General features: G+C 31.4%; 13 protein-coding genes and 3 long non-coding RNA genes across 19 annotated transcripts; 9 read left to right on the forward strand and 7 right to left on the reverse strand.

Moving 5' to 3' along the window:
• Positions 1-14,685: 14,685 nt before the first annotated feature.
• Positions 14,686-18,544, reverse strand: LOC121113512 (uncharacterized). Its single transcript, XR_005863068.2, has 3 exons — positions 17,811-18,544; positions 14,798-17,754; positions 14,686-14,733 (listed from the first exon to the last, which is right to left on the reverse strand). It is a non-coding gene; the product is annotated as an uncharacterized lncRNA (long non-coding RNA).
• Positions 18,545-18,659: 115 nt separating this feature from the next.
• LOC121113511 (uncharacterized) lies at positions 18,660-35,605 on the reverse strand. The gene is made up of 4 exons (XM_071886727.1): positions 35,589-35,605; positions 35,294-35,511; positions 20,020-20,240; positions 18,660-19,034 (listed from the first exon to the last, which is right to left on the reverse strand). The coding sequence occupies exons 2-4, from the start codon at positions 35,454-35,456 to the stop codon at positions 18,708-18,710; spliced, it is 711 nt and encodes a 236-aa protein (XP_071742828.1). The 5' UTR covers positions 35,457-35,511; positions 35,589-35,605; the 3' UTR covers positions 18,660-18,707.
• On the reverse strand, positions 28,666-32,244 carry LOC121113510 (uncharacterized). Its single transcript, XM_040707303.2, has 2 exons — positions 29,224-32,244; positions 28,666-29,158 (listed from the first exon to the last, which is right to left on the reverse strand). Exons 1-2 carry the CDS (start codon positions 29,924-29,926, stop codon positions 28,890-28,892), a joined length of 972 nt encoding a protein of 323 aa, XP_040563237.1. The 5' UTR covers positions 29,927-32,244; the 3' UTR covers positions 28,666-28,889.
• A 9,391-nt stretch (positions 35,606-44,996) lies between the features above and the next one.
• LOC121113509 (uncharacterized) lies at positions 44,997-47,347 on the forward strand. Its single transcript, XM_040707302.2, has 4 exons — positions 44,997-45,043; positions 45,117-45,490; positions 45,887-45,944; positions 46,002-47,347. Exon 4 carries the CDS (start codon positions 46,006-46,008, stop codon positions 47,200-47,202), a length of 1,197 nt encoding a protein of 398 aa, XP_040563236.1. The 5' UTR covers positions 44,997-45,043; positions 45,117-45,490; positions 45,887-45,944; positions 46,002-46,005; the 3' UTR covers positions 47,203-47,347.
• Positions 47,348-62,138: 14,791 nt separating this feature from the next.
• Positions 62,139-63,679, reverse strand: LOC121113508 (uncharacterized). Its single transcript, XM_040707301.2, has 4 exons — positions 63,445-63,679; positions 63,076-63,185; positions 62,441-62,645; positions 62,139-62,354 (listed from the first exon to the last, which is right to left on the reverse strand). The coding sequence occupies exons 1-4, from the start codon at positions 63,649-63,651 to the stop codon at positions 62,310-62,312; spliced, it is 567 nt and encodes a 188-aa protein (XP_040563235.1). The 5' UTR covers positions 63,652-63,679; the 3' UTR covers positions 62,139-62,309.
• Positions 63,680-72,139: 8,460 nt separating this feature from the next.
• On the forward strand, positions 72,140-77,929 carry LOC121113507 (uncharacterized). Its single transcript, XM_040707299.2, has 5 exons — positions 72,140-72,280; positions 74,268-74,397; positions 75,391-75,696; positions 75,784-76,145; positions 76,222-77,929. The coding sequence occupies exons 2-5, from the start codon at positions 74,364-74,366 to the stop codon at positions 76,504-76,506; spliced, it is 987 nt and encodes a 328-aa protein (XP_040563233.1). The 5' UTR covers positions 72,140-72,280; positions 74,268-74,363; the 3' UTR covers positions 76,507-77,929.
• A 1,249-nt stretch (positions 77,930-79,178) lies between these two features.
• Positions 79,179-80,934, forward strand: LOC121113506 (uncharacterized). The gene is made up of 3 exons (XR_005863067.2): positions 79,179-79,292; positions 79,392-79,811; positions 79,883-80,934. It is a non-coding gene; the product is annotated as an uncharacterized lncRNA (long non-coding RNA).
• A 335-nt stretch (positions 80,935-81,269) lies between these two features.
• LOC121113505 (uncharacterized) lies at positions 81,270-89,420 on the reverse strand. The gene is made up of 7 exons (XM_040707298.2): positions 89,168-89,420; positions 86,628-86,731; positions 85,927-86,510; positions 83,753-83,955; positions 82,594-83,690; positions 82,020-82,535; positions 81,270-81,967 (listed from the first exon to the last, which is right to left on the reverse strand). The coding sequence occupies exons 3-6, from the start codon at positions 86,333-86,335 to the stop codon at positions 82,394-82,396; spliced, it is 1,851 nt and encodes a 616-aa protein (XP_040563232.1). The 5' UTR covers positions 86,336-86,510; positions 86,628-86,731; positions 89,168-89,420; the 3' UTR covers positions 81,270-81,967; positions 82,020-82,393.
• Positions 89,421-91,309: 1,889 nt separating this feature from the next.
• Positions 91,310-93,150, forward strand: LOC121113504 (beta,beta-carotene 15,15'-dioxygenase). Its single transcript, XM_040707296.2, has one exon. The coding sequence runs from the start codon at positions 91,356-91,358 to the stop codon at positions 92,982-92,984; it is 1,629 nt and encodes a 542-aa protein (XP_040563230.1). The 5' UTR covers positions 91,310-91,355; the 3' UTR covers positions 92,985-93,150.
• Positions 93,151-95,904: 2,754 nt separating this feature from the next.
• Lmpt (four and a half LIM domains protein limpet) lies at positions 95,905-188,657 on the reverse strand. 4 transcript variants are annotated; one of them, XR_011779011.1, is made up of 7 exons: positions 188,177-188,632; positions 98,717-98,903; positions 98,480-98,654; positions 98,242-98,411; positions 97,980-98,166; positions 97,065-97,673; positions 95,905-96,370 (listed from the first exon to the last, which is right to left on the reverse strand). XR_011779011.1 is itself a non-coding variant. In XM_071886728.1 (6 exons), exons 1-6 carry the CDS (start codon positions 188,203-188,205, stop codon positions 96,180-96,182), a joined length of 939 nt encoding a protein of 312 aa, XP_071742829.1. In that variant the 5' UTR covers positions 188,206-188,657; the 3' UTR covers positions 95,905-96,179. The 4 variants fall into 4 exon arrangements, 2 of the variants coding, with proteins under 2 accessions (XP_071742829.1, XP_040584028.1); XR_011779010.1 differs by lacking the exon at positions 188,177-188,632 and adding an exon at positions 100,157-100,446; XM_071886728.1 differs by lacking the exon at positions 97,065-97,673 and having other exon boundaries at positions 188,177-188,657.
• Positions 150,413-155,273, forward strand: LOC121113503 (nose resistant to fluoxetine protein 6). The gene is given in 4 exon segments (XM_040707295.2): positions 150,413-150,918; positions 150,920-151,053; positions 151,109-151,672; positions 152,146-155,273. Coding segments are annotated over 4 exon segments (1,584 nt in total). The 5' UTR covers positions 150,413-150,549; the 3' UTR covers positions 152,663-155,273.
• On the forward strand, positions 158,245-164,303 carry LOC121132666 (nose resistant to fluoxetine protein 6). The gene is made up of 3 exons (XM_040728092.2): positions 158,245-160,936; positions 160,992-161,555; positions 162,763-164,303. The coding sequence occupies exons 1-3, from the start codon at positions 160,038-160,040 to the stop codon at positions 163,277-163,279; spliced, it is 1,980 nt and encodes a 659-aa protein (XP_040584026.1). The 5' UTR covers positions 158,245-160,037; the 3' UTR covers positions 163,280-164,303.
• On the forward strand, positions 169,412-174,300 carry LOC121132667 (nose resistant to fluoxetine protein 6). The gene is made up of 3 exons (XM_040728093.2): positions 169,412-172,128; positions 172,193-172,756; positions 173,745-174,300. The coding sequence occupies exons 1-3, from the start codon at positions 171,230-171,232 to the stop codon at positions 174,184-174,186; spliced, it is 1,905 nt and encodes a 634-aa protein (XP_040584027.1). The 5' UTR covers positions 169,412-171,229; the 3' UTR covers positions 174,187-174,300.
• A 5,388-nt stretch (positions 188,658-194,045) lies between the features above and the next one.
• LOC139904798 (uncharacterized) lies at positions 194,046-198,180 on the forward strand. Its single transcript, XR_011779009.1, has 3 exons — positions 194,046-197,248; positions 197,301-197,440; positions 197,503-198,180. It is a non-coding gene; the product is annotated as an uncharacterized lncRNA (long non-coding RNA).
• Positions 198,181-211,360: 13,180 nt separating this feature from the next.
• Miga (mitoguardin) lies at positions 211,361-213,281 on the reverse strand. Its single transcript, XM_040728091.2, has 3 exons — positions 213,055-213,281; positions 212,525-212,894; positions 211,361-212,458 (listed from the first exon to the last, which is right to left on the reverse strand). The coding sequence occupies exons 1-3, from the start codon at positions 213,150-213,152 to the stop codon at positions 211,466-211,468; spliced, it is 1,461 nt and encodes a 486-aa protein (XP_040584025.1). The 5' UTR covers positions 213,153-213,281; the 3' UTR covers positions 211,361-211,465.
• Positions 213,282-214,202: 921 nt separating this feature from the next.
• Positions 214,203-218,358, forward strand: LOC121132663 (probable methyltransferase TARBP1). The gene is made up of 2 exons (XM_040728090.2): positions 214,203-214,804; positions 214,866-218,358. Exons 1-2 carry the CDS (start codon positions 214,320-214,322, stop codon positions 218,251-218,253), a joined length of 3,873 nt encoding a protein of 1,290 aa, XP_040584024.1. The 5' UTR covers positions 214,203-214,319; the 3' UTR covers positions 218,254-218,358.
• Positions 218,359-270,160: the final 51,802 nt, after the last annotated feature.

The following is a 270,160-nucleotide window of genomic DNA, read 5'->3' on the forward strand; positions in this document are numbered from 1 at the left end:
CTACATCCACAGCGGATACCAAGCCTTCCTACCCCGCTTGTAAGCCATCATTGCGGCTAAGGACGGCTACATTAATGATTAAGAGAGTTCAGACACACATTTATTTATGTTATTAATTTTGTTGAAATTCCAGTGGTAATTAATAAATTATATCTTGTTGAAGTTCAAAATTCAGAGTGTTTAGATTTTAATGGACCACCGGTATACATTATAGTATTACAATTACTCTATCTGAACCAAGGAATTTTCTTTTGAAGTCCATATACATTAAGTGTATTTCCTTTTCTAGTAACGAGCATGACACGAATCTACGCACATTGAGTACAAGAGAATAAACTCTCCCAATCGCGGTGTTCATTGCGCAATGTAGTTCCTCTCCCTTTCTTAATTTTTTTCAAGATTGTTTTTATGTTGAAGAATTACATATATATTTAGAATTGATGTACGGAGAATAAATATATGTACATAAATTTTCATATTCAAATTATTTCTCATGTTTCCTACGTTCTCTAACATTGTACATATATTCACAATGATTGATATATACCTGTATGTTAAAAATACATAGAACTAAAATAATTGTACATATCTTTTCTGTCAACAACATTACTTAGTTTTGAATAAGCATAAATACCTACCAATGTATAGAGGAATTACATTAGAAATAATATAATATATTATATTGTAGAGATATATTATTCTTTAATATGAATTATTATTGTATTTTTCTATTTGCTCATGAATATTCTTCATATGTATATGTATTATTTTAAATATTTATTACTATTTAGATATGGATCTATCTATCTTGAGGATTTATTTATGAATATTTAGAATTTCATGGAAATCTATGTAAATATTCATGGAATAATTGTATTAATAGTTTGTCATTTGATTAATTATATCTACATATAATTAAGGACATGCCAGGCAATGTGCATCTCGTAAAAAAAAATAAGAATTTAAAATGAAGCCCATTTAAAAAAAACTTTTAATTAATCGCATACTATATGCAATTTATTTACATTATTTATTAAATTATTCAATTTTCCAATTGAAGTAATCTAGTAAGGAGCGGAGAACTTGTCCTCAAGTTGTATTTAAGTCTCATTATAACTGAAGAGTTAAAAGCTTTAAATTTGATTTTGGAGTGTAGTGTCCTATCGAATCGTCATTGAAACTTTTTTGAAAGGTTTTATTGACATACTAATAATATACATACATAAATATTAAACTTTGGGAAAAGAAAAAGTTCAAAAATCAACAGCTATTCACAGATAATTAAATTATTGGAAAACATTTCAAATATTATATTTTTTGGAGAAAAAACAAGGGCAAAAAAACTCAAAAGTGGGAGGAAGACAAGTTGGTAAACTTATTTTCAATGTAACCTCCGTCCATTCCAGACTGCAAAACATCTGGATCTAGTACGGTATACATAGGAAAATCTTGTGTCATCTCTCATGTCAATGTGGATGCCCTAAAGGCTGTCGTGGAAAGATAGTGGCAGACATTTCGGGAGAATACGTAAACATTTTCTTCTGAGTTTGCTCCCTACCTCTCTGTAATAAGTTTAATATTACAAGTAAAATGCCTACAAAATATAAAAAATATATTTAAACTAACTGTCCCCTAGTGTTAATAAGATTCTTATTTCTAGAGCAGAAACACGCATATTCTATCTTCCAAAATCATAACATATTAGGGAGTTGATTTAAAAAAATAAACATTAATCAATATCAGCATATATCTTGCTTCCGCCCTTTCTCACGCTCACTCATTTGCCCAGCCCTAATTATCTATAGATATGGGATTTGTGTAAGAGTGCGAGGAGAAGGCAGGAGCAGCCATATGATATTACTGTGTAAGACTCTTGTTAATATCAGCTGCCTTCTATGTATATAGTGCGTGGACAAAACATCGACCGTCAAAACGTCATCCGACAGAACGTCGACCCACAAAACGTCGAATGGACAAAACGTTGAATAGACAAAACGTCGACTGACAGAAGGTCCGACAGTAGCTACTCCAAATGGTGTTGCAATATATCCCATTCAGAAATTTCCCGCCTGAAACATAACCTATTTAAGCCACCACTAAGAACCACTCACAACCCCCGAAATGTTTGAGCTGTTTTCGGGTACAGCCTGGCCCCAAAATGGGATGAAACCCACTGCAACTATTTAAGTTTGTCCCACCTCCATTTAAACCTCGGAAGGGCCCCCGAAATTTGAGACTTTTTCGGGTTTCAGTTCATTTTGAGGGATGAAGTATAAAAGGGGGCTTGTGAGGGCACCTTTCTGTTAGTTTATGTAGGAGTGGTGTGGTAAATATCTCGGGCTGGAAATGTCTGTAATGAAATGTCGTAGAAACAGTTTTTCAATTTTGAAATGTATGTAATATTTTCGGGTCGTTTTGTCCATTCAACATTTTATCGGTCGACTTTTTGAGCTACTACCCATTTATGTATATATATTAACCCCCCATCTCCCCATGTGTGTGAAAATGAATTACTGTTATAAAGAGGAGAACCTTCTACATAGAATAAATTGCATATGTGTTGGAAAAATATTATAATTAAATTTAAATTCATATTTTGTTATGGATTTGAAAAACAATTTACAAAAAAGATAGGTGAGAATTCTTCTTTCAGAGGGAGATTTTAACACTTGCAAGGCATATTAAGTAATGAACAAAAATGAAAAGTCCATACAAAGTCGGTGAGATGGCTTGAGGTTATTTTTAGTTAGTAGCATTTCTTGGAAGAACATGCATCAACTTTCACAGCCAGATCGGTCTATTTCTTTCTGTTTGGAAGTCGTTTGAATAGAAAAAGTGGAGTGATTTTCAAAAAATGGAGGGGGAAAAAATAATTTCATGTACTAAGTAAACATTACTTTATGAAAGGCAAAACCCCTCAGGAGACTAAAAAGAAGCTTGACAAACATTATAGGGACTCTGCACCTTTAATTAGAACAGTTTATAAGTGGTTTCAAAAAATTTGGAGTGGTCATAGGACCACAAGTGACACTGAACGATCTGGACGCCCTGTTGAGGTTACTACTCCAGAAATCAAAGGTAAAATCCATGATATGGTGGTGTATGACAGAAGAGTGAAGGTATGCAGTAGGCATCTCGAATGAACGGGTACATAATATGTTGTATCATCATTAAGACATGTCAAAGTTATCCCGAAAGATGGGTGGTTCGGAAGGGATCAACAAACGAGGGCAGTGTATAAGCCTGAAAGGAGGAGACTATGTTGAAAAATTAAAAAGGTTTACCTCAAACACTAACTAGTTCTTATTTTTGCAAGGGCGTTTCAAACAACGCCCGTACACACTTGAGCCGTGTTTCCTTTTTTAATCGTTTTACTTGCTTTTTTCTTTACATGGATCCCTTCTTTACTTATCTTAGAGAGTTGCACATATTATAACATTTGATCAAACAAAAAAAGACTTGTAACACGCTAAATATGGATTGAGAGGCCTGTAACTCTTCAAAAGTTAGTTTTTTGATTCTCCAAAACCAGAAAAAATCCTTGTGCAGGTGGAAAAAAATAATAACCCAAAAACAGGACAGTCTAGAGTGTATGGCAGACCATATTTCACTTCTCTAATAGGACGGATCTTAATATTATTATGATGATTTAAAATGTATAATTATACTTAATGCACTCAAGTCTTTTTCAGTTATGAATAATAATTTATTCATAAATAGTTACATACATTTGTAATGTACATACTTACATTTAAAAGGATTTCTCTTTTTTTATTTAATCAACGTCATTAAGAGCAACGAAATATTAAACAAAATTACTTTTAAATTTTCATAAAGATGAATCCATTTTTCCGTCTTAAAACCACTAAATATGTATAATATAAGGTAATATGTACATATGTATGTATATTAGAAAAAACTATTTTTTTTAATAAAAAATATTAATATATAAAAAACATATTCCCTCTGGAGGTTGAATGTTTTCCGTTTTGTAAAATGTAGATTGTAGGTAAGTACGTATATATTATTATTTTAACGAATTTTTTTTTTTTCAAATTAACAATATATAAAACTATTTTTGATGAATATGTTGAATTTTTAAGAAAATGATATAGGGGTTCCGATTTATCAATCTAATATTGTATAGATCCTAAGGACTACAGGTAGTATTGTGGCCAGGGCTGCAAAGTCGGTACACAAAATGTCCGACTGCAACACACATTATTATTTTTTATAATATGCTTTGTAGCTTATATAAGTACTATTGAGTTATTTGAGCCTAGAGCATATAAATATAGATTTAATTTATAGCTATAGGTAATTATTATTAGTATAGTAAATAATTCTACTATGAATGAAGAAGATATTTGGAGTATAAGATATTTAACTAGATGAACAAAAAATGAAATGGATCAAAATGAATCTATTGCTAATACATTCATAAGTTTCTGAAAATAAACGATCTAACTATAACCGAGGAGGAACAACAATACAAACAATGCAATGTTCTTTTTTCTTCTCTGATGACATTGACATTTCATAAGTCTAAGTAATGAACTATCATGACTAATGGATATGCTCTACCCAACAGAATAGTTTAGACTATAGTGTTGTTCGAGAATTGTGATTGTGTAGACAGTAGAGCACATTTGAAATTTGTGAAGTAAACTTATAAATTAGTTAACTTAATAAGTTTAATAAATTAATAGTACTTAGTACACCCATAATTTATAACCATTTAGAAAATACTTTCGAACACTTAATGTAACTCTTAGATAATAACTATGTGTTATTTAGTAGATAGACAGATAATAAGGAACCGATCCTTAAAACTGTCATTCCTTTGTACTGTCAATTACTAGAACTGATTAAAAAAAGAAAAAGAAAGTTGAGTGAGGTCATCAACGACGCAACCTTTTAAGTATTAAAGGCCTGATATACAGGGCTGAACTGGACAGGACTGCATTCATCGGTCCTAAATAAGGAGTAACATAACAGTAACTTGGCTTATGCTACAGGAAGAGTCAGGGTGCCACTCCACTTTTCAAGTATATATATATTTTTTAAATCTTAGTTATGAAAAATGGCGGAACGAAACCGTGATACATAATTTCTTTTTCAGTTCGGTCTTAAGTAACTTTTTCTAGATCGATTTGGAGCGATATTTAATTGTTTTCAAATTTTTCGATCTCAATTTATAGAACGATTTTCTGCTCCATCCTGATTTATGAGTTCTACAAATATGGAATATGAAATACATATGGTAATATTGAAACCCACATGACGTCATCAATCATTCATAAATAGAATAGGTCATGACTGAATTTTAAATGAGTCCTTTCTTCTTTTTTTAGATCGAAAAATACCAATTTTTTCTGTGAAACCGAACTTCTTTAAAGAACCTAATCAGTTTGTTATACTAAAAACCCTAACAGTCTGAGACCAGTCTAGGATTTTCAAACCGAAAATCAAGTCTAATACATAGACGGGTTATAATAAATGGAGATTAATACATTGGGAGTGGATACGCACAGCTACTTAATTTTTTATACTTTCTTCTCGACTCCAGTGATCATCAACAATTCGACTCGTGTCAGTCCTTATTTATTTTCTCTCGTCGAGTCTTAGAACCGATCCTATCAGTCCTTGGGACGGGTGACTAGGACTGTCAGTACGAGAACTGATTAAAAGAGAATAAATAATGTTGAGGGATCTCAGGATTGAACTGGATTGAACTTTTCTAGTCAGTCTTAAATAAGGACCGACAAAACACTACTTCAAAGCTGTCATCGAATAGATAAATGAATACATAAGTAGAACAAATTGTATGGGTAATTCAATAAGACAATTGACCATTAAAGAGGGTTTTCTAGAAGAAGTGTAAGATGCGCAGAGAAACTTGTCGTAAACTTACTTAGAGAATAATAATAAGAGTGTTAAGACTTATATTTTGTAGATTTTTCCACCCCTTTTTTTATACATACAGACATAGAACATGGATCACACGATCCAAGATGATAATAGCAGCAATAATCATATCATTTTATTCCCCTCATTCTTCTTCCTCATAGTATCATTGTTTGTAGTATAAAAAGTGTAAAGTAATTTGGCCGTTTCGTCGTCGGACAGTCAATTTTTCTTTCTTACAAAAGAAATATATACAATACATACATATATATGATGGGGGAAGAAAGGGTAAGGGGGTCGGATCCCCGAGGGAATTTTTTCTCCTCTACTTCTTAACGAATTTTGAAAAAAATAAAATAAAAAGAAAGAACGAAACAGTGTAACAACTACTGAGTGAAGAGTATTATTATAACTTTCTTTTACTAGTCACTTATTATTAACCTATCATAATGATAGGTTGCGCGAGTCTTAAAGTTCCGTGGATTCTAATAGGAATTACAAATTCTTTGGTCATGAATTGTAAGAAGGAATTTATTCATGATTTTTGTTGTAGTTCTCTCATAAGATTAATTTGCTATCAAATATGAATGTAAAATATATCAAATTACGTAGTTTGTAACTATCCATGTAGTATTTGGGGTTGTATCAATCCATAAACTCTGTTATTTTAAGATGAAGATAAATTGTTTTTCTTTTTCTAAGATACCCTAATATTATACAATTATCTATTTGCTCTTATCCTGGTGTATGTCTTACCTTTTTCTTATGAAATATAACAATTATTACTTATATTATACCAACAATATATATATATATATAAACTGTATTTTTATCCTGTAATTTAATTAGTACGGGATGATAAACTTTCCCCCTACTTATTCTGCTGCTTATACCCTACCTCTGTCTCTCTTACTTTTTATTTTCCTGAGATGTTAATCCGAGCAATAATCTCGTGATATAAAAGGGGGAAGAAGAAAGACCATTAGTTAAGCTAATTTGAGTAATTTCTCATGGTAAAACCCCATATTATATATACATATATGAAGATACGTATTCATATCCATTATTTATTGAATAGATCAACGTTTATATAAACCGCATCAAACATACATTTTGATATATTTGGTTCTTTCGATAGAAAAAATTGATTGAATAGGAATACACTACTTAGAAGGGAAAATAGTTATTAAAGTAGACTCACAGTTTACAAGGTGTGCTCAAAAAGCAAGGTGACTTTTTGTATTTTTAGGGAAAAATATTTATTTATTCATTAAGATTTACGTTGTCCCTTCAAAGTAATATCCCTCAGATGCAATTCACTTGTGCCAATACTTTTTCGAATCATTGAAGCACTTCTCATATGCACTTTTCGGTATTCCAGTGATGCAGTCTTGATCTCCTCAATCGTTGCAAATCTCCGTCCTATCATAGGTTTCTTCAGTTTTGGGAACAAGAAAAAGTCACATGGGGCCAAATCTGATAAATATGGTGGCTGAGGCATGATGGCGGTGTTGTTTTTGTTCAAGAAATCTCTCACAAGCTAAGAGAAATGAACAAGGGCATTATCTTGATGCAAAAGCCATGAACTGTTTTTCTACCATTCCGAACGTTTTCTTCGTATAGCTTCTTAAAAGCGGCGGATGACTTCTAGATAATACTCCTTATTGACCTTAGAACCATATGGTAAGAGTTCCTGATGCACTACACTATGGTTGTTGAAAAAAAAAGTAAGCAAAACTTGAGCTTGGGCGTCCAGAGCGAGGCTAGTCATTAGCATCTTCCCAGCCATCTTGGAAGAGTTTGAACCACTCGTGAACACTTTTTTATTCAGCCTAGTTTCACCGTACGTCACTCTCAATATTTCAAGTGTTTTGGAGCCCTTAATTTCATTTTTGATACAAAATTTTATGCAAATACATTTTTTTTCAATGGGGAAACATTGCCAAACACGCAAAATGCTTCTAATCGTTATGCTTCTAACAAACATACTAAATATATTATATAGTGAACCCCTAAATAAATGTTTTTGGCACGTGTAATAACATAAAAATTGAGCATACCAAATGCACCTAGCCCCACGGTTAATAGAAATACAAAGTTATACCATAACGCGTGTTCGACTAATGTATGACTTCCACCACTCTTTTTAATATATACGTCATAATGTATGAGTGGTTGAGTGTTTTATTTTTCTTATCCAGCAAATTGAAAATTCTAGCAAATGTGACATCAATGACTCTGATTTGTCAAAATATGTCTGTTTTGCCCAGCAGTCAGTACGATACATTAAATTGAAAATTCTAGTCAGCCCGATTCCCTGATAATCTAACCTTGTATTTCTTTTAACCTTGCCTTGCCGAGAAATTTGAAAAGTCACCTAACTTTTAGAACATCCCACGTATGAGAAGTATCATTTATGCAGTTGCATAAAATTTGATCTAAAACGCCTGTCAACATTCTGTAGTTGCAACTCAGATAGGATTGTTTATTTTCTAAAGCTTCATAATTTTTGAAGAGAAAACATCTAAGCATAAAGTGATAACGAGTGTGCCGCTCATGAAAGACAGAAAGTCACAATGAGGGTTTGTTGTCAAATTATAATTGTAAGTTCTTGTTGGACTTGGAGTATAATTGAGGATCGACATCGGAGCAAAGTTGGACCCGGTTCAGATTCATCGGTTCTATCGGTTCTGGTCTAGGTTATTTTATTTCAACGGTTCGGTCTCGGTTCAGATTTATCAGTCTCTTTTTTCCTTTTTTTAAGTCTCAGTTTGGTAACAGGTACGCAAAATAAGGGGCGTTGCTATAATATTCGGCCCATGAAATGATAAGATAGGTACAACCCTTTTTGTACCTATCTTATATACAGAGTGCGTGGTGCCCCAAGCTCCAGAAGGGGCCCTGAAAACTAAGGGGTTGCTTACTCAATGGTTTTCAAAATGAGGGCAGGGAAAGAATAGGCTAGAGTCTACAAATATGTACATAGTAAACATGTTTCGTATAAAGGGGCTTCAGCTAAAAAAGTACTAGTGTAGGGGCCTTGGCATAGTAAAGTTTAGGATCCGCTTGAACTGCTAGACCGATAAGGGGCCAACTTTGCATCTGATTAATTCTAGCTTATATGTCGTTGCTATATAAGGAGTGGGATTTATGTGTATTTTCCTCTTCTCCCAGCTGCGTGCAGTTGATCTAATAAGAACACCATGACTGCTAAGCTGCTTTCCTAACATCATTCTTCAAATTGTCAGGATTACCATGTTAGTTTTTGCGGTTTCTATTATTTAGTATATTTTATACAAACCTTATCATTAAGTCAATACTCTTTTCCCAATTCATGATATCTTTTGACATTATACCGGCTGTGTTCAATGACTTTTTTATATGAATCCATTAAAATGGAATAGTTGTAAATGTTCAGTTGATTTAAAATGAAATTCATATTAAAAATAAGGGTGATTTGAATGTCGAAATGTTAGCACCTCCCCATCCCATGGTCACTAAACACATCACTGATATATTTGTGTTAGAGAGGTAACGCAAAAATGTACAGTTTATAATGTTGTTAGCTGTAGATATTTCTATTTCTTTTTCCCTTATCAGTGTTCTGAACGTTGATTGGTTGAATTAGAATTAACTCGTATTAAGTTCTAAGTATTTAACAAAAACAATTATTGAATAATAATTCCATACTTGGGAAGAATTAGTATATTAAATTAGCATTAGCATTATAAGTTTGAATTTTTTCCTCAATTGACTCTGCTCTCAAATAGCCAGTACAATTATAAAGAAATCTCTTTGTCGACAAACCTTACATATAGTCATTTTGCACGTCGTTACCTTTATCTATCACGCAACCTTTTCTCAAAAAGAAATAGGAAAAAGGCCCTATATAATCTGGTAGATAGCCAAATAAGTCATTCCTACCAATTGCAATTTATATCTTATGTACTCCCAGAATATCACTGTCGTATTATTTCTTCACCATTATATATGAACTAATATGTGTCATCGCGGATATCCCACATTTGATCAAGAGCCTACGAAATCACTAAATTAGATGACATGCGATAACAATAACTGCACATTATTTTAAAGAAATACAATCTTTCCTCTGATACTGTGGACATAGAAGCTGTTCAATCTTTAATTGCATATCAAGATCAAGTGTCATATAAACGTGATACATAATTGTCAAAGAAGTCTATTAACTCTGAACAATTTCAAAGAATGAAAGTGAACCTTGCCTCTCAACTTCTCACAACTTACGTCAGCGGAAAATTGAGTGTTCGTCTCTATTGGATCATTTGATACTAAAGATCTTAGAAAAACATGGTTTTGTGAACAAGTAGGGCTTTATTTTGACCTCACCACTTCCAGAAGACGCTCTGTTGCTCTCAGTATACGTTTAATGTCAAAATATAAAAATACCATGGATTTCCTTAATTCCTCTCGAGATCTTATTGAGAACTTATAAATTAATAGCTACTGGGTCGTGCCAAATGGATGTACAACTACTATAGATTAATTTTTCGAGCTATAGCGGTTGTTTTTTTTAAATTTCCAATATTTCACACGACAGCTGACCTTTTAAGCTTTTGAATGAGCTATTGCAATCGCCTCTATTATTTCTGTAAAAAAAATGGAATAAAAAAGAAATCAGATTGCATTTTTGATTTGCGCCGGTCACAGCAACCCTGAAATTTTCAAGATTGTTGGGATCGAGAGGTACACCGTCTACAGGGTCAGACATCTCATGAAAGAGGGGGAAAATCAAGCTCAATAGTGGAAGGCCAGGCAAACTGACACCAGAAGTGGTTAAAAAGGCGTTGGAGGCCAAGCTCACGATGCCCAAGGCCAAATTTCTCAAAAAGAAGTTAGTGGCTGCGGCCACAAAATGCTGCTAATTTGGTTCAAGACTGGGTACAGGTTGATGGAGGCCGACTACTTAGAGATCTTGAAGTTTAAGATACTCGTGTAGGTACTCAAGATCACCAACAAGTTGGGCAAGGCGTCCTACGTTTTCCAGCAGGATGGGCACCTGCCCACATAGCCAATATTGGCAAGCCTGGATGGAAGAGAACATGGAGTTTTGGCTTAAGAACTTCTGGTCTCCCAAAGCCCCAATCTAAATCCTTTGGATTACTGTATCTGGTGTCTAGTCGAGTCCAAAAACAGCAGATCACGCCACAGCAATGTCGCTGACCTGAAGTCCTTCGTGGAGAAAGAGTGGAAGCTCATGAGATTGCTTCGTCAATCCTGACAAATCTTTCCGATGAATTTATTACTTCTTGTCACACTGAAGCATTGGGTAAAATTGTAATTGTAAGCTACACTTTTAAAAGATATAGTTTAAACAAATTTATGATACAGAAAATAGATATATCATTAATATCCTTAACGATTAAACTCACAGTATCATTGTTATTTCTATGCAAATGACAAAAAAAACCCTAAAAATTAATCGTTTTTCGAGAATAATTGAACCTTTTAATACTTTAATTTAGCTAAAATTTGCTATATGTCTTGTCAATAATACCTTTTACCTCTAATTCTTACTTGTATTGATATTTTATTATTCTAAGAGTATGTACCGATTTTACCTATAAGTACCTTAGACAAAATTTGTACTCCTAATAAAGCAGTCATTATTGAAAATTCTTTCTCCGGTCTCTTGATCTCCGGTCGTATCTGTAGTATTTTAGGAACACTTCATCAAGTTTTCTTATCTAGCCAATATTCATTTTGAACTTTTTTAAAACACTGCCATAAATGAGCAACTCTACTATTCAACCTACAGGAGAAGTAAATAGTAATCACTTAAATAAGTATTACTACATATTAGAAATAAAACAGAAGTTATCCATAATTTGATATATTATGGATCAAACTTATTCTGGTTGTACAATAATGGAACTTAAGCGAGAACTCGTAAAACGAGGTACTAGGACTCATGGGAGAAAATTACTTCTGATTGGGCGTCTCTAATCATATGTTAGAAATGAGGATTTCGGAAGATCAGAAGTTCAGATTCCTTATCTGATTCCAATGACAAATTAGGAAAATTCATCTGAATTGAAAACTATTGTTTAATCTGACAAATCGTCTATTCCCCCTCATTTATCTATATTTTTAACAACAAAACGCCGTTAAAAAGCTTAGAATCTTAAAAATAGCCAAAAAAAACAAAAAACTTTATAGCCTTTTTCTGAAGGCTCTGAAGATGATAGAGTAAAACTACACCTAATGTAATTTAATACTTGTCAACGTTTCGGACAGGGTTATGTATTTTTCCTTAGAATAAACTAGAAACATAATCTATTAGCTGAAAACATAGTTTATAATATTTGAATCATGATTGTTCTCTAAAAAATTATAAAAGTTATTTTAAAACAAAAATATATAACCCTAATCATCTACGAAGGGTATATATTCTATATTTTTGATTGAGGTTACGTAAATCTTGAACATAATTCATATAAATGGTTATTTGTTACTTTTTATTTCAACCATCTCGTCTCCTCATTCCTGTTTAATCTCTTTTGGGTAGACAAATAACTACTATATATTTATACATGGACTTTAACCAAAACATAACCTGTAAATTAGGGCGAACCACTTCTCAAGCTACGTATTAGTATAAATAATTCTCATTTACCTACATTTCAATAAAATGAAATAAAAATTAGTTACAAGTATGAAAAATACTCAAGCTACATACTTAAATTCACAACTTATTAAAAAATTAATTAATAATACAATCAGTTATCATTAAATAAATATATATTTCAAAGCCAAATTAATATGATAGAGCTCATTTCTTCTCATATTTCAGCTTCTTTACCTAATCCGAAAAACTTTTTTTTTGCTGTTTTTATATGTCTCTTTCGGCTTTCATGAATTAAGTTATTAATCTCTTGACCAAAATGTTTGCTTTTGGTATTAAATAACTAAAATATAACTTGCTTCATATTTTGCAAACGGATGACCATTCTCACATTATCGATCAAGCACTAAAATAATCATTTTTTAAGTGCTGAATGAAGCTTTCAACAAAGAGATTTCGTGGGGTTGAAAGATTTATAGTATTCTTTATGTTCAATGGATTAAAAAATAGATCATACAATTTCCAGGGTTCCTGAATCAATATTAATAGTTCTTCTGACCATTTTATTAAGGATTCTCCCGAGATATGTTTCTTATATATACGAAAAATACAAGAATCATATACTCAAATGTTTTATTACATATAGTTATTATATTTATAAAATTATAGGTAATATTTTAAAGAGATATTACGGTACATTAAAGGCATTGAATTCAAATTTCTGGGATGAATTGAAATACCCGAGAGTGTTAAATGTAGTTTGAAAACTCCGTTCTATTCATTTGACTAAATTTGGCGCAATATTGTCTTAGAAATATAATTTCATAATTCTATAAATGTGGTGGTGAATTATGTCTACTTTAATTACAATTAGCGGTGTGCCTCCAAAGGATTAATCAGAATCATTTTTCATTGAAATTAACTACAATTTGTTGAAAATATATTCCATGTTCAATTTTGAGAAGAATTATTCTGGCTTCCTTTTGGGTTGACGTGCTACAACTATACAATTTTATTACAATGACTCAGTACTATTAAGAGTTGGTCATAAGTTATATATAACAGATTTTAATAATTAATTAAGACTTAATTCATCTATATTTACATATGGGATTAAGAGAAGATTGATATGATTGAACACAACGGATTTTAGTTCTGTGAAAATTAATATTGTAATGAAATTAATATGAAAGCGTTCTTGTTTTTTTACATTCAATTTAATTTAGCAATCTCATTTGGAGTATCCGACTTTTTTATGCCTCAAAAACTGTAGAGCTTCATTTAACAAGCACACTAGTGTATGGATGTATACTTTATAAGCCTGGCCCTACCTTATAATTGGAACGCTGAACGGAACAAAAATAATGGCTGAACAAAAAATTGAACGGAACCCCAAAATAGCGGAACACTTACTAGCCTGCCTTTGCACTACTTAATTAATTACTAATTATGTTAGTGTTGTCTGTGCTTCTTGATCTGGAACAACCAATTCATTAGTTTTTTATCATACTTTAATATAACTAAAGAGTTGAAGTTTATTTTTATTTAAACGCTTTATCTATGTCAAGTATTTTCCAATAACAATTTGTTGATAGTACGTATGTTTAGGTGTGGTGTTTGTAACCACTTTAGATTAAGAATGGACCATTCTTATAGTTATACATGTATGTACTATTACAATTCTAGAGTTGTCGGGATGGATCTGTTTATACAATATACATTTGCCATTGAACCTTTTATTTCTATCTCAGTGGAATCTAATGAGCTCCGATTAGTCTTTCATTTATTGATAGTTATATAATACAAAAAAGATCCCAAATAGATTCTACTTATAAAATTAATTAGGTATAAAAGAGCCACACTATTTTGATGACATTAAACAAGTTATATATTTTTTCTTTTGTGGAACTACCTACATGAAATGATACAACTAGAGTTTCCATGAATGAGAAGAGCATAATTAATCCTCAAAAAACTTTTATTACAAAACAGTAAACGAATAAATACTCCATAACTAACAGACAATATTAGTTTCTCGTTATATCAGTACTCAAATGTTCAGACTTGATAGTAAGGAAAGTACTTTCAAACTTTGTAGACGTTCTCTTGTTTAATTCATTTCTTAGCTCCATTTTTCATTGGACTTATCATCTAAAGGAAACCAACTAATATAAGAGTGTTAGTTTCCATTAACGGCTGAGGCCCACATGATGCAATAAATGCTAAAGGAGAAAATATTAAACATTTTCCAGGGGGAAAAAAAACCTCATACACTAAAATAGACACCTTTTTTATTTCGATGTCCTTGGCTTGAAGTTTTTTGCCATAATTCATTTTTTCATTTTCTATTTGAAGTCGAAGGGATTCGTGGGTCTCCTTATCTCTTTTGATCACTTCAGCTTGAAGGAATTCATAGGTTTCCAATGTTATTGTCTGTTCTAGAGCTGGAAGGGATTAATGGGCCTTCTCAGCTTTTTTGAGCTCTTGAACTCGAATGGATTTATGAGACACCCAAGCTTTTTTAATCTCTTGAGCTAAACGTAATTCGTGGATATCTTTAGTTTTTTGAGCGCTTCAACACGACGGAATTCATGTGTCCTCTCAGTTTTTAGGATCTTCCGTTCAAGTTCTTCCTTTTCCTTCACACATCTAACCAGAAAATCCACAAACTTAAAGTTTTCCTGTAGTTACAAACTCAAGGTATTTCATAATGAAGTTATCTGTACGGGGGAGTATTTCTTTGGACTGGGCAGCTATTTTTAGCTCACAATTTCAAGACTGGAAATAAATTATTAAAGCTAAGAATAATGAATATCATTAAAATCCTATTTTACCTAACAACAACACCGAGTAATATTCATTATGCTGAATATTTCTTTTCTTTTTTCAAATTTTTTCAAATCCTTATAAATAATCTTTATCCTGTTTTCTGATTAAATTTTTTCTTCCAGAGCGATATTTTTTTGAGCTTCTACTGCCGCCCCTGCATCTCCCCTGTAGTCTTAAAAAAATACATATAGTTATGAACAAATTCAAAAAGAGCTCATGAATCAAAGTTTTATTATCAGAACATTTGACAACAAAAAGGGTTGGAGAATGCACATCCTTTTTTAATGCCATCCCACTCACTAAATTTTTAGTTGCATCCCTCCAGAGAAGCTTGCAAAGTTGAAACGAAATCCTATAAGAGCCTCAATAGCTTCTGTCAGATTTCTTACATTTGATTTTATACACTGCTCTGGTTAGTGATGATGTTTAATAATGATATCATTCCTCTTGTATTTTTTAATATATGAAAACGTTACTGAAAAAAAAAAAAATCTCACCCAAATACATAAATACTCAAATGAATACTGATAAACTGTAACTGGCCGTTTTTGATGTTATAATTGCGTTATATTGCTAGAGCAATGTACTAATAAAGTTCCATTTGCATACATAGTAGATTCAAATTTATGAGTACTTTGTATATTTCACCCGGTCTGTAGTAAAATTGTCAAGCGTTGACAGGTCCACAGTTAGAAAATGGTTGAGGAACACTGTTGTAACAGACACCAAAATTAAGTTTAGATCGGTTATGTTATGCACAGTGTCTTAGAAAATGAAAGTCTGGTCAGCATGCACGCCATCTAAAGAGAAAAATATGAACTAATTACGTAAAACCCTAAGCTGATATAAATGAATCAAGTAAAACCGAATCAAATACTTAATTATTTACAAAATTAAATATATTTATAGAAAATAATATACAAATAAACTGAGGATTTACAAATTAAGAATCAATCTGCCCTATTTGTAAGCTTTTGCTCGCATTAACTGCAACTAAGACATTTGAGGCCGCTTCAAATTATATATTTTTATCTCTACAATAAAAGTCTAGCTTGCAATTAATATTTTTTTACAATTTTACCCAATGCTTGAGGGTGACAAGAAGTAATACATTCATTTGAAAGATTTGTTAGGATTGACGAAGATATCTCATGAATAGGATTGTTCATCGTACATATTCTTGGATTGTAGCTTTAAAATATATTGCTAGCTTTGAATAATCACTACAATAAATTAAAGAGTTTTCCCAAAAATACTTTTCTTTAGAAAGTAAATTTAAAGAAGAACAATTATTATAGTTCTTAGTATAATACTTTAAACATTGGAAACATGAAGACTTGATAGTTCTGCGAATGCAATAACCTTCCAATTGAGTTAAAAATAATTTTTGAGGTATTCGAGTTCAGGCAAACAAATAAAAAAAATTGGTTATAGTTCACTTCCACTTTTTTAGGAAGTTGTTGAGAGATATCCTCCAGATCAGTGAGGAACACGGAATCATCAAGTTGATAGCACTCAGTATCTTTCCCAGAGATGTACTGTGACAAAGTCACTAGTTTCAGACAGTTTTTAAAGTCCTTTACATTTGGTGTAGGATGTTTTTCTCTTATACAGGGGAACAAATTCTCAACGCATTCTTGAGTAAAGCAGCTACATAACAAGCAATCAAATTTATGACGTACTTAAAATCATGCCTTTTTGGATTGGGTTCCATCCATTATAGCCAATAATTTGTATGTTCTCAAAAATATTTCAGGGGGAATAAAGAAAATTCATGGTCACTTTATATTTTCACATTAAACTGAGAGCAACAGAGCGTCTTCTGGAAGTGGTGAGGTCAAAATAAAGCCCGACTTGTTCACAAAACCATGTCTTTCTAAGATATTTAGTATCAAATGATCCAGTAGAAACGAATATGAAATGTGCTTTAATTGTTATCGCATGCCATCTAATTTAGTGATTTCTTAGGGTCTTGATCAAATGTGGGATATCCGCGATGACACACATTAGTTCGTGGGATGAGAGAGGACTAGGAAAAGGGTTAAGGATATTGTCTTTCTTTAGCACTATTCCGAGCTCCCTCTTTATCTATATGGACCCATATCACTGGTTATCGACCCAACTTTCAGACCAATTATTGAAGCTGAAGTGATAATTTCTGCTTCAATTATAAAAGTAACTTTCTTCGGGTCGAATGAGTTTCTATTAAAATAGAATGCTACAACTTGTTTCCAACTAGTTTAAATAATTTTCAACATGAAACACAAAGCATGAGTTGTGAGGACATCATTTTCATTCATGGAGGAATATCCTTTTAGTGATTGTCCATCGAACACAAAGCCAGACTTTGTGGTCATTTCATCGAATACTGAAGAACAATGGTGTTGATAAGGAAGGAAACATCGAACTTTCTCCTTAAAATATAAAAAGACTGTAAACTATATATATTTTACATTAAATTTAAAACTACTTTCTATAAAGTAATTACGTCTTCTAAAGTACCAAGATCGAAGTCGAAAACTTACAACCGTCTTCTCAATGTCCTTAAACTTGGTAGAGGAAATCCTTTTCGAAGTAGCGTCTCGTATCCTGTGGTACCACAATCAGTTCGTAGCTGCAATGCTTTGAATGGTTTAATTGAGGCAATAACAATTATTTCCACTTCGTTGTGATACAGAATATGTCAGAAGCGGAGGTGGTTGGCTGTAGTGAGGCAAACCACTGAGAGGATTCGTGGAGTTTGGTTCGTAATCAATATCCAGCCGAGTTCTTCTGACACATCCTGGATCATGAAGAAGTGTAAATCATGCATGCTTACAATAATAATCTTTCATGTGGATTGATAATTGATAAAGGAAGGAGATTGTGGAAGTGTTTAGCCCTTCTTCCAATGGAATTGCTGGCGTGTTTGTTTATTTTTCTTACTATTTTTAAAAATATTCATAAATCCCTCGCAGCTCCCAGAAAATATAATTTTTGGAAAAAAAATTCAAATATTAAATTTTTTCGATTTTTTCCCAGCTTTTCACAACAAATTTAAAAGTACATATATTTCAAATATTAAATTATTTGGAAAAAAATTACTAGCTATACACAAAAATTGATTTTTCGAAAAAATTTCAGATATTACATTTTTAGTTCTTTGCTTTTCTACATAATTTCCCCAAATGACCTTTTTTAATAGAATATAAATGTGGCTAATATAAAGTTTGGAAATATAAAAACTTCAAGTGCGATACGCTGCCTCTAAACATGGATCAGTATGACTCAAACTTGATATTTCTTCATTTTCCCAACATTTCGTCAAATAAAAAGCAAATTTAAGAGACATATATCTAATATAAAACTATAGGAAATATGTACACTTTTAATTTAATTTCATATCCGAAAGTTTTTTCTTCTCTAAATCGGACGATAAGATAAAGTGCTTCCAAAAAGTGATGATATCATTGTCATCCTGCACATTTTTTGACTTTTCATGTTGTCGTATATTCCAGGCAAGGGGTAGAACTTCTTCCCAATCAATACTTTCCTTTTGAAGGAGCTTTAATATATCTTCAAATATGACGGGAGCATGATATTTTTGAGGAACTTCCTTCTCATCTTCGATTTCATCGAGTTCCATGCTTATAAAATCCCTGAAAAGTATGGAGATCATATCGTCTTTCTTTTCAATCCCTTTGAAAACATCCTCCTTTAAAGTAAATTTGGGATTACATAGTGTATAATAAAGAAAAAATAATAATGTTCAAGTTGTTAAAACGAGAATAATTTAGCTCTTATCTAAGAAAATAAAAACTATTTTCGACTTGTGATCGAACACTTGCATATTATAACTCAGTCTAAGTATATTCGGTATATTTGGTAAGTATATTCGGTATATTCGGCTAGCTTTCATCATTGGGGGAGGGGGGGGTTAGGTTAGACCCAATAACTATCAACACTGTAATATAAATATAAAAAATGTGAGGCTGTTGTTTAAGAACAAAACTTGAGCGCCTACGATAACTTTGTTGTTTAGGTGGCTAGCCAAAAGTGTATGGCGTCAGTTAAAAAAATGGAATCTACCCACTATCGTGGGTGTCCTTGTTGCTATCCACAATATACGATACAATTTACAAAATGCAAACTTCGTAAAGCTGGATAAGTCTTCTGTTTTGAGAGTCAGTAAGGAACTGGAAGAGTCTGGAGGTGGTTATGAATCAACAGCAAAGCGTGCTAATCACACAAAGAGGTCATTTTTTTTTTACTTTTAAGGACGCAGTATTTGACTTCCATGCTCAGACCTCAACTTCATGTACTTCTATGTGTGGGGCACAGTTAAATGACACACTAACATATCCTCCTTGAGCTGATGTCCAGGATCCGGGTGGAATTCTGAATTTGCCAAAGGATACTGTTATAAACACCTGCTCCCATAGATTCTAGGCCGTTATTGACGTCAAAAAAGATAATATTGAAAATAATTTTTTTTTTATTGGATTCGATTAAAATCAAGTGATTAGTTTAGGAGAAAATTCATTTAAAAACCGTGTAGGTTGTAAAATAGAGGTCGCACCCCCAAAGTGGCTAGCGACGCCATTGGTAATGGGTACGCATTATAACTGATGGAGTTTAATAGGCGAAAATATTAAGTTTCCTTAGATATGACGACACAAACTAAGATATTTAGGACTTACTTTTGATGCTCTTTTAGCCTGAATCATTATGTTCACTATGCTTACTAGTGGATCAATAACCTCCTTTAAATCCGACGCTGACTTTCTCAAGATCTCCAAGACCAATATTTGATTTATTTCTGCTATATTGCTTCGTATATTTTCCAAAGAGTCTTGAAAGAACTTTCCTTCCTTTACGTTCGAAAGGATATCTGACATTTTATTCAGGGATAACTCTGTGCCTATACAAAAATACAAAATAAAATTAATTTTTGTGAAACATTAAACAACTTGATTTTAAAAATAATAATTATATAAAGTAGTTTTGTCCAGCATTGCCCGAGACATTAAGAAATGAAAAATAATTAAGAATTAACCGTCTTAAATAAAAATATGGACGATGAACTTACTCAGCAAACATTAAGTTGACATATAGCCTGATATCTGGAAGTAGAGGGGAAACCAGGGTTGTCATGTGCACAGTATTTTAAAGCTATACGTCAGCGTTACTAAGCTACAAATTGATTCGTATTTGTACTATTATTTTTTTTTTTTAATGTTCCTTTAATTGGTCAGATGGAGTTGCACTGATTAAGTATAAGTAAACATTATAGTATTACAATTACTCCATCTGATCTAGGAATCTTTTTAGTGAAATCCATATACAGAAAGTATATTTCTTTTTCTAGGAATCGCATGGGCGCGAACGCACATGAAATTCAAGAGAATAACTCTTGATCGCGTTGTCCATGAGCTACGGCAATTTTAGATTTCAGTATTCTGTTTCACTAATTCTCGCAGTATTTACTCTTAAAAATTGAAATTAATTCCATAATCAATGTTTCCACGCAATAAAATAAAAATTAGTGTCTTTCAAGGATAATTACAGTACTTCTTTTGAAATTTTCTCTAAATATAACCGTTCCCAAGAACCCATCACCTATTTCAATGTTTTGAAAAGTATCTGATCCATTCATAAGATTTTATAGTGCCATTTTTAAATGAGTTGAATTGACATTTCGTAAAAATTGAATGGAGTAGCGTAAGTACGATATAGTTCATAGTCTCACAACCCCAAACATGGGCTGCTAATAAGGCTCTATACATTAAAAAAAAAAAAAAATAGAGGGGGTCTATGTATATAGCTGTAAACCCGTTATACTTTAAAGCTTTGTTATACATAGTTAAGAAATTCCATTAATAAAAATTGGGATTTTAGCAAAAAACTAATTATCATTAGACACGATGGATTATTCATACTAGAAAAGACAGATGAATTGACGAAATAGTGCATAATATAAGGCAAGAGCATAATTCTATCATTATTCCAACAGAAAACAAACATTTAATGCAGTATAGTTAAAAATATTACATTTAATGTTGGGCTTCGGTCTGAAAGACCGCAGTGGACCGAACTAATTTGGTTTTTTAAATACGTTCGGTTTTGACCCTTATAATAGAACAATTTGGTATACACCGGTCTCAAAGGAAATTTGCTCTTGACCGCTGCCATAGATGAACTGTGGATGACGTTAGTTTTATTTCAAAATGGTGAACATCGACCAGCAATGATGTTATATGAATTAAATGGTTGAATAAAACATATTTGTCAAATTGGGATAGAGGAGAAAATTAGCCCATAGTGGTGTGTCAGTCCTTATTATTCGGTTTAGTCAAGTCCATTATTTCTTGGGACTACTACTTAAAGCTTGAGAAAAGATAGGGACATTATCTTTATGATCCTATAATTATCTTTTAATCGTTTTCCAATGACAAAAGAGGTACACAAGCTTAAAGAAATCAAGAGTTCAGGTTATATAATTATCCATATAGATTATACATCACAAACTCCACCTTATAAATAAAATTGTGATTGAAATAAGTTATTTCTGCGTCATAGACATCAAGGAAACTGAATCACTCTTATCAATGAAATATTTTTCTTAGATTAAGAGACGAAGCGAGGTTGACTTAAGAAGAAAAGGAGTTTATAATTTCAATGAAGGATGAGAATTGTTTATGTTCCTGACTTGTGCTTTTAGTGGATTATTCTGTCTTTTTATAGAACTAATTAGTTCTTACAGCAGTATACGATTATACCGTAGAAGATGTGGAGTAATTTTTGTATTTTTAAGTATGGAGGCAATGATTCACGATGTCAGAAGTCACTATCACAGACCTTGATAAGAAGGGGCATCTACGCAATGAACGATCTTTCCATTCAAGAATATGAGATCCACCGAGTGAGGCACACAGAGACAAGATCCTTTCAAAAGAACATGAAGAGAGGATCAGAAGACGTGTGGTTAGGATATCCAAATGGAAAATATGAACACCTATGGAAAATGGATAGATGCATATCCAATGAATTACAATCCAGGCAAAGGGGGAACTTTTTGAAGGCATTTGACTAATAAATTTAATTATATTCAAGACTGGACTGAGGTAAGCGAAAACTTTTCTTTATCAGAAGGAGATGTTGTACAAGAATTAGTAATAAATAATGGATAAAAAAAGAAGAGAAATGAAACGCAACAACTGCTTTCCTTTTCTAATCTCAAAAAAAGTAACTTACTTCACCAAACACGTCCATCCTTAAATTCGGGTACATCCTAGTAATAGATAAATAATATATATGGACTTTTCTTATGAGATCAATTCAAAAATGAGTTTAACCTTCATATATGGGCGTGGTTATACCAAATTGACAAAGATATATAGCGTTTTTGGGGAGGATTTTTTTTTTAAATTATAGTTCATACTTTCAGCTATCCTATGGGATACTTTTAAACTTTTTGAATGTATTAGTCTTGAAGCTATGAGCCTCTGAATAAAAAGCACCTATTTTCAACTTTAAACAAAGATAACTTGAGTTATAACTTATAAGTATGATGCAGACATTTTAAAAGTGGTTTTATAATTTATTTATAATTGGCTTTATATGTAATATATTTACATATAAAGCCCCTATCTTTAACAAAGAGGGCTTAAAACAGCTTTGAACCTAACCCTCCCCCACCCCCTAAATAAATGTATAGCCTTTTTCTGAAGGCCACAAGGCTATGAGATAAAAAATAAGGCCATATTTGTAATCAGGGGATCAAACTGTACTAAGTTGAGCTTATACTGTTTTTGTACCATTTTTGCTGTTGGACAGTATTTATTATTATTTAATAAAGATCCTCTATTAAAAGGTTGTTTTAATAGGTGTTTTTTTGCCATTTTTATAACTCATCATTGACATTATTATCGATTTCAATTCTCGAAAAGTTTCAAAATATCCAAATTTCGAAGAAAAAAATAGTTGATTTATTTACTGTGTGTAATGTTTGTTATCAAAACTAATGTATTATTTTTACACTTCCCTCTTTTTTACTAAAAATTACATATTTTGTATTTCACAAGCCTTCCTCAAAAAATAAGCATAAAAAAAGGCACAATATTAGTTGTTTATAGTTAGCTTATAAGTAGAGTTGACATTTTTGTAAAGAAACAAAGGGTGCGAGGTGAAAGTGGAAGTGAAAGATAGGGTACTTCTGAATAAAGGCCCTTGTTAATATCAGCTGCCTGTAATATGATTTTTTTTTTGTTTTTTTGGGAGGGGGCGGGAGAAAATGAATTACTGCTATAAAGAGGAGAACCTTTTATATTTAAAATAGCATCTATACAGGGAAAATATTATAATTACTTTTAACTTCATATATATTTTATTTTAAAACATTTTTAACAGACCTACGACCTTCAAAATAATGAACAAAAAAAACAAAAAACAAAAACAGAGCACACAACAACCGTTTTCCGTATAAAAATTTCTAAATATATTTTTTCATTATAAACTACTCAACCCTACTTATTACTATAGAAGGGATCTTTATAAAGAAAAAATAGATTTACAAATCAGAAAAGGAAAAACAGTTGATGTGTGTGCATAATAAAATTAATATAAAGAAAATTGAGAATTATTATCGCTACAAGTTTTTATTTTTTATCTTTCAGGGCAACCTTAGGATTATATTTTAGGCTTGTTTTTTGTTTTTTTGTAAATAAAATTTTTTCCCTGTAGCATAATTTGGTCGAATACACAAATTATTATTTTTTAAATAAATCCTTAAAAATTTAAAAAATCCCTATTTTTTCATTAAATTTAATTTTATATTTAAAAAAAAATTCCTTCATATTGGGTTAGGGAACTGAAGCTCCCCCATCCCCATTGGGCAACCCTGTCATTGCACCTTTATATATACATCAAATCCAATATTTCAGACATATTTCATTGAATTGAATAATCTTTATTTTATTTTTGACACCTACAAAGGCTTAGAAAGAGTAAATTTGTTGATAGAAAATTATGAAAACTCGTCGAAGAATACAAATGTAATCCACATTCTATTTTGAAAAAGGTTATTCTAGTTTGCTTTTTAGTGTTGAATCGATTAATTTATTATTATATTAGTAACAACATCCCCAGAAATTATAATCATGTTCCGTCACTGCTAATTAAGCGTAGAGTAATCCACGTTTGGAATACAGAACCTGTCACTTCCGGTAGTGGAAGAAATCATCCCAAGATATTTTGACCCGTAATATATTAGAGCGTTTTTAAGTAAAGTCAACATTGTTAATACCGGCCATTTTGTGGCCTAATCAACCAAGTTTTCCAACTAACAAACCCTTTTTTCATTAATATAAAGGAAAATAGTGAACTATGTATTGAATATTAAAATGGGGTCAGCAAATAAAAGCACTTCAGCATTTGGGTCAATCAAAAATCAATCCCTCTAATACATATTTTTATTATATATAAAACACCTGTTAGTTTGGGCGTTTATCAACAACAAACTTTGGTTTCAAGTTTTAACACACGTACAACATTCGTTTTATTATAGTTAAGACACTAATATTTACTAAAAAATATGTCATTACAGGGGCGTCCTTAGGATTATTATTGGGGGAGCTTGGTTTTGGAATTTTTGGAAAAAAAATCCAATAATCAAAATTTCTAAAATCCATAACTACAGACAAAAAAAATTCTAAAATCCATTACTATACACAAAAAAATTATAAAATCCACAGTTATTCACTAAAAATTAAAAAAACAATTCTAGTAAAAAGCAAAAATTCCTTAATTAGGAGGGCAACAGCCCCTCCAACCCTCAATCAGCTCATTATACAATCGCACTTCCATAGTAAAGACAACTATTACCATGGAAAAAACAGGATATTTTTCTCTAATTATCCGTTCTTAATCGAAAGGGATGGGAATATCTAGTCATTTTCTTAGGATATATTACTATTGACATCAAGTAGTATTTAATGCAGATATTAAGTAATTCATTATTCTTAAATTCAACTGATGAAGTTTCATAAAGGTTTATAGGAAATAAAACTTTCCATAAAAGGATTGCACCTTGTATACACAAATATGTTTGAAAAATCTATCTCTAACATTTTAAAAGGAATATTTATTGGCGACCTCTCTAAAGAACTTCATTGGATCCTTGATTAAAAACCTGTTTTAATTAATTTCTTTAGTGTCTGTTACTAACAAGTTAATTGATTTATAAAACAAGCAAGTTGTAAGTAAAAAATTAAAAAAATGTATTGAAGATAGTAAAAATAATTTGTCCTACGTTTTCTCAGGGGCATCCGTAGGGGTCCCCAATTAAGAAAGTTATGATTTTCACAAGAATTTTTATTGGTCAGGGTAAAAAATTTTACGGGAAAATAGGGGTAAATTTTTTTTAAAGATTTCTTTTCTTAAAAAATGGTCATTCAGGCAAATTATGCAGGAGAGCAAAGAATGTAATATTAGAAATTTTTTGTGAATAGCTATTGATTTTTAAATATTTGAATTTTTTTTTCCAAAAAAAATAATTTTCTTTGAATAGGTATGGATTTTTCATATTTCATCTTGAAAAAATTTAATATTTGAAATTTTTTTTTCCAAAAAAATATAATTTTTTGTGAATAGATTTTTGAAATTTTTTTCAAAAAAATTTAATATTAGTAATTTTTTTCCCTAAAAGTTTCATATTTCAAATTTAATCTTAGAATTTTTTTGCAAAAATTTTTTTATTTTTGGATTATTTTTTCAAAACAATTCCAAAAACTATGAGAAGAACTTTAATCATTTATATATGTTAAGGTGTCCCATAAAATTTAAATTAATTTTTTCAAAAATGTAAACCCTATTTTTTTTTCTATTTGATCTCAGCTACTCAATTATGAAAACAAAATTTCTCTAAGACAACGATAACAGGTGCCGGTGAGAGCTTAAAGTCAAATTTGATGACTTCATTGTAGGGTGGACCGGATAATTTGCATTCAAATAAAGATTACATAAGAAGTACTTATTATAATTATATTTTAACTCATTTTACTATTATTAAATAGATGTATGTCTGTTGTGTAAAAATTTGCTTTGTCTAATTTTAAGTATCTCCAAGTAATTCAAAAGACGTGTTTCAACTTTATCCGGCCCACCCTACTCTATATAGAGTGATTATGTTGAGTTTATCTTTCAGAATTTATAAATAATATGACTCGATTTCGTATATTAGGATTATTTTTCCTTAATAACGCAATAAATTAATGTTTTTGGATATACTTTCTTTTAATTGTTTTATTTTACATTCAGGATATATCTTCTTGTCTTCATGAACGTAACGTAACGTAATAGAAATTACTCTTGTTCCTCATCCGCTGTAATTAAATCATAGAAGTCTTTCGTAAACTTTTGAAATATATCTCATCCGTAACATTAACTGCTGTAAGAATTGCCAATTTTTATCGGGCTCCAATCCAAGCAGAATTACTATCCCATAAAGATGGAGCTTCACGAAGAAAATAGTTTTCAAGTTTGGAACGGGAAGTCAGTATCTCGCTTTTAACCGATATGAAGTAACATATATTTTTTATCTTAAATCAAATTTCATATATTGACAGACAAGTTGCTAATGAAAGAATAAATAAAGTTATCACTAGATTGAAAAACATTCACGCACCAAACTAAGAGCCATCAAATACTCCATTCGATGCGACCTATCGTTAGCCATGTCCTGATATATTTTCATTATTCAAATGTACGACCATTTTTCTTCAGCTTCCTTAGTCAGATATAAATGATTATAATATTGTTTTTTCTATTTTTTCGTAAGCTTTCAATGGTTTTAACAAGCATAAATCATTATATGGTACTTTGACTGCTAATACACATTGAAGGCAAGGTTTAACGTATATTGCTACAATCAATTAACATATATATAACAACACTATTTTATTGTCTTTATTTATTTTAAGGTTGTAACTTATTAAGGATATTTTCAGAGTGTATAATTGGTCTGGCCATCCAACGAGCTTGGTGCATGGCACCGGGAGGTCTATTTTTTTATTATTATCTCCACCTAAAAATATAATAGATACTTCTATGAGCTCCATGTAATCATCTTTCACAGTTTCTTTTGATAGTTCACTGTGATAATATTCTAATAAATCTACAATTTCCGAAAGGGATCAGTTACTTTGTACTAAGGATTGTAAGGAGTCTATTTTGAAGGTATCTCTTTTTTCCCCCAATAATCTTATAATTTTTTAAAGAAAAGAATATTTGGACTTATTTTTGAATTTCACTTCAAAAACACTTTTTAAAATTATTTCATGATAACGACAAGTAAATAAAAGCCTTTCTCTTTCAATTTTTGCTCCAGCAGCATAAAGGTACCATAAAGACGACCAGTATTTGAAGCTGTGGTTTCACAGTTCAGATAACTTGCATATTTTATTTGAGTTCCCAGTCTAAGATTGCTTTCCATATGTAAAGAAAATGGGGAAACTTTTTATTTCATCTTCCAGTTATTCAAAGAGGCAGTAACTTTCCATCCCTAAGTAAAGCTACATCTGGTACTTTGTTTTAAAATCAATTTTTATGGAGTTCCCCAATATTTTCTCCGATCACAACGTATCCTTTGGATAGAAGACTTACTAATAAGAAATTCATGAATATTCAACCCCAATGAATCAATAGTTGCTTCAAGAATAAAGACTATATCTCTCAAACTTAATTGACAGCTACTAAGTTTGGAGTAATAAAATCTTTCTTAATCATTTTTCGGGTTGTTATTTCATGTCAAATTAGTTTGAACTTGTTAAATTTAAATAAAAAAGTCAAACAGACTCTATAATATCTTGGAACTCTTAGTTTGTAATTGCCTTGGAAGTTAAAATCAAACAAGGTCACAACATTTTTCTAATTTGAAATTTAAATGTAATATGTAACTAACCTCCCTGTCTTCAAAATATACTTAGACTTAATGGAATACTGTTATGATGAATAAAAAATGTATTATCTATTAATTCTGAAAGATAAACTCAACATAATCACTTTATATAGAGTAAGGTGGGTCGGAGAAAGTTGAAACACGTCTTCTGGATTACTTGGAGACACTTCAAATTAAACAGACCAAAGATTTACACAACATACATCCATCTATTTACTAATAGTCAAATGAGTTAAAATACATTTATGATAAGTAATTTTTGTGTAATCTTTATTTAAATGCAATTTTCCCGGTCCATCCTACAATCAAGTCATCGAATTGACTTTAAGCTCTCACCGGCACCTGTTATCGTTGTCTTAAGGTTTTTTTTTTAAATATATGAGTAGCCGAGTTCAAATAAAAAAATGGGTTGTATGCATTTCAAATTTTTTTATGTAATGTCTTGGGACACCCTAATATAAATATATAGAAGAGACTACTTAAGGATTACATCTAAAATAAACATAGAATGTAATATTTTATATTACAAATTAACAACTACTATTGACACTTATTTTTCATTAATATAATTTTGAGGAGGAAGAGATATCGAACAACACATGGGATATAGTAACTTCATTGAATAACTTTGAGACGTTCAAAAACAGTACTTCCACGTTTATGTGATTTGTAGTTGTGGGTCCTGAGAGTCTTCCTGGTCTTAAATGTCGTATCGCAGATGGAGCAAATAAAACCCTTTGTAACGATGTGCCTGGCCTCAATATGATGACGTATTGATGGCTGATGTTTAGTGATAAAGTTACATTTTTTGCATTGAAATCCTTTTCCCATTATTGGCTTGCAATAGTGTTGACGAATCTCTCGATTTAAGGCTTCAATAAACTCTTGAATTTAAAGAAATAATGCTTGGAGGATGATTAGATTAATAGTAAATCAAATAAATACAAACCTTTGCTGCGATTCGATGAAATATCTATAGCTTCATTATTCGTTACCATTAGTTCAGGTTCATTTTGAGTAAATTCTGAATCGTTGCTCATATCCAGGATATAACAGTCTTCATTTTTTGTATTAGGTACAGATTTGGAGAGGAAATCGTTTATATCATCATTTACGACGGAAAGATCACGGGAATCATGAGGTGTGTATGGATTGGAAGAAGCAGTTGAGAAGGAGGAGGTCTGAGATTCACATCTTTTTTCGGATAGAGGATCATTTGAGAGACCCTCAAATTGAAACTCTTCAGCAACAGAAATGAAATCCTCGAGTTCCTCTTGAATCACACTCACTTCTCCATAATACATAAAGGAAATGAGTAATTCTAAATGGTTAAAGTTGATCCCTCTCAAATAAATTAGGGGATGTGTTTGGAAGGGAGCGGATCCAATGATGGAACGAAAAACAGGGGAACATGCACTAAGAATCACCTTGTGAGCCTTGATCATCTTTGATCCAGATATGAGCGTCACATCAAAGAGTTCTTCATTTTGACGTAGATTAAAAAAACCTTTCTTGAAATTGGATTCATAACCATTCCATAGAAGACAGAGGCGTTCAACGGATCCCATTGTTGATATTTTAATTATGTTTACAATTTGAATTAATAAGTATATTTTGAATATAGGAGGGTATTTGGCGTTATAGGCTTTCATTGACGTCACAAATTGAGAAATTATAGTTGTTTTTTTAAAATTTATACTAGCCGGTATCGTGAGATAGATCCTGCAGATCAGACATTACAATTAGAGAGTACTTTGGTACTAGAGCGCTCACTTCTCCGAGCCTTCAATAGGGAAGAAGAAAAATTCAAACGGAGGACATTAAATTGTATACAAAACCTTATAAGCATGTTCGTATTTACATCAAATTAGTCAGGCTGGAAACAACTATGTATGAGTTGTAAAAAATATGTATGAACTTAAACAAGTGGTATACTACTTGAACCGTAGGTTTCCCCCCAAAGTTGTGATCATTATTCTATAAATCATGAGGAAGGAAAATCTATTTATACTGTGGATGATTAATTTTATATATTTAATGAATCATAACGAGTCCACGACATAGGCGGGACCATTGGGGGGGTATATCAAGGGACGTGAAAATTGTAAAAATTAACGTGAAGATGCATTTATAAAAAGTATATGGTGGTAACCTGAAAGAATATTAGTACTCTTATTAATATCTAATTGCCACTAAGAGGGGCTACATTAATGATTCAGAGAGCTCAGACACGTATCTATTTATAGTAAGTATTAATTTTATTGAAATTCTATTGTTAAATAATAAATTATATATTGTTGAATTTTAAAGTTCAAAGTGTTCGGATTGTCAGGCACTATTCGCTAGACAATTTTCAAATCTCTAGGTATATAACACCTCACTTCTTTTCAATTTATATATTAACAACATTCTTTTTAGTAAATTTTAACTTTTTATAATTGTTTAAAATGCACTTTAATTGTGGATTTTTCGAATTTGTTTAGTTTACTAAATCATTCACTTTAAATAGTTCAGGATTCCTTTTATTAAACGACCTATTGTTTCGTTTGAACATATTTCAGAAAAATAAAAGCAATCATATTAAATAGACAAATTTCCAGCATCTCTTAATACAATGGTTGTCAGACTACGGCTCATGGGCCACATCCGGCCCGACATGCTCTTATTATTATTATTCCCTTTAATTTCGAATTAAAGTACTCTCCCTTCTTCCATAGATCTCAAATAAAGTCATGAATACTCATCTTTCTGTTAAAAAATATACCTATGCATATGAGATAAATCGAAATACTTCATGAAGAAATTAATAAAAAGTTCAGCAGGAGCATTGTTACTTATATTCATTAGTAACCAAAGCAACTGAGAGTGGCGCCATCTTGTGGGGAAATAATACAACTCCCTGAATCATAATATTATAAAATAAAAAATCGCATATGACTATGTCTATTTTTCTCATGTAAAATTTTCAAATTTCTTCTGAGGATCGGCTACATTTTAAACAAGCTACAGACTATCACAGCACCTTGCGGATAATATATCTGATATGTTCCTTGGCTGCAAGGTTCATATTGTAGTCTTATGATAATATGCATACATATGTCGTTCCGTACAAAGTTGTCATTGGTAACACTATCCAACAAAATCACACTTTCTTCTATGCACAAGAACAGTATAACGTCACCTTAGTACATCCCCTGATTCCTAATATGGTCTTATTTTTTCTCTCATAGCCTCGTGGCCTTCAGAACATGGCCATATATTTTTTGTTATTTTTGGCTATTCTTAAGGTTCAAAGCTGTTTTAAGCCCTCAGTGTTGAAGATAGGGATAAATTATGTAAATATATTTTAAAGCTAAATGTTAAGAAATTCTAAAACCATTTTTAAAATGTGTGCATCATACTTTTAACTCGAGTTATCATTGTTAAAGGTGGAAAATAGGTGCTTTTTGTTCAGAGGCTCATAACTTCAAGACGAATAGATTCAAAATGCTTAATAGTATTGCATTTGATAGTTGAAAGTATGAACTTTAATTTTTATAAATAACTTCCTCAAAAACGTTCTATATCGTTGTCAATTTAAGGTAAGGCCAAGGCAATATTTCAAGGGAAAGACTCATTTTTGAATTGATCTCATAATAAAAGTATTCTTATGCTCCAGCTAGAAGAGATAGAAACAAAGACAGAGAAGAAGAAAAGAGATAGAAACAAAGAGAGAGAGAAAAAGAAAAAGGATTTGCTCCGAGGACTCCCTTGAATGTCCGTTTTTTGGAATCCCTTACTCACTACGGTTGTACAACGAGTCCTCTTGTGTCCATGAAGCTTGAAATAATTCAGTTATACAGTTTGAGACAAGAGGGTTAATATTTAAAATACAAATATTTTTGCTGTTCCTCCTTTTTCTTTTCTCTCTCTTTGTACGAAATATTTCTCGGTGTAAACTCTCAAGAAAAAGCTTATTACGATCGACACAATTCATATATTAGGTATAACCATCACACTGTTGATGAAAGTTAATAAAAATATCAAATTAATCTATATTAAATAAATATTCTATAAAATCAATAATATATTGACTTATTACATAATGCTGGTTTATAAAAAATAAGATTTTCTAGGCACTTTTGAAAAGAAGTAAGTCCGGATCAAAGTAATATTTTCGTTCGTATCAAAGATATGCTCAAATCTAGATTTATTTATACAAGATGATAAATAAAGCATATATTAATTACAAATGATATAAAATATCTTCATTTTCGTTTAAAGTGTTACATACTAATTACAATTTATAGAAATGTACACATTATACTAAACATATTTCCAATTCAATAGCTTGAACATTCTACAATTATAACATTTGTCATAGGTAAACAAATGTTCATCAATATCTTAAACTATGATAAGTGGTAATTCATCCAGATAAGCAAAGTGATTTAGGCAAATCGTGGAATGAAGATTCAAAACAAAAAATAACTTTTCTTAAGTACTAAGATAATCCCCCATTTAGACATTAATTCATTATGTCTTGCTTTCATAGAACATATACTGAAAACATTTCGAACTTCATGGCACGAAACATTCCACCATTACCTTTTTCGTCATTGGCTACAAATATATTATTTGATTCATCAATACCTGAAACTCTGGTGATGCATCAAGATAAATAAAAACTATTAAGGAAATCATTGAATTAATATTCTATTATGACTTGATTTCATGCATACTTATTTTAAGCCCCATGGAAAACCTGATGACTCCTAGTGAGTGAGGCATTCCAAAAAATCAGGCATTCAAGGGAGAACTCAGAGAAAATCTTCACAAAATCAAATCCTAGTGGTAAGGGCAGTTGAGCGGGGATTTCCTTGCTAGGGATTCCTCCCCACCAATCTACTCTTCCCCATTAATGAAAATTGATGCAGAATTTAGGATCTTAATCATAAGAGCCAAGCGGAATTTCATTTCAAGCTTTGAACCTTAAAAATCAAAATAAAATGTATGACCTTTTTCTGAAGGCCACGAGGCTAGCAGAGAACAAATAAGGCCATATTTGGAATCAAATGATCAAATTCTATTAAGTTATATATGCTATTCTAGTGTTTAAAAAAAAAAGTTGAACAGTGTTATCAACAAGCCTGCTAATATTATTATATAAATTATATTTTGGCGTAATAATAATATAATTTTGAATTATATTAAAATATATCACGTTCCTGACAACCATAATGAGTCAATACCATAACAGACAAAAACAGTTGTATCCCCAATATTTTAGTCTTGATTTTAACTATAGATCATAGTTATAAATTCATATGCTCGTCAACATAATTTAGTGTGAGGATTTACACTTATCGAGAAAGGAAGGGGAGAAGGAAATAAACAAGGACATTGTCAAGAATTACTCCGATCTTGATCTCAAATTCTACTATGACTCCAATAAGGACTTACTATTACAAATCCGCAACAAATCCTTAAGGTTACTCTCCACCTTTTATAAGCATTTAAAAAAAAATATATAATTGAATTTAATAGAAAAGGAGGTTCACTACTCAGGGATTAAGTAATAATGACAACTCCTAAGGAAAAGAAAATTCATTCTTCAGATTAGCAATTCCAAAAAGACTTTCATCACTTGTTAAGAGGGTAAAGTGCTCTAATCACAGTTTTTTTTTATTGGAGAGAGCCTAGTTGAAGTGACAAAGGATGAGTCGCCATTAATATGCCGAAAAATATGAAAAATACTACTCATAAAAAATATTTAGGGCGGGGGGGGTCCTTGGTTATGTCCTTCTTCACTAAGAGTAGAATTACAATGAAAATGAAAATATCTGAGCAAATTATTTTCCTCTTAGCACCTAATCTAATGCAGCATCATGAAAGCTAAGCTTATTTGTTGACAACCTCAATAGTGTTTTAAATTTTCCAAGGCTGTTATCAATTATCATTATTTCTTGAGGTGTAAACAAATAAATTAATATTCAGCTCTACATATCTGTATATAGCTACTATTGGTAAGTGGACCCTACCCCCCTTGAGAACTACCCTGTTTCCTCTTATCCCCAAGCAAGAACCCATCACTTTTTATCCCATAGAAATTCACTCCCTAAGTATTCTACCCCGCCGAACTCTTTTATCATTATTATTGAGAAGTAAAGTTATTAAATGATAGAGGGCCAAAGTCAAAAATGAATTTTATGGTTGTTTGGAACGTTTTTTGGCAATTCAACTTTCAATCTCGAATCGGAAAGTAATTATGATTTCTATAAATCATCAAAATTTTAATAATAAAATAAAAACATTTTACTATTAAAATAGATTATTAGCCTAATTGTTTCGTCTTAGGCATGATATATATTCTTAAGTTAATATTTCTAATTAATTCCATGAGCAATAATTGGCAAAACATTGAGTAAGATACGTATTCAAGGAAAAATAAAACAAGGAAGCAGATAGAGGATCCAATTTTGTTAAAATGAATTGAAGTCAATAATGAAATTTATCTTTGAGCGCAGAATATAACTAGTATTATCGTAATTCGGGAATAATCGTTTAGTGCCATTTTTTACCCTTAAGAAAATCACTAAATTAAAAACATTATTAATAGATCTTATGAAAAAGTGCTTTTATTGATTCTGTATCTTGTTCTGAACTGAATATATTTCCTTTTTTAGGTTAAAAAATTAAGAGAAACGATACTTTTTTTTAGGTTTTTACATCTAATTCATCTTTCATAGTAATAAGAAATATCATTGATTCTATCATAGAAAAATATTCAATGTTTAATTTAAAAAAAAAACCTATTTAAAATCGTATAAACTAAAATTTATTTTTCTAATTCTGAGCAAAGTATTTCTATATAAATATTGCCAATATTTATATCGTAGCAAATAAAGTAAAAATATACTTATAGTTGTGTAAAATATGACTTATATGACAATTTTCTTTGAGAACAATTTTTCTAGAACCAAAATACGAATATGGGACCATATCGACCGCATATGAAATATGTAATATTGACAACTTACTTTCCAAAAGATGATTAAAATCCATCGTTGGTTTACTTGGATTTTTGTTTTTTCTTTTCTGAGTAAAGTATTTGGATCTCTTCATTTCATCTACAACTTTTTCAACACATTTCTCAAAAAAACTGAGTCTTTGAATTATGACTGGCTGGGCCACTGAGAACATAAACTCTTCTTCTGAGTAACGAGAACATTCGTTATTATTATCAATCACTTCCTCACTTTTGCACGCATGAAAAATTAGGAGAGAATAAAGGATGAAATCCCGAATGAAATACATATTAATAACTAAGTATACTCAAAACGGAGTGTAAAATATGGATACGTGGATCAAAGACCTTAATAATAATTCTCAAGATAGTCTTATCATTTTATGTAACTGTTATTTGGATAAAAGATTAAAACAAATATAATACTTATTAATGGAGAGGAAAAATGATAATGGCAGATTTAGATATTTTTTTATTCTAGAAGATAAAAAATAAACAGTAATAAGTTTATGAAAATAATAATTAGAATCGAAAAGGAGGAACATTGTTGTAGTTACTACGTCAATATATGTTTGTTTGTTTTTTCAAAAGGTGTTGTCATTATTCTTGAAGAAAGAACAATAGGTATATTATAATCCCTCCCCCCCCATTTAAGAATGATTCTTTTTACTATAAATTTTTTTGCCCAGTATGAAATAATTGTGCAAATTATGTAGCAGAGCCAAAAATTTAATACTTCAAATTTCTTGTGAATAGCTACGGATTTATGAAATTTTTTTCCTCAAAATTTAATTTTTCAATATTTTTTCCCAAAAAATTAATTTTCATTGAATAGGTGTGGATTTTGAAAAAATTTCCAAAAAAATAAATAATATTTGTGAATAGCTAGGGAGTTCCAAATTTTTTGAATAGCTATAAATTTTTAAATAAAATTTTAACCTTTGGATTTTTTTAAAATTAAAAAAAAAAAAATATTTAGCGAATCTAGAATGTGTTATTATTCATCATGAAGCTTAAAAAACTATGGGCAATTTGCCTAACTGGCAATTTTATTTGGGTGAATCTTACACAGGCAAATTTTTTTTTGAAAAAATTTAATATTTTATTTTTCTGTGAATAGCTATAGATTTTTGAAATTTGTTATTTTTTTCTAAGAAATATAATATTTGAAATTTAATTTTTGAAAAAAAATTCTAAAAGTTTTAACTTTTTTGCAAAAAGATTTCAAAATCCAAGCCCCGCCCCCGTCAAAAAAAAAAACCCATAAAAAAAAAAATATATATATAAAATCCTGCACTATTATTTTGTCTGTTGAAAGTTATCAAGAAAACATTCATAGTGATAGGTTTCTCATCCCATTTTAGACATTGTGGATGAAGGAAGGGACATTTTTGAGTCAAAATTAGGAATATTCAAAATGTCATCACGATTTTAAATATGTGAGGTAAATAATTTTTAATTTATTGTTGCGTATCTGGCTAGACCATAGTTGTTGAACATTTTAAATTATTACAGCTTTATAGGAGGTTGAGAAGTATGTATCATTAATATAAATTATTCCGATATTTTTCAATATAAACTTTTTGTAAATAAAATGTTCCTACATAATAAACATTAAAGTAATAATTTAAAAAAATAAAACTACTAGAAAATTGATTTAGCGTATTTATACGGACATATTTACATTGTCAGCTGTCTCTGCATTTCTAAAGGGATCATTTGGCACTTAAAGAATTAAGGCAATGTAAAAGGAAGCCAACAACTGAAAAGGCTCTATCATTTCGATCCGAGGGGCATGTTGGGCTTAGATTAAGCCTGAAACCTAAGCCCGCTCGAATACTACACATGAACGCAAATAGTTGACATTTTTACTATATAAAATGGACACATTTCTAATCAATACAAAAAAAAATCTTTTTTTTTTTTTTTTTTGAGGGGTCCCTCCAGTGCACCCACTGTGAATGCCTCTGCCATTATCAAAGTCGATCGAAGCTATATTGAAGATTATAGTGGCAGCACTTGAGCCAAACTCTGTACGAAGTCAATATAGCTCCCCCTAGTTTCTGAAATCAAACTTAAAACTAAACCAGACTCAAAATGTATAGTTTTCAATGTCACTTAAAATAGGACATGAGCATTGTTTACTTACATTAGTTTGTAAACAAGGTGACAGTGAGGAGTAGCGCTGGATTGCGGAAAAATAAAACAACTCCTTGAATATTAATTATGATTATCCGGCCAAGAATTAATTGCTACTTCATAATTTCATTAATCATTATATTTTTATATGCTTGTGACCAAGGAAAAAGGGATGGGACTACATCTCGTTTCAAATTCTAATATGTTTTTCGGTATTCAGAAGTTGAATGTTTGCCTTGCCACTCAAATATCCTTCTAACATGAAGTGTTGTTCACATGACACAAGAGTATTGGTGATAGCCTCCAGATTACACCATTAACGTCTTCTCGTCTCATAGTAAGATTTAAGATTTTCATTTGAAGAAAATCACAATGATCCTCCACTCGAGCACCCAGGAAGAACACAAGACGATGGCAAATTTATAAATTATATAATTCCTAAGGTACAAATATCACAATATTGAAATTTTCAAATATGAAATGTTACTAATAAATAATATAAGTATAACTATAAATTTTATAATAAATAAAGCATCCAGCGTTGACACATAATAGTTAATCTTACGCGATCAATACTTATATTTTCCCGAACAACAACGAGTCACATTGTTGCAGGTGATATATAATTTCTAGTTTGCTCATGCCATTCATACAAAAGATAGTGTATTCCGTTTAAAATAGACAAGGCAAAGTAAGCAAAACCTTGAATATACAGATGTTACATCGCATTAGGCAAACATTTAGAGTACTAAGAATACAACTCAACAGATGTGCAAATGAAGCAAGTAGTGATTGTATGATTTAGCTCCTACAAACAATAATGGATACATGTAGATGATATGTATACGTATGATTTCCTGTCTAAAAATATAAATCTACAAATATATTAGCACTAAATGACTCAATCACTTGCAGTAAATAATTGATCACCTTACAAGATGAAAAATAATTGAGTTTTTTTATTATGATTAACAATTCCAAGGATAAATTGGACCCGGATAAGTTATAGAAAATAGATCAGGCCAATCCCCTCAAGTCCATGAGGACCCATGCAAGAGATCTCGGGGTTTCACACCAGACTGTTTAGAGAGCTATAAAAAAGTGAATGGAAAGAGCCTTGTGGGGGTAAAGAGGCCACTTTTGACACCACCAATGAAAGAAACCCATCTTCTCCAATCAAAGACTCTTTTGAGTTCTTTTGAACTCTTTCTTTAACACTTTTGGCCCCATACAGCTATGATGCCGACTACACTTTTTGGGTTTATGTCGAGGGAAAGGCCTGTAGTGTACATCATCCAAACACTGAGGTTCTCAAAGCTACTGTCAGCCAGCACTGGGAGCCATGCCAGAAGACTACTTCTGTAAGAGGGTGAAAGGCCTTCCGCTGCTGCCTAAAAGCCGTCATTGCCACTAAGGGAGGCTACATGAATGATTAAGAGAGCTCGGTCACACATTTATTTATAGTATTAGTTTTGTTCAAATTTTATTGTTAATTAATAAATTATTTCTTGTTGAAGTGTAAAAGTCAAAGTGTTCAGATTTCAATTACTATGGAAAATGATGCGTTCCTTACTGTTTGAGAAAATGAATTTGTTGTTCTCATATATTGCTGGGGAGTTTATATCCATTTATTAGTCAGATTTGAGTGAACGATATATGTATTGATGAAAATAGTGTTTATTTTGGGCATGTTAAAAGAAAAATAGAAACCAAACACCAAGATGGTAAACCTGACAATTTGAAGAATGTTTTGGAGGAAAACATCTTAGTGATCAGGGTGTTTCGTTAGATCAGCTACAATAAGCCATGATAGGGGAGGAGGGGGATGAGGAAATTGGCAAGAATTACTCCGATGTGGATCCTCATTTCTACCCAGAGTCCCAGTTGACTTACAATTATAAATCTGGAACAAATTTGCAAAGTTGCTCCCCGTCTTTTATGAGAACACACGTATATTCAATCAGGTATTGAATATGATTGAATCTATTTAGGAAAGGAAGTTCACTACTCAGGAAATAAATAACAATGACAACATCTAAGGCAAAGAAAATTCATTCTCCAGATTATCAATTCCAAAGAAACGGGCAGGTAAAAAATTCGGACGATTTTACATCGTCAGATTTTAGGGATGATACAGGGTTGTATTCTTGTTGCATACAAAGTTTGATAAAGTACACATAAAACAAAAACAAAAAAACGGATTTGAGTACAATAACTGGGTAAAAGCAGAGATGAAAATATTAAAGTCCGAGCACAGTCATGTATCATGATTTGGAGGTCAAATCAGAGGCTGTGGGTAGAATAAAGGCTGGGTAATCAATCAAAAGGTTGCTCATGAAATGGATATACCATATGAAACTGTTCAGAAGTGGTGGATGAGGTGCAAGAAAGTTGAGAGTCTGAAAGACAAGACTGAAAAGGAACGGAAGAAAATTCTTAGCACCAAAAAAAAATAAAATATATATATTATTTACAAATCTTTGGTAAAAAGGCTTCAAAGTTGCAGAAAATTGGGTGTTCGTTAACGCTGCTAACAGACATCTAAACAATTGCAAAATTGGTTGCAAGTCCTTTCTATATAGCCAAAAAATTCCCAGATTAACTAAAAAAAAAAAACATTCGTGATATGCATGAGTTCTCGAAAATTGCTAGGAAACTGTCTCTTGAAGACTGGAAAAATGTTATCCTTGTTGATGTGTTACCCTTTCCCCTATTTTGGATCCCAACCAAGTAGTTGGATCGAATTTGGGCAAGAGATCGTGAAAATGTTATGCTGTCAAAAAATCTCAAGGAATCAAGGCCTGGGGAGCAATGACAGCTTCTGGGCTCTCTGACCTTCACATAATGCCTCAAAGCATTCGCCTTACAGCTCATAGCTGTGTCTCACATATATTGTAAGGTCACCTTGAACCAATTTTGGACAGAACCAAATCTACTGCTCCAATTTGATCAAGAAAACTGATTCACAGGAGGTCTGCTGTGATATTTTAACACTATGGTGCTCCTGCATTCACTGCTGCCATGACTGAGTCATGGCTCAAAAACCAAAATATTTAGTGTGGGCTAAGGGTGTGTGGCCAACAGGCAACAGTTCAGATATCAACCCAATTGAAAATCTTTGGTCAATTTTGAAAGACAGGCTTGACACTCTGCTCCTTGACTTTTGGATTTAATTTTTGAAGAGATAATTGCAAAACATTCAACTGGAGACTCTTCAAAATAATGATTAATTCTAGGCCTGCACGTGTAGATGCCATATTTCGTTGCAAAGGTTCTAAGATTGTAAGCTAAATAGAAAAATATGTTTTTTGCACTGAGTCATTTGTGTTTATTCAATGTATTATTTATTTTGAGACATAGTGTAAGTATAAAATATTTTGATATTATAAAATTTCGGTTATTTTTTTTTCTAAATTATTAGATTTGGATAGTGAGGAAATATTTTAATCCATGAGCATCTTTTTATATAATAAAATAATTAATGTGTTTGTTTATACTATAACGAGATAATTACTGACAAAATGATAAAATACATTAAGTTAATTATTATTTTATTTTTTAATAACTAGTTGAGTTAAAGTTAATTTCGAGTTTTTTTTTTTTTTTAACTAGTTAAGTTTAAATTAATTAAAGTTAAATTAGCTCCCCCTACCTTAGTTAAGTTAAAATTAATTTTGATATTAAATAATTAAATTAGTCCATAGAGAGATTTATCTAAGCTTTATTCTGTTGGTCTCTCTGGCATGGATTTTTTCCATTTCCAATTGAACGATCCAGAAAAAAATAGAAATTCAAACGCCCAAAGCCAAAAAGCATCCAAGGGAAACTTGTCTCGTTTGATAATTACGGGAGGAGGGTAAAATACAAGTAAATATAGATTAATTAAGTTAATGCAAAAATTCATGGTTTAAGTTATTTAATTTTTACTTCTTTTACCGTAAAGGTAAGATTATAGAAAAATAGAGAAAATAAACAGCCCAAGCACACATATGAATCCTTTTGGAGAACACATAAGGAATGAAAGAGAAATACAAAAACCAAAAAATATCCTTAAATTGGATCATGTATATATTCTTTACCACAATATCATATTTAATTTCAAAAATAATAGTTTTTCAAAAAATGAGGGATTCAAACGATACCTTTTGGGGTTTTGAATATCACCAGGAATACTAATAACTCGTTCTACTGGAGACGAGGATGGAATATGGTATTATATTTTATAAACATTTCTTTAACTGTAGGAAATAGATATAATGATGAAGTTTGGATGGCAGGTGGTTTATATATTGAAGGACTTCAAGGTGAGCTAAATTGGAGCAATAGAATAAGTGTCAATTTGATCTTCTTTGGAGAATTGACACATATATTTTTATATACTGGAAGATTGTGAAGGTGATGGACTATTCTGAATATTTGCAGGTACAATTTGGCACATGACTTCATCTGTGATCAGAGTAAGCGTCTTCACTTCCTTTTTCTTAATAGATCCATCAACCATCGTAGTTTAAATTCAGGTATGATAAAAGATACAATAACTTATTTAAATACGACTTTATTACACATGTTCAACTGGAAAAAATTTCGATATCGTTGTTGGAGGTCTTGCAGTTGTGCCTGCATGAGACAAGAATACGTTCTTAATCGAGAATTCAAAACCTCTTGAAATTAATATTTTGTTTGGAATAGAGTTGGAAGCAGCTGTCCTAACATAGCGTTTTCCTGACCCTAATGAATATCAAGTCCCACCACCACTGGGATCATAACTGCCAGTAACTCTTCAAGGAACTATATATCTTCATCTTTAAGAGAGGATAGATTTACAGACTGGAAAAAGTCATAGAAGAAGTCTTTGTGAGATAAAAAATCCAAATAAGAATCATACAATGAATTCCACCTGGTTGAAAAAGGCGTCTTCAATGTTACTTTATAACTTGGGACATCTTTTCATTCGAAGAAGGCGACAACATTTGTTCCATAAGGAAATACATTTTTGGTTTGTGGAATGAAACACGTTCGTGAAACGTGTAATCAGTGCAATCACTGCAAAGGTGTGACTTGCACACTGAAAGTGTATTGGGAGATGAGTATTAGCTGGATCTTGATGTGCTTCGCTCAAAAGTGAAGATATATCCTGAGGTTCACGTTGTCCCTCATCTCAAACTCCTCCTCCCAATCTATATCCTAACGTAGCCCAAGTTGGTCTATAGCAAACTCGCGAAATGGTTTCCGAAAATTTGATGCATTGTCGGTAATAGTTCCAACAAGGGTTGTCAAAGTATTCTTCATTGCGTGATATTAAAATAGCTACAATTCTGTTCTAGGTGTGACTTCTCTCAAAAAACTTGCATTTCAACAAAAAAGAAAGACGTTCCAAACTTTTATCATTTAATCCATGAGCAGTGATCCTAATGAAGGATCTCTTATTGTGGAAACCCGTCTAAACATCTGTAGGGGTACACATAATTTGAGTGCCTTTAACTTCTTCTTCACGATGGAGTCATATTTTTTGTCAATAAACCTTTAACGAGTTCATCGGGATGGAAGCTGTCCTCCAGGGACAAGTGCATGGAGCATGACAATAAAACGAGGATGCTCAATATGAGATATGGGACTCATGCAACCAACGATATACTTGGCACATAAATCACAAAGCTTTTTCGAGGAAATATGAGAGATTGTTGGAGTTGTGCGTTGCATTAAAAAACGGCCAATAGAAGAAGCCGTCTCTACTTTGTTCCTCAATCTTTTGAAGTATTCATTATGTTCCCTTCAAAGCGCCCAAAAAGTTCGAAGTTGAAGATTGATGTCCTTGGACACTTTTGCAGCAATTTTTTTTCGAAATTTTAGACGATGATTCATTTAGTGTAGAGACAATGAAGTAGCAACATGACATTGGTAATTACCTAAGACAAATAATTCCTAAGTATTTTGGATGTAGTGCAATAATTAATAGCCATTTATTGGTATTTTCGATACTAACCAAAAGTAGGATAATTGCTACACCAGGAGAAGACATGATACAGGGCAGAAGAAGACATGGTACAGGGTAGGATTAAATATGTAAAAACTGCCATTTGTTATATTTCAGCAATTATTTTACTTTTTATTACAATTTATTAGCATAAAGTAAATACTTAAAATCCTATATATAAGATAATCAAATAAAACATTTACAAAACTAGAACATAGTTAATAATAAAATTCAAAAAAATATTTTTTTTTTAATTTTACTGTTATATATATATATTTAAGTATATAGTACGAGTATATCTAATAAAAATGAAGTGTAACCAGTCTCTTCCATAGTGTTGGAATCAAAATAAATAGTGTGAACTGAATATTGACAATAATAATATATAACAAACACGTTAATTAATTGAAAAACATGCTAAACTATCACATTTAATAAAATTAAATTAAAATCTCATGCTTTATAATAGAAATATATAAAAACAAACACTACCTAAAATGTTTACTTTTAGTGTACCAAATTCCAAGGTGGAAATTCTCTATAACTGCGAGCACTAGGCCACCCGAATTTTATATTGATATGATAAAAACAAAAGAAGGCATTCAATTTTATCAGAGCAGGGTGGTTAGATTTTAAAGTTATTGGCATTGTAACATGTCTCCCCCGTAACAAGTATACTCACTCTCCCCTAAATAGTTTGTTATAACAGATAGAATAAGATATTTTTCTCAAATTAATCTATATCTGTCGTCCATAATCCATATAAAAATTGTACATATCTATCCACTTTAAAAGATTTTCATAATCTAGTACTTTGATTTAATTCAGAAACAACTGTTTATTATTGGCATCAAATACTATTCCATGAAGGTATTAAGTCTTTTTATATTTTTAATGACATTTGATGAAGTTTCCTCAAGAAATATTGAAAAGTTACGTATTGTAGGTAGTAAAAATAGCAATTATGAGGCCACAAGAGAGCGTCGCATTTAATTATGATGCAATTTATATATCAGTAAAAACAATCAACCCTGAGTCCAGCAAATCCTCATTGTTCCTCTCCGTATTTCATGAGCACACCCACTAGTTATTATTTTGAGCTTGGATGTTCCTTTCTGAAGAATTAAATAATAAGGACAGCAGCTTTGGGTAACCAAAAAACAGTTTCCCCTTTCTAGGACATATTTTATTCCGGAGTAAGATACCTAATAATCCCCAGACGTCTTCAAATCTACAGCACATACCATAAAAAAACTTTGAGACGTGGGGATTCGATCTTTTTTTATGAAAAAAATCAACTTATTTGAGAAAAAAACAAACTTCCCCTCCAGAGTCCAGGAATCTGGTCTGATCATATGAAGTATAGCCTTACGCACGTAATTCAGAATTTTGAACAACTGTTATTTTATGTTGAAAGTGTCTGTTTTTGAAATAAATGCTATTTATCATTGTTTTTTTAAGTTGCACGTAAATTAAACTGATACATCATACATTATTTTAATACTATGTAGGATACCGAGTATTAGTAGAGGCAGATAACGTAGGACATCCAACAATAAACAATACCATCAGTTTTGATAGCATTGTTAATGACAATTTATTCATTCAAATAAAGTATAGAAAGGAACATCATTTCAACGTCATATATCTGTTAGTAATACATACATCCCTAAATATGTTAACCAAAGTGGATTTTTAATTTTTTTTTTTTTCTATCATGGAGAAAAGCTTTGAAGATAATACGGAGACCAATTGAGGACTATGAAAAATTATTTGACTCTTCTTAGCATCATGGATTGATAGAAGATTTACCAGATCCCAGATGAAATAATAAATTACAATAATTAACTTTAAATAATTGGGGAGGACGATAAATACCAGCCAGGAGAAGTCTGACACATTACTAAAACCTACGTCAGCAGAGGGAGAGGGAAACCAATTAAACTTCATCCCCAAATATGGACTCACTGAAGGCTGTCATAGCGGCTGCGTAGGACAATTTGTTTAGGGAGTTAGACATCAACTCCTGTAAGGTTTTCCAACGACGTCTAAAGACTGTGATTGAAGTGACTGAAGGTGGTACTATTGAGTAAAAAAGTATGCAAAGACCTTGTTTACAAGTTTTGTTAAAATTATTTTATATTATGATTGACAAAAAAGAAAAATGATTGAAGTATGTCCTAAAGCAACCTCTCAAGTCTACGTTTTCTTACCCAACTCTATATTACTAATACATGCCTTTTAAATTCAATGTGTTTACTAACTTGAAAATGAAAATGATTTTGCTATTATAATTTTTGTTTGTTGAATGAAAAGGAGAGCTATAATTTGAGAGTGTCATTCCAATAATACAGATTTATAACACGTTTGATAACTAATCATTTAATTTTTTTTTTTGTTCAAACTGAAAATATATGTAGAGACAGGTGTTTCTAATCCTAAAAGATATTAGATAGCAATTATCTTTTGTCAACTTATGTCCTTTTATTTCAGTATCATTTCATTTCCGAACAAAGGCATTACACCAAGGACGATTTTGAATCCTCTGAATGTAAGAAATATTGTCAGCATATTGTATAATATCACTATTTATTTACTATTTGTTTAGAAATATGAACTTTGCATTAGATGCCTCTTTCAAGCGACATGAACTTCATAAAAGCCTCCAGGATAGTATTCTTGATGTTTCTATGATGTCTTCCCCAATAAGAAGGAGAATTATGATGGACTTTAAGGATGATATCGATGATTTTCCTATTCTTGCAATCACCATAACATCCAAGTTCTCCCTCTACACTAACAGGTCATCAAAAACATTGCTAATAAGAAACAGGAAGATTGATAATGAAGAGCCAACGATGATCAGTCAATGGTGGAAGGATCCCAGTATCCGAAAGCTAGTAAACATTGGCTTCATCCCTTCATATGCCATCAATGCAGTCCATGCTTCAACTATTCTAATGGAGCTTTCTGATTTAATCAACAAAACATGGTCCAAGTACTTTGGGATATCCAATGTGACCCCAATGCGATTTAGATCTAAAGCTTCTCTGTCCTTTGTTAATTTAGTACTCCTAAAAATAGCGGATAATAAACTACCAAATAGAGGTCTTCCTTATGGGTCCCTCGTAGATATGAACGTCTGCAAACAGTGCGGTTACCCAGAGGGTATAAGTCCTCATAACCATGTAAACAAAACAGCCATTTGCATTTATCCTATTTGTGACAAAAACAAGGGACATTTATTGAGAGTATGCGGTGTTCTACATGGATTCTGCTACCAATGCGGGCAAGTTGGGCATATGGCTCGCTCTCATAGGTTGTATGAATTGGAAATGATTAAACAAGCCTATGAGTCTCATCGAGAGTTTGGGATTTTGAATCCCATTGGACTTGAGGTCTTTGCTCTAAGAAGAAACTTTTTGTCACAAGATGAATTTGACCCCATGACCATTAACAACAAAAGTAATTCTTACTTAAATCGAGTGCCCCAAAAATCTGTTGATGTTATTGAGCAGTTTATTAGTAACATAAAGGATACGTGCTTCAAGGAAGATTATAATCTATCGAATTTACCTGAGAGCTATAAGAGATTGAGTTTTAATATGGATGACATGGATCTATCTTATATTTGGGGAATGGAGGAGAAAAACGATTTATCTATAAATAGATCCTTTGACAGGATCCTCAAAGAAACAAGTTCCCCAGGTTTCTTTAGTTGTGATGTTATGCCTAGATCGTTTTCTTCATTGGATGACTCCAATGATGAGCTCAGTAATTCAGGCAGTGAAATTAGCTTCATGCCTTAATTTTTGAATGGAACTTAACTTCTCTTTATTTTTTCAACTACCATAAATATTTAAACTAACATATTTATTCATTTACTCACGTATAATTTATAATTATATTTTGAATAAATGCAAAATCATTCAAATAAATTATGACAAAATCTATTCGGTTTAAAAAATATATATATTTATTGGATTCTAATTTATCTCATTCGTTCCACGGATTGTTACTACTCAGGGCTTCACCCCAATACCACAAAAAATTGACAATGTAGTTTGTTGTCAGCTTTCGATTTGTCTGCTTCTTTCCTACTTATCCAAGGTTAATGGAACCACAAGGCTATACCATTACCTGTGTACGACTGACTGATGTTTGACTTCCGCCGCGCTTTTAATATTTACATCATATTAGATGAGTGGTTGCGTTTTTTTGTCTAAATTTCTTTTTCTTTCCCAGCAGTCATTAAATTGAATACATTTGAATACAGATGGCATTACTGAGGACTTACAATTATAACTCTACAACACATCCTCAGAGTCTTTTATGATCGTCAGGTTTGGAATATATTTAGGAAATGATGTTCACTACTCAGGAATTAAATTAAAATAACAACAACTGGGGAAAGAAATTTCCTTTTTCAGGGTTTAAGAATGGCCAGCTAAAAAATACAGCGGATTTTCATCACTGCGCATATTGAACTTGGTTACCCTTGTAGGCTGTGGCTACCGATTATATTTGTGCGCAAGAACATCCACAATAAACAAAATAACAAGTGCAAAACAACACATCTCAGGTAAATAGGAGTATCTCAGGAGACATCAGAGAAAGATGGAGTCTAATATGAGCACATGTTGCTTCAACTCTCATGTGAAATAATTCGTACATATCCAATACATTATATCTTTTATTTGGGAAGGCCTAAATATAACTTTTATTTGAGTCACGTGTTAATGTAGGGAATTCCCACCCAATACAAAATTATTATGCATACATTATATACGAAGTTTTGATCAGAAGGTATGGAAAAGTCCTGGATGACAACATACAAACCAACAAACAGAAGAAAACAGGGGCCCCCCCCAAATTAGGGAATCTTTACTTTCCCTAAGAAAATTAATATTTGAAATTTGTTTCCACAAAATTAAATTTTTTGTAAACAACTATTGATTTTCAAAAAAAAAATTTAAAAAAAAATATTTGTAATTTCTTATCAAAAAATTTAATATTTGAATTTGGTATTGATATTCAAGTTTACAAATTTTTTATTAAAATAATTTAATTTCTGATATTAAATTTCAAAACAGGTTTGTGAATAGATATCGATTTTTAAATTTAAAAAAAAAAACAACAACCCAAAAACCAGAAGAAATATATTCGTGCGGAAGCCCCTGTAAATACAAGTGCCACTTATCATGAGTAGAGAATGGATTTTTGAAAAGAAAAATAACATAGTTTATAAATTAAAAAAGGAATAAAGGTTCTTCCTTGAACTGAGTTATTACTGAGAGGTAAGACTTCATAATTTAGTCTGATGACTTATGTACAACTATTTGCATAATCTTCCTTACTGCCAATCGTATTAACCATACTAGACTTAGGAATCAGCAAAGATATGTGGTAGGAAGCACGCAAACTGTTATTAGATTGTTATGAAGTGATCAACCCCATATTTCTAATAGTTTTTCTAAAAGCTGCAAATAGGTTTCTTGACTCAAAGACTTTTGTTTTAAATAGTTAAAGAAAGAAAAGATTATTGGTGGGGAAAAAATCATAATACAGTTTTATAATTACTGGACGTAATAACTTGTAAAACTCGTAAGTACTTGATTGAAGTTTTAAGTTAGAGGATTTGAGCTTTAGTTTAGTTTTTAAGTATAGGTTAAGTATTTATTCTATGTAGTCTATTTCTATTTGAGAGTAATAGTTTACTGAGTATGGAATAAAATTTAAAGGTAACAATGATGAAGTATATTAATGCAATCTCAATAAAATGTACTTATTTCCTATCAACCAAATAATATTCTCATTTTCTTCAAATTAGTGGATCAATTTATTTGTTTTGAAAAGATTTAAAAAACTATAAATTAGAATAGGAAAAAAGTGTTCTTAATATTTCTTGTTTATTCGCAATGATGCATATAGGAGGAACTATAACTGACGTGACATTTCATTAGATTACCTTCAATCAGCTTTGACAAGAAGGGAATACAGACGAATCCCACTCGTAATATACAGGAGCTTCTAAAGTATATATATATATATTTTTTTTTTTTCAAAAATTAAATTTCTAATATTTTATTTTTTCTCGAAAAAAAATTAAAAAATTCAGAGCTATTCGCCAAAAATTGAAGTTTTTGTAATTAAATTTCAAAAATTTATTTAAAAATATCAATTTTTTTCGAAGAAAATTCCAAAAATAGAGCTTTTCAAAAAAAAAGTTTAGTTTTTGGACGAAAATTTCAAAAATCCTAAGCAATCCTTAAAAATTAAATTTTTTGGAAAAAAATTTCAAATAATTATTGTTTTTCGAAGAAAAATCATATAATTGACAATTTAAAAATACTGATTTTACTAAATATAATCAATTTTTTCGAATATTTTACCTTGAAATTTATTAATCGTCAATTGCTTTGCTAAGTTTCCATGTTCCTTCTTCAACCATAACGAAAATAACTACTAAGACTAACTCGCTAATTCTCTTCTTCATTTATTTACCTAATAACTTTTTTTAATTCGTATTTAATATACGAATGACTCATTCTCCGATGGTACAATAATTCGGTTTTTTTATTTGAGATTTTTTTGTTGCATTTGCGACACGGGGAACCGATCTTGTATTATGAAAATTTCAATTTATTTGCAAAACAACAAACGTGCCCTTCAGAATCCTGGAATTTAGTCTGATCAGAATGAAACATATCCCTAGTTCCGTAACTCAGAATTCTAAAGAACTATTATTTTTTGTCTAGAGTCTATATCTATCTCTGTTTTTGAACATTTTATCATTGTTGTTTTTCTAAGCGGGACGTACATCAGACACATACATAAATTATTTTAATACTATGTAGGATAATAAGTTATGAAAACTATACCAATTATTGAGGTAAATAAGTTTTTTTTGTTAATTAGTTCGTTCATGCTATGCCTATATAGGCATACAATAAAAGTGTATAATTTTTCATAGGGGAGAGTGTCCTGTAAGTACTCGATTTGACATCTAGACTTAAATTTTTTGGTTAATACTTAACATACAAACTGGCAGTTTTATTAGGTTGCTGAATAAATATTACTTAGAGTCCGATTATTTCAATTTTATAGTATTCAAATAAAAATCGAACCAAGATTAAGTTTCACAATTATTTGAAACGTACATACCTGATGACTGAATTGTTTTTATTGTCCTAACCATACTAAAAAACCAAGGAATAATAGTAAAAAGTGGTCATCGTAGATAGTTAATTACTTCCATTTTACGGATTTTAGTACCAAAAAAGTCCTCGTACAACACAGATTTCAGGGGCGTCCACAGGGGGTAGGCTGTAGGTGTTGTAGCTCCCCCACCCCAATATCCCAAAAAATGTAATTATTCAAAAAAAAAAATCCAAAAATTTAATTTTCTGTGAATAGCTATGGATTTTTGAAGTTTTTTTCTAAAAATTTTAATTTTTGAAATTTTTTTTGCTACAAATTTAATTTTTTGGGAATACCTATGAATTTTTGAAATTTTTTTACAAAAATTTAATATTTGAAATTTAATTTTTGTATTTTTTTTACAAAAAATATATATATATTTTTTTTTTAAACTTGCAACTAAAGGATGTAATTGGAAATACAAATTTGAAACTTTAACAACTTACTATAGTATTTTCAATTTCCAGAACCTTTTCTTTTATATTTTTTTGCAATATCTGCAAAAATGAATCAGTTATCAAGGGTTATTTTTTCGTCGACCATAATTCCCAATAACTTTCTTGGTTTTGCAAGTATGATAAAAAATTCAATACATTACCAATAAATGCTATTAACTTCTTTTTAGTGCAAAACAGTTTTTTAACCTTCGTCGGCCTGAATGGGTATAATTGTACTCATTCTAATATTAAAGTATGTCTACTTTTTTTTTTTTAGATATCTGAGAGTTCTAAGATTTATTGACATCTCTACATTTTGTCCTTAAACTATGCACACTAATTTTGGGGCGTAAATATTTGTAAGTTACCGTGACAGGGGGTCAAGTTTGTTTCAGACTCTTAAGAGGCGGCATGGAACCAATTGTACCCTTGTGTTTTTTGAGCAAAATAACATCTGAATTAACAAATATTTTTTATTATATTTTAAAGTGTTTAATGAAAAGAAAAGTTAATATTTGAGATAAATTTAGACAGTTTTACATTTCATATATATAGCTTTTGTTTGAGACATGTTTGAGACATGTAACGCAGTTTTTTCTCGTCTTAAGCAGATTTGTTTGGGCAAATATAACAACTACCAACAATTGGTGTAGTTCCACTACTTCCATGGAGTACTTTTAGGCTTGCTACTGCCCCTTCCACTGGTATGATAGTCTACTGAAATTAGACTATTTCCACTGCAGCTAGAAGATAACGATTTCTCATAGCCATCCAGTTACTAGAACAAGGTTTCATTGCAGGGATACATAGGTGTTTTGCAAAATATTTTTGGAACTTTCTACTCTGGTCTTTTTTACTAAACCCTGAGTATTTTTGCCTGTAGATGATAAGCGACGCTCATGCTATAGAAAAATGCCAAAACCCTGCTCATTGTTCATCATTTTACAGTGTACTTGCCCAGAATTTTGTACATCGTGTCTACACCGCCTTTGGTTTTGTTATCATAATCTCTGGCCTACTTGATTGTGTGGTTTCAACTTCTCCAGTCATATGTATAGATGAAAAAAGCACAACTGATTTGTTTTTCTTTGGTACATATGAACAAACAGTTGCTTGGCTATGATAGGCAAAATTGGTCGAGTAAACTGCCCTTTCCTTTCTTGATAACATATTATTTGGCAGAAATCTTTTGGTTTTTATTGCTGTTCCAATTGAAGTAATATGCCAGCTGTTCAATACTTAACCCAACTCCATACGCGTAAAGAAGCTGTCGGTAGTGACGTTTCTTCTAGAGCTTTTATAAATATTATAGATCCAAATCAACAATCAACTGTCGGGGCCATCTACTGGTTTTCCAGTATAGAGTTTACCATGTAGAGGGTAAGCGTTGAATGTATCAAAAGCTGATAAATCTTAATGTCATGCCTAGCCGATTTAGATGGTATATTTTGTTTGGATTTTTGTATTCCTCAAAATGGAAATAATTGTTCCTCAATGGTAATACATTTGTAAGTTCTCTCCAAAAAAATTATTTATCATAAGCCAAAGATCTCGTATTGGTGCAGCATTATCCGTTTCTGCACGGTCTGCACGGTTGTTTTCGTTGTCCAAACTAATTTTTTTTTTTCATCAAAATTGTCACTTGGGCCGTTGGTGGGCACGTACATATACGTACGTTTGGGAGGATCTTCTACAAAAATATTAATATGTACTAATAAATTAAAGTTGTGCTATGGTAGTAAACAGTATTTTTTTTTAAATTTCTAGTTATCTTTATTATGATTAATAAAATGAAAATATTTTCTGAGATACATTGATAGAAATTATTTACAAGTGTTGAATACGGTATTTTTTAAATAATAAGCGCACAAACCTAGGTCACACTTTTTGCATCTATGTATGCATCTTTACAAACAGGATCCACAAAAATTTATTTAATTTGTTTTGACAATTAACTGCCCTTCATTGTCGTAAAGTAAAAAAAAAACATATTTGTTTTCTGCTTTTAGTTTGGCAAAATAATGGTGTGGATATTTTTACCATGATTGGTTACCGAGGATTCATTTAATTCCATGCGTATATCCTTATGAGCAATTTTGATGAAGATAGTGATAATAGAGAAGTAAAAGAAAAAGCTCGAAATTGTCTTGAAAAATGTTTGCTGAACTCCGATGATTAGCTTTGTACTCATTCTTATTATGGTTTTGACAAAAATGAAAAGCCAAATTTCAATGAAACTCAATCTATGTAAGAGGGGGAAATACAAGTTAATCTAAACATATATGTATATGAATTTTTTTAATTTTTTATTTGAAGACAACAAATACATAGAAAGATAAAACCATTTTTGAACTGATAGTGGAAAGTTAAATCGAATATAAAATGTTATCAGAAAAAATCCTTCTCCAAATATTACTTCCAAAGTAAAATTCCACCATATTAAAGTTCTAAATGAAACAAGACAGCAATTCCCTTTCATACCTATTCTTACACAACTTCTTATGACTTCTTCGTGATACAATTCGAGCGACTCATGTCATAGTGTGCTTAAGTGGCTATCTCAAAGCTGCGCCTAGACCCATTTTGCCAACAACGACTATCCGAATCCGAACGATCCCTCATGAAAAGTTTTAATACTCTTTGATTCCTTAAAAAAATATGTTGAAACTTCTTAATATATTTGTGGGGGTGAATGGTTGGTCAAGTACTTTGGATTGAACAGTATGACACAATACGCCAAAGCAAAACCAACACAAATAGGGTCTTCATTGCACTCATTATGTGGGAGCACAAACACAACTAAATGGTTATGGATTCGGACAAGGATAGGATGTTGTTTATAGCCTAATTCAAAAAACACAAATATCAAGAAGTAGAAAGGTGGCAAAGGATAATCGTTTTACTAGTTTTGAATACATGGAAAAGTTGGAGTACTAAGTACAGTGAGATACAATAGACTCCATTCAATTTCCACCTCATCAAAAAAGGAATCAATGAATATGAAAAGAGAGGAAATGAACTTCACTTATCTTGATGATGAAAAAGTAATCATTACTTGGAAGTACGGTGGACCAGTTAATATCGCAAGCAATTTTATTGGAAAAGATCTTATTAACAAGTGCAATCGATATTTTAAAGATATTAAGAAAAAACTTAAAGTAATTCACCGTCATATTTGCAAAATTTACGACAACACTATGGAGGGGTTGATCTATTGGATAATAAATATAGTTGCAAACTATGGAATAAGTGCATGAAGAAAAAAATGGTATTGGTGATTTTATTATTGGTTTTGAAATGTGAAAATTGTTCAAGTATGGCATCTTTATAGAAATAAGAGGGGAATTTTAAATTCAAAGGAAAATAAAATATTTTATAAATTGATTTTACACAAAGTTTGTTTTTTCGCTAATAATTTGATTTTTTTTAATTAAACAAGATTGATTTTCCGTGTCTTAAAGTTTTTTTAAGGTATGGTTTGTCGATTCGAAAATACGCAAAAAGAAAAAAAAAAACCAATTATTGTAATAACGGAAAAGGGAGATTATTATTATTATTATGTTGTTTATCGACATGAAATAAAAATTCTGTAGTTATTTCACGAATTAATAAATTAATTCGTGAAATAAAATATGTAATGTGTCTTAGTATTATATAATATATTAAGATATTACATTAGATATTAAAAAGGCACCATATTATAATGCTATAAATGACATTGACAATTGTCAATATGATTTCCTGCTGGGTAACCCTTTGCTAGCTAATTATAATTTGAAATTTGGGAAATTTTTTAGCAGAAATAACTTAGTTAACTTAGATCAAACTTGAGGTGTTTTACAACAATGAGATATAAAATGTCCCATTTGAATTTGTAATTACAAAAATTAGACTACATAATATCTTTTGATGAATGAATTACTATACTTTTTCAGTATATGTATTATATTGGATAAATATCGCTATAATATACATCACCAATCAGTATTTGCTCACTAAAAAACTTTTCAGTGCCCAGGTGGTGGTGCTAAGAAAAATATTATATTTGTTGTGTTTCATTTTAGTGATGAATCAAATACTATGTATCTGAGTATAAACACTTGAAATATGTAGATGATTCAAGGATGTAAATTTGAGTACTTTTTGACACATCACTAATTTACATATTTATAGACTCTTTGTCATCACAGTTTTTGAATATAATTTGTCCTTGAAATTCATCATCATTCCTCAGCGTTATTCCCATTATTAAACAACTACAGGAGTTCCCACATTACTTTGTCGATACAAACACTGTAGATTTCTCATAATGCGGCATTTAAAATTATTCTGACTCCTTGTATAGTGCGATTTATTTCACTCATATCCCGGTTTTTTATAATATCATAATCATAAACTATTTAAAATAGTATAAAAACTATTTGTTAAGGTAAACAAAAAAATAGTCTGGCGCGTCTGCAGGATTGTATATTTTTTTTCTTCTCCAGCCCAGCCCCTGCGGACGCCCCTAGTAGTTTTTTTTTTTAGTTTGTTCATACCTATTGCCTAGTATATATGGTATTCATTTAATACATAGCAGTATATTATTTTGAATAGGAGAAGTGTCCTGTAAGTGATTTGATTCGATACACTCACTGAAAACTTTTGATTATTACCTAACATACAAACTTGCAATAAAAAAAGATTGCTGAGTAAATATTGAGATTAGCTCCAATAATTTAAATTTTACAGTGTTAAATAGTGCCTATTCAATAACTTCAGCTATAATATAGAGCACTCGAAGTAGAAAAAAATTGATTTTTAGTAAGGTTCTTCATTTTAATTGGTTCGTTAATGGTTATATATATTTTAATCATAATAAAGTAATAAATAATTCATTTTTTAAATGTTGAAATGTTTGTATCAATTTGCTTCTACTTTGATTTTTATCAATATAGTTATTTCATGTCGAAATATGGCACTGAATCGTAGTTATACCCAAAAAACTTGATCCTTCATGTAAGGCTTTAAATGCCAAACCTGTTGAATTTGAAAGTTTTAATTCATTTTCGTATTTTACAGCTTAAATAACAATAAAAAATGTGAATTTCAGCCTGTAGGCGTTCCAATACCTTCATATTATTGCATAGTGTATACCATCTGAAAAAACTGGAAAACCAATTCAATGTTATTTCCCTACACTATCCTGGTTATGATGAACTTTTATTTACTGAATTACACATTATCCTTATATTTTCCAGAATAGAAGTGTCCACATTCTATTTTCAATTAGAGAAAAGAAGAAATGAATGACGTAAGACTTGTAACAACTTATTAATACACATTACACGCACGCAGACAAATACATATTTTCTCTTGTTTCAATCCTTCTCTTGAGGAATGGAAAAAGAGGACAATATATAAAGCAAGCCTAACAAAGAGCTTAAAACAGCTTAGAAACTTAGGCACAAAAGAATGTACATTGTTTTGAAATTAGTGATGGAACAATTCCATACAAAATCCCGATACCTATTCCGATGTTATTCTAGTAAAAATCCCGATGCCGATTCTGATGCCAATTTTTATTCTTTAATATATTAAATGCTCGCTAAAAAATACCATTTTGCTATCAGGGGCGTCCACAGAATTAAATATATATATATTTTTAATTGGTTTAATAAAAAAAAATATAAATAATAGGATAAACTCTAATTTACAGTGTTTATTATTGCTGAGAATCGGCATAAAAAAGTCTAATTGGTTAATTTAACCACATCCATCACCTGTCTGCCAAAAGAAAAAAAAGGCCCTTTGCAGGTAGTTCTGGCCAATTCTTCCACACTATGAAATCATTATTCAATAATTGCTTGAAAGGGCTCACAACCTCCCAAGAGGATATTCCCAATCCAACAATCTACATTTAGTATACTGATATTAATCAAATGACGTTATTTAAAACTGAACTTTTTTGCTAAGGGGCTTTTTGTGTCCTTATTGAAAGAATTTTATATAATTATGATTTTTTTTTTAAAACCCAATGTTTGCTCAATTGGTCTGATGGAGTAAGCATATATAAGTAATGCACTATAAGCACTTCATCTCAACTATAAATTGTCTTTGAAGTCCATATTTGACGGATTTGTAATGTATATTTCCTTCTCTAAAAGTGACTGTGAATCGAACCTAAGACAATTGAGTTCAAGATTAATATTTATTTCTATTTTTAAAATGACCACTTTTATAATAGGGTCATTCATTTTTAAATTTTTTATTCTCTAAGTGGCCGTCAATTTTTTTATTATTATTCTGGTCTACGCTGTTTTTAGTTAAACCGTTCGGCTTCACCTCTCCAACTAGGATAGACTTGGTTTTATGCATTACTCCCCGTAAAACCCCTAACTGGGCGCATGGTTTGTGAAAGTCTCCAAAAAAAAAAAGAAATCGTTTAAAACCCAATTCAACAGAAACCTCAATCAATTGGGGAAACCGGACTGATCCTATCAAAATTGTCGACAGTATTTTCTTTGATTATATTAAATATTTAAGTTTTACACTCATTCAAATAGTCGTCATGTCAGACAATAACTGAATTTGAAGGTGAAATCACATGAATATTTTTTTAACATGCCTAAAATACTTCCAATTAGTATAAGTGTCTATATTTAAAAAAAAAAATTGTCGACGCTTAATAGGTCAAAGCTCTGCTGGGTACTCCCCATAGTTTTTATACATATCTGAATCAAATTTTAAGAAGGACTTTTCTTTTTAATTTTTTACTCTTCTCTTTTCAGCAAAGTTACTTATTTCTCTCTGAATTATAAGATTTATATTATCAACTAAGAAAAAGAGGTTTGTTGAATTATAGGATGCACAATATCTTCCGTAAATCAATGAAATACATCAATAAAGCTAAAAATTGCTACACCCTTTTAAAAAAATCTCAAGTCTTTACATTTATTGTAGTCAAAAATAAGTCAAATAAGTCAATATGCCAACTGTTATTTATATCTTAAATACACCAAAACTTATCTTTGTCATATTTTTTCTACAAAATTTTTAAAAATGAATTATATATAACTGCATAATATTAAATCCAACGTAGTGCTGTATTATAATAAAAGTGTAGCTATAAAATTGTATATGATAGCCAACATTTTTTCATAAAAATAATGAGCTGACCAATATATCTACTATCAATAATATCTTAACAACTAAATATAGGACGGCTCTCGTAACTTCTCAATGACTCAAAGAGATTCAAGAAACAAGTAACAATATTAAATTATAATGAGTAACCCAGCATTAAGTAGGAAACATTTGGTTTATTTTAATCATGGGAAATATATGTATTGCACCAGAATGTCATAGTAAGTACAGAGAAACTGAGTCCGAAAGTATCTAAACTGGCCCCGGAAAAATAAAAAAAACCCATTTGTAAATGTTTCTAAAGGGTGAGTCACTAAAAAAAAACTTTGGATTCAAGCTCAAATTAAAGTTTGATGCTGTTCCAACAGTATTTCCAGATATTCAAAAAACGTGAGAAAACAAACTTTTCCTGAAAGGACAACAACTTTACCTACTTGTACTAAAAGATTATATTTTAGAAAATGTATATTTACATTTCCAAGTAGTTTAAGGTGCATTGTTATTTTTTTTTCAAATTTGAGTAAGATAGACTTAGTCTTAATTCTTAATTTATTTCAAGAATATGAGATATAAAATTTCACAGATATAAAATAAACATTGAATAAATCGTGTTTACCCAAATGCATTATTGTAATATACAATGAAGACTTCGTCATTTTTTTCGCCTAATAATTGACCTCTCTTTCTCAATTTTTTCAAAAGGACTTTCCATACCTATTGTCGAAGTGAATCATATATACTCATTGAAATGTCTGAGCCGTTATTCTGATATCAATAAGGTTTTAGCATATTTAAAAAATAAACAAAATGAACCCAAACTAGCTGTAAGCATAAAGTATACCATAGAGATATTGGAAGAAGCAGTACATTATCAAGGCTTTAATTCGAAAAATCATATCAGTTTTTTTTTAAAAACAACTTTGCCTTCACTCTGTGAGTGCGAAAGGACGAATATACACCTGAATTTGTAGGAATTTTAATACTTTGGCATAATACAAACCCAGCTTTATATAATCAAATTAGAGAATTTAGAATTATTTACTTGCTATCAGTACACAAGTGACCAGGTAACTATGGTACCAATCACAAATATTGGATCTAAGATTGGGTCTGAAGCAAACAAGCCCCCTTCTTGTAAATAAAACAGCCCAATTTTTGTCCAGTAAAAATAAAATGCCCGGTCAATCTATAAAATTCCCGAATAGAGTGGGCAATGGTCATTTTAACTTCATTTACATTGCCACGTGAAATTATTGTGGATAATTTGATTATTAAACATTTCATTGCTAAGCAATTTGATCATTAAGGATTTGGTTATGATACAATTTCATTCCCAGCAATTTGTTACTCTAGTTTATTTTCATTGAAATTTATTTGTATTCACACAATCAACACTTATATTTCCAATATTTTTTAAAAAAAAAAAAATTTAATTTCAGTGAATTATAACTGAAATCGACCTGAATTACTCAATATGGCCTCCCTCAGCCTCATCGGCAGCCTCTGCTTTTTCCCTGAAGACCTCACAAATCTTACTAGTGTATTCTTTTGACAAATCATCCTATGCAGCCTTGATGGAGGTCTCCAATAATCTCACAGACTCGTAAGGCTTGTTACAGGCAGCTAACTCGACCTTTGCCTAAATAGAATAGTCCTAAGGACTAAGATCGGGTAAACTGGGAGGCAACATGTTTTTCGACACATATAGAAGAAGCTTTTCTCTACGCAACAGGGGGCTTAAAACCTATCGCCACCATTATCCTGAGTAAGACCCTTTCTAATATCCTATGATATACCCCGTCTAACTACAATATAAATTTCATTTAAAATATACTAGATCATGGATATTTAACCTCTTAATATAATGGCCTGCATTGTCGTTTAAAATATTTTAAAGACCGCAGAACCTATTAAGTTAAATTTCTTGAAAAATGGCTGTATAAAACAAAACTATTAAATGCAAAATTATTTAAATTTTAGACCGAATATAAAAAAGGTTTTAAGTCAAAATGCCAAAAAAGTTTATCTGGCTACCCTGTTAGAGTATCAGAAAATACGATAACCCGTCAAATATTTTTTAATGTTTGTACCTATTATAAGTGTTCTACGCGTTTTGGTGATATTGCCTCAATATTGCTAAAAAATACTACTTGAAGTGAGAATGAGTAGTGGGCTACACCTAAACATAAGGTAGGCCGGAATGAACCCTGTGATCTATAGGTTTGTAAAATGCCCAGGCATTTTGCAAAATGCCATATTTTCTGCATTACCCGTCATAATTATAAAACATATTATTTCTTCGTTTATTTTTCAAAAATAATAAATTATGAAATATCCATGGCGTGTCAAATGAGGTGAGTGAATCGACGGCTGACAACAAAATAAATAATATAGGGTATTGTTGTGTTAGTGAGATAACGCCGTGATATACATACAGTAATAATATATAACACGTGGACATATTTATAGCTTATGTGGGAAGCTCTACGAAAAGAAAGCACATTTTTATATTATCAATTAAAACATATAATTTTTAATGGAATGATGTGAATAAGAAAGCGTTGACTAAATGTGTTTGTTTTTTAAATGATGAGTTAGAATAAGTAAAGAATTTACAATTGTGGACTCTCATACATCAACATTGTAGATGTATGAGAGTCCAGAATCCATATGCAATTTTTTTTATTAGGAGTCATGGAAATAACTAGTGATGTAACAGATCTTTAAATTGCAGTTCTAGGTTACAAGCAGTTCTTTGCCCTAGTAGTTCCCACTTCTTCACTGTTCACCACTTATATTTCAGTAGTTCTCATCAATTAGCCTATGGAATAACCAGGGATGAACAGGAAGGGGTAGGTTAAGGCCGTCCTTTTTATCACCGTCGAGTTAGGTGGTCCTCAGAGGGGCGGAAAAAAATATTCGTCAATTAATTAATTGTCTCAATTTTGCGAGTGTTAATTTGATATTTAGTCTGGGCGACAAAAAGTCACGGGCTGATACTAATTTTATCAAAAAGGCTAGATATCCTATATGCCTGAAAGAAGGAGAGCACACGTCAATGGGTGGTCCGTTAGATTCTCAACACTTAAAATTTAAACTTTAACAAGATATAATTTAATAATTAACCATATAATATCAACAAAATTAACAATATATATGTCTGTCTGAGCTCGCTTAGTTATTAATATAGCCGCACTTGGCTTTCAGGGCGCAGGCCTGGCACCCTCTGCAGATGTATGTCATGGTGTCCTAGTGCTGGCCGACAGTGACTTTGAGGGCCTCGGTATTTGTATGACAGACACTGCAAGCCTTCCCAAAAAATATAGGAGGGCTAAAAGTGTCAAAAAAGATTTCAAAATAGCTCAAAAGAGTCTGACACCGGAGGAGATGGATTTCTATCATTGCTGGTCTCAAAAGTGGTCTCTCCATCATCACAAGGCTCTTTCTATCCATGTTTTGAATAGTTCTCTGGACAGCTTTGTTGGGAATCCCGAGATCTCTTGTATGAGTCCTCATGGACTTGAAGGGATTGTCCTAGGCTGTTTTCTTTAACACCTCCAGGTCCAGTTTAGCCTTTCTTCCTCTCCAACGTTTCGGACTTGCTGATGACTAAAGTGTGATCCTAGAGGCCCCAACTTCTTGGAGTGTGCGAATGGAAAATCGTCGATCAGGTTCAAGTGTCATTTTCTGTCTTGGACGTAAGCTAAAGAGTTCAGATTGGTTTGCAGAGTCACTAATTGTTTATGCTTTAATATATCGAAATATGAATTAATTTCAACCTTCATTAATTATTGAATTAGTAAGTGCTCCAATTTCAATTTGCCACTCGGTAACGCTTTATTCTTTTTGATTAGTTATTAAAAATTTACGTATCAGGGTAAGGTTAATTTGAAAGTTATTTTCTCAGTTAGCAGATTTGCAAACCGGTTCAGAGCCGCGATCCGATACATCCCTAGAATTAACCATCAATAAATAACGAGCACTTGTAATGTAAGGAACAAATATATTTACAAATCTAATAAAAAATAATTATCTTAATATAAAATAAATAAAAAATATTAATGAAATTTTATTCAAAATATTTTTGTATCCACAAGGATGTAACAAATTTAAAGAAGTACACTGTCTGACCAAAATATAAATATGATTAAAAATTATGTTCTTTGACTATTTAGTAGATTATGTTTGTCGGATGTAGCCTAAAAAAAATAAAATTACAGAATAGTTAAAGATACATGATATATTCAGAGAGATACAGAGAGAAAGAGAGTTTGTTATAACATACCAATTTGGAGAGCTCATATAAGCACTTTGTAACCTTGGGTACATTTCTGAGTTCCAATAAATCCTCAGGATCAAAAATATCCTTAACGCCGTATTTGGACATTTCACTAATTAACTTCTTGACTCTGTCATGAGCAGGATTAGTGCCCCAAGAGATATCTATGTCCTCTAATGGAACAGAATTGAAGACAATAGACGTCATTACCCTTTGGAATGAACAAGAAGAAGAGAGAATTAGGACTCATAAAGTTTGTGTCACTCTGTCTAGAATCTCATTTTTGTCGCCTTTTTAAGATGGAAAAAGTCTAATTAATATCTAAGTTAATAATAATTATTATCATTTGCAATAAATATAGGAGAGTAGTTCACTAATTCAACTAATAAGAGATATATATATTTATTTAAAGTCCTTTATTAACCAACCAACTCTTAGAGTTCAAGAAATTCGATCGGCATATATATGTTTGTAAGCTGCAAACAAAAAGCAAGTGGGATTATATTAGTCTTTTCTAATAATCACTCTATATATTTGTGTAAAATCCCCATCAAAAAATATAATTTAAAACGGAATTAGTAAAAAAATCAACCTATATCTATATAATTTCTTTTATAAAACGTAAAAAGCTCTAAACTTACTTTGATAACACGGAACCATCTTGGATAAGCTTGTCAAAGTTCTTTGTAGGTTTCTCTTCAAGGATTAAAGCAATCCATCTCAAGACCTTCTCTTCCATATAAGAATCTCTCTGAATGATATAAAGAAATAGTAAGAAATATTATAATAATGATCTCATTGGATCCTTTCAAAGACGATGACATATAAAACATGAGGCGATGTAAGTTCAATCCTTATCTGGCCCTGCATTAGATCATGAGCCAATAACTCGAATATCTATATTTTAGTATTTTCACTGCTCTTATGATCCAAGTCAAAACCAAGCAAAGACGATAAATCCTTCCAGAGTACATTCGAGAAAAAGGGACTTAAATATGTTTCAGACTCACGTTAAGAGATGTTTTCCTAAGATAGCCTGATCGCTCAGAAAGGCTTGATGTGGAGGGAGACGAAGAAGAAGTAGATTTGGATCCTCCATATTTGGGACTACTACTTCTTAAAGAACTCGAGGAGTGGTCAAAATTGGTAATAAAGTTTTTCTGCTCCGGTGTAATTTTACGCACTACAGGTCTATGAGATGATGTTGAGTCCGGCATTTTCTTTCTTTGCCTCTCTTGATCCCTACTATGTTTCAAAACAAATGATGAGTCCAATGCAAGCTCACGTGGAATTTATATAGGATTACTTACTTATTAGAGAGGGAAAAAACCTCCCCTACCTATACACAAACCCAGACGTAATTCAAATAATTGGGGGAGTACGCGCGTTGCTCAAGAAATATTCCCTCACCCGGGGAAAAAATAGATATTCAACATATGTAAGAGAGTCACCTTGCACTGGCTACGGTCTACTAGGTACGTTACCTACCCTTTCCTTCATCCTCTCTCTGCTCTTGAATAAGAACATGATGATGAGACATTGAGGGTAGAAGTTAGAGCCATAAATTATTATACACATGTAGGTTATATGATGCCCCTTAACACAAAAGCAAGATATAATTTTTTTTTATCAAAATTGAAGCTGGATTACTTTTGCATTCCTCTGCAAATGATCAAATTCCCCCGTTGGGTGTGTCACAAATTGCACTTAAAGTCATAAAATGGACTGCCACAATAAAAGAATGAGAAATTGATCGGCTATATTTAAAAAATGTCATATCGGGGCGAATATAAGTCTCTTAAATATAGTACAAGTTCTAAACCAATGCTCAAATTCTTAGGTATCTTAACTCATCCCAGAAATTTATATAGTACGACAATTATTGTCTCAAATATGAAATTATAAAGCAATAAGATATTATCTCATTTTTGTACAAAATTGTTTTTATGTTGACGTACTACATAAACAGCATCATTGCTACAACTTTTTGATGCACATGTAGAATTTTTGTGTCATCATTACGAACATAAAATATATTGTTTTTGTCAAAATAAAAATAATCTTACTACAAAAACCTTAGAGATATAATTATAGTCATGAGGGGTCATTTTAATTATAATAACTACGTCACTTAACCCATGATGGCCATATGGGTAAGAAAGGAAAGAAGAGGGGATAAGAGAGAGAGAGAGAGAATGATAGAAAGTAAGATGTCGTTTAAACTTATTTAAAGATTTCTAAAAATAACCTTTGTTTATTCTTTGTTTTTTAAATTTTTGAAGCTTTTTACTTCCTCATATCCAAGAAGGTAAAGAGAAAAGAATTCTATTTTTGTCATTAAAGCATTTCTGGATGAAATGAGGGAAATGAATATTTAAACGGAAAAAAAAAATGCGGTCTTGGAGTACAAGAAGTACATATAATATATAGACACACACATGGTACAGCAGTATTTTGAAAATGTGGATAAATATACACAACAACACAAAAAGAAGATACGAACATACCTACGCATCAAATAGGAAATATTACTCAAAGGAATCCATCCTGCATAATATTGCTCATCTGTTATTAGTGTTGGATCCGTCCTAGAACTCTCCAATCTTTATTACCATTCAACGGTCCTTCAGTCCTAGCTATCTTTATAGCTATTTTTCACCCTTAGCTAGGATTGAAGGATATAAAAACGAAGAAAATAATGTAGTATATCTAAAACAATACGTTCTAGCCACACATCTCCTACATCAAGCTTAAGATCGTATCTTGTCTCTGTGAAAGAGGTTGGGATGAAACTTCCCGGACTGAAATGATTTATTTAGTAACTACGTCATTACAGCTGTTTTATTTACTGAGTGGTACATTCAAATCTTAACACTTTGAATTTTAAACTTTAACGAGATATAATTTATTAATTAACATTAGAATTTCAACACTATAAATATGTGGATGAGTGTCTGAGCTCTCTTAGGTAGCCCCCTTAGTGGAAATGATGGTCTCCAGGCGGGGAAGGAAGGCCTGGACTGATGGGACTGCAGTCTTTTCAGTTATTATACAGATCAAACACTATCTTTTATATATGTATGTATAAAATAAAGCGTGAGCCGACAAATGGGCGATAACATTTTTACCGAAAAACAATTTGACGAAGAACATTTTGCGGAACAGAAAATTCGCGGAAGAACAATTTGCCTAACGGACATTTCGCCGAAAATTTATTTAGGACATTTGCCCCAAACATAATAAACATAATAAATACTATATTGATATATAGGATTGCATACTTTAGTTCAATTAAAAAAGATTGTAGGATAAATTGCCCGATTGTTATTGTTCAACTGCTATATATGTCGTATAAGTTAATTAATTATTGTTCTTTTCCAGAAAATATTTTTTTATTTATTAGGCATATTCATTATTAATCATTATATATATGAACACAACACAGTAGCATGTAGTTCGAATCTTTTACCCTTCTATTACTTTTAATAAATTAAATAATAAACAAACACGACAGTGATTCAATCGAATGGACGAAGTACTAATAATTAATATCTGTTATCAATTATTGTTCGACATGATGGATTATTTATATTCGAAAAGACTCATGGAACAAGCATGATATCAGATCAGGGAGGAGTAGTGATTTAAAATCAGCCAACCTCCTCTTATTTTGAAACATCCTGGATCATACCAATGTATAAATCTTAACATTCGCATTGAATACGAGTTGATGCCAATCATAAACACGGATATTAGAATCACATTAAACCTAATATGTACTAAAAATCAATAATTAAATATTTTCCTCAATATTAAGGGAAAAAGAGATTTCATGTATATAAAACTTGGTTGTTTAGATCCCCAAAATGAACGACATCAAAATTGTGACGTAACATAAAAACACTCTACAATATCCAGAAGTGCTAATGAGGATTAGTGTGAATTAAAATAATACAAATTTGGGAAATCTGTCATTATTTTGTGTAGGACAATAGTAATTAAAGTACATGATATTATTTTTTAAGTAACATTTGACAAATTATATTTAAATAAGGTAGAAGGTAAATTCTTTGATTTATAAGAGGCTTCAAGACAGTCTTTTAGGTAAATGCATGATCATCTTTCATGGTTGTAGGACACACATCTCATTATACACACTAAATAATCCTTTAAAGATCAGCGTTAGCATATACAAGGACGTCATATATTTATATATTCCTTTTTTTTAGGGGGAAGGGTCGGGCTTGGTTTTTGAAAAAAAAAAAAAAAATGATAAATTTATATTCAGGAGTACCATATGTATTACTCCCGTCTTTCTCGTACTCTTTTTTTTTCTTTTCAAAAATGTTTACTCTACTTATTATATATTGATGGGGATTCTGCCACATTTTTTTTTTTTTTTTTTTGGGGGCAAGGTCGTGCGCAGATTTTTCGTTTGAAGCGAGCTTTTTGTTTGTTTTTTTAATCACAATTTTGGAAGAATGTTTTTGTATTTTTATAGAAGCTGAATTTGATAAATAAGTTGTTTTAGAGGAGACAAAAACTTTTTGACAATTTTTTTTTTTTTTTTTTTTTTAAAACGTTTTAACAATAAAAATAACCTAAATTGTTGGCTTCCCTGCATTACATGTACAATGTAGTATGCCTCGAGAAAATCATATCAAGACATCCCTTTTCTTAATTAGTTTTGTCTTCGATCATAATGTGGAGATGCTATACATTGTATATTGACAAGACAAATATTCCGTCTCATAAATTTAAAGACTTAACATCATTACATATTACCTGGAGCATATGTAATGTACTTAATTGATGTTTACATGCAAAAGAATTTGAAAAATTCGCTTGTTTGACATTATTTTGCTAATAAAAGTTTATTAATCACCCTCAAGTCAAATTTAAAGAGAGATAATTATTTAATGCAAGTTGAAATATGAAGTGTTCGTCTTTTATTAGATTCCTTTATTCAAACATGAAGACTCGAGTCATAGTCATAAGCGGAGTTTGTAGGAGGATTAAGGGAGCATATTTCTCAAGATATATTAAATGAACGCGTAAAGGGTGGTCATCTAAAGATTTGCAAGCCGAAAAAAAGTAAAAGGCAGCTGTGACTTTATTTCTCAACACATTTTATTAAAATTTTAACGACAATTAACATTATAACATAAATTTGACATTCAATCAATAAGGTCGACATTAATTTGAACCACACGTTCACCACTTCACTGGAAATGTCTCACTGCCTTTTTTACCGTCCACCTGGGTAAAGTCTGTAATGCCTGTATTGCAGTCTAAAGCTGGTCTTTCATGATACTGGGAATCCAGGGTAAGACTTAGGTATATAGAACACTGATGTAGACCTTGGCATTGACCTTCAGGTCCTGCTCGAAGATTAAGGGTTGCATAACGTGACCTTCGCTACTAACAACCCCAAGAACAATAACTTGCTGTGGGTACATTGCTTTCATGATCTTATGGACGTTATAAAGACTTTTTTCCAACCAGGTATTGTTCCTTGAGTTATGTTTCTTCGTATTACTGAAATTTTTCTTATCTGAGAAGAACCAGACAAGATATTTCAAGTGAGACTTCTCTTTTAATTTGATCAAAGCCTTGGTTCGGGTTACCCTTTTCTCTCTGTTTGACAGGGTTTGCAGCTGTCTCTTACAATGTACATAGCTGCGGTACCATAGGTCTTCAATGATGATACAATGGGCACTTGAAAGGGACGCTACCTTGATGCTGTATGCAATTGCATTCATGGATTGGTCGGGATTCCACTCATTTTTTGTTTTGTTTATTTTATTCAACTACTCAGGACGATTTTGACCCATTTTGGGTAACAAGGCTTCTGGAAAATCATCGTCAGTGGGTTCTCACCATCCTACTCGACATGTTTTCTGAATTTTTGGACGAATTCTGTTGTGCACCCGACCTCTTAGCCAAAAACGCGTTGTCTATTTTACAATTTAAATTGCACAAAAGTGCACAACGTTTTTTTTCCTGACTTAAAGAAGCCAAATGAGTAACTGACGTGGTAGGGTGACATTTCTACTGAACTTACTCTCTATTAATGTATGTTTGGTTTGTATTAAAATAGATTTTTAGGGGATTGATGAGGCCAGATAAAATTGCGAACGTTTAAAAGAACTACCTTTTGTATTTTATATGATTATGGGACAAAATGGCAAAGGAAAAGTGTCAAAGTGGAAAAAATGCACAATTATTTTAAGATGATATACATATGTATATATTAAGTAGGCTATAAGGAATGTACATTTTAAAATCAAGTGAATGGAGATATTTTTATCAGCTATTCTGTAATATGGGTAACTTCCCGTCAGCACATCAGTTTACCTTCTCATGAAATAAGGCCACAGGATTATTTTTTGCAACATTCAATATTTTTAGTCATCCTTATAATTTACCATAAAAATTTGTGAAATGATTTTTTACTATTTACACTTACTTTGATAACTGGATATAACTTATTTAAGAAATAACAGAGATAAGATAATAACAAAGTGTAGAATGGACGCCAGCAATTTATTTACTGTTTTCCTTTCCAAAACCAGGGATACAGAAGCAAAAATAAAGATGACCGACCATATCCCTCTTTGTTATATGTCAGGATTCTTTTAAGATGTCAACAAAATACATGTAGTGTTTTCTTATAGCCAACACATGCGTTAAAAAGCTCTGGTTGTAACAAAGAATAATTTATAGCCTACATCAGCACCATTTTTCCACTTAAAGCATTCTTTTTTTTCTTGATACCATTCTATATACTTAGAATGTAAATATTAACTGAAAAAGTCCATTGAAATCAAAACCCTTTGAATTTTAAATTTCAAGAAAATACTATTTATTAATTAACTATAGAATTTCAACAAAATTAGTACTATAAATAGATGTGTGTCTGAGCTCTCTTAATAACTAATGTAGCCGCCTTCAGTAGCAACAATGGCTTCCAGGTGGCGGTGAAAGGCCAGGGGGCCGCTACAGACGATGTTCACTGTCATAGAATCTAGTGCTGGATGAGAGTAGCTTTGAGGGACTCGATGTTTGGATGACGCACACTGCAGGCCTTCCCCTCGATATGCACATAAAAGTCTTAGTTGAGTGGGTTAGCATTAGGACTGTACGTTCAACTTCCAATGTTTCGGACTTTCTTACGGTGTAGACGGTTGTCCATGAGACACTTCACTGCTTGGAGTGTGCGAATGGAAATTGGTCGACCACGTTCAAGTGTCATTTTCTCGACTTATATACAAGTTAGAGAGCTCAGGTTTGTTTTGTAATTAATTGTTTATGCTTTATATATATCGAAATATAAATTAATTTCAATCATTCAAGTTTAATTAATTATTGAATTAGTAAGTGTTCAGATAAGTGTTTTAATTATACTCAATCTAAGGAATAAAGGGGGAAAAACAACAAAAAAAACACATAATGATCCTGTAAGAATATAATAATTAAGCTATTTAATTTTAATCAGAATTTGAAAATTGTTACACAGTTGGGGGAGGGAGGGATGTAAATAGTATTTTGTTAAATACTACGATTATAAAGTACACATTCTCACTTAATAAATCTTGAGAGACTGGGGGAGGGTGTCCCCCCATACATACTCCGATATTATTTTAATCACATTTTCTGTTTATTCAAGTTTCCTGCTCCTATCAAACAGCAGGCTCCATTTAATGCTAATCATAATTGAAAACGACGAGTTGCGAACTCGACCCAAGCTGTTTTAATATAGGGTATCCCGTAAAATGATTGGTGTGAAAAGATTGCAGACTAAATTCCTGAGTGTAATATCATGATGAAGCAATTTCATTGTGAGTTATTTCATTGCAAGACAATATTATCATGCCTACAAACGCGGCGGCGGCGGTGGAGTTAAAACTACCTTTTTATTTTTTGGATATTACAAAGTGTTCATAATGCTGAGGGAAGTGGCTGCTGTGGTATAATTTTTTTTAGTATTCTATACTTTGATAGCCCAAATATAATATAATTGTAATGAAATTGCACAAGATCATATTATTTTGTGCAATTAGATAAATTACTCAGAATTATATACACCACTAATTTTCTTATTTTTTATGTAATTGTAATTTTTTGTAGGATATATTTGTTCTTCATTTCTCTGATAACTACCAAATTAAAGTACAGTAATTATTTACTTTTCTTAAATATATATCTGTTATGCCATGTTTACACTTTCTTTTTATTGCAATAATAGTAATATTTTTAAATTATTATTTTGCCGTTTAATCTCAAGTAATTTTTTCCAAGACAAAACAAACATATATGAATTTAAATATAATTCCAATTTTTTTCTTGCAGTAATGCTATTTTAAATGTAGAAGGTTCTCCTCTTTAAAGGATTAATTCATTTTCTCCTTCCAAAATCATAAAACAAGAAGTTGATATTGGCAAGGGTCCTCATTCAGGTATACCATATGATTCTCTACTCCTCGCACTCTCACAAAAACCCATATCTACTCATTAGTCGTCCAATCAATCTCTTATTATGATAAGGGATTGAGAAAAAAAATCCTCAAAAACAAAATAATAGTAATTATTATAAAAACCTTCATATTTTGGCACTTTTCTTAATCTATTCATAACACATTTTTCTTTAAAACGGAAAATATTTTTTTAACCCCTAGTCATTCCTAATCCAAGCATAACACATAAATAAAAATTTGATTTCATTCATGCTATGTATAAAAAAATCTATGTAGCCATATGGTATATAATTTAATTTTCTTTATTTAGTAATCGATGATAGTGAGTGAAAAGGCTCTTGAATGCATGTAATTTTATACAAAATACACACACATAAAAAAAAAAAATTGAAATGTTTGTTACTCAAACTGTATTCACCTGCATAGGTATACATGTATTGCCCTAGAAGGTGTAGTTTTAATGGTACATGACAATTTTAGGTAGTACATTGTGAATAATTAAAGTTAGGACAATCTCTTATTTTCTCTGATCATGAACGGTTCGAATCCTAACACGTAAATATTTGAGTAACTTTTAGGTAATCCAAAATCAAAATTAGACAGATACTTGTCTGGAACCCTCAAATTAAGCAATTCTTACTTTTTACTGGAAACTTTTTTTGCTCAGCATGATTGTTTTTAAATCTAAATAGGTGTAAAAATTTATTTTCAAAAAATTAATAGTTTAAAACTAATTTTTCCATAAAATTAGATTTTAATCACTAATAAAGATAAACAACGATGCTATAGATAACATTTTTTTTTTAAAGTAGAATTAAGCAAATTTTTTTATTTTATTCCAAAAATTTAATATTTGAATTTTTTCCAATTTCTAAAAAAATAAATTTTTGTCTCCAGCTATAGATTTTTGAAATTTTTATATTATAAATATTATATTATTGAAAAGATTGTCAAACTCTACAAACTCATGATGTATGTAAGTATTTTATTCTGATAGAATTGTAGATTGAAATATATCTAGAACAGTTATTATACATAAGTATATATGTACATATTGCTTTTTTCTTTTACCTGCCTGTGGTTCAGTTACACCAGTTGGTTTTTTTAAGTTTTTTTTAGAATGAAAAAATCTACTATGAAGCACTACTTTCAAGTGATAAATTACACTCTAACGTTCCTGCCTTGTTCCTCTGCTCCTTCCTTAAAAGGAAGAAGTTCCTGCCTTGGAGATTTGGATAGTAAGGGAAAAAATGTGAAATCAAATCAGTTTGACGAGTCCTGTATACACTGTTTCTATGAAGCACTCGGATAGATTATTCATGGAGAAGACTTCAAGTCATGGAAATTTTTACAACTCGGTTATTAAAACGTAAGCAATTTTACTTGTTTCTCATTTCTCCCCCCAAAATATTTAAGAGATCCATCGGTAAAGAACTTTACTTTATTACTATAGAAGATTGAAGTCTTCCCTATTAATTTATTTTCTTGATATGAAGCACTGAGCTGTAGTTACACACGCTCGTTACTATATGGTTACTTCTTAGATCAAATCAGGAGTGTCTGCAGGTATATATTTTAGGTACGGCTTGGTTTTTAATTTTTTTGGAATTTTTTTTTTTAAATTTATAGTTATTCAAAAAAAATTAATTTTTTTTGCTCTGCTCCATAATTTTCCCGAGTGACGAAAAATATTCTAGTTAAAAGCAAACGTTCCCTAATTTGGGGAAGACTACAGACCCTGCGGGTCCTCCCTGTAAGTTGTCATGCAGTTCTAAGAAATCAAGTCCAAACTCAAAAATGAGACGATGACAGACAAACTTTGCTTTATTAATATAGAAGATGAAAGTCTTCCGATTTTTTTCTTTTATTTTTTAATATGAAGTGCTGAGCTTTAGGCTCACATGCTTGTTTTTATTTCTTAGATAGCGTACTACTAGAATAAAGATAACACCATTGTTATTTAAGGGTATCAATACCTGGACAGAACTATGTACAACAATGATAAATTTATTTTGTTTCTTTAATGATGAGATTCTTTTTATATAAATATCTTAGTAAAAGTAAAAATCCAGTGAATTAAATAGTACATTTTCAATTAATTTTGGTTTTTATACATAAATATGTAACCATATGTATATAAATGTAGGTTTTATTTGAAAATGTTGTATAAAGATTAATGCTATTGTATAATATTATAAATTAACGTTAGGATTTACCCGTTTTATTTATTTAATTTCAAATTAGTTTATTAATGCTTCAAATAACTCCAGAATTTAGTAAAACTTGTCGTTAGACAACACTTGAAGTTCTTCCATCCCTTTGACCTCCTTCCTTCTTCAACCATATTGAGACTAACTCGATAATCCTCTTCCTCATTTCTTTTTTTAATTCGTATTCAATATATGTTCTTTCTTTTCACTTAGTACAATAACTTGCTTTTTTTTAAACATTTTTTTGGTGCATTTTCGAATTGACAATCCATAGCTTAAAAAACTTTGAGACACGGGAAATCAATCTTGTTTCATGAAAAAAAAATCAACTTATTAGTAAAAAAAAAAAAAAAAAAAAACTTGCCCTCCAGAGCCCGGAAATCTGGTCTGATCATAATGAAGTATAGCCCTTAACTCAAATAAACTTTGAAATAAATAACCTACCCTATGCGTTTTTATGAAGGGACATACATATATACATTCAATCAAACCTAGGTACTATAATATAATATTATAGTTGTATGTTATTTCTGCTAATAAAAACTCATAACCAGGGCATTGATTTCAAAAACAAAGAAATAAATAGATTTTAGACATAAAATAAATTTGTTCAGAATTCTGAGTTACGTACATGGAATATATTTCATTCTAATCAAACCAGATTCTTGGGGTGTTGAGGGATTTTTTTTTGCAAATAAGTTGATTTTTTTCTTAAAACAATAACGATTCCCTGTGTCAAAAAAGGTTTATTAAGTGATAGGTACTCTATTCGAAAATGCAGCAAAAAAAAAAAAAAAAAAAAAAAAAAAAAAAAAAAAAAAAAAAAAAAATTAAAATGCAAAAAGCGAATTATTGTACTAACAGAAAAAGGTAGAACGTATATTAAATATGAATTAAAAAAGGGAATTAGGAAGAGGATTAGTGAGTTAGTTTTAGTAGGTATCTTCATTATGGTAAAAAGAGGACTTCTTATTATGTTGTCTATCGACAAGTTGTACTAAATTCTGGAGTTATTTTAACCAATTAATAGAATAATTCGAAATAAAATATATAATACCGTTACAATTATAAGAATATATTAATGTAGATAATTTAAATACGAAATAAATTATATGAATAATTGTTCATTTATTTAATTTCTTTTAGGACGGGTTAATAAGAAGACAATGGATATGCAGACAAAAATATTTCTGTTAATCGGGTTTACACTATTAAGCATTTTAATATATTCGCTACCTCAGTATGGATATAGAAAAACACTACATTCAGACTACAGGCATGGTTTTTCAAATCATTAATGATGTATTGATAAATATATATTGGACTTTGAGTCGGTTAAGTCCCATGTCACGTCTCGTTCCTTATATCAGTGCTTTAAAAACGTCCCAAATTTTAAAACAACTACTTCCAGGCATCATTTTCCCTAATATATTAGTAAAATCATTTAAGCCAAACAGTTTTCCGTTTTGATTAGTATACTAAAACTTCAATTATCTTTAAAAAAGGTGAATATTTTGCCATGATTCTTCTTTAAGGACTAATTAAAGTTTAATTAAAGCGTTTTATAACTATATAGACTTGGGCAGCAAAGCGTGGACTCAAGAAGTTGCTTAAGAAATACTTTAATATTTTTTTTATTTTCAATAATAGCCAAAAGAAAATAAATTCAGCAAGGTCAAGCGGTTTCAAATTTGGGAGGAAGGGGAAACATCTCCTTAGACCTAAATCCAGCCATGTAATAGGTGCAGAACTTCCCTTTTTAAATTGTGTCCTCCCCTTACTGCGTTCCTGAAGAGGTCTTCTCTATCATTCTTCATTTTGGGCTCCTTGAAATCAGGCTCTTGGAACATTTCAAAATGTAAAAAATCTTCCTCGCTACCTCAACTTCAGCATCTAAAAGATTTGAAATGCATTGCCTTTCGCTCAATCATGATATCGAGATGACGAAGTTTTTATTATAGATTGTTTATTCCTTTCATGGCTTTAATGAGAAAATTAATTTTAATAAGCAGTACACGTTTTGCTGAACAACCCAGAGGATGATTGATTATGATGACATCCTTGATAGATATTTATGATAACTTCATTAATTAAAGACTGTTGTATGGGCGGTTTTTGTTTCCGATTTGGACCTGTCTTTAAGGATAAGGACGGAACCTGACATCAAAATTTTGAGACCCATACACCCCTAGAAATCAGATTGATCAGTTGATCAGATTCTGTAATCCTGTAAGGCATTCTTTAAATTGATTATCTTGTTCTATTACAGAAATAGATCCCTCATTTGTCGAGCTTTTCAATCCTCCTTGTGATTGCTCCAGAATAATAAAAAGGAAAATGATTCCCATTGAAAGATATGATGTCTCCCGTAAAAAGTTGAGTGTAAATGATACAACATGTAGCTTCAATGCTTTCAAAAGAGGCCCAGATCAAAAAGTAATTGGTTTTACCTTCTATGAACCCAATCCTGAGAATACGAATAAGCTTAATCGAGAATATTTTGAGGGTATTTCTGAGAATTTGAGATTGATATCCAAATTTTATCCCGGATTTGTAATGAGGCTCTATTATCAAGGTGAGTTAAGAAAGGCATCAATGATGATGAATCATAAACATTCACTTGTTAATAATGATTACATCATAAAAATATTACCCAATATAGCAAGAGAGTCGGACACAATTAAGAAGCTGTGTAATATATCCTGTTCAAATTCACATTTGGATCTGTGTGATATTACTGAAATCCCAATGTTGGGAAACTCGTCTGTTCTCTATCCATTACTTTGGCGTTTCCTTCCAGTTTTGGATAAGCAAGTCAGTTTATTTTTATCTAGAGATCTGGACTCTCGTATTAGTCAACGGGAAGTATCAGCTGTAGAGACGTTTTTGGAAAGTGATGAGTATTCATTTCACGTTATGCGAGATCACCCCGCCCATGCAACCACCATTATGGGAGGAACATGGGCTGTCAAAGTCGATCGTCATAGAAAAGAATTTAAATCATCCTTTAAGAAGTTATTCAAAGTAAGACAACTTACTTTTATTTCGAATATCTCTAACAGTAAAACTTATTAAAATATGATATATTTATTCCTCGTAGGACACATCGGGCCTTGCATATATAAATCGAACTTTAGGAGGATATGATCAAGTAGCTTTATCCAAGTATGTATGGCCCTGGGCCAAATGGAGAGCTCTATCGCATGATTCTTATTTGTGTAAAAAATATCCTCGAACATCTCCATTTCCAACTAAAAGAGTCGAGGGCATTGGAAATTATGTTGGAAGTGTAGTGAGCTTGAATGCCACAATAGGCTTTACTTCAGCAAGTGAATGCCCTTTCAAATGCAGACCAAGAGATCATAAGGATTGGATTTTTTGTTGAATTGAAGCTGGAAATGGTATTGGTAACAAAGCAAGATCAGTTTGAATATTTTTGACTGATTGTGATAGGGTTTATGCCATTTAATGAATAGCCCATTCTGTTACTTGTTCAATGGCCAACCATGTAAAATACTGGTTTAACAATGAACATAACATCTAAATGCTTACAATAATAACCATTATTCTAAATAGTATTGTTTATTAGGTCATTAAATAATATGTTAAACCTGGCAACCGATACATTTTGCCATCAAAATTGTCTTGGAGACTGAGGAATCGGAAACATTCGGGTAATATGGACATAATAGGATACTAAAGATGCATCATTTTATATTACAATATTCCAACATTTCTTATTGGAGCTAATCATAAAATTCCGGTCTTGTAAAAAAAAAAAAAATTATAGGAACTAAAATCAATAAAAATATAATATATTCTAGTATATGATAATTTAGGAAAAGAGTTGGTAACCACTAGACAGTTTTTACTAACCTGCTGAATGATTGAGGGGTTTTTTCCCGCTTTATATTCAGAATACAATTCTTATAAAGTATTTTTTACACCAGATACATTTTGGCACCTAAAATATATTTAATATCATCATTATTTCTTTATTATATCAAATCATTCACGTTTCAAAATTTATTTCCCAAAATTAATTCAGAAGTTCACAAATCTTTTGCTCTTACATGACGGGATTCATAGTGAAGTCACTCAATTGAACCACCACCTCAAACTTCAAACACAGGTTCCAACCTAGTCATGAATCTGGCACATCCTTTCATGAGGAATTCTTTACACAGGGGAACAATTAGGGGGGAGGGAGGAATTTTGTACAAATGAATTAAAGACAATAATCAAATTTATCTATAAGCGCAGAATCCAAAACTGACCTCTAGCTTTAAACATAGCTTCCAACCTGAGCCTGGGACATGCCTTGATGAGAAACTCATTGTACATGTTGGTTACTGCCTCGTAGAGCTGGGTTAGGTTTTCTAAACCCACGGTTCGGTACACAGTTCGGTACGGTATAATAGCAAAAAAATGAATTAATGTAGTTTTTTAAGTTTTTTTGATATTTTATTCTTTATTATTTTATTTTCTGTCCATATACTGTATTCCTAAATTTACTAAACTTCTCTAAAAAACAAAGGCTGATATAAAATATACAAGGGTTTTATATTATTACTATCACGAACACGCTGTCTTGAAGATAGACAATGAAAAATTAAAAATATTTTATTTATATTAAGCCTATTTATGTTAAAATTCTAAACTAAAACGATTTACTGTAAACAATAATAACATAATTGGTAAATTTCTATTGTAAAACCTCTTCGTATAGAACATTTTCTGTTGTTTTTGTCCATTTCATGTAAATATAATCAAATTTGCATCACCTTTTGACTCGTTTCAAAATGCAATTTAGTAAATATAAAGCTATTTTTTCAAATGTTGGATATATTAATTGTTATTGCCATTGCTAATTTGCCGTGTTCCTTCTTCCATTATCATGAAGATTGAAGATACATACTGGGATTAACTCGCTCATCCTCCCCCTAATTCCCTTTTTAAATTCGTATTTAATATACGGCCTCCCCTTTTCTGTTAGTTCAATAATTGGTTTTCTTATTTTTAATTTTGTTGGTGTATTTTCGAATCAACAATCCATACCTTAAAAAAACTTTGAGACACGGAGAATCGATCTTGTTGTATGAAGAAAAAAATCAACTCTCCTTCCAAGGCGTAGGAATCTGGTCTGATCAGAATTAAACATTTCCTTACGGACGTAACTCAAAAATCTGAACTTCTTTTATTTTATGTGTAAAGTCTGACATAAATACCTTTTTATGATTTTTTTTCTAAGCGGGACGTACATCACACACAGATATAAATAATTTTAATACTATGTAAGATTATTGAATTTATAAAAAAAAATTCAAAAAAATGAGCTTGTTTGAATTTTCTGGTAAGAAACATAGACCGATAAGTAGTCAAAATATCACCAGGTGTCGAAAAAACTATTTCGCTTGATACAGATATAGATGTGGTTGAGAGATATAATGAAGCTAACTTGGAAACATTGTAAATTTATTTAAATTATCCTTCCACCATACACCTGGGGTTTCGTCAACTGGGATGAATTTTATGATTTTGTAAGTCATTATCTCTTTTTCTATTTCTTTTAGATAATTGTCTATTTCTTTTGACTCAAGATTCGTAGGTATCATAGCTATATATGTATAAAGCGCACACTATAGTTACGATGCTAAATATATGTTCAATTCTGTTCCCATGAACCAAATTGGACAAACCGAATTAAAAATTCTTGAAGGACACCTTATCAATTAACATCATTATCCACAGTTATTTGTGTCTTTGGGTGTGTGCCCTGTATAGAGGCACACAATAATGGGAGTAAGGCGTTTGGATTCGGAGGCCATATACTTTATCTTTTACAGTTTTGTCAGCTAAATCTGATGAGCACTCAGGTTTGCCGAAATATTGAGGTCTAATCTTGTTGCAGATTTAAATTTTCGTCAGTTTTCATTTTACAATTACTCTGATACACGGTTAATAGAAATACTAGGTTAGACCATGATGTAATCGGGCTTGCGAGAACTTTCAATTTGATGTCACAGAGCATATACATATAGAGGTCTAGCTATAAGAAAGCGCTAGTGGAAAATCTGGGACATTACCACCACAAATCTTCAGTGTGTATCAACAAGACGGATAAGTAAATAAATCTTCAAAAAATTAAATATTTTAACGATCATTAATTAGGTAAGTAGGTTCTAATAAACTTCAAGCCCCTTAAAAGACACTTTAATATTGCTTCCACATTTTAATGCCTTGATAAAACATTTCTCTACTTCAATAAAGAAGACTTAGCTCATATACTTTTCATTGTCATTAATCCAAAATGAAAACGGCCGAGGGAACTTATTTTGCTGCGATAAATTATTCCAACAATTGGAAAGCCAACCGTTTGCATTTCTTTAGATTTCTTCTTAACGATAATATCTGCAAAAGATGGATTCAGAATTCTCGTCGAGCCAATTTAAGAGGTAGGTCGAGGGAGTCATGCAACGTTAGTCTTTGACTTTGTGATAAGCATTTAGAGGACTGAATATTCATGAGTGCTGCATCAAAACAAAGAAAAAGAAGATTGATACCTAATGCAATTCCCACTATGTTCGATGTACCAAATCCTCCCCCAAAAGTAACTCCTCAACGCCGTCTTTTTCTACGACATATTCAAGATTTCTATTCGTTTGACTTTACTTGAAAGACATTCAGTAGGTATGATTATGATATTTACTTATAAGAAGACTTAAAAATTATAGGTCTTTAAAAGACATTTTTTTTTGCAGATAACATTTGCATGGATGTCTCTACAGTCTCTGCACCCGGTAAATCCAGAGAATTTCTCTAATACTAAAACTCAGACAACATATCAATCTAAAAAATGGGTCGATAAAAAGATTGCAGCAGGAAGAAAAGGCTAAACTCTTCACACCTCCGACAAAATTGAAACGCATAATCTCTTCTAAACTGCAACATTTCCTTATATCTATTCAGCTCGGTGATACAGTCGAAAAGATCGAATGCTCCTATACAACTAAATTCAAAACTGTTGCTGTCAGCGGCTACTACAAAAGTTCATCGTACTACAGATATCTTTCGGCAAAGTTCAAACTACCTGCTGTTTCATCAATACAGGCCTGAATATCAAAGTTCCACATGAATGAGGGGTTCTGTCCTAATTTGCTAAGGCTATTGGCATTGAGATGTAACACTTTGGACGAAAAGGATCGAGTGAGCAACTTAATCGTAGATGAGATATCATGGAGCAAATTTGTACATTTTGACACTACAGAGAATCAAGCATTAGAATATTTTACTGGATATTGTTTTAGAAATCTCAACAAGTTACATGCTGCTTCTTGAGAGACATGCAGTTAACTAGGCATAAAGCTAACAGTGTTTACAACTGAAAAAAATTTCAAATATTAAATTTAAGAAAAAATTTGAAAAATTATGTTTCAAATATTATATATTTTTTTTTAAATTCTGAAAGTAAATTTAGTCTTAAATTTCTTGGAGAAAATTTCAAAAATTCACATCTGTTCACAAAAAATTAAATTAAACGTAGATTATGCGTTTTTAACGTCTTGTGGGACCTTGACTCTCAAAATTAAATAGTATCTTATTGTTTATCTTTATAAATATAAAGTAGAGTTTGTGTGTGTTTCCATTATGGGTGCCTACATCGTTGAACATAGGTGGATGACATTTTGTCTTATATTAATATGTTTTACAAAACATGTATGCTATAATTTTTACTTATTGCTATTCTTTAATTCACCAACGTCATATTATGTAATAAAATGGCAAATTAGATAATATACATAAAGCATAATAGTAACACAAGCTAGGAATGTATATAGGTTTCCTTTTATAAGCTTAAATACAGATGGTTAATTATTACTAAGGTTTTTTTTGTAGAGAAAAACCTGAAGGCATTGAAATTAAAATCCTTACAAATTTTTATCCTTTCAAGCTATTAACTTGAAATTTTTGTAATATGTAAAACGACTTAATGAAATATCATATTTTATTTAAAAAATCTAAAATGAAATGCATCTGTTACTTCAAATATACATTTGGACCTTGAGGAAATCAAGATATCAAATAATTGAAAAACTCTTAGTTAGATGTTTTTGAAACTTGTCAGAATCGAAAGTTTAAACTAAAATATAAAAAGCTTGTAATGGTTTTAGGATGTATTTCAAAATCAATATCGCTGTTTTTCATAGCGTATATATATATATATATTGAATTAATAACTATATACTAATTTTAAATATAAAGATAAATTGGCTCCCCTAGTACAAGTTTCAAACTCATAACCATGGACTGAAGGTAAATATTATAAATTATCTAAAAAATCCGACCAGAGAAGAGATAATATCTCAAGTTATATTTTTGAACACCAAACACGCACAAAAATGCCAATTATATATTAAGGAAGTACTGACATTAATTAATAGAGATTAAGACGAGCACAAAAATCCATTATCATCTTTTGGTTAAAACATCTTGATATAAAACTTTAAAAAATATCAAATATAACACATTTTCATAGACTTTAAAATAAATATATATTAAGTATTCATATGAGTAAGGGTATAGGGGCCATTTTAACAGAATATTCATTTATTTTCATTTAAGGAATGATATAAAGCCTCAATTTTCTTAGTTATTCCTCGTATTAGGGAGCCGTCTTCGTTATATTCACCGGTTTTTAATATTATTTCTTTTTCACGACTAAGCCTCTGTATTTGTTTACTGATATCATCGCTCGATGATGATTTGTCTTTTTCCAGAGAAGTGCATTCATTACACCGAACACGTTTGACAGGAATGGTATCAAGTTCCTTATGTTTGTCGACCACCTAAAAAAACAAGGACATCGTATTAAAAATCTATACATAAATTCTCACTTACTATTTGATTGCCAGCTATTCTACTATTAGCTATTCTTAGTAGAGTATTAAGTTCAGATACTTTATCAGTATATTCAGAGATTTCTACGTCCCGTTTCTTCAGCTCAACACAAATCTTTGAGTTATCCTCCTTCTCCCTCTTAAGGTCATTTTCTAATAGTTTTATTATTCGGTCTTTTTTAGCTAAACTATCCTTTAAAATGCTTATCTCCTTTTCGAATTCTTTTATTTTTTTTAAGAGCCTTTGGATTTCTTGACTCAGATCCTCGTTTTGTTTATTCGCTTCTTTATGTCTTTTAGTAAACTTGCTGGACTCAGACGTAAGCCTGCTTCTCAGCTCGTGTATTGCTTTATCTTTCTCTTCGAGAGTGTTACTTAAAGTCCTTTGATTCTCAAGAGAGTCTTGAATAGTCTTCTGAAAATGACTGAATTTTTGCAACTCGGCCTCAATCGAAGAACACCTTTCCGATTCATGTTTTTCCCATTGCAATTGATATTGCTCTTCAAGTAAAGCCGACTGTAAGAAAAGAATAAAAGTTTTATGATATGTTAAGTTGGATTATGTTTATATTCACCTGTTTGCGACTCCATTCACATAAGCTTTGTCCTTTTCAGTTTCGAACGGAGTATGTTTATTTCCATTCTCACCATCATTCGAATCTACTAAAAGTGATACACTACTCGATAAGGACCCAATTCTTCTTTTACATAAATTTACCACAGGTGAGGTAATTTCGATTTTTTTAGACTTGCTAGACGTGGATTGACTATGAAAAAGATTAAACAACTCAATAACAGATTCTCCAATAACTTGAAGGTTCTTATTCACGTCTAATACTTTCACGACTAAATTATTATTTTTTAAGATTTCGAGACAAACAGAAGGCTTAACTTTAAAAGCAAATTTGCAAATCCCATATGGTACAAATTTCCGTGTATGTGGTTCAATTGAAAATTCAAAGGAGTCCACCACTGTATCTTTGATCAACGGTGCGTATTTATAACGAAGTCTAATATTCCTTGCAGGAAGGGAGTCAAATTCAATAGTTTCTAAATGAACGGATAAACTATAGGATACTTCTATATCTTTAGAAGTATTTGGTTGAGAGTTCATTGGATTTTCTATTTGAGATGTACTATACACGTCAGATTCACTTACTGGAAAAACATCACAACTTGAATGAGTATTTTCTGACGCACCATCATCCGTATTTCTTAAATTAATATTATCTGATACAACACCCCCATCCGAATTTGACAAATTAGTATTTTCTAATGCGGATTCAGCATTTTCCATATTAACAAGAGAAATAGAAATCCCTAAAGATGCATCTTCACTATTATCAAAAGAAAATACTCTACTGGACTCAAGTATCTTTTTTTGAGTCAAATTTTCGACAGTCAATCCCAAAAATTCAACCAGAGAAAAATAAATTTTAGCGAGGACAAACTTTTTGGAACATACACAAACACAGAATGGAGATCCATTTGTAAAGTATTGTACTATATCTGGAAATGAGGAGTGTACTTTTATAACAGCTTCTTCAACATTGAAAAAGGGATCTTTGAGATCTGTGAAAGCCTTTGTCATAATTTTTTCTCCAAAAATGTTATAGGAAAAAAAGAATAATCTTTCTTCCTCTTCCTGATCGAGTAATTCCTTATTTACAGCCTGGATGCGTATAGACAATTTCATTAAATGGATATAATCAAATAAATGAATTAAACAACTACCAAATGAAGGTTAGAAGCAAAGTAAATTTCGATTTTCAAATGGAAAACTTGGATTGGATTGGATCCTATGACAAAAAAACCGCCTCTTTCGTTTAATGCAATTTTAACGTTACTCGAAGGGATCGACAGAATCGATTTTTCGCTCATGGAGTCTTCTTTCGGCTTTGTTCTTAGAGTGAGAAGCCATTGGAGAGAGGGAGAATCTGTAATAAATAATAATATCAAATATTAAATTAAAATTTATTAAGACACATAAAAAAAATAAAAAATGATAAAATTAAGCAGAGGTTACTTTTATTGTCGTACGCTTATTTTGACTGGAGTGCAAAATATTTTTTCATATTTATAATTTAAATGCTTATAATTCAAACTTGAATACCTCGTATACTTCAAGGTTAATAGAAATGTATTTCAATTAACCTTGATATACTTTTCTTTAACAAAAAATATAATATTTAATAGGAAAATTTCATAGGAAGTTTAACTATCAAATAAATGCATAAGATATATATTATACATTTTTAACCGTGAAGTACTTTTTGTTGAACAAATGAGACATACAAAAAAAAAAAAAAAAAATATTTTTTATAATATTTTTAAATAAAATGTGTCAAATTAAACTTTTTCTTTACATTTGAAACAACCCTGTTGGTAAGTGTGAGTAGAATTTAGTATAATTTTGTATCATAAAATACGCTAAGTAGGTAATTATTAATTTGAAAATAAATATATCTAAAAATCATTTTTTCCCCAGTTATAATACAGCATTTAAGGGTAACTTAATTCAATCTATTAATGAAATACACAATATATGAAGTTTAAAACTAAAGAAAAAAATGTATTTAATTCACGATTCAATTAAACTTTTAGAAAAAAATTACAACATTTGAAAAAAATTGCGAAACACTTTTCTTTTTTTTATTACATGAAGTTGGCTTCAGAAAAAAAATAAAACATTTTGGAGAATTGGCATATTATAATAATCAATTATAAAAAACTTTACATATATGGAAATAAAGAAGGATTTTTGTAGATGTTGATGAATTTGAATTTATTCTCCCTATAAAATAGTGTATAATTTAGAATAGGGGGTGGGGTGAAGACACCTGGACTTAAAACTTTTGGTTATTGCTTATTATACAAACTTGCAATTAAAAGGTTCCTGAATAAATATTAGTTAGGTTTTGATTATTTAAATTTTTACAGTATTGAAATGACCGCATTAAAGATAAAGTAAATACCCGATCGACTCATTTCTACTATTATTTTACAAGTATCTTGTTATTTTAAATAATTTATGATGAATAAAATATTTTTGTTATTCTAACCCTAAGAAAAAAAAAAAAAATCAAAGGAAAAATAGTAAAAAGTGGATTTTTAAAAATAATTTCTCCAATTTTACGGGTTTAAGTACTAAAAAACTACTCGTACAACGATGATTTCTTATAATGCGAATTTTTCTTGTTCACAAAAACCACGATAAGCAGGAAAGTGGTATATTGTACATGATCTATGTGTTTCATTATAAAAATTGGAGTAATTACAAATATTAATGCATATTATATGTCATAGAAATAATTGTTTAATGGTGAAAACTTTCTACACAAAAAATGTAATTGTAATTAAAAATGGTTGCCACTATATTGTTTTACTATTCACTCAATCTCGACATCCTCAGGTACATTAAGAATTCAACTATTAAGTGTTCTCTGATATCTATCTATATTCTTTAATGAACTGCTGTTCTAATAATGCAGAGGTGTCCGTAGGAGGTAGGCTGTAAGCCCCCCTCCACACATAAAAAAAAATTAGGAATTTTCCCTTTTTACTTGAAAATTTAATATTTGTAATTTTCTTCAAAAATTTGTATATTTTAAGCTTTTTTTCCAATACATCTAATATTTTTATTAATAGCTATTATAGGTTTTTGAAATTTTTTTCACAAAAAATTAATTTTTTGTGAAGCGCTATGGATTTTGAAATTTTTTCCAAAAAAATAATTTTAAAATTTTTGTTGCCCCTGCAATGACTATGATGATATTAGGAGGTTTAAATTTGAAATGGACTACATACGTCATTTGGAGTAGGAATATGAAACACTTCTTTTGCACTCCCGTCAAGCACAAAAAAGAGCGGCTTGACAATTCCTCCCTTCCTTGCCTCAATGGAATTACCATTTAGAGTGGGATCCTTTTTAGACCCGAGTAGACGCGACCATTTGGATTTGGACTCGAAGAAATCCTCCGGAGTTGTTTGGTCCGGAAGAGGAAACGTCTCTCTCAAGTCCAAAACCAATGCTCCAACCTTGACATCCCTTTCAAACACAGTTATACGAATAGGCACCTTCCTACTCCTCAAAGTATGATACGTGTTCCGATCCGTGGTCCAAGCCAAATCCTCGGCAAACTCCAAACAAGTAGAGGAACTTGAACTCACCTCTTTTGTCTCATGTTTCCTCTCTTTTAAGTTGGCAATCAACTTGTATTTTCGAGGACCGGATTGGGAAATGCAAGTTGGAAGACCCCGGAGTCCAATGATTGACAGGATAATGACATATTCCTCCTCCATAGTCACATTAATCATTAATTAGTTAATGACAGAATCTACAAGTTGGAGTTCCAATCTTTTCAAATATTCCATTAGAGCCTACATCCCCTTAACTCCAATCAAAAACATTTCTCTTTCTTTTCATATCCTCTTTCATCCAATCAAAGCTTTGCTTCCCCTTTCTCAACAATAGAGATGTCAAAATGCTCCACTGCTCGTGAATATACATTTAAAAAAAAGTAGTTTGTATAGGACTACTCTTATTCATTAATAATTGTAATTTCTACGTTTAAAATTCAAAGTCTTCAAATTTTAATGGACCACTTACCTTAGATAGAAATGAATCCTTCAAGACTTATTACTAAGTACGGTGAAAGAGCTAGTAAATAACGAAGAATGTATTGGGAGTCCAATCATACATTGACAAATATACTTATAATGAAATAATAAGGAAACATTCTAGGTACTACTACAATAATAAAAGATCAAAATACAAGTATAAACCATCGCTAAAAGGTACATTGATTATTATTAAAACTATTATCTACGTCATTTAACTAAAGTGTCATGTATTTATGATCGTGAGCGGACTTTTGACCGAAAATATTTTTGCGGAAGGACAATTTGCCGAACTGAGATTTTGCCTAAGAACAATTTGCCGAACGGATATTTGGCCGAAAAAGGATACTAAATTGACGATTGAATATTTTAATTCAATTTAATATTTTATAATTATAAATAGGTATTTTTTATATGCTATATAATATGCATATCATATAGATAAGCTATTGAGTCTTCTTTTACAGAAAAATAATTTATATTGATTAATGAAGATGATATAAGCACAACAAAGTTGTGGTTCACTGTGAAATGATTGTACTAAAAAGTTTGCAGACCAAATTGTTGCCTCGTAAATTTGTCGTGTAACTTATCATTGTGAGTCAAAATTGTTTGTGGATAATGTCATCGTGAAGGAATATCACTTTAAGCTATGTGATATTGAGTAATTTCATAGCAATTTCGTTGAATTTATATTATGTTGTGACGATAAAATTATTGAATGATCAAGAAACTTGCTATTAAATATCCTCAGCCCACAGGCTGTACAGGCGAAGCGCTTCCCTGAACATCCAAAAATCTTTGTAATATCCAAAAATACAGCTCGCCCCTCAGGTTGTATAGGGAAGTGCAGGAACTTAAGGTAGTTTAAACACTACCGGTTTAGCGTTTCTAAGGAACATGGTACCCTTCTAATATGCTATGGCATATCCTTGGTCCATGGGTTATGCACGATCTGCTTATCCGCAAGTGTAATGTACTTTTTTGTGTAATGTTTATGTGATGTATGTTGTTAAATAGAAATCTTTATATACTTATATCCGATTTTAAGGGATGGATTGTGCACAACCCAGGGCCTGGGGCGTATCATAGCATGTTAGAAGAGGTCCTTGGTGCTTAGAAACGCTACGCCGATAGAGCTTAAACTACCTTAAGTTAGAAACTACTCATTCTCACTTCAAATAGTTTTTAAAAATAAATAAAATTGTTACAATATCATAAAAATGCACTGAACGTACTAAGTACGTACAAACATTGAAAAATAATTCCTAACTAAAGGAATTTTTGGAAAATATTGTTCTGTGAATTTATTTTTGGTAGAACATAAATTTTAAATTTTGTAAAAATTCACCCCCTGCGGATGCCCCTAATATGGCTGGCATATGGACCTTTTTTGAAGCATTTTGGCCTAGAAAAATTAGATTTGGCCTAAATTTCAAATAGAGATGTATTTAATAGTTTTGTTTTACGAAGACATTTTTCATGAAATTTAAAGGAATGGGTTTTGTTGCCCCTAAAAATATTACAAGTGACAATGTGGTTCATCATATTAAAAGGTTAAACTTCCTTGATCTGGATAATATCCTTTTTTATTCTTCTTTAGACGTACTTTAAAAATGATATTTGTAGCTATATTCATGGGATATGATTAAAAAATATAATGCACCTCAACTCGTAATAATACTTTTATTTTAATTTTATTACATTTTATATAAGAGTACTCAAGGAATATGTGTACAAAATTTAAGACTTATAGTTTCATTTTTTATTAAAAATAAATATATATATTTTCAATAGAAAGAGTTGTTATCAAATTTGATCTAACTTGGACAACAATTTTTTAACTTTATTTTCAGTCCTATGTAACGTACCACTAAATGAATAGTCAAGGAATATGTGTTTAAATTTTGAAATATACCAATTAATTTTTTATCAAAAATATCTCATTTCTATAGATGGAGGTATTTTGATTAGTGTAAATATTTTTTTTATGTAGGGTTTATTTCACAAAAGTATATATCAAACAAACATAACATCATGAAAAAATAAATTAAGAGGGAATACGAAAAAAAAATCATAAATAAACATTCTAGTTTACATTTCTCTCCCTCAATTATACCCTACAATCCCATTTGGCCAGTTGTATTCCTTTGAAACATAAAACACCAAGAAACAATTTTCATAAAAATATGCAAATATTCTGAGAGCTAAAACAAACAATTATTGATTCAAATTACTTTCCAAAATCAAAAATACACATACAACCGAGTAACATACGCAACTCAACCACAGCTAAAAAATTAGATTTAAAGAACGTTCAAAATAATAACAGCACAAGACCCAAAAGACGTTGCTCATCTCATTCTTTACTTTTTCGGAATCTATATATTAATATTATATTCTTTAATATCTAAACGACCAAGAAGGCAAATATCGAACTAAATCCGAGGCTCAGTACCAATCTCAGGAATTTCCCCTATGAAAACGCCAGGAAAAAGAGGGATATTTTGCTGCAGATGCAATAATTACCTTCTTAATTTCCTCAAGTCGCAGTTCATTGCCAGAAGTAAGTAGACTTGCAATAAGTACTTCAAAAGTTATTAATGCATAATTTACAGCAAGGATTTGAGGGCTATAATTCCTTTGCAGAGGAATCTCGAACCAAATATGGGCTTTCATGTAACTTGAAGGCAAACCCACCAAGCCTAGCAACTCAACATTATGCGTTAATAAATATAACAGCTCCGATACCACTTGACACTCCACAAAAGCAAGTAAGACTGAATTGTAATAATTTTTGAGTCTTGGCTCCTAAACAATATTCAATGAATATTGAAAAAAGTATTTTTTTTTTGAGGAAAAAGGTCATTTTATAATAGAGCCGGAAAAATGGGGGATCAGTCAGAAATTTTGTGAAAAATATCCAACACAACACATACGTACATATATCTCACATTTAGTAAAGCAATCTTAGACACTAACTTCAAAATGATTACTAGACTGAAAAGGCTTCATTGGATTATGAAATCCTATTACTTACGTAACATTTGTTCAATTGAACGCATGACTTTCATTCAATAATGTATGTATATATACAAACAAACCATATTCGGATCAAATAAAACGCGTTTATGTAAGTATATTTTTGATTGTTTCTTAATTAATGCAAACTTTCAGAAACAACCAACGACCTTAATAGTATAACCACATAACTTAAATAACTCAAGTTACCCAAATCTAATATCCCTATTAATAATAAACCAATTATAGCTATTAGAACTCTAATGGACACCCTCTAAAATAATACTAATAATAAGTGTCTAATAATTATATTTATCATTAATTGAATTCTAAGAGTTAGGGGACGAATTAGTAATTCAATAACCATTAAAGTGGGATTAAAGTGTTAGAAGCTCCCTTAAGCACTAAATGAGCAAATCTATGTGCATTATTATTACACTTATATGTTATTTAGAACTATAAATAATAATAGCTTTAACCGTTAGTTTCAGAGTGAATAATTCTGGACTCTTATGTGTCAAAATTAAATCTTTCATTTATTTTCAAAGCAAAACGTATCTCTAAGTTTGATACATAAAGAATTCAAATCTTTTCTCGTCTACGTACAATGAACCTTTACATAAGACCCGCATTTCTCAAACTTTTTTCATTTAAGAAAAGCTGCATTAAACTGTCCCATTTTCGGTTTAATATTTTTCTTCCTCTTCGCAAAAACGTTTTCTGCTGAGGACAAAACAAACGAACTTCGACAAAGTTACAAATCTCTCAGGCCATTTTACTTTGAGAAAAATATTTAATATTTTAAGGTCTAAGTTTGCTATTTTTCGGCATTTTGTACCACCGTTCAAAATTTAAGTAAGAATGGAAATTTTTATATCTTTTAGTGTTCGGTTTATCAGTTTAAAATCTTCTACATCTTGTTTGTAATAATTTGAGGGACCTAAGATGTACTTCATGATTTGCTTTTTCACTGTTATATCAACCACCATATATCAAAATCGAAAAGTCCTGGGCTTCACAGATAGATGAAAATAATTTTTTTTAATTCCCCTCATTTTGAGCTCAACAAACAGCTGTCAAAATTTCATGATAAACTGTTCTTTATTTTGTGAATTATAGTACAAAGTATGACACTTTTTTTTTTTTTCCAAAACAATGGATCAAAAACAATTTTGTGTTTTGATTTTAGACTGTTTCTGTTTTTGTTAAGCCCGGACTTTGCAGCCCATGTGTTTGTTGTTGAACAAAAAGGAGGATCATTATCTTGACTTATGTTTCCTGAAATAGGGAAATTATTGAGCATATCTTAGGGCCCTGATAAACCAAATAATAAAAAAAATACAATTTTTGAATTATGAATTACTTCGTAAAATGGGATTATGATTTGAACTTTTGAATCTTTAAATTGGGATGGAACTAAAAAAGTAAAAACCTTACAAGTTAGAAGTGCTTAAATGGAAAATGATACTAATAGCTTCATACCTTATTGACTATATTGAACTATTTTTAAACCAAAAGTATGTTAATAAAAAAGACGTGAAACTAATTTATAAGAGGTAATAAGGAAGACTTAGAGTTAAAGGAACCTTATGTTGGAAAGCTTCTTTTAATTCTCCTATAAAAGGAAGACACTTTTTTTGATTTATTTATCATTCTTTTTTTCAATAGGAAAGGAATCAAAACATACTTTATCATCATGGACGTGAATAAAAATCTCTTCAAAAATGCCAGTACCTGCGAAGAAAAGATAGGGAAACTTACGGGTTCGGCGCTTCCTGCATGGATTCGTGGAAATGTTCTGTATAATGGTCCCTGTGGAGTTTACGACTATGATAATATGACGGTCAATCATTGGTTTGATGGCCTCTCTGTCATGAGTTTATTCAAGATTAAGAATGACGGCAATGAAATTTCCTTTACCAAAAAGTTACTTCAGTCAGACGCTTATGCTGACAATATTGAACATGGTAGATCAGTAAGAGCTGAGTTTGGCACACCTGGCCTTTCTGATGGAACAAAGCAACCCCATAATACTAGAAAAGGCTCCATTAAACCTCCAAGCTCCACCTTTCTCCTTCACAGATCTCCAAGTACTGACAATTTCACGCCTAAAGACGCCACTGATAATTGTGCATGTAACTTTTACCAGTATGGGAACTTGACCATGGCCTCCACCGAGACTGCTTTTGATCGCATCATCGACCCAGATACCTTGGAAACTGGTGACTTGGTTGACATGTCTAATTTAGTTAATATCAAAACGGGAAGGCCCTTAAGAGATCACAATGGAGATCTTTATAATGTAGCAGCCTCATTTGTCGCCGGTCTTAAGTATCATTTCATTAAATTCCCTAAACCAGAAGAGGGCATCATGTATGCTCGGGACTACTTTCCCAGTGATGTCAAATTTGTTGCCACACTTCCCACTCGTTTCCCCCATCATTTGTCTTATGTCCACACCTTTGGTTTGACCGATAATTATCTCATATTTTGTGAGCAACCCTGGGTGAGCAACATGTCTAAATTAATGACGTGTAGAAGCCAAGGAAGATCTTTTAAAGAGTGTTTGGAATGGATGCCTTCAGAAAATAATCGATTTTATATCATTGATAAATCTAGTGGCCGAAATATGGAAATCAAGTACATGACAGATGAACCCTTCTACTTCCTTAACTTTATCAACTGCTACGAATGCGGTAATCACGTGGTTGTTGATATCATTGCCTATGATGATCCCGAAATCTTGGACGACATGTACATTGAGAAACTCAGAAACTCTGATACATTTACCGGAGTGGGTCATAAGTCTACAATCAAGAGATTTGTATTACCTTTAGACTATGAAGAGGACAGCATAGATTTGAACGGAGGAAAATGGAAAGAGGCAACGGCTATTCGCAGTCATAACACCATCACTCTCCACGGATCTGTTCTTTGTGACCACAAAGGAATGGAACATCCTAAAGTGAATCCTAACTTTCTCTTTAGGAAATACAACTTTTCTTATGTTGTAGGATGGATGCACAGCTTGGATGGAGACTGCCATTTTGCAAATGCTGTTACTAAAATTGATGTTGAGACGGGGATGACCTTATCCTGGAGAACAGATGATGAATATTGTCATCCAAGTGAGGTTGTATTTGTTCCTAATCCCGCTGGAACATCAGAAGATGATGGTGTTCTAATTTCTTGTGTATCCAATGCACAAGATGAAAATGAGGGATACATTGTTTTTATTTCTGCCAGAAACATGAAAGAAATTGCTAGAGCCAGTTTTGATGAGGCTATACCCTATGGATCTCATACCTTCTATATCCAAAAATGAGGATATTCAAAGTATTTATCAACTCAGAAATTGATTGAAAGAAAAAAAATCACATTTATTTAATATGATCATTGTCATGTATTTAACTTGTGTACCAATAAAGTAAGCCACTCGAAATTTGTATCTTCAATACAAAAAATGACGTTCTTCCGGATTTTCAAATTCATTATTGAGTATAATCCTTATTATATAGACTTGTGAAGGAAAACTAACATTTGCGGGTGTTCCTCGGAACGCACGTTCAATGAACAGAACGTTAATTGCTAAAAATAAGATGTTCTGTTCCTCTAATTTTCGCATTTTTTACTCGTGATTTTTTAGCTCATGGCTTCAAAAATCTAAATATGAGCTAATCCGTTTTTATTGTTATTTAGGCAAAGTAGTTGAACGCTTAAAATGAACGAATGTTTTGAAGTGATGTCAAAACTTTTATTTATTGGAGTTTGGTTAGGACTAAATGCGTATAAATCATCACATATGAAATTGGCTTATGTTAAAATCTTGATTAAAAATCAACCTTACAACTAAAAGCATGTTTTCTAATTCCTAACACCCTATTTGAACGAAATGAATTGAATCTAATTTATTAGTTTAGTTGATGAAATTCTAGCAATTTTCCAAATTCTTGGGTTTGTTTGGATAGTTCCAAATTCTTTTCAAACAATGGCTATTCCTAAAATAAATACTTATTATCAGCTATATAATTTTATTTATCTAAGCTTTTTAACAGAGAATATACTTCAACCTAATAATTCAGTTTTACATATAGCCTTTAATCCCAGTTCATACATTTTTTTACTATATTAATTGAACGCTGAACAAAACGCTAAAAACTGCTGAACACACACATACAAAAAAATTGAACATAATGCTCAGAAGCAAATTATCCTCAGAGCTCTCTTAAATCAATGGGAGTACAATTATTTTAAGACTATGTATGTAATTGCTATAAGCTTAGCAAGAGATAATTTAAGTTTTACCAATCAACATGCAGAAAATTAATAGCAGGTTAGGAAAAAAAAAAGAAAAAAAAAATGAAAGTTATTTTTTCTTATTTTTCCTATAAAAAACTTACTTCTCTGACAACATTTTTTTTTTTTTTTCTCAAACTTTTAATTTGCATAGTTATAATATGTATACTAATTGTGTTCAAACAGTAAAGTGACTTTTCAAATTTTGCAGGCAACGCATATATGATATACTATATTTTTTTTATATACATCTATATATATTGTTTTTAGCCATGTAATATATTTAGTTTGTTTGTGAGAGGCATAATGGTTAGAAATGGTTTGTGCATTCGGCGATTTTTGGCTATTGAAAAACATGGATTAAGGAATTTGCATGAAATTTTGTATAAAAAATGAAATTATGTGCTACAAAAACACTTAAAAATGTTGGCAGTGGCATACTCTTCCAAGATGGCCAGGAAGATGCCTTAAAGAGCCTCGCTCTAGACTCCCAGGCACGTTGAAAACATTGAAACAGTGTAGAAAGTTGTTTTTGAAAATTGTCGAAGGACTATCAGAGAAGTTGCTGAGGATATTACCATATTGGTTGGCTTGTGCCATGATTTTTTTTGCATATTTTGGGCATGAGACGAGTGTCAAAATAGTTTGTTCCTAAACTTATTGTATTAAAATTTGACGCGTCCATGTCAGTACAACTCGGAGTAATTGAGCCAAGGACAAAAATGGTCTCGTGAGCAATTATTTTGCAGAGAAAAACGCTGAGTACTATTTGGGTAGGTAAAAGAGATGGGAGCATCGTTGGGAGAAGTGTATAGAGTTACAAGGAGACTATCATGAAAAATAAAAATTCAGAAAAAATTCATTGTATCCTTGTTAGGTCGATAACTTTTGAGAATACCATTGTATATATATATTTTAATATGCATTTTTAAAACAATTTACTCCAAAGATAGGCGATAATTCTTCTTTCAAAGTAGAAGTTAAGACCACCATGGCCAATTAAATAATGAACAAAAAAGGAGAAAGAGAAATCGTTTTCCCTTTTTTAATTTTTAAAGGTAGTTTTTTTCATTACAAACTACTCAGCTATACTCATAGGCCATAGAGAAGAAAAATCAAAGTAACAACAAAGGGTTTTTGATTGGCAGTTTGGCTTCGTTATGTTGTAGTAGATTAAATCTTCAGTCTGCAGTAATGAACACCAGCTACGGCAAAAAGTAGAAACATGCCTACTGATATCATAAGAGATACTGAGAGCTACAATGTACGCATTTTTAATGGAATACGAGGAGGTCGAGAACTTACGAGGAGGGAACGTGAAAGCCACATCAAGCCTCTTTTTTTAGTAATTTCTTTTGGAATAAAGTATTTCCAGGGGCTTCCCAGGACTATATATATATTTTTTTTTTTTTTTTTTGGGGGGGGGTTTAGAAAAAAAATTAAATTTTTTTGAAGAAAAACTTCAATTGTTAAATTTTTTGGAATTTATTTTAAAAATTTACAGCCATTCATAAAAAATTAATTAAAAAAAAATTTTTTTGATATAAATTTCAAAAATCCATATTAATTCTCAAAAAATTAAAAAAATCCAAGGCGATTCTCAATAAAATAAATTTTGTGGAAAAAGAAATTGAAAACTCTAGAGCTGTTCTGAAAAATTCAAAAATTATTTTTATAAAATTATATCTAAAATATAAAAAAATTTGAAAAAAAAAAATCATCTATTGCAATTTTTCGAGAAATTTAAAAAAAATCTATAGCTATTCATAGAAAATTTAGATTTGTTTAAAATTAAATTAAATTTGACCCAGCTAATTTTCTAGTAGAGAGCAAAAGTTTTTTTTTTTGGGGGGGGGCGGGATACAGCCCCTTGAGCCCACCACCTGCGGACACCTCTGATCTCTGTCTCTATGTATGTAAAGGAATTATAGGTAGAATACCAAGACATATTTGAATATAATATAACTTTATTTATGTGTATGATTGTAAAAAGTTATTTAAACAATAACAAATAATTGATGCAAAAGATGATTTATGTACAAAGAAAAAGAGGAAAAAAATACACACACTGTCTAAAGAGTAAAGATTTTTTTTTCTTCTTTTTTCAAAGTTTGAATGTCCATATTATGATGTGAATTTTAGAGCCCTGTACTTTGACTTTAGGGGGTTGCAGTCTCTTTCAAAGAGCAAAAGGTATAATAAATATTAAAGTGGTTCTTTTTTATTATTCATTTTGAGCGTCCATTTCCGCAATCATCTTCTTCTTGGCACACTCGGGGCACACAATGTTTCCTTCATCCTGGATGAATCCTTTTCCAACCATGGACTCATTGCAGTGAGCACAGAAGAAGCACTCGTTATGCCAGGCTAGTGTCTCAAATGCCACAAACTTAGTGGAGCCAAGACCTCCTTTTCCTATAATGTGTACAAAAAAAAAAAAAGAAGTAATAATTGACGAAATACAAAATGGCGGATAAGTAAAAAATAGAGTTAATTATAAAGAGTTTTCACTGACGTCATAAATTGCATCAAAATTTTGATAAACGACATAAAAAGGATCCACTGCCAATAAATCTTGATTAAAAGCTATAAAATGGCTTTACATTTGCATTGACGACTAGATGGGGCCCGTGATAAACAGCATTTCAAAAATGAAATTTCTAATATTAAATTTTCCGAAAAAAATTCAAATATTCCCGGCTTTCACAAAAAAGTTAATTTTTGTACAAATATTTATACAAAATTTTTTTTTGAAGATCCATTACTGTCAAATAAATGTATGATAATTAGAGAAAAATATCTAATTCTTTCCATTGGGTATAACAGTTGATTAATTGCTTACAACGATTTAATAACATATTAGGGTCTAAACTATATTGAAAGTATGCATTAAGGGTAAATAATTTTTATAGAATTAAAAGGTTTAAATCCTTCTATTGGTTGGTCCCATTTTGACGTTCAATGCTTCACTTAGATTTTCCTTCATATTATTGAAAAAAGGGTATTAATTACTGTAATATTTGATGTTTAGGCTCCCGAAATGGCCGGTATGAATAATGTTGACGTCTCATGAAAACGCTCTATTACCTATAATAAAAGTACCACTCACCAGGATTAGGCGATGCGTGCAATAGGTATTAGAAGCTAAAAGTGTTGAATTGCCTTAGAGCAAGAAAACAAGGCATATGATTGCATATGGATTTGTATTTAGGCACATTGATTTATAATAAGGAAAAGCAAGGAACTTGTGTTTGGTTTTAAAAAATAAATTAGTTGTCAAATTTGATCATTTGATTTTATTATAATTATTTCTCATAATGATAATAATTTATTTTTGAGCAATTAAATGTTTGTTTGTTTTCTTAAGAAATCTTTCATTACATCGCCTATGATATTTATAATTTTGGTTATATTATGAGTTAATACATACATGCGATTAATTAATATGATTTGATCCGTTAAGTTGAAAATAAAAGATTTATGCAATTAATAATAATTTGTATGTTTTTTTTTGTGAAATTGAATCTCCTAACATCGTTACACTACTGCTCAATCGTATCTGCCATGAGCTTTTTCTTAGCACATTCTGGACAGATGATTTTCTCTGCATCCGTGATGAATCCCTTCCCAACAAGTGAGCCCTTGCACGTTGAGCAAACGAAGCAGTCATGGTGCCAGTGTCGAGTCTCAAAGGATATGAATCTCGTTCCGCCAATGCCTGGAAATGTTGTTATTATGGGTTGTTCTTTCGAGACAAAAAATGATTAATAAAATGCGGTGGGAAATTGAATGTCCTCCTAAATACTGAATGTGTTTAAATTATTGATGCATCATGCCAAGTTAGTTGTTGTTTTATTGGTCGAATTATGTAATAAAGATAAAAATAATAACTAACTACCAAAGTTGTTAAAAGCCCTCACCTACATAACATATGGTTTTACTACTGTATGCTTGTTACTTCTTACATCAAGAAAGGGCCGCTGTTCAAGCACACATTAAATGAAGTAGAATACAAGGAACATACCTGTAATAGGCTTAGCACAAGCCGTGCAACGTTTTGAGAAAAGTTCTCCAAAACAGTCAGCACAATATGGTTGATCATCTCGAGAGGTAAATCTTTGTCCTGCGAGTGACTTTTCGCAGTGAGTACATGTGAAGCACTCTCTGTGCCATGGCTCATTCCTGTATGTGACACCACCTTGTGTAATGACCTGTAAAAAAAGAAAGGAACATATTTAATTTGTTCTTCTTTCTCTGGATTAAATTATAAGATTCTCTATCATTACTTTGTTGCACTTAATGCATTTGGTTGCAAATTTATCTTCATAGCATTTAGCACAGTAAATATCGTGTTCCTTGGGAATGAAGGACTTTGTACCAATTGCATTGTTGCATGTACAGCAGGTGAAACACTTCTCATGCCATTGTCTCGTTTTATACTCCATCTTTTTCATACCTGAAATAAGGATCTAAATTAATAAAGTTCCAATATCTAAATATAGAATAGTTTTATGCTCATCTTACCAGCTCTGAAAACATCTCCACAACCATCACATCTCGTGGCAAATTGAGAGTCATAGCAGGAACCACAGTAGATTCTATCAGCCTTAGAGCCAAATTGTTTATCCACTAAGGAAGTACGGCACTTGGTACAAACGAAACATGCCTCATGCCAATGCTTCTCTTTATATGACAAATCCTAGGTAAGTACAAATTGATAAATGTTGAAATAAGAAAAGAGTAGAGTGACTCTCAAAATACCTTGGAGTCAATCCCAATAATTTTACTACATTCGTCACAATTATTGGCAAAGACGCTCTCGTAGCACTTGATACAATAGGGATGATCATCGCGAAGAACGTAACGATGACCCGCCAAGGAGTCGTCACAATGATGGCAAAACATTTTCTCTTCAACAAAGTTATCAGTGCCTCCCTTTTGGTCAAAGCTAAAAGAAAAAAACAAAATAACAAAAAACTCATTATTTGAGCGTATATAAAAATAAATGTAGTTTATCTTTCAAACTATTAAATGCTTCATAAAACACTACGTTTTGACAGTCATAATTAATTGCCGCACTTTGAATGAAGTGTATGTGCAGCTATTAATGTATGAAATAATTGCTAATCATTTAATGTTAGGTGGTACATGATAGATTATGTATGAAGGATCCGATATCCCACATTTATTCGTGAAAAACTATTGTTTAAAATGAAGTTCTTTGAAAAGATATATTTCCACGGTATTTTCTCTCATTAAAAAATGTATGTATTAGGATGGTTTGTTATTCAACTTATTTCGAATTTTGATTAGGGCTAGATTGGAAAAGTTTAGATATGGTAAGAGAATAATCAATGCAAAGTTTCATTGCTCTAAGATGTTATCTTTACAAAGTTAAAAAGGAGATAAAAGTTCTTTATTTCGTCAATAAAGATAAAAATCCCTTAATAATCATTACTTTGAATTTATTAATTATGATAGACATTATTCTAACCTATAAAAAAGATTTTCAAAGTTTTTTTTTCTAAAGCTTACATTTGAAGTAAAAGTATAGAATAACGTGGGAAAACTATAATTTTTTCTTTTGTAAAAAAAGGATGCACGTTATACGCGGATCATCAAATTTTTCTCACTTTTTTCACCCCTTTTTTTGTGCCATTGGACATATTTATAAAAAACTGTATAAACACTTTTAATAGGTTATAATTTTTAGTATCTATATATACTAAGTAAAGAGTTTTTATCTTTTTTCATAATTTAATCAAGATGTGCCCTCTAAAGATGACCTCGTAGGACAAGAACATTTTGAATAGGTTATTTTCTTTCCGAATCCCAACAACTTTTCTGTACTATGTATAATCGAAATTTGAAGAAAGTTGAAAAACGAACCGCCCTAGTATGTATGTCTATGAAGGATTTATCCTATTTTTTAAATGTTGGTTTTTTTTCGTAGCAAAAAAATGCTATTTCAAACAATAAATATATTTAGTCAATTAATTATTATACTAGTCGGAAATCCATCAAATAATATATGTATTACATTTCGAATTGAGTTGCTCTCCGATCCAGGACTATGTAGTCGTATCAATCATTCTTTGTTAAGGGACATGCAGAGGGTTAACTAAATTCAAAAATGAGTGTTATGGATATGAATCAAGAAGTTATGTTATATAAATATAGGCCATGCAGTCGTCTTCACACCTAGAAAGTCCATTTTCATGTTGAGACATGTGGGAGGAAGAAGAGGATGTGGTGGTTGTCTCAGTGGTCACGACTTCTGTGGATCCATCCCCACCGAGTTTGCTACTCTTTGTCACTTTCTTCACCTTCTTCACTCTAGATTCGGCTCCAGGCATACCACCCACCATACTTGCCATATTTCTGATTAAGCTTAACTTTCTTCTTCAAATATCTTTTAAACGTAACAGTTGCTTATTTAAGCCTCTCTATCCTTCTTTCTTCCTTAGAACTCAATGTCAGACTGATTTCCAAACGTTTTTCATTTTCAAAAAGATAACTTTAAGACACACCCATTAAATGCTTTTTATTTTATAGCTTCTTAGTATTCCTTTTTATTTTTTGGCATTAAAGAATAGGCACACACACAGACAGAGACTCAAGTAGATCAAAAGCCTCCCACGCTGGAGCTTACATATTTTTTTCGCGCTTTTTTTGTTTCAATATTCAAAACACGCTTACAAAAATAATGTTTATTTTATTGCTTCTAAAGGAAATTCCGTATTTACGTAAAAAGCATAGCTACCTACTATCTACGTAAATTCAAATTCTAGAAACTAGGACATTGCAAAAAATAATAAGTGTTACGAAAAATTTGTGTGCAAATTAACATGGATTTTTTTTTGCAAAATATGTAGTTACTTTCTATATACTTTGTCCATGAATTTCATGTTGGATTTATGCTATTAGGATATAATTTTTTATTACTTTACATTATGAGGGTAAAAAACTATTAAATTCCTGTCGTAAAATCCTTCACAAAGCAACCAATGAAGAGTAGTAACATTAATTTATGTATTAAAAGAACATTGATTTTCTAATCAAACTATGCCAAAAAAAAGTAATTGTGTTTATAAGTATTCTTAAATAATTACAATGATGATTTTTTACAATTTTGAACAAAAATTAATAAATATTTTTTTACTTCTCACAATAAAAATACTCATAGGTTTTTTATTCAAATTTGTAGGGCGAGTAAGATCCTCAAGAATTTGGGATATAGTTTAACAAACCTTTTTTTAAATTTAAAAAACTTATATTGGTCCACATATGGCCATTTCAAATAATGTTGATCAGTTTCGTATTCGCTTTTTGTCACAATTAATTCTACCTATTTTTAAGTGGAATACCCGTGTTCCTCAAAGAGTTAATAAGAAAACAGATATGAACGATAGTTCATTCAAACATAATTCACTCTCAATTTTGATAAAAATCATTTTAGTTTGCTTTTGTGTTAATGGTCCACATTATCCCTTCTTCACAATATGAGATTTCCATATCGTCAACTTTATAAGATATTCTTTCATTCAAGACCCTAACTGCTTGTATTAATACTATTACTTAATAATATAATAAATAATTTCAGTGTTTTTTTATGAGAGTTATAGAAGAGACCGAGTGCAAAAATTACTTTAAAAATAAAAGTACTCTTCAAAACATAACATTTATGATAATGAGGATAAGCATGATTGAGTGCATGAAAAATAGACTGACATTGGAGAATAAAGATATTGGGCTTAATACATTCATGATTTAGAGCAGCACCTGCATGAATCATTATTTCTATACTTTATTATTTTTAATAGGAAAAAAGCGTTTGACAAATTATATTTGCCATAAATATATGAGATACGTTATTCGGAATCAAAAATGTTCAATTAGAGGTCTGTAATGTAGAAAATCTCCCATGACCCCCACACTTGATTTAGCAAAAAAATGAATATATATATATCATTTTTTAACCATGTCTAAAGAAGGGATCTGGGTAAAGAAAAAAACTAGGTATAGCTATTAAAAAAGGAAAAACGATTCTTTTTCTTCTCTTTGGTTCATTATTTGATAACAATTCCTTTCTAAAAGAGCATTCTTGCCTATCTATGGTGTTAATTGATTTAAAAATGCACAATCAATTAACAATATATGAATTTAAATTTAATTTTAATATTTTCCTTGTACTAATACTATTTTAAACGTAGAAAAAAGTAATTGATTTAATCCCCTAAAGTTATATAAATGACAGCTGATATTAACAAGAGTCGTAATTCAATAATACCATATATGTCGCTCTCGCCTTCTCCTCGCACTCTTACAGAAACCGCATATCTACCCATGTCTCATCCATGGTGACAAATCACCTCAAAAATAAGTTGAATAGGTCCAAAGATTGATGTGAAAATCGTTCATTTTTTTTAGATCAGTAAATGAGGGATTCATCTTGCCATGAAGTTTCGCATTCCTAATTCTTTGTGCAAGATGTTTCACTCCTCTTTCTTTCGATATACCCACAGCCTCAGTTATCTATCTTGTATATTGTCCAACAAGATCTTATGCACTTTATCTATGGTTTCTAGTATGGTTGCAGTTCTTAGACCGTCCTTTACATGGGTCATATTCGAGGGATGTGCGACCACGTTGAAATTCAGCTGTCCATTTTTTATCACATGGAAGGAACAGAGTTCCTGAAAACTTTTACAAATTTGGATGAATTTCCTTAAGGGTTAATCCATCCAAAATAGAAAATTTTATGAGCGCAAGATACCAATTTTGATTTATTTTAACAAAAACACAAACGATGTTTACTGAAACAGTTTGTGTGAAAACTTAAAACTACCCATAAACAGGTATGAGTATGCCCCTTGCACCCAGCGATGAATTAGAACAATACCTAAGACATCTTTAGTCCTTAATAAGTGCCTTAAAATTTGTCCAGTTCCACGTCCTGTATAGTGCAGTCCCATCGTGTCCTTGTTATCGGTATTTGTAAAAAAATCCCAAATTTTAAAGCACCCTCTACAAGGAACCATTTGTACTAATATTATATTAAAACATCTCAGCTACCATTGACTTAGCTTAGTAAAACTTAAATTAAGAATAATGACAAAATATTCACGGATTTTAAATATAATTAAAGTCTAAATTCGGCTGATTAATGTTAGAATAGAATATTTATCTATAATGAAATCACAATTAGATATAAATGATGACGTCATTTATCAAACATTGTTCTATGGGACGGCTTTTGCGTCCTATTCTTAGTCGTCTTTAAAATTAAGGACGAAACCAGAAATAATTTCGAAAATTTTAGACGGATACTTCTTTATTTTTAAATTATCGGTCACAAAATAATTTGATTTGTCTGTGCATTATTTAACTTTACGTATTAAGAAAACCCTTTCTTTTACAGCTTGCCTTATTGAAATCTGAAAACTTACTAATTCAATAACTAATTAAGGTTAAGTTATTAAAATTAATTTATATTGCGATATATTAAATTATAAACAATTAGTTACAAACCTTAGCTCTCTAGCTTATGTACAACACTTGAACGTAATCGAGGAATTTCCATTCGCGCACTCCAAGTAGTTGTGTGTTTTCAATACCACCATCTGCGCTGTCAGCAAGTCCGAAACGTTGAAGAGAAAGAAGGGCTCTGTCAAAAAGGCCAAACTTTACACGGCAGAGTTAAAGAAAACAACCCAGATCAATCCCCTCCCCTAGTCCATGAGAGGACATGTAAGAGATTTCGGAGTTTCACACCAAACTATCCAGAGAGCTATCAAAAAAGTGGCTGCAAAGAGCCTTTTGAGGGTAGAGAGGCCACTTTTGACATCAGTAATGAAAGAAACCCATCTCCTCCGTTGCAAGACTCTTTTGAATGAGTCTTTAAAGATCTTTTGAACTCTTTTCTTATAGTTTTGCTCCCCTACATCCCTAATGTCAAGCCCCTTGAATACACCTTTTGGGTGCATATTTAGGGGAAGGTTGTAGTGTCTATCATCCAAACATCGAGGCCCTCAAAGTAACTGTTAGTCAGCACTGGGACGCCATGACAGAGGACTACATCTGTACCAGGTACCAGGCCTTCTTCCGCCACCTGGAAGCCATCATTGAAACTAAGGGCGGCTACATTAATGGTTTAGAGAGCTCAGATAACAAATCTGTCTAAAGTATTAACTTTGTTGAAATTCTATTGTTAATTAATAAATCATATCTTGTTGATGTTTAAAATTCAAAGTGTTCCGATTTTAAACTACCACCCGGTATATATGTAATAGGATTATAGTCTAGATCGAACATTGCATGACTAAATATCAAAGACATTGTCAGCCATGCAGCTTTCTATTCTTATATTGTTTAAAATTATTTATTGTTATCTTATGAATAATATTGATAGAAATTCAATATCATTATTTAAATTAATATTTGCATATTGTAATGTGTTTATGTTCAAAATCAATTATCTTGCGTTTTATGTATATATCTGTGCATTCATGTTCTTAAACAGGGGCCAATCTGATAATCAGAACTATGTTCAAGAGGGGACATGATACTCTATGAAGACTGACTTGCTCGAAATGACATTTTGGTTCCAGGACTATCTGTCGAAAGCATTTTGCCGAACAGGTATTTCGTCAAAGGACAGTTTGGGACATTTGATTTTGTGAGCATTTTTATAGCTTAATTTGTTTGTTAATGTTCAAAACTATATGGATTTTTTTCCTAGTTACATATTTATCAAATTATTTTAGTGAATAATTTAAGTGAAAAGACGACAGGAAAATAGTTAGCTTTTAGTTTTTTACGTAATACTAAATTATGTTCATAATAGAATGAGATTGTCTTATTTGAACTCATCTAAAGCACGGAAGAGTTATATATATTTAAGTGTGAACTAAAGCCTCCTCTTTGTACTAAGGATTTATAGAGCAGTACAAATCCTCAAAAAAATTCATTTTTATTATTTAAATGGTCAATATCTTGGCAACAATTATTTAAGAGGTTTAATCTTTTCCTACATTTGTTTTCAAGTATAATAGGGCAATATTATTGTTCAGTATTCCGGTACTACAATGGAACTGGGACATTGAAGCATTTCAACCTTGAATTGGTACTTGCAGTTCCACTATGTCATAAAAATCGTACCCGTAGATTACACAAAAATCCTAAAATTTCTTACACTTACAAACAAAATTGTCCTTATTAAAAAAATGCAGGCATAGAAATTTTCGTTTATAAAAAAAGACATCAAATTTCTGAGGTAGCCTTGACTCCAAACAAAATTATGCAAATACCCCTGTAAATAGCGTTGTGCTAGGCCTCATTTCTTCGATCCAGTCCTGTCTAGTACCGGTCCTCATACATAACTTAATTATATTAATTCATAAGTAAGAAACTCCTCAAGGACGTCCGGAAGGGTTTCTCTATTTTAAGGGCTACAAAATGAGACTAGACATGACGGAACTAAATTGGATTGTATTTCTTAGCCCTCAATAAATACCGGTACACAACTAACTATAAGTGCTATAATGACATTTTTTTCTATATTTTAGTCGAAAAAGTATTAAAAAGTACTAAGGTACCATCATCTATTTTGGTAACATAAGCGTCACAAAAATATCAATACCCTAACAACCCTCTATGGAGCAGTAACACAAAGTTACTCTTAAAACAAGATACACTAGTATGTTTTATATAGGAGTTCAATGACGATGTATTCATATGTTTATTCATAGAAACCTTTTAAAGTCATTTTGTCATTCCAACCTTTTTGAATATTCTATGAAAGGGAATGTAAGGAGACGAGAAACGTTCTTTATGAAACTGCTACATTCCACGTTCATCACGACCAAAAAGGTCATAAGTTAATATATGTTTTTTCTTAAAAAAATATATATTGCAAAGGGTTGGAATCAAAACTTTTCCACCCACCCTTTAAGAAATGGCTTTCATTTACTTTGTAATGTTATTGAAATATAAATAAGCCATAACAAACTTTTCAATGCTTAAATTAAAGCTCTAATTTATGGAAACAAGAATCATACTTTATGGATTACTCATCAATGGTTGGCAGGTCTATTCTACAGCTACCACTCCACGTAACCACTGTTTTATACTTAAAGTACCTCCCATCAGGGCCGGTTGTAAGTTTTGTTTTTAGGCGGGGACAGGGTTGAATATATATATATTTTTCAAATAGGGGAATATCAAATTAAAAAAGTATATATTCTCTGCAAAGTTGTTTGAAAGTCTGTAGCTTTTAAAAAAAAAAATTAAAATTGGATAATTCTCAGAAGAATTCTGACATTATCATCTATGTGAGAAACATCCGTGCATGATTTTTTATTAAATAATATTATGTAGTATTTTGCCACAAGACGGCTCTACTCTCTGTCGTTTGTTTTCAAACCTATATATGTAAACAACGGTCATGTCCCATTTTCGGATTGTTATTCATATTTTCCGACTATAATATAGGTGACTTTATGAAAAAAAAAAACCTTTTCAATTCAACACCTAAAGAATCAAACCCCATTTTTTCCCCTCACTAAGATACTCCATGGGAGGTTTCACCTACCCCTTTGCCACAACCCTGTTTTGGCACCAATTATTGTTATTGATCATTTAATTAAAAAAATTATAAATATATCGGATGACCAATTGAGTTCGTTTAGTGGAACCTCAAGTATATTTCATGCACTATAACAGTTTGACACAATGCTTTGTTAGGGCTGAATCAAAGTGTTATTTATTATTCTTATGGATGTTCTATCTCAAAGATTGATGATGACGTCATTGCATCATATATATGATGACAACCTCCAGCAAAAGTTTGTTGCATGAGACGTCTTTTGCGTCCGATTTGTACGTATTTTTAAGATTTTAGAGGGAAAGGTCAAGACCTCAAAACCTTAGGAATGATACATCCCTAATTAGCAGGGTAAAGTTACAAAAAGATTGTTCTCTTTACAAAGACTCGGGAAATTATAAGAATTTGAAATTAATCAATAAGAGTTTTCTGACAATTACCGATATTTTTCACTCACAAAATAATCAAAGACTAGAATGGGTACTCGATAGAGTGCAAAACCTTCGCCGCCTAAAATCAAATTGAGTTATGTATCTCAATTTTTTCCAAAGTTATAGTGGATGATGCATTTTTACATTATTTTTCATCTTTAACTCTCAAAATTTAATGGGCTCTTACTATGAATATACATAATCTTCGATCCAAGTTTGATCAAAATCTATCCGTAACTTTTACCGTAATCATGGTGACCAACAAACTATAAAAAAGAGGCAAAACCATAATCTCCGCCAACTTGGTCAAGATAAAAGTTTTTTCAGTATAGCCCAAATATGATTGCGGAGCGGCCATTTTTTAAAACATCTAAAAATGTAGAGTACCGATACAATTAGATAAAAAGAAATTAATTACCTTCGTAACGAAGTTGAAGGGAGGGGATGTTTTTTACTTTTTTTGTTTAATAATTACACGTACTACAGCAAAAGTTACTGATCGATTTTGATCAAACTTGGTACAAAGATTATGTTTGGTCACAGTAAGAGCCCAATGCATAACTGACTATAATTTGACAACTGAAAATATTGAGGTACATAACTCAATTTGTTGTGATGGTGTAGGCTTAATAAAGACGCTTCATAAAGAAATTAATCCAATTCAGCCGAGGGTTTGCACTCTACCGATTGTCCATTCGAGTTTTAATAATAACACTATTATTATAATTACTGGATTGTTAATATCATTTACAGATGGGTTTTTTGTCGAGGTAGTCCCTTACATATTTTAAAACCAAAATGGATGCATCAATCAAATGAGAGCAAAGTCAAAGTGCATTTAGTTATAATAGAATATTAATATTTATAAAAATATAGCTGCTTTAAAATATATTGTGGATCGTATAACAATGAACACCGTATAAAAGTTCCTGTATGTCTCTCAAACATTCAAATGATGGGCAGCTTTGATATAGTGGTCAGGATTTGCCCATTGCACGACTTTATTTTTTTATTGTGGTTTGAGGTTTTCTCTATCAAAAAAAAAAAAAAAAAAAAAAATCAGTTCGGTCGGCGGTTCTAACTTTTACATACATATCAATTTAAATTTTAATTGAATTCTTCAACACTCAAAAATTGTCAAAAACTAAATTTTTTAGCATTCCTTCATTAATTTGCAAGCTAATTTACATAAATATTTTTTTAGGAATGTTTTTAAGATCCGCTAATAGACAATTCTGCAAAAGTACATTTTTTTATGTATATATTTTTTGCACTAACTACAAAATTAGTAGATACATACATGAAAATAATACGTAAGAAATATTATAAGATTGTATAATTAAAAATACTATGAGAGTTTATTCAGAAATATTGAGTTAGAGGTCTGTTTGTTATAGTCGTCAATACCTCCCTGTCAGTTTTTAACTAATATTACAAAAAAATAAAACAGATCCATCTGTAATGTAGATGATTGTCTTTGTAGTTTGAGTAAATACATATTTTTACTTCTGCACCGGGTTGGAAATTGAACGGAAAACCGAATGGCGTTCACTCTTCCCGTCCATTTTTTGAACGAATGAACGACGAACGGTATTAAATTGAACCATGAGCGTGAAAAAAATATGAACGGCATTTATTTTGACTTTCATTGTCTTATTGTCTTTTTGCCCTAGTTCGACAGAGAGGCTTGCATTTGGCTGAAGGGATCATTTTCATACATACGAATATGAATAAACAGAATAAACGAAGTAATAATAATTGGGGAAGTTATTGGTAATTCAATGGAAAGAGATTTGAATTCATTACGATTGGAAGACGCTCATATTTATTATATGAAATGACCACAAAAATAGGAGTTTAGCAGATATGTACTTATGGCGACTATGTACATAAAGATTAATGTTTGCATAGTGCTTCTAAACTTAGTTATATTTAAAAAAATCTTATTTTAACTAAGCTTGGCACCACCATATGCTCCTACTGTGAGAACACAATAAGTATCACAATGGAGATACAGTATATCTCTTTTCGTTTCTGACCACACAATTTGTGTTTTGTAGGAACATACAATGAATTCAAAATATAATTAAAAATAAATTATAAATATTGCAACTGCACGAATATATGGTGATATACTGTATACCAGTTAATCTGCACTTATTATTTTCACACGAAGAAATGCAGTTCTTAACTGGTCTGGCAGTTCATTCAGGTCAGTTTGTCGCCAAAAATATTAACCAGTAATTATGGACAAATTTTGTCCTCTCGCACGGCAAGCACTCCCACTTTAAATTAAAAACAGAGGCCACCTGGCTGGAGAGGTTAACAGCAGGCTCGTAAACTTTCCACTATTTTGGCGTTCCATTCATTTTTTTTCGATCAGCGTTCCTCGTTCAGGCATGATTTATTTTCCGTTCTGCGTTCCAATCACTAGGTAGTAACATATACAACTTAACGGCAGCAAATCACGATTTCGACTTTGATAGTGTCAGGAAGCCCTCATTTGAGAGCCTTGTCTCAAGATGATATTTTTTAATGTTCCTTTAATTGGTTAGATGGAGTAGCACTGAATAAGTCTAAGTACACATTACAATTACTCCTACTAATCTAGGAATCTTGTGTGAAGTCCATATACTTTTTATATATAATTTTTTTCCTATGAATCACCTGTGTGCGAACCTATTCTCATTGAGTTAAAGAGAAAATTTTTTCCGAGGGCATTGTAAAGATTTTCAAACACGATAACTCTGTGAATATTAGCGTTCAAATAGCTACAGCAGACTAAAATTGGTTCATGAGGCAAAGTAGAGTTGATTTGATTCGCGTCCAGCACAGCAACAAGACAATAAAAACTGGACCGGGGACTAGTCGAGACTCTCAAATCGGTTGAAAAGTAGTATCCTGCAGATTTTTAAAATTCAAAGTGTTCAGATTTTAAAGGATCCCTCGGGATCCTTTAAAATCTTCTAAATATTAGTGATCTTATTAATTATTATTACTTTTCTCCGTATTTGATTACTTTTTCCCTATATCTAATTTTAAAAAAGTGTTGCATGTATTTATATATAGAAGAGAGGTAACATAATTAATTTTGGTTACTTTCCTATGGTTATTGATTGTTAGTTATACTTTAATGTACAAATTAATTATCTCTTCCTATATATATATATATTATTTATATTTTATAATCGTTTCTAAACATCAAAAACTTATTCTAATGTAGGGTGGTCCTGATAAATTGGGAACATATTTAAAGGCTTATAAAGAACAAACTAGATGGGGTAAAACCAAATTTTTATTATTATTTGAAAGCTAAATTTAATGAAAATCAATTATTTAGAATGAGATCTGCCTCTCTTGATAGCCTAGTCCACAGTGGGTCGGAAGCTTTGGCAGGCTCAGGTGGATCCAGCATTGTCATTATACGGGCAATGGACTTCTTCAGAGCCTCCACAGACGAATGATACTTGCCACAGGCCTCATTCTTGATCCTCCCTCTGAGATAGAAATCGCTCAGGTTCAGGTCCCGGCTGTTTGCTGGCCAAAAATTTGTGCTCCAATAGTGAGGACAATTTGTGGTCAAAACATCCTACACTTTTTTGAACCTGTGGGCAGGTAGACTGTCTTGTTGGAAGCTGTAATTTCTTCCTTGGGCTACTCCATCCATCCATCCAAGGAATGTAATTTAAAAGTGCGAAACAATACAATGGCAAAGTTGGACCTGCATGAGGTTGCCTGGGCCTGCCAAGGCTTCTGGTGCTGGATGAAATTGTCTTAGATCTGATCTAGAAAAAATCATTTAAGACTGAAGTAAACAAAAATTTGATCTTGGACCGAGTCTCAACACTAATATATACAATATATATGCCTTGTACACTTTTTATACAGATGATTTCGCAAAAATTTCATAAGAAGGGAAAAATAACAAAAAACCGGTTTCCTTTTAGGTGTTTATTGAAGAAATATAATCAGTTGTAAGGTCTTTAATGAGTTCCAAAATATAGAAATGGAAAAACTTCGTCAAAAAATCATTGTGCGCATCAAAGTCGGTGACAATCCCTTCATGATTGCATGCAACTTGGGGATCAGTAGGACCCTGGTATACAACGCCAAAGAGCTCTTCAACAAGGCGGAATCCTTTGTCGATCGGTTGGGAAGACCAAAATCGGTCTGCAAAGAAAGTCTTATAAGGAGTGTGAAAGCAAAGATAGACACAAACCGTTGTGACAATATCTACCAAATGGCCAGGGACTCAGTGTTCATGAAACGGCTGTCCTGTACATCGTTAAGGAGGATTTGGGCCTCAAGTCTAGGGTTGTTACAAAAGTTGAGGGGTTGAAGTGTCTAAACAGACAAAAGAGGCTTGAACGATCCAAGAACCTCCTTAATAAATTGAAGAGACCCAATAGGAAAGTGCTCATTTTTTCGGATGAAAATTTTTTCACAATCGACCCAGTCAGCAACTCCTGCTGCCTTCGGTATATCTTCAAGACTGAGATAAAATTCTACGGGGGTTCGATACACACAGCCAATGCCATGATGCTCGGTGTCATTGGTTCAGACGGTACGGCGTTTCCACTGGTGGTGATAAAACAGACCTTGAAAGCCAATGAATTTAAAATTATCATGATGAAGAAGGTGTTTCCCGCCCTTAACGCAGCCTACAGCATTGGAAATCGGGTAGGGACACAGAACAGAGCACCGTGCCACACATATTTGAAAACGAATTAGGGTCGAATGGGCCAACATTCCGACAGACACCCTCAGGAAAGTTTGTCGTAAGTTTCGAACCAGCCTGGAGCTTTGTATTGTGGCAGAGGGCGGAATTTTTCAAAAAAAAAAAAAAAAAAAAAAAAAATTAAAATATCCTTCATTTTCTCTTTAATAATTTTTTTTTGTATTATTAATATCATTACCCTAGATTTATCTTTCTTTCTAATAAAGTAAGAAAGGGAACAAGGACTTATGACGCATACAGTATATAAATATATTTTTATAAAGTGCCTAGCATTTAGAATGCAGTTATAATTTGAAGAGAAAGGAAAAATTAACAATAAAATATGAGTTATTATTTGAAGAGAAAGTTCAATATTGAAAATTACTTTACATGTTATTAGTATTTATTATTATTATAACTTTGATACACAATGCAACAATTAGATTACTTTTGATACACAAATAAATATTTTTCATTAGCATTGCAAACAATCCAATCAAAAAGAAAGGATATGAAAATGTTATTTAGAAGTAATGTCTTATATACATATACTAGAATTCTTAAAGAACCTTTGAGGATATGCATGAATTAGTTATGCATCCACAACCTTATTAATTTATATAAAGGCTTTGCAGATAAATTGGGAATGATTCAAATTGCTATATCTTGGCTCCCAATTTGAATTTCGCGCTAAAAATTGTTTTTTCTGTGATTGACAGAATTCTTTCTTTCATGAGATACTATTTTTTTTTTTCTACAGAGAAGGTCAAGGCCGTAAGAGCTTATCTCTGTATAAATCTTTTAAACTATTTAAAACAAAAGGGTCTTTCAAAATTCATTATACAAATCGATGTGAAAAAGTTTGCGTTGGGCGATGAAATTAATTGGCAAAATGCAAGAGTGTTGCCCGAATGAAATCCCACCATTGCAAAAATCCAGCAAGAATCATGGTTTTTGGAGTTGCGTCCTGCAATAGTTCAATAACTCCACGACATTTTATTGGGCTTACGTCAACACAGCTAAGTAAATGATGTCTTGCTACACTGGATGGAAGAGAATTTTGGTCTGAACAATGTGGTACGTGTGCAGAGCTCTGCTTCGTTCCATGTCTTCAAAGAAAATCAGTGATTCCTATCTGATGGAGCCCAGTTTTTCGTGAAGGCAGAAATCTATCTGTCCGTTCAAGAATCCAGATTTGAACATTCTCGATTACTATCTTTAGGGCATCCTTTAAGAACATGTCAACAAAGGCTCCTACAATATTGCTAAGCTAGCATCACTAAGAATGATCTTAGTGATTATGTAATCAAGGCTGCGATTTAGGATCAGTATTACAAAGGTTTTTGAGGCTAGAGGAGGTCACATCGAATGAATCAAAACACAGGATCCCTGGCAACAACTTCACAAATGTTCATTCGATTTGATCAATAAATGGCCATGCTATAAATACTATAATTTGCCAAGAATAAATTTGCAATTTATCTGCAAGTTCCTGTAGATAATAGCAGGAGTACCCGCCATTGTTCGGAGTCATTTTTTAAACTGTAACACAAACTTGTTACACATATTCATTCTAAAATGCATCTAATTGTATATCATTGAATAATTATGCTCAAGTTTAAATTCAAGCAACGATTTATAAATTAAAACTATGTCCACGAAAATTGAACAGATGTTATAAATAAAATACGAACGTAAAATTATTCAAAATTGCAAACACAGATACTAAAGTACTTTTTTTAACAACATTTTTAGCGTTTTTGTTTTGCTTAAAGACCATTTTTACTATTAAGTAAGCATACAACCATTAACATGACCATGAATTATTTTTTTAAATGACGCGTTGAGCGTCACATACGTACTTTTTAGAAGTAGATATATAGTTCTAACATATTAAGCCCCTAAACTCAAAAACGAGCCCTCAATAGAAAAACAGAGAAACTTTGTTTTTATAAAATGGATATACTCAAGGGTGACAATAGGATTTTTTTGTTAGAAACATTTTTAGATTTTTTTTCATAAGAGGAAGAAATCTGCTTTATCGCAGGCAATTAAGAATGAGGATTCATCTAACGGTTATCTTATTATAAGAGAAGAGGAAATGAGCACCTACGCAAAAAAAAAAACTATACTGTCCCACTTGATTTGTAAAATTTGCTTATACAAGTTATAATTTGTATCAATTGTATTCCGCTCTAGCAGCTGTTATCAAAAAATATTGTTTTAGGTGAAACAGTACGCTGGCCTCGTGTACTTTAGAGTATTGATGCAAGGAAAACAAAATGTATAATTTCGTTTTCCTCACAAAACGTTTCAGCGTAAACGGGGCCTAAAGTTACCCATCAGGATCATGAAATACACTTAGGGTAAGAAAGGAAAAGAAAGTTTTCAAAATGGCTGTCTGCGGTTAAGAGGGTAACGTAATCTGACAATTTTTAATGTCGTTTTTTATTTACAAAAATGTTGACCCTGCTCATTTAGAAAAGAAAATATCAGTACTAATCTGCAAATTTGACCGAAATTAACAATTATTCCCCAAAATGTCTATATAATCGGTCAGGCTCAAATTTAAAGTGACATTCATTTACTAATTATTTAGTTTTTGTTTGAGACAAAACAAATTGCATTTAATGCTAACTAAGTATTCAAAAAAAAGAAGGAATATAATGCAGTATGCAACTTTTTTTTAGAGAATGTTTCTCAAATTTGCATTATTCTATTTGTTCTCTTAATGGATGGATAACAGTTGCAAAAACTAGAACGTGGAAGTGATAACAAGACATTAAATAATTTTTGACAGGTTTTTTACATGTGCAAAGCAAGGCATACTAATGTTATTGATAAGACTTGTAGAAGCAAAACAAACAGGGGTTCTCTTATTTTACGGGGGAAAAATGTAAACAGTCCAATAGAGTGTTGCAAACAGTAGCCCTTCAAAAAGTAATATAAACACTAGACTTTCACGTTTCTGTGTTAATATTTTTCTCCCTAGCACAAAGGACTTTTCTGTAAGGGACATTAAAAAAAAAGTCTTTAGTATTGTTGCAGTATACCATTGTTACCGTAATACAGGCCATTTTAAAATGAAAAAAAAAATGACTCTTTTAGGTAAAAATTGATTGGTCATTTTTAGGCCTCTAGTACCACCATTTCAATTATGATGCTATGTGTAAAAAATTGTACTATATATATATATATATATTTAGTACATTGTTTATCAGTTAAAATTTTTGGCCACCTCGCTTTTAATAATTTAAAGGCACTAAGATGTGCTTCATAATTTGTAGTTTCCATTTTTTACCAAACATAACGTATAAAAATTTAACCCTGGTTGAAGAGACTTCTATTGAACAAAAATGACTTATGTATGATAAAAAATTCCTACTGAAACAGCTTCCACAGCACCAAAAATGGTCTGAGAGGTCTTTAAATGGATCAGACTCAGTTTTTTTATACTCCCTAGTAGAAAATATATCAAAGTTTATAAAATATATTAGTTTTGGAATCTTCAATTTGAGCAGTTTGACTCATTGAATCATTAAACAGGAAAAAAAATGATTTACTGACGTTTTTATTTAAAAAAAATTAAAATTGAATAAATTAAGATTTGAGCACGAAAAATAAGAGAAAAGTGCACCAAATAATCGTTTGTTTTGTAGAGCAAGTTCTTTGTAATACAAACAACTTTAAATAATATAAATGATGCTTTAATAAGGATTAAATATTCAAAATACAAAAGCTACATAACCAGTAAAGGTATTGGTATTGACATCAGGGGCGTTCACAGGTATATATATTTTTTTTGGCATTGATATTTTGAATTTTTTTTTTAGAAAATAATATTTTTTTTACCTCTATTTTCTCATTAAATTATTTATAATACAAAACAAAAATTCCTTCATTTGAAACTAAGGCCCCCTTCCCCCCACGGACGACTCTGGAATTAAAATATGCTTACAGACAAAGTTGGTATTGTAAATTCACCTCATCAAATTTTGAAACAATTCCAATAACCTCTATTAACATAGTTTACATAAACACGTTTATATTTGAAACATGGGCCCTTATGTAATAATTAAATACGTATTTATAGAGTTATTGATAGCATAGATAACAGACATGTTAAAAATATGTATTATATTGTAAACATTTCATATGAACTTTTATATTTTAAGGCTAAATAATTAAGGGTTGAAAATGACTTTAGGGGAGACAAGGACAGTTTTAGGTTTTTTCTCTCGCATTTTTCATTTCATATGTCGGCCATTTTTGTAATCTATTCAAAGGTTTTACCAGTCATTAATATTTCCAAAAACTGTATTTGAATATAATGCGTCAAATTGTGCAACTGTTCTCGTATTCAAGGGCAATTGGGAGTGGAAGCTGGAGGGGCTGTATCCCTCCTAAAAAAAAGATGAAATTCCTTTTAATATTAAAAAAAATTGATTAACAAAAGATTATCTACAAAAATGTTATTTAAAAAACTATACTTAAAAAAAAAAATATATATATCCTTTATATATAAGATCCTTTTCTTTTCAAACAAGGACATTTCAACAAACTCTGGGACGGAGCTAAAAATTTTGAAATTAAAACACTAAAATTTTAATTTATTTAAAAAAAAAAGCCTCTGAGACGGTTGGAACAGTTTAAATACCTCATTTGAGTTAGAATTTTATAAAATTAGATTATAGAATATTTTTAGATGAATAAATTATTATTGTAAAATTTCAATGTACGAGTGTTAGAGTATAATAGAGTATTGGTATAATCCTATTTAAATTACAGATCGGAGAAATTCCATCACAAAAACACATTCAAGGCCCTTCAATGGCCATATAACATATTTGACGTGAAGTGTAATTATCTTCTTTTATATTAATAATGCAAAGTTTATCTTTATCCATGAATTAACAACTATCACAGGTTGCAATGTATATAGTGCTCCCTGATGTATTTCAGATATCAATACAGTATTTTAAAAAAAGGAGTGAAATATATAGGTAGAGCTTATTAAAATGAATAAAATCTCGCCAGTGTTAAGTTCAACTCATATTAAAAAAGAAGAAAAAAAAGAAATTACTAACATAAAATTTAAAAAAATGAATATGACTTGAAAAATTATTCTTTAATAAAAGCTTTATTAAAGCACTTGCCCTTGCAAGTATTTTATAGCAAAAAAATTTAAAATCGGGTGAGTTTGAGCAAAGTTATGCTCCACTAAAGTTCGAGTTTGGATCCTTTGAGAGACTCTGAAATGGGGCCTTGTGTTCGCATAATTCTAAAAATGAGTGTTCTTTTGTTGAGATAAACACCTTCAATAAAAAATATCAAAATGGGTAATTTCCAAAAAGTGTTTACACTTGACGTGGAAATGATCTGTGATAAAAAATTTAAGGCGATAGCTTTTTTTATGTTTGAGTATATTTTTGAAAATGTTGCAACTGATCCAGTCACCCCTACATCAGTAAAAAGGAGTTAATATGGTAACAACTAGCAGATAAATCTTTGCTTAAAAACATATTTGTCTGTGGGTCATTAAAAATTAATGATGTAACATTATGTCCATTATTGTATTGATAAATACCAAGAAAGGGATATTTTTTTGTAATCGAATAAACAACTTATGTAATGATTACATATACCTATAAAAGTTACTCCAATGATTAATGATGTATTTATTATTTTCTCAATATGAGTGATGGGACGATTGATCGGAATCGAGAATTTGAGAATCAGGTGTTTTTTTCTGGAATCGGCATCAGGCAAATAATGTTTAATTTACGGTTTCGATTCTTATGTATGATTATTTATTACTGGTATTTAACCAAATACCAAATTAATACATTTTTGCTTTTTATTATAAAATTTAATTTAATTTTTCAATCTTTTTTTCCAAGAAATTTAATTTTACAATTTTTTTTTCAAAAAAATTAATTTTGTGTGAATAACTATGTATTTTTGACATAATCTTATATTATAAATTTAATTTTTCCAAAAAAATTATTTTTTTGAGAACAACTGTGGATTTTTGAAATTTTTTTCCTTAAAATTTATTATTCAAAATTTTATTTTTTGTCAACATCAGTGTATTTTGAAAATTTTTCTCAAAAAAAGTTAAATCTTTTGTGAATTTTTGATTTTTTTACCGAAAAATTAAATTTTTTTTTGTATAGCTGTGGATTTTTGAAATTTTTCTCCGTAATCCTTTTTATTTATTATTTAAAATATGAAAGAATCGACAACGGGAATTTTTAATAGAATTGTATTGGAATCGGCATCGATACTTTTTTGAAATTGTCCATCACTACTAAATAGTAATCAGAGATTGCTTTCAACTACTTTTTGTAATCATCCATTTATTTTTTATGGTAAATATCTCCAGGAGTAAAGGATTGACGCTACTGTCAGTATCATCACACAAATTTGCTGTTTTATAGTAGAGATAATATACATAGAGTACTTAAGCAGGAATTTTTTTCGAAGCCGAAAGTTAGTTGACCAAAACTATAGAAAATATATTTATTGAGGCATTAATCCCTCTAGATCTTGTTTGTTTGGAACCATCCAATACTTTTATTAAACTGAAGAGTTCCAGAATGAAAGACATACTCTAATGTAAACTATAGTGAGGATCGAAGCACCCTCTATGTTGTTAACATACTTATTAACTCCAACTACAGTTCGAATGTCTTGGTCAACTTTTTCTCTTCTCATCACCACTCATTGTTTTTATCTCTATAGTTTTAATGTAAATAAAGTTTGTTTAAACTCCCCCACCACCCCTTTCAATGCACAAGGGAAGCAATTTGGAAGATGAAAGTATTAAGTTCAGGATTACCACATCTAATATGCGTGTACAAATAATAAGTGTATATATCCTTTATTTCTAAGAACTTTGCCTACTAAATGAAAAGGTTATGTGATTTTAAATGTGTCTTGTTATTAGAAGTGAATTACCAAATTAACTTTTGAAAGCACAAAAATCCCTAACGTGCTATTTTCTCTCTCCCAAAGAAGAAACATTTTAAATCACAGATCCTCTTAATTTTTTTTGGAGGGATAATTGTTACGGTATGAAGATTATAATATACAAAGTTTTTATAAAGATATGGTGTATACCAACGATGATGAAGAAATGAAGTCGTGATGCTCCAAAAACCTAGTGTATCAAGCAGAGAGAAAATCAAACAGGAGGTCTTTTTTTTAATGCAAGTGTACTGTAATGATCCATTAAGTCGAATCAAAGCAAGATATTTGTTTCTAATGGAACATAATGTATGCTCATGATGCTTTGAAAGTACAATCCCGATGTAAAAATGAAAACAAAATCAGTTGTCCACTTGTTTACCAGATCTAGCACCTAAGGAATATTTGAGAGGAAAGTCAATGAACTAGGATGGGCAATCTTTTGTTCATATTAAGGTATATTGATAACTAAAAAAAAATCCACTAATAAATTGTGTAACAAGGCGTTCGGTATAGGTTATAAATGCACAATTGAGCATTCGGCATATACTTTACATACTTTAATTTTTAAAATGGATTAAAGTAAACCCTCGACTACCATTTTACCGTAATGATTATTACCTCAATGACCATTTCATAATACCGTCATACAAAATATAATGCTTCTAGAATGTTCCTACAATTAGTTTAAACGGATGTGTCGCCATAATAACAACCCCTAACCATTGTTATAACTCAAGTGTATCTCACTTCCACATAATGTTAATTTATTCATGCCCGTTAAGTCTTATATGAGCATGATGTAATTGAGCATTTACCCTAGTAAACTTTGTTAATGGGGCTTTGTATATTTTTTTAATAGTTTGTTTACATACTTGAGGATACTAGCGCCATCTAGTTTGAATGGTTGATTATTAGTATTTTGTATACTTATTTGTTAACTAGCGGTAGTAATGACATTTTCTAGAGCAATTAGCTGTCAGCTAGACGACAAATTTTACTTTAATAATATAGAAGAAAACTCACGAAAAAATCCTCTGTGTTACTCACTGTTTTTCATGACCAGTCTCACACCTAACTACTCAATAGTTGTATCAATTCAAATGACGTGTTCTATCCGCAAAAATCAAATAATAATAAGAGTTACGGGGAAAAATAGGTAAGATTTTTGGATGACTAATGAGTACTTTAGTCTTTAGAGCGCTCACTAATAAAACAAACATAATACATTTCATTACCATACCAGTGTTTATAGTTTATTCAAATCTGAACATATACAAACTTGAACTATGAATTATGATACACATAAGAGACGAATAATAAAAAAAAATTACCTTGTTATATTTGCACATTGCACACGATTACAATATTTCATTAATACGACTACATTATCATTTCTTATAATAAAAATATTTATATGATTTACATCAGGGAGCACTTTATACAATGCACCCTGAGTACACGTTTGATGCTATATGTAAACGCCTGCAATAATTCATTAGTACGATTACATTTTTATTTCTTCTATCAAAATTTATTTAAGAAATATATCCTATAACACTATATTTAGTGCATCAAGATACTCTTTTTTTCTATATTCAGACATTCATGCATACAGAAGGACGCACTTTTCTTTATTAATATAGGCAACAATAGTTATGGGATTATTTAGGTTATTTTTTAAAAGTCGCCAAGTATAATTATATTATAAAGTAATTTTTAGCCATACATAACTTAAGGAAAGCTTCCATACACTAAACATTCTCATAACATCATTAGGACAAAATTACATATAATTTAAAGAGAAAAATAATTTTTTGAACTAAACATATATTTTTACAAATATCAGGCCTGCATTCAAAGGTAAAAAATAGTACAAATACAAATTTAACAACAATAGAAAAAAAAAGCTTACTTATTTAGGATATAAGAGTGATGATCACTAGGTATGGAGTTATTAGTTCACTTGTAGCTCACAAGCCGGGTTACACGATTGTCTCAACTTTATTGTACTTGTTTGTTAATAACTATTTATTATGATTAATACTAAGAAAGTAAAGAGACGACATTCAGCTGATGAGACGTGTATATATATATATATATCTGTTCCCGTCTCCTTATAACTGACTGAACCGAATCAAAGTGTGATTACTTTTTTGCCCTCTTCGTGTCGACATCTTTTTTTTTCTTTTCTTCCCCTGTTACATAGATTTAACCCTCCACAACTTTATAAACTAAGAAAGCAGTTTGACCTCGGCCATTTATTGGTGGATTTATGAAACCTCAAAAAGAAACAAAATGTAGAAAGCCTGTAGGGAAATACTTATTCACTGCAAATTCAACAGTAGACTGTGAATGAAAAAAAAAAAAGTGGTGTTCCCTTTTTCTCTTATGAAATATGACTTTTTTTTATTCATGGTTGACTCTATTTTTGTATTCTCTTATATGTATGTAAGAGTAGTTTGCTTTCAACTTTTCTCGAATTCGGCTTAAGGGTAGTGCGGAGAAGTTGTCATATCCTATGAAAATTACCTATGCACAATTGCATCTTCCTATTAGGTGATATTTAAGTCGCAATTTTCGATCTTAAAGATATGAAAAAAGGCAAAAACTCTTTACTTAGTAAATATGGATACTAAAAATATCTTTATATTTATTTTATATAATATAATTTGTATACTAATTGTTTTGAACTATAAAAAATGTAAAAAAAGTCTCAATATAAAATTGTCTTATGGAACAAGAAAGTAAGAAAAATTTGATGATCTGCGTATAACGCGGATCTTTTTTTTGAAAATTTCTTTATGATGCTCTTTTTGCCTTAGGATAGCTTAAGAAGCAAACATTTTTATTCTTTTTATAGGTTAGATTAATGTCTATCATAATTAGAAATTAGAAAAAAGTCGAAAAACAAACCGGCCTAATTGATTTGTTTTTGAATCTCTTAGAGAGCAGGCGCAGAGTTCTTTGAGGATGTTTTTCTGCAATAAAAATCGAAAAAGAAAAACTTCTCTTCACTTTTTTCCCTCCTTTCAAACTAAATATTTAAAATATATTTATTTTTAGAAAGCTCCTTTTCCTCCCCCAAAAAAAAAAAAAGAAGAGAAAGAGGATGATGATGATGTTGGAATGGTGTACATATAATATGAACATAATTTATCAGGGGCGTCCGCAGGAGGTGTACCTGAGGGGCTGTAGCACCCCCCCCCCCTACCCAAATTAATAAATTTTTGGGGTCAAGATGAAAAAATTTAACCTGAAAATATGATTAAAAAATCTTTTTTTTCAAGATTTATTTTTTAAAAAAAAGGTCATTCAGGCAAATTATGCACCAGAGCAAAAAAAATTAATATTTGAATTTTTTGTACACAATATTTAATTTTTTGGAATAAAGTATGGATTTTGAAAAAAAAATCAATAAAATTATTATTTGAAATTCAATTTTTGAAAATTTTTTTCCAAAGCATTTAGATTTTTTGAGAACATCAACGTTTTTTTGAATTTTTTTTCATACATTTATGAATTGAAATTTTTTTTTCATGTATTTATGAATTGAAATTTTTCATAAAAAATTTTATTTTTGAGTTTTAATTTTTTAAATTTTCTTCTAATTTTTTGTGAGTAGCTATAAATTTTTGAATTCTTTTTTCAAAATATGTAATATTTGATATATAATTTTTAAACTTTTTTGCAAATGTCTATGGATTTTTATAAAAAAATTGATTTTTTGATATTTTTTTCTATAAAATTTAAAAAAACCAAGTTAATCCTGCAAACGCCATTGTATATTAATAATAAAATGTTTACTATGCTAGATTCCCATTTTTTGTGCTTGTTTGAAATTTTTGTTAGGATTAAACAATTTTAAATATCTTAACATTTGGGGAAAGCATACAGATTTAATTCTTTCTTTTTTCTTTTTACATAAGAGCATCTTATTTTGCACACGAAACTTGTTCCTTTCAAAATGTATATCTTTACCTAAAGAAAATAAGTCAATAACTAAGTATGTACTTTTCCTTCATTGGGAATGAATATATGTATGTGAGACTTGGATTCCGGCCTTTTATTTTGTTTGTTTTTCTTTTTTTATGAATCCTACTTATTTACATATGGTAAAATACTGACCTAAATAATTATAGCAATGAACTTTTCAAGATATGTACTATGTTGACAAGGGAAAGAAAACACTGAATTTGTCTTGAATTTGCATTTCAAAAGACAATCTATAGAAGTGAGGGCATCTAAAGGATTCTCTTTTTATATGGGTGCTTTTCTAGAAACTTTTCTGAATATTATTTTTTTCAAAAATCTATAACTATTTTTGGAAAAATTATCGAATTTAAAATTTTTCAAATTATTATTTTTCAAAAATCGATAACAATCTCAATTTTTTTTCAAAATTCACAGTTATTCAGAAGAAATTATTTTATAGGGAAAAAAAATTCAAAAATTCACAGCTGTTCACAAAAAAATTTCAAATACTAAATCTTTTCAAAATAAACTTCAAAAGTCCCAGTTGTTCGGTAAAAATTAAATTTTTTGGAAAAAAAATTCAACACTTAAATTTCTAATACAATTTTTTTTGAAAAAAAATCAAGTATTAAATTTTTAGAGATAAATTTCAAAAATCCATATCTATTCAAAGAAAATTAAATTTTTGGAAAAAAAAATGAAAAATCGATTGAAATTTCAAATATTAAATTTTTTGAAAAATAAAATCATACCTTAAATTTTCTAGTAAAAAGAAAAAAAATCCATCATTTTTTTTTTTTTTTTGGGGGCAACAGTCCCTCTAGTCCACTCCTTGCAGACACTAAAGAAAGTAGTAATGTCGTTAAAGACTTATCAAATGCTTATTAAATGCTTATCAAAAAGCTGTTTTTGTTGTTCATTGACGTTGCCTTATGCAAAGCAAATTGCATAATGTCTATTTTGTTTAATTAAATCACCTTTATTTTTATTTGAGTTATACAATATTTTCAGCGGGTTTATTTAATAAATAACTTTCTGATATTTATCGAATGACCGATTTTTTTTTACAAATAAATGCTTTATCTTTTTTAATGTCTCATGGATTGTACTATTTAATTATATGTAAAAATTATATTTTAACAATTACTGTATTTGACCTCGGAGTTGTCTTTGAAGTCCATATACATAATGTACAGGGTTTGATCTCTCTTTAACAACCAAAATGATTTTTTTAAAAGTGGATTTTATCCTAAACTAATCATCCGGTTATGATAAAAGCCATACCAAATTATTTATATTTTTCAAATTAAATATATTTTCCTCCAATAATGGCCTCGACTTGAAGTCAGAAAGATTTAACATGTAATTCGTACAGTTTCTTTTGACAGATTCTGGAATTTCTACTAGATCCTGTAAATCAGCTCAGATTTTTTTGTTGCAGGAGTATCTGTTGGTGTGTCACTCAACTGTGCCACATACGAAGAAGTTCATGGAGCTGAGGTCTGACGACCTTGGAGGTCAAACACTGGGTCCATCTAAATCAAAAAAAGAAACTCTGACAATCAGGTCACTGTGGCATGGAGTAGAGTCCTACTGTCACCTCCATACTCTTTAAGTTCCTTCCCGTCTCTCCAGACAAAGCACTTGTTCCAGGTTTAAGAAGTTTGCTATCTCAAGAGGATCTAGTCTGGTGTTGATCGTAACAAGTACACTCTACCTTTTACATGATTCTGGAATAAATACTTCCTTGATCGATGCCAATTTTTTAAACTGACGTCAAACACTTCTCGATAGACGCCAAAACAAGAAAAAAACGTCCCTTGTGCATGCATTAAAAGTTCTTTGTTAAATAACAGTCTCACGCTGCATATTTCCTTCTCTAGGAGTGACCATGAATCGAACCTACGTACATTGATTTCAAAAGATTATTTTTTATCGAGTGCGTTTTCCACTGAGCTACGTTGCTCCATTTGGTTTGATTGGACTCAATTAAGCATTTTTTGCAATTTTTATAGTTTATTGGAAATGCAGGACCCACTTAGACTACAGTAACATCAGGCCGCCCCTGACCATTGATATTAATGTATCGTAGAAAATTTGATCCTTGACACAAATATTTCTATGGATAGACAATTAATTTGATTTGATTTAATTAGGAAAGGTTTGAAAGTACCTGAATATCATATTACTTTATTAAATTTTTTTCTTGGAATTTAATCTAATTGTTTTGTTATTTGACCACCTTTATCTTTCTTTTCAAAAAGGTGAATGACTTTTTTTAAATAACTACAAATACTTTTATAGCCATAAAATAAATATCATATTTTTTTTTAATGACTAATGAAGTTACATCAATTGAGATAATCATGTGGGTACAATGTTTTTCTAAAGCCTAATGCTGAAGATTGTTTCGGTCTTTAATATGTGACTTAAAATTGGTTTTGTTCCTGTTATCGGCCCTTGAAAAACATTCCATATTTGAAGCACAAAACACTGTCTTCCTTAGTATTATAGTAAAGAACGGAAGAGAATTCCTGGTTAGTCCATGAAATAAGTTGGTTTTCTTCAATTTCTAATAATATTCTTGGAGTTAAGCTCCTGCACTTTTGTAGATTGACACCATATTTGTGCTGAATTAGCAACAGTCATTTAATGGTTGTGTCTGCACCCAATGCTGTGCTCTGAAACATTTTCTGATTTTACAACCACTGAGGATTTTTTTTTTTGTTTTCTTTAATTTTCTTCTGAGATTCAAGTATTAGCTTAAATTCGTACACTATTTATATTTTATGAAAATTTAATTAATTTTCTTTAATTTAAGAGTTATTGCATCAAATATCCCCACTGAGTTGGGAGCGTAAGTTGGCAAAAAATGGCTAAATTAGAATTGAAATTACAGCTAAAGTTCATTAATTATGTTAGGAAATTCGTGCTAAAAGTTGGAAATTGGTTTGAACTTTGACACAAAAAAACTCAAATCTTGATATAAATTCGACGAGCTCATTTATACACCAATAAGGGAAAAGTGCACCAACTAGCCCCACTTTCCTCAGTTTACCAATTGAATTATTTTAGTAAAAACTTTAAGGCTCTTTTATTTCCGAAAATAGTTTTCTTTTTAATATAAGCACAATTAAAGTAAAGAGACTAAAAAGGAAAGAGGAGACAAGATGACTAAAATAAAAAGTGAACAACCCCTAAGTATATAAATTATGTTCATGATTCAAATAACCTGGATCAAAAAATATAGCATTTAAATACCCTTCCTTCGTGGATGATTGAAATGTAAAAGTATAACCTAATAAATTTTTATTTACACTGACTTTAATAGCTAACCTGACAATTGATTGTCATTATTTTTATTTGAAATTAAATCATACCTCATTAAATGTTACCTAAATTGACTCACGGTTATTTAAATGATAATAAACTTAATGATTTTTAAACAATGACCTTTTTAAAATATAACTACATAAATGAAAAATATCCTTGTCATTGCAAAAATATGTAGAATACAGGGTCAATTAGATATATCTAAACTACTTTAAATCTACAGGACGTAGCAAGAATTTATTTTTTGCGAGTGTGAGATTCGGTGTTTGAGAACATATTTCTTATCTCATATCTCAATATCAATCAATGTAAAGTTGAAAAAAATTAGCAGAATGGTTAAATTATGACCGAAAACATTTTTGCCGAACAGGCATTTCGCAGCTAGACCATTTTGGATAACTTAAAAAAATTTATACGACAATTTATACAACTAGTTAATTTGGTTGATTGTTGTACGTATAGTTAAGTACAACTCTACGGTAAGGTTTCAGGTCCTCGAAGACTACATTCAATCACATGTTTTATTGTGTTTATATAATGATCATTAATAAATAAATTATTATGAAAAAAAAAGTATAATTCTGCAATACAACACTGATAATTTACCAATATGACATAAAGAGCATATGAAAAGTACCATCATATACATCATTCCATTAAAATATACAATATATTGTTGTATTAAATCTCATTTTCGTGCAAATGTCCCAAATTGTCCTTCAGGGAAGGACAATCTTTCCGCATAAAAAAAAACAAAACACATCAGCGAAAAACTTGCCCAAAATTCCAATCCCAGGTTGAATTAGCCCGCGCGAAATACTGTCCTTTTTTAATCAAAAATTGCCTGGTTCTTCAAAGAGCATTTTTTTTATTAGGCCACCATCTTATATAACGAATATTATAACTGTTCAATACGTATATTATGATTTGGCAAAATATATTGTTTGGGTAGGGTCATTTCAATGATGAATGAGGTCATAAACCTAGGTATATATTAAATACTTTTGTTTTGATGTCGTGGGTGTTTATTTTTGGCCTTAAGTCACAATCCGTTAGCTCAAAAATGGACATTACGTCATTACATATATAAATTATCACTCAAGTATGTATTAGGAACAAATATTTAATGAAGTACATACATAATTAGTTATGAGTAGAGTTGTATAAAATATGAACTTAAATGCAGATATTTTTTTTTTCTAGTTGGGAGTCTGAAGAATGCTACAATACTATCTATATAAAATGCAAATGTCTGTGTGAGGATGTGTGTTTGTCTTTCAATCACGGCCAAACCAAGGAATAAATTTTCCTGCAATGTTTATGAAGGATATTAAGGCTACAGAACTGTAGGGAACAATTTTTAGGTCTTCAATGCTTTGGTGGCCTGAAAATAGCAATTTTCTAAAAAAAAATATTTTGACTAACAAACGACTTTTTCCTATAAAACAAAAAATAAAAACAGAAAATTTTCGAAAAATATTCATGCAGCATATTGTAATGTATTTTTGTATACTTTTTTTAAAAGGAAATTATCAGATTTAGAGAAGAAAAAAGAAAAAGATAGAACATGACAAAGGATTTATTACAATAATATGAAAGTTGAGCTCTTAATATTTTACAATCTTAATTTCTTAGTGTCCCGGACAACAACGGGAAAACTTACTCTATAATTTTTCTTTAAAAGTGTGTAAAGATACTTAAAGATATGCAGTGACAACAATTTTTAAAATTTCATGGTCTTTATTTTTTTGTTTTACATGAAGAAAAGAGTTCAGAATTCATTTTAATTTATCATTGTTCTGGACAACGCAGGGCAGACTTACTTCAGTATTTAAACTGTGAGTAATATTGAAAATTTGTTGTAGTACTATAAGTACAGTGACGCAATCGATATCGGAGTAAGTCCTGCTTATATCATTGCTAGATACGGGGTAGGGTTTATGTTGATTTCCTTCATCTCAGAGCTGCTCGTAGCTAATCTAATGAAACGTCACGACAGCTAAACTTCTCTCTTTCCAAACATAGTGTTTTGACGGTTCTTATGTAGGACGAAATACTGCAGTGCCGTCCAGTTCAGTCTCGGTTAGGCCCAGTTCAGTCCTGCATACAATACTTAAAACTTATATATTTCAGCTTAAAGGACATAACCCAAGGACTAATATGACCAGTCCTATCAATGGACTGGATCAAATGAATAAGGAATTTCAAAACAATACTCAAAACAGGGTTTTTTGGGATTTTCAGAAAAAAAAATCCAAAAATCCATAGCTATTGACAGAAAATTAAATTTTTTTTCAAAAGTGAAATTTTAAGTATAACATATTTTGGAAAAAAAAATTCTAAAAACTATAGCTACTCACCGAAAATTCTTTTTTTTTTTTAAAGAAGACTTAAAAATTAAATTTCAAATATAAAATTTTTGGGGAAAAAATTCAAAAATTAATAGTTGCTCAGAGAAGATTAAAAAAAATTATTGTAAAAATTTAAATATTACCTTTTTTGGAAAAAACATTCAATTCTAATAAATTAATGTTTTTGCTCTGCCGTAACATTTTCCCAAATGTGAAATAAAATCTAGTAAAAAGACGCGCCCTTCAAACTGTCAGGAGAAAACGTTACTTTTTTGTTGTTTAATTTATAAATCACCAAAAGTGTATATTATTTGAATCTATGGCAATTGATATATGCTGCAATCTGTGACACTGTGAAAATGTTCTATAGATTAGGGATAATTTTCAAATGCATTTAAATATATAGAAAGGGTTGGTTTTTAAAACCTGAGCAACCAAATAGTTGGTATTAGAAATGTATTGGATATCGGAAAATGCGTATTAGCAAATACAATTGAATACCCAAATAGATGTTTTTAAAATCTCCGAAAGCTGTTATCCTTATTATTTTGTTCTTGAAGAGAGAAAAAAATACAGGGTGGTTATTTTTAAACCGGGAAATTTAAAAAATAATATTCATAGTGCAGAGAATCACTCAAATCAACCACCTCCAGCTACAGCCACACCCTCCAACCTGGCCCTGAACCTGTCACATGACTTGATGTGCAACTCCTTGTACATGTTGGCCACTGGCTCAAGAATGGAAGCCCGCAAAGAGTCAACAGAGTTATTTGCACGTTTATTGGACTCTCTCGCCAAGATGACCTACACACAGAAGCCTGCGGGGCTCAGATCTGGCGACCCAAGAGGACAAACTTGATTTTTCCAAAACATAAAAGTATTAAAAATGTTGCTATTACCGGAATAAATTTGGTTCTAACTACTCAAATTTGGGAAACCGACCCAATTTGTAATTCTAGCATGGCACGAGATCGGTTAACATCAGTTTAAGCTCACTAGCATGATTATCTTTGGATTTATTTGCGTTCTTGCACGTGCATCCTTCACGAAAGCACACAATAATGGCTGCAATGTGCTCGTATTATGTAGACATCTTAAAGATTTTGTATTATTCCTCATACAGTTTTGTCAACTAAATCTGATGCACACACTTTCATAAACATATATTTATGGTTTGCAAGGATATTGAAAACTTGTTCCGAATTTAGAGTCCCGTCTCTGTAAATCTTAGTAATCACTAGTGCGTGAATGACGGAGAGTAACACTAAGGATTGCTTGGGGACTTACAATTGCAAGTCCTTATTATACTCAGAGCTGAATAATGGATTGGCATCGGAGTAACTTCTGCATATGTTTGAGTGGTATTTACAAAGATCCACCCTTTGTTCATTAGACTGTTCCATTTTAAGGTTAATATTTGTTTCCTCCTACACCAATACATTTTCTGATAAGGACATTAAAAAAAAAACGGGCTTTCAGAATGTTTGAGGTTTCTCAGGCAATTTTTGGCTTAATAAAAATTTATTTTTTAATGATGTTTCTGGGTGTAAGTAAATTGATTAACTTTTAGAGATTTGATACCATTTTAAGTGTGCAAAAAGAATACGTGACAATTTAATGTACACGCCTAATATACATCCTCACTTTCCTTAATATATTGTTATTTGAACAGACGATGTGTTAACATTTAAAATGTTCTAAGCCCTCTGTAATCTTTATAATCTTTTATTTACATACAATATGCCTATACGAGAACAGAGCCAATCCAAAAGTCAATCATTTAAAGACAGAGAGAGAGAAAAAACAACAACAAACAAACACTGTTTTAAGATATCCTTTTTAAGTATTTTCACTCCTTGTCTGACACCGTGGCCGTCAATACAAAAATAAGCAAGAATATTTTTCTCAAAACATAATGTGGATTATATTTGTATTCCTCCACGAATTATCATTAATCCATATATTCCAATTATTCTTATTACCCCTTTGGGGGCCTCGTAAATGCCACTTAAAGTATCCCGAATTGATCTTCACAATAAATGAATGAGAAATTGATCAACTTTAAATGATAGGTCATTTCAAGATCAATATGTATAAGGCTCTTAAATCAAATAAAGGTTCTGAACTATAGCTAAAATTCACGGGTATCGTATCTTATCAAAAATTTGAATAGTAAGCCTATAATTGACAGAAATATGTTTGAAATATATTGGGCTGTAAGTATATTCTATAGTAATAAAGCAAAGTTTGTCTGTATGCATTTCAGTCTAGGGTATTTATAATAGCATCATCACCTCCTGCTTCCTTTAAATCAAAAGGATGTTCCCTCAAGGAAATCAAGGACATTTCATTATGTGACTATGATATACAATTTGAGCATCAGGTAAAGATATAAAACTTGAGCATCAGGTAAATTGATACGATTTGACTGAATTGAGACAGTCATTTTTTTTTTTGCACAAAATCGCTTATTGTTGTGAAAAGTCTATAAAAAATACATTGACTCATCCTAATCCTCCATTAGTGAACATCCTATTTTGACATTGAGTAAATTTTATTGCCTCTAAAATATATAATTTGTGATTATTATAGTAGACATATTATAATTTCATTTTCAAAATATACTTTTATAAAATATTAAATGCTTTTAACGAACCATTAGTACTAAAGTGCACTCATTATCTTTGATAAGATTGAGTGTAATATATGGATTAAATTGAAAAAAATAAAATAAATAAAAGAACGGCTTAAAAGTGAACAAATTGATGAAATTCATCAATGAATCATTCAATCAATTTATAAAAATAAAATATTCGTATTTACCGTTTGGAGGCGCCGCATAATTAGACTTAATTTGCGAAAAAATACTATGTCACAATTAAATAATTAGAAATTTATATATTTTATTTAAAAACAACCATATTGAGGGTCAATCAAGCCCTATATATGTATCTAATGGAGATTCAAAAACAATATTTGACTTAAAATATAAAAGTCTCCAGTTTACCGAAAAATGTGTATGAAAAATTAAAACAGTATGCCCCACAAAAATAAAAGTAAATACATATTTTTCTTCCATTTGATCTAATTTATAGAAATATAAAATTGTTTTCCCTCTAGAACAAAGATAACAGGTGCCGAGTTGACACAGAGTTACCTCTCTAACACAAAAATATCCAGTATATTTTGTTGTAAGCTGTTAATTCCTCCCTAATCCCATGAGATACGTCATGCCTATTTCATAATTTATTCTTTTTGATAAACAAAGCAAGTTTCACCTAAAACAACCCATATTTTTAAATTGATAACTTTGTAAGATATTTGCTGGAGGATTGAATAAAAATATTTAATAATTTTTTTGCTCCGGAAGGAAGAAGCAAAAGGATATCTTCGACTCGTATTAATTTCTCCAAGAAGTAAGGCGGCCTTGGTTTATTAAGATTTTTGGAAAACAATGTTTTTACACGGTTCAAACGATTTTTTGATAAGTACCGAATGGAATAAAATCCTAGAACGAACGTTTCTTGAAATAATGGACAATGTACTAGAGGTAGAGAGTGGCAAAGGACCATATAAATTATACGGATAACTAATTATATGAGCCCATTCTTTGAAAAAAATGAAGCAATTAATGGGGAAATGGCAGGAACTAGTTTCAGAGAATAGCAAATTGGCATGTATATCAGATACGCCAATCAATTTTGATTTTGAGATAACTTTATTTTATTCAAGTTATACAATTTAGAATACAGTAGAAAAAAGGTTGGAATAAGTATATTTTTAAGACTTTGGTGTTATATCAATTAATAAATTATCTTATAATCTTTGAAAGAGAGAAATGATGGAACTTGTGCTTTTGTTCCTGTATAGAATATATATAGAAAATACAATATATATTATAAAATAAATTAGCTTTAATCAATAAATCAATTTTTGAAGTTTTTTTAATGCAGTTGCAGCGTTTTCCAATGATTTTTTTACGTTGTCAGGGTGATAAAGTTGTATTTGAGTTCCAAATGGCTAAGGGTTTCTTACGTATCTGGAAAAGGTGTTTTAGACAACAGACGGTGTAAATAAAAGAAGGAAGGGGTGGGGTAGATTATGGATCTATGTCCGCTACAAATCTTATAATATGACAACTATAATATTTCTTAAGCCAGGGTTTCCGAAACTTTATTATGCCAAGGCCCCCCTACACTAATTTTCAGCTGAGGCCCCCTTAGTAGTAAACATGTGTACTATGTATGTGTATACTGAAAGCAATCCTCAACAATCAATTTTCCTGCAACACCCCCGCCCCTACCTCCCTTACGGCCTCCACTTTGAAAACCATTGTCTTAAGTAACCTTAGTTTTTGAGGGCCCTTGCTGGAACTTGGGGAATACTTACTCTGCGTATAAGGTAGCTGCAGCCTGTTTGTTTCTAATACAATTTCCTGGGCCAAAATTTTCTAGTGACATCCCTTGTTTAAAGTGCCTGTTACCAAACTGAGCCTCAATAAAAAAGAAACGAAACCAAAGGCCGGAACCGAGGCCGTTAAACCTGAACCGAGACCGAAACTGTTGAGATGAAAGAACCGGGACCGATAGAACCGCTGAATCTGAACGGGGTACGATCTTGATTTTAAGTCCTGTATTAAGGTTGGATGCCGTCATAATTTATAATCTCCTTTTTAGAACACAGTTGATCAAAAAAAACAAAAAACCTATTTTTCTTTTCTTTATGACAGTTAAATGACTAAAAATACGATATTGTTAATCAACGATCTTAATACAAAAAAAATAAAACAATAAAGAAGGAATGAAATAAGAACCCATAAATTGTATTTATGAGACTGTTAAAAAAATGGGCAATGCATTAAGGTGAAGTGTAAGTCCAAAATAGATAAATTGATTTATGGGGGTTTTATGAACTTACAAAGTATCAAAAGAATGTACTAAATTGAATATTTGATGGGATATGTGTTGTCCGTTGACACAAAAGCATGTACGAAGGATGTTTTTTTCTTCAAAAATGAGTCCCATTTGTATTCCTTGACGAATAATCATCGACAATTTATATTAACGTAGTCATTAGTCAACGATGAAAACAATCCAATAATAGAAGAGTTCCTTCCTGAATAGGTGTTTTTATTTTATTTTCAAATGCTTATTCTTGAAGAAATAGCATTCCCGAGTGCGTGAAACTGAACCTTTGTTGACGAGTTACAAGTCTAAGTCCTTGTTGGAGTAGTTTGAGGATCGACGTCAAAGTATTTCCTCCCTATGTCATACTGTTTGTATTTATTTTTTCATCTCATAGTTGCTCGTCTTTAACTTAATGAAACGTCACGACGCTAAAAGCTCTCTTTCCAAACATTCCTCAAATTGTGATGAATATTTTCAAAAATGAACAAAATTTCACATACAAGAATTTCAAATATTATATTTCTTGGGAAAAAATATTTCAAAAACACATAAATATCCTCAAAAAGTGAAAAAATTTTGGAACAAAAATTCACAGTTTTTCTCAATAAATTAAATTTTTCAGAGAAAAATTTCAAAAATCAATAGCTTTTAACGGAAAATTAAATTTTTTGAAAAAAATTTGAAAATTTAAATAAAATTTCAAATATTAAATTTTCTAGTAAAAAATCCTTAATTGGGGGGTTTCAGCCCCTTCAGCTCATCCCCTGCGGTACCCCTGTTTAGGTACACGTCATCAAGCAAATAAAAACCGCAGGCTTTCATCCAACGAATAAAAAAAAATATATAATCTAAAAAGCAAAATGGAATCGATTATTTTAGCTTACTCATCGATTTCCACGAAAACAAAAACAATGCCCATAATAAATATCTCATAATAAACCATCTACATTTTTAGGAAAAATTTCAAGGTCTTAAGGATTGTGGCTCCTAGAGCGCGAGCTCCCATTTGAATGATGCTGGTACAGGAGTGAAGGGAGGGACGCTATTTGCCTGTATTTAATGTTGTTTCAGTCCTGATTTAGGACTAAAACGTATAAAGTTTGTTCCTTGATGACGTCAAATACTTTTTTCTGAATTTTATCTTTCAATATAGTCTCTTTTTAACTCAACATGCTTTTCCCTGCGGTGCTTCCATCTCTGTAACCTGTCCAAATAGAACTCGGCGTTTTTCTCTAGAAAATAATTGTTCATAAGACATTTTTTGTTTTTGGCCCAATTATTCTACGTTGGATGGACTTAGACGTGTCAAATTTTAACACCTCAAGCCTTTGTATATCTGATATTGTTTGAATTTATTTAACGGTATTACTCTCAAAAACAAATATTAAATGACAGCTCCATACTTGATTTTGCCCATTTTCACAAAAGCAATCATTTCTTCTCGCACAAACGATTTAAACTTTAATTTGAGTAACTGTCAACAGATATCAAATAGATGTGACTAGCTTTTATTTATGTCTGCTGCAATATTCACTTTTTAGATCACCCTGTTATGTCATATATGTGGTCAGTTGCATAAATTAATTCTAGTAGATAAGTTATGATTGTGTTATGTTTTGTATGAGGAAGGGAAAATTGAGTATACGGACCAATCCCAAGGACTGACAGAACTAGTTCTAAGACTGGACCGGAACGAATAAACAAGGACCGGCACAACACTAGTAATCACACGATAAATGAGTCTATGTGTGGAGAAGTCAGTAGCAATTTATTTATTAAACTACACATTGTATTTACCCTTCGGCCTTCATTAAATTTAAATGTGATGCCAACTATCAAGGTCAAACCCTATGCTAAAACAACCCTTGCCATTATATTTGTGCAAAAAATAATAATGTGTTCCATATATCCATGAGGCAAATTTGCATTGATTGAATTAAATTTAAATCCAATGCTTCATCCTGATCAGAATTTAAAACCTTTTTGTATAATCCGTAAATAACTTCTTCATATTACGGATAATCATTGTAATAAAAATTTGTTATCAGTTATTCTCAATGGATTAAAAATCAATTTATATTTGGCAGGAAGTAAAAGAGGTTTGTATATAAAGTATCTCCTAATATTGTAACAAAGTTGATATTCATATTTTACAAATATTTTTTTTATTTTTAAATCCAACCATCTTAGAGTAACAAATATTTGAGCTGTCCACTTTCACCTTCCCATAGGTTGATATTACTTCTGAAAATGGACATGATTCAAAGTAGTTGACTAGGTGGTTATATATCAAAAAAATATTTTGTGAAATTATTTGAAAGGAGCGTTATGGTTATTAACAAGCAAAAATATTCTGTTATTTGCTATTATTTATATTACTTACAAATCTGTCTCAATTTGAGAGTGTTATTCAATTCAAAATTATGGATTCCGGAAAAGGCGAATTCTTTTAAAGTATCAAGTCTAGATATTGAATTGCAAAAGGAAATGTTTTTGTGATTCTTGATGTTGCTCAAGCTCCGTTTTTAATCATTCCCCTCGCAAGTAGAATTAATATAGTGTCAGATATGAATATATTGTTCTCAAAGGAAATACCTTCAATGTGTCAAGCGACACTTTATACCAACTCAATGGAAAATATTCTGACTCGATGACAAAAACATAAACTTGAGCGAACATAATCTAGTTAATTTACAGGTTTGAGCTTATCTACAGGTACACGTTTTATTATTTTCAAGTTTTTAAGAGTAAAATTTAAACCAGAGGTTTTGTGAGAACATTTAGTCAACAAACTCATCTTAAAATAGTGCTCGACACAACTTTTACGCAATATGTGAGCCCTGGGCTCTAATAATTGAATAATACGAGGCATCATACGAGATACTCCGTTGAGAAATAGCAGCTACTCTAGACGCGCATAGATAGAGTAGTCCAAGGGATTTGCGTCTGGAGGCCACATGTTGAGGTCACAAAAGTCTGGAGAGTTGTCTCTCAGAAAGGCCTGGGTCTTAGCGGCGCAATGACAAGAAGTTCCGTCTTGAGTGAAAACACAGTTGTCCTCGAACTTTTTTTCTAATTCAAGGTATCACTTTCTTATCCAGAAGTTCGATGAATGGATCTGCATGGAGCTGCCCATTCCTCTCCACAAATATGGGACGGCAGACTTCGCCTGTGCTGCCCATTGGATTTTTTGCTGCTCTGAAGACATGTCTCACTGGAGCTGAGACATTGTCAGGATGTTCTGTTGTGATGTAGGAGCTGTTTTCTGCTTTCTCAGAGTGGTATCAGCGCTGAAAATTTTTCATCAGAAAAGAGCAAAACTGTACCCGAATTGTTGTTTGCCTTGAGAAAATGTCGAATATTTTTTGCTCTTTCTAACCGTCTCAGCCTGCTCTGTTCAAAATGTCTTGTTGTCCTCCTCCATGATATTGTACCAATGTCATTCCAGATTAAAAATCATAAAACTTGTACCCCTAGATAAGATCAACCCAGTAGATCCTTCATATAACATGAATATTGTCGAAAGTGGTGTGGGGAAAAATTGTTGCCCGTTAATAAAAATACAAGGTTAGAACATCATGTAATTGGACAAGCTAGAATTTTCAATCTGATATATTGTGCCGACTACAGGACAAGAGGGGCAGATTTTGACAAAACACGCAACCACTCATTGGATATGACGTCAATATTGCTAGAATTTTCAATTTAATGAATCTTACCGACTGTTGGGGAGGAAAAACAGATTTTGACAAAACACGCAACCACTCAACTACTATGACGTCAATATTAAAAGCGTGGTGGAAGTCAAACATCAGTCGTATACGCGTTATGGTACAACCTTGTATTTCTATTAATTACTCAGCAGTTTCAAAGATATTCAATTTTCTATGACAAGAGAAGAAAAAATATCTTAAGAGAAGTATGTGAAACTGACAGTTCTTAATAGCCTTTGTTTTTATAAAAAGATACTTATAGTTATCCTATTTGAAAAGATAATGGATGATTTAAGACAATAACTTACTAATTTATTCATTTGAGACAATTGAAGTGCTATTCGATAAATATTTAGAGTATTCACAATATAAAAATGTTTCAAGCTGTATTAGATATTTGTTAAATAAGTAGATTTGAGGAAAGTTTTTAGATATTTTTTTGATCTATTAGAAAAAAAAAGAATGATTAATAAGTAATATTGAAAGGGAAAAAAAAAAATTCAAAATGTAATAATTTTATGAATTAATCTTATATTTGAAGCGATAAAACTTCAACCAAGTAATTCACAAAGATTTCTTTCGAAATAAAAATATATTTAGATTAATGCCGGTTTTAGAAAGGCACTTGACTTTGTGTCCCAAGGATAAATGGAATTATATAAAAATTTAAAAATATACACATTAAAAAGAAATTTGAAAAAAACACACGCTAAAAAAAATTCTTTTTAAAAAAAAGTAGAAGCAAAATTTGTTTTTCTGTCTTTATGAATGTTTGTATGTATGACAATAAGTCACCGGGGGCAGTGTATATAGTACTCCATGATCTGTATAATAAACATATTCTCATATAAGAAATAACAATGTAGTTGTATACCAAAGAATGTACAGGGTGCACCCTTATCTAAAAAATATAGTGTTCAATGAAATGATTATAAAAAACGGAATCCTCAGCCGTTTCCCTGAGCATCATGAACCCCTTCTAATTTTAAGATAGTTTGGTGTAAAGTGTTTTTTTTTAAGGGTGATTGAAATGACTCACAAGAAATGAGGTACTAAATCTATTGTATAAAAACTAAAAATTTGTACAAAAAACGTGTATTAAAAAGTAAGGTAAATTTGTATTTTTATTGAAAAATATTTATTTATTCATCAATATTTATATTGCCCCCTTTAAAGTAATCCCCCTTAGATACATTACACTTGTGTCAACGCTTTTTCCAATCCTCGAATCACTTCTCATAAGTATTTTTCGGTATACCCGTGAGCTCTTCCAGAGATACAGTTACAATCTCCTCAATCGTTGCAAATCTCCGTCCTTTCATAGGTTTCTTCAGTTTTGGGAAGAAGAAACAGTCAAATGGGAGCAAATCTATTGAATATAGTGGCTGGCACATGATTGTGGTGTTGTTTTTAGCTAAGAATGCAACGTTTATTTAGGTCTATATTAAGCCGTTTCGGACCAAACTTCAATGACTCTCGTGTCATATCCAAAACGTTAGAAAAAAAATTATGACACGAGCCAACCCATATATCAATATCCTCAGCAACTTCTCTGATATTGATTCGACGGTTTTGAGAAACAATTTTCTTCGCTGCATCAACGTTTTCATTTGTTGTTGACGTGGTTGGGCGTCCAGAGCGAGGCTCGTCAGTGGTATCTTCCTAGCCATTTTTTTTATTACTCAAAACAGTTTAACCGTATACCATTGTCAACATTTCAAGTTTTTGGAGGACTTAATTTTTTTTTTTACAGAAAATTTGAACAAAATACATCTAACCTTTTTGTCTCTCACTAATAAACTAAACATATTATATAGCTGGAACTGTAAAGATATGTTCGTAGCGAATGTATTAATACATTTTGAACACACCTCGTCTACAGAATTTTGATCTATTTCTTTGTTTACTAGACAATACTACGTCATATTTTTTTGGCCTATGATGTCACATTTTTTAGGGAGGACATGGTTGGTTATGACATTTTAAATCTATAGACATTTAATTTCAGCTCTTAATAAGAACCCAAGTGATTAATAATAGGTACTGTGAAAAGAATTGAATTATTTTTCCATTCTACGTTCTAAATAATAAATTTCTTGCCTTGTATAAGCATATGGCTTTAAAAAGATAAAACATCCTACACAAAGAACTACTTAAAATTTTCCTGTAATTGATCAGATGGAGTTACACTGATACTATAAGTAAGCAATATAGCATTACAATTAATTCACCTTATATAGGAATTGTCTTAAAAGTCCGTATACATAATGTATATTTTCTTTTCTAGGAGCGACCGTGAATTGAACCAACGCACATTGAGCTAAGTCTCCCCAAAAAAGAATATTTGAATAAGTATTTCTTGAGCTTGTATTAAGTATGAAAACTAGTAAGGGAAAGGACGCTATATTTTACAGTTTTTCTTTGTAAACAGTCTACATAAATAAAAAAAAATCATTCAATATGAGCTTTTTTCCTAAGGCAAGGCTATTAGTTTTCACCTTTACTGGGACCAAGTTTTTGGTTATAGAAGACGAATTATGTTCCATGAGGATAACGTCAACGTTAACAAATCTTATTTTTGATTTTTTACCTAGCGAAAGGTCCATTAAAATCTGAGCACTTTGAATTTTAAACTTTAAAACAATATATAATGTATTAATCAACACTATTATTTAAACAAAATTAAGATCAGAAGTATAAGTGTGTCTGAGCTCTCTTAATCATTAATACTGCCGCCCATAGTGGCAATGATGGTTTCCAAGCGACTGCAGCGGCAGAAAGCCTGGCATACGCTGGGGATCTAGTCCTCTGTCATGGCGTCCCAGTGCTTTTTGACAATGGCTTTGAGGGATTGGGGGTTGAATGACGGACACTGTAGGCCTTCCCCTCGACATGTACCAAAGGGAGTTGTCGAGGGAATTGGCATCAGGACATATAGGGGGGGATTGTCAAAAAAGACTTCAAAAGAGTCTTGCAACGCAGGAGATGGGTTTCTTTCATTGCTGGTATCACAACTTGTGAAAATCAACTGTCCCAGTTTTTGCCTTTAGGGAAAAGGATGTTTATACAAGAGGAATAATTAAGCCACTTTTAAATGGCTACTAGTGTTGACACAAAAAAGTGTACATTTATTTTAATCCAATGAAATATTTCTAACTGTTTTAAATATAGCTTCTAATTGGATTTCTTTATACTACACCTAATATTATTATAATAGTCATAATCAATTTTGAAATGATAGATAATATATAATAAATGACTAATCAAAAATTGGTAATTATATTATAATGATGTAAATCTAACAGGTGTCTAAAAAGATGCAGTACACTTTTTTTACACAACTTCATCAAGACGTGCTACAAAAAAGTGATATTCACACTCATGTAAGCCTTAACACGGTGCCAAAAGAACTTCAGGTTGTCGCTACACATGTTGGTCTAGTAGAGGTCAACAGTTGTTTTTAGATACTCTATATTTGGTTGTTGGATAGCACAGGCCTTCTGCTCCACATGCAGTCCAGGGATTCAGATTTGAGGTTGACAGCGGCTAGAAATCCTTTGACCAGAATCCTTTATCCCTAACTTACTCTTCAGATAGCTTTGGAGGGTGTTGCATGTGTGAAGAGGCCCAAATTTAGGTGCAAGTGGGCAAGAACTATAGTATGGGTCTTCATATGCTTGTATTTATTGCCATTCAGAGACCAGAGGGAAGATTGCAGCCATCCCTGCCACACCCCCAAACATCAGAACATTTAGTTTAAGCTTAAAGTTATCTCTATTTTAAAAAGTATACCCCATATTTGTGGACACTCGGTACATTAATAAAGCAAAGTTTGCCTGAATGTTTGCCGAGTCCTCATTTTTGAGTGTTACAAATAGATATAATCAATAACAATGTAGCAACGAGCGTGTGGGGGTGAGCTCTTTGCGTCAAATTAAAAAAAGTAGTATCGGGAGTTATATGTCGGATGTTAAACTATATTTAATAAAAAAAGGAAGAGCATATCTACATATATTATTAAAGAAAAAGTTTTTCTGTTTGTCCATTGTCGACGTCTAATAGCTCTGAGCTATTTCTAGCTGTACTCCCGCTAAAAATAGCATAATAATTATATTAATGTTTATCAAATTAGAAATTTCTACTTATGTGCAACCTTAATTTACTTATTTTAAATAGAAAACCCTATAAAATGATTGGCTGTACCTTAAGCTTCCCTTGCTTAAATTCAATAACTATTCACTTGAAAAAGAAGATAAAAACTAATCGCAAATAATCATGAGTCATGTGTATCTTGAGATCGAATGTATGTTCAATATTTTTGTATGTGCAACTAATGCTGCTATCTTCTCTTTGAAAAGTAAATTACGACTGATAATGAAGAGAGAGAGAAAAAAGAAACAAGGAATTGATACATGTTAGACCGTAGATATTACTGGGTGCGCATGAAAATGAGTTTTCCAAAAATTTTACTCCATAAATTCAAAAAAACTTATGGACAAAAATGCAAACTAATTTAAATTTATATGCTCTTTATTTTGTATGACCTCTTCCCCCAGTGATAACTCCCAGTTTACGAGGGCGGAAACTACCAAAGTCCTTCTTGGTACTTTCTTCAGAAACTTTGTCCCAAACATGGGTAATAGCTTTTTCGAGATACTCCAAGGTTGAATGTGGAGTAGAATTGGACTCCCTCTCGACAACACTCAACCAGAAATAGTCAAGCACGATGAGATTAGGTGATAAAGGAGGCCATAATATTCTGATAACGATATTTTCCCTCATCGTTACTTCCTTATATTGATGCTGCTATATGGTGTCGAAGGACTTAAAAAAAAAGCTCCTGTGGCCAAGGTCTTTATTCACAACCTTAATGGTTTTCCCCTCACTAACTTTCATTTCTTAAACTAGGCAGAGCTTTGAGATGCTTGGGTCAGTCTATATTTTACAGACACAAAATCTTTCTGTGTTGCCAACTAACCTTAATTTGACTCAGAAGACAGTCTTAAGAGTTGGTAACCTTGTTCCAATTATATACAGTCTTTAGACGGACGTCTACAATCTTGGCAATGCCTTTTTTTGCTACTTCTGCGTAAAGGAAGTATGAGATTATTTTTTGTTTTGGTTCATGGTTCACAATAAAAAAAAATTGTATGGAATGAAATGAACAGAAAACAGTTTTAGGTCTATATTGACCCATTAAGACTCATAAATATTTCGTAAAGATCACTTACTCACTCAAAACCAGACTACATACTGAATATACGGTACTCAACTAAATTGATGATTTTAATGAATGAGTCAGTGTCTCAAGTCAACTACTCTTGGTAGTAGAATCATCATCCTTCATAAAATCAAATTTTATTTTGCAGACAGTTAAATCTATCTGAATTAGTAGATTATCACCGATGATATGTCATTTTTTTTTACAATTTTCCTATGAGCAATCACGTAAAATACATAATTAACTGTCGATTACTAAGAAAAACATTGGCCTAGTCGCCACCATGACCACACAATACGACAAGACGATTGATATACCAGCACTCCAACATGCAGGATTGTCCCGAAAAACCATTGGGGAGCAGACTGGGGCCCCAAGAAAGATTTTTTTACAATATGGGGACTAGGACAATGTTTTTCTTAACAATAGAAAGGTAATTTTGTGTTCTACAACATAGGGAAATTGTAAAAAATGACTATTAACCTCTCAAAATGTGCATAATCTAAATGAGTAAATAATAACGGTTTGGTTGGTACAGAAATTACATTGAAAAATATTTAGATTAATTTTTCAATACCAATAAAGCAAAGCTTATCTGTATGAATATATAAATGTGTGTTGTAATATAAAAAAGTTGAGAGAGACCAGTCCAAAGCAGCCGTCATCATAAATATTATCAAACAAAAATACTTGGAATTATCGGTCATTATCTTTTGATTTGATAAAATATATTAAAAAGGATAATTAATTTATTCTGGTACATGTAGGTACAACAGCATCAAAATTTATGAACTCTTGCCATATTTATTGACTATTTGATAGTTTATGTAACAAAAATCCTAACTTATACTTAGGTATAAAAATTTTAGTCAACATTTACCTTTGATGTGTATTTGTGTATTCAAATCTTATAACATATTTTACTGTCCTCTACTAGGAGTGTCCACAGGGGATGGGCCGCAGGTTGTTGTATCCCTCCCCCTCAAATTAAAAAAAAAAGAATTTTAGCCTTGTACTAGAATTTTTTTTGTCACTCGAGCAAAAAACTAAGTATTTGAATTTTTCTTTTCAAAAAATTTAACTTTTTTTTTAATTGCTATTGATTTTTGATTTTTTTTTTTTTTTTCCAAAAAAGGTATTTTTTCCAATTTTTTTCTAAAAAATTTAATTTTTTGTGAATAGGTATTTTTGAAAAAAAGAACTCCAGAAAATTTAAGTCCAAATATTACATTTTCCGAATAGAACTTCGAAATCCACAAAAAAAAATCACACAAGAATAATTTTCTTGCAAAAAAAGTTTAATTTGTTGGGAATAGCTATGAAGTTTTTAAATTTTTTTCAAAAAAAAAAAAATTTAATTTAAGACTAAAGCCCCTCCTCCGCCCCTAGTAATAACTATGTGCAAATAAAATTATGCCTTGTTTTCTAAAATTATTTTGCATTTGGTATAATTAATCAAAGTAATAATTTGTCAGCATACTGTTTGTTAGAATATAAATATGAGTGTACTTACCTGTTATAATATATACTTTGCACGAATCAAAAATCCTTAACACGCAATTACGAATTTCTCTCTCTCTCTCTTATTTTTACCACCTCCCCTTCTTTGAAGAACTTTGATTTATGGCAAAACCCTGCTACATATTTTATTTTATTCTAAATATTATTATTTTTCTTACTATTTTGAGTCAGGATATATCCTTAGAAAAATGCCATTTATCAAGAGCTAAAGGTCAATGAAAATCCTTCATTAAATACCGGTAATACCGGTTTAATAAAATGAACTTCCTTGTTAAATACAAGGTGAGCCAAATGATCGAAGGGCATTTGAAAATTTATAAATGACATACAAAGTTTGTTTAAAATGAGAACAGTTTAAATTTTAAACTTCAACAAGATATGATTTATTAATTAACTATAGAATTTCACCAAGTTTAATACTCTAAATAGAATATGTAATCGCGCTCTCTTTAGCATTAATGTATGTAGACGTCCTTAGCAGCAATAATGACTTTCAGGCAGTGGCAGAAGCCCATGCACCCACTGTATATGTAGTGCTGTGTTATAGCGTCCTAGTGCTGGATGAAAGTAGCTTTGAGGGCCTCGGTGTTTGGATGTCGGACACTGCAGGCCTTCCTCTCGACATGCATCCACAAGGTGTAGTCTAGGGGGTTGGAATCAGGGATGTTGGGGCCAAAAATGTCAAGAAAGAATTCAAAAGAGTCTTGCGATATAGGGTTATTTCATTGCTGGTGTCCAAAGTGGCATATTTCCCCTCACAAGGTTCTTTCCACCCACTTTTTTGATGGCTCTCTGGACAGTCTGGTGTAAAACTCGAGATCTCTTGCATAGACCCACATGGACTTTAGTTTAGGCTTTTCGACAGACGTTTTGCATTTGCTGACGGCATAAATGGTAGTCCTGGAGACACCCAACTGCTAGGAGTGCGCGAAGGGAAATTTGTCGATCACGTTCAAGTATCATTTTCTAGAATTGTACGTAATCTAGAGAGCTCAGATTGGTTTCGTTTTGATTAAATATTTATTTTTCTTTCTCTGATTATACGAATTTTATTTCCTATTTTGTCTTTGTTTTGAATTCATTACACTGTGAAATTTTGGGACAAAATTCCATCATTTTTCCAGCAGACAACTACCATTTAATCCGTTTTATAGATAATCACAAAATATATTTTCGTCAAAAAAGTCTAATTAAAAATGAATGCGAAAAAATAAATTAAAACGACGAATAAAAGGCGAAAAGTCCGTTAGACAAAATGGTTTTAAAACAAAATGTCCTGAGGCAAATAGTACTTTCTTTTAATTTTAAATTTTCCATTGTCCGTAATCGGAAGACCACCAAATGGTAAAAATTAGTAAATAAAAATGACCGTCAAAACTAAACATGATTTAGCAGCCTCAATTTTTTGTCCTAATTAAAATAAATATATCATTCAAAAGCTGAGACAATCATTTATTCATACATGTATGAAAATAGGGAGTTTCTTTGTAGACGTTGTAGGTCTTCTTTGTTTTTTAAACTTTTTTGTAGTTGTAGTTAGAAGAGACGTGTTTTTGTTTTTTTGTATATAAATTTAAACTATTATTGCAACTTCAGAACAATTTGTAAGAAAAAACTAATAGTTCTTTTTGTAGGTACATAAATATATTTTTATGGGTTCTACCTAATTATATTTATGAGCATCTTTAAATACATACCAAAAGTGTACTTAGATATGGGCACGACGATTCGTTCACTATATTTCATGTAAATCTTTTTTTATAATCTTAGCATTAAATCAGGCGTATGATGTACTTTTTCATTTTGGTGCAAGTTCTTTTAGATTATGTAGGGTAACAAAGACTGATAGGGACAATGAGAAAAATAGAAGTCTTTATTCATTGGATAAAACATAGCAATTTATAAAGTAACGATAATCTGTTTGGAAATAATTAATATTTATAAATTTTAATACACTCAAAATATGAACATGACACTAATAATTCCTAGATATATCCTAGCACGTCTTTTAATTAATTTAGACAAAAATGTAAAAGTCAGAAGTATTTTATTGACAAAGGGCAGATATCTTTGGATATTTTATGAGAACAGCAAATTATGCATATCGAATCAAAAGAAGTTTAGAAATGTATTGCATGACTCATTAGAAGACGCGTCATGAAATACAATTTCAAAGGACCTTGATGGTGATATCATACAATGAAGAAATTATCGTGAAATGACAACTCAAGTTTGATACTATCTTTCTTTTGGACATGGAGAGTTGAATATAAATCAACTTTAGACAATGAATGGTTCTGAATCATGCCCCAAGTGTTATATTTTATGAAATTGTTAATATTGAGCAATTTACTTCCAATTATTAATAGAGCTTCTTTTAAAAGAGAAGCAAAGGTTAAATATATCACAATTTACTGTAATATACAATATACAACCAATATTCATTTGATTCGATTTGGAGGTCAATGTAGTATTTATGATCGTTTAAGTATCCCAAATAGTTTGTTAGGCAACAATTTGTTTTTCCTCAAAATGGAAATTCAGGATTATATTCAATTAGTATCCCTTGAGGAAGGAATTTTAATGAAACTTTTAAAATTCAATATTATAACTTAATGATTAAAATATCTCAATCCCTTTTCTAATACATAAATTTAATTTTTAAAAAAATCCTTTTCAAAAGGGCTAGATAGGTCATAAAAATGGCACTTGAAAGACTTAAACTTTTCAAGCATCTTTTTTCATCAATACAAAACAGATTATCAAATTAACAGATCATCCAAAATATGAGATACCGTTAGATAATTATATAAAATCTTTACTTTATTCTAATATTATAATTTATATGTACAAAAATTAATATTATCTATTTCCATTCGCTCTGAGGGACATTTTTTTTTTAAATTACTCACCAATTTAAATGATAATAACCGGACTGACTTTGTAACATTTTAAATTTATAATTTCTGTTTGTAAATATTTACTCAATATAAAATTTTTGTTTACTTTTGTTAAAAAAAAATATATTTATTAATTTGTTTAAGATGATCTAAATTAATAAGTCTTTACATAATCCAGGGAATTTCAGAGTTGAAACAAACTTTTCCAATCGATCTTTTAAATATTAATTTGAAAGAGGTATTTAGGTAAATTTTCAAAATTAAATAACTTGGAAGATTTGTCAAAGTTATTTAAATTTTGGTATTGAGGTAAAATTTGGAAATGTAAATATTCCTTAAAAGACAGATAGGAATTTAAAGGTTGGCTATCAAAATTATTATCAATGATACGTCTAATTGAGACATTTGCTATACCATTTATAACATTATCCTTGGATCCTTCACAGTCTATGAATTATGAAAATCAAATAGGGGAAAAATATATATTAAAGGAAAAGAGAATGAAAGAAGAAGATTCGAGGAGAAGAAGTTATTATTGATAAGACTGACACAACATTCTTCTTCAATACCAAGGATGAGAGCAATGATATTAACTATGAAGAAAAAACAATTATTTTTAGAACATCAGAACAAAACCAAGCCAGCTATCCCAATGTTGCTATAATAACAGACATGTTTAGATTATCTGATACAACAGTGGCAGCACCTAGCAATTATTTACTGGAAGACATGAATTTGCTTACTCCGAAGAACACCCTTGATAGACAAAAAATAAGATGAGAGAGAGTAAGAAAAAGTCATGAATAATCCTCCAAAAACAGTTCCTTAAAAATGCCATGTATCGGCTTCAATTCAAGGATTTTTTCAAGAAAAGTAATTAAATCCTTCCTGTCAGAGCGTAACAACTTCCACACTTGAGACCATGTCCAATCAGGAAACAAAGAAGATCAAAATTGCAGCCATCCTCCGAGCGGGAGTGCCTCATAAGAACATTAAGGAACCGGTTGGGGCCTCGTTGAAGACAATTTACAAAGTTTCCAAGCGCTTGGAGGTTGGGGGTGATCTCAAGCCTTCCCCTGGGGCTGGCAGGAAGCCCACAGTCTCAATAAGGCAAGTAAAGGCAGTGTTCAAGAGGACTCCCAACAGGTCCATTGCCGACATGGCCAGAAAGATGAGAACGTCGAGATCAACTGTTCCAAGGGCATTAAAAAGGGCTGGAGGAAAGTCCCTGAGGCGTACTGAACGCCCTCTGCTAACTGAACGTCAGCGAGAAGTCAGACTTGAGCGTGCCAAGAAAATCTTGGATGATATCAAGAGCTCATCTGGACGCATCATTATTTTTTCAGATGAGAAAAATTTTACGGTCGATCCTGTTTTCAACAGACAAAATGACCGTGTTGTGAGCTTTGGAGATGTGTAAGATAAGCACCGCTATGTGGCAACAACAAAAACACCCTGCTTCGGTGATGATGTTGGGTCTTGTGGCCTCCAACGGGAAGACCATGAAACCGGTATGGTTCCCCACTGGCTACAGATTAACAGTGGAGGATTATGTGAAGAGTCTAGCGTCCAAGGTCCTTCCGTGGATCAAATCCATAGTCGGGAACTCTCCTTGGGGTTTCCAAGATGGAGCACCCGCCCACGCTTCCAAGAAAGCTCAGGAGTGGCTCAAGGACAACATGAACTTTTGGCCCAAGGACTACAGGCCCCCTCAGAGCCCAGATCTGAACCCACAAGAATTCTCTATCTAGGCGCACGTGGAGACCAAGGTCTGCAAAAAACGACACAAGAACATAAATGCCTTAAAGGCTGCTGTCAACAAGGCCTGGGCCTCCATGGACGCCGATTACATCCAGCAAGTCTGTGGGAGCTTCAGACGTCGCCTGGCCAGTGTCATTGAGTCAAATGTTGGCTACATTGATTAAATTTGATCACAAACTATTTTATTATTCTAAAAATGTATGAATAATTGTTTCTCAAGTCATTCGAAATGTCATTATTGTCCGCGATATGTTCTGAACAAAAATCGGTAAATAATTCTGCACGGCCCGGTATCTATCTGATATATAGTAATGTTTAACTCCATGTATTTGTTGGTCCCCTTTTGACATCAACTATTTCCATTGATGCTCAGCAAAAAGGTATTTTCATTGTTATACAGCTGGGTTGTTTAGCCCCCAATTTGGCCTACATCCACCATACTGACATCATGTAAAATGCTCGATACGTATCTATGAAAATGTTTGGATTTTTGATATAAACTCTATCTTTCTTTTCATAATTTTGGAGTTAAATGAAGGGAAACAGACAAGAAGAGGATGCGTGGAGAATGGTGTGTAAGTTGTTAAACCCCAAGGTCAATAGAAATGGATCCGAAAAATTCCCCCCCTGTGAATTCCTACTTATATTAATAAACCAATTTCAAATGAAAAGATAAAGTAAGTCGATTTTTTTGTATATTTATTTTCTATTAACTTTTGACGATTCTTATAATAATTTAAAATAGTCAAAATATGTTGGTTACAATCACGATATCGTCCTTTTTGAATTAGCAGAGGATGACCTGCAAGCTGTTAAATTATCATTATGGAATAAATATAAATTATTAATATATTTAGAATTGGAAGGATGGTACCATCGGTTTTCCTCGCAAATTGCTTCATACCATCTGGTTCTCTGGAAGTTTATCGAACTTTTAAAGGATTAAGAAAACTTTATGTACATAGATATCATCTAACAACTTGCAAGTCATCCTATTTTAAATGATTATGAAAATCGTAAATTTTTTGATTATTTACAAGCTATTGCTCATAATATTGTATTTTGAATCTTCATTTCTTTTAAAATTGAAATATGTGTATACTTTTATATTATCTCCTGTTGATATTTGCTGTTAATTTAGAAAATATATAGAAAATACATTGTTAATATGAAATAGATATGCAAAAAAACCGATTTACTTAATTTTTTTATTTGAAATTGTTAATATAGGTGGGAATACACCATGGGGGAATTCACCGGAGGGAGTTCCATTTTGGGGGAATCAATAGAAATTGTACCCTTGTTTAACCCTATGCGTACCAGTGTTTGTGATTTTTTTTTTTTTTTTTTTCATTTTGGAATTGAATTTAGAAATGTGGATAGTCTTTATAGTATTTGTTCTAAAATGTACTAAAAATTATTTCATTTTAACAAATTATATTCTTAATTGTGTTATAGTATCTTTTGAGCAAGTTTCTGAAGAAAAATATCAAATATACTTATAAATTTTAATTATTAGGGAGAGGGTGGCACATGTAGTTACATTCAAGGTAGTTGGCCTTCAGTCATTGAAAAATGTTGTACCAGAAAACTTTATATTGGAGGCTGATACAACTGCACCTGGCATTCCCTAATTACTTTAGTATATTTATACAGTATCCCATGATTTAAATCTAATATTTGCTCTATCAATTAAACACCAATAAGAAACATCTTTGATAATTTCTTATCGTAGATACAGGAAAAAAAAGTTTTTTTAAGGCATTATTAGTTAATTAGTATAAAGGTCAGAGCATGAAGATTATTATTCCTCTATGGCTTTTCTCAATCCTCTTGGTTCATCCTCTCCAGGCATACTATAATTCATCAAGAAATCTACAATATAATCTTTATTCGAAGCTAGCAAGGGATCAAAACTATAACTTCCTCACTGAAAATCCTGAAATATCTCTCAAATGTCGCAAAGCAACTAAGAACCTCGCTCAATCCCTTGGAAAAGTATGGGCCATCCAAATGATGGATGCCACAGCTAAAATCCAAAGCGGTATCTTTTCAGGAAATTCAAACAACTTTGGAGATCGAAAAGCCTGTAGCCAAATCCATAGCCGTCAAAATGACAAAGAAAACGGGAGATATTATCTAGTAATGTTTGCGGGAAAAATATCGAAAAGTGGCATAGCAACTTTTTTTGATGGAAATAGGAAATTATCAGCATGGTTTCTGTCTACCTCAGGCTTGCAGTCCAAAAGATATAAGCATTGGACTTCAAACCTTTACTGGATTTAATGTAAAAATCATTATTGATGACTATCATGAGCATTCTCTCGAGTTTGAGGCACTAGAAATTGCATTTACAACTCTTCTAGTATTTATTTTGGTTTTTGTCGTTGCTGGAACAATGTGTGAACTGTACTCTAGTCTTTTAAAAATAGAATTTGATCGTGAAATTTTTCAATTTCTTCAACTATTTTCAATCATTTCCAGTACAAAGGATCTTTTCAGCATGCCCCAAAAAACAGCCAATAATAAAAAAAAGACTAAATTCGTTGGATGGTATGAGATTCTTGTCAATTACATGGGTTCTAATAGCGCATTCCTTTTCGGCATCAGGACAAAGAATCGATGATACTTTTATTGCGTATAAGGATATATTAGGAGAATATTTCGGTCAAACGGTTTTTAACGCATTCAATAGGTAAAATCTGAAGCATTTATTTAACCTAATCTCTAACAAAAATTGTCATTTCTAGTGTTGATACTTTCTTCCTTTTGAGTGGACTTCTAGTGTCCTATCTCACGATCAAAGAGCTGGAACGAAATAATGGAACCATCAATTGGTTTCTTTACTATTTTCATCGCTATGTGCGAATTACATTAGTTTATGCCATCATTGTTTTCATGTTTGCCTCAGTGCTTCGACATTTAGGACCAACAAACAAAATAATTCAAGAGTCTGTAGATGCCTGTCAAAAACACTCCTGGGAAAATCTTTTATACATCGAAAATTTTGTAAGTCAAAATTTCGGTTGCATTATACAAGGATGGTACTTGAATTGTGACATGCAAATGTTTCTCATTACTCCCCTCATATTGTACCCTCTCTACAGATGGGAAAAAATAGGATATGCCATAGGTGCAATCATCATCCTGGGTTCAACTGGGCTTCTTGCATTAATCCATTATATTAAACGGGATGTATGGGCAGCAACACAATTTGGCTCAGATGATGATTTTTTTGATCAGAACTATACTCAGCCATGGATGCGAATCCAGCCTTATATGGTTGGAATATTTTTAGGATACCTACTTTTCAAGTAAGAATCAAAAATTTGTTTGTGTGTTTATAATATAAATATTACTGAGCCATCACAAAAATTTACGGGTCTTGTAATCTTTGGATAATATAATGATGTACGAAATACTTTTCTACTAAGGCCTTTGTTGAGAGGATATAAATTTTTCATGCTTTCTTGCTAAGTATTGATGCGAAAAAAGGACACATGTTCTTGGCTTCTCTCAATTCTGAAGGGAACAGGCTCTTTTTGTTTGACGAGAAATCAAATGACTTTTTTTCAAGTCTGATCATATTCCTGTAGAAACTTATAAAACGTCTAAAGCAAATAAATGAAAAGTTACTCAATTTTTGTTTCTTTTTTTTTCGATTCTGTTTTGTTTTCAATACTGCGATTGGAAACAACAACAAAAAATTAAAAAAACAAAAACATTCTAAAACCTCTTTTGTGTTACTACGTGTGACGTTTATAATAGTGTATTTTTTCTGTTTCAGAACGAAGAGTTCCTTCCGGATTCCGAAATATGGAGTTGCAATAGGATGGATTCTTGCAATTGCAGTTGGTTATTCTTGCATATATGAACTTCATTTAAACGAACACTTTCTGGATAACAGCTATATAAGTATACCACTACCAGCAAGAATTGTCTATGGATCTCTTCATAGATTAGGATGGGGCCTAGCTGTGGGATGGGTAATTTTTGCCTGCGAGAATGGATATGGAGGCATAATAAATGAGTTTTTATCATGGAACTTCTTCAAGCCCTGGTCTAAACTAACTTTCCTTATATATCTAACTCATATAGTCATCACCAGTCTTATTTTTGACAATATGACTTTTTCCACTCGATATTCTCCAATGTCTCTATTGATTTTAACTTTGGGGATTTTAAACGTCAGCACAATTTTTGCTGCATTACTCTATATATTTTTTGAAGTGCCGTTTGCCAAGTTGGAAAAGTATTTAATATCAAAGATTTTTGCAACAAAAAAAAAAGTTAGAGAATTATAAATGTTATTTATTTGAAGCTATATTGAAAATTACGTTATGTTTAAACTAAAAAATAAATTTAATATAAAAAAAATGGGTCTATACAATTTCAGGGATTTGCTTTAAGATATTGTAAAATTATTTCTTAGTGATCATATTTATCATGGAGGACGATGAATTTGCTGCATTCTCTTTAAAAATAGAATCTATCACGTGGTGACTTGTATTGTATCTTCCATCCAACCTTTCTTCTGAAAAGAAACAAAAAAAGGGCAAAACCAATTTATATATAGCCAATTCTTCAAAAAAATTGCTTTCAGCTTAACAAATGCTAATTTAAATTTAACCAATCAACACTGATTACGGGAAAAGAAGCAGACACATCGAGAGTTTCAACAAGATACAGTGTCAATTTTTGTGTTAGTGAGGTAACACCGTAATAAATACAAATATATATTTATTAGAGGTTGTACCCAACATTGTCTAGGAATTATTTGGCGTCGACAAACAGAAAAAATTGTTTCATAATCAGGCTTGTTGTCATTCACCCTTTTTTAATTCTTTAGTACAATAAATTGTTCACTTTGAAGTCGTTTAATAGTTCATTGTTCACTTTTTAATCGATTTTTAGTTATGTTTTAACCCATTTCAGAAGAATAAAACACAATCATAGTAAATCGACCAAATCGAAGCTTTTATACAAGAAAGAACCAATTCTCCAGCTTAATTGAAAACTAATTCTTAATTTGTTCAAACAGCTAAAATTTAGATGATCATTTAAAAACTGGGAATTGTTCGAGAAAAGAACTGTGTCTAACCCGGAACTACAATTTAAGTTTTTGTTATATCACTAATATATATGATAAAATATACAGGGTCGTTCAGGTAAATTTGAACCATCTTTAACTTCATTCAGAATAATAAGGAATATAGTTAAATCGGTTATTTTAATTTTAAAATGAGAGGTTAATCGTTAGCTTTACGTTAGTTGTGCAACTTTTAATTCAAAACAAGTATTAGGGATGAAGGAGACCCAGAGTAACGCCATCAGCAAATTGTTTGCACGGGGTACATCCCAGCTTAAATCAAGAATATCATTTGGGATACAAAGAGCATTATCTACGACGTCTACAACCACTGGAAAGAGGAGGTGCCATATAAGAGAAAAGCCCAAAAGTCCTGGAGTGATAAAAAATCCACACCCATATTCCTAGTAGGCATGAAACTGTCCTTGAAGATATCTCCTGTTACTCCGTTTCTCGTTTTTTCTAAAACGAGAAAAGAAAACCGAGCAAAATTCTCCAGTACTATAACTATTTAATTTAGGATGAAGTTATACCTCCTCCAAAAAAGGTATATCCTTACAGACAGAATGAAGGCCACCGAGGTTCCTACAGAAGAAAATTGCTGAACGATTTGAAGTCCCATGGTAACTGAATCCTCTTTTATTCGAATTAAAAATTTTGACAGATCCCTCAATATCCAGAATGACAGATGATTGGCCACAGAGAGAGAGCTAATATCCCCACATATATAAAACCAAGATTCTGGCCAACATCATGACCCTTAGTGTCATTGGGCGCAACCGCAGTCTTATAGACTATGATAGTGTTATTATTCATAATGAAGTTTGAACAAAAGATGGGCAATTTTTCTAACTGGTAATTTCCATCCATGGTAATTTTCTCCAGGTCAGTTTTTCGCGCAGTAAAAATTCGTCTTTAATAAAATATTACCAAACAAGATCATAACATAATAACGAATAAAATACTATGAACGATTTTAATATTATAAAATCCATTTTATATATAGAGAAGAAATAATATGACAATGATCGCACAAGGTTATTTTGCCTTCAACTGTCTAAATTCATTTCACACTGCTTTTCAGTCCCTTCCATTTACCCAGATGCCAGATCTCCAGAACCTTTGGAATCCCAGTTTTTCATAATTCCTCCTCTGTATAAGGCTGATATCCATGGCGTAATGTCTAAGGCACTGAAAAGAGGAACTTGTCACTGCAAAAGGTAACAAATTTCATTTGTGAGTAGCCATTGAAAAAATATACGTAAAGACATGAAAAAAAATTAGATTATAATTGTCATAATGATTAATGCTATTTTCTTTCACTTGTTTTTATAATTCCTCAATTCCAGTGATGTCACCAGAAAAAACTAATCAACTGCTGTTTTAATAAAAATCCAAAAATATATCAGAATAGTACCTTCTCTTCTACATACCTTGGGCTAAATGGTTCGTCAAAAGCAGGATCTAATCAAACACGGCCTGCCTCAAAAAAGGTAGTTTCAAGATTACTTATTTACATAAGTATCAAAAAAAGAAAAAAAATTGAAATATTTTTCTGATATAAGAAACATCCGTGTATAGTTAACTTCTCATCTTAAAAATAGCAGTTTATTGTATCTTGATTTGACTGTACATATATTTTATTACAAATAAAACCCGATCCAAGCCTCTATAATTGTCAAAAATCACCCATTGGCTGTAACACATTGTCTTATACGTTCTTGAATAGTTAGCTCACATTCTTTTTTTCACAGTTTCCTCACTCAACACCATCTTTAAAGACGGCCACGATCCTCTCCTTGATATTATTTAGGCTGGAGAATCTGCTGGAGTTGGTCATCTCTTCGTCTCTCGAATGGCAAAAGTTAAAAAAAAAAAAAAATGAACAACAAAACTAAAAATGATTTAGCATCCTCAATTTTTTGTCCGAACTTCAATAAATATATACCATTCAAAAGCTGAGAAAATTAGTTCTTCATACAGTTACTTTCACAAGGCGTTTCCTTGTAAACGTTTCAGGTCTTCTTTGTTTTTTACACTTCCTTATACTTGTAGTTAGGATAGACGCGAGATGTTTGTTTGTGTGTATAAATTTGAATGATTATTGCAACTTCAAAATAATTTGAAAGAAAATTGCACTACCTCAAATAAAGTGGTAAATTCAAATTAAACTTCCAATGCCCATAAGGTGAACCTTCTGCACATTATTTAAAATATATTTAATATAAAATTAATAAACATTGCAAACCAAAAATACTAAAGTACTTCTATTTAAACAATACTTTTTGTATTTCTGTCTTGTGCTAAGATACATAAACCCTGTTCACTATTAACTAAGCATTCAACGTCCAACTGAACATGACTAAACAAAAAAAAACATATGACGTAATTGACCCTTGTTACTATATTGTTATTTAAAAAAAAAGTAAATTGTCCTGCAGTTCTAAGATATAAGGCACACACTAATAATTAGGACCTCTACAGAAAGATAAACTTTGCTTTATTAATAGAGCTTCTTTATTTGAACCAACCTTCGGAAGAATAATTTTTCCCAAAATCGTTTATTAGTTTACTTTAGATAAACGAACAAAATCAAGTACTCAAGTATTTGAAGCTCAAGTTTCTGCAGGTCCCAGCTACCAAGTAGACAATTTACAACTGAGATGTCTCATCTCTAATGACAAATATAGTACATAAAAACAATCATGAACAAAAATCTAAAAATAGATAAAATCCCAATATTTGTTTTTACTTCATATAGACATACAGGCCAATATTTCATACAGATCTTTGGATCAATTATGAGCATTCAAATTTGTGGGATAAGTTAAAGTACTTGGGCTATAATTTGTAACCTCCATTTGATTTAAGGCACTTATATTGACTCCAATATAGTCCCTTTCAAATGAAATATGTCAATTTCTCGTTATTTTATTGTGAGGATCAGTTTAAGTTACTTTAAGTGCAATGTGTGACGCCTCAAATGTGTTAATAAGAATAATTTGTTCATAGAAATGTATGATAATTCGAAAAAGAACACAAATGAAATCCAAACTCAATTTTGAGCAAAATCAATCTAACTTTTCCTTTTGCATTGCCCACAAATTGAGAGGAAATCCTGAGGGCTTCTTCGCCAACAAATAATTGATGCCCTGAAGGATACAGTCAATGTCCCAGACCTGCATCAAGACTGTCTGTAAGGACTTCTGGAAGAGATTGAAACTGCCCTCTAGACTTTTTTTTATAGATCCGAATTTATTCGGTCCAGTCCAGTGTTATGTCTGCTCCTATCAGTCTGCAACACTGTCTGTCCTTTGAACTGTCAGTACGAAAACTGATTAGATAAGGAAAAAATAAAGTTTAGTGACGTCATCAAGAACCAAACTTAATAAGCTTTAGTTCCTGCATGTTTTTGTTCTTTTGAGTCATTTCCATGACAAAAAACAGGCATTAAAAGAACTGAATTTATTGGATGATGTGAAAATCTTGGGAATTACATGGGCTCTAATAGCGCATTCCTTCTCAGCCTCAGGGCAAAGAATGGAGGATACCCTAACCGCGTATAGGGATATATTAGGAGAATATTTCGGTCAAACGGTTTATAACTCATTCAATAGGTAACTTCTATATACTGTAAATATTATTCCGCTACAGCTCTAACAATAGTTTCTAAATTTCAAGTGTTGATACTTTCTTTCTTTTGAGTGGACTTCTTGTGTCCTATCTCACAATTAAAGAGCTCGAACGAAATAACGGAAACATCAATTGGTTTCTTTACTATTTTCATCGCTATGTGCGAATTACATAAGTTTATGACATCATTGTTTTCATGTTTGCCTCAGTGCTTCGACATTTAGGATCAACAAACAAAATCATTCAAATGACTGTTGATTCTTGTCGAGAAAATTCCTGGGAAAACCTTTTATACATCGAAAATCTTGTAAGTCAAAATTTCCGTTGCATAGGACAAGGATGGTACTTGAATTGTGACATGCAAATGTTCCTCATTACTCCCCTCATATTGTACCCTCTCTACAGATGGGAAAAAATAGGATATCTCATAGGTGCGATCATCATCCTGGGCTCAACTGGGCTTCTTGCATCATTCCACTACATTAAACGTGACTTATGGGGAGCGACTATGTTTGGGTCAGACCTTGATTTTTTTAAAGGAAACTATACTCAGCCATAGATGCGAGTCCAACCTTATCCGTTCTGAATATTTTTGGGATATATACTTTTCAAGTAAGGAATCGAATAATTTTTTTGATATACCATAAATATTATTTAACACAACTCCTTCATAATTTCATTAAACTTATTACTATTTTTAATTCGACAATTAGTTTACTTGATTAAAAGGAATATTTGTTATTTTTTATAATATTTTATAATAGTAGAATACTCACCAAATATCAAACGTCGGAATCAAATAATTAGGAAAACGTTTTATACAATATTTTGTTTGTCATTATGTACAACCAAATTCTTTTAAACTTTAGCTGTACAACTTTATAACTGTTAGTTTTGGGGATCCGCCTTTCATAGAATTTAAAAAAAATGTTGTGCAATTCTTAATCAAACAAACTCTGTCATAAAAAGTTATTTCACCTCTTGATACACTTTAAAACTATAAATGTTTTTATTTGTGAAAAAGAGGGTCATACAATATATACAGAATTGAAAAGAGATAAATAGATTAAGATAAGAACATTGAATGAAGTATAATTTCTTGGAGCTGTGACTATTTGAAATATTGACAAATGGATATTGTTATCAGTTGACTGAGTATTTTTTTATTTTTTTGGAGTAAATCACAATTTACAAACTTTTTTATCATTTTAACCCTGCGTTAATGAACATCTTTTTATTGAAGTAGTTAGTTAATTTGGGTTAAACGTTAACCCAAAAATTAATAGAATCCTATTTATCGATACACAGTAGACATATACTCAATATTACCCTATTAATCATAACTGCAACGAACATTTGGTCCTGCGAAATGGCCTCACTAACTTTGATAAGATTGAGTGTAACTTATAGGATAACTGCTGATATTACATTTGTTGCAACGCATATCCTTTGAATATAACAAGAGGCTTGAGAGGGGCAAAAAACTCTTGAACGCGAGGAAACGAAGTCCAGCCCACATTGTAGTATTTTCAGATGAGAAGACTTTCACGGTGGATCTGGTATTTAAACGGCAAAATGACCGGGTATTGACATTCCCCGATGTATTTCTGGATGAATCCGCCAGCTACTTAACCACCACAATGCATGCCACGTCCGTGATGATGATGAACATTAAAAAAACAATAAATCAGCTGTAATTAGACAATTCCTACCAACTATGGAATTAATATTCAATAATTGATGTGAATTATTCACAACTTAATGAAACCTCATTCCATTCAAACAATCAACGTTCAGGATACTGATAAAAAAAATAGTACAACAATATACACTGCATATATTTGTGCTAGGGAAATTATGTATACTATTTACTAATAATATGTTCGTATTGGTTTTTTAAGCAAATTATAATCATATTAAGAATGAAAAATGTTTTTTAAGTCAAACAAATTAAATTGCTGGTTTATATTGCAGTTACGTCCTTTCGCACAATTTGACAGGAGCATTGGATTGATAGACTATCAAATTGAACAAGACCTAAGATGGACATTAATATCAGTGGAAGAGCAAGGAACTGTAAAACAGTATACACCAAATAAGGTTCAGCAGACTTTGAATCCATTTGTATGTATGTTCCAAGACACAGCAAATACATGTGCTTTTTTCAAACGACCTTCATTATGATCATTCAAGAAATACACTGTATTTCTTGTACTTACTGTACATCATTAATGTAATCTTTATCTCTTAAGATAACCTGTAAAAGTGTTTCCAGTAGTTGGCCACTATGAAGGTCATCATTGAGTCCACATTTGGGTGTGGAGTTTTGTTGGGATCCCTTTACAATGTGCCCCACAAAGTCAAGCAAGTTCTGGTGAGGAAGGAGCCATATCTTTTGGGACCAGAATACAGCCTTGCTATTGGCGTATAACTTTTGGAACTAGGCGAGAGAGCGGCACACGCAGTTACCCTCACAGCAGTTGGCCTTCAGCTATAGAAAGATGATGTACTATATTACTAACATTGTAAAAGTGGACCAGCCATTAAGGAGAAAACAATGGACACAGAAAGTGTATGTGGTTTTTTTCTTAAAACTTCCTGCAAATTAATTGAAGATGATGCACATAAGCGAATCTTTTGTTTAACAAAAAATCGTTGCATAAGATATGTCCAAAGACCGTGACAAAATAATAAGTATTGAAACATTTCTTAACGCACAAATTACAGCTTTAGATGATGTACAGGAGCATATTCTAGTAATGCTGTTACAAATACACCTGGCATTTCCTAATTTTTATAGTATATTTAATACAGTATCCCATGCCTTTAAATCCAATATTTGCTTTATCAATAAAACACCAATAAGAAAAATATTTGATTATTTCTTATCGTAGATACAGGAAAAAATAGTTTTTCTAAGTCGTTATTAGTTAAATAGTATTGATAAAGGTTAGAACATGAAGATTATTGTTCATCTCTGCCTTTTCTTATTTCTCTTGGTTCCTCCTCTCAAGGCATACTATAATTCATCAAGAAATCTACAATATATTCTTTATTCGAAACTAGCAAGGGATCAAAAATATAACTTCCTCACTGAAAATCATGAAATATCTCTCAAATGTCGCAAAGCAACTAAGAACCTCGGACAATCCCTTGGAAAAGTATGGGCCATCCGTATGATGGATGCTACAGCTAAAATCCCGAGCGGTATCTTTTCAGGAAATTCAAATAACTTTGGAGATCGAAAGGCCTGTAGCCGAATCCATAGCCGTCAAAATGACAAAGAAAACGGGAGATATTATCTTGTAGAGTTTGCAGGAAAAATATCGGCAAATGGCATAGCAACTTTTTTGATGGAAATAGGAAATTATCAGCATGGTTTCTGTCTACCTCAGGCTTGCAGTCCAAAAGATATAAGCATCGGACTTCAAACCTTTACTGGATTTAATGTAAAAATCATTATTGATGACTATCATGAGCATTCTCTCGAGTTTGAGGCACTAGAAATTGCGTTTACAACTCTTATAGTATTTATTTTGGTTTTTGTCCTTGCTGGAACAATATGTGAACTGTACTCTAGTCTTTTAAAAATAGAATTTGATCGTGAAATTTTTCAATTTCTTCAACTATTTTCAATCATTTCCAGTACAAAGGATCTTTTCAGCATGCCCCAAAAAACAGTCAATAATAAAAAAAGACTAAATTCGTTGGATGGTATGAGATTCTTGTCAATTACATGGGTTTTAATTGGACATTCCTTTTCGGCATCAGGACAAAGAATCGAAGATATTTTTACTGCGTATAAGGATATATTAGGAGAATATTTTGGTCAAACGGTTTTTAACGCATTCAATAGGTAAAATCTGAAGCATTTATTTAACCTAATCTCTAACAAAAATTGACATTTCTAGTGTTGATACTTTCTTCCTTTTGAGTGGACTTCTAGTGTCCTATCTCACGATCAAAGAGCTCGAACGAAATAATGGAACCATCAATTGGTTTCTTTACTATTTTCATCGCTATGTACGAATTACATTAGTTTATGCCATCATTGTTTTCATGTTTGCCTCAGTGCTTCGACATTTAGGACCAACAAACAAAATAATTCAAGAGTCTGTAGATGCCTGTCAAAAACACTCCTGGGAAAATCTTTTATACATCGAAAATCTTGTAAGTCAAGATTTCCATTGCATTGGACAAGGATGGTACTTGAATTGTGACATGCAAATGTTTCTCATTACTCCCCTCATATTATACCCTCTCTACAGATGGGAAAGAATAGGATATACCATAGGTGCAATCATCATCCTGGGTTCAACTGGGCTTCTTGCATTAATCCATTATATTAAACGAGATGTTTGGGCAGCAACCATATTCGGCTCAGATGATGATTTTTTTGATCAGAACTATACTCAGCCATGGATGCGAATCCAGCCTTATATGGTTGGAATATTTTTAGGATACATACTTTTCAAGTAAGGAATCGAAAATGTGTTTTTGTGTTTCGAACAAAATATTATTGAACCATGGGAAAAAATTGATGCTTTTGTAATCTTTGAAAAGTATAATGATGTACTAAATATTTTTCAACTAAACGTACCAATTCATAAATATTTACTTTGAAGTTAAGCCTATTAGTGGGAATCAGGCAAACGTTACAAAAGATTAAGATGTTAGAAATTTGATGTGCATCCCAGTATTTACAAAAATATATTATTTTGAAAGGGAATTTGAAATCTTGGGAACCAAAAATCTCGATTATAATTTTCTAAATATGTATTTTTTCATTTAGCACTCTGTAAAACCAAATTGAATAAAAATTCTAAAAGTGGTATATGTACAGAACCGAGGTGGGCGTTCTGCTAATAACTTTTGCTATTTAGTGGATTAGCCAAGTGATGAATTTGCGAATGCCCAAAATGTAAAAAATTTTAATGCTTAATTTAGCATTTATAAAATGCACATTTGAGGAGGGAATTGGGATTGTGGAGCATAAGGGTAAATCCATATCTGGATTAACTCTACATGAGCTCCACATTTTTATGATGTTTACAATCAAAAAGGAAAAGACAGAAAAAAAATGATAAGGGCCCTATACTCTCAACATAACAAAAGTAAATTAAGTACAGAATAGTTTAGAGTCTTTAATTCACACCAAGAGTGTTTCACGATAAGCGGAGCCACTCGAGTTATAGTTTTATATGTTTTTAGAACACACATAATTATGTTTCCAGGCATATTCCCCTCTTATGGCTGTATCTTTTATCTGAGCCTGCTGCCTCTTACTGACATAATACCTCTAAGACATTTGTACGTGTCTGTGTAAGGCATTTGTTGAGAGGATATCAATTTTTCATGCTTTCTTGCTAAGTATTGATGCGAAAAAAGGACACATGTTCTTGGCTTCACTCAATTCTGAAGGGAACAGGCTCTCTTTGTTTGACAAGAAATCAAATGACTTTTTTTCAAGTCTGATAATATTCCTGTAGAAACTTATAAAAGGTCTAAAGCAAATACATGAAAAGTTACTCAATTTTTGGTTCTTTTTTTTCCGATTTTGTTTTGTTTTCAATACTGCGATTGGAAACAAAAACAAAAAATTCAAAAAAACAAAAACATTCTAAAACCTCTTTTGTGTTACTACGTGTGACATTTATAATAGTGTATTTTTTTCTGTTTCAGAACGAAGAGTTCCTGCCGGATTCCGAAATATGGAGTTGCAATAGGATGGATTCTTGCAATTGCAGTTGGTTATTCTTGCATATATGAGCTTCATTTAAACGAACACTTTCTGGATAACAGCTATTTAAGTATACCACTACCAGTAAGAATTGTCTATGGATCTCTTCATAGATTAGGATGGGGCCTAGCTGTGGGATGGGTAATTTTTGCCTGCGAGAATGGATATGGAGGCATAATAAATGAGTTTTTATCATGGAACTTCTTCAAGCCCTGGTCTAAACTAACTTTCCTTATATATCTAACGCATATGGTCGTCACAGATCTTATTTTTGACAATATGACTTTTTCCACTCGATATTCTCCAATGTCTCTATTGATTTTAACTTTGGGGATTTTAAACGTCAGCACAATTTTTGCTGCATTACTCTATATATTTTTTGAAGTGCCGTTTGCCAAGTTGGAAAAGTATTTAATATCAAAGATTTTTGCAACAAAAAAAAAAGTTAGAGCATTATAAATGTTATTTATTTGAAGCTATATTGAAAATTACGTTATGTTTAAACTAAAAAATAAATTTAATATAAAAAAAATGGGTCTATACAATTTCAGGGATTTGCTTTAAAATATTGTAAAATTATTTCTTAGTGATCATATTTATCATGGAGGACGATGAATTTGCTGCATTCTCTTTAAAAATGGAATCTATCACGTGGTTACTTGTATTGTATCTTCCGCCCAACCTTTCTTCTGAAAAGAAACAAAAAAGGGCAATTTATATATAGCCAATTCTTCATAAAAATTGCTTTCAGCTTAACAAATGCTATTTTAAATTTAACCAATCAACACTGATTACAGGAAATGAAGCAGACACATCGAGAGTTTCAACAAGATACAGTGTCAATTTTTGGTTTAGTGAAGTAATTCCGTAATAAATACATATTTATGTCACAGTAGAGATTGAAATCCAGTAGAATCGTTGTTTTTGCTATTAAAAATTGTGATTGTAATCTGTCCTATGATTACGATCATTATCACTACTAGGAGAAGCATATATTTGTGTATTGCACTACTAGCTTGTAACTTTGAGTGAGCTTTTATTTGCTATCAAAAACAACTCCAGTCACCTACCCAGTAACTGAACTGTTTTAACAAAATAAATTATTCACCAAAAAAACTGAATCTTTAAAAAAACTGATTCAACAACAGAACTCAATCCTAGATACAGATTATTCATATTTCGTACATTCAGGTAGCAGTCCACTTGAGTCTACTTTAACTATTGATTGAAAAAATTATTCTACAGCCGCTTTCCTCAGCATCATAAATCCCATATCATTTCCAAAAATACATCCCGACTGACTGGTTGTGCAGGTTTGCTTAAGTAAAAATCATCAATTAACTTGAATGAAAGCTTACATTGAAATTGGTTCAACTAGAGGACAAGTTAAAGATGTTATATCATTATTTATACGATATGAAAGTGATAGGATATAAGGAATGTTGAAATGAGCCCAATAAAAGTAAAGCGAGTCGGTATTCCTTAATACGACATTGAATTAAATGCAGTTGATACAAATGAATACCATAATGTAGTAATCAATGATTTTTTAAATGTATATTATATATATAAAAAATAGTTATATCTAATAAGTTACAATTTTTTTCTTCTTGTATTTATCAACCACTAAAAATGATGTTTTATTTCAGAAGGGTCTTGAAACCATTTTTTACTTCCATTCGTTAGGATACAAAATCCTCCAAGTGATAGGAAGATGGTTAATTGCTACAAAGATCCAAGTTGTTTCCTGAGGCACAATGAGGGAAAGTACAAGGGAAGGGTCAAAGTGAGCACAGCACAATCTATAATTTAGGATAAGCTAATGAAATATTTAGATATATTTGATATTATATATGTTATTCAGAGAAGAGTGCAGACTTTCATGGACAAGGTCCCCATCATGATCTAGTTCTATTACTCTAGAACAATCCTATTCATAGCTTCTTGATGAACAATGGACTGTTGCATATGAATGTAGTTCTTCGCAACAGACCACAGTAGTAGTATTCCGTGTCTCCTTCAAAATGCTGAGAAACCTACGTATTGAAGTTTGAACAGTTGGGATTTGATGTAAAGAGGATGAATGATATATTCTAGAAATATTTACGAGTCCTAACATGATCCTATGAATGATGATGATTGTTGTAGGATTCATTCCAGAGCTGAACTTGAAGTAGGGGAGAGTAAGAGATCCTGGAGAAGGGAGTGTGGGGCCCCAGCAAACTTGTTTATTGTGTACATGGATTTGAATTGTGAAAAGAGGAAGAGAAGAGAAAAGTGAATGATGAAATTGATGATTGTCGATGGATGAGAAGGAGTACGAGTGAATAGTGATGGATGATGAACAATATGAAGATTCATGACGGGATTTACTTCTAGTTCTTAAGATATAATATAAATCCACGAATCGGGATTCCATCCCTACTCACTATTAAAGAAATATTATGACGTCATTTCTATCTTTGAGTTTCTCTTATCTGCTCCTTTTTATGATTAGTTTTAACCAGATATCGAACTTTACACTTTTCTTCGCTCCGGCAAATGGGTATAACTTCTAAAAGTAACCATTCAGGTGATTTAGACAAGATGTATTTGTTCGTTTCTTCACTATTTATTCCAATTATAATTAGTGTTGATATCCAGTCTTCAAATGTCATCCCCCTTAATCCAGCATTTTTTGCTTGGCAGCATAAATCCGTGTAAAATTAATTAAAGTTCTTATCTTCACTCTGCCTCTTTCACACTAACTTGACCGTTTTAATGCTACATTAATTTGCTTCTTAGGGTAATTTTCAATAAGATCCATGATTTAATGTAAAGAATTTTTCTCCATCCATGCTCTATCTTATCCAGCATTTCCGGACAACACAATGACTTAAAAACTGCCTTTTTCTTTATTTAATTCTGATCCCCAAATCCAAGAGCTAACACATAATTCTCCCATAAAGCCTTTCAATTTATAAATTCTTTATATTCTATATTTTCTTCAAGATGAGGTAGAGATTTTATAAGTATTTTAATTTTTTGATTTATTTTTAAGACACTTTCTTCCTCCAAGGTTCGCTCTTCTATTTTGTTTGTTCAATAATGATGACGACTGATTATTATCTTATTTACACATCTATATTATATTATAACATTAACTATTAATCAATACATTAAATATGCAATTTCATGGTATATCCCATATTAATCATGATTCTCCTCTCCCTGTACCTAGGTCTAGAGAGAACGACGTTCTGACTTGTTTAGTAAACTACTAAAATCCCAACAATCCATAAACACCATAACTCATTCATATCCATCACTAATCATCACTCATCTCCAGTACCGACTGCTCACTGCCAGGCCCTCTCTCTAACCCCTACACAAAAACTATTAACTAGTGCAAAAACATAAACCGTATGACGTCACTAAATATCCCTCTCCAATGTGGGAAATAAATATACGGGAATGAATTTTATAGGGAAGGAAATTACTAGGAATGAAAAAACAAGGGATGAATTAGCTAGGAATGAAATTACCGGACACAGTAAAATAAAGGGTTGGACTTCGAAAATATCGCAACCTCTTTCAATGCTACTATCTCCCTCAGTAAAATTGTAATTTGTCTTAGGAGAGAATAGGATTGTAATCTCTACTTGTAGAATTCCTATGACAGATTACAATCATGATCTCTACTAGGAGAATCAACGATTTTACTGGATTTCAATCTCTACTGTGACAAATATATGTAGTGATTGCAAGATAAGTACCTTACATTAATATCAGTAACGGGATTTTCTTTTGTTTCTAATGTATTCTTCTTTTCTATTTTTTATGTTCTTTATGCTTTAAGTCTTAGAGTCAGTAATAAATTAGCACTCAGTATGTTCACAAGTGAGTTTCTTTTCGAGGTGTCGTGAAGACACTAAAATGATGACCCCAACTAAACTAATTATGACGGTGGATAGTATTCTTAAAGACTGTGAAGTGGGTGAACTTAGTCACTTGTCAGTTAAACTGCCATCTTTTACCTCCTAAGGACCGACAAGATACTTCCTTCGTATTGAAGCTCAATTTGAGTTGGCTAAAACAACTCAGGAAATTATTAAATTTAATAATGTGCTGAGTGCAATTCTGGAGAACTTATGATAAAAAAGTCCCGGATTATTCTTTAAATAAGTGCTTGAAGCGACGCCAACCTTACTTGGACTTAAAAATACTTTTAACAAGACTGTATGTACGTTCTAAGAAACAGCTTACTAACGAGTTTATAAACCTCATATCAAACAAGGACAATATCTCTGTTTTTGGAATGGAATCGAAGGCATGGGACCTCATGAATGAAATCTCCAAGGACGGGACAGATTTTAAGGAGACATTAGTGAAGCACTTGGTTTTAAATTGAATTCCCCCATCATCTCGTCGTCAACACCTCACACAAGCAATTTCTGGTTATTCCTATGAGGAATTCAAAGGTGTGTGAGAACTGAGGAGAATGTAAGTACTCTTAAACTTAGTTGTTACCTGGAAGAGGAGCGTGATATCCGTGAGGATGTAGGAGTTAATATTATCAAGATGAATGCTGACCAACGTCCGTGTTTGAAGCGTAAAAATAATACACAAGGAAGCATTTCATAAAAATGCTTCTTCAACTTAATTTTCTTTTTCCTTCACGAATAACAATAATAATAACTTGTGTATTTTCCTTAAGAGATTTGGCAGGAAATCTTTCTCCTAATATTTGTTTTGATATTTTAATTTAAAATAAAAAAACTGATAAGGCGTCCGGGTTTACCCACGGAAAAAAAAAAATCCCTTTAAATGTATTAGTTGTAATAACACTGAAAAAATTTCCCCAAATTTATATGTAAATAATAAGAAAAAATTATCAATCTTATATTCAAAGTATAAAATTATTTGTAATGTAGTCTTAAGTTACTGATTCTTTCACTAAAGCAGATAATCCTATAATATTTTTAGCTGATACTGGTACTGAACGCCCTTTGACTGCCTTTTCCAAATCCATTTAGATTGTAGATTCTAAAGTTAAATTATTAGCTGTAAATAACCAAGGCCTTAAAAATTATAGTAGTTTGAATCAAAGAATGGAGTTACCCAATTTGGGAACAGATGCTTGGGATTTCATCGTGTCAGATATAAATTTTGGTGTATTGGGATATGAGTTTCTGAAGCACCATGAATTTTTGGTAGATATTTATAATAATAAATTTATTAAAAAGCCGACAATGTAAATAGTATTTTAATTGAAACAGATTATCCTGCGTCTAAAGAGATGGTGTTTATACACACTGCATTAAAAAAAAACAATTCATTTTTTGGTGATTGTCTACAGAGTCTATTCTATTCTATCGAAACCTCTGGTCCATACTTGTTTTCTCTAGACCTAGGAAATTTACACCTAAAAAAGAGAAGATACTAAAGGAAGAACTTGTTAAAAAAAAGAGGAATTATAGAGCCTTTCAACTCTTGCTTGTCTTCCCCCATTTATTTGGTAAAGAAGAAAAATGGTGAATGGCAGCTCATTAAAGATTACAAATATGAAATATGGATTGAAATGAATGGGCTCAATATCCTTTGTGATGTTAGAACCAAGTCTGCAGGTTCTGTGGTGCCCAAAAATTTAGTTCCCCAATTATTCACAACGTTCCACAATGAGTCACACACGGTGAATGAAAAACACATTAAGAAAAATTCAAGGCTAGTATTTTCATACTCTAATGTCTTCCGACATAAGGAACTACATAAGCTGTTGTGATGTTTACAGTAAATCAAAGAAAATGGGATTCACCTATTTACCGTTTGAAAAAATTAAGTCCCAAACAAAAAATTCAATCATATCCACCTTGGTTTAATTTTGCCATTTCAAAAAAGCAGAGGGCAAACAATGGTTCTTACAGTGATAGACAGGGCAACAAAGTGGTAGGAATTTTATCCTGAAAACATCCTTAAACAGTTTGAAAATAACTGGTTTTGTCGATTTGACTGCCCTAAAATCCTAATAACGGACCGAGGAGGTCAGTTTGGCCATTAGTTTGGGAGAAGCTGATTAATGATTGCAATATCCAAAATATAAAGAAAACCCCATATCATCCCCAAACCAATGCTCTAAAGAGCGTGATCATCGAACATTGAAGGAGGCTATGCAATGCAAGATGTTGGAAACAGGTAGTGGTTGGGTTGATATTCTACCAGATATATTCTTGGAATTAAGAACCATTTCTAAATCTTGTCAAAATTATTCCTCTGCAGGATTAGTTTTTGTAGAAGATATTTGATCGTCTGGTTTTCTACTACATCATGAGAAGAGCGTTCTGAAACAAATAAATACGAACAATAACACTAGCAACACAAAGAAAAAATATTTCCAATTCTGCTTACAAAAAAATAATGAACGCTACTCACGTTTATGTTTTGAATCCTCCAATTAAGTCTTCCTTGGAAAATTTCTTTAGCGAACAAAAAGTTTTATTATAGAGGAGAATGGCAATACCAAATCTATTTCAATATATAACCTTAAGCCAAAAAATGGTTGATGTGTTTAGTGATTGCAATATATCTATCTTATATTAATATCAGGAAGGGGATTTTTCGGTGTTTCTAATCTATTCTTCTATTCTATTTTTTGTGTTCTTTATAATTCTATCCTAGAGTCAGTAATAAATTAGTAATTAGATGTTCAAAAGTGAGTTTCTTTTTTAGGTGTCTAAGGACACTACATATATATTAGCGGTTGTACCCACCATTGCCCTGTAATTATTTGGCGTCGACAAATAGACAAAATTGTTTTATAATCAGGTTCCTTGTCATTCACCTTTTTTAATCCTTTAGTACAACAAATTTTAAGAATAAAACACAATCATAGTAAATCGACCAAATCGAAGCTTTTATACAAGAAAGAACCAATTCTCCAGCTTAATTGAAAACTAATTCTTAATTTGTTCAAACAGCTAAAATTTAGATGAATATTTAAAAACCGGGAATTGTTGGAGAAAAGAACTGTGTCTAACCCGGAACTGCAATTTCAGTTTTTGTTATATCACTAATATATATGATATAATATATAGGGTCGTTCAGGTAAATTTGAACCATCTTTAACTTCATTCTGAATAATAAGGAATATATTTAAATCGTTTATTGAGAGGTTAATCATTAGCTTTACGTTAGCTGTGCAACTTTTAATTCAAAACAAGTATTAGCGATGAAGGAGACCCAAAGTAACGCCATCAGCAAATTGCTTGCACGGGGTACATCCCAACTTAAATCAAGAATATCATTTGGGATACAAAGAGCATTGTCTACGACGTCAACAACCCCTGGAAGGAGATATAAGGGGACATATAAAAGAAAAAGCATCATGTTCTGAAGTGATAAAAACGCACTCCTAGATTCCTTGTAGGCCTAAAATGGTCCTTGAAGATATATCCTGTCAGTCCAATTAACATTTTTGTAAAAACGCGGCAAGAAAGCCAAACAATACTCACCAGAGCTATCAACATTGACTTTAAGATTATGTCTTACCGCTTTTACGAAAAACATATCATTACAGACAAAATGAAGGCATTCAAATACTTTAAGCCCCGTATCGAGCGAATGATTAGCGAAAACGGCAAAAACATTCAATGATTTTTTTTCTTTTGTATTAATAGAACGTGTAAATAAATTTTTTTAAACTTTACGTGTTTCCGTTATTGTTTATATAATTTCTCAATTCCAGTGACGTCACCAGGAAAGACTGATCAGCTGCTGTTTTTTAATAGAAAATCAAATCAAATAAGAAGTAGAAGCAACTACCTTCTCTTCTACATACCTTGAACTAAATGATTCTTCAAAAAAATGATTCCATCAAACACCTGGAAATGGTGAGTTTCAGGATTACTTATTTACATAAAAATCCAAAAATTGGGTTTTTAAAAATATTCTTCCGATATTAGAAACATCCGTGTATAGTTAACTTCTCATCTGAATAATAGCAGTTCTTTCACATGGATATAATTTTTATAATTAAGAGTTGGTTATGAGTCACTTATGACAGGTTTTACTCCATCAAATGGCTATAGATGAACACGGTAGCAGTCTATGTATGTATTGTTCTATTTAGAGAGATCTTTTAAGTTTGGAAAATTTTCAATGACTGGAACGAGATGCTACGTGGGGCGTGAGTTTATATTTATTGCGCAATATTCTTTGAAGATTTTATTTTTTCTTTGTAAGTAGTCATTACCGATAATTATTTTAAATCCTCACATTGTACATTTATATACAGTAAACTTCATTAAATGATATTTACTTAATACAAATAAACATTCATAATACTTTATTTGATAATTTCTTATCGTACAATATATTTGTGATATAGTTTTTATAAGTCGTTATTAGTTAAATAGTATTGATATAGGTCAGAGCATGAAGATTATTATTCATCTCTGCCTTTTCTCATTTCTCTTGATTCCTCCTCTCAAGGCATACTATAATTCATCAAGAAATCTACAATATATTCTTTATTCGAAAATAGTCAGGGATCAAAAATATAACTTCCTCACTGAAAATCATGAAATATCTCTCAAATGTCGCAAAGCAATTAAGAACCTCGTTCAATCCCTTGGAAAAGTATGGGCCATCCGTATGATGGATGCTACAGCTAAAATCCCAAGTGGAATAGTTTCAGGAAATATAAATAACTTTGGAGATAGAAAGGCCTGCACTCGAATACATGGAAATGAACAAGGCTCAGAAAATGGGAGATATTATTTGATCCTTTTCACGAATAAGAAATCCAACGAGGGGGTAGAACTGTTTTTGATGGATTTAGGAAATATTCAATATGGTTTCTGTCTACCTCAGTCTTGCAGTCCAACGGATATAAGTATCGGACTTCAAACTTTAACTGGATTTAATGTAAAAATCATAATCGATGACTATCATGAGCATTCTCTCGAGTTTGAGGGACTAGAAATTGCGTTTACAACTCTTATAGTATTTATTTTGGTTTTTGTCCTTGCTGGAACAATATGTGAACTGTACTCTAGTCTTTTAAAAATAGAATTTGATCGTGAAATTTTTCAATTTCTTCAACTATTTTCAATCATTTCCAGTACAAAGGATCTTTTCAGCATGCCCCAAAAAACAGCCAATAATAAAAAAAGACTAAATTCATTGGATGGTATGAGATTCTTGTCAATTACATGGGTTCTAATAGCGCATTCCTTCTCAGCCTCAGGGCAAAGAATGGAGGATACCTTAACCGCGTATAGGGATATATTAGGAGAATATTTCGGTCAAACGGTTTATAACTCATTCAATAGGTAACTTCTATATACTGTAAATATTATTCCGCTACAGCTCTAACAATAGTTTCTAAATTTCAAGTGTTGATACTTTCTTTCTTTTGAGTGGACTTCTTGTGTCCTATCTCACAATTAAAGAGCTCGAACGAAATAACGGAAACATCAATTGGTTTCTTTACTATTTTCATCGCTATGTGCGAATTACATTAGTTTATGCCATCATTGTTTTCATGTTTGCCTCAGTGCTTCGACATTTAGGATCAACAAACAACATCATTCAAATGACTGTTGATTCTTGTCGAGAAAATTCCTGGGAAAACCTTTTATACATCGAAAATCTTGTAAGTCAAAATTTCCGTTGCATAGGACAAGGATGGTACTTGAATTGTGACATGCAAATGTTCCTCATTACTCCCCTCATATTGTACCCTCTCTACAGATGGGAAAAAATAGGATATACCATAGGTGCGATCATCATCCTGGGCTCAACTGGGCTTCTTGCATCATTCCACTACATTAAACGTGACTTATGGGGAGCGACTATGTTTGGGTCAGACCTTGATTTTTTTAAAAGAAACTATACTCAGCCATGGATGCGTATTCAACCTTATATAGTTGGTGTACTTTTAGGATATGCACTTTTCAAGTAAGTAATCAATTCATTTTTGTTTGTGTTTAATCATAAATAGTACTGGTCTGTGTAAAAAATGGATATGCAAAGAAATAAACTTTATAGACCTTCCACAATGTTTTTTCGAAGGCCCTGTACACATGCATCATTTCCCATCAAATCGCCCAAATGCTTTAACACAACTCTTGCACAATTTCATTATACTTTTTTAATCCAACAAATAGTGTACAAGATTAAAAGGAATATTTTTATTTTATAATAGTAAAATACTCAACAACTTTTAGACGTCCCAATTTTCAATTACAGTGGTACAATCTGAACAAATGATTTGGAAAACGTTTTATTTAATATTTTACTTGTTATTAAACATTATGTTCAATCAAATTCTTTTAAATCTTCAGTGGTATAACTTTATGATTGTCATTTTTGGGGAGCAGTCTTTCATAGAATAAATATAAGCTGATGTGCAATTCTGAATTATATCAAATAAATTAAATAAACTATATTATAAAAAGTTATTTCACCAGTTGATACACTTTAAAACTAGAAAAAGAAGAACAAATTTATTTCTGAAACAGAGGGCCATACAATATATAGAGAATTGAAAAGAGATAAATAAATTAAGATAAGAGTATTGAATCAAACTATGTGACTATTTGAAATATTGATAAATGGATAGTTTTATCAGGTGGCAGAGTAACTTTATTTTATTTTCTAAAACTAAATCGTAATTTACAAACTTTTCAATCATTTTCCATGAAAACATTACGATTAAGAGGTTTTTTATATTCACGTAAATTTAGCATAAAATTTAGTTATTTCAAAGAATATCTTAATGAACAATTCCTTAACTTTTGGATCTGAGTTTAGATTCTGTTTTTGTTTTTTGTTGTTGTTGCATGACTGGAAAGAACAACAAAAAATTTAAAAAAAAAAAACATTCTAAAACCTCTTTTGTGTTACTCCGTGTGACGTTTATAATAGTGTATTTTTTCTGTTTCAGAACGAAGAGTTCCTTCCGGATTCCGAAATATGGAGTTGCAATAGGATGGATTCTTGCAATTGCAGTTGGTTATTCTTGCATATATGAGCTTCATTTAAACGAACACTTTCTGAATAACAGCTATTTAAGTATACCACTACCAGTAAGAATTGTCTATGGATCTCTTCATAGATTAGGATGGGGCCTAGCTGTGGGATGGGTCATCTTTGCCTGTGAGAATGGATATGGAGGCATAATAAATGAGTTTTTATCATGGAACTTCTTCAAACCCTGGTCTAAACTAACTTTCCTTATATATCTAACGCATATGGTCGTCACAGATCTTATTTTTGACAATATGACTTTCGCCTCTCGATTTTCTCCAATGTCTTTATTGATTACGATTTTATGGATTTTAAACATAAGTGCAATTTTTGCTGCATTACTATATGTATTTTTTTGAAGTGCCGTTGTCCAAGTTGGAAAAATATTTAGTATCAAAGATTTTTCTAAGAAAAAATTTAAATTAATCATAACATTTGAGCTAAATTTTATATATAAAAATATTTTTAAGTGATTAAGTTTTCATATGAAATTGAGAAATTGGATCAAAACTTCTTTAATTTTGATGGGTATTATTTTGCTACAGAGGTTTTGGTTACTCTTGTCTGTAAGGGGCTGTAATGCACTTCTTGATATTATAGGCAGTCTGGATGGAGATGTCACCGGTCTTTGGAGCTTCTTAGCACTGACATGGATTTTTTGTTTATTTTCGTTTCAGCTGTCATTTGGTGGTTCCGAAGTGAAGCCTCGTAATTAAAAACAACAAGGTTTAAATCAAAATAAAATGCTTAGTTTTGAGGTATGGGTCCCACTATAAAAGTAATAAATTATTGGAATTAAGGAAACTAAAGTACAAGTACCAATGTACTTTGCCCCATCCCTGCTGTTTTTACGATACTTTGTTATCAGGTTTTGTGCACTCTTCATCAACATAATTCTTAAATCTCTCATGATGTTCAAACTTGATGTCGTCACGGGGAAAAAATGTGCCCCTCCCCTCCCGTCCCAATGGATTATTGAAGTCGAAAAAAAGGGATGGCAGAAGGACTCCTCGGGGCGGGGGGCTTAGCCTCCAAAATTATCAACACCGTTATATAATTATTTATAACAATAGGTTTATTTTATTTTCGATATATGCTAGCAGAAGGTGAGCAAGTTGCAGGGGTGAATAGAGAGAAATAGAAACAAAGAATGAAGGTAAAAGAAAAGAGACAGAGTATGTAGAAAGATACAAAGGGGAGAGACAGACAGATATAGAAAGAGAGAAGGAAAATGATGTTTTATTTTGGTCAAAAAAGCATTTTATGACCTCTGGTGCCCAAAAAAAGTATAATAGGAACATGCTTAGTTATTTTACACGCCTACTTGCTAAATTTCAGGCTGCTTTGCTCTACTATTTTGGATATCAATTGTGATAACACCAAAAATAGACTTATAAATAAATATAAGATTGGAGAAACGTTTTTTTAAGGGACAAATAGTATGTTGAATGATAATGCTGTTACCATAATTTCAAGTCTATATGTATAACTTCTCAAAGGTATCAGCCTTGAGTTAACAAAGAATTAAAAAGTGTAAAGCATTAAAATAATTAACAGAAGATTACGATGAAATTCAAATTTATAAGATTTAGCAAAAAATGGGTCTAATTGTACATATTATGTATTAAGAAGAAGTGACCTTGTCTGGCTTTTCGGCATTTTACAGACATATGTGACGACTTAAGTCCCTGCTCTGCCTAGTTCTAAGTAAATTAGGTAATTATTTTAAATGATTTTTGTTACATATTTCTTGAGTGTAGACAAATGTATAGATTAGTTTTTTTAAATATTTTAACTTGATTGAATGAATGCTTAATCATTCATGTTTTTTTAGGACAAGATACCATAAAAAAATATAGAACAATGAAAAGATAAATAAATAAAAGTATCATTTTAGCTTTAAAATATTGGATTACAATATTTATACACACGTATTGCATAATTTACAGGAAACAATTGTATTTGGAGTTTAATGTCTGAAAACTTCATACAGTGAGTGGAATTGTCAGAAGAAGCTATATTTTTGTTACTCGTTCATTTTTTTATAATAATAATAATTGACATTTGTATACGATTGAAAGAATATTAAAAATGTTTATCATATCTTGATAACAACAACCGTTTTACCCTAATATATGAATTGATAGTAGAGAGTAAATAGACTCTAAGAACTCCTAAAAGTCTCATTAGTCTGGATTGAATTTTTCAATTGAGTATAAGCAAACTAAAAAATATACATTATCCGCAAGGTAGTGTGACTTTATTTAGACTCGTCTAATATAAGAACAGACGTCTTTAGGGCTCTGGTGTCTATTCTATATGCGATAAGGATTATTACTCAGGTCAACATAAAATTAAGATCAGAAATAATTTTGAGTGGATATTACGGAATTTTGAGGCTGACTCCAAATCTATCTTTATATTTCTTCTAGCACAGTTTTTAAGAGGAAGCAAATTTTGTTTTTTTATAAGTTTCCGTATTTATTTGAGGTAATTCAATAAATTTGATAAAGCCTTATTATATTGAAATGATCTTTTTCTAAATACAAATGGATCTACAAGTCTCAAAAATTGTACCATCGTGCCCAGGTCATGCACAAAACCATGGGCGCATCAACATGTATGTTCGGGCTGTTCAAATGGATGAGGGGATGGTCTTAACAAAAAAAAATCTTCAATACAATTTGCTGTACCCAGGATATGGAGGGAGCCAAAAAATAATTATGATGAGTGTTATTTGTGTTGTGTGAACTTAATGTGGTTTTCTGCCACGAGCCAGTACCTGATTGAATATCCAAACATGGAGATGGTACTTACGCCATTAAAACATGACATGTCAAGTCCTGAAGGTGCAACTTGTGTTTCCAGACCATCTGCAGATACAGATTACACTTACAAAGGTGCAAGTTTAGAGTCTACACTCCTCATCCAAGAACAGTTGAATGATCTCGTTAGAAACTTGTACCTGTCTAAAGAAAAGTCTGAACTTCTTGCTAAAAGACTGAAGGAGAACAATTTACTCCCACACAATGTTCATGTTAGCTATTATCGAAAGCAGAATCTTGATTTAACTGCATTCCTTTGAGTTGACTGTCCTCTGTGATACTGCTGTGACGTCAATGGCCTGTTTACAGCCATGTCCCATACTTATGGGACATCTGACTGATCCACTACACAAGGATTTTGGAATGAAAGCATGATGACGGACAATTGTTGGATGCTGTATTGTGTATTTTACACGTAAGGTCACGAGGTCAATATTTTAACCTAAAAAAAATGAAATATGTCCATTTTCAATTTCACTCCAATTTTGATAAGGTAATTTGTAATATAGCATATGCATACATTAAGTTTTTATAGATGCATTCGATTCCACTTTATTACTTCAAGCTATAAACCAATCACATATATTGTAAAAACTCGAATATAATACTTAGTGTATATATTCAGAAATATCCTCTACCTACGAACATATTGCCATCTGTAGTATTTATGTGGAATAGAATGCATCCCTAAAAAATTGGGATCTCCATATAGGCATGCAGGCCAATATTTCATTGACATATTTGGGTCAATTAAAACCCTTATATTCAAATTTGGGAGATAAGTTAAGGTACTTAGGTTATAGTTTATAACCCTTATTTAATTTAATACATTCATACTGGCTCCAATATGGGCTCTTTCAAATAAAATCTATCAATTGTACATTATTTTATGTTGACAATCCTTTTGAGCTACTTTTAATGCTAACTGCGAAGCCTTCAATGCATTAATAAGAATAGTTTGCTGATATAAATTTACAATAATGCGAGAAAGGAAATAAATAAATTAACACTCAATTTCGAACAAAATAATTCTAACTTGATTTTGCGTTGACAAGCCACGAATACTCCTTATTTCTGGCATTATGCAGTCAGTAACATGAAGTCAAAGTAATATGGGGCACTAATATTATGCAAATGAAAAATACATCTGAATAGAATTAGTTTATATTTATAATAGTATATAATTGTTTAATATTAGTATATTAATATGTATTTTAAAGCCATTATTTTTTTTAAGTCTTTAAAATATTACTAATCCTAATCTAATGCATATTATAACGTTGTTTTCTTACTCAGTGATAAAGTGGTACTTGGTCAAATACTTTAGCTTTGACATTTTAATTAATACAAAGATTAATTTTACATTTATGATGGCATTTTTTATTAATAAAAATATTTTTTTTTAAATACTTTATATGAACAATTAACAAGTCTATCTCCATTGCCATCTTTAATAATTATAAGTTTACTGATTTTATCATTGCAGTATTCATTTCAAGACGTTTTTAACATATTATATATATATTATTTAACACAATGAGCATCATACTTCTCAATTTTAAAAATACCTAATATAACCCCCTAAATAATCAAAATATTAGCTTTACGATTAGATGGTTGAGGTGTAATTTATAATTTGGGTATAAATTTTGGAATAAAATCATGTCCCCCATAATTTAGGTCTTGATCGATATAAGATTTTTAAAACTTAATACTTCAGCCAGAAAAGATGAATCACCATAATGATAATTTCTTGATTATCATTTTATTTTCTTTAATAAAATCAAACTTTTCTATCATTTTCAATGAAAATAGTTACCATTAAGAATGTTTTTATATTCACATAAATTTGTTTAGATTCTGTTTTTGTTTTTTTTGTAGAATGATTGGAAACAATAACAAAAATAAAAAATAAAACATTTTAAACCCTCTTTTGTGTTACTACGAGTTATGTTCATAATAGTGTATTTTTCCTGTTTTGGAACGAAGAGTTCCTTCCAGATTTTCAAAATATGGAGTTACAATAGGATGGATTTTGGTATTTGCAGTCGGCTATATGAACTTCATTTAAACGAACACTTTCTGAATAACAGCTATTTAACTATACCACTACCAGCAATAATTGTCTATGGATCTCTTCATAGATTAGGATGGGGCCTAGCTGTGGGATGGGTAATTTTTGCCTGCGAGAATGGATATGGAGGCATAATAAATGAGTTTTTATCATGGAACTTCTTCAAGCCCTGGTCTAAACTAACTTTCCTTATATATCTAACTCATATGGTCGTCACAGATCTTATTTTTGACAATATGACTTTTTCCACTCGATATTCTCCAATGTCTCTATTGATTTTAACTTTGGGGATTTTAAACGTCAGCACAATTTTTGCTGCATTACTCTATATATTTTTGTGAAGTGCCGTTTGCCAAGTTGGAAAAGTATTTAATATCAAAGATTTTTGCAACAAAAAAAAGTTAGTGCATTATATTTATTATATTATTTATTTGAAGCCATATTGAAGATTATGTTAAGTCTAAACTAAAAGATAAATTTATTATTGAAAAAAAAAAAAAAAATAGGATTTATACAATGTCAGGGATTTGCTTTAAGATATGGTAAAATTTATCGGTGTTATTTCTTTATGATTGGATTTGAAATGAGGGATTTTATTTATACGTGAGTACAATGAATTTGCTGTGTTTTCTTTAAAAATGAAATCTACTACATCTGTATTGTATCCTGCACCCAACCTTTCCTCCAAAAATAAACAGAAAAAAGACTCCAAATCAGTCCATATGAAGCCAATTCTTCAAGGAATTGTTCACAGCTTAAAAGTTGCTAATTGAAGAGTTTAGTAAAAGAAGTTCCTAGGGTACATAATACTGGTTTTGAGATATATGGCTTTGAAGTCTTTGAAAATGCTCACAAATCGTATATAATGAACTTCAGTTTTGCAAGCTTCACACCATGTGCACAATAGAAATATATAAGGACACATTTTTCAATAAATTACTTTTTGACTTTTACAAATCAATAGTCAATAATTAGCTTTGTCAGAACTTTTAGCTCTACAAATACATCAAGATCATGAAAACACAAGCATTTAGTGAATTTTGGAAGGTAGGCTATCTTTAATCCTGTTTCTATTCAAAAATTTGCCATCATGACTAAAAATTATTTTTACTTAAAAATATCAATAAAAATAACAATATAATTTCCTTCATTTCAACCAAAAACAAACTTTTTGGCAAACAAAGAAACAGACATTGAAACAAATGAATGGAGAAATAAACAAGCGTTCATTCTATTAATGTTTGTTATGAGTATTGATAGATTTACTCATACTCGTCCACCTGTTTGCTGTCGTCGCTTATTCCTCTCAAGTTTTCATAAAAAGTTACTGAGTCTGGAAGGTAAACATGGTTCGGGAGGGTTTTAACATCTCCGAGCTTTGCATCCTTAAGTGTAAAGAAGTTAAAGTAGGCACCTTTCAGATTCCATTGGGAAACTGCATTCTTGATGATGCTTCAGGATTGGTTCAAGAACATTTGTGCGAATATTCGCGCTACGCAAACACTGATTGGTTGTCTTTGACACATAAAAACTTATAATTCTACATGGCGGCTCTTTTACTACAAAGGTACTCATGTGAATATGGAAATGAGTCTATTTGACCCTTTGTTACTTAAATTTTGTAATAAAACCACTTGGAAATTAAAAAGTACAATCTAAAAACTTCAAAAATGCAATAATTTCATTTTCGCCAAAATGTAACATGTAAATGTAACTTTTACTATGTTCTTCATTTTAAGTTCAACCAATCATCACTGATTATGGGAAAAGAAGCAGAAAAATCGAAAGAAATATAAGAAAACTAATATTCTAGTCATATTAATGAAATAGTGGAGGCGTGTACCTTTATACAAAGATCACTTTTTTTTTGTTATTGGTCTCTTACTACGTTGTTACCTTTATTGAATCACGCAACCTATACTTAAAATAAAAAAAAAAAAAAGGCCTAAAATCAAACTGTAGTTGGCCAAATTAGTCAATCACACCAACTCCCATTTATCTGTTATATACTTCGAGACTATCACTATCATATTATTTCTTCACCATTTTTAAAATGAGTTACATTTTATTAAAATCTACATAGTATATTATTTGCTATTGTATTATAATATTGCTTAGTAATATTTTATTAAAAGAGTAGTTTGTTTCTATGACGAAATAGCTCAAATTTCTTCATTGAAATAATATAAGACCAATAGATATATTCTATAAATGACGAGGGATCAACAAGAAATTGTATTCCTCTTCTTTATAATTTTTTTTTACACACTTCTATTTATTAATTTTCAATAAGTTTCAATATAATTAGTAATTTGAACGTTTTATTCATTCAATTTTGTTTAATAAAAAATTGCTACAACACGTTGGCTACAGATGACACATATATTCGTCAAACTTACAATATAAAAAATACATGAGCAATTAAAATGATGCATTTATTTGATAGACAAGAATAAATTCGTCTTCCGTATTGACAAAAACCAAATAATTTTACTGAACGAAAGACAAACATATTCCTCAGCATAAAAGAAATTAAGGAATTAGGGAGTGAGTAAAATTATATGGTGTTCATGGTGATTATTTCCCACTTTGCTGTCAAGAAATGACAGCAAACAGGGCGAGGACTCAAAATTTTAAAATTTTAAAGGCCTTTTTGACTTGTACATATTTTTATTTAGTGCCCTTTTTAAGGCAAATTTTTGAAGTAAAAGTTAGTCATTTAAAACAATTTTCTACACTTTTTATTTAATACAGTACACAAGTACAAAGTACAGCTGAGTTTGATCCAGTCCGAGGACAAGTTTGACCATTTCTCCGTGATCTCGGCTTTCAGGTCATCTACATTTGAGTGAGAAGTATTTTTTTGTCTTGCCATCCAAGATGCACCAGACAGCGAAATCCAGGGGGTTCACATCGGTGAAGACGAATGCCAGAAGTATGTCGGCCAGAAAACAGCCATATTCTCCCTGTAGAAATGCTGGTCCTTCGTGGACGTGAATGCTGGGGCGCCGTCTTAGGTAATCACAAAGTTGTTTCTCGGGAACGTGCTCTTCAACCATGACAAGACATGAGGACATTGTAGTAGACGTCCGTGTTGACTTTTTCGTTGGCCTTGAAGAAGTATGAAGGCATCTTGCTGCCGTCGGATGCCACGACGCCGAGGACCATGACTTATTCTAGATGTTTGGTCCTGAAGGTTCCCTCGACCTGAGCTCTTGATTCAGCTAAAAACGATAATTTCTCCAGTTCAGAACAGCGTCCACTGTGAAGATCTTCTTATCGGAGATCGACTTGTGCACAGAAGAGATCGAACACCCTTTTGATTGTTGCTCGGACAGACATTTTTGATTGTATAAAAATAAAACAAACATCAAATTATAGCTTTTTGTCAGTCCTTTCGAATGTCATCAAATACATAATTGTCAAGCTTTTAGAACGGATGCTAGATTGTCTCAAAGAGGATTCTAATTTTTGAGTCCTCGCCGTGTAGAAATAAATTACCAATATATTTTACTTTTACATAATTTCTATTTGCACAGATTTTAATATTTTTCATATCTTTAATCATTAAACTTATTGTATCGAACAACTTTTCCTCCAAAAAGAAAACAGTTACCTAATTTTTTACAACTGTATAATTTTTTTTCAGTAATATTTGGTAATTGTTCAGAGCCTAATAAGATCTACATCGAATTCAACCAATCAAACTTCAAAATACTGATATGGGACAAGAATATAAAACATCAGCAGGTCACAATATTATATTCAGCCCAAGGCATCATTAGAAATATAGCAGGCGCGATAAGGATAAAAAAGAGTGTAGAAGGGAAAATAAACCCCCCACTTTCAGAAATTAGTCGATGAAAGTGTATACGCTGAGTTGAAGCAATGTAAATTTTTGAAGCAGAAAGTTAATTTACCAAAATATGGAGGAAAATAGTTATTTATACATTTATAACTGCAGATCTTATATGGAATCATCCTATACTTTTATAAAAACTGAAGAGTTCCATAATGAAAAATATAATCAAATGTAAAATTCAGTGAGTGAGTATTCAACACTTAAATATTTGAGGCTTCCTCTGTGTTGTTAGCATACTTATTTATTACTACCATAATTTGAATGTTTTAGTCAACTACAACGGCATCAAATTTTTCTTCTTCACATCATCACTCTATGTTTTTATCTCTATGATACGACTAGACTCTATTAGTATTATCTATAATATCCAGAGTTCTGGGGACGAAGTAAGGATTTAAAAAGTGAATATCTCCTATAAATTCGACTTATTGTACGCTATATTCTTTAATAAAATATAATAAATAACAGCTGTTTCCCCCAAAATAGATGGAACAAAAGTGCCCTGGAGCAGTTTAAGTATAAATTGTCGATTTTAACACCGATTTGAACTGATATTTTTGGGATTTCTGTAATGAAACATGATAAGAAGTTATAAATAATATTTCTGTAATTACAGTTTTGCAAAATAGATGACACTGAAGGAATCTAGGAAAAGAGCGGTCAAGGGAAAAATAAAGAATTCAATCTAAAAACAAGGAAGACAATGTCCCTAACACCGACCTAATATAAAGTGTCTTTGTTGTGACGTAGTCACCCTTATTCTTCTTTATTCATTCGGGGGAGACGGCTTGTTGAAACTGGCTGCTGCGTGCCTGGAGGAACATGTTGCAGCTCCTAATTTTAACCAAATCAGAAATGAGAACTACTAAATCCCTGAAGCAGTCTAAGTTTAAATTGTCTATGACTGTTATTTTGTTCAAGACTGCAGTCTCAGAACATGGACCGAAATTTCATATTTTAGAACCGTGAACCAAATTTTTTTGTTCCACAATATGCGCCCTATCCAGTAAAACACGTTGTATTAAAATAATATTTTTCGAAAATTTTTATTTTGTTGTGAATAAGTTTGATTTGAAAATTTGTTTGGAAAAAATTTAATTTTTGAAATTATTTTTGATGACATTAATTTTTCAAATTTAATTTTTGAATTTTTTTCCCAAAAAAATATTTTTTTGTGAATTGCTATTAAAAAAAAATTCAAAAATCATTAGCCTTTTTTTTTTTTTTTCAAAAAATTCAATATTCGAAATTAAGTTTCCTTGATTTTTTTTTTCTAAAAGATTTCATTTTCTGTTAATAGTTTTGAATTTGTGAATGTTTTTTCAAAAAAATATAATTTTTAGATTTTTTTTCAAAAATATTCTAAAAACCACCTCCATATATATATTTAATCCTGCGTAGGCCTTTGGTCTCAGACCGGTCTAGGAGTTCAAGACCGAAGCCAACACGATTATGTACTTAATTAGAATTTAGTGCCTTTGAAGAGTGGGAGAGGAACACACAAAGAATTTAGGATATCATATTACGTTTACTTTTTACACTCTTTCTAAAGAAGAAGAAACAATTAATACAAATCAACAATGGCTTGACGGTGATGAAATTGCATATTTGTAGACTCTACTGCAACAATTGCTGGTGAACAAAGGATTACATGGTCCATTATGAAACATAGCTTTTATTTTAGATTTATAGATAGATAGATGTTTACATACATACAAACTGTTTGAGTAATAATAGCACGTAATTACTGAATGACTTATTTCTAATATATATACATATATAAAGTCGTAAAGCGTCCTACGCAGGCATTTTCATTGAAATAAGGACGCTTTAAATATTTAGTTTGATTTTTTGGTGGGTGTTTGTCTTTAGAAGACAAGAAACCCCTCATGTCAAGGATTTGACGTATACACCATATATATATGTATTAGGGTGGAAGCAGTACGCTAAAGCAACGGTTCTGTACGAAGCGCGGTACACCCTTCACGTTACGCGGGTCGGTACGGTATAATAATATAAAAAAATTATGTAGTTTTTCAGGTTTTTTCAAAATCAAAATCAATCAAAAAATATCATTCAAAATAATTAATATGCGATTAAATATATAAGTACTGAACTGAGGTAAAAATGTACCGAACCGAACCACGGTACAACCCCTTGTCGTACCCTCCCTAATATGTATGTATACCTATGTTAGACTGACCCGTTTTCAGGTCAATAAATTCACCCTTCTGCAATAAACCTTTTTTTTAGTGGACAATACAAAAATTACCTTTTCCAAAGTTTGAGGGCTCTCGTGCCATTATTGGCAAGATACAGGCCATATTAGTTTGGAACAAATTGTATTATGGGGTCACAATTGGCTATTTCTAGGCCTCCTGTACCGTTTCAAATATAATGGCTATGAATAAAAAATTGTAGTTTTTATATTTTCTAGTATTCGGTTTATTAATTTAAACCGGGTGGTCCAGCTAAATTGGGAACAAATTTAGATGGGTTAGAAACATATTTATATATTTATTTGAAAGCTACATTTAATGTCATTCTGGATAACCTGGCTTTGGTAGGCCTGTGTGACCTCATGCTCAACCCTCCACCAGATAAAGAAATACGGGCTGTTTCCAGGCCAAAAATCCGAGCTCCAAATATGAGGACATTTTGTGGCCAATACATCCTGCATATTTTTGGTCTTTTGGACCGGTGCCCTGTCTCATTGTAATTTGTGTAATTTCTTCCTTGGACTACTCTTTCATTCCAAATCGTTTTTAAATCAAAGCATGATAAAGAATTATTGAAATCTAAAATATATATTTAAAACTAAAAATCAAATATCATTATTAATTTTCTAAAATGTATTGATTTCTAAATATTAATATTTCCTCCTCAAACTGAGAGTGATTTAATTATGAATCTTTTTAGGAAATCAAATTATGGTTATTCCAAATATGGTATTTCCATTCATAAATTTTGATTGACCTTTTTTAATACAAAATTTGGAAATATATATTGTTTGTTTTTTTGTCGAAAGAAAACAACAGCTTTTTGACATAGAATTTTGTGAAAGAAAAAATTGGATGCATAATTTCAAACTTTGTCCACAACTGTTGTCTTTTATACAAAATATGAAAAGTTTGACTACCAAATTTTAATCACGGGGAAGGTGGGTTATCTTCATTTCCTGCCCTTACACAACATAAGTAGACCGGGTTAGTCAATGTTCATAAATAGCAGTAACCCGCGATTAAATAATCATGCCTGAGTAAATATAAATTATTTATTTTAAAATTATAATTGGTAATATTTCAGAATTCAATGTACATATTATATAATTACTATGGATTAGTTTCAAATAAAAAAAAATCATCGAGAGGATTGGTAAGGCCGGAGGGGATAAATAGCTTAGGGCTTTTTAATACATGGTTGAATACCCTCCGTGTTCAAAATCGTGTAACAAAATGGTGCTGTAAGTACCAGTTCTAGTTCCAATTTTAAACGTATCAGTAATCTGGAACCACTAGAGTACCGGTTCACCGAACAACACTAAATTTCACCGGCAATTACTGATGACGGTGTTGATGGTCACAATTTATAAGTACTCTACGGAGACCATATTTGGATTTTTTTAAAAGAGGACACTTGACCTGACCAAACCAATAAATTTTAGGGGCTCAGCAGAGTGTAAAGTTTCAACATTAAAATATTCTTAATTTTGGTTTGACTTGCAATATAAACTTCTTCCAACGAAGTTGAACGGATGTGTTGTTTTTGCCTCTATTTGTTTGTCTGTCTGTTGGACACCAAGATTTGGGCACAAGTTACTGATGGATTATTTTTTAACTTAGTACGAAGATTATATATGGTCATTACATTTTGAGAGACCAAGGTAGCACAAAACGTAAAAATACATAATGTACCATAACTTTGGAACATATTGAGGTATTAAGTTTGATAAAGATGCTTCATAGATCCCATAATCCAATTGAGGAAAAATGACATAGGCGGAGATTTTTGCTCTACCGAGTGCCCATTTTAGTTTATAATTTGAAGTCGAATGAAAATATACTTAACCAAAAATAAAACCAGAGATATCGGGATATTTTTAAAAATTCATGATATCTTTCGGAAATAATGTAACAAGTGGACATGTCCAGGGAAAAGAACTGAGCATTACAATTCAAAATGTAAAATTCAAATTCATTTTCTTTCTCCAAGTTATTAATATTATTTCCTTATGACGTAAATTTAGTTAACATGATTGGTTATATTCATGTTTTTATGAATAAACACTTTATATCAACAGTTTTTGTAGAGTAACTTAAGTGACTTTAATTCAACAAAGTCATCTGAAAAAAAATTCATTAAGGATCAGAAAACCATTTCCTGTAGATGTCTAGATTGGTCCCGAAGGCAAATTCGCAATGAATTTTTACACAAACAAAAACAGGTGTGGATCCATTTCAATTAAAATTTGGTCTGTAGTATACTTTAGATGAATTGTTGATGACGTCATGTGTCTATTAGAATTGTAAAGATCAAAACAATAACGTCATATGAAGTTAAATAAGTTCCATGAATCATTTTAGGTTAAGTAAATGTCTTTAGTGAGCTACATTATCTCACGATTGCCTCAAAAAAAGATTAAAGTATGCTTAAATGTTTAGCGTAGACTTTAAAAGTTCATTGACAGTTTTGTGTTTGATGAAGACAGTTGAGTGTTACAGCGTTCTAAAATGGAAACAAAAAAAACAGAAAATTCTATACATTTTTCAGTATCACTAAGACCAAGGTGAAAAGGCGGAGAAAGCGGCCAAAAAAGTATCTTTTATGGACCCAATAAAGTATCGAATGCAACAGCAAAGGAGTGGTTCCAGCGATTCCTTTATGGTAATATGGGCGTCGAAAATGTCGATAAAATAATAGAAATTGTCGATTTGGACCGACCGACACTTGAGCCCTTATTCCATTGCTCAGGAACTGAAGATTAGCCAGAAAACTGTTTAGAACCATCTAAATTGGATAATCTTAACCATGACGCTTTTATTGTAGAAATAAAGCGAAAAAACGGTCATGACTTTTTGCTTCAACTATTATTTACACAACTCATAATTCTGAATAAGGGAGAAAATCGATCCATAGATTGAGTTCGAAAAAATATCACGACATAGTATTTGTAAAACAAAAATGTACATTACATTTTATTGTCAGCTGTTAATTTATCTGCGTCTTTTCCCCTAATGAGTGTTCTGAAGGGTGATTGGTTGAATCGAATTAGCTATTGTTAAACTGGGAATCATTCACACCAACTATAATACCAGAGTTAGGAAGGATTTGGGTAATTGCTGGCCCAACTGATTTTGGGACTTTTTGTCACTAGTTCTTTTCGGATGAAAGGTTGCGTGATATAATAAAAGTGATATATTTAGACTACGATTTAAAACGATTCCATTTCGTTTTACGCTTCCAACTCGGTCTAAAAAATATCTCTTATCTAAGTCCGAACTAAAAAAAAGATTCCGTCTTGGAACCGAGTCTCAATACGAATAAATACATTTAAAATGAGGCAAAGTAATAAATATATAAGAATTTACCTAATTTCACTCTCTCTTATGGAAACCATGACTTTTTCTTTTGTTTTGGTAACTTTTCCCGAATATTCCTCTTCCTTGAATCAAGTCAAGAGTCAATAGAAGTGAGAAAAAGGAAGAGATATACAACTTAAAAGAACCGAATTTCACATTTCACTTCCACATAAACATATATGTATGTTATTCACATCACTTTTATAAAAACCTTCTTTTCCTTAAGAGTAAATTCTTTGTTAGAATCTCAGGAAGGGGGGGAAATAAATATGATGAGCTGAGATCGGATGAACCAAGACTGTCTCTCTGCACACACGTTCATAAAAGTGCTTGAAGAAGAAAAAAAAAAAGATAAAAAAAGAGATTCCTTTGGATTTAAAAAAAAAAAAACACAACAAAAAATACTATTGATAAACGTAACTTTGAAATGAAAAAACCGTGTGAAGAACGCGTGAGCCTCACTCCTCGTCCTATTCGAATTTTCTTATTTATTCATAAAAGAAGAAGAAAAAAAAAAAAAAAACGTGTTTTAACAAGAGGCTCACATATGAACTCGGGCTACTACTTCTTAGACAATAACACATGTGGCCCGTCAACACAAAAACAAGATAGGATGAGTTTTTTTTCAAATTGGAGTGTTGATTAGATGAATTGTACTCTTCCATTTGAAATCATCATCAATTTATATTATTGATGAATCGGTCTAAAACACTAGAAAGACACCTGCCATCAGCCCAGTCCTCATTAATTTATTCGGCCTAGGCTCAATTTCACAATTTATTCTTTTCGATAAATATACAAACTAACATGTAATATTTATAGGGCTAATATATTCATGATGTCCAGGGAAAAGTACCAGTTTCGACCCCCCATGTCTGTGTTAGTCCAAAACTTGACCCCCCTCGAATTGGACGTCCTAAATTTGTAGCCGTTATTATTTGTTAATACCAATACTTGAATTGGTTGTAGTATTTGTATAATTAGAAATCAACCAATTTAATTGAATGGATTTTCTTCTTTCAGCCTTGCCCTCCAATGATTGAATAATGTTTTTTTACTCCCAAGGAGATCCTTCCACTCGGGCTCCACTCCTCCTGAGCTTTTTTTAACACTCTTGTTTCTTTAAAATGGCATTAGCTTCATTATACACTTAAATCAATTTTTTTATAGTGCACTTCCTTATTCATTTACATACTTTTTCGAACTTAAATCTGATTGGAAGGTGTAAGAGTACTATAGCTTATAACGTAAAACAAGATAACATGTGAAACCTTCATTCTTTGGTTATCATAGATTTCATGCAAAAGGGGTTTCTACGTAGGAAAGTGTGTAATATTGATGTAAGTAGTATGCATTTGTTAATTAAATATATATTGATATACTTCATCTTAAAAAGGTTTTTGTTGATCTGTGAAACAGTGATCAGTTCATTATTTATGAAAAAAAGCAATAGCCATAGCTATTCATAAAATATATAATTTTTTGAAAAAAAAGTCCAAAAATCAACAGCCGTTTAGAAAAATTCAATTTTTCGAACAAAAAATTTCAAATATTAATTTCTTTGAAAAAAAATCTAATAGTAAACTTTAAAAAACTACAGCTATTCACAAAAAATTCAAAACCCCATTGTTAAAAAAATTTAAAAAAACCAAAGCTGTTAACAAAAAAATAAATTATAAAATTTTGAATTTTTGAATTTTGAAAAAAGCAAAAAATTCTTTAAGTTCGAGGGCTACATCCTCTCCATCCCACCCCCTTCAGAGCTCCTGAATTCTCAAATATTGTTATATTTCAAGCTTTTTTTGATTCCTTACTTAGCTAGGATTTCCTTTAATCTTTTCTAAGAGGAAAGAAAATAAACAAATAACTAGGACTGTAGGACTCAAAGACCTATTGATCCTTATGACCTGATAAATGGGGAAAAAGACTGGGCCAATTGGATGATAGACTGACTAGGAACTTAGTCCTAAGACCGATCCAACACAAATTTATGTAACAAAATTATTCTTTAGAGGGCCGCAAATTGTACTTAAATTAGCCAAAATTGATCTTCACCATAAATGAACGAGAAATGGATTTATTTTATTTTAAAGGGGACAAATTGGGGCCTACATAAGTATCTTAAATATATTAAAAGTTCTAAACATTAGCTAAAACTCTTGATTATCTTTTTTCATCCCACAAATTTGAATAAAATTCCTAAAATTTGATCAGATATGTATCGACATATAAATTAAAAAAAATATATTGGGATTTTCTATTTTTTTTCAAGACTGTTTTTATTTTGATGCACCATTTATTATAACACATCTTAGAAGCAACGTCAATCATAATAAAATAAATATATTTAACAATTAATATATATATTTGTACAAGAGTTTTATTAATGAAGCTCTAATTGCAAGCAATTTCGTGTAGTCAACTGAATTCAATCAAATCAAATTGATGAGTAAAAAAAACATCCTAAAATTCCACCTACTGACATATGTTGAATAAAGAAGCAAAAGGGAAAACAAAGGTTGACCCTCTCTTTTACGAACTTGTTTAAAAGGAACACTGTTTCTCCTAGAGTAGTAGTGTAAATTGTCTGTATTTTTTTGCTTCTTGGACTTGGTAATCTGAAGAATGAATTTTCTTTTTCTACGCTGTTGTCACTGAACTTTTTTTTTCCTACTACATTCAATTATATCTAAAACCTGATTGAACATTTGGGTGTGTTTATAAAAAACAGAGAGGAACTTTCAGGATTTGTTGCGGAGTTAGATAGTCCTTGTTGGACTCCGAGTAGAATTGGGGATTGACATCGGAGTAATGTCTTTGTTTATTTCCTTCCCACCCACTCCCTTGTCACAGCTGCTTGTAACTGATCTGATGAAAGTAAAAACACCTGTCAGGGTTACCAGGTTGATTTTTGTTTTGTTTTTTAACATGTCCATTACTCGCTATTTTCATAACTATCCTATGGAATCCCTGTGCCAGGTTTGCAATTCTGTTTCGTAAATTATAATCAACCTTATGAAAGGTGTGGGATGGGTTAACATAAACGTAGGAGTAGGGGCTCAATTGCCTTTCCCCCCTCCCCACCCCCCAAAAAAAAATCGGAGGGAAACTATAAATATTAATAATATATTTGGCAAGTAGCATTATACAGAGGGCTTGAAGATTAATTCCTCGCCTTCTATCGTATTTAGAAAAAAACAACATAAAATTAATAACTTTTAATATTTTTAAAATTAATATTAAAACAAAGTCATTGTAGATCATGTGTCTTGAGGCTTACTCGATAAAATTACCCTCAGACTATATCACGGCCTCTGAAGTGAGAGCAAACCTTGATGACGAGGATTTTTTTAGAAAATTAAATTTTCTATAAACATCTAAGGCTATTCACAAAAAAATTTGAAAATTAAATATTTTGCAAAAAAAATTTTCCGAGATAAAATTTTTTTAGAAAACTACAGACGTTTACAAAAAATTAAATTTCAAAAATTCATAGCTATTCTTCAAAAAATTAAATTTTTGGAAAAAAAAAATCAAAAATCTACAGCTGTTTACAAAAATTAGAACTTTTGAATAGAAATTTCAAAAATTAAATTTTAAGTATTAAATTTCCAGAATTCCTTTCTGTTCTTTCCAAATTAATTTTTTTATAAATAAAAATTTCAAAAATCCACAGCTGTTCACAAAAAATTACATTGTTCAACCCCATAGCTATTCACAGAAAAATTATTTTTTTTGGAAAATTAAATTAAATTTCAAATATTACATTTTTTGAGCAAAAAATTCAAATATTATTATATTTCTAGTAAAAAGGAAACATTCCTTAATTTTTTTCGGGGGGGGGAAGGGGGTCTAGAGTTCCTACACCCCTGACTTTTCTAAGCCTACTTAAAGGGTCAGATATAATTTTTCCTCAAGTCGGAGTACACCTGTTACTAATAAATAATAACATTTTGAAACTGAGTCAGAGAAAAAAACTGGTTATTCCTTTATGTAAACATTCCTCCAAATTAATGGTTGAAATATCAAATATACTCTGGTGTTAATTTATAATCGCCAAATCTACTAGAGTTGTAGTCCATGAGGAAAGAGGAACCTGCGAGTATGTTGTATACATCTTTGAGCAATGAAAACGATCTATTTTGAACGGTGTTTCTTATTGGTAGGATGTTTATAAGCATATTTATGGATCAATTCTGCAATAATATATTTCCTGTTTTGAGCATGAATAAAATGAAGTGAATTATTATCATTATTATTATTGATAAAAACATTAATCATCTTGAAAAACTTCAATGTTCCTCTGAAGCAAATCTATTAGGTTGATGTAATCTCCCATAAAGTGATTTATTAAAATGAGTTCCTTTATTTAATTTATGATTATATTCTAAAGTCGTATGACTCAGGAACCAACTTCGTACAAAACTTGAAATAGTTACTGAACAGCGACTGCTGTCGATGGAGGTTCTCCTTGTTCAAGAAAAAATATTCCATATTATAGTCCAGGAAACATCTATATATAGATTCAGTAAAGATGTTGTTATGTTTACTTGAATCGTGTTCTTTCATCGAAACAAAATACTTATAATTAGTACTGTGTCGGTCCTTATTTATTCGGTCCGGTCCAGTCTTAGGACCTGTCACTATCCTTTCACATGTACAAAATTCCCTCAAAAGATCAACAATTTAAATTATAAAAACAAATCAATAAAAACAGAGTTTTTCTCAAGTTATTTAAATAAGCATGAAAGATTCCAAAGTTATTAAAAGGATGGGATTAACAATCCTCTTTATAAACTAAAATATAAATTTGTCCGATTTTAAAGTCCATTGTTTCAATATATATCTTGCAATTGTTTTATTTAGACCTGCAGGAAGAGGAGTCATTTTTATTTTACAAGCGTAAATAGTCGTGAGTGTCTTTGCAACTATTGCTTTGACTTTAAAATCGTTCTCTCCTCTTAATTTAAGGGAAATGAGCGAGTGGGACGCCTTTAGGGTTATGTTAATTATAATGTAATTATTATGGTAATTATATTCTCCACCAGCAACAATAGAGGTATCACTCGATCACAGAAATAAAATAGGTGGAACGAAGATTCTACCCCTTGATTTCACCTTCTTTAAGGACCAACACATGGGACTGGATTAGATGGGAACGTACCGGACTGGAGTCTTTGTTCCAAAATACTATAGACCTCATTTGAAATTTGTGCAGAAAACTTTTCAGCCCCTCTATGTAAGCCTTAGATTATAAATAAGTTTTATTTACATAAATTATAATAATAATTCGTAGCTGTAAAATTGAAGTCACACCAATAAAAAAGCTCCGACTCCGCAGCCCTGATGATGATAGATGTGATCATGCACCTTTAGGTAGCAATTTTTAGCTGCCCCTCCCTCAAATACATTTTTTTTTTTCAAAAAATTAGGGGGGTGTCTGAGAAAGTTTTATAAGATTTCCAAAAAATCCGGGGGAGGATTAATAATTAATTAATTATTAATCAAATTTTATAATAAATTTGATTTTTGCGAGGGGGAGTGGAAGTTTTTTTATAGACCTGAGTTTTTGCTCATAGAACATATCGGATGAATAGATGGTTTCCTTGTTAAACATCTCATTAAATTTTGAGGCAGAGTATCTAACGTAATCTACCTTCTCCTCCAAAGAAGTATGGATGTACGTATATTGGGCGTGCTAATAAGGGCTTCCCTCAGATTCATTCTATTGTTTGAGGAAGGTTGTAGAATAAATAGTATCAGCCACGCTTTAAAAAAAACATCTTATTTTACTTATGTATGTAAGTACGAACAGACTTAGTTCCAAAGTTCTTTTAATATCCATTTACTATATAAGTTATATATCAGTATAAAATCAATCATTAACAAAAATTAAGAAAATCCCATTTTAGTTTTTTTACTTCATATATACAGTCCAGTATTTCAAAAAAAAAATTATTTATTATTAGTTTTAATTAGTGATGTCCAAATAATACCTAAAAATGGAGCTAAATATGGAAAAAAAATAAAAGAAATCTCAAATGCATATAAAAATACCAAAATGCAAATAAATCCGGTAAAATAGGATGTATTCTGGTAAAAAACAAATATATAATTATCATCTGGTGTGGCTAAGCATCGTCTTCTTAGAGTACTTCTCCAAGAAGTCTTTGAACTCCCTGTTATTGATATTGGAAAAGGGGATATTAACAGAGACCAAGGACTTCACTAAGCCAGTATTGAAGACGTCATCGTTGGAGGGGATGACGTTGAGCACCTTCTGCCTAGCTTTGTCTCCCTTTTAGTTTAAATATACATTATTTTTTCCTGGTGCATTGTCGATGCTGTTCTAGGACATACTTCCAGTTGGCTTTTGTGCTAATATTGTAAAGCTTACATAGAAAATACTTTGTTTCAGGCACATAAGTCCATATCTTGGTACCTCCAAAATCCTTCATGAGCGCTGAGGTGTTCGTTATTTTAGGCATGATCAATTCAAATTCACTTCGAATGAATATAAATATATTGATAAGAAAATCTACTGGGTGCCCGTTTATATTTTTGGAGAAAAACGGATTGTAAAAACTCTAAATGCCTTTTGTGGCAAATGGATAGAATATATTTTTTTAATATCTGAGTACTTTTCCCTTTAGAATTCATGGTGCCAATGGATTCATCTTTTCTGCTTCTTCTCTTTCTCCTTCAATACTTGCACTAAATCTTCTCTTTACTCCCATAAAACAATAGTTTTTTACCTAAAAATGGCATGAAAAATGCAAAAGAATGTCGAAAATGTAACAAAAAAAACGCAAATAAGTCCCCAAAATACAAATAAATCTTATTTTCATAATTTAGACATAAATTGTTATATTACATAACAATGATATAAAAACCTTTATTTCATTAAAAAGACTTACATTGACCCTGATATGGGCTCTTTTAAATAAACTCTTTCAATTTCTACTTATTTTATTGTAAAAATCAATTTTACCTAATTTAATTGCATATTGCGTGTCTCCAAATAATTTATTAATAGAAATTAAGGATAATTTGCCGAAGAATAAAAAACTCAATTTTGACAAAAATCATACAAACTTGCTTTTGTGTTGACAAGCACCATTTGTACGAGCCAAAATAAATAGTTTTTGTACCAAATATTGATTCTGAACAGGGATTTTATAAACTAAAATGCTTTAACATAGAGCTGAAAATCAGCATGGAAAAAGTAACTGTCTAACATGTTAGAACCAACTTATTTTTATTTACTTTTAAATCATCTTAATTATGTATATCAAAAAGCTCAAATCGTTGAGGTTGCGTAGTTAAGCTATATATCCAATTTATCAATTGGCATTTTCTCATTTTTTTTTCTTCAAGATTATTTTTATGTTGATGTTACACATATATATTTAGACGTAGGTATAGCACCACATATCTATAATTGTATATGAGTGACGTACAAATGATCTCACTCCGGCATTTCTATTCATATATCCACTTATTGCTATTCTTATGTTTTGTAAAGCTATACAGTCAAATATAGGACGCCCCTAATTATCAATCATTGAAAAATTTTCTAAATTTGAAATGCCCTTTCACTGAGATCCTTCTCATATAGAATAGAATAAAGTATTTTTATATAAGGTCTAGTAAAAAAATATATTATTTTTAATTGATCTTTGTTCGCAATAATGTATATTTCCTTGGCGATCAAAAGAGTGCTTATAATACGGTTGGACTCGAAGATTTCCATTATTTTATCATATTTTTGACAACCGGGCTTGTATCTTTGACATCAAAACTAACAGAACAAAACCAAAATTGCACTTGATTCCCTGTTACAGATTTAGGACCATAAATATTATTCACATTTTGAACCACCTGGCTTGCGTTTTTGGCTTGTTGGAAAAAAAAACATGAAAAATATGCCGTATTTTCTCCTTGCTGGTGTCCATCTTGGACTCAAACAATACTGAGTCAAACATTCACAGAACTGTCTTGGAATTTTTTTTGTTACGTAATATTATCCTTCTAAAGCTGTCTAGCGTAAACCAATTACATTTATACATCGCAAGATACATAGTACTAATACTGTCTATTGGAACAATATTGGCTTAATTTTTATTAACCATATAAAATTCTACTGTGATACCTACTGGACAAGAATAGAACTGCCTTTAAAAATAAAGGCTATTGAGGCTAAGTCTATTACGATTGAAAATTTTAAAATCCTTTTCGTGTTCTAAAGCTTACATGACAATGAAAACGGGATTTTAAAAAAATGGCAATAAAGATCCAATCTACTGCAATTGAGAATTTTAAATATTACTTTCATGTTCTATAGCTTAAATGACAATAATGAATATTTTTAGCCGGCGAGTGAAAATACTGTTGGATAAGCGTAACAATTCAATAGCTGGGAAGAATTGCAATTACTAAGCTGGATAATTTTGGTAAGAATACAAAAGTGTGCGAGGAGAAGGGAATAAATACTTAGGACATCATTGATTAAATAACATACATCTTCTTCTATCAAGAATGTTATCATTCCAGCCTCTATTATTCAATATTAATATAATATTAGATGGCGATAGTCGATAGAGAACTGAATAAAATGCCTTCTGTCTGGATTTCTGAAAATGGAGGCCCAGCAATTTGGAAAATACTTACCGGATGAGAAACAGATGGCTTGTTGGATTTGTCTATATAAATGTGCCTTTAGTCCCCTGTGTAGAATTACACGCTACTCATTATCCTCATCTGATATCAAGAGTATGGATATTCATTTATAAAATCAAGTCAAGTCAGACTTTAACTTTGATCTCACAAAGATTCTTATTGCATGAAATATAACCTTATCCATTGCTAGTCATCCTACTTTCAAAAAAAAAATACGGAGAAATACACAGTTAAATTCTTCCCTTCCCGAGGAACCATCATTAATTAATGGAAGATGTTGGTAATGATGTAATTTATAGAAATACCCCCATTGTAAATTGTGAAGTTGAGATAATTTTCAGCATGTTTAGAGTCATCCACACCAAATTACGAAATGGAACTCTGAATTTTGTACCATTAAAAGTAAGTATTCATTTTTTTTTAAATCTAATCATAAAATATGCTTCTATTTTAGCTAAAATTATAAAAAATTATAATACACAACTCATTAAATGGCAAATACAAGTGCTTAAATGGTCACAACAACGGGGGTAGTAGCTTTGAATTGTTCGCAACTAGTTTGTGTGGAATTAGTTTCTTCACTTAAAGACTTGGGTATGATCATTAGGTTTTCCAATATTACATAGTCAATAAATATTTCTTTTTTATCACTTAAGGATTAGCTACGGTTGATAAGCTCCAAGAAAAGGTGTTCAGAAAACTCATAAAAGGCAAAAACAACTGCTTAAATGGTCAGAACAACGGGGGTAGTTACATTGGGCGTAGCATTATAATTAGCAATTGTACGTATCCTTCATGATAATAGTATGCTGTTATACAAGCATAAATAACAGTGAAAAAATATTTTTTGATGCCCTTAATAAGGAGTAATATGACTGGACATAATTAGCTTTTGCACTAAATCTTTACGATGGATTTAATTCTAACATTTTTTTTATTAGTACATTTATTGTCTAATTTTATGATTTTGACATTTACTTCATTAATAATAATTATTTCGATATCTATCATGTGCACAATTGTATATAGCAACTTCCACATGAAGAAGAGGGGTGATTATCTTTTTGACTAAACTCCACGTCTCGCTTGTGTTTTGCAACCTAAAGTTATGACATATTTAACTGGATTCCGGTGTCAGAACAAGAAAATATTATTTGGATTAATCTATTATTTCAATATTCTGTATATATAATTTATTGTTATTAGTTATATGATTCCAATTGTTTAATTTTGTATATTTAACATAAATGTATGATGGTTTATTTTTTAGTATGTAGATTATATTTAATATAAGCCTTCCTTTTAAATTTGGAACTTCAAATATATTTCGAAATACTCTACTTTGTTGTTTCATTAGTTATTATTCTGAGAATATGGTTCATAATAAAGTACAATTTCATGGAGTGTGACGTTATAAAATCTACTGTAACGGATAAAAAACGTCTCTGTCAATTATACGTAGTATATCTTCATTAAACATTTTGCTAATATATACTTTCGTTATACCCTCAAAAATCATAATAAAGTAGGCAGTTGATAATCACATCAGTATTTTAAGCAATGATACCATAAGTCTTTCTCGCCCTCTTCTCCTTGCACGTGTTTTTCTCTACAGAATTATCAACTTTACTAATTACTAACCGATTTTACATCTTTTTTCTCCTGTTTGTTTTTTTGGTTGTTTTTTTTTGAGGAAATTCCCTGAATTATTTAATAGTTATACAATTATTCCCAAAATGCTATTATTCGTCTTATTAGTGCCAAATAGTTTACCGCTTAACTATTTAAATGTTTGGGTATTTAAATTCAACCAATCAACGTTCAGAACACAAGGGGAAAAGGAAGAAGAAATATCGACAGATGACATCAATATAAAATGTAAATTTTCATGTCAGTGATGATTCGCTGTGTTAAGATGTTGGAGATAGATTGATGATAACGGCGTAATTAAGCAAATTGTATTCCGTGGGACTCGGGTGCCTCCATGTTATTTAGGAAATAACCCAACAGGACGTCAAACTTTTGGGATCGATCATTTTCTAAATGCATCAACAGTAGATACACTGAATGCTTCATTTCCTATTAATCAGAACTTCATTATTACGATCTTAAATTAACATCGAAGTATGCTTGTACTTTTATATAAAAACATGCACAAACTTAAATTGATGTAATGTATTCAAGTTAAAATATTAATTGTTATACACTGGAGCATGTTCATGTGACGTCAACATTGTCGAGTTGGCCATTTTGGTTTTCTAAACAAACAAGTTTGATTGTTTAAAAAAACAATTTTTCATTCATATTAAGGGAACTTTGAACTATTAGATATCAAAATGTAGGTGTGTCTTGCAGGTGGTGGGCTGGAGGGGCTGTAGCAACCCCCTCCCCCCCCCAAAAAAAAGGAATATTTGTTTTTTACTAGAAAATTTAATATTTGAATTTTTATCCAGAAAATTTAATATTTGAATTTTTATCCAAAAAATTTAATATTTCAATTTTTTCTTCAAGAAAAAATAATTATCTGCGAATAGCTGTAAATTTAAAAGAAAATTCTTTTAAAACTTTAATATACTTATTTTTTTTTCAAATAATTTTCTATTTGAAATTTAATTGTTTGTGAAAAGTTGTGGACTTTTGAAATTTTTTACAAAAAAATTAATATTTTGTATATAGTTTTAGATTTTTGAACTTTGTTTTTAATTTTTTTATAAACAGCTGTAGATTTTTGAATTTTTTTTCCAAAAAATTTGATATTTTTAGAATAACTATGTATTTTACAATTTTTTGCTAATAGTTGTAGATTAAAAAAAAAAGAACTTCTAAAAATTTAATATTTGAAATTTAATTTTTCCAATTTTTTTGTGCAAAGTTTTAATTTTTCGATTTTTTTTTTCCAAAAATCAAGCCCTTCCCCCCTTTCGAAAAAAATATATGTATAGTCGTGCGGGCGTCCCTGAAATGTGATCAACAAATAAAATGACTTAATAATTTCACAAATCTGCCTCTCTATTCCCAAGTTATATTAAAGTTCAGATCCTAATTTGTGTTAAACATATGTTATTGCATGTTGCACAATCTTATATTGTGTAAAGAATAGGATATTTTTCTTTATTTTTCGTTCCTAAAATTATACCCTAAAGATAGTATAAAATTTGAGCTCTCAAGATGACACCTCTTTCAATTATGATGCAATTCATGACGTCAGTGATAAACATTCTATTGTAGCTTCGACAAAAAAGACTATAATGGAAAGAGGAGTCATTTATTTCAATCAAGAATGTTTTTTCTTATCTTTAATTCTGATTCGTCTAAAATTTTGTATATGCACTTTGCACTTCTTTTACACAGTTCATTACTTCACGTCTTTCGACTAAAATTAATGTAATCTAATTTCATAGAAGTTAACGTTCCGGACAAGGTTATGTATTTTTCTTTAGATTTAACAAGAAACCTAAACTATTAATTAAAAAAATAGTTCATAGTATTTGAATCATAATTATGCTCTACAAAAATTATTAAAGTTATTTTAAAACAAAAATTTATAACCCTAATCATCTACGAATGGTATTTATATTCTATATTTTTTGATCGAGGTTACGTGAAATTAATATACATGGTTTTTTGTTTACTTTTAATTTCAACTATCTTGTCTCCTCTTTCCTTTTTAGTCTCTTCAGCTTCGACGTCTCCCTCCTTTGACTTTCTCACATAAATAAATAATATTAATTAGGTCAATTAAAAACTAATTTATTGAATAGTAAAATTATTCATCAATTAGATAAGCAACCGTCACTTTTTTCTGTACATTTTGTCCTTCAATACTGTCCTCGACATCTTTTTGCGGCTTTTGCTTTAAACAAAAATAGTGGGGAAATTTTGACACGTTTCATTGATATGTTTGATTTTTTTTATAAAAAAAGAGTTAAACTCCAATTTTTATTAATCGTACAATCTCTATTTTATTAAAAAATATTTTAAATTGATTTTTTTTTTTCACAATAGTTTAGGATGGGAATTTCTAAGAGCGTGAGGACAAAGCGGGAGCGATAGTTATGGTACTACTGAATGAAAACCCTTGTTAACATCAGGTACCAGTTATACGATTTTGGAGGTGAAAATGTTTTACTGCTATATAGAGGAGATCTTTCAAAGTTTTAAATAGCATTAATGCAGGGGAAATATTGAAAAAATTATATTTTTACATATCTTATTATGCATTTAAAAAAAAAATCACAAAAAGTAGGCTGGGATTCATCATTCAGATTAATGATTCATGTTAAAACTTCAATAATATATAGAGAACAAGCGGTAGTAACCGGTATGCATTGTCCAGAGTTAATGGACCTCGACGAACATACAAACTAGGAAATGTGGCCTCGTAGCTCGCCCGATCTGAACCCCTTGAACTACTACATGTGGAGTGTCTTGGAGAGAAACCAATAAACTTGCTCATAACACTGTTGAATCTTTTCATTCTCGAAGCAGCGGCTCTCATAAACATGGAGTTTTTCATCCAGATAACATCAACCGTTTTATATTTTCTAAAAATGTTATTTTTCTCTACGTTTTACCCTGCTTTGTTCTAAAACTGTTCATTGATTAAAACATTAAGATTTTTCATGATGTATTGCGTCAATAAAATAAGTTGTAACTTGACAAAAAATTTCATTCATTTTGCTATAGTATGTTTTTCATGATTCATATTTAGAGGGAATTACTCTTAAAATCACGATGGGAGTCTACAACATGGATTATAAAAAGATTTTTTTTAAATAGTAATTTTTTATTTATTTTTAAATTTCTTGAAGATTCATGGAGTACTCTTAAAATTGGCGAATCATTCTGTATTATATTATTACAACGTATGTAGATAAATTACATATTCTAAAGAAGAGATATTTTGAGGGATGTATCGGTTCCAAACTTTAACGTTCCATCCTAAATTTTTAAAACAAGTACGAATTGGACGCGTATTTACTCAGCAGTTTTTTGTTACAAATGCATCGAAAAATTATATACCCGATCTAAAATATATATTCAACTGTTAATTGTTAAAAGTAGGGGAGAGTAAGGATACTTTTTACGGAATTAGACATGTTACATTAACAATAACTTTAAAATATGAAGTTATCTAACCATCTTGTTCTTATACAATTGAATATCTTCCTTTGTTTTATGATATAAAAATGAAACCCGGGTTACCTAATGCTTACAGCTATAGAGAATGTCGACATTAAAATTTTTGAGATAAAAAGTAAAAATTTATTTTATTGTTGAGATATATTTTTATTATAATACACGAGATTTTAATTTTATTTAAAATAATGTCATAGTCTAGCCTGTTGTTCAATTAATTAACATGCTTTTAATATATTATTAGTTACAATATTCAGTTCACATCATTAATTTTGATTCCAAAACTATGGATGAGGCTTGTTCCACATTTTTATTATACATACTCGTACAATATATTTATATATTATATTGAATTATATTTTGTTTTCTGTAAATGTTTTATTTGTTTATCGTATATTTGTAATTTAAGTATTTACTTTATGGTGACAAACTGTTATAAAATGTAAAAAAAGAAAAAATGCTTAAATATAACAAATGCAAGTTTTGACATGGTTCCTCCTGTTGTAACATGTATAATCCTACATTGTACCCTGTCTACTTCTATTGTTTCCAGTATCCTACTTTTAGTTAGTTTCGAAAATACCAATAAACGGCTATTAATTATTGTACTACATCAAAAATACTTTGGAATTATTTGTCTTTGGTAACTACCGAACTAATGTTACCCCGGCGTTGAGTTATCTTTCAAATTGTGAAACTTAGACAGTTTAAAAAAAAAATTACTCACTCTCCCCTATATATAGTTTATAATAAATGAGTTTCATTGTAAGAATTGGATTGAATTAATTAAACATATCTGTTTCTGATTTCGGGAAATATAACAAATATTAATAATTGTGATAGCTCCACGACTTAGATGCTGCCCCTCCTGTCTGAGCGATAGTTTGCTGCCTTAAGACCCTTTGCTACTATAGCTTGAAGATAACGGTTTCTCATATCCATCCGGTTACTAGACGAAATTCCATTGCAGGTTGTGAGACTAATAATGATTAAAAATTATATTTATTTCTAAATATCATACAATATATACTCGGAAATACTGAGGCAAGGAGAAGAATAGATGGATTCCTTTTGGCTATGAATACACGAGATATATTCCCATATATAAAGTCGTTTAGTCGAATAATTAATTAAATCACTACCCATGGCCATAATCTGATAAAATCAAAGAGTTTTTTAGTTTTAGTTTTTTTAGATTGGAATAATCATTAATATTTTTGTTTCTTTTCTATATTTTTATGACTTAATGCTGGTAATTGTATTTAATTGTCTTATAATGATATGGTTCGTTCAAACTTGCGAGTAAATCATACTGATTGGAATATTAAACCGTTACAATTTCATTCGTATCTTCTCTTTTTTCTAATTCCCGTATGTTTTTCTGTTTTCTTCATGAAAAAGAAGAATTCATAAGGAAATACTTGAAATTATTGTAATAGGAGAGGTTTTGTCAAAAGGCCCTCAAAAAATAGGAAAAGCTATGGCGGTAAAGATGGACTCAAGGATAATAATAATTATTGAATATTTATTATTGCACTTCACATCAAAGTTACTATAATAGTAAAATATATGTTCTAAATTGTGCGTAAGCACCTCAGTGAGCCCACGTTAAGATTAATATTCATATTTAAAAAATGTAATGATGTATTATTATGACGTCATCTGAATGTAATTTCCCCTTTTCCATATTTGCAAATGCATTTTGGTGCAGCTGCTGCTTATATGGACGGTTTTATCTCACATTGTATTTTTTATTACGTTTTAGTAATTTTTATTAAAATAGTCCAAAATGCACAATTAATATTTTGATCATTTAATGAATATTCATTTATTGGAACATGTACACAACATATATATTATGTAAAAAGACACACTTCTACCAACAGTCCAATACGTATCGCAAGAAAAATAAATTGTTCTTATAAATAAAATTTATCATTTTTATGTTCTAAAAATTTGAAAAAAATGTATAAATGTTCCAAATCATTATTAATTAATGTTAATTTGGAATAATCCACATTCAATCCGCTTTTTCACAAAATGTTACTTTAAAAATATTAACTTAACTGGATAAAATTGTATACTAATTCTATATAATTACATCAAGTATGTATAAATTTGACCAACATTTTATGGAGATAATCATATTAGTAGTATATATTCAATTTATTAATAATTTTATATCAAATTAATAACTACAACTCTTTCATTCGACTGCACAAATTAGCCAATCCATACAAATTGGACAGATATGTATATAACCTTCTTTTTTTTTTTTTTTTTGTTAGTTTTTGGGGATGTCCAGGTTCCAAAGTTTTGAAATCTTGTCCAATCCCGTTTGAGTCTTTAATTGAATTTCAAATATGTTATATATTTTCATAAGAAACCTCATAATTATTGTCATAAAAAAAAATGATCATATTAATCTAAAGTAAGATACTTTATTGTCTTCCATTTTCAGACGTATGGACTTAGTAATTATTCAGGGGCATCCGTAGGATTATATATATATTTTTTTTTCTCTAAACAATCCAGGTTTGAAAAATAGAAAAATGGAGTATTTTCTTTTTAAAGATATATGGTTTTCCCTCAAATATGCTATATCCTCAGTAAATATTCCTTCTATAGTTGGATCCCTGAAGGTAGGGCCTCTAATCATAAATAATTATATTATGTACATCAAAAAGGATCACAAAGTTATGATTTTTCCTTCTACACATACCCCACACCTAGTATGATATGATTAAATACCATAGCCCTTTGTAGTCCAGTACTCTAAATAAATAACAAATATGCGATTAACAGTATTTGTAATATATTTGAAAACTTTTGATCTAGATATTTAGTCATATATATGGCTAATCCAAATTTACCAGAATCTAAGAATTTCAAATGTCATATATTTTAATATCCATTATTTAGTACCCATAATGATATATCAGAATACTTAATATTTTTATTTTATTTTATGAAATCAGTGACAGCTACGTTTTTTTTTTTTTTTTTTGGTTTAGACCACCTTATCTGACTAACTAAGTGGATAAAAAACTTGACGAGATCTAGGCCTTGAAAGGTCACAGAAGAAGGAGTTGATAATAAACAAGCTTGTTAAAAAATATTGTGTTTGTTTATAATAAAAAACTCAGTCAAGGTGGGCTTATACAAGGAATACTCTATAAACTATGCGACTAGTCTTCTTTTTCTTCCTATCTTTTGACCATTTAAAAGCTATTTATTTGTTTATCAGTAGAATAACTATGAAATGAAAGGCAGAGTTGAATCAAAGCAGTTGTGTAATGAATGTCTAGAAGAATTAAATTAACTTCAGGAAAACACACTCTGGAAAAACTTATTCTCTTGAACTCAATGAGGGTAGGTTCGCGCCAGGTAGAAATATACTTTATAACATTCAGTTGACAGGAGGGGTTAGGGAGTTACCAATTTAAAGATTTTTGAAGGATAAAGGGATATGGGATATTTCGGAGTTCCCTACATTGATAACTGATCACAGGGGCGTCCGCAGGATTATATATATATATGTTGTTCTTTTTTTTTGGCTTGGTTTTTGAAATTTCAAATATTATTATTTTTGCAAAAAAAAATATAAAAAAATACACAAACTAAGGGCTGTTCACAAAAAATTTAATTTAAATAAAAAAATTTCAAATATTAAATTTTTGGAGAACATTTTTTAAAATTCATTGCTATTCTTAGAAAATATTTCTTTTTGTGGGACTTGATATATAGTAAAATCCAGCTGCTATACCCTAAAAAAATAGAATAAATTAAAGACTATATTTATTTGCATACTGGGCCACCCGTGAGTTTTTGGGAACAAAAAATATCTGCGTTGTGAATGGACTTTTTTAGTACTAAAACCGGAAAAATGGGAGAAATTATTTTTCAAAGTCCACTTTTTACAATATTTCCTTTGTTTTGACTTTTAGTTTGGTTAGGCAATAAAACATTTTATTCAACATAAACTATTGAAAATAATGTATAAAACACAGGATACTAGTAAAATAATTGTAAAAGTTAATCTTAATCGGGTATTTCTTTTATTTTTAATTTGGTCATTTCAATATTGTAAAATTAAAATTATGGGAGCTTAGCCAATATTTATTCAGCAACCTTTTTAATTGCAAGTTTGTATGTTAAGTAATAACCGAAAGCTTTTTGCCCTATGCAAAATGATACACTTCTATTATCTAGGCAGAGTATGAACGAACTCATCAACAAATACAAAAATTCTTGTTTACTTCAATATTTTGTTTTTTATAATTTATTATTATAATTTTTTTTAAATATGGGAACAGCAAAGATATGCAATTTGTCATTGAAATCAAATCTGTTATGAAATGTTTAAAAAAAGTATATAATATTTTATGAATGAAGGCATTCATGATGCTTAGATCATGCGTACATCTATTTATTAGGGATGAAACATTAGTGAGAATATGCAATCAATAGGATCTATTTATATAATTAACGTGTCAAAAAACATTTCTTACACGGAATTCTAGACACAGTGTATGTAGAATTCCATTATTTTTTATAAATTATGAAATAGGGATGTGTGGGTTTTGAAATTTTGAACTTAGTGTCCGTTCAGTCCGAGTTGGACACATAAGACATATTATGAAAACCATGGATATTGGTTATCTTAGAGGGCACCAGGTACTTTCGACTATTTTGTCTCAAGACAGGATTCCCGAGAGAGAAAATATCTGCTGACAATACTGGATATTCGATTTTTTTGGAAAGGAGATCAAAAATCAGGTGCAAAAGAATAATCATGACAGAACTTGAAGACCCCGGGGGGGGGTCTTACAACAATGAATTGATCGATCCTCTATGAAGGTTAAATCTGTAAAAAAATCAATGAATGTATTTATTTAATCTTAATCATGGATTAACATTGATCAAAGAGTCCCTGAAGTTTATAAACTCCCTTCCCCTTCGTAGTACCTGCCTAATCTAATTTGTAACTTAACATATTGAGGACTCATCATTTTCAATTCAATCAGTCTTACCCAGCTAACACAAAAATATATACAGTCTAAATGTTTCTGCTTCTTTTATACTCATTAGTGTTCTGAATGTTGATTGGTTGAGTTAGACTTAGTGCTTGTTAAGCTACGAACAATTCTCAAAAATTATTGGATTATAGTTCCATACCAGGTGATCCATTGAAATCTAGACCCTTACAAATTCAATAATTAATGAAGGTTGAGTGATTGAAATTAATTCATATTTCGATATAATAAAACATAAAAAAGTTATTTATTAAACAAAAAAAATTGAGCTCTCTAGCTTACCATAAGTCGAGAAAATAGAACACTTTAATGTGATTGATGAATTTACATTCGTGCGCTACAAGCAATTGGGTGTCTCCAAGACCACCGTCTACGCCGTCAGCATTTTCGAATCGTCGGGGAGGAAGAAGAGCTCTGTCAAAAAGGGAAAACTAGACCTGGAGGAGTTTCCCCAATGGCAATTCCCCTCATGTCCGTGAGGGCTCATGCAAGAGATCTCAGGATTTCACAATAGATTTTCCATCGAGCAATCAAAAAAGTTGTTGGAAAGAGCCTTCTGAGGGTGGAGAGGCCACTTTTGACACCAACAATGAAAGAAACCCATTTTCTTCGTTACAAGAATCTTTTGAGTATTTTTGAATGATTCTTTTGAAATCTTTTTTGACACAATTGGCCCGCTACACCCCTGATGCTAATCCCCTTAACGATACCTTTTTGGTGCATATCGAGGGGAAGGCCTGCAGTGTCCTTCATCCAAACTTTGAGGCCCCCAAAACCACTGTCAGCCAGCACTGGGACGCCAAGACAGAACAATACATCTGCACTGGGTGCTATGCCTTCTACCACCACCTGAAAGTCATCATGGCCACTAAGGCCGGCTTCATTAATGATTGAGAGAGCTCAGAAAAATATCTACTTAGAGTATTAATCAAAATTCAAAGTGTTCATATTTTAATGGACCACTCGGTATATGAGACAACCAGGATTGAATTGAGATCTTGAGCACGAAAAGAAACTCACTTTTTAAATAATTTTAACCTCAAGTTATTTACAACAATTAATATCATAATTATGCTTGAGATATTTATGTCTTTTCTTGTCAAACCTTAATTAATAAAAAGCTACACATTAAAAAAAAATGGCAATTTGTTTTATGGTAGTTTGTAATTCCTTTATACATTATATTATAAAGGAATCAGAATTATTCATAAAGATTGTATCGGAATCAAAATTAGAATTGGCTGAAACTTTGGTATCGGTACATCTCTATTTATTATTTGTATAAATACTAAAATATATGAACCAGAAAATAATTAGCTTTCGAAGTATTAGAAAAGAATAAATTAATATTGTAAATTTAACAGTTCAAAGATAGAAACTGCTACTTTATATTGTTAATATGTTCAAAACTATATTTTCTAATTTTATTCAGAGGATTCATAATCAATCATTTAAAAAAAAACATAATAATACAGAAAAGGTAATAAAAATTAGTGTTTGAAGGGTAGAAATGTATATAATTAATTTATTATTCAATGTAGGGGACTGTTCATCTCTTAAGGACATATCAAAAAATAAGTTATTTCAAAACTCTTGATTCAATGTAATAAGCAATATAATCAAATTTCTTTACCACAGAGTACTATGTAATAACTAATAAGTAGACTTGGGATCTTTGAGTGACTTTCTTTCTTTCTTTTTTTTTTTTTTTTTGCCAATATGAAAAAAAAGCGTCTTTTTTTCTTTCTGTCAATGGTCGATTTATCTACTAGTCATATTCCCTGGCTTTTAGTGGTAGGAACATTAAATGGTTGAATTAGAATGAACCATTATGAAGCTGCAAATGTGTTCTACTAGAAAATGAAAATAATCTCTCAATCGTAAATAATAGTCATAGTGTATGAGTTGTTGTGTGTTTTGTCAAAATCTGCCTTTCTTGTCCAGCAGTTGGTACGATACATCAAATTGAAAATTCTAGCAATAATGACGTCATAGACTATGAGTGGTTGTGAGTTTCGTCAAAATCTGTCTATCTTGCCCAGTAGTCAGTACGATATATCAAGTCGAAAATTCTAGCAAGCCCGATTACATGATAATCTAACCTTGTATTTCTATTAACCTTGGGTAACTGCCTATTTTTCAGAATTATTAAGAGTCGACGAACAGACAAAAGTGTATTTGATATATTAATATAGAAGATAACTCCTCAAGAAATCCTCAGTGTTACTCTTTCCGTTTTCTCAATACAAATTTTCTCTCCTAAAGAATGAAATATAATGACAACAGTTTGGGAAAATAACAAAATAATCTTCTCAGTGTCAACAACAACAAAATTCCCACGATAAAAATGAATGTAAACCCAGGGGCGTCCACATTATTATATTTTTAAGTGGGCTTGGCTTTTATTATTTTTTGAAATTGTTTTCTCATTAAAAATTTTTCATCCAGGGCGATAGTTTTTCCCAGTCCAAGACCAAAATTCCCTAATGGGCCCCCTGACTTCCTTGTGCTTTTATTTCTTAAGATAAGACGCTGAGCTTTAGCTACAAAAGGTTGTTGCTAGACTTTATCTGAAGCTATATTCATTATTTTTTAAATATACTCCCATTTTTTATTTTTTTCATAAAAGGCACTGAGCTCAGCTACACAGACTCGTTAAAAATGAGTCGTCTCCGGACAAATAAAAAGACAGACAAACAAACTTTCCTTTATTAATATAATTATGATTTGCTTAGGAAGACATCCCGTAATGAAACCCTTATTTTGTGGTGAAGGCATAAAAAGATGCCAATCAGTAATTATGGGTAAATAGACCTAGGCGGTACTATGAGTAACGTAATTTGTCTGGTATTTTATGGGTTACTACTACATTTGTCCATATAGAAAATTAATTTATCCATGTTTTTAAATAAAAGCTATGAATATTAAACATAAAGACATTTTGAATTTGTTGTCTACTCATACAAACTTATAAATCATATTCCTTCTTTTGAAAAATATATACGATAATTGCCTACGGATCTCTTCATGGAACATTACGAATACAAACTTTCTATTCCTATTATTATTTTGACAACATGACCTTTATACTGTAGGTGTATAGACTTTCTCCAATGGCTTTATTTAATACAATTTAAGGAATTTAAATGTCAGAGCAATTATTCTGGCACTGTTCTAGGTATATATTTTAGAAATGCCCTTTTCACATGCATTAACGCAATGAAGTATTATTTTAGAATAACAAGTGGTGTTTAGGAAAGAAACACAGAGGGCCAGCTGTTTTTCCATCTATCTAGATCTGTAATTATATGGCGCAGAGAAAGTTCATTAGCATGCAGTATACAAACAAATCAGTGAAGATATTCTTCCAAAAACTTTATAACTCATTCTTTATAACTGAAGACATATTTCGAAGGGGCTAATTCAATGAAAAAAGTTTGAGAACCGCTGGTATATACTTTAGAAACTCTTCCAAACAAGATACGAATTTAAAATATGATAATTCATTCACTATTACACTTGAATTTTTCGAATTACCAAGCTAAAAAATGAAGTATAATAAAATAATATGAGACATTGATATTTCAATCCCGTTTCGGTAGCTAAAAACGTTTTCGCATGCATATGAAATTTGGCATGTATGCTTATTTTTATACATTACATTGAAATATAAGTATCCATATTCGATTTTGCAACTTTTTGGCTTTTGGCCCACCCTACGCCACGTAGTTGCCCTAGGTTCGTCTATACTATGATCCTCACTTCCTTATATTGGTTAATAATCTGAAATAATAAAATTAGAAATCTTTTTTTACATAATAATGTATATAGATATGTACGCACAGGTATCGGTAAAATTCGCATTATTAAGCCGATTCTGATACATCGGTATACCCCTAATATCAAGTAAAAAAATTATTCAAGATTTTCTCTTTTTCTTGATTTTTGTTCAAGATTGTTTATATGTTGACGCAACACATTTATTCAATGGTCAATGTATTCAAACTGATGTCATATAGAAATTTTAGTCGTTTTAGTCCTATTTTCTAGTTTAAAGAAATTTAATAAAAATAAATTGTGTTTTTGCTCCTTGGCATTCCTATGAGTCGATGAACAAGGATAATACATACAATGAGTAAGAAATCATTAATTTTTTTTCAATAAAGAAATATTAAAATTCAACAACATATTTTTAGGAGATATTGAGATGGTTTTTTTTTATCGCAAGTCTAAGAGAATTGAAAATTAATATAATAATACTTTGATAATAGAGCATTTAAACTTGAGGTAAGAGTATGAAAAGCAATAAATATTCAAAATATCTTTTTTTCTTCAGTAATGATAAATAACTTCTAATGACAGAGTCCTATAATTATTTTAAAGTCTTTTTTCTTCATTTTGATATATACCTAGTAAAGTATTTTTTTTTTTTAATATATAAAAATTAATAAATCTTCTCTAAACGCTCAGATACCGAATCAAAGTTGTTTCTCGCTAAATTCGTTATATCCTGAGACATGGTCTCTACATCTTGATAGCACACTTTATTAAAGTCATATAGATCACGGATAAATCCAAGGGAAGAGTCTTTGAAGAAGTGCATGAGACTATTTAATTCTTCGTCAGGACCAAAGAACCCCCAAGCGAATAATGGAGTAATAATTTCAGAAACTTTATAGAATTGAGCCTTGAATCCATTTGGATATTTTAGAAGACGCTTCTTGGCTTTGAGTACGGACCAAATGGCTGTTGATAAGGCAGATTCTTTAAAACCGTTGGAGAGCCAACGATTTTGCATCACAGCAACCACACTTGAAGGAGGACACTCCAAATCAGATAAGCTATCAATGAGTATATAATCTAAAACAATGTCATAAAAATTAAGACACTTGACGTTTCTTGCCTCCAGCTCTTCCATCATTATAGTCATATTTGACTCAACAGATAGATATTCAATGATTTGATTGTAAGATATCACAAAATCCTTAGGATCTCGATGGAATTTGCTCATGATTCCAACAAGCATTTCTCTTCCTTTATCAATCCACCAGGATTTAACATTATCTTGGCTCATGAGATGTTGAAAGGCTAATCTAATACAGTGCAATTTTCCTAGATATTCATGCTCTGATTCGACTCCAACAACTTCATTTCGAATAGAACGGTAAGGAATGCTTTTTTTATTCAATATTTGAACGGCTTCCAAGTAAAGTAAATGGCGGCTCTCATCCACATTATTATTATTCGGTTCGTCAATTAAAAGATCCTCGAAATCCCTCAAATCAGCTATAGTATCTTGAGCGGAAACAAATGATGATGATTCTACAGTTGAAACAGATAAAAGTTGATTATTCGAAAATGTTGATAAGGCAAAGGACTGGGTCTCTTCTGAATGAAGAATGGAGTGTTGATGAATGAATAGGTGTTCCGCTTGACCCTATAATAATAATTAAGAAAACATACTTGAAGAACAAGATCATGGATAAAATATTCATTATGTTACCTGTAATTTTGTAGCACTCTCCAACAACTCTCCAAATGATTGAATAAACTCTGCATTTTTATTCGAATTGCAACTCAATGCTTCTTCCCAGTAACTAACAACAGTTTCAAGGGCTTCCAGTCCCATTTGCCCCAATTGCTGAGGGGTTATAACAGTCCCATCTACAAGTGTAGCAATATTATTTCCAGTATTTGATTCAGTCTCAGAGCTTTTTGCATGGAGAAGCTCTGGCCAATTATAGTGTGGATCTGTCACGACATCTTCACTTATCGTCCTTCTCTTAACATGGTTACTCGTGGGCCACTTTTCGCATTCCAGATAATTGTTTTTCTTTTTGCGAAAGAACTTTGTAGCCAAGTAGAGGGCCAACCTGAAAATAAGTATATACCTTCGTCAAAATGGACTCCAATACAAAAGTTCAAAGTTCATGATTAAAACAAAGAAAAAAAATCTAATTGAAAATAAAGAAATGAATAAATTTTAATTTAAAGTATTAAAAACAAGGGAATAATGGAATGTTGAGTATTTACCCTCCAGAAGTAATCCAAAGAATTGGCTTTAAGTATTTATATCTATATAAATTTGTAAGACATTCTGGACCCCATTTGTGATGTTCTAAAAGGTTCATTGAGATGGGAACGAAAGGACCTGAGGTTTCTATTCTGTTATAAAAATAATAAATTGATATTCTAATCTAAATCTTTAAAAAATAAAATGATTGAATTATAAAAAGAGAATGGTACGAAGTAGTGTCTATGACGTCATTGATAACATTTTATGTAGTCTTGCTGATTATTTATGGACGTGAGTTTACCATATGGTTAAATAACCTATACTCGAATGTTTTGATAAATTATAATAATTACACTCTCATTAGGATAAATACAGGAAAATTATATTACATATTTTTGAAATAAACTTTCCTCAAGAGGTTCGAAAAAATTTAATTTTTTGTGAATATCTGTAGATTTTGAAAAAAAAAATCTATTTTTTTGCTAATAGCTGTGGATTTTTACATAATAAAAAAAATAAAAAATCCAAGACTCCCCAAAGTATGATCCTACGGCCCCTACACTGATACTATAAATTGCATCCTAATTTAAAGAAGTCGCCATCTTAGGGGCTCAAAGTTGTCATTTTTACTGAATAAAATGGACAAATTTCAACTCCGCCAAATGACTGAATAAAATAAGACACCCGGATAGAATACTACTTGATCTCAATAATAAACAGTGATATTTGAATTAAATCAAAGTAATGTGTACTAAAAATGGGAAGATTTCTACAATTATTTTTCTTCTTTTGATGGATTTGGGAAGAAAAAGGTAGGATAGTTAGATAAAAGTATCTTATTCTTTCGATTATAACAGTTAATTTATTGACTACACTATGAAAATAAGATTGTATATTGATGTAGTATAATATGTTTAATACATTTAAGGCTCAGATATAAGGTTTAAGTTCCATTTTGATATCCAATAGTTCACTATTTTCCTACATATGAATGAAAAAAGTGTTTTTATTTTTATAAAACTTGGTTGCTTAAACCCCCCAAATTGGCCGATGTCACATGAAAACGTACTATATGTTAACTTACATAAATATACTCGTATTAAATAAATTTTAATAATATATGTAGAGGTTGCGAGATCAGTTTTTTAATAGTTCGCTGTTCTATGTAGCTCGTCTTTTCCTACCTTGAGCGAAACAAAACAAACATCGGCTCATTTTCATTAAAGTTTAGTACTTTAATTTTGATTTCAATCTATATGTTAATAAACAAAACACGTCACGCATGCCGGAAATCATGGAATCAGAATCATGGATAAAAACTATTCGAGATCCTCATGCAGCAGATTTTGACTTTATTAACGCATCTCGATCCCTCATTCAACTCTCTTCTCGAAGTCATGTCTATATTCCGGTTAAAATCATTGAGTCCAAGCTTGAATCCGAGTCTTTGGAGATGCTCGAGGTTCTATTAGTTCTTACATCTCTTGTATCCCGGGAGTCGGATGAAAAGAGTCGTGAAGCACTTTCTCTACAAGCGGATAATCGATTGGATTTTATCAAAAAGTTGATCAATCTATTATTATTGGATCCTCATGAAAAGAGCGTAATTTTAAAGCATTATGTGGACTTTATATTAGAGGAAACGGATTTTTATAGAATAAAACTAGCTTCTAAATATTTATGGCCTCATTTGGAGTCTTGTAATCTTTATGAGTCACTTCAAAAATGCGGCCATGAAAAAGTTATTTTCATCTTATTCCACGTTTGGTATTTTTAACTGTTTGTATTGCAACGCATTTGTTAATTGTTACGTTTCTTCTCTTCCTAGGAAGGATATAGATCCCACGCCCCTCTATTCTTGTAAATGGTACTGGGAGTATCTATCTGAATGTTTATCCGAATCTCTTGCTTCTGGGGCCATTAAGAGAGCCCTTTATCTTCTACGGGAATCGAATAAAGACAATTTAGAAGTTAAATCCTCATTATGGAACGAGTATGTCAATCTGATTGAATCTCTCGATGAAAAGCAAGTTCATATTATCAAACCTGTTCTGAGTAAACTCTCATCATTCGAAAAAGCATTTGCCAAGGATTTGAAGTGGTATTTTGTTATATACCGTCGATTGTTTAAACATCAAAATTTAGCGATTGTGCATTGGAGTTTAAATCGTTTTTTAACAACATACTCCATTGAGGACGTTGGACTTTCTTTCTTCAAGTCTGAATTAATCCCTGTTTTAAATACATCCAAATTGTATCATTCTGATAGATATACAAGGAAATCTGTACTCGTATTTTTTAAAAGATGTACTGCGTCTCTTAGTTTGATTATTAAGGAAATTATTTCGATGAGAAGTTGGGGCCCTATTCCTCTATATTTTGTCATATCTTCAATTAGAAAGACTATTTCTCAAGAATCAAAGATTGATATTGATTTGGATACATTGTATTCTATTGCCGACTTTATTATTGATACTCTGACTTGCATGTATCCAATATTGCAAATGGCAATCAAAACAGATTTTCTGCGTATCATTTTAAGCTCCACTTGTCCATTTCCTGATGTATTTTCCTCCGTAAGGGGAATTCTTAAACTATTTTTTAAGATGAATATTTTGTCTCCGAAATCAGCGTGTGTTTGGAATTCAGTTAAAGATTGGATAAAATACATTCCTTTTGGTTCGGAACCATGCGATGCTACTGTGCATGAAAGAGTCTTATTATGCCTCTTGCAAGATGACTCAAAACAATACGCATTGGAAAAATTTTCTACACCTCTACTTGAAAGTGTGTCCCGACCCTATGCACCTCCAACCAACAACTTCGAAACTTTCATTTTGTATCTTAATTACACAGAAAAGATTATTTCTCCTCAAGATGTTGATCAATTTTCTGTTATTTTGAGGAGACGTTTGGATAAAATTGCGGTTGTGACAGATTTGTTTGAGGGATTTAGCATATATCTAGAAGCATTTCACAAGCTTTTTGATTCCAGTAATCAAGAACAGTTTATCATTAGCCTATGCAAAGATTATGTTGATGATAATGACATAATTAAGAAGTATATTAAAATGAGTTTTATTGGATCGATGGATAAACGTGTTTCGTCTGTATCGAATGATATCTGCAAATGGGTACGTGGTAAATTTCCTGATATTTTATTGAAAGACTCTCGAAAAGTTGTGAACAGACATGACCAAAAGTTATGGGGAACATTGGAATGTAATTATCTTAGAAGCCAATGGGCTTTACTATCTCATTATTGTATGGATGAGGAAATTGATTGGATAAGCTGTGCTTTAGCCTCTATTGACATCGGAGGAGAGGATGTGATGTTATCAATCGCTGAATGCTTTGTTAATCTTTTGAATCAAATGGAAGAGGTCAGTGATTTTACTTCAAATATTATGGAACGACTATTACCTCAATTTAAGGAGTCTGTATTTCACTATCAAAAAAATAACATGTTCAAGTCCTTGCTCGATGCCTTTTTAAATGTGTGCTTCCACCCAAGGATGATACAACACTTACCCATGGAAACTGCAAGTTATGCGTTATCACTTTTAAAGAGTTCAGAATCAATTTCTATTATTGCTGATTCGCTTGGTCATATTTTTCATGAGAACTCATTTATTGTCCCTACTGAATGGGCTGCTTTTATAGCGGACATGTTAATTTATGGACCAATTTTTCGTAAGGATCTAGCATTGAGTATGGAAGTTATTTCTATGGCAATGAAAGATATAGAAACTTTAAATGAAGATCGATGTTTTCCAAATATTCGTGTGGTGGGAGTTAAATTAGCATTTTTATTGCCGGAGAAAGCACAATTGATCAAACTTTTATGGAATCAAGCTATTGGAGGTGAATTAGAAATGAGAAAACGTAGGCATTTTGAAAATTCATCGACGCATTTAATTAGAAATAGAGCTGCTCAAGCAATACTAATCCTTATGAACGAACTATCCCCAGAGACCACGCATTTACTTTTTTTGAACTTAATCGAGGAAATCTTAAATGAGGACAAAAGTCGTCAACAACAACCTAGTGTTAAGTATTTAATGGAATGGATGTTGTCCCGGATATTAATCTCCAATTATGACAACTTAGACTTTTATGACAAGTTTCATGGTGCATATTGTGTTGCAAAGAGAACTCGTTTAACTGTCATTCCCTCATTTCTTGTTGTATTTACTCAACTAGCATTGCATGTGCCTAGTATGAAGAAAAACATCCTAGATATCATAGCTCCTTGGCTCATGGGTCAAATTTTTGCTACACGTATCTCCGCTCAAATTGGTTTTAACCGAATCCAACCCAAGTCTCTAAAATGGAAAACACTTAGCTCTTGCTTAGATATTGCGCTATTCCAAGGGGATGAGGGTAAAAATAAAGAAAAAATATTGAGGGAATTTTATTTAAATTCTTTTGATGCTCTCATAAATTGGAATTTTAAAGATATTTTATATGAATTTCCTCGTCTTTGTGGTATTTTGAGGCAAGATTGGCTTACTAGAGATTTGAAATCCATAAAGAATATTCCATTCCATAACGGACACAGTTCATGGTCATTTCATGTAGACAAGAAGTTGTGTTATTGTCAAGAATGTAGTCCTTGCACACAAAAGACGAGAGTAGAGTTAGAAATACAGGACTCAGAGATTTTACAGGATGTTCAGAAAAAAATTGTGATTCCTATTGAAGAAGACAAGGGCGATCAAGCTGTAGAAACTGCTCATCCCAATTTGATCCTAGTTGCCTCCCTGATTGATAAACTCCCAAATCTTGGAGGATTATGCCGTACTTCAGAAATATTTGGAATTGGAGGCCTTGTTTTGAATTGTATAAAGTCTGCAGAGGAAAAAGAATTTCAAAATTTAAGTGTTTCATCCCAAAACTGGGTCAAATTAATTGAAGTAAGGAAGGAAAATCTTACGCAATGGCTCAAATCCATGAAAGAAAAAGAGGGATACAATCTTATTGGTATTGAACAAACTGCTCAAAGCCTAAATCTGTACGAGTATATGTTTCCTGAAAAAACAATATTTGTACTCGGAAATGAGAAAGAAGGAGTTTGTCCTGATGTTCTTAGAGAACTGGATACAACTATTGAAATACCTCAGTATGGTGTCATAAGATCCTTTAATGTTCATGTAACAGGTGCCTTAGTCCTTGCTGAGTATGTTCGGCAAAGAAAATCATCCATTAATACATAGATAGAAAATTGCATTTATGTATTGTCAGTTATTTAGACAAAATATGTTATGTTATATTTTATTTTACATGGACTATCGTTTAATGAATTGAATTATTGTTTCGAACATTTTTTTTAAATTTCTTTATTTGCTCCATATATTAACAATAATTAAGAACTACATAGCTACAACGGTCGTTTGAAAGGTCCTAGTGACGCTGAACGTCATGGATGCCCTATTGAGGTTACTATTCCAGAAATCATGGATAAAATCCATATTATGGCGATGGATAACAGAAGAATGAAGATACGCGAGATTGCTAGTGCTGTGGGTATCTCGAGTTGGAAACCTTTTTTTGTATTGTGGTGATTCTTGCAGCTTGGATTTCAAACGGTCCAATAACGATGAATAATCTGTACCTGTAATAGTTTTACCCTTTTCCAGATAGTCAATGAGGATTATTCCTTGGGAATCCAAAGAAAGTCGCCATTAACTTTCCGGCCGATTTCTCGATTCAAACAGAAATAAATATACCGATCTGGCTGAAAGTAGGCGTGTGTTCGTTCTTCCAAGAAATTCTACTAACTAAACATAACTTCGATACACGAAAGTAGTACCATCTCTCGGACTTTGCTCGGTCTGTTCGAACGACCTTCTTAGATGGGGAGATTCATATTTGTATTACATATTTCCGAGAAAATATTGAATGAACCAGAAAAAAAAATTCCCGACATTTTTTTTGATGGATTCAGATGATAAACTAATTAATGATATGTAGACCTTTTCAATCTCCATTCATTTTTGATGATTATTTTCTTTTTTGAAGCAAAATTAGGATTACTCCAAAAAGTAATAATCTTCACAACACTAATCCAATAAAAAAAATAATTTAATTAGTATATATTAATCTATAAAGAATTGTGAATAAGTGTTTGAACCACTAACATCCATTTATATCTATAATTAATGTACATATTTGACATTATGTATTCGACGGATTGCGGAGAAAGTATTGGGTATAGATGAGTTGCTAATTTTTGGACACTATACCAAAAGTGAGACAATTCCAAAAAGTTTAAATAACTCAGAGTCGGTTTAATATTTTTTGAAATGATTGAAGGATTTTTAATCATCCGATCCCAACAAATAATCATTCTTAAGTGCGATCCCAATTCCAGTTTCAGTCCAAGAAAAACTTAAAATGATAACTCGGCAGCAAATCCTCAGAGTTACGCTCCGTCCTTTATGAGCACACACGAATGTTAATCAGGTTTTTAGTATAATTGAATCTATTTAAAATGGACTTAATTATTTAATTAGGATGTTCACCACTCATGAATTAAATAGTAGTGACAACTACCAAGGAAAAGAAAATTCAATCTTCAGACTACAATTTTTTTTTAAACGGGCCTGCTAAAAAATAAACCGGATTTTCATCACTCTGTTTGTATTACCTATTGGTAGAGGTTAAAAAAATATTAAATTTGAAGATCGCGCGCATTATGTACTTGCTACCAAAAAGACTGCAGTCCTAATAAAATTTGTCAATACTAGGATCGGTCTTTTATGGAAACTAAAACAGCTGAAATTACTTAGTTACTACTTACTAGTAACTATATAATTTGAGCCGCTTAAGTTTCATCATAATTCATAACATCTTTCAAGGAGAAAAGATGACCAAAGTTAAATATATCACCTTCCTTGACTGTTACTGTTACGAGTACCATTGTTATACCCTATGACGTTAAAATCTGTATAATTTTTGGTTTTTTTACTTTTGTCAAACCAGTAGTCTTGAACTGCTAGAAACGGAACCGATACTGTAATATATTGCTTATCAGTCTCGGTTATTGTGCCTTTGTTCCTATATAGAATATACAAAGAAAATTCAATATATATTATAAAAGAATTATTAGTTTAAATCAATAATTTAATTTTCTGAGTTATTTTTGTGGAATTGCAGTGTTTTCCAATGATTTTTTTATTTCGCCAGTTGTACAGCTGTATATGAGTTTTAAATAGCTTAGGGTTTTTATGGATTTGAAAAAGTGGTTTTAGGGACCAGTGAATGTAAATAAAAGATGGAAGGGGGGGGATTATTATGGATCTAGATACGCTACTAATCTTGTCGGTGCCTATAACATGATAACTATATATATCTCTTGAGCCATGGTTTCACAAACTTTACTATGCCAAGCTTCCCCCTACACTAATATATTTTTAGCTGAGGCCCCCATTGTTTGTTTTTGGAACCCCTGTTGAACTTGGGAAACTATTCACTCAGCTTATAAGGTAGCTGTGGGCCTGTTTGTATCGAATATCATTTTCTGGGCCCAAATTTTATAGCGACGCTCTGCGTTTTAAGTGTCTGTTACCAAATTGATCATGTATAAAAAAGAACTGAGACCTGAACCGATAAAGCTGAACCGACCTCGTTGAAATGAAAAAAGCGAGACCTGAACCGATACAACCGCTGAACCTGGCACTACCTTGTTTAAAACATCTTATGACACACATCTGAGGGAAAATGTCCCAAGTCATCTTAAAGATTGTGTACCTCAATCCAGAATCCTGTGTTCAAGACTATATTCAGTACTCTCTGCTTTAATTATTTTATTGTATTTTTATTTTAAAAGCATTGTTTTGTTTTAGATATTATATGCTATGTAATATGTTATGATGTCGCTGACAGTAAATATATTACAAAAGTTGGTATCTTAACCATAGAGATTTAAAAAAGATAGAGAGCTGATTTTTTTCATAACAAATTAACTCTTAAAATCAAATAATATTGTTAATTGGGATTAATTTGCCACCTCTTTTTAATTGAAATGCGTGTAAATGTTTGGCAAGTTATCATATTATATATGTATTCCATTATCTCCCTGTTGCACTTATTATATCCGTAATTTGTAGGGTCAAAATGCCTATTTGTGTAGGGTTCAATTGGACATCCAGGAGGGTAATTTTCACTCAATCTTCCAAGACTAAGGATTAACCTCCTGGATTGATTGAGAATGCCATTAATTTTTTCATTCTCTTGGTACGATCCCTGCAGCTTAGACTGCATCAACTCCTTATGAGTAATAAAACGTTAAAAGTATCGTGGAATCGACTCCAACCTAATTGTGTAATAAGCATGTAAATTTATGTTGTATATATTGGTAAGTATTTTTCCTTATATTTCGTAGAAAAGTAATAAACATAATTCGAAGGAGTATTTTACTATAATAATTAATTTATTAAATTGAAATATAATTTAGGCTTTCAAAATATTAATGACAATGTTACAAATGATTGATTTTTAAATTGGACGAGATTGGTGAGAATACTTCGAACTCGGATCCCTTGAATCTTCTCACTTTCTTGTTTTCCCAAAGGATATAATTTGATCCTTGCATAACATTTAGCGATTTCTTTTATGAGGGGAGAAAGTTAATGATTTGATTCTTGAGATGAATCAAATACATGGTTATTAAGAGATTGAAAGACTTATTTTTTTTGGTTAAAACCAATATTTTTTTACTACAGCAATATAAACTTTTAAAATTAAGTTTGAGTCTCTAGGCAGTGCATCACTTGTCGAGTTCAATAGTCTTTGTAAAACTTTATCGGTTTCCTGACAAACATAAATTAAATTTTTTGAAGGATATTTTAATGCCGTCTGAAAAAATCCTCCCCAGTCCTTTCTCTTTATTAAAGCATAATCCTTTGACTGGTTGTCATGACAATACAAAGATGCTTGATATGTATCACAGAATATTTTTTGTTCTAATTTTTTAACTACAACCCCTGCTATATAAGTAATGACTACTCTCTTGTAGTCAGAAATTACAATGCTGCAATTAGGATCGGATACATCAGTATAATCATGTTCCATTTGTAAGGGACATTTTTTCTAATAATCCATGTCTTCTTATAAATACCAATTGATTGCAATCGAGCCTCATCTGGTCATTTTTTCGTTTGGTTCGCCCACTTGGAGAAAGGAAAATTGTATTATCTTGACTCAGGCAATTTCTTGTTGCTTTTGCTTTGATCTCATGCCGGATAATTAGTCCCTTATAAGCAGGGGAAAATTGCCTGACGGAAGGATTATTATTATGACCATTTGCAGAGCGTATGGCGCAAAAAAAAAACAACTTCCAAATGATCCTGACTAAATTTGTAAGTCAAAAGATATTTTAAATAATTAAATTCAATGAGGGAATCATATAGGTAGATGTATGAAACTTCTTATAGCCACAATGAATCCTATGAAACAACTTTTTTTCCTGCTGTCAATAAGCTTTTGTCCACTATTTGTTTTTAATTCACTGATGTAATAGAAACTTGATTCGAATAGAGGACGCCAGTAATCAAAGTTAGTTCTACTTAGGGGCGCTTTGTAGTTGGCAAACATACTCCGCGAGTTAAATACATCAAATAGAGCATCGAATATACGGATGAACTCTATTGTTGCATCACAATTAGAAAACTTATGTAATTTAAGATCGTGTGATAGCATCTCTTAAGAATCGGTTACACTTCTAGATAATGTTTGACACGCTAAATTGACTTTCATCTTCATCCTTCTCCATTCCATGTGAGCTTTTCTTAGCTTCGTCCCTGCTCTTAGACCCTCTTTTTCTTGTATTGAGTATAATTCTTCTATAAAACTCGAACGAATAACCTCTCCCTTATAATTTCGGAGCTCCCCAATTGATGCAAAAGAGTTCCTTACAAGATTCAGCATATGGCAGACGTCAAGTAAAACAATGTCAGAGTTTGAAGGGTGGGGAAATGTAGGTTTTATATTGCCTGAATGAAGGGCAGCTCCAAGAGCTTTAAACATTCCAAAATTACATGAGGGCCCATCACAAGTAATACTCGGTATTATCACACCAACTTGATGGACTTTAATTAAAGCTGTTTGTAATACATTCGCCGTTTCTTCCCCGACAATCCATTGATCATAAAATTTCCTATGGGAATTTTCCAATTCTCATTAATGGCAACCACCATAAGTATCAAGGCTTCAGTGGCGGGAGGCAGTGAATCGTATCAATCTCCCGTTCCAATGTCCACATAGCCATAGTATTTACTGCCGTCAAATTCAATTAATTTTCGAATGCTCATTTCGTCAAGCGTTAGGTTGCAATAAACCTTTCCTCCCGCGACTCTTTGCTCGTCCACTCTAAGTTTCAAGGCTTTAAATGCTTCCACCGTAAATCCTGGAGATCCATCGATGATTACTAATTATATATTATTAATAGTATTGGAGAAGTACTAACGACTTATTTGTTTCGGCTGTTTTTTCCCCTCGACAGCTGAACAATCTCACTTTTTTTCTCCAAATCAGTACTCTATTATTTTAATATCTCTATGATCTTAACATACATATGATAAACATCTTGTATGTAGTTAGAATGGTGAGCTTTTGAGAACTTAAAAAAAAAATTTGGAATCTAAAAAGAGCTTCAATTTAAGTAATTATAGCTCAAAGTGCATGAGCAAAATTTTAAGCGCAAATGGATCTGTAAAAGTGCTAAATTTGTGCATTTAGCGCAAGTATGGAAGCACTGATGGTAACCCTGACAATTTGAATAGTGTTTGAGAGTAGAGCAGCCTAGGCTTCATGAAGTCTGTGAAAGCTGTGAGATGAAGGAAATAAACACAAGTCCCACTCTGTATCAAGGTAGGGGATAGACAGGAATTACTCCGATGTCATTCATTAATTATACTATGAGCCCATCAAGGACTAACTCTATAACTCCCTAACAGTTTAGGATGACATCTTTTATGAAAAAAATGTTACATGGAATGGCTTTTCAATCCGATTCCGACGCGTTCTTAAAATTTATGCCGGTAGGTGAAAATAATGGGACCGACATATCCATAGAAAATACATTGATTCTTTGTTTATTTAACAAAGTTTGGCCTATGGACTGGAAAGGACCGATTTTTAGCCCTATATGAAGGACTGATACAACCTGACTATATTAGGGATACACTTTCTCCTGATTAGACCATGGTGAATTATATGAACGTCTAAAAACCAAGGTTTGCACTATTTGTTTTTCATTAGTATTTTGTGGAGCGTTTACATAGCTCTTCAACCATAAATTGAATGTAGATGATATATTTACATACATACCAATGCTCTACATCTAGGTACCTATATCCGATTATTTGAGGTATAAAAATCAACAAATACATATCAATATTTACATTTCATTAATTAAAAATATGAAGGTAGGTAGGTAGGTGGATATTAGTGATGACATCAAATCTAATAAAGTATTTTTGAACATAAATAGTGCCATTTTTATGTCAATACATATTTTTACGAAAAATTCAGAGATAAAACATGAAGATTTTAATCTATACTAGAAAAGAAAAGACAGTGTCTATATTCTATGAATGATGAAGGGGTGCCATTTTTGTTTACTTATCTAAGAAGTAACAAAAGAATCGAGCGTGCGTATCTTATTTACTGGGTGCGCAAAAAAAATCTTTACACTTTCAATCTATAACTTTATTAAAATGTATTTAGGCATCCAATTATAATAGTCAATAAAATAAAAATAGCTAATATGATGTCTTGGCTACCCTAATCATCGATGTAGCCCCCCTTGGCAGCAATTAGGTCTTCCAGTCGGACACGGAAGGTCTTGTACCTATTGTGGATATATTCCTCAGACATAGAATCCCATTGCTGGTTGACAGTGTCCTTGGGGTTGTTGATATTTGGGTGAGGGACGGTGTCGGTTTCCTCCAAGCGCACAAAAGTGTGCCGACCGAAATTCGTTGGTCAAGTTCAGATGCCATTTTCTCGGCTTCTAAGAAACTTAGGAAGATCTAGTTTTCTTGTTTTTTGTTCTTCAGTATTTAACCAGAACAATTTTACTGCATTCACAAAAATCTTAATTTATGTAGCAAAAACGAAGTGTAATGATTTATTCACCGCACCTGGTAAAAAAAAGAATATTTGTTTATTCAACAAGTAAGGTAACTTTGTATTTTCAATTAAAAATATTTATTTATTCATCAATATTTATGTTCCCCCCTTTAAAGTAATCCCCCTTAGATACATTACACTTGTGGGAACTCTTTTTCCAATCCTCGAATCACTTATCATAAGCATTTTTCGGTATACCCTTGAGCTCTTCCAGAGATGCAGTTACAATCTCCTCAATCGTTGCAAATTTCCGTCCTTTCATAGGTTTCTTCAATTTTGGGAAGAAGAAACAGTCAAATGGGAGCAAATCTGTTGAATATAGTAGCTGGCACATGATTGTGGTGTTGTTTTTAGCTAAGAATGCAACGTTTATTTAGGTCTATATTAAGCCGTTTCGGACCAAACTTCAATGACTCTCGTGTCATATCCAAAACGTTAGGAAAAAAAATTATGACACGAGCCAACCCATATATCAATATCCTCAGCAACTTCTCTGATATTGATTCGACGGTTTTGGGAAACAATTTTCTTCGCTGCTTCAACGTTTTTATGTGTTGTTGACGTGGTTGGGCGTCCAGAGCGAGGCTCGTCAGTGGTATCTTACTAGCCATTTTTTTTATTACTCAAAACAGTTTAACCGTATACCATTGTCAACATTTCAAGTTTTTGGAGGACTTAATTTTTTTTTTACAGAAAATTTGAACAAAATACATCTTACCTCTTTGTCTCTCACTAATATGTACTAACGATGTACTGACAGTGTTAAGGACTGATACCGAGGACTTACAAGACCGGCTCTAAAAGTGGAGCGGACTGGACCGAACAAATAAAGACTGACACAACAGTAGCTGTATGTAATTATACGAGATGTGTTCAAAAATTAAGATGACTTTGTATTTTCAATTAAAAATATTTATTAATTCTTCAATATTTATGTTGCCCCCTTTAAAGTAATCCCCCTTTAGATACATTACACTTGTGCCAACGCTTTTTCCAATCCTCGAAGCAGTTTTCAAAAACACCTTGCGGTATAGTCTTGAGCTCTACCAGCGATGCAGACTTTATCTCCTCAATCGTTGGAAATCTCCATCTTTTCATAGGTATCTTGTGTTTGGGAACAATAAATAGCCATATAGGTCGAACTCCGGTAAATATGTGCCTGATACATGATTTTGGAGTTGTTTTGGCCAAAAAATCTATCACAAGCCCAGATGAGTGAGTAAGGACTTTATTGTGCACAATAGGAATGATTTTTTCCCCCCACAAATCCAGACATTTCTTCAAATTGCTTCTCGAAAACGGCGCATAACTTCAAGATAATACTCTTTATTGACCGGACGACCATATGGTAAGATCTCCTGATGCACTACGCCACGGTAGTAGAAAAAAAAAGTGATAAAAAATGTACAGAGCGAGGCTCGTCTTTGACATCTTCCCAGCCATCTTGGAAGAGCTTGTACACCTTGTGAACATTCTTTTACTTAGAACAGTTTCAACGTATGCCACTGTCAACATGTCAAGTGTATTGTGGCACTTATTTTCATTTTTTACACAAATCCTGTGGACGGCCTCGAAATGGGTGACGGAATTAATATTGACACAATAGAGCTGACATTTTGGAGATAGTGTTTTCATCATACTCTCCGGCAGAAAAAAACCATAGTGTAGTAGCCACGCTTTGGAGGGAAAAGATAGAATAACAAATGAAAAATTTAATATTTCCTTTCTGAAAATGTAAAAAAAAAGGATGCACGCTATACCCGTAAATATATATTTACCCGCATTATTGGATTTGCTAATAATCAATATACAATTTTTTCTAATAGAGACAATGTGCTTCTTACACGTATTATGATAATGCAAATCAATATTACATAAAACCAAAGTCCAGACCCACTTGACGGTGCTTCAAGAGACGTCGTTACCTTTATACAACCTTTTTCCAAAAAGAACTAGAATCATTAGGTAATACACCATATAAGTCAATCCTACCAACGGCTATTTATCTTCTTAAGAAGGTAAAATCAATCCCTCGTCATATCAATGAAGGTTTTTTTTATTTTTTTATTATTCCGTTATGTAATAAAATAAATTAAATAACTATGTATGTAAAAATATAATAATATGTTCCTTCTATTTTGCATTATAAACACCGACATATATAATAACTGGATACTCAATAAGCAAAGAAAAAGAGAGTCAATCCTCAGCTGATATTTTATGTTCTATCTATGTAATAAAAAAACCACGACTAGTATGTAGTATTTATGTTGTAATCAGTAGCTGAAACGAGTTCCTCTTTTTTTCCTTTTTATTCGATAGGTTGTGCATCCAGTGATTATTATTCATAGATGGCGCTATTTTTTTTTTAAATTTCCCTCCTTTTTAATTAATACCAACTTTCAAAAGACAGCTGTTAATATTTAATGACAATCTATTCTTGAGTTTGTGAGTTATTGTGCTAAGGTTGACGCTACTTTAGTATTACAACATTCGATTTATGGAGAGGAGTCCTCATAACACAATTCAAGACATTGCTTAGATTGAAAAGTATTTTCCTCACCCAAGACCCTTTGCACTACAATTAAAACACGAAATATTTTTGATCCATTGTTTTGTAAATAACAAAAGTTGCGTCACACTTAGAACAATAACTCATAAATTAAATACCCTATTGTCATGAAATTTTGAAAGCCAGCTTTTGAGGGTTGGTATTAACTAAAAATTAAATCCCATGACTTTTCAGGCCATCTGTTATGATATCGAAACAGTGAAATGCATTATGCAGGAAGATAAACTACGTATATATAAACTATATATTTATACTAATACATCATATGTTCTCAGTGACCATAGAGCCATGTTGAGATTATTCGCTAAAGAAAATATACATATATACCTAAAACATTGAATATTTGTTTAACCTACTTTTACCAAAAGCATGAAGCTTTAGAGAACACAAACAATCCTACTTGTTTATTTTAGGTGGCTTTAATTAAAGTCTAGAGTAGAATCAGTTGGGGATGTATTGTAGGGTGGCTCTCTTTGGTAAATAAATAAAAAATAATGTTTTAACTACATTTTCACACCCTTTCAATTCGTTGGAATAGTGAAAATATATTCCAGTGCACGTAACATTTAAGCGAGATTTAGAGGTGAACCTTTTACTCTTAAACTTTTGACTAAAATTGTAAATTTCTTGAGGTTTTAATTTTGAATCACCAATCAGGAGTGTTAGCAGGATTTAAAAAAAAAAATCCAAAAATTTAAATTATTTAAAAAAAAAAATCAAATATTAATTTTTTTGGAAAAACAATTAAAAAATCCACAGTTGTTAACAAAAAATTTGAAAAATTATTTTTTTTTGGAAAAAAATTTCTAAAAATGAAATTCCAAATGTTAAATCTAAAAAAAAAAATTCAAATGTTCATTTTTTTTAGAAAAAAAATTCAAGAATCTACGGCTATTCACAAAAAATTAAATTTTCTGGAATAAAATTTCAAATATTATATCTTTTGATCTACTGCATTGGTCGAAATGACTTTTTTTGTAAGAAAATAAATCTTTCATATTACACATTCTATCCCTATTTTTACATTAATTTTTTCCATCCTGACAAGACTAAATTATAAAAAAAAGCCAAAATTCCTTCTTTTTTTTGGGAGGGGGCTCTACATCCTCTCCAGCCCATTCCGAAGGGTCAAATTTAATGTGGACTTTGTCTTAACGTTCATATTATATTTATAAGTTATGTAGAAATCCTTTTTTTTTTCTTCATGTTCATTTACTGGGGTTCTGTAAATATTTCAAATATTATATAACTTTCAATTAAATACTTAAATATTATTCAAAAGTATTTAAGTTTTATTTATAAACGCTTTTTGGGGCAAATTATGTCATAAAGATATTAATGGAAAAATGACTCAAACTAAGATTCCTGAAACTTATATAAAAAAAAATTAGTTGGAACTTAAAATATAAACTCATTTAATAAAATAAATAATCTATTTTCAGATGCAATAAGGATTTTTCTTCATTGAATTAAGTTAACATTGAAATTACTCTTTCTAATATAGGATAAAATTAATTAATTTATATTGAAAAATGGACGATAATTTTTCTAAAAATCCCTTCTAAATAAAAATTAAACATAGTTTTATTGTGTATCAAAATAAAGGTAAGAGTTCACAAAATAGTAATCATATGACTCATTGAGTGTGGTGAAATGGGTGTACTGTACTTTTTTTGTTTAATTGACATCTTCAGAATTGTATTTCTTTCCGAATTCATGCTGATACAATGGAACTGATAGCTAAGGAATCTAAATACGGCAATTTTTTTAGTTAGCCTTTTTTTTTTGTTGCTTTGTTTGGAATTGGTAATCCAAAGAAGGAATTTTCTTTAGCAGCTGTCATTATTATTTAGTTTCTGAGTGGTGAACATCCTTTCCTAAATAGATTCAAAACCTGATGATTATTCGTGTGCGGACCTAAGCCCTGAGTAAAATTGAGGATCGGCATTAGAGTAATTCTTACCCATGTCCTTGTTTATATCCTTTTCTCATTCCTCTCTGGTCTCACCTGATTGTAGGTGATCTAATGAAAGTTGAAACGTCATGAGCATTATTCTTTCTCTCCTCCAAAACATTCTTCAAATTTCAGGGCAATTTCTTTCTTAACTTTGTATTGACAGGCCTCATGTGTATTTTTTTCAAAAAAAAAAAAAAATTAAATGTTTTTTTATTAATAACCTAATAGCTGAAACATTATTTTTTTTTCGAAAAACATTATTATTCTATGCTTCATATAGACTTTTAATTACTGGGATGAGTGTTGATATTATTATTATTACACACACCTTCATAAAATATATTTTCTAAATGTTAAGCATTTACTCGTATTGTAAGATGTTTAGTCATCCAGAATTCGAAGAGTATTTTTTAAAGCTGTTATCAATTTTGGGGTGTGAATATTCGCTAAATTGCTGTGAGCGTATATTTAAAAAAACAAACTATATGAATGTTTTTTTTTAATTATTCCTCCAAATTTCGAAAATTTAAATGTATCATCAGCGAATAAGGAGTAAAAAATTTCAAAAATACAACAAAGTTATTCACAAAAAAAATGTGAATAAAATTTCAAAAATTATATAGAAAATATAATTTTTTTTGAAAAATTAAATTAAATTTCAAATTTTCTAGTAAAAAGATAAAATATTTTTATTTGAAGGAAGGGGTTACAGCCCCTACTGTTCACCCCCCACGGACGGACACCCCTGATTGCTCAAGTAGTTAAGGTTTTGATGCTATTTTTTTGTCTAACATACCGAGAGAGTTTAAGAGACACATCCCAAACAATATATTTAATATCATCCTTTAGATCCTCTTCTAATCCTTGTAATTATCTATCCACTGATGAGATAATGAAGTTATGGTTAATTGATATACAAACCAAGGTACTTCAACGGTTTATTTAATTAATTGGATAACATGTTGAAATTGGTATTTCTTCAATTAAAAACTTGGTAATTGTTTACACACTCATTTTTTTAAATTGCCTAAAAAGTCAAGTTGTTTATTACGATGTTTTGAAGATATATATTGATGTAATTAATAAATTGAGTTAAATAAACTAAATTTCTTTTATAAACAACACTTATTCTATAAAAAGTATCATACATGAGTTAATTTAATCAATTGAATCTTCCTTTGTACGTCAGAAGGATAAACTCAAAATTACACCAAACATGGTCAATTTGATTTTAAATGATCTTACTATTTTTCTTCTTAAATATTGTAAAACTTTCAGGATATCTTTTTAACAAAATATTACAAATTTGATTTACATACATCAAATTTCCCCTGTGACACATCTATGGTAATTACCTGTAGGAGACAGAATTTTCGTCGATTGTCGCTGTTGTTGCAAAATGCTTTTTTTTATGCCCATTTTTTGTGAAGTTGGCAACCTGAAAAGGTAAATTTTCTTTTCCTAACCTGCTATCATTATTATTTTATTCTTGAGGATTGAACTTCCTTTCTTATTACATACAAGCTACCATTGATACGAAACCGATTACAGAATTGAACAATTTTATGTGCTCATAGAAGACAAATAGTAACAGGGGCGTCTGCAGGAGGTGGGCTGGAGGGGCTATAGTCCCCCCCCCCAAAAAAAAAAAATATCAATATAATTTGATCTTAGGATTAAAAAAAAATAAATTAAAAAAAGATGTATATATATCATCCTGTGGACGCCCATGAAACCCTGATGATTTGTTGTTGATTTATAGTTGTAATTCCTTGTTGGAGTACAATTGTAGCTGATCTAATGTAACTATAGCAAAGCTGCTCTTCTTCAGAGCATTCTTCAAATTGTTTTTATACGCATAAATACTACCGTTTAGCACCACTGATTATGATTGTGTTTGGCCATTTAAGCCAGTATGTTTTCCAAGAGATTCTTTTCAGTAAACCTCATTTATATCAAAGCTATAAATAGAGTTGTAGAAAATATGACCAGCTGGTATGTCTAAGAAAAGAAACATGAATTCAACATGATAATTTTGACATTGTTTAATGATCTCGAAGGTGAGCAGAATAGTTGTTATGTGGTTGTATTAGATTAGCTTCAAGCAGTTATAAGAGGAAGGAAATAAAGACAAATCCCACTCTGTAAAAATCCAAGATATTGGCAGGAATAACTACGATGTCGATCCTAATTTCTACTCAAAGTCCAAAGGGACTAACACTTATAAATCGCCAACCAATTGTCCGTGTTACTGTCCATTATCCCTAAGCTCACTCATTTTATACTTAGACGTTCTCTCTTCAAGAAAAATGATAACAGCTTTGGATGATAAAAAACTCTGTTACTCATTTGCAAAAAGTATTGCACTATTCAGGACTCAAAAATTAGAATATTTTTCGAGAACGTCTAGCCTCAGTTCTAAAAGTCTTCTTTTAGACATTTTTTTTGTCCATTTTATTTAATATGTATATATCGACTTTTAGTCTCACAAGATGGTGTCACTTCGGGCTATAATGTAATTTGTAACGTCGTATAAACTTAATATTCGAATAGGTATTAAATAAGAGTACAACTTACAAATATAATTCATATATTTTTCAGCTAATGAACCTATGGAATTGCAAATGAGTGCAAGATGCACAACCCATTTTTCATTCTATGAAAATAATAATGTATGCAAGAATTATTCGGTAAGATATTTGAATTATAAATGATGTCTCGACTTACTTGAGACAGACTATTATGATGTTTGATAATATACAGGGTTCGGAAGCAAAACGTGGACTGTTAATAAATGCTAATTATGTAATTAAGATAGAGAGTTTTTGTGATTTTTTCCTCCATATTCCGAATATCCTGCCCTCTATGCATAAGTAAACAACAATAAATATTTATCAAATCTTTCATCATGAGTGAGCAAGAAGCAAAAAGCCAGAGGATCTCACACCTTCTGGATGCCCAAATTGAGGTGGCAGAGATTATGGACATTGTGAAGTGCTCCAGGAGCCTCATTTTCAAGGTGGCCAAGATGAAAAAGGATGGAAAAGACCTCTCTATGAAAAAAGGAAGTGGGGGACACAAATTCAAAATGGATTCTGAGTTTCTGGAGGACCTGAAGAAGAAGATTAAGGAGGACCCCACAAATTCACGAATCGCCTCTCTAAGGATTTTGACGTGGACGAGGGGACAATCAGGAGGGCTGTGAAGGAGGACTTGGGGGTGTCGTCTTACACAAGGACCCCATACCCACTGTTGACGGACACTCTGAAGGAAAGGAGATCGCAGAGGTGCAAGAAATTTCGTGCGTGAATCAAGGCGAATAGGAGGTTCCGTACAAATTATCCGGCCCAAACAATAGTTCTGAGGATCGTAGCGTCCAACGGCAAAAAGATGCCTCCCTTCTTTTTAAGGCTGGGGAGAAAATCGGCCGGGAGGCCTACTACAAGGTGCTGAGATTCACCATACTGTCATGGCTCAAGGTCACCTACCCAGATGACAACTATGTGTGCACCCTCACACACATCGGCCAAATGCCAGAAGTTCTGTGCCGACAACATGGCTGATTTTTGACCTAAGGACATGTGACTATCATCTTCGCCGGATTTGAACCCGTTGGACTTTGCTGTGTGGGGCACTATGGAGAGGGAGACTAACCAGACATTTCACCCAAACGTGGACTCTCTGAATGCTGCCATTGTGAAGGAGTCGAACAACTTGTCCGAGAAGTTCATCATCAACTCCTGCAAGGCTTCTCCCCACAGTGTGGAGACTGTGATTGCTGCTGAGGGCGGCCATATTGAGTGAACATGTTCACAAAGGTTGCGTATCAAATTTTTGTTAAGAAGAATTTCAAAATTATTTACATTTTTCTAAAATGAGTCATTCAGTCCACGTTTTGCTTCCGACCCCTGTATGACTAGGTCGCCATTGTTCGTTAAATACTTGGAATTTCGATAAAGCAAGGAATCAAATGGAAGAAATAATCGCTGTAGTAGAAAATTTATTTTTATACAACATTATTCATAGGAATATAGGAGTATTTTACACTATTTTTTGAAATACTTCTTTATTAGCTTCGATGAGGAAAGATCTTGAAAGATTTTCAATCTTGAACTCCTTCAAACTTGTCCAAAACTTTCCATAAGACCTTTTCAGGCTTAAAATATTTATGTCTGTTCATAAAAGCCTGTTGTTGTATTTGCATTTATTCTTATTAGTCAAGAGGGCTTAGATTAGGAGTTGATCGTGGTCACGTTTTCTTCTTTCAAAATCTGTTATACAATAACTTTTTGGTGATGTACGCCTTGTAGCCCAGTGCCGAGGTAAAGAGTCACAATGTCTCTAAAGTGTATCTTTTCACCTCAGTCATTATGAAATAAGATTTGATTGATGGTGTTACGTTTTAATTAATATCAATAAATACAATTCAAACACTTAGAACAGACTGACTCTTTATTTCATGTATTAATACATATTTACACGTACTTACTATTTACACGTTGATACTTATATCATATCATCTCCCTCCCAAGTTCGATCTTAGTTGAATTCTTTTTGACCTTTTGACTCCGAGTTCATGTGTATCTCCATTGTCACATTCCATTTCTGCCCCTTTCGTCAGCCTCAAGAAACGTCTATTTCGCTATATAATTCTTATTGTATTTAATCGAACTTGGCATTTTCTATTTTTTTTCCTTTCCAATAATCCGTCCGTCATCCGACCATCGATTATTCTTGTAATTTTGCACTATCACCTCCATTCCTATTATCAACTCTGGTAAATCCCTCTTATTATTATTATAACGGATTTTCTCCTTTGCTCCTCCATTTTCCTCAAACAGTCTTTTTGTTCTGTTTCGGATCTTGGACCATAGCTCTTCCAATGAATAGGTAAACACGATCTTACTTGATGACCAAATAAGATCTCATTTCGGGATTTTCCATCTGCCTTTGGAGTGTTTCCAAAGTCCAGAATTCCATGAAAGAATTCATCGAAACTACATTTTCCTCCTGTTTTCACTAATAGATTCTTTATACATTTCACCAAACTCTCAGCATGTCCATTACTTTGAGGAAAATGGGTTGAAAAAGGTACCCATGTTACTCCCTACATATTCAAGAATGTCTGAAACTCCCTGGAACTAAACTGACGGCCTTGATCTCTTCTTATTTTTACTAGAATCCTGGTTTCATAAAATATTTTTCTTAATCTCACTATTACTTCTCCCGAAGATGGAACTCTTTTGAATTCCTCTACATAAGGATATCCAGAAAGACAATCTCCTTATAACAAGTAATGGTATCCTCCATACTCAAACAAATCTGCAGACGTGCTCTCAAATGGCTTCATTTGTATCGTTTCTTCTGGTAAACTAGGTAATCTTTCTATACATTTTCTACTTGTTTCTTCAACATCTGAGTTGATTCCAGGCCAATAAATCGTCTGCCTAGCTCTTCTCTTCGTCTTCTCGATACCTTGATGTGAACTTTGTAATCCCTGAAGAACTTGAGCTTACCTCTCTTTTCGAATTACCAGCCTATTACCATATAAAACAAGACGATTTTCAGTACATAAATCATTTAATATCTTGGAAAATGGTTGTGCTGAATCGTTTATACAATTGTCTTCAATTGCATTGACTAAATCTTTATATGTTTGATCTTTCATTGCCTCTTTTCTAATATCTTCTATTAATGGATCAACGAATCTTTCTTCATGTTCTAAATGAGTAGCTCTAATAACAGCAACTCTAAAACTTGAAATCTCTACCCAACTCTTCATCTTCCTCGGGATGAGACACTGGGGATCTCGATAATCCATCTGGTACTTCATGATAATTCCCCTTTATCCATTTCGTTTCAAATTGATACATTGATATTTTCAATTTAAATCAAATTAGTCTAGCATTATCTATGGTTTAATTTTTAAGAATAGGAACAAGTGGTTTATGATCCGTAATTACACTAAATGTAGATAAGCCTGCTAGATCTATGTGACATTTCTTTATAGCCCACACTACACCCAAACATTCTAATTCTATCATGGAGTATCTTGTTTCAGCACTTGATAAAAATCGGGAGCCACATTGAGTTAATTTCCATTCTTCTTTGTGCTTCTGACACAACACATATCCCAATCCATTTATTCTCGATGCATGAGTTTCAAGTTTGGTTTCTAATCTTGGATCGAACGGTGCTAATGTTGGCGGTGAAGTTAAAACTTATTTAATTTCCTTCATTGATAAAGAATGATTTTGGGTCCACACATACTCTACTTTTGACGATAAAAGCTCTCTCAGTGGACCTACAACTTCACTCATTCTTGGTGATAACTGTACCAATTGAATCACTAATCCCAAAAAACTTCTAAATTTATTTCTAGACGATGGCTCTGCAAAATCTTTAATAGCATTCAATTTACTTGGATCCGCTTCAATACTCTTCTTGGATAAAATATAACCACAATATTTTAAGTTAGGTTGTGCAAATACAAATTTCGATGGATTTAATGTTATTTTGTTTTCTCTACATCTTTGGTAGGATTCTACGGAGATTCTTAATGTGGTCTTCGAAATTGTGTGAGGCAGTAAGAATGTCATCTACGACTTTGTAAGTGTTTGATAAACCTTCCAATGCCTCATCTCCACGTAGACAATATGTGTCTCCCATTGCTATGAATCCCATCGGAGCTCTATTAAAAAAGGAGTCATAAAACACGTCATTTCTCTTGGGTTTTCTTCCAGTTCCATCCGCCAATATCCTTTTTTTGCATCCAAAGTTGTAAAAACTCAATGTTTGTTGGAATACTTGATATTATGTCCAAAGGTGTTCAAATGGGATGGATTGGCCTTTTAACTTGATCATTCAATTTCTTAAGATCCACACATATTCTCACTTTTCCACTAGGTTTGGGTACAACTCCAATCTACTGCTTTATCACCGACTTAACGTATTATTTTCATTCTTTTCATTTTGTTAATTTCTTTTTTCACTTCTTCTATATAGGTAAATGGTATGTTTCTTGCAGTATGAATTGTGTATGCTTGATAATCTTCTTTAAGCCTCATCTTTATTGCTTGCCCCTCCATAATTTTCAATTCTTCCTCATCACAAAATACATTTCTAAATTCTTCCATCAATTCTTTTTTTTTTCAATCTCTATCTACACCCATTTGTTTTGGAAAATCCTTTGGTATGATTCACAGTTCTCTACAGACTCGTCTAGACAAGAATATATTAGGAATATTTCGACATATAATTACATTTTCTTCCTTTTTACTGAATTTAACGCTTAACTTTCCAATAATTTATAATTGCCATCCATCAATACCTGTAATCTTCTCTTCTTCGTACTTTTTCACCATTTTCTTATTTCATCCCATCTTCTTAACAAATTCTATTCCTACTACAGTAACGTCTGCTCTTGTATCGGGAACTGCTTTAATTTACCAATAATCTTTCCTTCACAAATTACATCCAGTAATACCATTTGAGTATTATTACATATCTTCCTTAAGGCCATTTATTCGTATTGCAGCGAATCGTTATCATATATTTTTGACTTGCAAACTCTTTGATAATGTCCTATTTCTGCATCGATTACACTTCTTTCTCTATGCCTGACATTTTCCTTCCTTTCCATGATTGTTACCTCCGCAATAAGAGCATCTCATGTATTTTTAACTTGTTATCTCTTTAACATTTTGTTGCTTTATACTTAATATTAATCCTAATAATTTTCTAGTTCATGCCTCTTCCTGGACTTTTCCCTTTTCTTCGCTGCAGCAGATAAACATTACTTCTGCAAGGGATAACTCGGGTAATTTAGATAATAACAATTTCTTCGTATTTTCATTACTTATCCCCAGTATAATTAAATTTGACATCCAAGCATCAAACGTCATCTCACGTAACCCAGCGTTTTTAGGTGGAACACATCATGATGTGTAGAATGAATCAAATTTTTCATCCTCTTTTTTTGTTTTCGTTCCACTAATTTTATTCGTTCTAATGCCATATTTGTTTATTTTGTTAGGTAATTTTCTATAAATACCCTAATTTCTTTAATAGAATTTTCATTTTCAATGTTGATATCCATGGCGTGATTGATTTTATTCAACATCTCCGGACTACATAATGATTCAAAAATTACTTTTTTCTTAACTTCTGTTTGGTCATTCATCCCCATTACATACTTGTCCTAGAGTGCTCTCCAATTTATAAATTCTTTGAATTCCATATCTTCTTCGATTTAAAGTGGTGGTTTTATGTGAACTTTCACTTCTCTGACACTTGCTGATGATCTTCCTTCTGTGACTTTCTCATCATCGTTATTTCTCTTATGATCAACGAAATTTTCAAACATTTTCTCCATGAATTGTCGGTTTTCATCTCGAGCTTGTTTTGTTCTTCCATCATCCTTTTCATTATTGTCACTGTAGATTCTTGATTTGTTAATTCAACATTCTTTTCCAGCTTTTGAATCCGCTCCATAAGTGATTGATTTTTCATTTCTAATTCCCTCTTCGTCGGCATCCTTTTTAATATTTAATTTTCTCACGTAGGCTTTTTCGAAATTTATTAATTACTTAATTAACGTGCCACTGTGCCATATTACGCTTTTATTAATATCAATAAATACACTTGAAACACTTAGGACAGACTGACTCTTTATTTCATGTATTAATACATATGTACGCATACTTCCTATTTACACGTTGATACTTATATCATATCAGATGGTATGCCACTCTAGTGCTTGGATTTGTCTTCTTGCTTTAATATTTATGATTAACAATTATATAAAATGCTCTTAGTGGTTAACAAGGGATATTTAAACCCAAATATTTATATTATTTTATTATTAAGGAAATATTTTGTGAGTAATAAGTTAAAATTAATGCACCTTTTCAAATCATGTAGGTAGTTTAGGTAAAGAAGTTTTGGCAAGTTTGAGCATTGTACTAATGAGAAAATGATATTTTCACTCAAAAATTAGTCATAGCATTATATAATGAGATGATAATTACAAATGTTCACATTTTTCTAAGTTATTTTTCTCCTTTTATTTTCCTCACATTCATGCCGAGATAGTATGAACGAAAGTCTTCAAGTGAGACCTTCACTAAAGATGCCATATTTATGGCAGTATAAACCTGTTTAAAGGGAGGATCCCTCCGTAAGACTGCAGCAAACTTTGTCACTAATTACAAAACCCTTCAGCGCTATGCGAAGTTGCACCAGAAAGATGGCCATATCGAGAACGCTAGATTTGGATACATCACACAAAACAAATGTATTTTTCAGAGGAACAAGATCAAGTTCTTCTTGAATACATCCTGGAAGCATCTTCCATCCACTATGGTCTTACACTAAGAGAACGGCACTATTTGTCTTATGAAGTTGTAGTTGCAAACAACAGCCATGTGCCAAAAAATCATGGGTGTCTTCAAAAACTGCCGGAGAAGATTGGCTCACTGCCTTCAGGGAACGTCATGCAAGGAAAATTTCACTTCTGAATCTTGAAGCAACCTCACAAAACCATGATTCTGTCCATGTCATCCTATAATTAGTAACCTAATAATATACACAGTTAACCAAAACATGGAACAATCATTTGATGCGATGTCCTTGTTTTACACAAAAAGCTCTGATCATGAGGCCCAGAAAGGTAGAAATTGTGCCTCCCCCCCCCCATTGTGATCACTTAAAAATACAAAATTGAATAAAAATATTTGGAGATGCATATTTTTTAAATAGATCATTTTTTGAATTATACACTGAATATTTTGATACCATTGATTTTATAAATAAAACGTAAAATGAATTTCTGTCCCCATTGCAAATCTAGGCGAAACCCCCATAGACTTCTTTTTATGTGGACAAGGACATGACATCTCGTCATCCATGGTATGTGAGATTTTGGTTCCTCTCCAAGCAACCTACATGAATTCCCCCCTCTTGAGATATATTTACTATCTTCTAAGGTAATACAAAGTGGTCCATTAAAATTTGAACACTATGAATTTTAAAGTTGAACAAGATATAATTTATTAACTAACAATATAATTTCAACAAAATTAATACTATGAATAGATGTGTGTCTTAGCTCCCCTAATCATTAATGTAACCACCCATAGGGGCAATGATAAATAATAGTAGCTAGAGAAAAAAAAGAAGAAGATATGATTTGATGAGCCAGGCTCTTTGCTAAACCTCATTTGAAGTTAAAAAGTTTTTAAAGATAATTTGAACTAAACGCCTGCAGGATTTCATTCATTTTAAACAGTGCTCCCTGTATATAATATACCCTTTTTTCCTCATTATACTGTATTAGTATATAATATACACCAGGAAGCAACATATATAGTGCACCTTGTGACTGTTTTTCATAAATTTGTACATACATATAAACTTTGCAATATCTAAATACATTTCATTAGGAAAAGTAGAAGTTGAACTGAAAAAATCAATCAAAATTTGCCTTTTTTATTAGCAATTTTTTTAAAGTTGATTAACTAAAAATATTGGTTTCCATACTTGATCCTTCATTTTACTGGATTTTTGTATGATTTGACACATTTGTAGGACGTACTAAATAATTTATCTTTTGAATTCTGAAATGTTTTTTATCAATTATTATTACCCATAAATTTCGTTTGGATAGTTATTTTAAGTCGAAAGATAATTTTGAATCGTAACTAAAAACGGGATTTAAAAAAATCATGGATACAGATAAACTTGGCTTTATTAATATAGAAAAAAAGATTAAATCTTAATTTTTTATATCAATATTTCTATAATTGTTTAAATTTGTTGAAGGAATTGAATTTTGTATTTACATATAAATTTTTTGAACATAAATTTATTCGTAAAATACATAATATAAATTAAAAAGAATTATTAAATCATCTTCAATTCATAAAAATGTTTATAGGATCACTATATAAAAAATTATAGCGAAATGAAAAAAAAAAGTTCAATACACAATTTTCTACACTTGACTTCTTTATATATATATGTATATTTAACTAATATCCCATTCTCATCAAAAATGTCCATCGTTGATATTGATCTCTTGACCAGCTTTCCCATCCCTTAAGTTATTGCCTTTTTGTTAGTCATTCCCGCGTAGATGACTGACAGTATTTTTGCCATCAAGGCTCCAATTTTGATTTTTCTGTGTTACTTTACGCCGTTGACACTAGCCAATCCCCCAGCACAATTCTGCAGCTGCATTTTTTCTATACTATCTCCTCCACTCTGTTAATTAATTGTAGCACGGACGAACAAAGGATGAAGAGGTGTTCTAAATTTTCAATTGCCAAGGCACAGAAAGTCCAGTATTTATTCACCACTTCTCATTTATTAGTGCATAATTTTGTATATTAAGTATATTCGAACTGGAAACAATCTACAAATGATAATTTTAAACCAATCAAAGAGGAGATAAAATGATGAATTTTTGTATGATAATGATGTCTACTTTTTCCCTTGAGTCTTTAAGTCTACGTAATTCAGTATCACTTTTATTTCAAAAAGTAGTAAAAATATAAGGATAAAGATCTCATGACAAAATTTTGTAATGTAATGTTTAAGGAATTATGATGAGTCATGATACCCAAAAATATGGAATCATAAATTGAGTTTTTGTCTGTGGTAGGTCATTGAACTTACATATCTTTTTTTTTTTGTCATATCCCCTTTTAAATATCTTTCCCAGATGTGCTCTCCTGTCAGAAAATATAATACAATATTGTGCCTTAGAATTATTCTGAATATTATATCCTGGGCTGGAGCTAAAATGTTACAATTGACATTTTGTAAGTCTTTGAAGTACTTTTATATATCATGTTTGACATACTTCTAAAAAATTTCAATATTTTCATATTGTATACATATGCACTGCGTCAATAATAAAAGAATCTTAAACAAAAATCAACAAAAGGAGAAAATCCCAATTTATTTTTTATAAATAGACAGGATTGATCTTATCTAGTGGTATACATTCATAGAATTCAATATGTGTAGGTTCGCGCCCTGGTGATTCCTAGAGAAATAAATATACTTTATCTATATGGACTTCATACAAAATTTCTAGGTTAGTTGGAGTAATTGTACTACTATAATATTTACTGATACTTAATCAGTGCAACCCTATTTAACCAATTAAAGGAACATTAAAAAAACGATAGCGATGTAAAAATATAAATTATCTGCAAGGTTATGCCATTATCGTTCTAGCGGTTCTAGTGGTTCCAGCGGTTCTTGAACCGCTAGAGCTGCAACCGATAAAGTCGAACCTAGACCGGAACCGAGACCGCAATATATTGCTTATCAGTCTCAGTTCTTGTACTTTTATTCATATAAAGAATATATAAAGAAAATACACCAAATATTATTAAAAAGAAATTAGCTCTTATTGATCAACAAGTTTGATTCAACGTTTCCCAATGATTTTTTATGTCGTCAGGTTGATACAGTTGTATCTGAAATCCAGATAGCTAAGGACTTCTTATTGATCTGGAAAAATGGTTTTTGGGACCAGAAGTTATAAATGAAAGAGGGAAAGGGTGGGGTAGACTGTGGATCCAGGTTCACTACTAAGCTTGTCGGGCCCTATAGTACAATAACTATAATATTTTTTAAGCCAGGTTTTCCTAAGCTTTGCTATGTCAGGGTCCCTATACTAATACATTTTTAGCCGAGGCCCCTTTTATACGAAACTATGTATATGTAGACTGAAAGCAATCCTCAATTCTCCATCTTCCTGCCTTAGCTTTCCTTTAGGTCACCCACTTCTTAAACAACTTTAGCTTTCGTAGCCAATACTAGAACTAGGGGCTCTACACACTCTGCATATAAGACAGCTGTGGCCATATTTCTATCTAATATAATTTCCTGGCCCCGAATTTTCTTGCGACGCCTCTTATTTTAGGTACATGTTACCAAACAGAGACCGAAGATTGAGGGTGAAAACTATTAAGCTGAACCAAGGCCGAGACCGAAACCGTTGAAATGAAAGAACCAAGACCATTAGAACCGCTGAACCTGAACCTGATACAAACAACCTTGATTATCCGTCATGTCAAATGATGTTTAATTTTAGAATGGAAAAGTGGTTAGTACTTGTTCCATTCGAATTACTGTCGTGTTTGTTTATTACTTAATTTATTTAATGTACTACAACGGATTCGTATTGATCAATCCTTAATTATGTTCAAAATTTGCTATAATTTTATGTCTGAAATTGTTTAAATTATTCTCTTTTTTTTTTCAATTTCTCTTTACAATATTTTGCATAGGAATGGGGGGGACTTCTAATATCAACACCGTTGAGTTTATGAGTTTTAAATAATGCCACATATAACCTATGTATATGAATAAAGTAAAATTTGTCTGTATGAATGTTTGAATGTAAGAATATAGGAAGGAAAACAAGTCACCAGGTGTAAAATATATATGTTAGTATGATGTAAATCATATAAGCATATATGCACACGCCTGAAATATTTATGTTATTATTTATGTTTTATTGTTATCCATCCAATTTCTATATGATATAACATCCAACATGTATACAGGGTGCACTGGTGTAAATCATATATATATTTTTGATATAAGAAATAATAATATGTATACTAGCTTAAGTAAAAAGTTCTGAGCATTTTTCCCTAGATTGCTCTATTGAACTTTATCTCACGATGTATAACTTGCATAAAAAAAAAACTTTAATTAAGCTTAAAGGTTAAGTGTACAATTAAAAAAAAAAGTTCGCTCACTTTTTGTTGTGTTACATCGTTCCAGAATGGAAGTAAAAGAAGAAACGATCGATACATTCTTCAGTATCACTACGACCAAGGTGAAAAGGCGGAGTAGGTGACCAAAACAATCGTACTGCTTTTGGACCCAATAAGATACCGAATGCAACAGCAAAGCGGTAGTTCCAACGATTCCATTCTGGTAATAAGTGTGACAATTAGCTACAAAACAAAACAAATCTAAGCTCTCTGGCTTACGTACAAGTCGAGAAAAGGACACTTGAACGTGATCGGTGAATTTCTATTTCCTCACTCCAAGAAGTTGAACGTCTCCAGAACCACCGTCTACGGAGTCAGCCAGTCCAAAACTTTGGGCATAAAGAAGGGGTATGGAAAAAGGCGAATGCAATATATCTCAGGGTTTCTCACCAGACTCACCAGAGAGCTATCAAAAAAGTGGTTGGAAAGAGCCTCGAGAGGGTGGAGAGGCCACTTTTGACAACATCAATGTTTTGAACTCTTTTTGAACACTTTTGCCAATTCCCTCAACAACAACTTTAAGGTGATTGTGGAGGGGAAGGACTGCATTGTCCGTCATCGAAACATCGGGGCCCTCAAACCAACTGTCAGCCATAACTGTGACAGAAGACTACATATGTAAGGTGTGCCAGGCCTTCTTCCACCGCCTGGAGCCCATCATTGACACCTAGGGTGGCTACATTAAGGATTATGAGAGATCAGACACACGTCTATTTATAGTTTTAATTTTGTTGAAATTCTATTGTTAATTAATAAATTATATTTTGTTCAAGTTTAAAATTCATAGTGTTCAAATTTTAATGGACCGCTCGGTATAATATATGTACTCCTACATTTTATATATATTTACCTCCAATTCTCTTCTTTATTCTCTCGGTCGTTCTGAATCTCTTTTCATGGGTTGTGTTATTTTACATTGTCACACACAACAATATTTAGCAATATTTCTTATTCAATATGTCCTCCTTTACAAACAATATCATCCTCAACACTCTGGTGAAAAGATTGACTGCTCTTGACGATGAAGCCATGCTGTACCACTGTTATGATGGTTACTTGGAGCGAATACAAATATGGATGAAACCAGCGATTTATATTCATTTCGAAAACACCCCAAACTACAAAGTCCAGGGGGTTGAGGTCAGAGCTGGAGGAGGGCCAACTAGAGAGAGGCCAAAAGTATGCTATATTGTTGCTACAAAAGCTTTTCTTCTTCTAGGCTGTATGGAGGGCTCCCCTTTAGTCAAATTTTTGATGTTGTAGGTAGCCTGGATGGGCATACTAACGGAATCTTTGCATCCTTTTCTGCACTGACACCAGCATATAGGAAATTGCACAGGCTTGCCTTTTTTTGTTGTAGCTCCGACAATTTTACACATAGAGACATGGTGTAAAATCAAAACTTATTCATTTTTGCTTCAGCTGTGGTTTGGTTGTGTAATAATGCTAAAAATAATGGCAATAAAATCGTAATTAAATGCTACAGCAATCTTAGGGTCCCATTTTGTTTATACGTGTAAGCCCTTGTTGGACTTTGGGAAGAATAATGGATCGATATCCAAATCAATCCTGTCTGTGCCCTTGTTTCATACAAAATGTGAGTTTTGTTTATTTAAAAGAAAAAGTAATGACGGCTAAGCTGCTTTTCTACCAAACCTTCCTTAAATTGATAAAATTTCTTAGTATTAAATAGAATTTGGGGTTATTGATAACTTTACAAAGAGTTCTACCCATTTAATTAATTACAATTATAAGGGGATAACCCTGATACTTAAAAGTTTACTTATTGTAAATTTAATAGGGTTTACTCGTATATTTATATTCTAGAGCTTTAAATAATCATGAGAGTTCGTTTCAAAGCTATTTGTTTAATATTACTCGTCACCCTTATTAAGGTATTTTGCAGGAGGTTTTATTGTTTTAAGAATACTAAATCTATTTATGAACAGAAGAAGAGTGTTGATTTTAACTTCTGTACTATTTGTGTTGTTAATTACAGGGGTTCTCCCTTTATTGGGATTTTTGAAACTAAAAAAATCCGCATTATATGAAATTAGCGTTATACAGGGACTTTTTTACTATTAAAACCCGTATATTGGGTGTTTTTTTTTTTTTTTTTTTTTTCAAAGTTTACTTTTGACTATTTTTCCAATTTTTTTTACTAAGGATAAGACAATAAAAACATTTTATTCATTATAAATTATTTAAAACCATGCATGCAAACGATATACTAGTAAAAAAATTGTACAATTTAATCTTAATTGGGTATTTACTTGATTTTTAATCCATTCATTTCAATACTGTAAAAATTTAAATTATCAAAAATATTTGTTCAGCAGCCTTTTTAACTATAAGCTTGTAAGATAAGTAATAACCAAAAGCTTTTTGCCCTATGCAAAATGATACACTTCTATTTTCTAGGCAGAGTGTGAACGAACTCATCAACAAATACAAAAATTATTGTTTAACTCAATAAATAGTTTTTTATAACTTATTATCTTAATATAAAAAAAGCTCGTCACCAGTATTTTGTCACTAACATTTTTGCCCCCTTCATTGTTTCCGCTGGTAATTTTTGTTCATGAAAATTTTTTCACATGACATCTTCCCTCCCTTTTTATGTTTTTCTATTATCGGTTCGAACTTTACTGTTGTATTTCGATCAGATTAATTATATAGCTAGGAGAAGAATTATAAAGGGATAATGATAAAGAAGTTATTTGTAATCTTGAACTGTTTATATATTATATTATCAGAAGAAGGATCAAGGAATCACGGACTGGGATATTGAGTCTATTTCGAAAGGACTCATTGACTTGTGGCATGTTAATGAATCATAGTTGTGGACTTCGTTGAGGTTTGAAGAAATAGAAAAAACTCCATCGATAGAAAGAAATGAATATTTATAGATGAATCATAGACCTTGTCCGAACATGGTGAGTAGCCTCTTATTTCTCTACCGTATCTACTTTTACTATCAACGACATTAAATACCTCACAAATGTGCATCTCTTTTCTTGGATCGTAATATAGATATAAATATGTCCTAGAATTTGAGTAACAAGAAAAATAACAATGCAATAACGATTCGAATAGAAAAAGTGCTAATGAGTAAAACATTACCTTTTTATTTATTAAAATATCAAAAGGACATCCATTTTAACCAATATAACAAAGTATAAACCTAATTTAATTTTATGATGAGGCAAAATGTCTTTGAGAAAAAATGGATTTAAGGCAAATTGGTTTCAGGGAAATTGCCCTCAGGGAAAATAGTTTAAGGCAAAAGTACCGGGCCGTCAGAAAATCTTGGAACATAATAAATGTTGAACAATTTATTAACCCTAGCGGCATTAAATGAAATTATAGGGATTTTTTTTTCATTAGAGCTTATTTATTACTCATTAGAGAACATTATTTATGAATGCTCCATGTGACCCCATAACATTTGTACAGGTTGAAAACGTAGTGCTTTGACATTGATCGTCACTCTTTCTCAACCGATTGCTTTAGGAACTCAATACTGCTGTGAAGTTGTCTACAAGTCTTGCTTTCAAATTACCAGCAGATGTTGTAATCAAGAGGATTCAGAACGGGGATCTGCGGTGGCCAGAAGTCCTTCATCCAGAACTTCATTTTTTGGACTCCAATCCTACATGATTTTTGCCGTATGTGCATGAACCTGACCCGTTAAAAGCAATAATCGGCTTTCTTTCATTGCTTTGTGATCTTGCAAACATAGGTATCACTTCTTTTGCAAAATAATTAAGTAATCTTTGCTAGTCAATCTGTATCCAACGGGGAACCAAATTTGCTTCATTTTGTGACCTTCAGATGAAACAATGCCGAGCATCATTACTGAGGCTGGATGTTTGGTGGTGGATACTTCATGGAGGTTGCAATTTACTTCTCCGAAACATACGGCCCGATGATTTTGCCTATTGTACACGGGATCCACTGTAAATATCTTCTAATCCGAGAAGAACAAAATTCGGTGTCTGTGATACGTCAGGTCATTGTATAGCTTTTTACAACTGTGAAATCGTAATTATTGTTGTTGTTGAGTGAGCAAGGATCGTTTAATATATCGGAGATACTTTCTAGCAGCTTTTTACGGCATTGGACATTATGAAACCCATCAACAACCGCTTCTTCGCTAAGTCCGTCATTTTCAGACTTTTCAAAAAAGTTTTTTGTCGTTTCAGGCTTTAATTTGATCGGCTTTCCGATTCTATAACCATCACTGATGTCTTCATCAATGTTGGCCTCAACCCTGACCCTCCAGTTGGGGATTTTGGAGACATTTAGGATCTTTACAATATCAGAATTGCTAAATCGGGCGCGGACTAAGCAAGCAACTTCTTGCCTTTTTCGCTCCATTTTCGATAATATTTATCCTGGACACTTGGTACATACAGCGTTCAAAACGTAAAAAATCTGCTGTTCGTCTTTGTTAATGCAACTTTTGCATAAAATGAAGCAAAACATCTCAAAACAAAATAAAAATCATGTTCCAAAACATTTTGACGGCATTTAATGAATTTTCAGACCATCTTGCGAAGAGGGGAACTGAGAGCCAAAACCAGTTTACTATTGGGACACCTCCAAGCTACATAAAAGAAGGTAATTCATGTCTTCTTCTAATCAATGACTGATATATAAAAGATCAAAGTATGAAACATACACATACTATGCTTAATAAGCCGAAGTGGAAGTGTTTCAAGCTAGGAAGCGAAAAATTGACACTCATTGTTCAAGCCTACCCTAGACAATGTCCAGGGGACATGGCCCTTTTCTAGCCACCTAAGCAAGTAAAAAAGACATTAGCTCAACGTGCAATGTCTGTATGAAAGAATTGCAAAGTGGAGACTCATCTCATCAATAAATGCCCCACCCTATCTTACGAGAGACATTAAGACATGATTGAGGAAAACGAAGAGGTGGAGGGATTATTTAAATAAATCTTCCAATGCTTCCAAATTAGCTTCACGATACCTCGTAACTACAAATACATCAAAAATTACATTATATATTTTATATCAACCTTTTTTCTTAGAGAAGTTATTTGAGAATAATTTATTTGTACAAGAAAAGAAATGATTAAAGAATAAAATATGGATCAAATTTGAAAAACTACATTAATTATATATTTTTTTTTAAAAACCCCATTTTAATATTATATCGTACCGAACCGCCTACTATAAATGATGTACTGTGGTTCATACCGAACCATGGGCTAAGCATACCGTCCCAGCTCTAATGAACATAGATATTTTCTATTTCTTACTTCCCATTACGTACCTTAACATTTATTTTTGTTATATAAATATCAGGGGTAGTATTCAGTTTATTACATATTGTTTACTTCTTGCCTTTTTTGCTCAATTTTCGCTTTATTTACGAAGTGTCCAGGACACTTCGTAAATAAAGCGTTCATAACTTAAAAAATCTGCTGTTCGTTTTTGTTAACGCAACTTTTGCATAAAATGAACCAAAACATTTCAAAACAAAATTATAATCATGTTCCAAAACAAAACAAAATTATAATCATGTTCCAAAACATTTTGACGGCATTTAAGGACACTGTTTGAAATCGCATTATGTGAGGAGCTCCTATATACTTCAGTGATGGCTGGACATTTCTACAGAGGGATTCATCAGGGATTACATTCAAAAGTAGTAGCAGGCCCTCCATTAATTATTTCAGAAATCTTGTTTTTTTACATTTTTTGTATATCTAGTACCGTGCTTTTGTTCGGGGTTTTTTAGCATACGAAAAATGCTTAGAATTTACAACTGTATACATAATAACTTAATTCTGTAGGTCAGGGGGGCTTGAAAGGGATGGATTGGAAATGTTGTAGCCCTTTCCAATCATTCAAATTTCCAGAAAATTTTATTCTTCAATAAAAAAATCAAAAAAATATAAGTTTTCAAATTTTTTGTAACACCTGTGGATATTTGATTTTTTTTGTTTAATTTATTATTTCAACTTTTTTTGCAAATAACTATGGATTTTGAAAAAAAAAATTCAAAATTCGATTTATCATTACAACTTTTTCTGCAAATAGCTATGGATTTTTGAAAAAAAAAATTCAAAATTCAAATTTTTTTTTAACAATTATTGATTTTTGAAATAAATTTTCAAATTTTTCCTAAGAAAGGTATTTTTTTAAATTTGTGAATGGCTGTGGATTTTGGAAATATTTGAATTTTTACCAAAAAATTTAATTTTTTGGTTTTGTTTCAAAAAAATTCCAAAAAACAAGCCTCACCCATCAAAAAAAAAAAAAAAATATATATATATATATAATACTGCGAATGGCCTTGTGTGTCCTTTCAAAAAGATAGTCATTTTTATAAGGAATGAAATGAATAATTTCTATTCTTCAACAAAGACTTTTACTTTGATATATTTATAAATGCAAAAGAAAAAGTTTAAACTCACGACAAACATATTTTAAAAATATGTTTGTTTTGGGGTAGGTATATACTGTGTCTTGCTTCTTATCTTTTTCTTTGAAAATGATATAGCAACATATGTACACTTCATTTCTAATTATGAATTTGAGCAAACAAGTACATAAAATGCTATCTACAGTACGAGCAGGAACATACTAGGGAAGACAGGGAGAGTTCCATAGCTATTCACAAAAAATTAAATTTTGTTATACAAAATTTCATAGTTTCAAATTTTTAGAACAAAATTTCAATGATCCTTAGCTATTGACATATTTTTTTTTTTTTTCCAAAAAATTTTGTAAGTTAAATTTCTTATCAACAGATTTCAAAAATTTAAATATATTAATGTTTTTGGAAAAAATTTAAAATCCTCAGCTATTCACATAATTTTTTGTGAATTTTTTGGAAAAAAATTTCAAATGTAAAATTTTTAGGCTCCACTATTTGCCTGAATGACTTTAAAAAAAAGAAAATAAATCTTTATGGGTAAAAAAATAATCTTTAATTTTGGTGGAAGTATCATCCAGCCGTCCCCCTGACGACATCCCTGGTGAAGAATTATAATACGAGGGTTGTCTGAAATATTTCAGCCTAACAAAGATAAAATATATTTTTTCTGAACTTTTATTTCTCAACATAGTCTCCTTGTAACTCTATACACATCTCCCAACGATGCAACCCGTAACCCGTCCAATTAGTACTCGGCCTTTTTCTCTACAAATAATTATTCGCGAGACGACTATTTCTGTTCTTGTCTCAATTCCTCCGAGTTAGAACGATTTTGACACGTCAAGCTTTAACACAACAAGTCTGTATATTTGTGATATTGTTTGAGTCTATTTAAAGGATACACTATCTCAAACCAATATTTAATTACAGCTCGATACTCGATATTGTCCATTTTCACGGGTGCATGTATTATATAGAATAATATCTACCATCAGTGGTGTTGCTAGCCCCTTTTTTATTCTTTTTTTACCAAGTATACATCTTGCAATCTCTATTTAATAACCAATAGGATTTACTTTTAAAATTGATTTTCTCCTAAAATAATGGTTGTAATAAAAATGATAGCAAAATCATTTTTTTTACTATTATTCTATATAAATGTATTTAGTGTCAATAAAGGCCTTGATTTTAACTCAGATCTTGATAAGAGATTTTTTACTATATTCTCGAATTCCTCCCGTATCCTAGACATCAGCTGGGATTTTGTGTTGCTGGAGGATCCGTTGGCGTGTCGCTCAAATGTGCCCCGTATAAAAAAAGTCCGTGGGGGTTGAGTTCCAATAAGTTTGGAAGCCAAACAAGAGGTCCATAAAGTAAAAAAAATATTCTGATTCAATTTTGTTGCAATTTATATTATATTCGGATAATAAATCAAATGAATCATGAGCAAACTACCCATGAAATACCCCATTGAATATCCCCGGCCCACAGGATGTACAGCTGAATGCCTGGTACCCAAAGAAGTCTAAGCTCCACCGTCGCTACGTTTCTAAGCATAATGACCACTAATAATATACGATAATACACTCTGACCCATAGTTTGTGCAGGTGAACGGCTGGGCCCTAATGTAGTTCATACGTGTTCCACCTTCAAAGATTCTCCGAGCATAAAATAACTCTTCCAATATGTAAAAATAAACCCTTTCCCAAAGGTTGTATAGGTGAAGTACTGGGCCCCAAAGTAGCTTAAACTCCACCACTACCGCCGCGTTTCTAAGCATCAAGGAGTCCTTAAAATGTGCTAGAATACACCCAGGGTTGTATAAATGAGCTCCTGGGTCCGAAGCATGTTAAATTCTTCCACTACCGCTTCCTTGAGCATCAAGAAACCCTCCAAATATTGCTAGGTAATTTCATTCCCAGTAAATTCATTCAGACTCTCATAGACGAGGTCCCCATCTTGATCTAGTTCTATAACTATAACTCTTCATGACCTTTTGAACTAGGAACTACATATGAGTCTCAATAATTTTGCGCAGCTGACCGTGGCAGTAGTATTTCGTGATTCATTGCAAATGCTTTGAAACCTACGTATTAAAGTTTGAGTATTTATGATTGGATGCAAAGGGGATGAATGATATATTCTGAAGGTCTATTACGAGTCCCACTATGACGATGATTCTTGTAACTTGTAGGATTCAATCCAAAGCTGAGCTTGAAGCAGGGAAGAGTAAGTGGAGTGAGAATGGAGTGAAGGGACCGAGCAAACTTCCTTATTGTGTTCCTAGATTTGAATTGTAAAAAGAGGACTACTAACTACTGTAGAAACATAAACCGGATGACGTCACTAAATATATCCATTCAGAGTGGGAATGAAATGTCTGGGGATGAATTTTACAGGAAATGAATTTACTAGGAAAGAAAAGACAGAGATTGTAATTATCGGTCCTGCCTTCTAAGATGCCGAAGGACGAGTTAAAACGCCTTTAGGTCACAGCTGTACCACCTTTGCGCCGGGGATATTAAATTGAGTATTTCATGGCAAGTGTCTTTATCATTCATTTCCTTAATTGTCCGAATATAACTTAAATTGTAAGAAAATTGTTCACACTAATAATGTCTTGTAATGAAATTTCTCACTATCATATTACTTACAGTGATTTTGCATCGCAATCATATTACCAACAAATTTTTTGTTCGCAACCTTTTAATTACAATAATTTTAGGGACACTCCTTGCAACTGCCTTCGTTCTTCCCTACATACATGCATATAATGAACGTTTGTACATATTATTAAAAATATATGTACATACTATATATATATATATATTTGGATTATTTTGTTTCCTTTCATTTTTTTATTTTTTTTGTTTTCATCTCCTTCCTAGCTTTACTTACTTTTTCTTCTCTTAAGAATAGACGAAATATATATTATGTACTTCAAAGTAACTTTAATATTAAAATCTTACAAAAAAAAAAAAGTCATTGATGCAACTTTTTTTTATAATCTTGTTATTCTTATTATTTCCTTCTATCTCAATTTTGAAGAAACTTATTTAACTTTCCGTCTTTCCTATGTTGTATGTTTGTACTTACGTACAAATATTTGTTTATTTACTGCTACAGCTGTGTGTACATACTAGAGTTTCTCTCTCTCTCTCCTGAGATCCCAATATACCACTTGCCTAGTATGTATCTTGGTTTTACTGGGATGGGGTATTCCTGAGAACTCTCACAGCAATCTATTTCATGATATAACCTTCAATAATGAAAGGGTCGGGTTAAACTATACAACAAGTGACAAAGCAAAGAACATGTGCCACAAAGTAGTGGTCGTAGTTAGTGTCGGTCCTTATTTATTCGGTCCAGTCCAGTCTTAGAACCGGTCCTATGGGTCCTTAGGACTGTCTATAATTGGGGCCAGTCCTTAGGAATGAATTAATGAAATATATATTAAGACTATTGCACATATCTTGCAAAGAATATATTTTTTTTCATTATAATACGAACATATTTGATTCTGACTTAGTTATATAATTTGTTCTATTAATAACGGTATAATTAAAAAAAAGGAAAAAGATCCTCATAGACGTCACAAGGAATCGATTTTACTTTCTTTAAGAACCAACAAGTGGGACTGAACTCCGGTTCTTGGTTCTAAATAAGACCAACACAACACTAGTCGTAGTGGAACTTATTTTGTTCATTATGGTTTTGAGTATACAGTGTGTCTCTGCGAGACCAAAACGCATTTTCCCAAGCTCAACTTTATTCAGGTTCCTATAAAGTACAAGTGGAAGTAAGACAATGAACTTTACAGGTACTCATTTTCAATATTTTCAATCTGGAATGACATTGGGGCAAAATCGCGGAGGAAGATAACAAGAGATCCTATCTCTGAATAGAGCAAAGAAGATTCTAAATTTTCTCAATGATATCCCAATGGACGTCACTTAATTATTTTTTGTCATTTTTCTTCATGCCATATTCAAAAAAATTTCCCTTTGCAAAATTTACGTTGTACATAGATTCAGTTAAAAGAGGCTGGATAGTTAGTATGGAGTAATATTCAACTCTCCCAGCGAACAAAAAAAAGTATCCTACAAGCATTGCTTTGTACAAATATTGATCTTGTGATCTTCGTTTCCCCACTTGATTGATAGCTTGGGTAAGACCTGCAAAAAGTTTAATATTCCTTCTTTAAGTATGAAAAATTAATTTCACGCTATTTGTTATTTACTAATGGGATTCTGTAATTTTTTTCTTCCCCAAGAAAGGAGTTTATGTACATTAGGGGTGGTATGGTACTGGGTTTTACCGTTGTCCAGTTTCTTACGTTTTTACCCTCCGTGTTATCCCCACACCATTTTCAATACAATAAAAATGTCAATCAATACTGTTATTTAACCAATCAAAATCAAGCGCTATAGTCCTTCCAAAGCTTATAAACTTAGATCAAAATACTTTCCACAATTATAAATGAATGGTAAAGTGATGGAATATGCCAAACATATTATGTACCTAGGTGTGACTTTCGATCAAGGACTCCCCTGGACAGAGCATTTGAAAAAAAAAGCCTCCAAGTGTTATGGAATATCGCCAAGACAATTAAAGTAAAAAAATGGGAACTGACCTCAAACAAGGTTACCTGGTTGTATGAAGCTATGATCAGACCTATGATCTATCATGGGTGTCTAGTATGGGTACATGGACAATCACTACAAAGAAAAGTGCAAGGAGCATATTAAACACCATTCAAAGAAAAGCACTCTTAGAAATTACTCATACATATCGATCGACACCAACTGCAGGAATGGAGCCAGTTTTGGGCATTGCTCCTCTGGACATATACATTAAGGAACAGTCAACGAAATCAAGATAGAGAACGAAGCATTTCTTATGTGATACCTGTGATGGAATGGATAATCTTCCAAAGCGTCGTGGGCATCGGTTCCATAATGATAAAATACTTATACAACGGGTCTAAAGACGAAGATGGAGGGCTTGATGGGGAATCAACAAAGGTGATGCATTAATTTGTCATTCAATTGCTTAATTGAGTAAAGAGGCTTCTTTGTTTCAAGCAGAGATTTTCGCCATAGCACAAGGTGTAGAAGCTCTTCTCAAGTACGAAAAAACACTGAAAAATATAATAATCAGATCGGACTCGCAATCAGCAATTAATTTAATCTTCAATCCACTTACTACTTCTTAAGAAGTTTTAAAATGTAAAGAAACCATCATCAAAGGAATGAGTGAGAAAAATATACGTCTAAAATGGTGCAAAGGACATTCTGACATTACAACAAATGAATTTTCAGACCATCTTGCGAAGAGGGGAACTGAGAGCCAAAACCAGTTTACTATTGGGACACCTCCAAGCTACATAAAAGAAGGTAATTCATGTCTTCTTCTAATCAATGACTGATATATAAAAGATCAAAGTATGAAACATACACATACTATACTTAATAAGCCGAAGTGGAAGTGTTTCAAGCTAGGAAGCGAAAAATTGACACTCATTGTTCAAGCCTACCCTAGACAATGTCCAGGGGACATGGCCCTTTTCTAGCCACTTAAGCAAGTGGAAAGACATTAGCTCAACGTGGAATGTCTGTATGAAAGAATTGCAAAGTGGAGACTCATCTCATCAATAGATGCCTCACCCTATCTTACGATAGACATTAAGAAATGAATGAGGAAAACGAAGAGGTGGAGGGATTATTTAAATAAATCTTCCAATGCTTCCAAATTAGCTTCACGATACCTCGTAACTACAAATACATCAAAAATTACATTATATATTTTATATCAACCTTTTTTCTTAGAGAAGTTATTTGAGAATAATTTATTTGTACAAGAAAAGAAATGATTAAAGAATAAAATATGGATCAAATTTGAAAAACTACATTAATTATATATATTTTTTTTAAAACCCCATTTTAATATTATATCGTACCGAACCGCCTACTATAAATGAACCATGGGCTAAGCATACCGTCCCAGCCCTAATAAACATAGATATTTTCTATTTCTTACTTCCCATTACGTACCTAAACATTTATTTTTGTTATATAAATATCAGGGGTAGTATTCAGTTTAATTAAATATTGTTTACTTCTTGAATTCCCCAAAGACAGACTAATGGATGTAAATAGGACCTGTTACAAGGATTGTAAATCGAAAGCCTTTTTGGTATGCTACAAAATAAAATCAAACACTTGCAGGGTTGTTTGGGAGTAGAGCAGCTTAGCTGTCCTGACATTATATTAAATTAGCAGGGATGAAAGAAAGAAAATCAACACAAATCCTACTCCATACCTAGCAAGGACAGAAACAAGGATCAGGGGCGTCCACACTGGATGGGAAGGAGCGTCTGTAGTCCCCCAAAAAAAAAAAAAAAAAAAAATGATGCATTTTTACCAGAATTTTTTAAAGTCAGAATGAAAAAATGTTACGGAAAAATAGGTGGATTTTTTTTTTTGAAAGATTTATTAAAAAAAAAAAAGCTTATAGGAGAAAATTATGCAGCAATAATTATTTGTGAATAGCCATTATTTTTCGAAATTTTTTTCAGAAAAATTTAATATTTGTAGTTTTTTGTGAACAGCTGTGGATTTTTGGAACTTTTTTCAAAAAAATAATATTTAATTTTTTTTTGATAAGCTATGGAGGTTTGAGTGTTTTTCTTTAAAAAAGTCCAAAACAAAATCCAAATATATGTATAAACTCCTGCAGACGCCGTTGATTATACTCTGAGTCTAACAAGGACTTACAATTATAACTTCACAACAAATTCTCAGAGTTTTTCTTCGCCTTTCACGTAATAGTGATTGCTTTATACTAATTATTCTCCCTTCAAGAATAAAAAAAATTATGAGAGGTTTGGGAAATTAAAAAAAAAACACTCTTCAGGTGGCTAACAACAACCTTAAACTCACATTCTAAAAAATTCTTAGAATTTACAACACTACTCATTGATATGAATATGTTAACTCAGCTTCCACTTTTATCTATTCTTTATATTAGATTAATTAAAAAGTCTGAGCTTTTTTCGCTAGATGTCTTTAGTGAATTATATCTCACGATTAATACATTCCACAGAAAAAAAGCTCAGAGTATGATTAAAGGTTAAGAGTACGCTTATAAAAGTTCCTGGACAGTTTTTGTGTTTGGTGAAGCTAGATGTGCATTACAGCATCCAAATGGAAGGAAAAAAAAGAGACAATTCCATGCATTCTTCAGTATCACGACGACCAACGTAAAAAGGCTGAGTAGGCGCCCAACAAAATTTTTGCTGTTTATGGACCCAATATAATATTGAATGTAACAGAAAAGCTCTGGTTCCAACATTTCCGATCTGGTAATATGGACGTCGAATATTTCTATAAAATAATTGAAATAGTCTAGTTGGATCATCATGTTATCACTTATAACATTGCCCAGGAACTGAGGATTAGCCAGAAACCCGTTTGGAACCTTCTAAATCGGATAATCCCAATTATATTGATTTTATTTTCAAAATAAAGCGGAAAAAATATCCAAACTTTTTAATTCAACGATTATATAAGATGTTGTAAAATGAAATCCATTTTTTTAATGTTTTTTTTTTTCTTTGACAATAAAAACTCGACAGTTGCCATTATTTTATTCATACTTTCGTCAATTGACCTTCTAGAGCGTGGTGAATCTTTGACATCAAAATTACATGAACGGAATTGGGGAAATCAAAATTGTCCGTGATTGGCTGCTATACTATCAAGACCCTAAACTAAACAGTATTCATATTTTCAAACATTTGGCTTGCGTTCTTTCTTTTTTTACTACATAAACGAAGTTATGATTTTTATCAATTACTCCTAATTCCATAGCTTTTCTACCACCATAAATCACGGAGGGTAGGGTTGAGTGGAAAAGTAAATCTATCCCACTAAGCAAATTTTTTTTAGTGATCTAATATATATATTTCTTTTTTGAATGAAATTGTTTTTTCAAAATGTGTAATATTTAGAAACAAAAAGGAAAAAAATTAACAACTCATAACTGAAATCATCTATGCGTCTACTAATCTAAGTTTTTTATACACATTATTGGGCAGAAATTCTCGCCAAATCAAAGCAAGATAGAGAGTATCTTCGGAACACATAAGTCTATCAATTGATAACTTCATTAAGCACAGTTTTCAATTTTGCTAGGACGTTTATACAGCCAAGTTTTTTGTTTGCAGTAACTTCAAAAGTATAACATATGGTGAAAACAAAAGTGAATTGCAACCAAAGAAAAAAGTCTCATGCAATATTTGGTACTGATTTTTCCACCCCAAGTGTTTATAGAGTCATAATTTTTGTAAAAAACAAATTTTATAGAAATGCCAAGAGTATATGAGCATAAAGTTGAAAAATAAATAAATTTACATATGCTCCAAATATGCCCTGAAGCTTAGTATTAACAAATAAAGTATGTTTTAATATGTGGCGCGTCAACACAAAAACAAGTTAAAATGATTTTTCTCAAAATTGAGTGAGGATTACATTTGTATTATTTAACAGATTTTCGTCAATTTCTATCAACAAATTATTCTTTTAATGTTTTGGAGGACCAGCAAATTGCACATAGTGCACTAAAAATTAATCGGCACACTAAAAAAATGAAAAATGTATAGATTTTATGTTGATAGATACCATATCAGGCCCATTATGAGTCTCTTAAATCAAATAAAGGTTCTATACTATACATAAATTTATTGGATATCAGAACTCATCCCCCAAATTTGAGTAAGAAGCTTATAATTGAATCAAATAGGTCCATGAATTATTGGAATGTGTGTATACACAGGTGCGTTCGCAATATTTGGATTGGAGGACAGTAGCCCCCTTCCCCAATTTTTTTTCCTTTTTATTAAAAAAATCAATATTTGAAATTTTTTTGGAAAAAAAATTTAATAAAAATTTTCAAATTTTTTTATATTTTCCCCACACATTTAATTTTCTGTGAATAGCTACGGTTTTTGAAATTTTTTCAAAAATATTTAATATTTAATAAAAAATTATATTTAAAATGTAAGTTATTGTAAATAGATGTAAATTTTTGAAACAATTTTTGTTTTGTTTTAATAGCTGTGGGTTTTGAAAAAAAAATTCCGAAAAATTTAAAATTTAATTTTGAAATTTTTTCCGACAATAATTAATTTTTCACAAAAAAATAATCCAAAACCAAGATCCTTAGTAAGCATCATCCTATTTATAACGTGGTTATAAACCTGGTAAAAAGGATAATAATACATATTAAATTAAGTTTTAACAGTTAAACGATTATAATAAATAGTTTCGACATTATAATTTGTTATTCTTAATAATAATAAAAAATTACAGCAATTCTCCAAATGTACCGTATATTTGGATAACAAGATGGTGCTTCTTGTCTCACATCCAAAAAAAAATCAAAATTCTACTCAATTTTGGCCAGAGGTGCCCCTATTAGGTGCCCTAAATCATTTATACTTTTCGAGTGTCTTCGAGAGAAAGGCATGCCACGTCCATCAATTTAGTGTCATTACACTCAAGGAATCCATTATCTGTGCATGGACATAGAAAAAAGTATCTCGGACATGCCGGAGTAATATATTTATTTATTAATTAAGTTATATGGTCCTATTTATTAAATTTTAAAAATCGGTAATTTATTTCTACCCACGCTGTATATTCATTGTTTAGTATTATGTGTTTTCTTGTTTAATCCTTTTTCCTCGTTTACTTGTTGCTTAAATCTTTTTAAAGTATTTTCTGCAGGAAACTACATCCTTTCCTATATATTTTTGAGTTGGGCATAGTAAGTAGATTAAAGACTTTAGTTTGCAGCAATAAAAGTCAGCATTGGGAGATGGTAAAAACAGAAATATGTACAATAATACCTAGAGATACGATTGCCACAAATCAAAATTTGTATTAAGAACGCGAGAGCCACTTTAAACTTAATTTGTTTTAGTGATTTCTCTTGGGATAATTTTTTTTTTTACTTACGAACTCTGCTCCAAGAAGAAATTAATGTATGGCATGATACCTCAAAGCTGACATTAGCATAGTCTCTACCTGCAAATAACACATTATATACCAAAGAAATGTTTGCTAGGAATAAATATACAGTATCTTTCTAAAAAAAAATGTGTTCTTACTTTTTGTCTAAATTTATTAGGGATAATTTAGAAAAAATGAAATGCAGGCTCTGTGCATTAATTAAGATGCCTAAAATTAATATTTGCTTAACTGTGTAGTGCCTTAAACCTTTTGAAGCTGAATTGGAATTGATGTTACTTATATTTGCCAAAAAGTCAAATAGTATTTTTTTATTAACCAATCCAAATTGATTTAGTTTACATTGATAAGAAAGAGTCAATTGGACCAATAACAAGTATAGAACTGATTTAAAGTAATCTATTTAGGACCGATTAGACCCTTGGTAGCTTTTAAAAACCTTGTGAGGTTGAATTTGAACTTATACCTACAAAAAAGCCATTAGATATCTATTGATATTCGGAGATTTATTTGACTTATTTCACAAACTCCGGTCCAGGAACGAGTGTTAGGCCATTACTATATATTATTTTATCTCTAATACATAGGTGTTTTATCATTCTTACGTCAGCTAAAGGGAAGATGTTGATGGGTTAGCTATTTATTGTACCATGAGAGTCCATTAGTTGAAATAACATTTATTTAGTTGGAATTGCCGATATTACAAATATTAATGTAAGAAAAACAAACAAATGTTGCATCATATTATACCCCTTTTGTCAGCTGATATCTTTGGTTAATCATTCGTTCATTTTATCCCCTCAAGTTATTTCTTTCACCATGGGAGTGACATATACAAATATGTCTTTGCATAAACTTACATAATATGCTCTTATTGTCTACCAATTATAATACAAAAGGCAAATATGAGGTCCATGCATGTACTTATAAATCCCTTCCAATAAATAGCTTAAATTGATATAAATATTTATGGCTCACAATGAGCTAAAAGTATGCAAATATACCTGTAGCATAACTTGAAGTTGTGAAACATAGGTTATTATATCTTCATCTTAAATAAATAAATATATATTTTTTCCTTTACGAAGTAATTAAAACCCTACTGTAATGTAATAAAAAAAATTACCTTTCCATATAAATAAAAATGTTTTCTTCATTAATGTATCCCCTTGGGAAATTTTTCAAAAATACACTTTTGTAAGACACAATTGTTTGGACCAGAGCTTCAGTTTTATTGGAGGAAATGTTTTGTCAATACATCAAGATTCTACGGCACTGATTCAGAACCGGGGCTACGTGGAGCCCTTTAGATCCGGAGTGGATAGTCTAGAGCTCCTTGAAGTTAGTACGGCCATCAATACTTTTTTTTTTCTAACGGAAAAAGCACATCCCAAATTCCGACGAAATTGTCTTTTGTAAAATAAAAGATCATACAAAAGTGTAATTTAAGAAATTCATAGACCCAAAGCTAGATGCTACTCGGCGAGGAAAAGGTTGGGAATCTGCTCTTGGGAACATATACATATACTAGGAACACACTGGTTATTAGAAAAATATTCAGTCTAATTGACGACTTTCCCAATTGATCGGAAATTGGTAAAATGTTGCCGATTAATCGATAGTTAAACAGTAATTGCTGTTAATTAAGTTTTTGGTGGTTTATCTACTAATGGCTTAGTACCTCTGCTTTAAAGATAATCTGATAAAATTGTTTGGAAAATATACTGTTCGGATTGTCAACTATTAAGAAACTTTCAAGCTAAATAATGCTTAGGATGAACAACACTGGTTATTATTACTCAAATAGCCTCATACAAACAGAAATACTTATTAATATAATTTATAGCAAAACATAAGCAAAGACTCTTCAATCTAAGAATAGCGCAATTTAACGTTATGTCAGAATGTGTATTGACTAGAAAGTAACTGAGAGAAAGACTGTGCAAGGTATTGTCAGTGATATTTTAGAATATTACAAGTAATCCTAGGGTTGTAAATTGTAAGCATTTTGGGCATAAAAAAAAGGAAACTGAATATCAACATGGCAACCCTGATAATTAGAAGAATGTATTGGAGGAGAGCATCTTAGCTGTCATCACGGGTCTATATATCAGCTGCAAGCATCTATGAGGGGAATGAAATAAACGCCAGCCGCACTCCTTATCAAACACTGTTCAGGTTCCCAAAAGTAAGAGAGTCCTGTATACAGCACTTAAGTATAACTGCCGTATACTGCGTTTATTTTAACTGTATTTACTATACAATTAATTAATAATCGGCCCATTAATCGGGTATTAAAAATAAAGTACTCCTGGATTAAGGATCCGAGTCTTTTTTCTCTGAGATGATGTGGGTAAAAATAAATATCGTACTAAACTCGCTCATTTGGACTTAGATCATATAATGAGGATTGTCAACACCAGTCTGGATGCAAACTTTAAAAAAGATATAGCTAATAATTCATAAACAAATTACAGTTATTAGAAAATGATAATAAGTGAATTAAAAAGTTCTGAGCGTTTTTTCGCTTTATTTTGACAATAAAATAAATATAGTTAGGATTCTCTGATTTAGATGGTTCCAAACGGGTTTCCGGCTAATCTTCAGTTCCTAGGCAATGGAATAAGTTCTCAAATGCCGGTTTAAACTGACAATGTAAATTATTTTGTCGTAATTTTTCACGTCCATATCAACAGAACGGAATCGTTGAACCCCCGCTTTGCTGTTGCATTCGATACTGTATTACGTCCATAAACAGTACAATTTTTTTGGGCTGCCTTCTTCGCCTTTTCCCCTTGGTCGTAGTGATTCTAAAGAATGTATAGATGTTTCTCTTTTTTTACTTCCATTTTGGAACGCTGTAAAAAAACAATAGGCTTCACCAAACATAAATAAAACCAAATCAACTTTTTTCAGTGTACACTAAACCTAATATGTATAAATAAAAATATTCTAAAATAAATCTCAATTAAAGCCAATGTTTCATTGGTGTGGCCTGCGAAATGATTTCTTCGCCCAAAAACTGTTGAGAATCCCTGTCCTAGTGGCAACGTAGTAAGGGAAATATCCATGACAGGAAGGGAATAAAATACTGTTTATCTCTTCCATAAAAAGATAAAATGAATTATATTATCAAACTTGCACGTTGGGTTCGATGAAAAACAAAACAAAAATAACTATTATTACGTCTGATTTTTGTAAGTTATGTACCAGGTAGAAACTTGAAACTTATACCCTTGTATTATCTTGATTTGAGAGGTTCTGTGTGAGGAAATTAAAACTGTCTATAATAGTATAAGTAGCCATGTATCTCAAGCGTCTGCTGCTTCTTGAACTGTTGAAATCGGACGAGAAATGTCATCACATTGAGATGTAAGGCTTAGGTCATCAACTCTTTTTCGTGTGGGTCACATTCCAATAGAGGAGGCCAGGCTGACAGGAATTGTTCATCAGACCACCTAAAATGTTAAGAAGAGGTAAGACTATGTTGAAAGATATTTTTATTGGGAGCGCTGCAAGGTATTCAGCATTTACGATCAATATTATTGATCTGGATGGTCTATCATGGAAATATGAGGGGGATCTTATTTGCTACTATCCTTTAAGTTTGAATAACAATAGAAAGTTTTTGCGTCGCCTGATACGCATCCATAGACAGTTTAAAAAGTTATGCACCTCACAAGTTCAATAGTTGTCTTTTTTTATTGCGATTGAAACTATGGCTTTTATTTATCTTTCTATTATTAATATTTTTATGTGAATTTTTAGCATTATTTTAATGTTTGTTTTATACCTATGGACATATTTTATCAATTTTTTTAGAGAAAATGCTTGTAATAATGTACATTATTTATTCACGATGCTTAAAGTAATCATGTCTTTTTAGTTTAGGGATTTAAATGAAACTATAATGTTTATTTATATATTTTTTGCGTATGTAACTTCCCTAGACCAACAAAACAAAAATACAACAAAAAAAACAACCCACAACGAGACAATAGAGAGGGATGGGGGGAAAAGTCCATAATTCCTGCAAATACCTTCAAGGACGCCCTGATCTGGCTCCCGGTAGGTTACAGCCTCACAGCAGCCATTGACGTTTTCAAGACAAACCTGCTCGCCTGGGTTACCCGACGGCAACGTCGTCTTTCATCAAGATAAGGCCCCTGCTCATACTGCGAAAATTACTCAGATCTTTTAATCATCGCTTTCCGAAGCAAGAGAATGGAGCCGCCATACAGTACGGATGTCAACCCCCTTGAATTTTCTTTCTAGCCCACATCCAGTAGAGGGTCCGTAGCATCCGTCACTCGATCGTTGAAGCCATGAAGGCTTCTGTCGACGAGGAGTGGGCTGCCATGGACCTGACTCACAATTCTTGCAACTCTTTTTTCGAAATTGGGTTGTCACCATCTGTGAGTCCAATGACGGCTATATAGAATAAATCAATTTCACATTGACTATTTATTAGGAAAAGATCCATACAGATTTTTGTTAAATGTGTGACTAAAGAATAGCAGGCTATTTTCTTTTTTCTTTCCAAGTGTGTAAGTTTCAAGTTTCCACCCGGAATACGAATATTAATATATTTAAGTAGGTTAAGAAACACACTTGAAGCTAATTAAATGCCTTGATTTATGCCTGAATACTTACACCTTGTAGAACAAAGTTCAGACATATTCCAATTATTCTTTTGACTTATTAAATCTCTCTCTCACCTTATATTGCTAACTTAATAAGGTATGATGATTGTGGTGTTATGTGGACTTTTGTTTAGTGGAGCCAAGTCATTAAAGATCGATTTGAGTCTATCAATCAGAAATGAAATAGATTAGTTAGTCAGGTAGGTAACAATATAATAGTTTGAAAACAATATACATTTGTAATGCACTCTACTTTGATTCCGAAGGGGAATTATGTTTGAATTATTTGTTAACAAATTATGCTAAACAGATATATGATTCTGTTCAAGATATATGTAAAAGACCTTGGAGAATCCTTTGTTAAATTATTCAGAATTTTGGATACAATAGTTACTCAAGCCCTGTCCCTAAATAAAGTCCAAAATACAATATTTCCAGCTCTCATGGATCTTGTGTTGCTATGGGGATCTTCCCTGGAAACCTATTCAACATTGCTCCAGTCAAAATAGTTTAATGGTTACTATTCCGGCAAGTTACATCACATACTTAGAATCAATCGAATCGAGTTTTTCTTTAATTGGTGTGACAGGGTGCCCCGTCTTGCTGCCAGATCCAAGGTTGGTCTTTCATGATGCAGCGGATCCAGGGAAAATTTTGTTGTGCAGAACAATGATGCAGACCTTCATACCCGGCTTAAAGATGAAGGGAAGCATAACGTGACATTTGCTATGGACACTACACCTTCATGGTCCTAGTGAAGTTATAAGGACTTTTTGCTAACCATCTATTGTTCCTCAAGTAATGGTTGAGGGTTTGATATACATTTTTCTCCTCTGTGAAGAAAAAGACAAGATTTTGTTTTATCTTGATCAATGCCTTGGATCGGGTTACCCTTTTCTCCCTGTTTGAAATGACGAAATATCCACACACAAAACTCCTTTATTTTAATAAGGTTAATAGAACGCTAATTCTGGAGCACCATGTAATTACTCCAAGGACCGATGGTTGAAGGCCACTGCATTTGATGAGGGATAATTATAGATTTAAGCAACTAGTTTCCAGTCACACTACTAATGAACATTAAATCTCTTTTTGATAAGGATACGAATATGACTTTTATGCATGTAAATACAAGCTTTATTCAGTTTTTTAATGAGCTAATTATGGTATATATATATATATGTAAACACTGACTGTGTTTTATATAATAACGAAGCATCAGACGGAAAAAATATATCATTGATAAAATTAGTATGAAGTAACGCATGTTTAATCACTATACATATGTAAGTCATTGCATATGTTGTACAAGTAAGTACAATGTACAATATGTAGGGACTAATTCCTTAAATAAAAGACAAACATTATACGAGTATTATGTATTAGGGTCATAAGACTATTTTATTCATAGTCAGTGGCCTAATTTTTTGTAATATAAAAAGTATGTTTTCTTTGTATGTATGTAAAAAAATAACTATTAACATGTGTTGTTCACTTTACTGATACAGGGTTACTGACCAGGGGTGTCCCCAGGATTATATATATATATATTTTTTTTTTTTTATTTTGGGTGGGGGAGGGCTTGGTTTTTGGAATTTAATCAAAAATTTCGGAAAATATAAGTTTTTGTTAAAAATTTCAAAAATCCATAGCTATTAACAAAAACATATTTTTTGAGAAAAAAATTAAAAAAACTAAATTGCAGATATTTAACTTTGCGCAATTTTTTTTCAAAAATCCATAAGTATAAACAGAAAATTAAACTTTTTGAAAAATATTACTTTTTTTTTTTAATTTCAAAAATCTATATGTATTCCCAAAATCAAATTTTTTTGAGAAAAAAATTCAAAAATTAAATTTCAGATATTAAATTTTGTGGGATTTTTTTTCAAAAATACGTAGCTTTAAACAGAAAATTACATTTTTTGGAAAAAATTTCAAAAATCTATAGCTTTTACAATACCATATTTTTTTTTGAGATTAAAGTTCAAAAATTGAATTTCAGATATTAAACCATGAGAAATTTTTATTTTTTTTCAAAATCCATATCTATAAACAGAAAATTAATCTTTTTGAAAAAAAATTCAAATATTAAATTTTTTGGAAAAAAATTCAAAAATCCAGTTATTTACAAAAAAAAATTAATGCTTTTGGGGAAAAAATTCAAGTAAAAAGCGCAAAAATCTTAATTTTTGGCGGGGGTCTATAGCTTCTCCGGCCCAACCCCTACGGAGGCCCCTACTGACTTATTTAAAATGGTACTATACTAACGCCTTGTTCATGCAACATATTTATCCGTTTTGAACTTCCATTTACACAAAGTCGGGCTTTGTTTCACCTTAAATGATATTTTTTTGTTAAATATTGTCATGTGGGCAATGCAAATATTTATTAAAGGAGTATCCATGACATAGTTATTACATTTTAAGTTTCTTTGTAGTTCATATTTTTCGCGTGTTATGGAGAAGAGCCTCTCTTGACGAACTTATTTTAAAGTTCTATAGATTACTTTATATTAAGTAATTCATGTTTCACCCCCAAAAGCTATTACCATAATAGAGTGACTTTTGGCGCTGTTGCAAAAGTATATTGCAGTAAATATTGACCTTAGCTCAGAATATATATTTAATAATAAAAGTTTGTAGTAAATTAGTAATTTATAAAGGGGATTCGCAAATTAAGATTCAATTGAATATCATTTGAGAAGAAGGTATAGTTGTTTTAGTTCAATTAGTATTAATAGATTAAGGGCAAGCTATAAGGGCTGAATTAGAACATAACATAGGAGTGGCTGAGCAAGAGGTAATGATAATGCAAAATGTTTTTATCTTAGTAATTTATGCACAAAATACAATCTAAACCATCAATTGGAAATCTTATTGCTTTGATTAATTTATCTTATACATTTGTTTGTGAATGCTTCTACTGAAAGTAATTCTTTATAATATTATACCAATTTCTTAATATATGTTTTACAATTTCAGCTTGTAATTTTCAAGAGACTAAGACAACTATTTTGATTATCAACTTTAGAATATATTTATACTTATTAATTATAGTATTAAAATTCTTCAGATTTCAAAGGACCCACAGTTATATCAATTTACTTCATTTATACTGAAGGATTCGAAAGGATTTTTTATACTTAAGAAGTTTTTGTATCACTTGTTTGATAACTCATAAATAGTTTGAACTATTCTTCTACAGACTTAAACGTGAAAATGTCAATAATTTAATTTGACCAGTTCTCCTTTGTTTTTTATGATATAAACTTTGTGCCACACTGTTTTTAAAATGTACATAAGTCATAACAGATTTATTCATTCATTCATTTATCTAACTCTGATGACTCTATGTATTAAGCCTTGCCTAGTTACAAAAATTGAAATGCTCATATGTTTCTTATTCCCTCTATTTTAGCGTATCATATTAAATTACCGGAGCAAATATCGTAATTTCTAAGAATTTTCTCAGATATCAATATAATGAAAATATTGGATATTTTGCCCGATATATCGACTTTGCAAATTTTATCCGATATATCCACCTACGTATATTGAAAGGTAAGACGGATCTACCTCCGTGTTTATTCGGATCTACAGACGTAATTATTCGAGTACTCAACCTTTCAGATCAAAATCCGAAAACCAAATAAGATATATAGTTGTCTTGAATTTTAAGAGCATTTAACCAAAAGTTAGGACCTTAATAAAATAGGACCCGGATTACAGTACATTTTTACATGTTCCGAAAAAATGAATAACCCAATGTTATTACTATTGAAGCATAATAATAAAATAATTAGTTATTATTAGAATTATTGTTATAATAACATTGGTCACGTCATTACCTATAATGTACATAAAACCCTCTTCTCTGAAAGAAACAAAAAAAGGGTAAAAACAGTTTTTAGAACAGGGGCGTCCGCAGAGGGTTGTAGCCCCTCCAGCTCAATTAAGGAACTTTTGTTTTTTTACTAAAAAATTTTTAAGTTAGGAGGAAAAAATTTGAAACAGGCTGTAGCATCTCCTTTAACTTTTTCTGGAAAAATTTTGCTCTGGATGAAAAAAAAATCACGTGAACGCAAGTGAAATTTTTTTTTTTTTTTCCAAAAAATGGAATATTTCAAATTTTTTTCCAAAAAAAATTCAAAAAATTTAATTTTTTGTAAATTTCTATGGATTTTATTAATTTCTTTCCAAAAAATATAGAATTTGGAATATTATTCCGAAAAAATTAATTTTGAAATTTTTTTCTACAAAATTCCAAAAATCAAGCCCCCCCTCCAATAGATATATATATAATCCTGCAGACGCCCGCCACAGATAATACTTTCACAGTTGGTAAGGATTGGATAACTATAAACTGACGGGCTATGCAATAGTACGTGATACCTATACTTTTCATCTTGGGATTGTTTCTTTTATGCACCAATTTAATATAATTTATGTACTTTTAGCAATATTTTAATTTTTCATAATATTACATACTTATAATTATAGTAAAATTTGATTAACCAAGCTGTATACTACAACGGATTTAGATTTGGACCATAGGAAATTTAGATGTTATCCAAAATATTATTTTAAAAACTCTCAAATTTATATTCCCAAAACAACAACAATTTATATTTATTTTTTGTCAACTGACAATTTTCTCTACTTAGTTTTTCTAACAACGTTGATTGGTTCAACACAAATTAGCTATTGTTTTAAAGCTTGATATTAAGAATTGATTGACAATAGAATTAGCCATTTTTGAAAAGCTGTGAACAATTATATAGTCTCTTTGTTGGAAAGAATTGGCTTAGTACTCTCCATTACTGGTGTTCCATAAAGTGATCCGAAGGTACTGCCATAATTCAAACAGAAATATACAAATTTGTTGCAGAACCTGTACTTGGCGTACTATTAAAACATACAGATATTATGAAAAATTATAATTCAGTCAATTTCAATAGAATCAGAAAGTAAAAAACAAATATAAATTGTTTAATCTTAATGCCTTTTATTTATTATTACAGAGTTGTAAAATTACTTTGACCGCTATAAAAAGTCAAGTATTAACAATATTGGGATCGTGACACCACTATACTGATATTTGGGTAAAATATGTCCTGCCAAGATGTAAAAATAAAGAAACCGAAAATCAACATGGTAACCCTGTCAATTTGAAGAGTATTTAGGAGGAGAGAAAAAATAATGTTCATAACGTTTCATTAGATCAACTACAAACAGTTGTCACTAGGAAGGAAGGCAGAAAGGATATAAACGAGGAAATTTGCTAGAATTACTCGTATGTCGATGCCCAACTCTACTCCAAGTCCAACAATGACTTACAATTATAACTTCACAACAAATCATCAAGGTTACTCTTTTTTTCCTTCAAGAGCAACGAAGAACGATCAATCAGGTTATGAAAATAATTGAGTCTAGTAAGCTAAGAAGTTCACTACTCAGGAGCTAAATAAGAATGACAACAGCTAAAGAAAGGGAAATTAATTTCTTGAGATTACGAATTAAAAAAAAACAGGCCAGCAAAAAAATACACACGATTTACATCTCTAATAATTTT

This window comes from Lepeophtheirus salmonis, chromosome 2 (genome assembly GCF_016086655.4).
Source record: "Lepeophtheirus salmonis chromosome 2, UVic_Lsal_1.4, whole genome shotgun sequence".
Classification (NCBI taxonomy): domain Eukaryota; kingdom Metazoa; phylum Arthropoda; class Copepoda; order Siphonostomatoida; family Caligidae; genus Lepeophtheirus; species Lepeophtheirus salmonis.

Coding starts and splice junctions, on each gene's coding strand:
- Lmpt (XM_040728094.2), bottom strand. CDS start 100,332: ATGGCAAGTATGGTGGGTGGTATGCCTGGAGCCGAATCTAGAGTGAAG. Junction 98,904..100,156: donor CATGAAAATGGACTTTCTAG/GTGTGAAGACGA, acceptor TTTTTCTTTTAG/CTTTGACCAAAAGGGAGGCA. Junction 96,371..97,979: donor TTGTGCTAAGCCTATTACAG/GTATGTTCCTTG, acceptor TACACATTATAG/GAAAAGGAGGTCTTGGCTCC.
- LOC121132666 (XM_040728092.2), top strand. CDS start 160,038: ATGAAGATTATTGTTCATCTCTGCCTTTTCTTATTTCTCTTGGTTCCT. Junction 160,937..160,991: donor GTTTTTAACGCATTCAATAG/GTAAAATCTGAA, acceptor TGACATTTCTAG/TGTTGATACTTTCTTCCTTT. Junction 161,556..162,762: donor TTAGGATACATACTTTTCAA/GTAAGGAATCGA, acceptor TTTCTGTTTCAG/AACGAAGAGTTCCTGCCGGA.
- LOC121132663 (XM_040728090.2), top strand. CDS start 214,320: ATGCCGGAAATCATGGAATCAGAATCATGGATAAAAACTATTCGAGAT. Junction 214,805..214,865: donor TTCATCTTATTCCACGTTTG/GTATTTTTAACT, acceptor TTCTCTTCCTAG/GAAGGATATAGATCCCACGC.
- LOC121113509 (XM_040707302.2), top strand. CDS start 46,006: ATGAACTTTGCATTAGATGCCTCTTTCAAGCGACATGAACTTCATAAA.
- LOC121113507 (XM_040707299.2), top strand. CDS start 74,364: ATGGATATAGAAAAACACTACATTCAGACTACAG. Junction 74,398..75,390: donor ACACTACATTCAGACTACAG/GCATGGTTTTTC, acceptor GTTCTATTACAG/AAATAGATCCCTCATTTGTC. Junction 76,146..76,221: donor CCTTTAAGAAGTTATTCAAA/GTAAGACAACTT, acceptor TATTCCTCGTAG/GACACATCGGGCCTTGCATA.
- Miga (XM_040728091.2), bottom strand. CDS start 213,152: ATGAACCTTTTAGAACATCACAAATGGGGTCCAGAATGTCTTACAAAT. Junction 212,895..213,054: donor CTTTGGATTACTTCTGGAGG/GTAAATACTCAA, acceptor ACTTATTTTCAG/GTTGGCCCTCTACTTGGCTA. Junction 212,459..212,524: donor AGAGTGCTACAAAATTACAG/GTAACATAATGA, acceptor TTATTATTATAG/GGTCAAGCGGAACACCTATT.
- LOC121113508 (XM_040707301.2), bottom strand. CDS start 63,651: ATGCCGGACTCAACATCATCTCATAGACCTGTAGTGCGTAAAATTACA. Junction 63,186..63,444: donor TTAGGAAAACATCTCTTAAC/GTGAGTCTGAAA, acceptor TATATCATTCAG/AGAGATTCTTATATGGAAGA. Junction 62,355..62,440: donor TATATGAGCTCTCCAAATTG/GTATGTTATAAC, acceptor TATTTTTTTTAG/GCTACATCCGACAAACATAA.
- LOC121132667 (XM_040728093.2), top strand. CDS start 171,230: ATGAAGATTATTATTCATCTCTGCCTTTTCTCATTTCTCTTGATTCCT. Junction 172,129..172,192: donor GTTTATAACTCATTCAATAG/GTAACTTCTATA, acceptor CTAAATTTCAAG/TGTTGATACTTTCTTTCTTT. Junction 172,757..173,744: donor TTAGGATATGCACTTTTCAA/GTAAGTAATCAA, acceptor TTTCTGTTTCAG/AACGAAGAGTTCCTTCCGGA.
- LOC121113505 (XM_040707298.2), bottom strand. CDS start 86,335: ATGATTAATGTGACTATGGAGGAGGAATATGTCATTATCCTGTCAATC. Junction 83,691..83,752: donor TTGCTTCTAACCTTCATTTG/GTAGTTGTTTAA, acceptor ATACGCATCCAG/GCTGTAAATAAGGAATTACT. Junction 82,536..82,593: donor GTGAATGGAGTCGCAAACAG/GTGAATATAAAC, acceptor CTTTTCTTACAG/TCGGCTTTACTTGAAGAGCA.
- LOC121113510 (XM_040707303.2), bottom strand. CDS start 29,926: ATGAAAGCCTATAACGCCAAATACCCTCCTATATTCAAAATATACTTA. Junction 29,159..29,223: donor TTCATCGAATCGCAGCAAAG/GTTTGTATTTAT, acceptor TTTAAATTCAAG/AGTTTATTGAAGCCTTAAAT.
- LOC121113511 (XM_071886727.1), bottom strand. CDS start 35,456: ATGTTCTCAGTGGCCCAGCCAGTCATAATTCAAAGACTCAGTTTTTTT. Junction 20,241..35,293: donor TTTTAATCATCTTTTGGAAA/GTAAGTTGTCAA, acceptor ATTTTTGTATAG/GCACAGAGTTATCCCTGAAT. Junction 19,035..20,019: donor AGGCTAAAAGAGCATCAAAA/GTAAGTCCTAAA, acceptor TTTACTTTAAAG/GAGGATGTTTTCAAAGGGAT.
- LOC121113504 (XM_040707296.2), top strand. CDS start 91,356: ATGGACGTGAATAAAAATCTCTTCAAAAATGCCAGTACCTGCGAAGAA.